This window comes from Perca fluviatilis, chromosome 11 (assembly GCF_010015445.1).
Source record: "Perca fluviatilis chromosome 11, GENO_Pfluv_1.0, whole genome shotgun sequence".
NCBI classification, from domain to species: Eukaryota; Metazoa; Chordata; class Actinopteri; order Perciformes; family Percidae; genus Perca; species Perca fluviatilis.
The window spans coordinates 8,378,383-8,581,963 of NC_053122.1; the positions used below are offsets into that span (position 1 = coordinate 8,378,383).

Genomic DNA, 203,581 nt, shown 5'->3' on the forward strand with positions numbered 1-203,581 from the left:
CCTGACAGCCACGCTACACATGCACAAACACACGCAGTGAACGTAACCAGTTTGTATTTGAAGTGGACATGGCATCGTTAGCCATTTTTGTAGCTCAGTGGAGCTGCTGCCAAATCTGTCCTCTCGTTAATATCCTTTCCAAATTTCTCAGTCAGGAGCGGACAAGAACAAGGAAGGACTGGAGAGAAATTGGGAACAGTATCATAAGTGAAAGGGTAATTCCTGTTTAATGGTTGTTGTGGTTTTCCTCATACAAAAGAGTATTAGTGTTCGAGAAAATATCAGAGATTTCGAGAAAAAAAAAAAATGAAAGAAATTACTTAAATTACTTAAAAATACTTTGAGACAAAAAGTCGTGATAGCAGTACATATATAAAGTCCACTGCGTTCCTCTGCCTCTCCATCCATGACAGGATCCTGGTCGCTCATCTCAGTCAGGCTCTTCTCTGTTCTGGCTCCACAGTGGTGAAATGAGCTAATTTCTCCCAAAAAAATATAAAAAGACAACAAAAAAACAACTCATCCACCCCCCCCTTCCATCCATCACTGCAGCTGAGACACTGAAAGAGACTGTCAGAGACTGTTAAATGGCCAACAAAGACCATCTAGCTAATGGTTTGTGATGATGAGGACTCAAACAAAGGAGTGTTGGCAGAGACACCAACTAACAGCCAAACATTGTTACATAAGGCTTTCACTAGCCAATACCACTCATCCTCCTCCAAATGCAGCAGCACTGTTTTACAATTGATTTATAATAGAATCTCAATTTATAATTCTGTCCTAATTATATCAAAGTCTGCATTGTGTAAAGTATTATGTGAAAGGAATTAATTATATCAACAAAGCATCCCATCCGCCCTCATTAAAATTGGGTTAAACCAAGTAAAATTCTTCACTCAAAGGATGTTACAAAACGTAACCAACATAAAGCTGTTCTTATGCACTTTGGCATCTTGAAAATACCTTATACTTAATTGAAATACTTAATGTACTCTGGACAACAGGACAGCAGAATGTTAACATTAGCATGCTAACATGCTCACAATGACAATCTTAACATGCTAATGAGTGGCAGATAATGTTTAACGTGTTAGCCATCTTAGTTTTAGCCTCTTAGCTGAGGCTGATGGGAATGTCATCGGTTTGGCACTCCCGAGGTGTCTTTGAGCAAGGCACCGAAGCCTCAACTGTCCATGGGCAGCCTGCTCACTCTGGTATCTCTCCATGTGTGTGGGTCCTGTCTGCAGGTGTGTGTTTTTCTGGCCTTTGTGAATGTAATTTGTATAATAACAGAGTGAATCTTTCTTTTTAGTTTTGCAGGTATTTGGTCATGAACTAAAGTATTGGAAAAAGGTAAAATGTTGACCTGATAATGGTGCTAGATTAAACATCATAGGGACACCAATGGGAACCATTCTTGTACCAAATTACATGACAATCCCTCAAACATATGTTGAGAAAATTCACTCAAAACCACAAATATCAACCTCATGGAGGAGCTACAGGAAAAGCCAGAGGATAACCAAAAGTTGTTAAGATTCATCCTCTGGAAACCATAAATGTCTGTACAAAAATGATGGCAGTCCATTCAATGGTGAGATATTTTAATCTGGACCCAAGGAGTGGACCAATTGACAAGACAGACATTGCTATCCTCAATGCTGCTAACTAACAGTACAATATCTGTGAATAATGAAACTCTTTTGAGTACTCCTGTAATTTGTAGATCAAATGAATGCTAATATGTGATTAGGAGTTGTAGAAAAGAAGGACAACTTGAAGCATCTGCAAGTTACAAGTTTTTATTGATACAATTATTGTCCATTATGACATGATAGATTCACAAAAAAAAAATATTTTCCATCTGTAATATGACAGAAGTTTTAGGAGACACACTTTAAAATGTTACATCTGTTTCACTAAAGCCACACTCTGAAAGTGGTTTATAACATTGAAAGTTACACTGCGCCGGTCTGCCATTGATCTCAGTTTAGTTTGAGTAATGACTACAGACATTTCTGGGAAACTCTAAGTATTTCAAGAAAAACTATATAACCTACGTTGATACTGTAGCTTATGTTAATGTATAGTCATAAATTGATTATTTCAATTCTTTCCAGCTTAGAAGCTCAGTCAGACATGAGTCGTAAAGGCACATTTTAATGCACTGTGGTGATAGGTAGTTCAGTTCAGTAGATTTTGATCAGTTTTTATAAAACATGGAGTGACAATCGTACCGTAGACTGATGAGTTGAGCCATGGCATCAGCAATGCAGATGTGTTAGTGGGGTTCTGGCTGATTTTTGTAACAAAAAAACCCTCCATTGACCCAGAATGGATGGAAGCCCAACACAGACAATAATATTCACATTTTTCTTTTTACATGCATTAGTGTAGACATGGCCTGAGGCTGAACCATCAGCCAATAGGTACGACTGTCTTTCACAACATACTGGAGCATTCCATAGCATTGCCATCACGAGATGATCATACGTCTAAAAATCCTACTTGTATAGAAGTGCCAATGGATGGGTGGTTGCCACAGTGCACAAATATATAGTCACCAATGCGAGACGTTAGGGCCAAACTCAGTATGATCACTTTGTCTCAAACTGACAAAAATAAGGCATCGATAAAAACATAAGCTTTGACAATCTGAGCAGCTGTCTGCAGCACAATATCACAACACAATAAATGAATGGAATGCATAGCAAGAAGCTTCCGTAAGTTAATAAAGGCTTTCATTTTCAAACAAGGCAAAGCATATTACTTATTTTTAAAAAGTACGGAGGAATCATTATTTTTTTTTTATTACTTGTAGTTTTTTGTGCCTTTGCCTTCAATTGTAGAATATAGCACACATCATCCCATTTTTTCACTTCAATGCAACAATGCTAACAAAAAGTATATTACTGTTGATTGAAAATTATACTCTTATAAATAAGAAAATAATTTAGATTATTAGTTATAAAGTGACCAGAGAAAATGGGTTGCATAACATGTTACAAACAAAACAAGATCAGGGGTCAGAATTCCTGTCCCAGTGTTAGTATTTGTGACAATTTCAGTAGATCACTAGTCCCTTGGAACCTGTGTTAGCTGATATAGACTAACATTCTTAGGCTATCATTTTTTGTGCTAAGGCAGTGTCTGACCAAGTGGAAAATGCGTATGTAATATTTCTATGAGTGGCACACAAGTGCCCAATCTATGACCCCATTTACACATAGTCACTAAATGCGTCTTGGTATATCGGATCTTGGTAGTTTGAAGTGCATTATAGCTCCATCTCCAGGACACATACACAATATTTACTACTCCCACAGAGTTACCATGTCAGTGAGAAGTCTGTGAAAATAGCCACTCACTGTCAGATTATTTTAAAATAAATCAATATTCTGTCTCTGTCCTCGTGATACGTTAGTTACACAAAAATGACACAGAAATTAGCCGTGGTTCTCTGTCTCATTCTTAAACTGTAAAACGTGTTTACATGGACGTTGCAACAGTGACGTCACCCATTGGTTTGTAGAGTTTTTTTAAACCGGAAGTGGCCATATTTGGACGAGAGGGTGGAGTGGATTTTATCTGGATATAAAACACTCAAACTGAGAAGTGTAAATGGGGCCAATGTCTTAATAGTGTCAAAGCTTAAAAAAAATGCTCAAAGTTATTTCATTCAAGATACATCCAGGTAGTATATGTCATAAAAAGTGTAAGCAGAGGTTTCTACTTTTCAAGTTAATTTCAATAGGGCTAATACAAGCTAAGTAAAGACTGCATATGGAGAAAAATGGGAGTAAGAAGGTTCAGGAAAGGAGGGAAGGATAAGCCTCAAGGGGGCACGGAAGCTATGAAGATGAAGCAGGGCTTATTTGAAGGAGGCGCGGACCTTACGGTCCTTCAGAGGCTGAGGAGGCCGGTAGTTGTCCTCCATGCAGCATGGAGATTCTCCTTCTCCAGTGAAGAGGAGGCTGCGGAACTTGGCCATCTAATGAGAAAAGGAGACGACGAGAAAGAAAAAAGAGGAAAAGATAATCAAGATTTAAAGTTTAAAACAATGAACCTGTGTCCTGAAATGTGCTTTGACCTCCACTCAGATACAACAATCTGTATACAGCAACCTACATTTTTGTCATTACTGTATTCGGTTGGCCTAATTTTCAATTCAAAGTATCAAACAACAACTTTAGCATTGTTGCATTTAGAGCGTCCAAGATTATTATTATTATTTTTGATTCAAATGTAGCAGATTTGTCAGATAAACATTCATTTTGTGAACCTTATTCCAGCATAGTATAACAGAAAATGGTTTCAAGATTAGTAATGCTGTTTACGCCAATTTCCTACCCTACCTATGTAATGTAACCAGACAATACTTGTCTCTTTTTAGGTGGCAGGAGGGAAAATCCGGAGTGAAGCTCCGCCCCAGTTATACAGGGTTAGCCACCTCACACCCTCCTGCTGTGGTTGTTATCTACAACGTGCACATGATGGTGCAGAACACAGCGCTGCTGACACAAAAACTAGTCCCATATCGCACATATTTGCATTAAGATTTGCAATTTGAAAGGAAATTGTCCAACAATGAAATATTGTTGGTCTATGGTGAGTGTAAAACACCTGTGTGTGTGTGTGTGTGTGTGCGTGCGTGTGCATGTGTGTTTGTGTTTGCATGCAAGCCTCAGTGTGGCATAAACAACAACTCCTCTGGGAGCCATTTAGCCTTTAGCTAGCTGTTAAGCTTGGATTTAATTTCCCGCAGCAGGCTCACTCAGCAATGCTTGCACCTCTTTTAGTGTTGCGCTGTTCTTTAGTGCATCGGTGGCTTAATTTATACATTGCAGAAAGGAAATAGTTTTCTATATAAGCACACCTTATACGTGTACATTGAAATCTTTTATTTAGGGGAGGTAAACTGAGCATTAAACCTAAGCCTTTTTAAAAGTAAAAAGCCTTTTACCAATGTGTGTTTGATGTCACATGAAAGTACAGGGTGGCAGTGTTAATCATGCTAAGAGGTAGATAGCAAACTGGCCACTAGAGATACAGGGAATCAGTTTAATCTGAACACAACAGAAGGCCCTCAATGCTCAGCCCCACCCTGCTCTAAAGCACGATACGGCTTCTGACACTCTTGACAATGACAATGTTTGGACCAACATTCTGGCCCCCTAAACCATGCACAAACACTTAATGAGATGACTACCAAATCAAAGTCTGAAGTGTGTATGAAGTTTATTTGAAAAATACTGTAAGACTACCTAAGACTAATGAGGGAAAAGCCAGCTCTCTTAATTCATCAGCAACTGACTGGCCTTTTTTTCCTTCTCAGACTACCTGAGTCATGACATTAGTCTTATATTTTCTCATTTTAAGATGAACACTTTCAGCTTTAACTTGTTTTCGCCTTTTGTCTGTTGTCAGACTCCGCTACATTCAGGAAGGGGCATTTTTTAAGAGCAAATACTCTTAAAAAAGGGGAGTTCATATATATAATCGTGGAATCGAATCGATTTGAATCGTTGACAGGATAATCGTAATCGAATCGTGAGACCAGTGAAGATTCATACCCCTAATATCCAACCTACATACCAGCAGGTGGGCTGCCAAGAAACGTATCTGTATTTAGGACTGCCAGAATTACACACAGGATATTGTGTGCATGTGCACGCACATTACAAGGAACTTTTTCATAGTTCTAAGAACCGCCCTTTTTATTTTGTCCGCACCACAAAAACTACAAATGATCGTAGATCTTAGAACGCCATTTTAAAATTACCTTTTTTTAGCTCCTACTTCAAAGTCGGTACTCTCCCTGCACGAGAGGAACTTTGTACAATGATTGGTCCGGACGTAAGTGTACGTCGATGATTGATCAATCAATTGAGCCAATGCAGCACCGGCAAATACCATTTTTAACCGCTCACTAACTAGGCAGTCGCTACAAAAGTACAATTTGACAACTTATTACTTCATCCTTCGTAACAACATAGAAAGACCGGAGAGACAGAGGAGCTAGTTAGCTAACTTTAGTCTACCAAAGGCAAGTATATCAATAGTCAAAACACTCATTTTGATTTTGAAGTGAGCAAGTATGTAATGAAAGTTAAGTACTTGTGCAGGGCTGACACTGATTGGCTCCTTGAGGACGATCCAGGTGACACTCTCCAACAGGGGAGGCGTGGTCAGAGAGCCATCATAGGTCCAATAATGCAGAGAACCCGGAAGAAGAGTCTTTGGGTCAAAGTTTGGAAAGGTGGTCTGCTTTCCCTGCAGGTGTCAGGGAAGAAAGGAGGGAAAAGAGGGGGTGAGGAAGGAATTGTTACTCCTTGTTCACCATGAAAATTGAGCTGACAGTTGCCCAAACTTATTAATTGCTGTTCATAGAAGGTATGAGCGCATTTGTCTTCAGAAAATCTGTGTTTTGTGAGTTCTGGGACTGTTTTTTACCTTAGACTTAATTGCATCCAAAGCATCCAGAACTTTCTGAAGCCTGGGGTTGGCAGCACCAATCTGGAGCACAACACAGATACACACACAGTTGAATTAACAATACTCAAATACAGTGTTCATTATTTGGCTTTTCTCTTAAACGTATTTAGTCCCTTGCATAAATCACTGATGACTCACCTTGAGAAAGACCCCGACCACTGCGAGTCCATCAGGCTGGCTGGCTGCCTCGCCAAAGCTAGGGTACTTAGTGTTCCAGTGCACCAGATGAAGCTAACAAGAAAAAGAAGCCAAGTTTGACTTTTAAGGCACTGACTACAGACAGTATCTCATCTTATCCATAACCTATCATGAGCGATAGTGTGTTTTGTTTTCTAATTCAATAGAACGTATTCTCATGATTGGGTTCGCATGATATCGTACAAAAACGGCTTTTTATGATAACGTACGAAAAGTCATGCGCTACAATTCGTATGATATCCAGCGTGACAGTTAAGTTAAGCGATCGTTACAGTTGAGTTTAGCTTAGGAAAGGTAACTGTAAGCTGGGTACAGGGCACCGTGAGGCGAAGTTTAGGCACCGAAATGACTAGCTAAGATTAGAAAAAAGATTGTGGTTTCCGTTAAACACCAGCCCCCTCATAGCCTAGAAATCTAGACGCACCCTAGCGGCAGCAAATGTAATTTGTAGCCAGTGTCAGCCTAGCCACTCTCCGTTGGCTTGCAAGTTGGAAAAAACCAATTCTGGTCAGGCCAATCACATTGTGTATAGAGTCGGTGGGCGGGCTTAACATAAGGATGGCAGAGTTGCGACGTTTCTGCATGAATTCCCTGCTACTTAAAAACAAAGAATGGCTGCTGCTGCTGGAGAACAGAGGTCTTTCGAATTGGCTTTGGCCATGACTCTGGAAGACTTGGAGTTGAGCACTGAAGTCACTCTTAAAAAAGTAGTTTTGTCGACCAGATATGGCAAAAATGTTATCTATCAACTAACGTTGCTCTGGTTGGTTGTAGCGCTATCCTACTGCGTGCAAAGGGAATTTGAAAGACAACCGTTTATCCCGCCCCTCGGATTGAGCCCTGCCAATGGCGAGTTCCCAGACCCAACATCTTGATGTGGGTCTGGCTTGTCAGGCTAGCCCCGTTAAGTAGTACTTCCAGGACACAAACACCCGTTTACTGGGTGAAAGTCTTGTGTTTTCCCCTTAAATTCTTCAGGGACACAAACTCCGCTCCCCTTCTTGACAGCCCTGTGTTATATAAACCATTTACCCTGACCTCATCCCTACGCAATCTTCACAGCCATATACATCAGCAGTCAATGTGGGGCTTACAGTAATAAATATGTGGTATACATACAAATTACAGCTAATTGCCTTTTCTAGCTATCTGTATGAATGATTTAGCCTGTAAAATGAGACAGTGATCTGAAGAGACAGCCAATTGCAATTATTTTCAAGCCTGTATTATTTTCAGCTAGGTCCAAAAATGTCGGAGAGAACAGAGTGGGAGGCCCATCTGTGATCATTTAAGACTTTATCAGATTAATTTGCTATAGTCTCCTCGTGGCAGTGCCACAGTCAGGATTATGGAAATACAGTACCGAGGTCATGGGTCCAAGTTTTTATGTGTTTATCTGTACATTCTTTGTCACTACATGGAAATCTAAATGGTGTTAAAAGCCTTTTCACACTAGAATACAGAATCATTTATTCATGTCTTTGTTTATTGGCCTAAAAATGGTTAGTAATAGTAATCTGATATATTGGGACGAAAGATTTGGGAATTAATCTATTAATTACCCACAGTCATTTTTAAGTGTAGAATGTAAACCCTAAAAATACAGAATAAAGTCATACATTCTGTATTTTTGCAGTGTCCTATGAAAAATAGAAAGAACCAATATAAAGATTTCTGCAAGAGAGGGTGTGTCTTGCTGCAGAAACGGCACCCCCTCCTTATCTCTGCTTCTCTTCATAGCTGTTGGATTCATCTACCAACCCTTTGTAGGCTGGCTCAGGTTTGCGTGCTTTAGTTTTAGACTGCTGGGGGACTTCTTTTGACAAACTGAGCTCCTCTCTCTCTCTCCATCTGTGTGCATTCATGTCCCAGTAATGCTTGTTACTAACTTGGCTCCAGGGAGCTTGTTACCACGAGTCCTTACGTTTTCTGGTCTTGCAAATTTCCTTGGATTGGATTGGCACCTAAGTCGTGGTTGCAGCTGCAGCCGTCGTCCTCCTCGATGCCCTGCTACGGCCTGCACTGCTACAACTATTATTTCTAGTCATAGTTCTATTACCTTTATTGTTACTTACTATAAGTGCCACTGTTCATCATACCAACTGCTATAATTATTATTAATCATATTTCTCTATATCTGTATCTCTGTCTCCGTGTCCCAACCGGCAGCGGCAGATGGCCGCCCAGCAATAGTCAGGGTCTGTCTGAGGTTTCTGCCTGTTTAAAGGAAGTTTTTCCTCGCCACTGTCGGTCTTTGTTAATTATAGAGTGTGGTCTAGACTACTCTATCTGTAAAGTGTCCTGAGATAACTCCTGTTGTGATTTAACACTATAAATAAAATGGAATTGAAATTTAATTGAAAAGATTTGTTACTTTCACATTGTTTACCTAATAGTGCATTCCATTTGTACTCGGAACTCAGATTTTCCGAGGTCAAAGTCGGAAACATGCCCCCCTGACCTCGGATTTCCGAGCTCCGAACTTGGGCAACATATGTCAATGGCAACCACCGAGTACCCCGAGCTAAAAATCCAACATGGCTGCATCAGTTGTGAAAGCTCTAGTAACATACAGTTATAAGCACTTCTTTGTTATTTGCGTCTCACTAAATAATTCCTACACGCAGGGCTGTCCATATTCTATCCGTGGACAATGTTGTCAGTCTGTTTGTATGCACAAAAACAGCGTAATGCGTTGTTATAAACTGGCATTGCTAACAATGGCTAACCTGGCTAGAGCAAATGAAAACAATGTAAATCCGACTTGTAAATGGAACGCATTCAACTCGGGTGGGACGTCATTTCCAGCTTCGGCTTCCAAGTTCCGAGGTAAATGGAAAGCACTGTAAGCCTCTCGACAAAGACGGATAGTCCCAACATTAACACCACGCATGCTAGTCGTGTATCAAATAACACGAATTGAGGAGCTGTTACTGTATGCGGTGGATGTAAGCAGAAGCTCCAGTAGCTTCAGTACCTCACAGGGAAAGTTGATGCCGTTGACAGTGTGCTCTGAGCCTCTGTCGTCACTGGCTCCCCAGTGGAAATGAAACTGCTTCAAACGATAAGTTCCAGAAATAGGACCTCCAGTCAGGGCTGGTTAGAACAAAACAAACAAATCATTAGAGATGCACCCAGGAAAATATTTAACACCAACATTGAAGTATATCCGTGCTTGTCAGTATCATACAGTCGGTAATGACGTGTTCTTCTCCTTGTTTATAATCCATTTTTAATGCTTTTATTGTTTCTATTTAATGTCAAATGTACATTCTCCTTTTAACGTTTGTTTCTGTGGTCCTGTTTATCAAAGGAATCAGCATGGTGTCATTAGTTCTCTGAGTCAAAGGTGAAAATTCAAATGGTATATATATTTCGTTTGTTTTAACCATGTAACACAGAACCATGTTCTGTGAAATTTCACTTGCTAGACATCCTCCATCACTTTTTAAAGGTGCACTCCACTGAATCTTTCACATAAGTAAAGGTCATGGTAAGTACTACTCTACCTAGCCTGAGGAAATTACACTGATGATGTCATATTGATGTCATCGGCACGGAGAATACACATTTATAACAGAAAAGCCTGTTTCAAACTGGAGGTGTGGAATTTGATAGGTGTGGGTGTTTACTATGTCAGGGAAGTTCCAATAAAAGACATGGTTGAGGTGCATCATGGGAAATCTGGGTTTTTGGAGATTGACTCATAATCTCTGCCTGTTTTGACCATTCTTTTATAAATTTGTCTCAATATTAAATATCAGTCAGTCTCTGTTGCACCCTTCTGGTAGTTCATGACTAGTGATTTTCATGTTAACTTCTGTTTTACCACTGTTTCTGCTGCAATATTGGGCAATATTTGGTGCCATAATAAACTCAGAGTCTAAATTATATATTGTTTATTTATGTTTTATATGCATTGAATTTAGTTTATACATATGTATTACATATATTGATATGCTTTTCATGAGTTGCACTGTTGGATGAATGTTGAATAACCAGTGTCAGCGCAGCAGGGTGAGGCGGGGCGCATATGTCCTGTTGACCTCCTGATACTTAAACAGTGCTGACATCATCCGACGCCCTTATCTGCTACAGTACATGCAGGGGTGGAGGCATTAACAAGACAGACAGATAAAGTTAACCGGTACTAATACTGTTGTAGAAAATTATATTTGCTGCAACAGCTGTGCAAAGCAACTACATGTATTCAAGGACGACTAAGATTCCAAAATGTGCCTGCCTGTCCTCACCCAGAAAACAACCTTATAGGTCGATTTGAAAGCAGATCATAATGACCCAAAATGACGTGTCTTGTTAGGCGGCGACCTCTCATGGCTGTAATTATTATCGCAAAACACTTTTCCCAGGAGATCATGGTCCGTGTGCCGTGTGAAACCAAAACTGTTATTTTGAAATTAATCAAGTTTTAAGTTTTATGGACCTTAGTCTCTGATGTAGTGACGTCATGACATCACGCTACAAACTAATTTTAGTAGTTTTACGTGACTCATTTTAAGCCAATCCCTGATGTTTCACTCACCCTATGTATTTCTATTGCCTAAACGTAACTAGTTTGGTTTCAAAACGTTTACTACATGCTTAAACTGAGCCAGTTACATTAAATAGAACGGTCACATTATTAACCCGCCAATTTTGGGAGGTTTTGGAAATCAACCTATGATGTTTAGGTATGACGATGTGTTAGATGTGCATGGGTAAATGGCTATATGTCTTCTTTTGTGTCCCAACACTAGGAGCTGAGCGGCACTTACTGGAACTGTCTGTGTCGTCCAAAAAGTCCACCTGGAAGGAGTGTCCGTTGTTGAGAATGCCGTTGGAGTTGGAGGGGTCATACTTGAGTTTTAGAGCCTTCAGAGTGTGGTCATATTGGGCCTCCCTCGGGACAATGTTGATGGGAGACTGTCTGGGCCCATTAGCTACAGGAAAATCTTCTCCCCATTTGTCAGGTCCTACAAATACAATTTCAAATATTTAAAAAAGTACATGTTAATAGCACACTGTTTTGTCCAATTCTATTATTTTCTGTGTGTGGAGTATTTCCACACCAACCTCTTCAATAGTTAAAGAAAATAATAATTATCATTTCTTTGCCATTTTTTTCCTTGCTCTATCAGGCAGTAGTGCCGCAAAGTATTCAAATCCTTCACATGATACCACAGTTGAAAGTTTTAAGGTTCCACGTAGCAAAACCGCGGTGCAAAAATACTCACTAGGAGTATGTAAAAATAAAGTATTATCAGAAAAATGTACTCAAAGTCAAAGGAGAGGTACAATTATTCAATATGCAATGGCCTCTGTCGGCATGATATTACTAGTGTACTAGTGATTTTCATGTTAACTTCTGTTTTTCATGTTAAGTACTGCATTACAGTTTAAGCAGCATTAAAAAAAAATAGAAAGTAAAATGGAAGTTAAAATAGGCTATACCTTGCAACTGAGTAAAGTAAATGTACCTTAAATAAAACCACTGATAGCAAATTGTAATCTCTATCCTTACTTCTGTTGCTTTATAAGAGGCTATTTTAGATCCTTCACACACACATCCTTCTCATACCTCAATAAAATCATTATAATCCATTAACAATAAAGGTTCCAATTTAAGTCAATTTATAGATGAATATAAATAGGGGTAGTTCAAACTCTAGCAATAGTTTTTATTTTATTTTTTAAGTTTTTCATATGTTTTGCACAACCTACAGAGTAGCCACTAACTGTCCTACATAATAGCTGAATTAAAAAGAACAAATGTTTCCCTGTTTAACCAGTTGAGTAGTAGTAGTTCAATGAACTATATCAACTGTAAATTGAAGTTATGCTACTGTGATAATGTAAATATTTAAGTAATGAAATTGTTACTGAGAAATGGCAAATTATTGTCTGCACGGATGCATAATTGATGTCAGAGTGGGGCAGCAACTTGTTACATATAGAAAACCTGAACATCCATGATGAGAGGTCCTCACCGTTAGTTGGTCCGTATCCCCATCCGTGAGACATGGTTGCTCCTACTGTGTGCTATCCTGATAACACAAAAACAATGATTAATCCAAGTCAGGTTGCAGGTCGAAAAGATACAGAAGAGGAGGGTGATGATGATCTGGTGGCAGATGCCCGCTGAAAGGCTGCTGCTGGGCTTTATATATAGCCTGTCTCCTCTCAGTCCTCACAGCGGAGGGGGGGTGGGGTTGGTTTATCGGCCCTTCAGCGGGCCGGTTAATCAGGAGAACAGGGCAGCCTCCTGGAGCTCTCCACCTCCTCGCCTCTCCTCTGCGTCCCTGCCGTCGCTCATTCGGAATATCCAGAGAGGCAGATTGTTGAAGAAATGCTATTTGGATTTATTTATTTATTTGATCCCTGATCTCTCTCCGCTCCCGGCAGAGATGGATTAGTCCCTGATGCGCGCACATCATCCACACACATTTATTCTATCCACCTTACCGCCGCGCGCTGCTCTGCAGCTGTTAAAGGATCAGCGTTTGGAGCAGCGCTGTGAGGATCGTAGGTCTAGAGGATTTTATCGCAATATCCTGAAGTCGACATTTTTCTTTTCACCTCTTGCCAGGCCTTCTTTGATCTCGGTTATCCAGATCCCGGTGTATAAGCCTATAGGCTTCTGCTTAATGAAGGCTACCTGGGATGTGCATGCCTGTGACTCTCTGCAGGGCCGGACAGAGACATATTGGGGCATATAACCCTGCAACCCACCCTCAGACCTCCACTCTCAGTCCAAATTGGATCTCTGATTATTATTCATGTTTGTCCTGTAAAATAATTATATAAAATGAATTGTTACAAGCACACACACAGACACACACACACACACACACACACACACACACACACACACACACACACACACACACACACACACACACACACACACACACACACACACACACACACACAGTGCGTTTCACTATCTTTGTGGGGACCCATCATTGACATAATGCATTCCCTAGCCCCTTACCCTTAACCTTAACTCTAACTCTAACCCTAACCACACACACACACACACACACACAAACACACACACACGCACGCGCGCGCGCGCGCGCACACACACACACACATAGTGCGTTTCACTATCTTTGTGGGGACCCATCATTGACATAATGCATTCCCTAGCCCCTTACCCTTAACCTTAACCCTAACCCTAACCTACACACACACACACACACACACACACACACACACACACACACACACACTAGCCCTAATTAACACTTAAGTATAACAAATGACATCCCTTCTTTCGAGTAACTCGAACTGACGCAGATTATACACATAGGTAGGCAACTTACTTTTTCCAGAGATATGTTTCTTTTGGTGTCTGTTGTGGATAAACAAACATACATAGATGTATCATATAAAAGTTTTTTTTTAACAATTGCTTACATACTAAAATTAAAACTTTCCCACAGTTAGCAAAACCTTACACTCAAGGAGCAAAACACTGGCCTAGATCTGCACAACTGTAAGCACAATGTCAGCTTCACACTTTTTGCAAAACATTACACACAGTGATTGCAAAACACTAAACACACTTGTATGCATTTGACACAGACATTTATCATGATGTCATTGATCATTGATCAATTTATCAAATGAAAGTTGCACAACACTAGTGGACCATGTTGTGAACCACGGACTGACGCTGAGGGAGGCTGGACTAAGAGTCAGCCAAATCTTACAGTTTTTTCCAGTTGCTAACACACTAAAATGCCATGCATAGCACAATTATTTAAACTGACACACAGAGAGCAAAACCTCTTCTCAAGTCTCCAAAAGTCTAAACACATTTTCTGCTTTACGCACATTTTGCAATTCGAAATGGCACTTTTTAAATGCACTGAACACGGTTCTCTGCATAAGACACAACAATCTGACATAAAGTCACATGTTTGCCATTTCTAAACACTGCCATTCAAAATGACACTACATGAGCTTATTGGCCAACATATGCGCCACCAGGCCAAACACCTCAATGCTTTATTGTTACCACTTCAATCAGGAAGTAAGCACTATAAAAAGACCACATGTGAGCACCTCTTTTTTTTCTATATATTTTGTCTGCAATTTTCTTTTTCAGTTTACTGTTTGTTGTGAGCATATTTCTGCTCAGTCCCATGTAAATATATCTGCTGTGCATATCTTGCACTGAATTGTTTGGTGAAAAATAAAAACATAAATGGTTCAACAGCATGTGTGTATATCTGCAAATATTTAGAAAGATAGATAGATAGATAGATAGATAGATAGATAGATAGATAGATAGATAGATAGATAGATAGATAGATAGATAGATACTTTATTCATCCCGAAGGAAATTTTAGGATCCAGTAGCTTACACAACCTTACACACTGAAAAAAATGATTTTGTGGTGTAGTAATATTTATTAGGTTAACTGTCACAATTTTTATTTTCTAATTGTAAGTATCAGTGAGAACTGGAATTATTCAAGTAAAACTATATATGTCATTCATGTAATAAATAAACTGTGTGGGAAGAGTAAGTTTTATTATGTATTTTCACATAATATTCAAAGGTTTCATAGTCATTGCACATGAACTTACAAATACCAAGTAAGTTTAAATACTGTTGGCGTTTTTCGAATGCGCGCATGCGCCATGTGACGCGCAAACAGGACGCATGCGCTTCGTTGTCCGCCAAAACACAAGAAGACGACGATGGAGTTCAGGTTAAATGGAGACAGGAGCAGCTAAATCATCTTAAAGGTAAGTCATTCAGGGTTTTTTTCCTGCATATGTAACGGAGTTAAAATATAATATGATCCCACTTGCCATTATCACCTATCACGTATCACTGTAGCTTAATTTTACTATGGTCACTAAACACAACGTACCTGTGGACTTGGGTCGTGCACCCTGGGGGTAGCCTACAGCAGTCGGACCTTGCTGTCCCCTTGGTAAGGGCACAAGTTAGTGGTTTATTTTGTTTATGAAACGTATAGCTCCCGAACGGTCGAGCACATTCTTTTAATGTAGCTAAAGTTGACGGTGGTTTTCTTTATTTATATAATGTGGCCAGTGCGACACGTGTTGCTAGCTAGCTAACCAGCTAACCTCTTTTATTTTGCACTTGCAGTAAGACCTGTGTGTGTGTGCCTTTGCTAGATACTGTGGATAAATGGCGGGTTTGCCAAAATGATGAGTTCCCTTCGCATAATTAACACAAGGCAACGACAGAGTACACACCCGCTAAACATAGGAGCAGAAAAAGGAGGAGGAAAAAACGTTTAAGCTCTCTAGGTCTGCTTGGAGAGGCCACGAGCTACACAGCAGCCTCTGCCAGACCTCACCCAAACCCTGATGCTAATTATTATAAATAAGCTAAAGAGGAAGCTATCGTTTTTGTTATTTTGCAGTGTACTCTTAGTTTGCCACAAATCTAAAATCTTACTGAGACAGACAGTCTATGCATCTGCAGAGCAAACAGAGGACAGGAGAGATGTTCATTCCCACAAAATGTCACTGTTTTATCATGTTAAGTATAATTTTATTTACTGGAATTTCAGATTTGCTTCTTACTGTGGCAGTATATTTATATTCCATATATGAAATACTTTGTGTCATATTTCAATTAAAAGAACTAATTCTAATTCCCTCGTCTATATTTTGCTTATAATTTAATATGAAGCCTCAATGTTTTCTATTCTGATTCTGTTTATACTGTTTAAATTTTGATTTGCATTATTCTTGATACATATGACACAGCTCTCAACAACGTGAATCTAGACCGGCAATGCTCTACTGCTTTTTTTGAGGAGAGGAACCAAATCACAGCGGCAAAAATGCAGGATTTTCTTAATTTAAGATTTATTTATTTTTTTTAGATCAGATCAGAGCGATATTGTTATTTGACAGAATATTCATTCATTAAAAATGTCATTGGTTTGATAGTGGTGCAGTTCATTTTGGTTACATGAGTCTGTGGTTTTAATGTAGTATTTCTTGTAGTATTCTGTATTTTTAATGTATTATTTTGTGTGTTTTTGTCCTTAAGCCCCAATGCAACAACTTTAAATTTGACAGAGTGCCCTCTCAAGCAGCCACAACAGCAAGCTGTGTCACAAGCAAAGCTGGCAATTCAGGTAAAAAAATAAATAATTGTGTAGTGCTTTGCACTTCATACGTTGTAACAGATTATAAATACTATTCCAAATTAAAATGAAGCAGAATATATTTTGAATTGTGAAGTTATAAAATGTAATTTATACAAAAGTTAAAAGGAAATTGGTTATATCTATAGTGATATGAATATAGCCTAAGAAATGCTGCTTCTCCATTATCCCTGGCATTAAAGTAACTTTGAGTATGACGCATTAATAGATTTCTTTGTATTTTACAGCCTCCACCGGAAAAGTTCTCCTGCTACAGCATTTGATTTGAATGGCTAATGTAAGGTAAATCTAAAACCCTAGGTACCTCTCATTCTTAGTTTTAAGTTGACTTTTATACTGATATGAAAATCTAGTTCAGATGAGGTTTGATTTATTTGTCTATATTTTCCCGATTTAAAAAAAAAGATGAAATGGCCTTTTGACCTTTTCCTGTTCTTTTCTCTCTCCTCTTCTCTCTTCTCCCCTCCTCTTTCTTCCACTCTCCTCTCCTTGTTTCTCTCTTCTCCTTTGCTTTCCTCATTCTTCCACTCTCCTCTCCTTGTTTCTCTCTTCTCCTTTGCTTTCCTCATTCTTCCACTCTCCTCTCCTTGTTTTTCTTTTCCTCTGTCCTCTTTCCTCCCTCCTTCTCTCTTCCCCTCTCCTTTGTCCTCTCCTCTCTGCATGCTACACGCACATCTGTATTATTCAGTGTTTCCAATAATGAGAGATAGGAAATAAAGTTCAGGAATCACTAGAGTTGTGCATAAGGTCCAAAAGGCCTGATTTACTACAGGTTGTTTGTGCATGTAAAAGAGTGCACACTTCAGCTGTTATCGGTACTGTGGAACAAGAATATTTTCAGAATCAGAAAAATTTATTTCAAACTGAATATTCACAAGACTCCAAATTCCGCAGCAGACAGTACTTACAAGAGTTTGAAAAGGGGTTGGACTAAGTAAAGCCTATATGTTTCCAGACCCTAACAACACAAAGGCATATACAAAAGAGACAAATAACAACACCATCATCATATAGAATGCACTCTCTAGTTCCCTGCTACCCCTTTCCTCCTCAGTTGGCAGTCTCCTTTTTGTATGTTTCAAAGTCTACATTTCTAAACTTAGTGAAATTATTTCAAATGTTTAAGATCGATAGGTATTGAAATATTGATATTTTTGACACTAGTCTATAACTTGAATAAAACAAGTAAGCTTTACTATGCACCTGAACATGGATTTGCATATGTTTTACAGAATATCAGCAGAGAGGAAGCTCAAAAGGACCAGGCTGAGCAAGTCCTAAGGATCTGTGTCTTCCACACAAGTGAAGAAGATGAAGTTGCATCCGAAACTGATGTCGATTGTTATTGAAGGGCATGAGGTACTTGACAACTGTGGAAGTGTTGCAAAAGACTGTCTCCTGCTCGTAGGCATCATTTATGCCATGAACTTGAAAAACGAAGTACACTTTTGAAAATTTTAAAAGCTAAACAAAACTTATAACTTGAATGCACATGTTTGACCCATGAGTTGTCATTTCAAAGAGGGCGCTAAAAGAAAAATATGGCACAGTTGTTTATGTGGCTATTTGTCTATTTTCTTATTTTTCTCTCGTTTTAATGATGTAGTTTTTATTTTAACTTGTTGCACTGTATTAAACATGTGGCCATGTAGAGTGGCTAAGTTGTGGGGACAAAAGAAAAGAAGTTAGATCAGCATTTTCAAGTCAAACCAGAGGTTCTCAACTGGTGGGTCGTGGGGCCATTTTCAATGGGTCACAGATGTGAGGTGGGCATGTAAAGTGCAAGGGGCAAAATATCCCACTTTTTATTGTTAAGATGCTCTGCTTTTTGTAGGATATTACTCATGATACATGTTTAGAACCTCAGGGCAAAACACTGTTCTTTAAGATGCAATGTTTAAAGATGAAACCAATAATAAGCATGTCTTTTAAGATGCACTGAAGGTTCCTGAAGCATGTCAATATTTTTTTTAGAGAGTTTAAGGTTAAAAAGCCTATCCAAAAGATAGGTTACCGTACGTACTGTACGGTACGTACTGTTGGGCATCGAGAACCGATTCCTAATCGGAATCGTTTCAAAAATTACGATTCCATCAGAATCGTTTCTTTATTGGAATCGTTTGGAGGATTTGGTTTCAAATCTGATCATAGGTTCCAAATTTAATATGCGCAAGTTTTGGTTTCCGTAGCAGCCAGGCGCTTGTTGTGTTGCAGCCGTGCAGCACAGTAAGCGGAGCTCTAGTGTGGCTTTATTTTGCGTTGTAAAACTGCAACCCACCTATGAATCAAAATAAAACTTTCCTCTTATTTGTGAAATAAGCATCTAACCCGTTTCAACTCCACCACTCAAAGAATCTGAATCGAGAATCGATAAGAACCGGAATCGAAAGGAAGAATCGGAATTGGAATCAGAATCGTTAAAATCCAAACGATGCCCATCCCTAATGCCAACAGTTCCTGAACTTTTCCTTGTGCCTTTAACAAGCTACCTCAAACCTATTTTAGCCACACTAAGATGAAATTTCTGTCATCTACTCACCCTGATGCCAATAGGACTGAATTTTGGTCAACATTCATGCTCTTCTCTCATGTTTGTTTCTCACAAAACTGCAGTGAACATCAACTTGTCTTCAAACATCCAAAAAATGTCATGAATCAAAAACATGTCTTCATACTGCTCATCTGAAGTAACCCAAGTGTCCTGCATCTTACACATTCCTAGATGTTTACAAAAAAAACCATAACAAAATTGTGTTTTGGCTGCGTTTGCTATGCTTTGCTTCCTCTGTGGTGCTAGGTGAACACGGACGGGCTGGCTGGAAGTTAATAGTGTGGAAGTTTGCGTGTGGCGTTGGAAGGGGCACGCATGGGAAGAGCAGCAGAGCAAACAAAGTTGAAAACACATTTGTAATGTTTTTTACAAACGTCTTGGCATGTGTGAGCTACAGGACACTTGGATTACCTCAGATGAGCAGTATGGAGACATTTTATTGATTATTGATGTAATTTGGATGACTCACTGCAGTTGAACGGAAAACGCGTCTCTCAAACGCGCAGAAGAACACTGATGTTAACTTGTTTTTGACAAAGGCGTGACTAGATAACAAAATTCATTTTAGGTTGAACTATACCTTGTTGTTTTGCCATGCAAACTTGCTGGAAAATGTTTCATTGAAAAAAATATTTCTTTAAATAAATGGGTTAAGTTAAAGTTTTAAGTCATTGTTTCAATAAACAATCATTAAGAACACATTTAGCCAATTTAAACTGCAGAAAAAATATGTAAAATGTTGTGTAAATTTTACTTAAATATAGTCCATAAATAAGTTAGAAAAAGTATTTAAAAATTACCTTGAAAAGCCATTGGTTTTAGGTGAGATTTTTCAGTTTGAAGCAGTCAGAGGATAAGTAAAACTTACAAAGAATGAGAGAGTAAAATTCAATAACAATATCAATAAACATCAGTAAATTACTTGAGGTTTGCGAGTAAAAGAAACTTATATCTGCAAGTAAAGTTTACTTGATGATTGCCCTTGTAGAATTTACTTACAATTTCTAAGTGCAAAAACTTTCCTAGGTTTTCCCAAGTAAATAACACTCAACATTTTTTTCAGTGCAGTAACACAACAAACACATATACACACATATATCACACATACATAAGAATAAAAATAAAAATCACGCACAGAAATGCAATGACCATGATAAGGTCTGTGCAATGACCATGATCTGTGCATGTGAACAATCTGACGAATTTTCTACAATTTGAACTATTTTAGTATTATGATACAGCATACTAAAGATGAGAGTGCTTTTCATTATGTACAACAGTGTGTAGTTGGTTAGACAAATCTGGTAATATGAATGAAGAGTGTGCCATGTGGTGCAAGGTCCAGCTAGGTGTAGAGATAATGTCTAGTTGTTGTTTTTTTCTATTTTTTTTTTTGTGATTGCAAGTTAACCTGTACTGGATACTGTATGTTAGGTTTGTTTGCTGAGCTAACAGTGTTATGCACACTACTGTAGTAGCATGAAAACTTGTGATTCTCCATGTTGACATGTTGACTGATTTGGGTATATGGAGAGAAATAAATAATATTTTCCTCAGTCTGCAGCATTGGTCTTGTGTAGTGTTTGGTGAACTTATTGTAAATTTGCACTTTCTCTGTGTACTTCATTTGCAGTACTCTAATCACTGAGAAGTAGAATTTCTAAAAGTGTTTTAGGTTAGCAACAGCAATTAAGTCAAATGAAACGTGTGTGTTTCATATGGTAACAAAATATGTTTTTTATAAATTAGTGTATAGTTTTTGCAAGAGTGTTTCATTTTGCAAAGGGTCTGAGGTGTTCTGCTAATTGGGTGTGTGGTTGTGCTAATTGTGTGTAGTGTTTTGAAAAAGACTGTCCCTGTTTTCAAAATTGTGCTCAAGCAATTGAAACAAACTGTAACAGTATATCATAAGTTGGTGTCTTCAAAATAAGAACTTTTCTTAAGTATTCAGTTACCAGGTGACTGTATCCATGGTAACAGAACAGCCAACATGTAACAATTTAAGGCAGGCATTATTCACTTGTGTTACCGTATATGAATTACTGAGTGGAGGAGTGAGGCAGCACCTACAAAAGCACCCTACAGTCATTATCCATACTAAAGCCGTAAGGATAGTAAACAATGTTAGATATCTGGAACACAATAACAATTTTTATTTTTTTTTTTAAACATTGAAATTAAGAAGAAACGTTGAATGTAAGATGGCACAAACGATGTACAGGCAAGAAATTATCCACTTTCTGGCGATATACAAAAACATTTTCTTGGACAGAAAATATAGATTGTGGGAAAACTTTGAAACTACTTTGTGTTCGCAACAACCTTAAATGTATGTGCGTATCAATTTATGGGGTGATTTTCTGGAATGGACTGTAGGAAGAAATCAAACACAGTAAAAATAGCAGACGGTTTAAAAAAAACTAATAAGTATTTTTGAAAGTTAGGCTACAGAAATGAGGAAGGGGAATGTATGGTATGCTAATAGTGATATTGTTGATGGTTTTCTTTTCTTATTTCACATTGTTGATTATATTGTTGTGGAAATGGAAGCTGGGGGGTATTAATAGATTAAATCAGTATAGAATAGGGGTCGGACTGGACAAGCATGTTGCTTTTTACTACTTTTTGGACAGGAAATGTTAATTTATCCTTTGGCCAAATCTGGTGGCAATGCACAGATCTGTCACTGAAAAATAGGGTTGAAAATAACAAACTGCACCAGTTTTTACAGACAGTGTTTCAATGTACTCCAAACATAAATGTATGCCATCAGAATAATTGGAAGGATGTGATAATCACATAAGAGTCGACACAAAGTAATCATAATGTGTGCTTTCTGGTTTGATTTCTCCACAGCATACTTTCCCAATGCAACACAGTGACAGCAGTAAACTTTTTCAAATGACTCAACTGCTATTTCAACGCCATTACTACACAAGATATTATTCTTCAACTTTAGTAACAACATTAAAATGTCCCGCTCCTACAGGAAAACATGCTCACTTGATAGCAGCCGTTAAAGGAACATGCCGACTTATTGGAAATTTATACAATTTATACAACAAACAACAAATAACAAGGTCACATGAGACACAGGCATCTTGTAACCGTATATATACTGGTGAACTATATTCTCTGAAGGCGAAGCACTGCTACTTGGGCGGAGTGATTAGCGCAACACCTGAAAAGCACCGCTGTTACTCTCTGCTCCTCACCACGGTGCTTCTCAGGTACTGTGAGCAAAACGCTCCGCCCAAGTAGCAGCAGTAGCAGTGCTTCGCCTTCTGAGAATATAGTTCCCAGTATGTATATGGTTAGAAGATGGCTGTGTCTCATGTGACCTTGTTATTTGTACACGCTGTGACTATACAAATCACAAGATGTAAATAGGAACATGTTGGTGTTATTTTGTCACTTGTTGGGAGCAGTAGGCTAGATGGAGCCGGTTACCTCCAGGATCTGTGCTAAGCTAGGCTAGCGGTGGGTGCGTCAGACAGAGTTGCAACACACACGGAGATGAGAAGGGTATTTATGGAATTATATAATTCTGGGGGATACAGTGAATAAGCTAAAGTCCCAATAAGGGGGGCTGATCATGTTAATTCAGGCCTGGTTCCTTTTTCTTTGAATGCACAGGTCTAGACAGGTGAGCCGTACACCTTAACCACAGCCCTGTGATGGCCATGTTTGGACTTAGATGAACATACTTAATATGAAAAATAAGCTGACGTTTAATTCCCATACATATCTGTAACAAAAGCATTGAAAATGTTTTGTTTGCCACTGATTTTGATCATGTATTGGTTTTATTCTATTTAGCTTATTTTTTTAAATCTTATTTTTTAGTCTACTCTTTAAAGTTGTTTTACTCTTGTAGTTGAAAGGTACTATACTAATACACTTGTCTTGTCTTGTCTTTACACAGGCTAACTTGTAAAGTATCGTCATATGATCTTGCATTATTTATAGACATTTTTGGTGTACGTGTATGTATAATATCAACAACAATTATATATATATATATATATATATAATATTTAGAGTATTCTATTACTAATAACTAACTTTCTACAGTATCACACATTGACGTCAGTCAATACATTTGCTGCCATCTTGTGGCTCAATAAGAGATAGCTGTGACATTCACTGCTTATTTGGGATTACCTAACATAGACTATGGCTATGTGGTTTAGTGCCAGGAATTAAGTTTTTTTCTGTCACAGATGTACATCAGGTCAATTTCTTCTCTCAAAACAACAACACTTGTCTTTACAGGGTGAGGATGTGAAATAATCTATTGCTTACTAGTTTTTTTTCAGAACTTCCATCCACAATTTATGGTGTTCCTTCAGAACATGATAATTGTCCATCATCGTCCTCACTGACAAGAATGCTGTGCTCTGTATACGAGGCTCCCCACCACTGAGCTTTGATGCTGTAAGTGATGGTTACAATGCTTTGGGAACAAGGTGGAACTTGTGTTGATCATTTTCTGGCAAGAAGCTGTTATTTAATTTAATTAGTGTCTATTATGCGCATATTGCTGATTGGGATAATCTGCACAACTTGGTGGAGGAATTGGGGGTCTTGTTTTCCACCGTTAAATGCTGTAATACAAATGTTGGATGGTTTTCTCTGTAGTTTACACTTCATAGTTCATTTTCTCTTTATTCAGTTTATGTTGCACATAATACTTATGCACATTACATTTGCAATGCAACTACATAATATAACAGATCAATTATTTGACATTTGTTTCACAACATGTAAAAAAAAAAGAAAGCCATTCTCAATGTGACTAAAGCACATCAATGACGACACACAGCTTTTGTTTCATACATCATAGTCATAGTTTATTCTATATTTATGATAGGTCATTTTTATTTGACTACAGCTGTTTTCAAGCGGCCGAAATGGGTTTCCTCAGGAGAGTGGCTGGCGTCTCCCTTAGAGATAGGTCATCCGTGAGCAGCTCGGAGTAGAGCCGCTGCTCCTTTGCGTCAAAAGGAGCCAGTTGAGGTGGTTCGGGCATCTGGTAAGGATGCCCCCCTGGGCGCCTCCCTAGGGAGGTGTTCCAGGCACGTCCAGCTGGGTGGAGGCCTCGGGGAAGACCCAGGACTAGGTGGAGGGATTGTATCTCCAACCTGACCTGGGAACGCCTCGGGATACCCCAGTCGGAGCTGGTTAATGTGGCTCTGGAAAGGGAAGTTTGGGGTCCCCTGCTGGAGCTGGTCCCCCCGCGACCCGACACTGGATAAGCGGACGAAGATGGATGGATGGATGGATGGATGGATGGATGGATGGATACAGCTGTTTTGATTGGCCTCTACTTTGTTGCTTTGGTCTGAATAAGTGGATAACCAGTCACTTAACTGACTCTGGTCTGTTGGTCTTGATGGACAGAAGTGGCATACTGAATTAATTCTATCATTGAGAAATGGTGTTGTGGAAAAGATTTTTGGAATAAGAACATAAAACACAACTAGCAAAATAAACTGTTACAGTGAAAAAGTGTTGCTGAAATAGTGACATATCAGAGACTGAAATCTAAACGTGCTTGTACTATAGTTACATTAATGATGAATGTGGTGGGCCAATATAGTGAACTGTAGATATGGACATTATGACTCAGGTCTGTCAAGTCAGATTTTAGTGGCCTCAAATCCACCGACATAGACACACACGTTAGCACGTTTTTAGAAAAGCAGCCCATTGTTGTCTAAAAAGCTTTAGAGGGCTGAAGAGGTTCAGGATCAGTCTGTCTTGAGGTTCTGTATAGGATCCACTATGTCCTGCAGATGATCTGAGACAGTCCCCTCTCTATCCTGCCCCCTCCCACTCTCTCTCTCTCTCTCTCTCTCTCTCTCTCTCTCTCTCTCTCTTTCTCTCTCTCATCAGGCAGTTCCAGGGCATTCACAGCTTTACTTCAGGTGAATCCTGCTCCATATAATGAAGTGCTAATTGCAGTGTGAACTGTTTAATCATTAGCACTTCTTTAGCTAAATACGCCACTTCATTTACCAACCCTACTGTCATCAAAGGGTAAACACTGCATCCTGAAAGGATGTGCTATAAATGAAAAGTAAATTTGAAATGTAGGAATTTAGTGTGCCAAGGAAAATGATTGTGATGTTAAATGAGGGTGGTGGTGGATGGTTGTTTTTGTTGGAATCTAAATGTATGTCTACTGGTACTGTACAGGTACACCTGAAATATATTACATTACATTATATTTATTTAGCTGATGCTTTTATCCAAAGCCACTTCAAATAACTTAATTCAACCATATGGATACAACCCACAAATAGCAAGAATCACACAATGCATCAACTTTATCAAATATGCTGAACTGGGTAAGTGCTGCATTTAAAAACAATAGAAGATGGAGTAAGAGTTACGGGCAGTTAAGGTGCAGTATAAAAAGATGAGTTTTCAGTCTGTGACGGAAGATGTGTACATTTCTGCTGTCCTGATTTCCATTGGGAGCTAATTCCAATATTGCGGAGCCAGGACAGCAAACGTTGTTTGAAAGTTGCGATTTAGTTTAGCTCCCCCTCAGGCCGAAGTAAGCCCATTGGCAGGAGCAGAGTGGATGGGTTGGGGTGTCTGGTTTGACCATGGCCTGGATGTAGGATGGGCCAGACCAGGGACAAGATAGATTTAGTTTAGTGTCATCTGCATAGATGTGGTAGGAAAAGCCATGTGAGTAATTAACAGAGCCAAGTGACTAGGTGGAAAGAGAAAATAGGAGGGGACCCAGAACAGAACCCTGAGAGACTCCAGTAGTGAGGCTACAAGGTTCAGTCACAGATTAGCTCCAATCTCTCCTTAGTACATCAGTTAGAGAGAGGATTGAAAAGGAAGTTAGAATAGGAGACAAAGAGCGTGGGGAAATGAGTAGTGTATGTCATCTTATCTTTTTATTTTACAAAGTACAAATCAGAGGTCTGCGCACTAGTTTTTTTGTTTATGTCTTTTAACCACATCTTACAGTCAGAAAAAGAAAGAGAATGACTTTCCATGCCCAGACAATACAATTTCTTGTTGTTTTAAATCAGAGAAAGATGCCTCAGCCATACAGCCTAGTCTTGAGATGTAGGGAGCATACTGAATTCCCAGGGAGATAGAGATGCATGAAATATTTCTAAACATCAAATACGCTAGGAGGATAATTCTGCCCCTTGATGCAAAGTGTGTCTGTTGCCTATAGAAAATACTACAGTTAAAAATAATTAATGCAAAGTACTTTTTTTTTTGGTTTATGTCCCCCAAGTTTGTGACAAAATTACCGGTTTGCATTAAATATTTATTATTGGGGTTTCCCCCGTTGTACACATGCGCACGAATACATGAATTGAAATGAATTAAGTTATTCCATTTCTGGTCTTACAAGCGACATGACATGTCGAAGAAACGTCTTCTCTTTCCCTCAGTTTGATGAATCGGCCAGAGTGAAGTCCGTTGCAGTAACACAATTCTACTTCCATTTTGCTACAAAATAAAATCCTTATTTCCAAATTAAGCATGTATCTGTCAGAAAGAAATAATACTACTTTTCGACCAAAGCTGAATTGACACTTTGATTTGAACTAAATTGCAAATGCATTTGGTAATATGCACCACTAAGGGACAATGTGAACTAAAGTGATAGGGCCTTGGTAGGTGGCTCCTGCATTTTCCCCTAATCTTAAGGTATACGGTCTTGTAGAGGGATCTTGTGTCATTTTTGATGTCAGGCTACAAATGTAGTTGACTACCTTTTATTATTTTACTTGATATTGTGCTTACATGGTCAATTTCTTTTTACTCAAATTACCACAAACTAATGGACACAGCAAACCTGGAGCAGGAAGAATCGGAGTACAGTTGTACTGTACATCACTCACAATAATCATGTGTAACCGAACTTCTTTCTTTAAAGGTAAAAAAAAAAAAAAAATTATAAACTATTTTTTTTTGGTTTTTTATTTTTTTTGGGGGGGGGTTTTTTTTTGCCTGTTTCAAACAAATTGCACTAGGCCTATGTCTCAACATATTATCCTATATGAGACAAATCTGGTAGGCTACGTGCTACATGTTGGTCCCCTGGAGGATTGATCTTGCATTAACACACCTCAGGCTACATCCACACTACTACTACGTTTTGAAATAAAAACGATCTCTGTCCACACAATAGTTTTAACTCCAGTAGCCAAGCTAATCTCCGTCCATATTAACCATGGATGGATGTGAGCACACAGGTGGGTCCACCTGCTAAGCATTTCTGCCTGACGACGCACCTCGGTGCCATATGGTACCATTGTGCCGACTGCAGGGTCTTCAGGCGGGAGCCACCCTTCACTAATGTTTCACTCCATCTCAACGTGGGGGAGCAGTGGCAGGGATGTCTCCCTATTGCCCACTGCAGCCAGCACTAGGATCCTTGCTTTCCCCATCCCTTGTCCTTTATTCTGAGCCAGAAGCTCCCTTCTGGCTGGATGTATTATAAGACTATATTAAGACGTCTGACAAGTGACAACCCATATCACATGACGATTTGCATACAATGTGCATGTGCGTGCCGGTGTAACAAGAAGCAGATTTTCCGTTACTCTGCTGGTGAAAATCTGTATAAATTGAAAATACAAAAAAAATACTTTGGAGAAAGAACAACAATGGCGAAAAGTAAGACAAGTGATGTAGATAATAGATAGATATAAATAGATATTTAATACGTATGTGTTTTAGCACATAGAGAATGTCATTTAGTTGATCAGTTCGGTTTATTTGTCAATCCATACCCAGCTAACAATTTGTGGTTCCCTGAAGGTTAGTTTTTGGTTCCCATTGAAAGTTTTCCTGACGTTTAGGGAACGTTAGTTTTTGGTTACATCATTTGGTTTAGAGAACGTTAGTCTACTTTATTTTTGCCTGCTGTCACACTAGAACTGTCTGCTTTTATTTTGTAAAGCAAAATCGCCTGCTTTCCTGGCTAACCTTGGTCAACTTGCTGCAGTTCACGGACCACAGGCTTGTGCCACTTTCTCACTCACACACGCACACACGCGCACACACACAAACACGTACGAGCGCGCGCGCACACACACACACACACACACACACACACACACACACACACACACACACACACACACACATTCCACCAGTGACTCTCTGTTGTGATCGCCTTGCTTCCAGAAACGGACGTGCTTTTGGATTTAGCAGCCGGTGCTTGGTCCAGCGATGTTGTGAAGACCTGATCCGGTAAAGGTAAGCTGAGCTTTATAAACCGTGTATTGACACATTCGGGTTCGAGCGCTTGTCGGGTTCAGAATTCAACAGCTTATCAGTACGACCGCTGCCTGTTGATGAAATGACTCACACCGGTAAGAAGGACCACCACCACCGGTGATGAAACGTCCCTCAAAATAACGGTGTTTTGTAATGTTACAGCCATCATTAACGACCGTATGATTCACGTTCATTTTGCTTTAGGCTGCATTGGCGTTAACGGAAGCCTCAGCAGCTGCAGCCCTTTATTACGTGCCCGTTCTCGCGCGTGGGGAGATTCATGCTGCTGATTGCCTTTCAAATTTCTAGCTATTTAATATGGCCTTGCTAATTTACCTAAGTGTAACGCCACGTAATACCCCATTGAAATATGACGAAAAATCTTCCGAGTGAGTCCTCAGAAATCCGTCTAAGAATCAGCTAACATAACGCCCCATTCATTTAAATGAAAGTTAAAGTTTCTGGATTGATTGACGCTGTGTGGTAGCTCGCTATATACCGCCAGGTTTAGTAAACATTTCTTTTTTTTTTTAATTTTTTTGTCGGAGAAATTAGTGATGACAAGAAGCCAAAGCATTTTCAACCGAGGTGCAGTGGTCACGTATGGCGAAAATTAGCAGGGCTTTTCTTGACGGAGGTCTTGAATATATAACCACCTAAGATAACAGAGGGTTTGCGTCAGTATGGCTTTACAAGCCACGCTACCCCTACATGGTCGGGAAATGTGATGTGACATGACATACAGCCACCATAACAGGGGGTCCCCCAACATGCTGTAATACCTTCTTGATGCTGTCAGATTCAATGTGCTCATGCAGACGGCACACCGGCACAGCTGGATGGAGGGGTTGCTATGCAGGAAAGACACAGAAAAGCACGCACGTACGGTTCCCTACAGTGCCGAATAATTAGCCTGATATATAGCCTTTGGATAAGAATGTAAAAAAAGGCTCATGTGATGATGTCAGAACCGAAGTGCTGTGTGGTGCAGTAATCTTCGGTGGGGAGTGATGTGCACTCTGTATCTTCCGCCTCAGTGAGAAGTTGTGAGATCAGAGGAGCTTGCGTCAGTTGTCGCCCGTGGCTGAGGATGAGAGGACAGAAGATCCCGGCGTGTTTCTAATTCAAGGAGACCAACTGGTAATGGTAACAGTGTGGGCAGAGTGTCAACTCGGGAAAGGATTAATTTTGTATTATTATATTCCCACTCAACATGTGAAGGAGACTCAGTTATAGCCTACAGTACATCACCTACCTTCATTTAGTTTTTCTTACAGGATGGACTTAGCGCTATGGCTTCCCATAATGCTCTGTATATCCTCTGCATTCAACATAATAATGTAGTCTTATCCATTAATCCACGTCTATACAAAGTGAATCCTAACTTAAGTAAAGAGGGTCAAATACATTTTGTGTGGCGCGCCAATCAAGTCAAATCCATTTGCATTGGCATTCATTACAATGATGGTAATAATAAAATGACATCACAGGGCCACACTAGATGACACGCCTCCTAAAAACAGGCGAGGAAAACTCAAACCAGTCTAGTTCCAAAGAAAACTGTCACAGTGAGCAGTGGACATTATTCCGAGTAAAGTGGGACATTTCCTTCTGAAAGGCAAGTGGCTTTTGAGTTTTTAAATGTTTTTTGTGTGTGTGTGTGTGTGTGTGTGTGCTGCTAGGACAATGACTCATTTGACAGAAATGTACATACATTTTTATTATTGTTTCAGTTATTTATCGAGCAAATACGACGGCGGCTTTATATTACAATCTAGATCACCCAATGAATATAATGTATCTTAAAAGCGTCGTTGAAAGTTGACATGATTGTCTGTTGGCGCAAGCCTAATTCTTTGCTGACAACCCCAGCCTAAAATCCTTTTCTGACTGTGCGCTTTCTCTTAAATAGTAGTTTATGGGGTAAAGCATGCCCAAAACGACATCATGGTTCTCAAGCCATACCTCAAATAAGCTGCTGTTTCCCACCTTTGGATACTCTTACATTATGTACAGACACAACACTTCCCAACGCTGTTACGGATTTTCCCATTTTGAAACACACGTCTGTTCACAGAAGTAGTATCTAGGGGTGCGCGATATATCGACTCGATATCGATATCGCGATATCACGTTGCGCAATATTATATCGAAAGTGTCACGATGAGTATGCAATATTTTGTTTATTTTGCGGAGCGCTGCGTCCCGTCCATCGGCTGTGTGGCTTAGTTGTGTTTGATTTAGAGCCTGCTTGAAACGCTGTAATGATCATGTTTCATTGGCCAGTTACCGCGCCACTTGACCATTTAGTGCACGTCAGCGCACGGGTCCACTATGTGACAAACCCTATGGATCGTACCACGTGACCTGTGTGCATATTCCGACAGAGTGACAGTGTAAGTGAAGAACTAGATAGAGACAACTAAACGGAAGGAATCAGGGAAGCGAAAAAAAAAGATGTGTCCTGTTCTCTTTATTTATTTATTTTATACTGTCCCACCAGTAGAACATGTCCTGTTCTGTAGACATGGTCCTTATTTATTTATTCATGTTGGACCAGTCCAATATGACCGTCAGTTGAAATAAACCTTGTGTTGTAAGAAAACTGCGTTTTCCCGTAACTGTTGTAATTTGACATCTGTTTAAAAATATCGAAATTAATATTCATTTCATTTTTCATTTCATTTTATTTATATAGCACAAGTAAACACAACAGAAGTTGACCACTGTGCTTCACATAACAAGAGTCAGATAAGAAAATAGAATAAAACATCCTTCAGACAACAAAAAGACATAAATAAAAAATAAGAATTTAAGGAAATGCACGCTCCAAGAGATAAAACTTTAGTTTGAGTTTAAACTCATATAAAGAAGCACAACGATCTCAAGGAGACGGGGAGGCTATTCCACAGCTTAGGACCAACAACAGCGAAAGCACGGTCCCCTCTTGACTTTAGTCACGATATTATATTATATATCGCAATATTCATAATCGATATCGCAATATCACATTTTGTCAATATCGTGCAACCCTAGTGGTATCCATCAAATGTTGAGTGCTCAAATTAACAGGCGGTCTTGTTATGTTTCTTACGTGTTGCCTGCCTAACTCAGTAGCTGACCTCAGGGTTTGCCCGCGCCATCATGAAGGAAGATGGATTTGTGCTTATGAAGACAACGGATGAATGAGATGGATTTATGCTTATGAAGACAATGGATGAATGAGATGGATTTATGCTTAAAAAAATAGCTGCGCTGATCACAGTAATCTGCTCTATGTTTAAGCTCTTTGGTTGCTTTTGGCCGCTTTCTGGAGTGCAGTTTCTTTTCGAGAACAGTTCGTCTCTGACCTTCTTCAAACTATTTCAATACATTAGCTAGTTGGTGAGTCACTCATGGTGTCAGAGTGATTTCCTGTTGCTACTTTCACAGCTCTTGGTTTTGATGTGCTGCCTAGACAACACATCTCGTGTGAACACAATGAGTCGCTGACACTTAGACTAATATGACACTACAAGTTCTGTCTGAACGGCCTGTTACTCCTCCACTCCTAGTTCCACTCCATTTGTGTTGTTTACTCATGGAACTATTTTTTATTTAAAGGGGCATTTTAGGCCTTTAATTGACAGGACAGGTGAAGACATGAAAGGGGAGAGAGAGGGGGGAATGACATGCAGCAAATGGCCGCAGGTCGGAGTCGAATCCGGGGCCGCTGCTTCGAGGAGTACACCTCTATATATGGGTGCCCGCTCTACCAACTGCGCTATCTGGGCGCCCATGGAACTATTTTCTGATGGAGTTTTTTGTTTCAGTATGACAATTTCCTTCGACCGCTCTCATTGTGGCTTTTTTTCACTTATGAAACATCCCCTTCAGACGACTGGGAATGGATATATACGTTTAACTAATTGACAATATCTTATGCAGGGTTGCCATACATTATGCAAAAGTTGGAACACTGTGGCTAGTTTTTACCAGTACTGAGAACAGCTGAAAAATAAGTGACATAAAGAGAAAATAAAGCTAAATATCTGGGGAATTTAATGTCACATTATATTTTTCCTTTTTGTGAATTAACAGTCAAACTGAAAGGGCTGTGTTCCGCATACGGTGAGGGTCAAATGCTGGTTAACGAGTCAAACTGTTTGGAATGGGCAGCATTTTATAGGTTGTAAAACACTTTGATTGGACAACAGTGTCATGATTTACATGGGGGCGTCCCAGGTTGCCTTCATTGTGCGAGATGCTGTAACTCATTAAGCAGAGCAGGACACAGTTAAAACACTGCATGACAGGTTTAACTGAAAGAACCCCATGACGAATAAATGAAATCATTCACATTTCAAACGTCACATCCCTGTCGGTGGTCATTTTAATTGGTACGGTTCTGTTCATTAGGTAGGACAAAAGTTAGTCCTTTTTTAAATTTGTTATCTGTCATCCATTGAGCACTTGAAAGCGTGTTGGATTTTAATATATCCGACTATCTATAGTGGCAGCATAAAAAAAGACACTTGTTATACAGCAGTGCATGTTTTTGTCTTAACATGAATCTCCTAAAAAGAGTGGGGACTTCTGTATGCTCTCTTCTATACTGTTTACACTTTAACCCACAGTGCAGTGGTTCCCAAGGTGCGGGGTGTGTCCAGTGCTGTTGCATAGGGGGCGCACGTGACTAAACTGAAGATGAATAGACTTTTTTTCACAACAGACATTTTGACTTGTCAAGTGCCACTGATAGCAGATTATTTTTGGGCATTTACGCCTTTAATGGATAGGAAAGCTGAGATATGAAAGGGGAAAGAGAGGGGGGAAGACATGCAGGAAACCATCACAGGTCGGACTCGAACCCTTGACCGTCTGCGTCGAGGAATAAACCTCTACATACGTGCGCCTGCTCTACCAACTGACAATATAATGACAAAAACAGCCCCAAAATTGCCCTGCTGGTCTTAGTTGTCTTTTCCAGTTTATCTTCGGGATCCTGAAGAAGGTCCCCAGCACACCTCTGTCCAAGTACACATCCAGAAAACGCACATCCAGTCGTCGGCGACAGTATCCAGCGAAAACGTGGCGATGTTGTGCAGGTGATAGCAGTCGTTGCAGAGTGTTGTGTGGAACAACAGTTCCATGTCTTTGGAGATGAAAGTTATTGATTATTTATTGACAGAATGGTCTAATGATTACTCGTGAGGATGTAAGGATATCCTTAAGCCTAGCCTATATACTTTTAGGTATTCTACAATAAGTACAGTAGTAGGACCTGGCTGTGACAGAAGTGTTTCAGGCTTCTTTGTTCTGATGTCACACTGCATTAGCTGTGCACAGTAAATAGCAGGGTTGTCTTCTGGAAGGGCAGACCACGTAGGGCAACTGTATTGACTCCCAGTAGGTGATACATATCATTATACTTCCACCAACATGTGCAACAGTTGGCACCCACCACTGTAAGGTTTTCTGTGGCGTTTTTGAGAATGTGGAATCGGTGGCGCTGCTCCGCTGGCGACCCAGACTCTTGCTGCTGCAGCTTTTATGTCTTTTTAAAGTTTTTATCATTATCAAGGCTTTAGGGCTGCACCATATGAGGAAAATATGCGATATGCGATAACATTGTTGAATATCGCGATAACGATATTTCTTGCGATTAACAGATGTTAAAGTGTTCTCAGTTCTGCATTTCATGCTGCTTTCAGTATTCTGCTAAAATACAACAAATTGCTTGTTGAACTTAAAACAAATAAAAGGAAATAATTTGTAAACTTTCTTTTTATGAACAAATTGAACATTTAAGGGGATATAGGCTAAAAGGCACCACTGGAAAAAATAACAACAATTAGATTTTAAAGTGCAGTTTCCTACTGATGTTTTCTTTCAACTAAAATCTTTTGCGACTTTCACGATGTGTTTATTTCGCCGGTTGATATCGTGATGACGATGAAAAAAAAACCATATAATGTACAGCCCTACAAGGCATTTAGTTTTGTGTGCAGCTTTTGAGTCCAAAACAAATTTCTCCAAGGGGACAACAAAGTACATCATGAAGGTATCGTATCGAACTGACAAGGCAAACAATGAATGATCTTGTTGGCATTAGCCTAATTATTTAATGATAAATGGATAGGTATTTCCAGTTGACTGTTATTGAAGCGATAAAGCATGACCTGAAACATAATCTACCTCCTGCCAACTAACCACTCAGAGAATTGGTAAATTTTAGTTCCCACTAGTCCTGTAACAATTATTACATAATTGTCTAATTGTCAATTTTTCTTTTACATAATCTCAGTTTTTTGTTTAACCGCTGTTAATTGCTTACATTAGCTAAGGTCCTGAGAAGTATGAGTGGTAATTGTTTTTTTTGGGAAGCCAGATTGTAATTATATAAGTGATTATTGGTCGGACTATGTATTTTTATTATTATTTTGATTGTTTGTTGTTGGACCCTATACACACTCATAGCAACAAAAATGAAAAGGCGGGATACAGTTAGACATTTTTTTTATGATAACAAAGAGACGTTGTTTACATCATAGGCTGTGTATTTGTGTTATTCCAATATCTGGGTCACATGAAAGGGATATATACCCAAAAGATGTATCCTGGAATTCATCCAAAACTTTAATTTGTTTAAATAATAAATAAATAAATAATGTAATTTAAATGAAAGAGACAATTATATTGTTAATCACAATTATTTCTGAGACAATTAATTGTACAGCAAAATTTGGAATTGTTACAGCTCTAGTCCCCACTGTTCAAAAAGCCCATTCCAGCTGTATTTCTTGTACTAAGAACTCCCCTGGGTGCTTGCCCCTCCGTTCCTCTCCCCTGTGCATCTGTGTCTTAGCTTAAGTGGGAGTATTTTGGTGTACTGTTATAAATTATACATTAACCTCTAGCTGTTTGGTCCAGAAGAATATTTCTTGTATTTCATATTCCTGCCATACTAAAGATTGACTTTTCTGCCCGCTCTGCCCACAGCCTGCCCAAGCCTTTGTGCTGCCCTGCTTTCTGCTACACTGGAGCTCCCACTTTCTTTCATGATCTCATGAAATGGTGTATGTATGACATGCCAATTCATATGCCATTATTAGCTTATTATCAAGACGCATACTAGCTTTTTAGTGTGTTTGGCATCCATTGACTTACATTACCTTATGATTGCGTGTGAATTTATGCCATAGCGAGTAGTATGAAAGGGTATAAGTATATATAAAGGGTATTAAAGCTATGGAGCTTCACCCATACAATTCACATAATTTTCATGTTTTTGGGAGTTGCACCTTTAAATCTTTCTCAATACAGCAGATGGACAAATAGCTGTAATTTGAACTATAATAGACTTACTAAAACAGAAAGAAACAGCATTAAGTTGGGAAATATTGTCGTTATGAGTGATGCCTCAGTCCTGATCCGAGTCCATCAAAATTGTTCATCTTCTCAAAACTGGCCACATTCAGACAAACATTCGCACAGTGTTTGTCTGAATGTTTTTTTTGTGGGATGTCTGAGGCCACGGGTGTGTGTGTGTGTGTGTGTGTGTGTGTGTGTGTATATGTGCAGGTTGACAATAAGTTTATCCTACTTTAAACCATTTTATTGGAAAAGTGCCTACTATAGGAAAGTGGGGCAGAGTAAATCATGGGGATAGCCCAGCCAGATGGAATCGTTTTGATCAATCATAGTGCATTCTGTGTTTGTTTGTGTGTGTGTTTGTGTGTGTGTGTGTGTGTGTGTGTGTGTGTGTGTGTGTGTGTGTGTGTGTGTTAGGTGTGGGGGTAAAATCGATACAGCATAGTATCGCGATATTCTCTGTGTCAATGATTACATACATACACAGACGCCAAGTATCAATCTTTTATTATATGTGTTGGTCAGTTTGTCTGCTTGACACAATCCCATTTTGCAGCAATGAAATTGAAGTGAGATGAACAAACAGAGATATGTATCTTTTTTTTTTTAGATAAAACAGATTTTGACAAAGTTTCCTTTTGGGGACATCATTTGAAATTGGGATAAATTTGAAGTTGGAAACAAGGTAATAAATTGCAATATAGCGCTGAATATTGCAATATGTTTACAGTTTTTGCCTATTGCTTACACACTTTTTACAGAATTTGGCTCATTATCTCAAAACTTAACACACAAGCCAATCAGACACAACACTTGGAGATTAACAACTCACATCTATGCCAAGATGAAACACTGCAATCAAAACGTAACACTCCTTTCTAAAAATTTAATTCTTGCAACAAAACCATACACACAAGCACCATTTGAATTACTCTTTCATATCACCAGCAACACACTGATTTATATATATAAATCTTTATATATTTATTGTTTTATATAAAACGCTGCCGTCTTTCTATTTTTATTGTCATTTTCTCAGACTCAGTCTTCTGTAAAACCCAAAAGTAGGATTTCTGCAGTAATCAAACAAGAGTTTTTATATAAAACAAACATTCTTACAGAAATAAAGAAAAATAACGAATAATAATTTTATAATAATAAAATCACAAATCATCACATTTAGCAACAAAACAAAAGTAAAAAAAAAAAAATTACTGGATAAATTGCTATTGGGGAAAAAAACATATACTTGTTTGTGTGTGTGTGTGTGTGTGTGCGTGCGTGTGTGCGTGCATGCGTGCGTGTGCGTGTGTGTGTGCGTGTGTGTGTGTGTGCGTGCATGCGTGCTTGCGTGTGTGTGCGTGTGCGTGCGTGTGTGTGCGCGTGTGTGTGTGTGGTGGGGGGCTGGGGGGAGCTTATGGATGCCACCTTCTGTTCGGATCTGGCCGCAAGACCTCGTCAACATCACAGGCGATGTCTCTTCCACGCCTGACTCCTCTCTCTCTCTTTGTCCTCCTCTTACTCTGACTCTCATTGCCTCCATGCTTGCAAAGTTCTCAAAATGGCTCACCTGAGGCCTATTTGTAGTGCTGAGGCTCAGACCGATTGGTGTTCTGTTTTCTATGCTAAGTGTTTTCAGGTGTGTATGATAAGTGCCTACAATTGCCAGATGAGTTTTGCATTTTGAACAGAGTGTTTTCACAATGACAACAGGAGATCTTGTTTTTGAACAAAGTGTGTAGTGTTTCGCAATAAGTGTGTTATAGAATTGCAAACAAAGTGCAGAGTTGATAATGTGTTTAAGCTGTGGTTACACTGTGTTTAAGGTATGCTAAAAGACTTTTAGGTATTGAGGCTTTGGTCTAAGCATTCGTTTTTAGTGTGTAAGCAATGGGCAAAAACTGTAAAATCGCAATAATATCGTATCATGACAGAAGTATCGTGATGGTATCGTGTTGTGAGATAAGTATCGTGATGATATCGTATTGTGAGGCCTCTGGTGATTCCCACCCCTAGTGTGTGTGTGTGTAAAAAAAAAAAAAAAAAAAAAAAGAGAGATTCCCCATTTGTCAGATGGTGCTTGAGTTGCCCACTGACCATGGGGAAAAGAGGGTTAGCCTATCCCATCTGAAGAACAGCCTGTTACTGTAACTAACAGTACGTACCCATGCACCACTAGCAACATGTAAAGATATCCTCTAATACAGTAAGCTACATTTTTTACAACCATACTGAAGCCAGTTGAATAAACCAAGTCAACAGGAAATGAGTTGAAGTGTTTCTGTTTTTGAAATAGTATTCATACATGTATGGGATGACATGAGTAGGATATTTTTAAAGTGAGAGTGGTGCTGATGTATCATACTGTTTGTGTTTAAAATGAGCTCCACTGCAATTGAGTGAACTGATAGACTGTGGGTCCCACAGGGAGGACTGAGCCAGCAGCAGACAGGAGATGGAGGGACGCTCAAGTTTTTCCTCTGGGATACAGTCACTAAGGTGTGTGTGTGTGTGTGTGTGTGTATGTGTGTGTGCATTCATTTAAAGCAGCAGTCTTAAAGGAATTAATGCACATTTTAAAGGAGAAGCTGCAGTAGGACATCACTGTAGATCAGAATGAATGCTGCTTCCACTGGGTGGTGACTGACAAGTTGGTCACACATAACCCAAGTGGATTCAGTGTGTCTTTGTCACAACAGGGGAAACAAACAAAAAATGCATAGAATAACTTTGATTTTCATTTATTTGTTTTAAAGTATAGCCTTAATCAAATTTTTTCTCAATTAATACGCGGTTAGTCTGGATCGACGACAATTAATTTACTGGATAGTCAAAGAAAATTTGGATCGTGCAACAAGGCAGGCCTGCTTGGTTATTCCTGGGAAAAATTGTAAAGATGTACGAAGAATATGTTTAACGTTACGGCATTTACTATCTAAGTGGGACGTTTTGGGACCGATTGGTGGGATTGCTGACGACAAAGTAACATTACACAGGGCAATGCACTGGTAACAGCAAATTACATTTGTATCCAGCTAATTTAAATAGCTCACGTTACCGTATTGTGTGAACAGTTAACTTCATTTAATATTGTATTTGGCGTTTTCTTTTATCAGGGATCAAATGTTCCACCAAAAGGAGTTCCTTTCCGAGACTACTTTGCAGAGCCACCGTCGCTGCGTCCAGGGCTTAGCACCGCCCAAGACGATTGTGATTGGTTTAAAGAAATGGATACAACCCAGAGAGTTTTTTTTCCCCTCCTATCCTGCAATGTATGTGTGGAGGAGCCAGACCTTACTCCGCAGCACTGTGACACTTAGGTCTGGCAATGCAAGACTAATCCGCGGTTCACATGTGTGCCGAACCACCAAATGTTGTCGCATACAGAACGTCCTGTACCGAAACGGTTTGGGACGAATACACATACCATTATAGCCCTGTTTTTGCACACTGTTTCCCACAGGCTGTATTGCATTTGATTGGCAAGAGTTATACTGGTAACATATACGTAAAAGCAGAGTAGGCAGGGCAAGTGTTGGGTTCAGAGTGTGAGACTGTGTAGCAGACCTGGTACATACTCAGGGGGAAATATTTGTTTGTTAATTTTTTGCCAGCACTACATAGTTTGTTGCAACATATTTGTCTGCTAAAGTCTCAAAATCCCTACCATGTGCAATACAAGTCTTTTTGACTGCTTTCCTTTTTCGACTGTGCCACCCGCAGAAGCCAACAAATCAACCCAAAAGCACATGCAGAAAAGCAGGTGATTAGGTGTTGTTATTGGCAATGGTATGAGGGCAAAAGAGAAATGGGAAGAGAGCATCTCTGTATGTTGAGGTTGCTGGTCTGGCAGTCTCCGACAGTCAGTGTAACAGGACACAGAAAATGTTAATCTCCCCAGGAGCAGTCAGAGAGCTGACAGAGTAGAACGATTTTTCCTTCTCAGCACAGAGAATAGTAACACTTCTCAGAGGACACGCTGGATTGACAGTAAGCTCTCTGGATGACTACAGAAACAAATCAGAACATCACCGTTTCTCACAATCAACTAATAAATAACGACCACATAAAAGCTACACAAACATTGACTGTCTTTCTACAGTAACATCTGTTTGTTATGGGAAAGTGAAGAAGACTCGCTCATTTGTCAGGAGGCAGAATGCAGATTTCCTGTTTTCAGGACTCCACTGTTTTCAGGTTCATACTTGTATTTTGTGGTTCTCCTAGAACGTTTTTACATGCTTTTTAATGTAAAAAGGAACACGTTATTTTTATCTCATACTGCCCATGGCTGCTGCACCTGTATTCACCGTCTGCCTGACACGCTCTGATGCAGCGCCTGCCTCTTTAATGCTGCGTTCACATGCTCCTCGGATGGTCCCATTTCCCGAGTTGGGAAGTCGTTCTTTCCGAATTCGGTGTGTTCATGAGCTTTAGTCCTAATGTGGAAACAACATTGAAAATATTTGTTGTATTTTATTGCTCAGAGCGAACAAAAGCTGTTTCCAGTATGTCCAGTTTAAAGGTACACTGTGTAGGAATTTCTCCCATCTAGTGGTGAAATTGTATTTTGCATTGAAACGAATAGTGCTCTCTAGCGCCTCGCTTTTTCAAATGTGTGTTGCAGCTACGGTAGCCGTTATGGACCAAGAAGCTATGACAACATGTCTTCCAATAGCACTTTATCGCTTTTTTGGCGATGAGGAATCCTTCTCCTGTGGCTCGGCATAAGTATGATCCTCCATTATGAGCTGAAGTGCAGTGCAGGCTTTCAAATTTTCAAATTATGTCCCTGTCAGCGATTATAGTTTTTCAAAATGGCGGAACGACATGGAAGCCTCCTTGGACTTTCCCGTCCGATGTAAATACAGATAAGAAATTCTTCTCCACGAGGATAAGTCAGATCATTGGCAGAGGTCATTTTACACCAATGAGGACATATTTATGAAGGAAGACATTGATTTGAGCTAATAAAATACTTATATAGTACACTACACAGTGTACCTTTAAAGCTTTATATTAGTGATTTTGTCCCAGACTTGTTGCTGCACCAGTAACGTTACATTCCTTATAGTCTATATCCTCGACGTTCCACTTCAGTAGGCAATTCCGCCAGATGCGTGTATTTTCGCCGATGTCCGTTACCTTCCCCTTTCTTTGTGTTGGCATTCTAACCTCCGGTGGATTCATGAGGACTATGGTTACCTGGTCCTCAGATCTCTGCAGGGTAAATCCAGACAGCTAGCTAGACTATCTGTCCAATCTGAGTTTTCTGTTTCACGACTAAAACAACCTTTGAACGTACACACGTTCCACCAAAACAAGTTCCTTCCTGAGGCTATTTTAGGCTTAGCGCTGCCCATGACGATTGTGATTGGTTTAAAGAAATGCCAATGCATCAGAGCACGTTTTTCTCCCAACCCGGAATGCTGTGTGGACTAGCCAGACCCTCCTCCGCAGCGCCTTGGAGGACGGGCCGGCAAAACGAGACTACATTCCCCAAAACCACTAAAATATTGCTTACCTGACTTGTTGTTATCAGGGTTAATGCTAATAATTAACTTTTCTAACTGATCTAATTCCAATCTCTGTTATTCTATCATACATTGCTTCAAATGTCAAGCTACTATGTAGTTTGACATTTCACTGGAGAATATTATTTCATTCTCTTTTATGTCTTCACCTGTTTTTGACGCTGTCTGTCTTTTAATTGTAAATCACTTTTGAAAGGTACTAGATGGTATTATTAAGGTCTTTCTGGACTGATTAGCCTTATGCTGGGTTAAGAGTGACTACCTCTGCATCCCCTAACAGATCAAATACTGGCGATCCTGTGAATTTAACCTCCCCAGTGACACATGTATGTTTGCACTAATGAAGGATGTATACATAGCTTTGAACTCTGAAAATCCCCCTCCGATAGTGTCACCTGGTGATGAATTTCAAACACACTGCAACCTTTACTTTACTTTGCTGATAAAGGTGTGTGTGTGTGTGTGTGTGTGTGTGTGTGTTTGTGTGTGTGTGTGTGTGTGTTTGTTGTGTGTGTGTGTGTGTGTGTGTGTGTGTGTGTGTGTGTGTGTGTGTGCGCCCTTGTGAGATGGAAGGACAGGAATGAACAGGCAAATGACAGTCGGTTATCCATCCATTCTTACTCTGTCGGTACTAAGCTAATCACCGTCACTCTCTCACTCGCTGTACCACACACACGCTGGCCCTGCTATTCTCTTAAAGAGATCAACGCACACACCAACGCACAAGTATAAACATCAGGCCACTTACGTAGGCTATGGCGAAAGCCCTGCGTGGAGCCTCCGCAGAACCATAAATCCGACTTAAGGCAGTATACATTTGTCTATTGTTTGAGGGAAAGCGTGTCTTATTGCCCGGACAATATCGTTCAAACCTTTTAAACACAAGTGCGCATATGATACCTGATGTTCACCAGCGCTACCAGACATGTTTTGATACCTCGTTTTTTCTACCCTGTTTTCATAAAAAAAAAAAAAAAAAAGCCAAATCAAATACAAACTGGCAACAATATTTAAATAAGGAGCGATCTGATCAAACGAAGAGAAGAGTACAGATCAGTCCAAGCATTTAATACCAGCTTCCAGGACTCGACAGGTTTTGATAGTCTTTGGTCGTTACTTAACACTGAGGTTTAATACCCAGCCCTCTTTAACGTTTGTATTTTGAATGTAATCATCAATGCAAAAGAGATGGCATAAAAAACCAAAAACAGTGGCAAGTCACTGACTAATCATTACTGCAGGCTGTGGACTATACACCACAGAGAATGTCTACCAGAAACTAGCTGCTCTGCTCAATAATATTTGTTCTTGTGTGCATCCCTCGGCCAAGATTTCATTAATGCCTCAATTTAGAAGCATGACAGAAAAAAAGTGCAGTATCTTGCATTACCTGCAGGATACTGAAGTCCTTCTCCTGTTGTTTTGTGTTTTTTGCTTTCCGTCTACACAGTGATGACCTCTTTTAAGTTAAAAGTTGACGATGTTTTGGCTGTTTTGTGTTTCAGGCTGTTGAGCTGAATCTTTTTTTTTTTTTTGGTGGCATTTTTTTGTGTTGCGATGTTTTGGCTGAGGGCAGGGATTAAAATGGTTTAATGGATTATCATATTAAACCACTGAGATGATTAGCTCCCAAAACGCGCAGCCGTCCCCTACCTAGTCTTAACACAAACCGCCCTGTTCACTGTCTGAAGCTGATTCCTCTCTGCTACACCATGAACAAGCCTCCGACACACAACACAAAAATAACTTCAACCGGAGCCAAGGTCACTGCCATGCACAGTCACACGGACAAGTTTAGTTTCTATGGACAATTGCACACGTATCGTGTGGACGTGTGGAAACAGTATGACTAGTGCGGCTCGATTATGGAAAAAAATCATAATCACAATTATTTTCAGCCAATATTGAAATTATGATTATTTAACGAGATTACTCATTGACTTTTGGAGAGATGTTGCATATATTGAACTTGTCTCGCTTTGCCAGACCACAGCGCTGCGGAGGAGGGTCTGACTAGTCCACACGGCATTCCGGGGTGGGAGAAAAACGTGTTCTGGTTTATTGGCATTTCTTTAAACCAATCAAGCACCGGACAGAGCCGCAGCAAATTAGCCTCGGGAAGGAACTTGTCTTGGTGGAACGTGTGTATGTTCAAAAGTTGTGTTAGTCGTGCAACAGAAAACTCAGATTAGACAGATAGTCTAGCTAGCTGTCTGGATTTACCCTGCAGAGATCTGAGGAGCAGTTAGTCCTCAGAAATCCACCAGAGTTTAGAACGCCAACACAAAGAAAGAGGAAGGAAACTGCTATCCGGCCGAAAAGAGGGACATCTGGCGGAGTTTCTGACCGCACCGGAGCAATCCCGAAAGTGGAACGTCGTTGATATAGACTAATTGAACTTTAAAAACAGTGAAACAGTTTGAAGCATTAAGCATACTCAACTTGCCAAGTTTAAACTCCCTAGAACAGCAGTTCAAACTTGGAGCACTTGTATTGAGAAAGGCCACGTTCCGGTTTCAGGTCGTAATGGTTTATCATCAGACTGTGAGTAATATGTTTACCCTACATTGCAGAAGATAAAAGCTTAGGAAAACCACAATGTATTTTAGAACAGCGAAGCATGGCTTTAATATGTAAAATAAGCTGTGTATGGTTTGCTTACAGTCAGCTGTTTGAAGTGCAGCAGCTCTCTGATCCTTTTATCACCCACAGTATAGGCTCAGATAGGCTAAACACACGTCTGCCATTCCAACTCTGGGTCTGAAAAAGCTGCATGTTTTTAATGAGCCTGTTTCCAGGCAACAACTTCATCAGGTTTTCACCAGAACAACAACACAAAAAAAAAAACTTAATAGGGCCCCTGGGTGTCATTTCCCATCATCAGTTGTGGGACAAATCTCAGACAGTTAACAAATTAATCTGTGAAACAGAAGAGCTGGAAATTGCTTATTTGTATACAATTAAGCACCTGCTGTTGGTGTGTGTGTGTGTGTGTGTGTGTGTGTGTGTGTGTGTGTGTGTGTGTGTGTGTGTGTGTGTGTGTCTGTATCCGGGTGTGTACACCAAGCAGCTACCTACATTTGTCATTGCCAATGGAGAAGAGCCTTGAGCCACACAGCCTCCTAAAAATTTCAAAAAGTCATGACTGCTCTCTAAAAAAATCCACATGCATGATTTCAACTGCATTTCAATTCAGCACTGGAAATGGTGCATGTGCTGCTTGTGTTGACCTGAATTGAAGGCAAGGTAAACAATATAATAAAATAAAATGGAAAACAGAAAAGAGCTAGAGAACGTCTTTCACATGACTTGGCGCGACTGAATCCAAATGAAAAGATTGTTTTGACTTTCGCCAGAACCTACAAGCTGCACAAACATGAATTTAAAGTCTTTATTATTGAGTGCCTAGTGTAATACTTTGATTTGGTGATCTGCGTGAGACAACTGTTTTTATTTTATGTTTTGGTTGAACTACAAAGCAGGACTTACTGTGAATGAGTGAGAGTTTCCCCATTGGCCGCGTTGCTATTTCAAAATAGGCACGAACAACTTCTATTACATCCCAAGGAGGTTTTTAGGGTGGAAACATGGTCCACGCAATTACGCAGGCCCTTCCAGCTACCAGTGGTGGGATGTAACTAGGTACATTTACTGAAGTACTGTTATTAAGTACAAATTTGAGGTACTTGTACTTCACACAAGAAAGGAGTACAAGTGAAGTACTCCTTTCTTTTCATGCCGCTTTCTACTTCTACTCCGCTACATTTCAGAGCGAAATATTGTACTTTTTACTCCACTACATTCATCTGACAGTGTTAGTTACTAGTTACTTTACACCTTAAGATTTTTGCACACAAAACACACACAAAAATAAGATGTTTTTTTAAAAATTAAATTACCCAACAATATATAGCCCTACAATTACAGCAGAAATGATTAGACCATTAAACACAGAAAGTTCTTTACCATTTCCAGTTTCTAAAATGTGAGGATCTTTCTGCATTGAGTACTATTACTTTTAATACTTTAAGTAACATTTTCAATACAGGACTTTTACTTGTAACAAAGTATTTTGTCAGTGTGGTATTAGTACTTTTACATTGAAGTAAAGGAGCTACGCAAGATCAATTTCAAACATGAAAGATTTCTTAAATTAACAACTATTAAATGTATAATTTTGTTACTTTCTTTGGTTTGCGTTCAAAGTTGGCCCCTGCTCCCCGGCTCCACGCCTCACAGAGAGTGAGAGAGAGCGCAGCGGTGGTCGAGCAAGCTATAGAGTGAGAGAGGGGGCGACGTTAGTAAGAACAAAGCAGTGAATTAGAGGAATAAGACCTTATTTTCTGATTGTTTCACGGTGGTTACGTTGTATAGCACAAATAAACGCAAAACCCTGCAGGAAGGTGCCACATTGCCGGATTTTGTGTGAATGCAGAGCTTCATCCTGTGTGTGTGTGTGTGTGTGTGTGTGTCTGTGTGTGTAGACCGAACGACACCACACAGCAGCACACAGCTCTTAGAGCAGAGGAGAGAGAGAGAGAGCGAGAGGAACAGGGAAATACTGAAGCACATAAAATCACACAGCGATGTAAAAACAACCCATTCGTCATCAAATCTTACATTACATTACATTTAGCTGACGCTTTTATCCAGAGCAACTTCCAATAAGAGCATTCAACCATGGAAGTACAAACTCGGAACAGCAAGAATCACATAGAGGAAGTACATAGCTTCAAATAAGCCACATGTAAGTGCCACTTTGTATACGCTAAAGGGTGCCTTGCAGGCCTGTAGAACTCAAGCCCTGGCTGTCTCCGTCTTAAGTCCCATCTCAAGACCACTTTTTTTGAAGTCTTGCACTTGGTGCCTTGGTGTTGTACCTTGTTGGACTCAAAATTGTCTTGGTCTTGGCTCTGCTATTGAGAACACACCCCGTTGTTCCTGGCTGCTTCTATCGTTATTTACAACCCACTTTAGATGAAACCGCACCCGCTTCTGTATGACGAAAGCCTCGACACAGCTTTGACCGCTTTGTTGATGATTTTAAAGTCTATCCGACCACAAATGAGACAAGAATTATCTAGCTAGCGCACGCCGCGGTCCCTCCGCTCTGAGAACATTTCCAGAGAGGAATTACTTTAGTATAAGTCCTTACAAATTTAACATCATTACATCACTAACATCTGGTTTACTTAAAGACAATTTACATGCGTGGTTAAGCTCAATAATAAGCCTCTTATATTTCCATATATGATGTGCTGATCACATGCATCACAGTAAAAATAGCTCACACGTGCAAAATTCATGTGCCGCCTGAGATTTCCAGTTCTGTTGCAGCCCTCTACTGTGACTTAAGATGTTACGTGCACTGATGTTTCGGTGTCAGCAGTGCTGTTGTCAACAGCAATTGTTGACGGCAATTGTTGTGGAAGCCTCGTAGGCCTGTTGGAGGTTTAGTTGTGTCATCAACTGATGTCAGAATCCGTTACTGGAAATTTAGAAGTCGATTAGGCTGAGAGGTACAGTAGGCACTGTATACATACCAAAAGGCTTATACATAGAAATAAGGTTTAGAAAGGAATTGTGTCTTCACGTTTTAAATAAATATGGTAGTAGAATGAAAATATCAGTCACTCTTAATCACTTTTGCAAAATCAAATAATGAAAACAATAGCTAATAAAATAATATAAACAGGAATGTGGATTAATACCATCAGGCATTGACAAGCATTGCTTTAAATATAAATATATAAACTGTAATTAAGTACAAATTTGGCAAATAAGACTATATTATATATATAATATAGTCTTATATATTATATATATAATATGGCCTTTTTTGCCAAGGACTGAAACACTTCTTGGAGCACTCCATCGCGTGCTTACTGTAGCTGTTTTTCATTCTTCACATTTCAAAAACCTGACGCTGCAATGTCTGATGACCACCATATAACTTACCACTGTAAACATCACGTTTTCATGTTTATACCATCTACACAAACTGTAGCATGATATCATCTCGCTTTCACCTAGCAACAGTTAAACATAATGTAATCCATTCCCAAAACCTGACAGTGCATGCACATGCAGTTAATCCGGTTAATGTAGAAGTAAAGCAAGCTGCTGTACATGATAAGAAATCAGCACCACAGTAGGCCGGACAGCTCCAGGCCAGACTAACCGAGAGAATGCAATTGCAAACAGATGAAGCTTAGTGTAAGTTCCATCAGGAAGACTCCCTTTACTCACTCATTCATTCTCATCTCTCTCCAGCTTCAACTCTGTGGGCTTCTTCACTCTAAAGCCGCCTACACAAGCAAAACCGAGAGGTAGGGCGCAGAGCAAAGAGGTAAAGCCCAGAGCAGGAACGTTCTGGAATTGTTTGCGCCCATGGTTGCATCTTGAAAAGGTTGGAGGCAGTGAGGTCAAAGGTAAAATAATTTGACCTTGGAGCACAGTGCACAGCGGCAATTCTGGGTAGCGCTGTGCCTAGTTGGTTTAGTCCAACCAGATCTTGTCACGATCTCTCTTAGACAATCATATCCTTGCTGTCAGACTTTTACATCCGTTCTCCTTTCTGCTGCTGTCAGTTGCCATTTCAGTACGAACGGATGCGCCCCTCTTCTACCCCTTGTCTTCATCATATCCTGCTCCATATTCATTCCATCATCCAGGTCTTCAGCAACTCTCTTCACCACCACCACCACCACCACCACCACCACCAGTGTTTAGACCCCAGGGGGAAATATCCTGAACTATTTCACAGCATCACTACCCCCCTGTACCACGTCACGATGGCGTCTAATCGCCAAAGACACTTCTTACATTTTTTTTTATCATGCACTTGAATAAAAATGGATTGTTCACTCTTAATAAAGTCTCTCCTGATTGAAATGTGGGTTACAGTATTTAAAGCTATAGTGCGTCTGTCTCCGCAAAACAGTCAGCGCATCCACATGATTCAAGCCTTCTGTGATCGTGCGCCACACCCACCCCTCCTCCACACAGTTGCTTGTAACCAAGGAGGAAACGGAGCATTAAAAAAACTTAATTGACTTTTCACTCGAGCTTCTGCTCACAATAGTCGCCGGACGACACCATTTTCTGAACATAGCCATACTGAGAAATACAGAGAGAGCTGTGTGGAGCTGATACTCTTAATTAGCTTTGTAGCAACTCATTTGGCAATGGCTTGAATGAAACGGACGTTCATTAATATAAAAAAAGGTACGCACTAAAGCTGTAAGTATAAACAAATCCACTGTGGTTATCAGAAGATCAGAACTACATGGGTACACAAAATGCAACAAGCAACAAGCAACACCCTGACGCAGATTCAGCATTTACCTTAATACATTAAGTCAATTTCACGAACTCTTTGCATCTTGTCATTTCATGTTTGTTTTACATTATTTGTGTCACTATTTTGATTCTGTTGCGGGAAGATACAGCGTGGGCTTCAAAACAGTATCTGTCTTCATCCAGAACAAAACTATACAGCATTGGTTATAAAAACGTTGTGCAATTATACAATAACAAAACAAGTAAAATATATACAAAAAACATATAGAACACAACTACACAAACACAACACAAACTAACGTTATTCATAGACTTTTTAAAAGTGCTGGAAGCCTCTCTCAGGTCTGTTGGCAGTCCATGTTGCTTTGTTCTTCTTGTGAGAGTAAGGAGATGGGATGCAGCTCACATGATCATCTGAACCAATTTGTCACACATGTAACTTCTATAGTAACGCTTTGTCTATGTGTGTGTGTGTGTGTGTGTGTGCGCGCACATTGTGTCTTTTCCCCAGATAACTGGAGTTAATGTGAGACCGGCAATACAGAGATGTCAATCCCTTCCAGTTAGCGACAACTCTACAATGATGGGGATATAAAGGAGGTGAGTGTGCATGGACCTAAACTCACTATTCAACTCTCATATTCCACTAGATGTTATTCCATTGTGTCTACTTCACAGCGTTTTTATTTAATCCGTACCAGTGACCCACACCTGGGGACGCAGAATGGGAGGAGCCAAATGTATTTTAAGCCCGGTTATGTTTGTTGTTTGAAATAGTCTTGATGAAGGTTGAGTAGAGTGCGGGATTTGTTCCTTTGTTTCCACGTTGATGTTATTTTCCAACGCACCTGCACAGAAGAATTTTTGAATGAACGAGTTGTTTCTTCAAAAAAAGATTGAATCCGTACAAAGTACACTTCAAACCTACCCACGTCTGACTCCGTCCAAAAACCAGAAAAAAACACTAGTGTTCATCTCTTCATTATTTTCATCTCCTTCATCATGTTTGATAGAGAGGGAGGGAGCAGTTACATGTTCGGCTCATTTCTTTAGTCTCACTCTGCAGAAAGTGTTGTGTAATCATGTAAGGAAATAGATTCATGCTTATATTATCCATAGGTGTAATTTACGAGGGGGATAGCCCCCCCCCCCCAAAAAAAAAAAAAAAAAAAAAAAAAATCTGGGCTTTTTCTGAAGCTTTTCTCATTGTTTTGGACAATTTGTTCAGTTGCCTTTTCGGGTTTCTTTTGGACATTTTTGCCAACGTTTTTGTTGACTTTCTCCAGGCTTTTTTCGACACATGCAGACATGTCCCGGGACCTCCCTAGATAGTTGGAGATCTCAACCCCTTAATGTTGAACCCAAAGTTACGCCATTGATATCGTCTGTGTCACATGAGCTTTACCTTCTCCAAGCACTTCTGTAGATCAGGAGGAAGCACCTTTTCTGATTCAAGAAGTCTCTTGGCCTTCCCATAGATGCCAGGTGTATGCGTGAATACTCTAAGCAAAGCAGTGAGTGTATCCAGTGAGCCATGAATTCCCTGGAGCTCTCCAGCAAGCCCATAGCAGAGAACATGTTGATAAGGTGATTAGAATCTGCTCTGTCTCCTCTGAAGCAGCACTTTACCTGCTGAACTGTAGTATTTAGCAACTTGGACTCCATAGCCAAGGTAGATTTAGTCAGGTTCCACCCTTAGAAATAGAATGAGAGTAGAATGGACATTCCCATTCAAAACAACATTAATATAATTTTACTGTATGTTTCCCGTTGCCATTGCAAAGAACTGTGACCGTTAGTGGGCAAATTCTATTTCTATGGTCAATGGTCAGTGCTGAGCACCATTTTCTTTTTATCTAGTCAAATGACCACGGCCAACAGTTGTGCTTTCTTCTCTCATTCTATTTCTATGGTTCCACCACAATCCTTTAGAACACCATTAGTCCTTATATCCATGGTACTGAAGATTATTTATCTAAAATCTAATTGTCAAACCTACAATATCGCCGTGGTATCGACATCAAAGTATTTTCGTGAAGCGATATTGTGATATCTGATTTGCTCCTGGCTGTGGATTCATTATCTTTTAAATTCATCTGAGACAGATAACTTCTCAGAGTGTGAATTGTCTGTTGATGCAGAAATGCTGTAAAAAAAAAAAAGAAGAAGAAGTAATCAGTCTACCATAGTTTGAGAGAGGAATATGACAGGAGAAGATAGGTGCTAAAGATATGATTCACGCTTCTTTCACAGTCAGCTGGTCGTTTTGGTCCCCACCTCCTTCACACATCCCACCACTGAGCTGTTCCATTCTATCTGTCTGTATATCGTAGGCTTCACAGGCATGTACCAACCCAGGATTTAATTTCTGAGTCAAAGGGAGCAGCTCTGCAGCTCTGTGAAGAAGGGAAGCCGGTACTGAGATGGAGAGAGAGACACAGGGAGAAGCAGGTTAAGCCCACGCTCTTCTCTTCTCTTCTCAACCCTGCTCTAAAGGCTGAGTTGAATCATAACAGTCAGTGGGCGAAAAGAAAGAGAAAAAAACCCTTTCCACGCAGATTCTGACGTACATCTCTAGTCGATTGGGGGTCGTACGGATGGGAGAAAAAGGAAGAGAGGGAGGGATGGGGAGGGAGTTGTTGATAGCCTCCAGCAGTGCTTAGTCTGTCCCTCTCTCCATGGGATTTTAATGGCTGTTTTGTCTCTTCATAAAATCTATCCAGCTGGATGAAATACTCACGACTTTCTTCAGTGCAGATATAGAGTCAGTCAATACTTGCGTCAAGGAATTAACCGTTTATGGCAAGTTATAGCAAATCACTCTGCAGTTATATTTGGCACTAAAGGCTCTTCTCTGGGAGGGAGCTCTAACAGAATCCAAGCACCCAGAGGGACAAACTAATCCCCCAGCATTAAGACTGTGTTCTTACAGCATTCAGATATAGGTGAAAACACACAGTACACAAACCTTGAGTTGAAGCAGTCAGTTGACATTTAACGATAACACCATGGCATTCTGAACACGCCCGGCAACAACTGCACTTCCTTAGAAAATTGGTTTAGTGTTTGTCTGATAACTTCTACCACCTGTGACAAGAACAGTTATGCCGACCTTACACCAAACGACTTTTCAAGCGATTCCACTGTCGCAGACAAATTTTCAGTATTGGAATGAAATCCTGAGAGTCTTGCTAGAGTTAGGGCGCACTCCCGTCGTCTCAGACGTTTGGTCTTTTCCCCATCTGGACGTTCAGACAAAATCAAACGTGTTTGACATTATCGTAAGTTTTAAGTCTTGGTAGTGAAGTTAAATCATGTGAACATTTTCAACAACCAATGGGTGCGCTCCCTCCAGCACCAAATAGGAAGCAGCAAAGTTTTTGTCTTGCAATTTGTGACCATGCAAGGTCCCCAGGCTTTTCATATTATGTGAGTCTTTAACGTTAGATGTGAAATGATTGTCTTTATGTGAGATGGCGTCAGACTGTAGTCTTTTCAAAGTCTGTTTAAAGTCTTCTAGTGTTTGGTAGGCATTAGTCAGCTCACTTAAGTTGTGTTGCATTTAATTCCAGTAGCAAGGTGCACTGAAAACCAGTCTTTCCCCAGTTCAGAGTTAGTATGAGAAACTTTTAAAAGCAAACCTCTCCTGTCATCTGCCGTCATGGTTGTTCACTTAGGAAACAGGTATGCTGGTGCTGAATTCATGTGTATTATGTTCCTGCTCCAATATATCTGACTTTGCACTTCATAATTAAAACATAAACGTCAGCCAGTTCCAACTAGAGTAGCCAACTAGACTGACCAGCATGGCGCTGGGACCTGAGATTCAGATTGAGAGCCACTGGTTGAGCCTCAGTGTATTTTTAAAAGACACGTTGCATAATGCAGCTCTAACCCATCTCCTCTCCTTCATGTGAGCCGGATCTAACAAGTGAAGGCACTAAGCAACCATGGCTTCTCCCTAGATTCACTCTTTTCGTGGAAAGCACCAGCATTCATAATGCTGTGCATAGTCCATGTCCTTGTGATAGATGCAGTGATATAAATATCTGAGAGCAGCTGAAGAGGATTCACTCACCACCAACAGTCCTCAACTACAGCACGTTATAATGGCGTTACAGGCAGATATGCAGTCTGACAAAAGATTAATAATGGATGCATTTGATCTTCAATCATAATCAAGTTTCAGGTGATCATCATAAGCACATTTTAAGGGAATTTACAGTAAAGGTGAAAGGCAAAAGGCTTACTTATGTCCAAAGAATCAACGGTCAGTCACATTAATTCCATCTCAGTTGAAGGTGAGGTGGGTTTGTTATGCCTCAATGTTAGAGTTTTTCACACTGTGAAGGGCTTTTTGCAGATGTAAGAAAACACAGAAGTCAAACAGGAATCCTGCAAGAGGTGAGTTGTGTGTACAGTTGCTGCAGTGATTAATCCTGTGAAGTGCTCAAACTGAAAGTGCAGTCAGACCAAAAGATCCTATGAGTATGAGGCGAGACGTCTTCACTGCCAATTGCAAATTGACCCTGCCTTGTACACTTTACAGCGGGTTCAAACTGATTTAACATTGAACTTTGAACTGTCATTCAGGACATTTTGATATTCATATCCTTGTCTATACCTGCACAGTGAAATAGTACAAGCAGAAGTAGTCTCGCTTTGCCGGACCTTCCTTCACAGCGCTGCGGAGGAGGGTCTGCCTAGTCCACACAGCATCCCGGGATGAGACAAAAATGTGTTCAGGTTCATTGGCATTTCTTTAAACCAATCATAATCTCTTCTTGAGCGGCGCTAAGCGCCGGACAGAGCCACCGTGCCGCTGCAAAATATCACGTGGAACGTGTAAGTTCAAAAGTTGTTTTAGTCGTGCAACAGAAAACTCAGATTGGACAGATAGTCTAGCTAGCTGTCTGGATTTACCCTGCAGAGATCTGAGGAGAAGTTAGTAGTCCTCATGAATCCACCGGAGTTTAGAATTACAAATGTACAGCACAAAGAAAGCAGAAGGTAACCAACATCCAGCCGAAAAGAGTGACATCCGGTGGAATTTCTGGCAGCAACGGAGCAATCCCGGAAGTGGAACGTCATGGATATAGACTAAAGCGGCATCGACGGAAGGATGCTGATTGGCTACAATGAGAGAGGAACAGTGATTGAAGTTAATGACTGTAAAGTGTTTGGGTGTGGTCTTGATTGTATATTGCATAGTGTTGGGGTCCGTCAGCACCTCCACTATTCACTCTATGTGAAAGAGTAGTGAAAGTCAGTTCTTCATCTTTTAACCCTTAGCTGGGGTGAAGGAGCAGTGGAAGCCTTGGCCAGATCTCGTTTAGTTCCGAGTATCTCTCTTTCAAAGTCTCTTTCTTTCAAAGTTGCTGGATGCGGGCCTTCAGCACATTTGGTGCGGCTCGGGGATTCAGCAGAATTCCAGGCATAGGCATCAGGTCAGTGGGGTTGCAGGCAGATAAAAGAGTAACAAGAGAGTGGGGTTTTTTGGGTTTCTTTTTGTTTAATAGTTTGCTGTCCAGGGGGTGCAGAGTGGATATCAAATGGCGCAAACTTTTAACCTTTCCAACAAAACTTCATTGTCTGATTCCTTTCTTTTAAGCTTTCTTTCTAAAGAATTAATAACATCCATCTCTCCTAACTAATTATTCCATATTTGGAGGTTGGGCATCCTCAGTTGCTAAACAATACCAAACTGACTGACAACTACCAAACACCCACCCACTGAATAAAACCTGATGATTCTAATTAAAATGACAGGCTCATAGATGGCAATCATCTTATGACATTGGTTATTGGTTATACAAATCTGCATATTTACACCATTTAACATCTTGGATTAAGTCAAGAAACAGCCACCTGCACTAGTCTAGATTAGTTAGATTGAGGGTGCTATGAAAACCAAGAATTCATCAAGAACCGTATATCATTGGGTGGATCGAAAACGGGAAATGATTATTAGAAGATTGGCTATTTCATAATTGAATTTCTATTCATAAAAACATTATATAGCCTAAGATAGTTGTAAATTGCAGGCCATTAGGCAATCTTAAACAATTAGATAAATGAAATAGCCAAATGATTTGGATAATAAACCTGGTTAAACAATGTTAAACCTGAGGGTTGCTATTCTCAATACTCACACGGCCATCTGCAAAGTCTGACTGCAAGTACAGTTTGGAAGAATGAAATGGCCTTACAACAACTATCTAAGTCCAATGCCACCTGTACTGTATTTTACACACAGGTTCTAATGGTACACTGTAGCTACTCTCAATAGCACCACTAGCTGGTGTAGTTGTAATGTTGTACAGGAATAATTAATCATAACTTCAAAAACAGATCACTTTAACCTACATTATCTCAAATCATAGACTATTTTAATGCACAATTAGTTAGCATATCTTAGGAAGTTCTTTGGCTGTAAGAGACTAGTTTTGTTTTGATAGCAGTATTGTTTTGACTGGGTTCATATGAATGAATGAATGAATGAATGAATTTATTGGTCGTCATAACCAAAGGGTAGGGTCAGAAGCTTCAGCTTATATAAGGCCCCCCCTTGTCACATTTTTAAAATAACAAACTCATTTTCAAGGGAATAAAATCAACAAGACAAAAAAGATAAAAGAAATTTTACGAAAAGAAAAAAACAAAAAAAACAAATCAAAACAAGCCTACATCTACCTACATACATACCTACATACCTACATACATACATACCTACATACATACATACCTACATACATACCTACATACCTACATACATACATACCTACATACATACATACATACATACATACCTACATACATACATACATACATACATACATACATACACACCTACATATACCCATTAAGGGTCAGTGCTTATATACATTGCAATTGCCACCTTAAGGTAAATAATATCATAATTAATGATGACAACCATAATGGTAATGATGTTTGTCATCATCATCATGATTATCTACCTTCGCACACAATAATATTACTCAATTTCTATACTTATCTAGTATCATATCTTTGAACCCTTTTTTAAATTTAAAAACATTCCCGATATGTTTTAATTCACTTGGCAATGCGTTCCATAACTTCACGCTACAGACAGAAATGCATCTGCTTTTCATTACTGTGTTACAGGTAGGTTGTTTCCAATTAAGGTCGCCTCTGAGGGCGTAACCCCCTTCTCTTTCTCTAAACATGGTTTGAATGTTGGGAGGAAGTAGATTATTTCGGGCTTTATACAGAACTAACGAAGTATTTAGGTTCACCAGGTCCATGAATTTCAGTGTGTTTGACTTAAGAAATAAAGAATTAGTATGTTAATTGAAGCCAACATTATTCACAATTCGTATATCTCTTTTCTGAACTGTGCACACTGTCTGTAGAGTGGTTTTACAGGCATTGCCCCAAATCTCAACACAGTACGTTAAATATGGTGAGGAATATGAGGAAATGACTTGTAAGGACATGAAATATACGTTTTTCACTCATATACGCCACATGAAAGCCTGCTATAACTATTTTCCATTATTATTATATCCAAACCAGCTCAATAGTTTAAAAATAGCAAAGTTGTATGATCAAAAAGTGGGGATACATATTTGCTCCTCCAAGTTTATCATGTCTCAAATGTATTCAAATACATCCAGGCTAGGAAAACCCTCCTGCCTTAGCTGTTTATAGACAGGTTTCTATGGTACTGCCTGAATACTGTGTGTGTGTGTGTGTGTGTGTGTGTGTGTGTCTAACTGGTAGGACAGTACTAGTACTAAATGCTGTGGAATGTAGGAGGTATAATGAGTGTTTTTTTTTCTCGTGAAATTTCTGTTCACTCATGTCTGTCTCACATACTGCTGTGGTTACCATGGTTACACATCCTTTCTCCTTTTGGTTATGTTGTAAGACCAGAAGAGACAAGTGAAAGGGAGAGAAAATCTCAGGAAAAGACACACACATTAGACTGCATGTGATACCATCACGATACTTATGTCACGATAATATTGTAACGGCCGGCAGGATGCCGTTGTGTTGACCGTTCTGCACGGTAGTGCAAAGGATCATGGGACTAGGTTTTAAACGGTTCCTGTCCTAATATAAGTGTGTAAATGATGTTCTGTTAGTGTTTTCATTGTGCATTTACATTACCTAGGTTGTAGTCTTGATTTAGTGTTCATGTTTATTTACGTTTGGTGGGTTACCATGACTGAGACACTGAAGTAGATTGATGGCCTCTGACTTCTTCCATTTTTATTTTACGACGTTGTCGATCCCACTTCTGACACCAATGTAGCGAGCTACTTGGAAGAAGTAGTATTCTGCGATGTATTGAAATTTATTACCTTTTTTCCAACTTTTTCCCAATTTGAAATTATGTCCCCAGAAGGAAACTTTGGCAACATCTGTTTTATCTAAAAAATATACATTTTTCTGTATGTTCATCTCACTTCAATTTAATTGCTGCAAATGCTGCAAAATGGGAGAGTCAAGCAGACAAACTGACCAACACACAATAACACATACGTAATACTAGATCAATACTTGGCGTCTGTGTATCAATACAGTATTGCCACAGAAAATGTGCTAAATACTATGCTGTATCGATTTTTTTCCCCCACCCCTAGTATGTATTTGGGTATGTATATGTATTAGTATATGTATGTGTGTGTGTGTGTGTGTGTGTGTGTGTGTATATCCTTTTTTGTGTGTGTTTGCATTGAGCATCACTGCACCATAGGGTGGAGGGTGGGGGCTGGGTGGGCATAGAAAGCTGTGCATAATTGTAGAATTAATTTTCATGTGGGATTTCTTGTTAAATGCAATAAAAATACAGTATATATATATATATATATATATATAAAAAGACACATTATCTCGAAAACGGTAGGATTTCCCTGACATGACAGGATGACACAAACATTTATTGTTGTCGACCCCCTTATCTTTCCTCTAGTATTGTTTGTTACTTTGAAAATGTTATGACATTGCAACCCAATGAAAATGCCTCTACGCACCACTGACAGGACGATAGACTTCCAGGCCTCTAGTATTACAGTGGCGTTGTGTGTGCAGGCAGAAGGATTGGCAGAAGTTTTTGCAAAGCTGGTGGTAACGACACTGCAAAGGTTTACTTCATTAGTGTTTACTTCATAACTATCTATAACTATTTATAAATAACAATCAGCCTTGAGCAGAATTTGTTATTAATAATTATAAATCTCTGCCATGAGCGCAGCAGGCGATGTGTTACATTATTCAGCAAGACTGCATGAAAGATCAAAGCAGTATGCGGTTAGAAAATACAATCAGCAAATACTCAAACTTTAAAAGAAAGCACGAGTTTATCATTTATGCACTATTCAGTTGTCTTATAATATCCAGCAACTCAGGACATATAGATTCAGTGAGTTTAACACACTTTTTAACATACATTTTTTAATGTCATTTCTAACAGCAATATGGTATTTTGCATACAAAGTGTATCTGTCATCAATATTGTATTGGGGCCGACAGTAGCTCAGTCGGCGGGGACTCAAATCCCCACACAGACCAAACACAGAGTGTGAACTGGTAGCTGGAGAGGTGCCAGTTTACCTCCTGGGCACTGCCTGCAATGACAAATGACAACAAATAGGCCTGCAGTGTTGGTAAAGCATAGCTCTCCATTGGCCAGAAAATAAGAAACTGTTCAATGAGACAACCTCAGCATGGTACAATGCCCTCACCATCACACAAAACAAAACAAAACTTGCACGAATAATAAATCAGGCCAACAAGATAATTGGCTCCCCCCCAAAACCCCCCTAACAGAACTTCACACCCGGTAAGTACTCAGGAAAGCAACTATAATCACAGAGGATCCCACCCACCCCGTTCACCAATCCTTTCAGTTATCATCAGGTTGACGCTACAGAGTCCCATTTGCAAGGAAAGACTTATATAAAAAAATCCTTCATCCCCACTGTCATCACCACACTGAACTGCCATACATAGACAACATCAGACAGCTCCATTCAGGCTTCTTCCTTCGCTGTTTTTTTGCATTTTGCAGATGTTTGTACAGTCAGTGTTATTACAACGTTTCTATATGTATCTTTATGTTCTTATATGTATTTTTATGTAATTTGAGCCTGCCCCTGTCAAAGTTCTATCCTATCTTATCTTTGTCTTATCTTGAAAGACACAAGCCATCGAGGAAGGTTTTGATAAAAGAGTATCAAACCAGTAAACATAGATCAGAGAGAGAGAGAGAGAGAGAGAGAGAGAGAGAGAGAGAGAGAGAGAGAGAGAGAGAGAAAATCAATATATTACTATAGGGTCTTTTCAGTGGTTTTGCCAGGGGTCTCATTTTGTATTGATTTCCCTCCGCCTGCATAGCGATGTCTGAACATTAACTGGTTGACAATAGCAGTTGATGACTACAGACCATTATACCAGCCATTAAACCACGTCTTGCTCAGTTTTAGGAAGAGGATTTGTTTAGGTCATTGAAACTCCTATTATTGTTATATAGATGCATTGAACAGTCTGCCATAATATATACACATACAGTATACATATATATTATGGCAGACTGTTCAATGCATCTATATATGTATATATATATATATATTGATGTATTGAACTTCAATACTGCTGGGGGGCTACGGCTGCACGATATGAGTAAAATATGCAATATGTGATAACGTTGAGTCTATCACGATAAAGATATTACTTGCGATAAATAAACTGATATTAAAGAATAATCAGTTCTGCCTTCCTGCTGAAAAGTACCACAAATTGCTTGTTGAATTAAAAAGAAAGTGGAAGAAAATGATTTCCAACATTACCTCATTGAACAAATGAAACACTGAAATGAACGCAAAAGGCACGAAAAGCAAAGAAAAACACATTTTAAATCGCAGTTTTCTACTGACACTCTCTTTCAACAACAACAAAAAATCCCTAAGTGGCTTTCACAATCTGTCGCATTCTTTCACAATGTGTCTATTGCGCAAGTTGATATTGCGATTATTAAAAAAAACGATTATCATCAGGATAAATCTTGGGGGGGGGGGGGAACCAACACATTCTCACTCCCATCGCGTCAAAAAGCCATGGTTGGTCAAGTGCCTTTGGCGTTTGTTATTGACGCAAAAAGTGTCCTTTAGCGTCATATTTAGACCAGTTGGTTGGGACTCCTGGCGTCACTTTTTGACGCTCTTGGACGGGACTCTTGGCGTCACCTTTTTGACCCTCTGGGCCAGGACGTAGCCTACTGAAATTTAACTGAAATGTAGCACGAGAACGGGACTTATGGAAATCATGGGTAGGGTTACAAAATGTACGTTTCAGTGACACATGGGACAAAAAGGGACACAAACTCCGGTCTCCTGGGTAAAAGTCCTGTGTTGTTTGACCCATCCACCACCCCAACCAACCTCCGTACGTGGATTTTAAGTCTGTCATACTACTCGCTACAGTTGTCGCTCTTAATGCTACGTCATCTTACAGCACCGCGGCCGAGCTGCTGCTATGCCTGGTGCGTCCCATACAGACGCTAATGTTGTGCCCCTGTAAAAGGGGAAAATAGAAGTAAACACACAGACACTAAGCCACACATTCCCCTACGCAGTCCGAACAAGGCATTAGTTATCGAACACTGATTAGCAAATCAACTAGTACTTAAAACAGGAAACAAATAGGGAAACAAAGACATACTGCAAAATGTAATTTCAAGTGCATTTTCCCCAAAATGTAAATTTTAGACAGCATTTTAAACACAAATTTATCCTATTTATATTTTTATATATTTCAATAAAGAAATGAATAACCATCTTTTGACCCACGCAATTAAACCAAGCAGTGCAATGAATTACATTTGAACTTTATCCTTTTATGCACATTTTTAAGTATCTTTTAAATTATATATGCCTATTCAATGTATTCAGAATGTCACTATTACACTAAAGGGTGATTTTTGCATCAGTATCCGACGCTGAGAGCCCCTGACCAAGCGTCAGTATTTTACGAGTTGGGAGTATGAATGTGTTGAAAAAACACCTCCCTAATTACCACAAATGAAATAAGGCCCTTCACCCCAACTACTGGAGCTGTGAAGCTGATCAGAGGCCAGTAGATCAGACTGTGGTTGTACTGGACCGCCTCCAGGTGTGAAAGTGATCAGGGCGTTCCTGAAAAAGAGAAAGTGAAACTCCCCCTTGAGAGTTCAGCCGCCAAATTTCTTCATGTCTTATGGGTTTCATTTTCTCACAGCGTTCAGCAGCCAACTCTGCTGTCTCAGATTTCACAGCTTCTCACCAGCACATTAACACACCATCAATAGTAGACTTTCAAATGAGTGCTAATTTACTTCTAAATTCACAACCACTCAATGACCGCACTGGTATGAGTAACCATGAGTGGGTGATATGGCTGAAATCATAGTTTACTGTACGTATCATTTTATATTGTGATATCCCTATATTTTGCAAGTTTACTTTTCTGCAAAATCCATTTTTTCTATATAAATTGACCAGACTGGAATGTGGGATTTTTTTTTTTTTTTTATCCAGCAAAGTATATATAGGTATTTCATTGAATGTTTGATTAACCATAATCTGAGAATTTAGAAGGATGGCTACCTCGGTATAAACGGAATGGCAAAATGTCTGATGGTTGACAAATATGTATATTCTTATGGTATCTTCATATTGCCTAAACCTACGGACAACCCCTTTTGTATTTTCACATGGTCATTTAATTCACTTTTGATATAGAAAATGTTGAATTAGTTGAACTAATACTCAATGCATTCAGAATAAACATTATTTTGAAAGACACAAATTAGTTCTTTGGTGAGTTTGTTATTGAGGTATATTCTTTGCTTGTTTGTGTGTGTGTGTGTGTGTGTGTGTGTGTGTGTGTGTGTGTGTGTGTGTGTGTGAGCGCACATGCGCCCTGGTATGGAAGTAAATGCCCATCTGGCTACATTAAATGAGTATTCTGTCTGTCTTCGGCTCTGGTATCCACCCTCAGAGGGTGACTCAAAGGCTTTTTGTTCGCCTGCTTCCATTTAGCCCAAAATAACTTGATCTCAGCCCTATTTTCATTTCTCCTTCCGCCTACACACAGCATCAACCCAGCCTGCCTGGCACATATGGCTCTTTGAAAAATGCAGCAGGAGGTGGTGGTAGAAGACGTGTTGGGTTCAGCTGTCAATCTCTCATCTGTTTTTTATCCCTTCTTTATAATCTTGTACATAGACTTGGTTTCCGTCCGCTGCTTTACCTCCAGTCCTCTTCTCATATAACTTCACTTTTGTCGACCTTTTACTTCTAGAAAGATCTCTTTGGAATTGAAACGTAAATCTTAGCCTACGTTCAGCCAGGAAACAAAAGCAATCATCCCAATAACAATCAGGTTTTGATGACACCGGTTTCCATTCTGACCCTTTTCTGATTAGTGGCTTTGGTTGTCTTGATTCTGTAGCTCTTTCTGTTAGATTCTCCCTGATGACATGATCCCTCTCTCCACATGAACTTTCTTTCTTTTCTGTTCATAGCTTAGGGAGCAGCAACACACACTGATTATTGGACCAGTTATAGTTCTGATGTGGGCATCAGGATTGATTGGACAAAGTCAGTTCCACTTGTGGCCAGTTGGTGTTGACAGTCAATAGATGCAATCATAGAAGGCGCAGTGTTTAAAGGTGACCTATTATGCTCATTTTCAGGTTCATACTTGTATTTTGTGTTTCTACTAGAACATGTTTACATGATCTAATGTTCAAAAAACACTTTATTTTTCTCATACCTCCCATGGCTGCTGCACCTGTATTCACCCTCTGAGACGCTCTGTTGGAGCGTCTGTCTTTTTAAGCCCTCCTCCCAAAAAAGCCCAGTCTGCTCTGACTGGTCGGCATTTTTCGGTCTTCCGCATCTGTGCTCTTACTATCTCTTCCATGAAGTGTGCCACGCTTTGAAGCCAATTTGAAATAGCAGCCAAACAATGGAATTGCAACTTCTGTGTCTGTAACGTGATGCCATGGGTCCCAAAAAAAGACTTTTTTCCCATTGACTTACATGGCGAAAGAGACGTCTGTAAATCAGTGATACATTTGACCGTCACAACCCCCCTCGAAATGACTCGTTTCCCTATCAGAATTTGATCCATTCGATCCGATAACATTAGGTAAGCCTTATAATACTAACTTTCTGTCATATTTGCTGAAACTGACCCTATGTTCCAGTAAAACTACAAAAAAATCTGGCTCCTCTGGCACCACCTACAGCCTGTAGTGTGATTTGCAAAAATCCACAACTCCCTGTTCAGATGCACCAATCAGGGCCGGGGGGGGTGTCTAACTGCATGTCAGTCACTGCTCAGGCACACGCCTCCCCTCCCCTCCCCTTTTCCCGCGCACGAGCTGCAGATAGGTTTCCTCCCCTTCCCCCCTCTTCATACACGCGCTATCGTGCACAGCTCTCCCTTGTGGGGGGAGAGACTTAGGAGACTGTTTAGGGCTTTAGCGGAAAGGGGGGAGGGACTGAGAAGTTGTTGATGTTCACATTTTTTGGTTAAGTCCTGGATCTTCACAATCCCACCTACAGCACCTTTAATCTCCGTTCAAGTTAGTGGAGCGCTAAACCAGAAGTAGCCGTCGGAGGTCTCTAGTGTGCCTGCTCTATGGGCCCCATAGTGAGGAAGCAGCACCGATCATCTGGGTAATTATATACAAGGAAGTTGAACTTTTTTTCTTATAGGAATGAAGGGGGCTACGCCTTGAACGCTATATCCAGGTTTTATTATACATCCATGGTCTCTTAACCTTCCCGTCATTGCAGCCGGGTACTGACTATAATGGAGTATAGTGGCACGTTCTACCGTGAATTTTCACCAATAAAGGAGTCTAAACCAAAAACTACACAAACGGACATGTTCCACCAGGAATCTTTCGCAATTGGGGAGAAATTAACAACATCAGCAACCAAAATGACAGCTTTCCCTGACGTTAGCATCTAGCCACATGTTGCAGTGCATGTGATGTAAACACTGCAGTAACTTCGTTTTCTGCAGGAAACTTTCTCGGCTGTAATGTGCTGATGTGTTCAGTAGTGGCCAGTGCCATCAAAGCTGGGGGGAAACATCTACCCAAAGATCCCCATTTGTATCAGTTCCTGTTACAGTTTTTTCCGATTGCTAAACGACAGTGGGCACAACTGGAGTCACATGTGCAAAACTCAAACTACAGTCTGCACTACCAACGGTCACCTGATCTAAACAGTAAAAGGAAAAAATATAGATTGTATAGCATACCAATTTTTACATAAAGTAAACAAGAAGGAATGAAAATCAGCAGTTTTCTTCAATAAAGTATTTTGTCTCTAGTAATTTATGGAATTACTGGGGAAAAAAAACTAAAGGTACATACGTAACAGTACCAAAGAATAGTGTGACTAATCCTGCCTCTCTCCAGCATCATGTGGCAAGTTTTCTTCATCACATTGGATGTCTTCATCATCTCTAAATACAAATGAATGTGGTGTTTCTATTGCTTTCACCTCCATTACTTTCTGACGCAGTTTTACTATTGTAAAGATATAGTGTTTTTCACTTTTTTTTTATAGCTGTGTATATAACCTCAGACATCTTACCTGGACATATTGGTATCTTTGCTCTTTTACCCGTTTCTCTCAAACGGTACAGTGTATAATTGTTTCATTCTTATTTGGTGTTTGTAAACAAAAAAAGGCTTTCTGAGCTTTCTCTATATAAATACCATATATGTTCACTAACTAGTCTAAAACAAGACACCTGCTTAGGCTTTCAGCTAAAATTGCAATCAGCAGTGTTTGATAGGCACCAGACTGAAATCTATTCTGTTTTGAATGTGTGGTTAACAGTTTTGACAGCAGTGTGTTAGCATTTGAACAAAGTGCTGTAAATCTACAGTGTTGTTGTGGTTAAAGTCATGGGATAAGTGTGTAGAGTTTTGAAAACGGTGTTCAAGCTATGAAAAACCAACTAGAGTTTGGTCCACATGAACTGCTGCTGTGGAGACTGTAGTTAGCGTTTTGCACATGTGACTCCAGTTGTGCCCACTGTCGTTTAGCAATTGAAAAAAACTGTAAGTAGTGGGACTCCTTCCATTCAGAATGAATCTCCGCCAGCTACCTCAGACTTTATATTTGCTCAGGTTCTTTTATACAGTCATATAAAATGACTGTGAAAAATAGTAGGTTTTAATCAGATGTATATTGCCACCAGTAGAAAAAATGCTGCTTATTTAAGCCCCCTGTTTTTCGGGTCCTTGTACAGTTATGTCTGACTTTACTAACACATCATTTGAAGTGAATCACTTCCTCCCTTGACTCAGTTACATTTTATTTTTAGACAGTGTTGTGAGTTCAATGTCTTTTCAGTGAGACACAGTTATTCAGGACTTCCATAATTTTCCATAGAACATACATCCAGTGTTTAATCCAGGGCTGTTTTCAAATCTAAGGAAACATCATTCATTCAAAGAGGAGAAACTAATGATATAAGTCTGGACATTTAGACATATCTAAAGCCTGTGGCCTCTATTTTCCATGTCTCTTTTTTTCTCTATAAAAAAAACAAAACACATAGTAGTGGTCCTGTGGGTATTGATGATATAGATTAGAAGGCCATAGCTTAATGTCAGTCTTTTGGTTGGCGTCGTCAGCAGTAAGTTTTCATAAATTAATTGTTAAATTTGCCCACACATGAGCAAGAAAGGCCGTCTGTTTTTGACTGACATTAAACCATGGCCTTAGACAGTAACAAACATTCTCTCATTTAGTCTCCAGAAATATATGATACACCCTCAATAGCGTACTCTATAGTTGTTAGTATATTCAAATTTAGATTCGAAGATTATTGTGGGATCGATATGTCACGCCCCTTTTAATGAACTCGATACACTGCCAAGTGGACACAAGCACAACAGACAGTTTTAACCGCTTCGGACTTTCTACTTGATCAGGGAAAATCATTGCACTCACGTGCTGACGCTCATATCTATTACCATTTATGCATCCCTCATACAGATCGATTATAGGAGCACTTCCTCAACAGTTCAAGACCAACAACATTCAATAGAAAGTCACAATGCAGTCTGCATGGAGTGCTGCTCGGGTGTGTGGAAACTACATGTGTATGTATTTTATAAACTTTCCTTGTTTATTGCTTTTTTGTTTTATAATGTGTTTGATTATTGCTGATTGGTTTACTGCTGAACATGGTCTGTCGTGTGACTACCTGTTCACAACAATCATGTGACTCTCTACCTACTGACCATTAGGCATGGGCTTGTATGAGATTCTGACAGTATGATAACCTTCAGTAAAAATATCACGGTTTCACGGTACGGTGTTGCAATTTTTTTTTTTTTCATTGAACACAATGTATTTTATTTTGAAACACACTGCACACTGGCAAAGAGAAGGATTTCAAAACTGCACTTTCTGTCCTTGAAGACTCCTAAAAAACTGCTCTTTTTTCTCACCGGACGACAGAAGATTGTGGCGTCCGGTGACTTTCCCGCGCAGAAACTCAAGGGAAGATAATGACCTCTTCTGAAGAGTCCATCATGTTTTTTTAATCCTTTGTGTCCTCCTTGGCTACTAGCAACTGCATGGAGGAGGGGTGGGGGCTCTGCGCGATCATGGAAGCCTTGTACCATGTGGATGCGCCGACAGTTTTGTTGTCATTACTTAGAATTCCTCATGGGGGCGACAGAAACGTTACTATGCACTATATATTTAAAACCGTGACTTTTTAAAACCACAGTATACCTTGAAACTGGTAATCGGCCCATGCCTACTGACTATGTGACTACTGGCCAATAGGCTATAAGATACAGTTCAAATGTAAACATTTTATACTTGCCCTGATGAAGGCCTCAACAGCCGAAACGCATTGCCTTGTTTTAATGATTTAGCCAAGAAATATAATAAAGGCTTTTTAAAGGAAGTCTAAAAAAGCCTTTATTATATTTTCTGTAATTCTCTCCTGAGTGCCTCAGTGTCCTTAAACCCTTGGATTTAATAGTAGTTTATCTTTCAAAATGATGCTTAATGTTTCACTATCAAAGCATTTCTGTGATTGGTCCTTTGCTGTCACACCTCAAATGATTTGTACCAGAGCCCCCTATCAGTTGTTGATTTTGCTGCACAATATTAGTATAATAATTTAATTTTTAAATGTATCAAACAAGCAACGGAAAGCCACAGAGCGTTGGTGATATCTCTAACATTTCTTGTGAAGGAACTCCAGCGGGAGAGTGGGGGGGTTCTACTGATCTCAGTGTGTGTGAGTGTGTGGCTTATCCTAGCTCACTGGGAGTTACTGTGGCTTGTTAGCAGCCCTTCTACCAGTGGAGCTGTCAGGTTGTGTTAAGCAGTCCTGTCACGGGCCAAGTAGGACAGAGAAAACTCACACACACTCTCTCTCACACACATAAACACACACACACACACACACACACACACACACACACACACACACACACACACACACACACACACACACACACACACACACACACACACACACACACATACCTTTCCCACAACTCTTCCACAAAAGCAAGAGTGCAAGTACACACACAGCCTTGCATGCAGCATACACATCAACACTGTGCCCCTGCATGGCTGTTCATCTGTAATAAAACTGCCTTGCGAGCAGTCTGAACCCTGGAGCCTTTTCCCATAGTCGCCTGAGATGTGAACTCACTGTTATATAAGATCAGAGAGAGGGGACTTCTTACAGTACTGTTACCTGCAATAATAAGTGCAAGCTGATTGGATGAGTTTGCCTAGTACACCGAGTAGAAATGGCTGGCAGACAGGCTTTGAACTGGAAAGACATTCACTTTTAATACTATCCTATGCTCCTATGCTCCTATGTTCCTATCATTCATATGCTGCCTGTGTTTACTTTTAAATTTATTGCTTCCAGTTCTTGAATCATCCACCTACTTTTTCGAATGGATCCGGTAATTTTGACGTTTGGTGTTGCCCCAAACAACGGCTTGTTCTTGGTTACCAGCTGAGCCACTCAGTGCCACTCAGAGCCTTTGTGTGTGGGATTTAAGTTGATGACGGTATGATCACATTACACTTTCGCCCTACAGATGTTGGCTCCATCTTCCATCCAGCTCAAACAACGGACAAATCCAAGCATGCATGTTCCATCTCCAGTCAGCTCTTTCTGACCTGCAGATCAGAGTTCACTTGTATTCAACTTTGACCATGTGGATGTGCACGATCAACCAATAGAAACACTGATGCGCTACAGTATGTTTGAAAAATGAGTCATTCTAGTGTGTGTGTGTGTGTGTGTGTCATCGTCTTGTTTAGCGCAATGTTACACTACTCGACTACAATCCGCATCATTGTTCTTGTAGGCTGGTCAAAGTCTGTGATCATAATTTTGATTTTAATTACCTTAAAATATAAAATTATATGTTTATCAATATACACACATGCCCCCATACATTTATACTCATACGTAAGCATTTAAAAAAACAACCATACACTTACATACAACCTTTCATACATACAAAAAATGACATGAAACAACAATATACAACACAAACACACAAAAAAGATTTAAAAAAAACAAAAAAACACTACAGCTATCAGCTATCCATGTTTTGTTCCATTTAGTTCTGTATTGTCTGACTGCTGTAGGCAGGCTTGTTCTGCACTGGATGTATGAAAGATTGTTGCTGCTTCGTAGCAGTGTGTTTGTATTTTCTGCGCGTGTCTTTGGGATTTGGGGAATGAATCTGAAATAGAAATGGATAAGTTAAGGTTTATAAAAATTAAAACTGATTATTTGAAACACAAACGTGTGGTCCTCCTGCTGGTTTTCTTTATGTATGCACTTCCTATCTCCCAGAGTTTCCCAATGCTCTGCACATCCTAAGTGTGGATTGTGTTGATTCTTTTCACTATGAGAGCAGAAAGCATCATCAAAATCTGAAGGAAGGCATGGGGTAAGAACTTGGTCCCATTAAAACAGGACTGTGGGGCACATGGGTATGCTTTAATTAAAGGTTAAAAGTTGAAATGTCTTAAAGTGATGGTTCGGAGTAATTTCACCCTAGGGTCCTTTGCACCATGACCTCGAGCCAAACACCCCCCCAGAAGCTTTTTTCACCTGGGTCTAACATTGGGAGCGTTAGCGTAGAGTAGCGTTATCAGATGAATAGCTTAGCGCAGGGGCTAATGGACCCACGTTTGTATCTCGTAAATGACCCCACTAATAATGCCCGAAATGATACCAAACGTCTACTCATTGGTCAGGCAAGATGGCGGCAAGCTATACAGGTGCTACAGGTGCTCTTGTAGCCCTCTTAACATACTCCTTTGTTTGCAACTTTTTAAACCACCAATTTTTTAATTTTCAAGTTTGCAAATGGGAATATGATCAAAAACCGCTTGGCAGTTGCAAGCTTTTTGATTCAGGACGAAACGTGATGCTCGCGCATTCTTGGAGGTACTCCACAAGAAACAAATACGCACATGGCATTGTTCACAGAGAACGCAGGAGAAATAAGTTGATCATATCTCTATATCTCAGTGCCCTGGGCCTGAAAATCAATCTCTTCGGGGAATTGGAGATTTTACGGCGGCGGACATGGAAAGTGGCGACACACGGAATGAGGGTGTGTTGGACGGCAGGTGTGTGGTAACGGAGTTTGAAGAAAAGTTTGAACAACTAACCGGCAAGCACGTGGAGATTTTTCTTTGTTTTTGTGGGAGCTGACAATGGATGGCTCGGTGAAAACCTGGCGGGGAAGTTTCTTTGCCATCGGACCGGGCTGTGCCACGGCAATTGGTCAGCGGTCGGAGGCTGGCGGCGGGGGACGCACGGAGGGGTCTGTACAGACTCATGCTGGCTCTCTCGTGGTGGAAAAGATACAAACAGAGTCTCCGTTCCTGGACTTCAGTCTCACCAAAGGTCTACACATTGTGCACCTCAATGTTCGCAGTCTTTTTTCTGAATTAGATGAGATAAGATTAATGATGTGTAATTGTAAAGCTGAGATTGTGTGCTTTTCAGAGACCTGGCTGGACGCTTCGATCAGTGATATAGAAATTGAAAATTATGTTGTTTTAAGAAAAGATAGAAATTGTAATGGGGGCGGAGTATGTGTTCATATTAGGGCTGATATTTGTTTTAACTGCAGAATTGATTTAAATCATGCTTTTATTGAAGCTGTGTGGTTTGATGTACAGTTAACTAAAAGTAAGCCTATTTTAATTGGGGCTCTGTATAGACCTCCTGATCAGAATAATTTCTATCAGTTGTTGGAAGAACTTTTTGTTCCATGTAGTGATTTTAAGGGTGAGGTTATAATGATAGGTGATTTTAATACTGATGTTTCTAACAAAAATCATGGGATGTATAAAGCCTTTAATAGGTTTTGCCAGGTTCTGGATCTACAGCAAATAATTAAAGAGCCCACACGAGTAGCTAAAATGAGTCAAACGGTCATTGATCTCATTTTGGTATCAGAGCAATCTATGATTTCTCAGAGTGGGGTTGTAAATTGTACTATGAGTGACCACTCATTAATTTATTGTACAAGGAAAAAATTTAAAGTTGCATTGAAGAAACAAAACACAATTAAGATCAGGTCATTAAAAAAATATAGTCGTGAGGTTTTTATTGAGTGTTTTAAATCACTGAATTGGCCTCTAGTGTTATGTTTGGATGTTGATGAGGCATGGGAGCAGTTTAAAAATTTGTTCTTAGAGGCATTAGATAAAGTTGCTCCTATAAAAATGATCATCAAAGCATCATCAAAATCTGAAGGAAGGCATGGGGTAAGAACTTGGTCCCATTAAAACAGGACTGTGGGGCACATGGGTATGCTTTAATTAAAGGTTAAAAGTTGAAATGTTTTAAAGTGATGGTTCGGAGTAATTTCACCCTAGGGTCCTTTGCACCATGACCTCGAGCCAAACACCCCCCCCCCAGAAGCTTTTTTCACCTGGGTCTAACATTGGGAGCGTTAGCGTAGAGTAGCGTTATCAGCTGAATAGCTTAGCGCAGGGGCTAATGGACCCACGTTTGTATCTCGTAAATGACCCCACTAATAATGCCTGAAATGATACCAAACGTCTACTCATTGGTCAGGCAAGATGGCGGCAAGCTATACAGGTGCTACAGGTGCTCTTGTAGCCCTCTTAACATACTCCTTTGTTTGCAACTTTTTAAACCACCAATTTTTTAATTTTCAAGTTTGCAAATGGGAATATGATCAAAAACCGCTTGGCAGTTGCAAGCTTTTTGATTCAGGACGAAACGTGATGCTCGCGCATTCTTGGAGGTACTCCACAAGAAACAAATACGCGCATGGCATTGTTCACAGAGAACGCAGGAGAAATAAGTTGATCATATCTCTATGCCTTTTGTTATCGGGAGACATTCATCAGTGCCCTGGGCCTGAAAATCAATCTCTTCGGGGAATTGGAGATTTTACGACGGCGGACATGGAAAGTGGCAGACACCGGAATGAGGGTGTGTTGGACGGCAGGTGTGTGGTAACGGAGTTTGAAGAAAAGTTTGAACAACTAACCGGCAAGCACGTGGAGATCGTAGAGCACCTTTCTGTGGGAGCGGCAATGGATGGCTCGGTGAAAACCTGGCGGGGGGAAGTTTCTTTGCCATCGGACGGGCTGTGCCGACGGAGTGGTCAGCGGTCGGAGGCTGGCGGCGGGGGACGCACGGAGGGGTCTGTACAGACTCATGCTGGCTCTCTCGTGGTGGAAAAGATACAAACAGAGTCTCCGTTCCTGGACTTCAGTCTCACCAAAGGTCTACACATTGTGCACCTCAATGTTCGCAGTCTTTTTTTCTGAATTAGATGAGATAAGATTAATGATGTGTAATTGTAAAGCTGAGATTGTGTGCTTTTCAGAGACCTGGCTGGATGCTTCGATCAGTGATATAGAAATTTAAATTGAAAATGATGTTGTTTTAAGAAAAGATAGAAATTGTAATGGGGGCGGAGTATGTGTTTATATTAGGGCTGATATTTGTTTTAACTGCAGAATTGATTTAAATCATGCTCTTATTGAAGCTGTGTGGTTTGATGTACAGTTAACTAAAAATAAGCCTATTTTAATTGGGGCTCTGTATAGACCTCCTGATCAGAATAATTTCTATCAGTTGTTGGAAGAACTTTTTGTTCCATGTAGTGATTTTAAGGGTGAGGTTATAATGATAGGTGATTTTAATACTGATGTTTCTAACAAAAATCATGGGATGTATAAAGCCTTTAATAGGTTTTGCCAGGTTCTGGATCTACAGCAAATAATTAAAGAGCCCACACGAGTAGCTAAAATGAGTCAAACGGTCATTGATCTCATTTTGGTATTAGAGCAATCTATGATTTCTCAGAGTGGGGTTGTAAATTGTACTATGAGTGACCACTCATTAATTTATTGTACAAGGAAAAAATTTTAAGTTGCATTGAAGAAACAAAACACAATTAAGATCAGGTCATTAAAAAAATATAGTCGTGAGGTTTTTATTGAGTGTTTTAAATCACTGAATTGGCCTCTAGTGTTATGTTTGGATGTTGATGAGGCATGGGAGCAGTTTAAAAATTTGTTCTTAGAGGCATTAGATAAAGTTGATCCTATAAAAATGATTCAAGTAAAACTGAGGTCAGAGCCATGGATGAATGGTGATATTTTAGAAGCAATTACTAATAGAAATAAAGCCTTTTCTGTTTTTAGGAAGAGTAAAGAGCAAATTGACTTGGATAATTATAAGAAGTTAAGGAATATAGTGCAAAAGATGATTAAAACGTGTAAAAGAGACTTTTTTCGTGATAAATTAACTGAGCATAAAGGTAACCCAAAGAAACTTTGGCAGTCATTGAAACAAATGGGGTTCAGTAATAGACTTAAGACAAAGTCAAATAATATTTGCCTTAATATTAATGGGGAGTTCTCTTCAAATCAACTAAAGGTTGCGGATAAATTTAACTCATTTTTTACTTCTATAGCTGGACACTTAGTTGAAAATTTACCAAGAAAACCAGGGTTATATGATGGTGAGGTCATGTCTAAGTATTACTCTAAGCTTGGAGTTGTAGCAGACTCTTTTTGCTTTTCTATGGTTTCACAGGATGAGGTATTAAAGTTATTGAATGAACTTAAGTGTTCAAAGGCAATTGGTCTAGATGAAATACCGGCCAGATTTTTAAAAGATGCTGCAGAATTTATTTCTCCATATCTCACTCATATTTTTAATCTTTCAATTATGTCAGGTAGATTTCCGAAAGATCTGAAGCTTGCTAGGGTTGTTTCGCTATATAAAAAGGGAACAAATTAGAAGAGGGTAATTATAGACCAATTTCAATTTTGGGAGTCGTTTCAAAAGTCTTGGAGAAAATAATACAAGAGCAAATATATAATTACATTAGTAATTCTGATTTGTTTTATGATTTGCAATCTGGTTTTAGAACATCTTATTCTACGGATACGTGTTTATTATATCTAACAGACTATTTAAGAAGAGAGATCGATTTGGGTAAACTTTGTGGCATGGTATTGCTAGACCTCCAGAAAGCATTTGACACCGTTGACCATCAGATCTTGCTGATCAAACTAAAAGCCCTAGGTTTTAACAGTATGGCATGTAATTGGATTTGATCGTATTTGACTGAAAGGTATCAAAGAGTTGATATTAACTGCACTCTATCTGAGGCAAGAGAAATAACGTGTGGGGTGCCACAGGGTAGTGTCCTGGGTCCATTGTTGTTTCTCTTGTATATCAACGATATGAAATCTGTTTGCAATTGTAATCTTTTTCTCTATGCGGATGATTCAGCCTTGGTGTTCTCTAATAAGGACATAAAAGTTATTGAGAATCATTTAAGTGATGAGTTACAAAATATAAGTGAATGGCTGATAGAGAACAAACTGTCTTTGCATTTGGGCTTAAAATTTCTTTGGGTGGTATCCAGATTGAAGCTAAAAATTGTGTTAAATATTTGGGCTGTGATTTAGACCGTTCTGTGAGTGGAGAAAGTATGAGTCAAAAGGTTGTCAAAAAAGTGAACCAAAGAATAAAATTTCTGGCTCGTAAGGCTCAGTTTCTAAATAAAGAAACTTTAAAAATGTTGGCAAATGCTTTAATTCAGCCACACTTCGATTATGCCTGTACTACATGGTACAGTAGCACACCCAAGAGGATAAAAGTTCAACTTTAAACGGTACAGAATAAATTAGTCAGGTTGATTTTAAATCTCAACTATAGAGAACATATTGGCTCTTCTGAACTTAAGAAATTAAAATGGCTGACAGTTGAAAACAGGGTGAGATAGTTGAAACTAAGATTAACAAGAACGATTTTGTATAAGAATGAGCCAAGGTATTTTAAAGATTATTTTAAGCTTATTAGAAACTCTCATAGCTACTCAACGAGAGGTAGTGCCACAGACATAGTTCCCTGTAGATTTTAAGACCTGTTCTGGGCAAAATACTTTTTTGTACATGGCGGCAATGGAATGTAACAAACTCCCAGTTTAGATTAAGTTAAGCCAGTCAGATCGTTGTTTTAATCGAGCATGTGGTGAATGGTTGTTAAATGCTAATTAGATTCAATCTTTTATGTAGTCTTAAATGAATATTTATTATTACAGTGTATATATTTGTATTTATTTTGTATTTGGATGTGGTTGAGTGTACATAAGGTACCTTTTAGTCACCTGTAGCTTGCCTGGACATCTTTGTCAGACTTCAACGAGGACCACAATGGAAATAAGTTTGTAACTTTCTTGTGTTATCCTCGACAGTTCTGATAAATGTACAATGTCACTGTGTTGGCATCTTGCTATGCATTTATTTCTGTTACTGTCTAATAAATCAATCAATCAATCAATCAATCAATACAGTAGTACATATAGGTTATGCACTCATAAAACGATGGATTGGAAAGTTTGTAAGTACACCAGTTTATGTAAATAACACTTGCCTGCTGGCTTCTGCTCTCTGCTGTTGTTGCTGCTGTAAGACGAGTGATTAGGGCCGTCTACAAATTACAACAAAAATATTTTTTTATTTAACTTTTTTTTTTAAGTAAGTGCTGTAGTATAACCAGCAGGAGACAAGTAATAATTGAGGTAAGTTTGGAGACATTACCTTATTTAATCATTAAATTAATAAATATGTTTGTTGTATCTCTTTTCGGTGTAGTAATTTGTAGACGGCCCTAAGCACTCGTCTAACTGCAGGTAGCAGCAGCAGCAGCAGCAATAGAGAACAGAAGAGAGCAGGCAAGTGTTCATAAACTTCTGGTGTACTTACAAACTTTCCAATCCATCGTTTTATGAGTACATAACCTATATGTACTAGTGTAGATGTTTGGTATCATTTCAGGCATTATTAGTGGGGTCATTTACGAGATACAAACGTGGGTCCATTAGCCTCTGCGCTAAGCTATTCAGCTGATAACGCTACTCTACGCTAACTCTCTCAATGTTAGACCCAGGTGAAAAAAGCTTCTGGGGGGGTGTTTGGCTCGAGGTCATGGTGCAAAGGACCCAAGGGTCAAATTACTCCGAACCATCACTTTAACATTTACAACACTAATATGATTTAATTAAACCCAAAGGGTTGATCATTGCTATGGTATGACACGTTTTGTGTTGGACTTGTTGCTATGCATTATAGTAACTGTTTGTCTTATTGCTCCTCTCTCTTCCTGTCTTTCAGAGTCTGCAGCTCTCCTCTCAGGGACAGTCTTCTGCAGCCCTTCTCTGGTCACAGGCCTGCCTGGCATCTCTCATCCATACCATTCCTCTTTCCATCCACCCATCCTTCCCCCTGTCATGAAAGGCCTGTCCAGTAGTCGGAGTCACCATCACGTGGTCTCCTATGAACCATCATATGATCTACTGGGTCACCATGTGGACCGCAAGCCATATTTAATCAGTCAGAATGACATGCCTGTGCCCATTCCCATGCCGCATCCAGCTGAGCTGTCCTACTACAATTCTCAGCGTACCCCGTACCCCTCCGACAGCAACAGCATCGTCCCATACGGAACCTTCCCAAGGAGGTGCCACTCCACCTCCTCATCTCACCATCCTGAGGTAAAGGATGAGTGTATGGCCATGGTACCATATATAGGAGGAGGAGGGGGAGGAGGAGGAGGAGGAGGAGGAGGTGGAGGAGGCTATGGAGGTAAAACTCCAACCCGGGTACCAGCAAACTTTGCGGACCCGTTTGAGCGTCAGCCGTCATTTCCCAGAGATGGCTACCATACACTACAGTACAAACGAGGAGTGCTGGCCCACAGTGGGGGGATGGGGGCCAACAACAACAACAATGACAGCCCAGGGAGAATTCGGCACCTGGTCCACTCAGTCCAGAAACTCTTCACCAAGTCACATTCATTGGAGGGGCCGCACCACACACAGCCCTCAAAGGGGGCCAATAATGGGAGCGTTAATGGTGGTGGTGGTGGCGGAGGAGGTGGTGGTGGTGGTTCACGGGCCAGCCCAGAGGGTGAAACTCCACCAGTGGGAGTGCGCCAACGGAAGCGCAGCAAGAGCCGTGAGCGCTGTCGATCAGCGGAGCCCAAGCATCGAAGCCACCACCACCACCAGCTCCACGGCTCAGCGTCTGCTCCAGGCTCCGGATATTGGAGCTCAGATGACAACCTGGAACGGGAGCTGTGTCTCTACCACCCTCACCACCACCAACCTCCACCCTCACCTTCACCCTCCATTTCCCCCTCGCCCATCGCCATGACAATGGGCCGGTATCCCGGCAACAACCACGACAAGTTTCCCCAGACTCCCCTCCCCAGTCTCTCCTCCTCGCAGTCCCAGCAGTACTTCATGATGGACCCTTACAGCACACTCAACGAGCACACACACACCCATGCACACCATGGCCACACACACCACCATTCTGCACTCAAAGCCTCCCGGAGCAACAACGATGTGAAGTATGCAGCGTCGTCGGCATGTGTGCCAGTTAGTGGTAGCAGCAATAACAGCGGTGGCGGTCTCGTTGGAGGAAGTGGCCCCTTGATGCCACTGGGTCTTGTGGACGGGCCCCTTGTGAAGAAAGGGGCATGGTCATCAAGCCTAACGGTGAGCAGGGCCCGAGAGGTCTACACCAACAACAGCAGCCACAACCACCTACGAGCCAGCGCAGGATCCGGTAACCTAAACCTAGATAGAGCTCTATTCAAATCTAAGGCCAGTCAGCAGCAGGAGCGCTCTTGCCATTTCTTACAGGTAACTAATTCCTCCCCGACTCCCATCCACAACCAGTCGATTCCCTCTTCTCCCCTTTGTTGCCTCCCTTTTCTCCACGACTTACTTTCCTCACCAATGTTTCCTTTAAGTCAGTGGTGTCCAGTCTTGTGAGACTTCAGGTTTTCAGTTCTACCAAACACTACACTCTAGCTGAAGAACAGCATTAGTTGAAGAAGGGCAAACCAAAAAGTGGAATCCATTACTGGAGTGGACAGGTAGCCATTCTGAAGTTTTGGAAAATGTAGCTAAAAGTTCCAGGATGTGCACAGCTGCTCTCCTGGCACATTCAATTATTATTTTTTGAGTCACATAGGTCATGAAGTACTCGTTTAGCAGGAATGATTGTAAAAGTTTTAGGTTATCCCAATGCCAAAGTACTTTCAGGACACTTGACGTTTGATTCTTTAAAAGTTCCCAGAATGATCGGTAATATACAGTGAGAATCACTGCAATCTATTGCCACAATTATTTGGTAAAGTAACCATGGTTACAACTTGAACTACTTGCTAGTGTTACTTATAATACATGTGCTCTGACCACTGAATTAATAATGTAATGGACATACTGTAGTATTCACAGAGAACATGAGTTGGAAATATATGAAATATATGAATTCACTCTTATAGTTCTTAGGAACTTCAGGGACTCTAAAATTAGAAGATTTACACACACAAAATAGTAATGACAACTTTTCTCAGATATATGGTAATATATTTACAATATTTACACACTCAGGGGTTAGCACTGTCGCAGCATAGCAAGCAAATTCTGGGTTCAAATCCCCAAGCCTTTCTGTGTGGAGTTTGCATATTCTCCATGCTCCAAACTCAATACATCCTTATCTAGGGATAACACCCATGATGTTAGTTAAGAGCAAAACGCAGAGGCCACTAACCTAAGATGTAGTGGAATGTAATGAACCCCAAAGTGGAAGACAATGCATGGGCAAGGAAATCAGAATAAGTATATTATTATATTGTTTAACAGTCAGTATATTTAGCTTATAGTAAGCTGAAAGAGTCAGCTGTATATATGGAGAAAAGCTATAATGTATGTGTATTTCTGTAAGATGGATGTCATGACACAGTTGGGGACATATGTTCATGGGAAGGGGATAAGTCTGCAGTGTGCGATTTCAAATTTCTATCAGAGTGCAACTCCTCATGGCTGTCTATTCAACAAAAAGGTTTGCAGGGTTGGGGGCTACAGTCAAGGCTGCTTAGGGCATGTATTTTTTTATGTATTTTCCACATCAGCAATTTTAGTAAATGCAGCTTTATATGACAACCCTTCCAAGGAATCAGTGGATGTGCATCCCAGTTTGGTGGCCTGCTCTGGGTCAAAGTCCAAACAAAATCCCTGCATTGCTTTAGTGTTTGGCTGACAACTGCAGATTTACATGACTGAAAACCATGACTGGATATCACTGGCTAAGGCTGGGGACACACAACAACTGGTAATATAGGTATTATAGGTATAATGTAGGGTCCTTTCGATCCCTATATTGTGTCTATGTCTGCGATAACAAACTTGGATCTTTAATGTATTTAAATAATTCAATTTAATTTAAAATGATCTTTTGCAGATAGTTTGTTTTATCAAGGATTAGACCTGCAACTAAAAATTATTGTCATTATTGATTAATCTGTGGATTATCTTTTTAGCTAAATCCATTAATCGATCCTTTGGTTTATAAAAATGTAAAAATTGCCCTTCACAATTTCCTTAGGCTCAAGGTAATGTCATATAATTGTTTACTGTGTCTGACTAAACCGCCAAACAGCTCAAGTGTTTAGGTAAATGTCCGTACAGGGTAGTGCAGGTTCTAAGGGTACTATACCGAAAGTGGTGGAAACACGGCTTCAAAAAAACAAAAATACCAACACATTGACCAGTCATCATGACTATTAACCTTTATTTATTCAGGGAAGGTTCACTGAGAGGCAGCCTCTCTTTTGCAGGAACGCCCTGATCACATTCACACAGTTCCACATTCATACCTGGGAGCTGCCCAGTACAACCGCAGTCTGATCTGCTGGCCACTAAGCAGCTCCACTGGAGCGGTCGGGGTTAAGGGCCTTGCTCAAGGGCATCTCAGTGGTGGTAATGAGGGAGGGACAAGTGCTGCTCTTTCACTTTCCCCACCCAGATTTTATCCTGTCGTTCTGGAGATTGAACCGACGACCTCTCGGTCACAAGCTCGCTTCCTAACCTTTAGGCCACCACTGCCCAAAATTACATTATTATTACAGCAGTAACATGAGCAGGTGATCTCAGAGCTGTGCAGGAGACCTAAAATAATCTGCGCTGCTACTTTAAGATTGGTCGATGTTTGTCAGACTTCTGTAAAAGAAAGTCTCTCATGTTTTTCCAGGCGTGTACGTCCTTCACGCTGTACGTTCTATTGTAAAATTGCTCAAATATTTGGAAAAAAGTTGGTCGCAAGGTGATCACAAACAGCAGATGCCGAAGTTGACAGCGTGACACATTCCCACTTCTGGTGCAGACGGGAAGGTAAAAGACAGTAATAAATATATAATAATAAATAAATAACAGTCGGAGCACTTCCTTGTTGCTAAAGCACATTAAGTCAATAACAGATGGTGACATCACCTGTCAGAAGTTTGGCTCGGGCTCTCGCACCTTTTCATTTACCAAAGTGCACGGAGAAAGTAAGGATGATGTTAGGCTTCACATAGGCTACAGTAGAATTGAGGCATTAGTAGCAGTTGATCATTTTTGCTTTTTAATTAGCCTGCTGGCTAGTTAGCTAGAGAACATTTTTCACTGGGCCTTTATTATGGAGACAGACTTGCAGATTTGTGACTCTTCAGCGCTTGGTGAATCTGGCAGAATAAAGAGTTTCTTGCTCTTCTTTTAACATTTTTTGATACTGTGACTTGTTCTTTGTGTGGGGACCACAGTTAAAGGTGTGTCCTTTATTCTAATCGGATTACTTTAATATTGAGAAGGGGATTAGACCTGCCATCTGTCAATAACTATCACCAAGACAATGTACAAATCAAAGCTAAACAATGAAGACATATTGTTCCCTCTTTTTAAGTGTGGGGGTCTTCTAATTTGTACATGGCAACATTTACTTACAGAAAAACAGAGACGTAAGAAAGATTCATGGAGCAAAAATCTCACAAATAGAAACCAAACCAAACACCAGACCAAACTCTGAGACCATCTACCAAACTCTGACCACCTGGAACTAGGGGTGAGTGCTGTTGATAAAGTCTATCATTGTATACAGTATGTCATTTGATATTGTGACAGCGATATACTGGATAACTTTATTAAGTACATTTTATATAAGTTAAATTGAGAAATTGTTCACAATTAGAGTAACCAGATTGGTAAATGTAGCAAAATAAATACCTAATAAATAAAAAAAATGTCATCGCATTGAATCAAAAATCCTGCTAATATTGTCATAAAGCAGTCATGATCAGTGGCTAAATAATGCTTAAATATAGTAGCCTATAATGGTCTACTATAGTCAGATATATCAAACGGACAGAGACCTTGATAGAAACAGAATAACAAAATATCGAGTGCTTCACCTATTTCTTATAAGGCACAACGTCCACAGATTTGGGTTTGGGTACTTTTGCACATAATAACCAAACTGAAAACACCCTGTAGTGGTGTTAAACAGTGCAGTAATGCAGTAAGCTAAATATCCAAGCATCCCAGAATTGCCATGTAACAATGGCTAATTTATACACTGGTCTAATGTTAATAGATTTACTGTTCAATATGCGTTTAGTGTTGGGTAATATAAAAATGTTGTAGTGCGTCCACAGCCTTGAAGGGAACATTGCTCCCAACCCCCAGCCTATTATTCTGATTTCCCAAGAACCCTTCTGCCACCTCCTCCCCCTTCTCCACCACTCCTCCCCTCCTGCCTCTCCTCCACCCACCCAACTCACCCCCACGCTTCTTATCCACCCAACCCCCTGCCACCCACCAACCCACCTCCACCTCCTTTACTTCCTCTTGGTTTGGGGAGCCTCCCTCTTCCTTCTCCTCTTCCTCCTCTTTCCTCCTTTTGAGTTGACGAGAGAAGTAAGTGCAGAGCCAGTAGCAGCCTTACTCTCTGAATGCTAGGTTATCACATGAACTCATGAAGAACGACATCCTTTCCCGTTTGTAGACTTCATTTTTAATTTAGTAGTGCTTCCCTTCCTGGCTCTCTACCAGTTATCTTGCCTTTCCTCACTGTTTTTGTCTTGATGGCTTGTTGTTGTGCTGTTCTTTGCTGTGTTCAGCTAAGTGTTGGGGAGGTCTTTAACTACGTATAAGAGGTAGATCTCCCTGGATAACTCGCTTCGGAAGGGTTGAAAATCAGCTACTTTCCCTCTTTAGCGTTGGCTTGGCAGCATCATCCTCGCCAGCTCCACGCTATTGTCAAAAATTGTCACATCTGGTTTGAAAAAACAACATGGCAAACTGTAGGCTTCAAAACCATAGTCCACAAACCACAAACCTCTCCAGAAATGTAACTACACGTCGCGGCGAAGCAGAACGCAACAACTGTGATTGGTCCGCTTGGACGTGACTTAGTAGCGACAAAGTCCCCCCTATTCATTTTCCGGGTTCCCCTAACTTTTGAACATCACGCAATCAAGGAGCGGGTTAACTTTTCCTGCTACAGATTTCCGACCGTGGTCAGAATACAAAGGGGAGACACTTTTGTTTCTCCGTCTCTGCGGCGTAGTCGGTACTTGCTCCGAAGCTTATCCCCGTCACTCTCTCACTCGCTCTACCACACACTCCCCACGCACACACACACATACTGGCTCTGCTATTCTCTTAAAGAGATATGCTAAAACGACACAGACATGCCAGCAGCAACAGTGTTAAATCCTCACTACTGCGTAGGCCACTTACATAGGCTACAGCGTAGGCTCTTGCGTAGAGCCTACATACAATCATATATCAGCCTTAAATCTTTTTTGGTGGCCAGCCAAAGAAGAAATACTGAGAAGTCAAATGAGGAAAGTAGTTCAACTGGTTCCAATGTGTAGTAAGCTGTAGCTGTAAGAGTTAAATGGCCTCCCCAGCACCTGCTGCTGTTGTTTATTTGTTACCTGTACTGCGCTGTGTGGGATAATCTTGTGTGTGTGTGTGTGTGTGTGTGTGTGTGTGTGTGTGTGTGTGTGTGTGTGTGTGTGTGTGTGTGTGTGTGTGTGTGTGTGTGTGTGTGTGTGGTAAGGAATTATTGTGCGGGTGCATGGTTGCCGAGTACACATGTATGACATACATCAGCATTGCCAACATCAGAGTGAACATTCAAATGACCAAGTATAACATCAATAGTGAAATACTGGCTGGGGCTTTTATGTACCTTATAGATCCAGGCCTTTATTTGTAGCAGGTTTCTATTAGAGACAGGCTATTAGTCCTTGTTCTCTCTAATGTCTCCCTGCTCCCATTTCCATTTGGTTTTGATGCTGTTAGCTATCAATGCGCACACAAACACTTTCCACCCTGTTTACCTGTTGTCTTGAACAATTCTGTATAATGTATAATCAGTACAAGTTTCTGTCAATACATGTCAAGACATCCTGCACAGAAGATCCACATTATAGGCCTTCCAGCGACTCAAAGGACATTAAAAAAACAGCAGTTTCTTGGCTGTCTATCCATTGAACACGATAATCATGAAGCATAACTCTAGGGCCTTTTACAGTGTATCAGTATAGGTCATTTCTCACCCGAGCCCAGTTTGTGCCTTTCATGTCAACGTTCTGTAAAACATAATTAACTGTCAATGTTTGAAAAACCCAGAGGGTCATTTAAAAACTCTTTTACATTTTGGATGTTGTTCCAGAATCCTCAAAGACTCCGTGATGCAGTACTGCATAATAAAAAAAAAAAACCTTTCTGGGTTTCTCAAACATTACTGGTTAATTATCTTTTAGAGAAATAGTCACCGATGGTAACTTCTGTGACCCAAATTTATGCTAACACATGAGAGGCCCGAGGCGGCTATTCTGACCCCAGCTGATGGGGAAGGATGTGTATTTCAGGATCCAGTAGTCCACCTGAGTGGGCGAAAGACAAAGAGATCAGTTAGTGGCCCAGACTCTCTCGCTCTTTGCCTGCTGTCAGTCTCAACTAGCAGCAGTGTGACTCATGTATTCACTGTGATACAGACATTTATTCAAACATACTGCAATCATGCCAGGAGTGGTGACAGAAAGTGAAAGCACAGACTTTTTGCCTACGCTACATTTCACCTTTTTAAGGGCAGTGTTTAAGGCAGTTTTGTGTTCATTGCCTCAGCTAATAAAATTAACACCTAGGATATGATGAACAATAGAGACCACCATCACCTATAAATGTTGTTTAAAAGTTTGACAGATGAAAATACTCCATGTGACATCCATTTGTTTATCAGCTTTCATTAGGAGTGGCATTATATTTCTCAATGACTTTATGTCATTGTGTATTGCAATAGTGGTATGTCATAAGATGTAGTAAGTAGTAAAAACAATATATATATATATATATATATATATATATATATATACGCCCCTTAGAGCATTTTGTGATGTCACCTTAAAGCCAAAATATTACTTTTTTTTTCTTACAAATGAAAAGTGGAATTCATGAGTAATAAAGCAGATTATTGCCCAGTTCAATACACTCTTGAACAGTTTATGGCAATTCATATTAAACTTTAAATGCTGCATAGATTTTGCTGTGTGACTGAATTTACTGAGTCAGTTTGCTGACATTACAACTCTACTCTACCTGTCCCTACTGTTCAACTACGTTTTAGCATTTGGCATTATCTCATCATTTTTATTTGTTGCTACATTAACTGCTGTACTGTAACATCGTTTGCTAAAGGGTTAGGCAACAAAAGCTATGCAGTGTAAGTTAGGGAAATATGGTTATCATGGAGGCTAAGTAGACATGTCCACACATGTGCAGTCATTTTCTGTTGGGCTGTGGGCTAAGAAGAAGTGTGAAAATCCCATTGAGTTTAGTTCAAATACAACACAGATCTTTGAGTGTTTGAAATGCAGATTAGACAGCTAGTGAATTTGATTTAGGTAAACAGCAATGAAGCACTTTCAAAGAGAGCGAGAGGCGTTCAGGATTTTCTTTTTAAACCTGAAGCAAAAAGACAAGTCTAGGAGACAAACTAAAAAAGAATACAAATTCAGAAGCTAAGCAGAAGGGACAACTGCGGAAAACATACATTTTCCCTTTCAAAAATATAGTCTTCCTTGATTGTGGCAAACAAAACACAAGGAGCAGAGCTGCTGTATCAGTCAAGTGAAGAGAACACATTAAAGCTGTCCCCATTCCCCTTGGCTCTACAGTATATGTTTAATCTGCTAATTATTATCTTCAGCATCTCAGCAGCACGGCTGCTGGCTGCACGGTTACCGTACCTGTTATTTCTAATGCTGCTGCCTTAAGCCATCAAAACAGCCAATTGTTGCCAAGGAAACAACCTAGTGCCTGTAATATAAAATGCACAGTAGACATAGGATATACTGTCTACACACTGTCACTGTGAATGCCACATGCACAGTGACTTATTTCTTAAAACATGGACAGACAGATGTGTGTGGTTGTCTTGTTAAACCTCCGAATGCACCAAAGCTCCAACAGACAGCATCTGTGCTAAATACAGCTATGTAAACCATAGAAAGCAGTGTTCCACTCTTCCTCAGCCATTACAGTAGAATGAGTATTGAGCTGCAGTGGAAGTGAGGCCTGTGCGTGGGTGAGAGGCGCTGCTGATGCTGCTGCAGCTGGTTCTTTCCCCGCATTCGCTTTTTATAGCCAAACTGCTCATTTGTGTCTCTTTGACGTCACACACACATACACACACACGTACAGAAGGAGAGAGGGAGACATTGAGCCCAGCAGATCGGTTCAGCCTCTTTCCCTCTGTGATTCATATATAATTAGTCAGGATAGCGGTGCAATTCTCCTGCTGTCTGTCTCTGTTTATTGTCTGTCAAATTCTCACACTGGCCTCTAGTCTGAGGGCGGTAAAGGTGCTGGATTCACTCCAGCTGGCACAAATTCACTCAAAGGTGTGGCTAATTAAAAATAATGAGCTGCGGTGGGGGGTGTCTATATAGACTATAAGCTACATCTAGAGACATCATGTAGCTTCATCACAGCTTAACATGCTATTATTATCAGCGATGTTTCAGTTCAGCAGCCTTGATGAGAACCCAAAGTCTCCAGAAAAAAAGACATCGCAAACACCGAAGCACATGTCTAGGCTTCTGTAAGGCTTTGAGGGGGAAAAAAAACCTAGCTGTCAGGGTTTGGTTTTCTCAAGTTGCCTATTTAAACATTTCCTTGAGCAATTACACTCCATTTTGGTATGGACATGTTCTCAGTCAACCAGGTCATAGTTATCCAGGAAAGTGTTAAAATCAAGAGCAACTGGACTTGGTTAAAGATGCTCCGAAGATGTTTCATCTCTCATCTGACAGTAGGGAAACCCAGCTATTTAACCTCTGGGGGGGGGGGGGTCGTTGTCAAGATAATCGATTTGTCGTTAGGGCTCCTGGCTGCTGTAATGGCAAGCGTTATGGTTGTTGGTAGTCTGGATTAAGTGAAGTACATTTCCAGGATAAAGCCTGACATCCGGTGCGTCCCTCACCTTCCACTCTCTGTGTGTTGCCGTTCTCAAAATCCCTTCGCTTCGGGAAACAACAACAAACTTAAAACTAGCAAGCTACATGCTGAAAATGGCAAGTTTTGAAGAAATTTTGGATTGTGCAACAAGGCAGGCCTGCTTGATTCTTTCGGTGAGTAAGACTGGTAAGAGCAAATGAGGTTTAACCATGTATCCGGCTAATTTAAATAGCTCACGTTACTGTATTGTGTGAACAGTTAACTTCATTTAATATTGGATGTGGCGTTTTCTTTTGCGGGGTGCAAATGTTCCACCAAAACAAGTTCCTTCCGGAGACTATTTTGCAGAGCCACCGTCGCTGCGTCTGGAGCGTAGCGCCGCCAAAGACGATTGTGATTGTTTTAAAGAAATGCAAACAACCCAGAGCATTTTTTCTCCTAGCCTATAAAGTATCAGGTGTGTAGCCAGACTTTACTCCATAGCGCTGTGGAGATAGGTCTGGCAATGCGAGACTAGGTTCTTGGAGATACCGGAAGATTAGTCTGAACAGTCATTTTTGGCATACTCATTAGGCCAAATGGGAGCATGTTTAGTTTCCTAGGAAGAGATGAAAGGACAGAATTTTAAGTGGTGTTGTAGACCTCCTCCCGTGTTAAGTGGCGCCCCTTTCAAACCATCCGTCCTCTCTGTCTAGAATGTGTACCTGGTGGTCCTCAGATAAGTGTCCTTAACCCTTCAGATGTAAGTAAACTGCTAAGGGTGTGTAGCGTGATCGATCGCCTTAACAACGACTCCACGGAGGTTGAAAAAGCTGGGTTTTCTCGGATGAGAGACGAAACGTTCTAAGCACCTTTGACCAAGTCCAGTTGCTCTTGATTTTAACCCTTCCCCCTTTCAAACAAAAAAACACATTATACATTCTCTAGAAAAAGGCAAAGAACTGCTGTTGCACTAGACTGGGACCAGAATCAATCAATAGTCTAATAGATTACATATAATTGACTTACTCAGAAAAGTGTTAAGTTAGTCTTAAAGTCTTTGGAAGGCGGCATGTGTTAAAGACCCTTATAGTCTCGCCTGACATTTGGATTTGCAACTAATAGCATTAATAATGGCTGTATCCCAATACAAGCGTGCCAGTTCCAGGTTCTGGTCTTATGCTGGCTCTCTGTCATGGCTTAGTGACACAGCTAAATGCAGCGCAGTCTCATTACTGTTATTAGTTCCACCTGTGCTTCTCATTCTGAGTCAACACTGTGAGAGAGGGCTGTGGTCGTGCAAGCCTGGATGATGAAGCTGTAACCTGTGGCTCTGAGTCAACTCTCTGTTATTTCGATGTCATTATCATCCATAATGTTGGAACGGACGAACAAAACAAATAAGCTCTTGCTAAATAATTGTAAATGTTTGCTGGTTTCACTGTTAAGAGAAACACATAAAGGGCCCTATCTTGCACTCAGCGCAATTGCCTTTGTACACCGACGCATGTATCATTCCTATTTTGCACCCGACGCACAGCGGACTTTTCCCTCCACAGACGCACGACGGTAAATTAGGGAATGTATTTATATGTACGGTTCAGCGAAAAGAGGAGGCGTGTTCCGGCGCAAACGTTACGCGGTCCTATTTTGCAGTTTCAGAAAACAATTCCGCCACTGACCAGGAAAAACCGGGTCTAAAGTCAGTGGCGCGTCATTCAGATGCTATTTTAGAGACGAATGCTTGGCCATAATGTAGCAGGTGCACAATGCGCATACACTTCTCTCATCTACAGCAGTTCACATTTTTGAAAACCATACATAATTACAAAGAAAAATATTACTGAAAATGCGCTTCATGTGTTTGGATAGATAGGGAGGCACTTTACAGTACAGTCCTCAAAAAGTCGCAGCATTCTTTGTGGCTTGTTGTGTTTTACACATTTCCGTGAATCATGGATGTGTTGATGACATAAATGAGGAAATATTAGAGGACTTAAGGAGACCTGATGTTGAACTACGGTGGGATTGGACACTCCGGCGGGATCTGGTCCGGGAGTGGCAATGCTTGATGTGGATGGAGATGGAGTGGGGGGAGGAGGAAGGGGCACATCAGGAGCAGGTGGTGCGTTTGGAGGCCCACACTGCATGGCTGCAGCAATCCTCTCCAGACTTGAGGAGATGCGCCCGAGAGGCCGCAGCAACATCCCCACCCGGTCAAGACGGGCATTTGTTACTTTGCCGCATCTCAGACAGCTCCCGCTGGCGTGCGCCAGGCAAATCCGCCGTCATAATAGCAATCCGCCACGGAACAATACGCCTGCTCTTAAAGGGAATGTGAGATGACGCTCTGATTGGTTATTTTCACGTTACGCCCAAACCACACCTACTTCAGACCAACCCATTTAAGATTTGCGTCGGGCGCAAGAGTCATTTATCCTGCCAGTATCATAGCAACAGCGCCCGAGATCCGCCCACAAAGCTACTTGCGTTTTGCGTTTCACACTTGCGTTTCAGATCGTTAAAATAGGGCCCATAATATTCAATAGTGAACCATTTTAAACATTAGCCCATTATTCCAGATCCCTTCTTTTGATTATTGTCATATCTTGTGTAATATTCCTACATTACTTCTAAAGCACTGTACAGTTTAGTGACTACGGTATATTTTTCACATGGTATTGTAGGGACTGTTTCATTTGTAGTATTGTATGTTTCTCACAGTTTAGTAGGACTTCCTTTGTGTCCATGTCAAACTCAGAAAACAGTTATTATAAGGAAGCACTTATTAGCCAATTGCACCAATTAACCGCCCTCAAACTACAGGCCTCTGCTGTTTCTCTGTATTGATTTCTTTTACTTGCTGTATTCTCTTTGTATCAATTCTCAGTTTTGTCCTTGGGACGTGTGAGAAAAACCATGTGCAAAGACTGACATAGTCCACAGAGAGTCTACAGATACAGCATTGTCATTCTCTTGTAGTACTATTTTATTTCAAGGTTTTAAAATGGCATTTCTATATATAACCATAAACACTTACACATAATTACCCTCAGATTGTTAGACAGTATTATCACTGTGAGGAAACGGAAAGTACTTCTGTTGCTGACTGTTGGACTAAAATATATATTTCTCAATGCACAAACTATTTTCTATTAACTTCCATTGTATTGGGGTAGAGGCAGAAATATATATCAATTGGCCCTTTTGGCTAGCCTGGGAAAACCCTGACGAACTTCCGGTAAATTTGAGATTTGGTCTGCAAGTCAGGCCGGCCAAGGGCCCATTCAAACCTTTTTCCAGTTTTTCCAAATCGAGGCACCAATCACAACCGTTGAGGCGAGCTTAACACAATGACGATAGCGCAGCGACCAAGCAGCTTTTTGTTTACATTCAACATGACGGCCACCGAAGCGCAGCAACCAGGCAGCAACCCGTTGATGCCGCTGTCGCTGCTCCGTCACCCGGATCGTTGGTCTGATTGGTTGAAGGACTATCCAATTGCGCCCAGAGGCATTTGAGCGGCGTCCGTTGGTGACGCCCCTTTGGAAATGAGCTGTGAAATAAGCTTGCCCAGGCCCACTCTCAGTTACAACTGAGAAGGGTCTGGTGTCAACCAGGCTACATTTTGGCCTCACTAAGCTAAATCAGGCTGTACTGGTTTGCTTATCCATAACTAGTTTTAGCGCACCGAGCCACGCCCGAGATGAACCTTCTCGGAGTAGGTCCAAAACTTGCCCAAACCCGCCTCCAAGCAGGCTAACCTGTGACGACCCATTTTCTTCCGCTGAAATGTTGCTAGACTCAACTCATGTCTGTGCAGGAGACCAAGAGAGAAAGACGTTTTTATAAGTCTATGTGCTCAGTATTTTCGCAGCTACTACGGGATCTCCGTAGTTTCTCTCCTGCATTTCTGTTTGTACTTTCAGATAGCTGCTTTATTTCACAAAGCAATATTACATGCTTTACTTCAGCGGCACTGACCTCGGCGCTGGCCGCATCATGCTTTGTAGGGAACGTGGGATTTCTCAAACTGAAATATAATAAACATATAAAACACAAAACTGCCTTGCTAGCTCAATCTTGTAAGATATCTGCTGAAAAAAAGATTTTTTTTCTCCATGGACAGATTTAGCTAGGCTGACATGCCGAGCCAAGCCAGCGCATGTCTATGGAAAAATCCTAAAAATGGACTAATAAAACAAAAACTATCTGACAGTATCTATAGATACTGTACTAGAGGGAAATGAGAATATATATATATATATATATATATATATATATATATATATATATACAGTACAGGCCAAAAGTTTGGACACACCTTCTCATTCAATGTGTTCCTTTATTTTCATGACTATTTACTTTGTAGATTCTCACTGAAGGCATCAAAACTATGAATGAACACATATGGAATTATGTACTTAACAAAAAAGTGTGAAATAACTGAAAACATGTCTTATATTTTAGATTCTTCAAAGTTGCCACCCTTTGCTTTTTTTGATAGCGCTGCAAACCCTTGGTGTTCTCTCAATGAGCTTCATGAGGTAGTCACCTGAAATGGTTTTACCTTCACAGGTGTGCTTTGTCAGGGTTAATTAGTGGAATTGTTTCCCTTATTAATAAAAAAAGCAAAGGGTGGCTACTTTGAAGAATCTAAAATATAAGACATGTTTTCAGTTATTTCACACTTTTTGTTAAGTACATAATTCCATATGTGTCCATTCATAGTTTTGATGCATTCAGTGAGAATCTACAATGTAAATAGTCATGAAAATAAAAAGGAAACTCATTGAATGAGTGAATGAATTGAGTGTGTCCAAACTTTTGGGCCTGACTATATATATATATATATATATATATATATATATATATATATATATATATATATATATATATATATATATATATATATTTTGAACCAACCCTTTAAGTGACTTCTGAAAAGAACTTATTTGCTTCCGTTTTTTTCTCTTAACCTTGATGCTATATATAAGTTTGTTGAGTTCATTTATTTGATTTTGTGCAAGTATAGTCAGTAAAACCAGTCAGTATCTTACCCTATATAACAAACAGACCCTCGGATCAGATCGGTGCAGACACACCCACACACATGAATGCTCATCCGCACCTAGACACTGTCCTGTGCTCATGTAGGACACACATCTGTGAGAACTGAGTTGGCTCCTGGAAAGCAGATGTATGAATTAGCCAGAGAGAAATTTCTCTGACTGACTGACTCAAGCGCATACACATACAGTTCCACGCTAATTAGCCAACAGACTGCGCCACAGCAGTGTGGGAGCTGTGTATGGATGCATGTGTGTAAAATAGTCACACATTACAAGAAAGGCCAGCCATCAGTTTAGTCCAGTCTGTGTTTTTGGAATGCTAGATCTTGTTCTGTATCGTGTTTGTTGTTGTTGTTTTTGTACAGCATGTTAGCTCTGTTTTTAATAGTTCCATATGTACCATCAGGATAGTTTAGTTAGCCAGTTTGGTGGCTGGGACTCAGACAGCAGTGGAGTGGATCTCCCTAACAGCGTTTCTCTGTCCTTTCCGCCGGTTCGTCAGGTACCCCAGGATGAGTGGAGCGGCTTCTCTCCGCTGGGGAAGGAGGACGATATCCCCTGTCGGAGGATGAGGAGCGGCAGCTATGTCAAAGCCATGGCTGAGGACGACAGCGGAGACTCCGACGGGAGTCCCAAACCCTCCCCCAAAGTCCAGGCACGCCGAGCCAGCTACCTGAAAGCCACACAGCCGTCACTGACTGAGATGACCACTCTACAGTAAGACTGAATTATCTCTCGACTTTTCCTAACACATCAGACCTGACTCTTCTCCACTCAGAAGTTTATTCTTACCCTTGCCCCATGTTTAAATAAGGCTGAAACGTCATGATTGAAACAAAGTAAAATGTCATGAAAACAGTATTCTATGATTTAGCTATTGTGTTTTTTTTTAACCATGCATGTGTTTATGATACGCATGTGTGGGCCTATTGTTTTATTGTTTTATTCCGATTTTTTTTTTATTTGTGTTAGCTCCATTTTAAAGGACAAGTATTTTTCTCCCCGCATTCACATTTCATTTTATAGCCGATTCAAGGCCATTTCGGTTCTGATATATTACGAGCAGACTTTCTTAAAAGGCACAGAGCATATTTTGGTCCTGCAGTTGACATCACAGCCCCTAACAGCGGCCATACTGGCAGACAGAAAACATGTTTTTCTCTTTCCTGCTCGCGTGTAAATGCATTAATATATTTAATAGCTTTATGAAAGAAACTCTCCATCGTAACTAACAAACAATGTGTACAAAATGGCAGGAACACAAGCACTGTACTACCAAACTCAGAGTTAAATTCCATCATATTCCTCTTTATAATCATCAAAGAGATGTGTGGATATCTGCAATGAAAAGCAGAGTGACAAATGAGAAAACTACAGAAGAAAAGACCTTTGTTGTGGTTAAATGTGGAGCTCACAACGCTTGTATGAGAAACAGAATTTGGTACAATGAGTCAGGAAACATAAGCTACTCAGGAAGTTACTATTGTCACTTGAATTAAATAGAATCAACATATTTCACGCTGTGATCCTGTGTTATTATGATGATTTGACAGTATGTATTTTAATCATATGTGGCCAGATGTGGTGTTGCCTTTACATGAGTCTGATTATCTAATTGGGAAACAATAAAGACATCTGTATGGTCACCCAACAAACAACTGACACACCTTTCCGTCACTCGCGCACACACACACACACACACACACACACACACACACACACACACACACACACACACACACACACACACACACACACACACACACACACAAAGATGGGATGAACCTAAACTCATATCAGAAAGAACCAGAGATGGACTTGACGCTAGTTGCTCATTATACTTATAGATCAGTTTTTATTTCTCTTATTTTTCAGTACCTCTGCACTGTGTAATTTAAATATTGTATTCTGGTTTGCTCCATTTTTCAGAAAACCTTTACACTATCGACTTTTATAATTCCCTACATATTTGAAAATTAACTTGATAAATATTCAGGATTGATGTCATTCATAAAGATCCTGTGTTGTAAAGAAAAACATGTTTTATGACTAAAATGATTGTGCTACCTTCGTAAATTCATTAGATTAATGAGGATAACTGCCTTTCCTTAAGGATGGACATTCAATTTAGAAAAAAACAATCCTGTGTTCTCTGCATTGAAGATTTTGAAACTGTAAGTAATTTACACACCAGTATACACCCAGTGTAATGCCTCAGTTTGCACCTGGCACCTTGTATTTTTAAATTGTTAGTGGTTAGTTAAATCCACTTCGTTCGGCACAATTGAAATGTTAAACCAGTGTATTTTTATTGGCTGAAAATAGTATTTATTTATTGTTCATTCTGTCTGTTCGGGGTTGAAAGGGCTAGACCCAATCTTCAGACTTCAATCCACCTCTTTAAGTAAAATTGTGGTGAAGCATTCTGACGATGCACCATACAATCTTGTCGCCCTGATACAGCTGCTAAAGGTGGCTCGGTAAGTCTGCCCCTCAGAGACATGTAGTCTTCAGTCTGATCTACAGCAGGAAGGCAGACATATCACCTTTGCCTAATTAAGCTTTCACAGCTCTCTAAATAGTGAGAGTAATTACAGTGTGTAGTCGAGGGACGGCCGCTCTGCTTTTTCTGTCCTCTCCTCTTACTGTGTCTTACACACACAGTGTATTGAAAAGGGATATTTAAAAAGAAGATCAGGGGCGCCTGGGTAGCTCACCTGGTAGAGCGCGCGCCCATATACAGAGGCTCAGTCCTCGCCGCAGCTGCCGCAGGTTCGGTTCCGACCTGCGGCCGTTTGCTGCATGTCATTCCCCCTTTCTCTCCCCTTCCATGTCTAAAGCTGTCCTGTCAGAAATAAATGCCACAAAGAAAAAAAGAAGCTCAGAAAGTGGGCTGAAGTGGGTTGAATTTCAGTTGAATTTTCAACTGCAGCTCTCCAGCTACCAGTCCACCACCATACTTTGGTCTGTATGGGTTTTGAACCAGCAACCCTCCGGTTCCCAACCAAACTCCCCAAAAATCCAGCAGATTCCGAAAAATTCCGGGGAAGGTATCCAGTTGGATCCAGTGTGTGTCCAGAGGTTGAGTTCCAGAATCCAGAGCAGTGTGTGCAGGAGTGGAGTGGAGGCGGGAGTCCAGACCAGGCCATGGGTAGATTAGGTTAGGATCTGGCGCCAAGTGACGGAATGTATCAAGTAGAGCAGCATGAGGCTGAGGAATGGCCACTGGCCCTGTGACTCCTGCGCACCTGACTTCACTCCTGGAGGGGGGGGAGGAGAGAGAGACAAGGCAGCGACACTACACAGGGGCAAAGTTCCTAACATAGTCCATGGATTAGCTGTGGGAGGCCGGGGCAATCCCAGCTGACATTGGACCAGCAGCGGTCACCAGGACGCGATATTAGGAATCCCACTATGGCCACGCCAAGACCCGCCCTTCAATAGCATTTATTGGCCAGGCGTCCATGCTTACGCAAGGTAACGTAACCCCATTTGTACAGGTCCTATCCCGTGACCAATCGGCTATCCTAACCTTAACCTCTCGAGGTCAAATGCCTAACCCCGACCAATCGAGCTGCTTCGTAGGCCGGGTCTTGGCGTGGCCATAGCGGGATTTGTAATTTTGCCACCAGGACCAGTCGCCAGTCTATAGTACAAAGGTAATTAAAATGTTAATTACCCCTGTATACTGTGTGAGTAGACATTGTTCAAGAATGGACCAGACAGTATCTTAAAAGACAGAAAGAAAAGAAGGGTGCAAGAAAGACATGAAGAGAGGGAGGGGTCAGTCACCTTAATACTATCAAGGTTTACAAAGCATGGATATCTAAATCAAACGTCTGGAGAAGTAGGAGTAATTGAAAGAGTATTAGACGTAACAAACTCCGGTAAGGGTATATTCTTACAGCTTTGTTTTGACAGTAGAAGTTTGGAGGGGATGTACAGTGCTAGCACATTAAAGACAGGGTTTTTCAGGGATTGGTGTTAATTACAGTTCGTAAATGCTGACTATACACAAATTATAGAGACTGAGTGGAAAGGAACGGAGAATTAAAGCTAAATGACACGTGTGAAGCTGTGACTCACTCAGACTGTTTCAGAATGACACTGTCTCTGGGAACCATGTCTGATGGTTATCTCCTCCGGCGGATGTCGAGTTACAGCTTATAGATGATACAGGTTGAGGGTCTGTTATAATAATAATAATAATAATAATAATGACTTTATTCAGGACACAATGGAAGATTAGAGACTTGAGTTGGGACATTTTGAGGATTTGGAAAAGTAGGAAATTAAATCCCTTTCACTTGGAGAACAACTTCATATAGACTAATAATAATAATCATTGACAAAAAAGGATATATTAAGTACAGTGATTATACAGAAAACAATTTAAGAGCAGTGGGAATATTAAAAAGAAATCGCAATATTACATTTGTGGGACATTGGCTGGGATGCTATTTTAGTATAAGTTTTGTATAGAGTGTTGATATGTGAATGTGAAATTGCAATGTAAGAATTTCACCGATTGGTTAAAAGAAAAAAAGTTGTGTTATATTTATTATATGCATTATTCCTTTCATCTGTTAATAATTAATTAATTAATTAATTAAAGAAAGTGCTCTGTGCAAATATGCATTACAGTTCCAATAAGTTTATGGTTTAGCTTGGATTGATTATTATTCTGTCATAAAGTAACATACACATAATAAACATGTCCAACTATAGACAGTACACATAACTAAAAGCACAGATAACCAAAAGAAAGAACACTGATCTAAAACAGCATGGAACATGGGCAGGCATGGACAAAAAGAGAAGAAATCATAACTAACGTGTAATGTTATGCATCAAATGAAAATCAAATGCACAATAAAACAACTAAAAGTTAACGTAACATAACATTACCTAGTGGTCATGGCCTTTCCCAAATCTTGAAAATATTTCGGTGACTGTGAGACAGACCTGAATGTAAGTTGAGACATGCAGAGTACACTTTGAGTTAAATACATTCACACATCTCTCTCCACTCTTTTAACCCAAAATTGAAAATGAACTTTTTTGTAGCTTTTTCCGACATTTTTGCCACTTTTTTTTTTAAACGTTTCTGTCCATTTCTTTTTCAGTTCATGGTCAATAAGTCTAATTGTAATGACATTACACCTAATTTTTGAGTTTAGAAAAAGCAGAAATAATGAATGATTTGAATAATAGTTAAGGTCAGAGGATTTTGAGTGGATCATAGACTGGTTTATGTCAAAGGTTAGTCAGGAGAGTCAGGAAAAATTTAAATGCTATGAAACGGAATAAAACAACCACAATTCAATGGAGGTAATCATTCATTTTATCTGCGAAGACTTTTGTTATGGGTTCCATACAATGTATGTACAGCCATGCATTCAAGTTATTTTGGGGCATTTTGGTTGTAAGAAACCCATATTTTTGATGTAGTTGATTTTTTTTGTGGTCTAAATTGTGACATACCATTTTTTTTTTCATCCGAAACCATAGTGAGAAACTACATGCACCATAAAATGCTGGAACAGCAGAATCCAGAGTACTTATTATAAATGTGTGTGTGGGTGAGGTTCCTTATGTGTGCAGAACAAAATTGGTTATTAATTAAAAGTTGCATACACAAAATCAATTATTAAACATTTAACATTCTACATGTGTATAACTTTGCTTTTGCCTGACCATGGACTAAGTCTTAAAAGTAATATCTAATAAACAATGTCCGTTCAAAAGACTCAAGGAGATTGTCTTAGATATTCAATAAGAACATGACTACTCTAACTGTGAGAGTACCGCAAAACCTATATGTATCATTTAGGAACTTCCATTACTTACATACTTCTATCTCTCATATTGTATTCATATATCAGATTTTCTAAGTGTGGCTCCACCAACCAAAGTGGATCTGAGGTCATAGTGCACATGCAAATATAAACTCTGAACAATGCAATGGTGGGAAAACAAGAGGAAGTGATGAAAGGCATTGCTAGCATTTACAATAGAGATCTTCAACAGGGGGTCCGGGACCCCTAGGGGGTCCGTTAGAGTTACTGCAGGGGGGCTGCCGAATTATGGTATAATATATAATATTTGGTATAATGTTTTGTCAAAAAGTATAATGTCTTAACAGAATCCAACATATTATTAACAAATATACTGTAAAGCGGCACATTTGTGGAAAAAAACACCCATTGATGATAGACTTACTGGCCTATAGGTAAGGTAGTCTCCACAGATACATTTAATCCTAAGGATTCACTGTGCCACATGCATGTTTAACATTAAAACATGATTTATTAAATCATGTCAACAGTTATTATTTTATTGTCTTATATTGTATTCTATGTACTAAAAAGAAGGCTTTAGGTCTCCCACACGTTACTGTAGGCCCTGTTTAATATGCAACTTCATTTTATACAATATACTGAATGTAGTAGGGGGTCCCTGCTCTGTCTCTCTCAGTTAAGGGGTCCTTGGCTTAAAAGCTATATAGGCTTATAAGCTGCTGAGATCCATGTTAATTTAAAACAACTCAATTCTACTCCAATATTTCATTAGCGTGGCTAGCATTGTTGCCCTTAAAGCTATCGGCCTGTATGTGGGTTGAATGTCTTCGCAGTTAGGAGGCAAAAATGTGATTTCAAAGTTGTTTAGGGTACTAGATATTCAAATAAATGTTTTCGCTAACTTTATATTCTTTGTTTTGTTGTTTTTGATCCTGCCCCGTCTAATCCATATGTACGATTGACACTTATGTATTTTGTGGAAAAGAGGCTTTGCAGCTTGGTATAATATTTGTACAAAGAAAATGGTCAGCTTGTTCTGAAATCTTGACAGCCATATTCATAAAATGATTTAATTGGAACACTGAATTAACCGTTGTTGCCATTGTACTTCAACTACAGACAATGAGTTGCAGATATTCTGGCTTCTTCAGATGTTGCTGTTGTTGACAAATGATTGTGTACATGCTGAATGAGCCGCCGAACCATGCCACCATGGTGGAATTATGTGTTTTTTTATATAACATGGATATGGATGACCACTGCTCTGGCTGAAATAGAGTATTGCAATGTTGGCTAAGTTCCTAGATAACTTTGTGTATAACCCTACATCTCTGTCGTCCCTCTGTCAGGATTTCGACGGAGCACTCCCCTAAACTGCAGATCAGGAGCCACAGTTACCTGCGTGCGGTGAGTGAGGTTTCAATCAATAGAAGCGTGGATACCCTGGACCCCAAAACCCTCCTCGACCCCAAATCGCTGCTGTCCTCACCCCAATACCGCTCACGCAATGAAAGCTACATGAGGGCCATGAGCACCATCAGTCAGGTTGGTTGCCAACGCTGCTGCCTTTCCATTCAAAGTATGCCCCATTCAATCATTTTACCATAGATACACTAAGGCTTGGATGGATGTGATGGGATATGTGGAGAGTGGTCTATACCACATTGAAAACAAAGCCATGACATTGATTTAATGCCATTATTTCTCAGTTTTTTTGTCTGTTTGGTTGATCTGGGAGATGACTCCAAGCACATGTAACCTATTGAGAGCTTGGGCATGATATAATATACAGTACAGATGTATTTCTTTCTTTCACTGTCTTTAAACGACGTGTTCCCTGTTTTCCAACACAGACCGTATTGACCATCATATAGTGTATAAATATACATAACACAATTTCACCATACCTTAATTTCTAAGAAACGTAGCATTTTACTGCAGCTTTGTTTTGGGTTTTAAAGGTGCACTATGAGTTCCTGCATGGTTTCAGCGCAATTTAATTTTTGTCTCAAATCGTACGCATCTCTCCTTGATCCGCTAGCTGCCTGCCCCCTGAATACACTGTGAAAAAGCCCAGTCTCGGGAGACAACACAGGGGTCGTAAACGTCAAACAAACACTGGGGGCACAGGCTGTGCACCAAAATACAACAAACCACGTTCCAGCCAATCACCGACAAGATGGTTGGGGTAGGGGGTGGGGGTTGTCGTCCCACATTGTTCTAATCAATTGCGAGAAGAGAAGCTACTTTAGAGGGCTAAGTTCTAAAAGCTAAAGCTTTCCATGAGGCTCTTGTATATTGCATGTATATTGCATACCTCTGGGCAGGCGCAATTTGCCAAAAGACTTTGCATTACATTGCAGCCAGGTTCAACTTTTTTTGCCGGATGACCCTGGGTTGTTTCTTTGTCATGCCGTGCGTGTGTCTGTCTGAACCCACCCGGAAGTGGAACCAAGCCTGAGGGGAAGCTTTGTTTGGATAAATCTAAGGAATACAAGTCCATTCCCTCATTGTTGGCAGAATACTGTTCAAGCTGTTCTTCAAAGCTTCAGCACGTGAAATGAAGCTGTGCCCAATAAGCCTTCATTTGTCCCACCTTAACCTTACCTTGAACCTCCACTTGTATTACTGTACTCATCCCGAACCTGTCCCTAATTACCATTACTATACTGAATTGCCTCTATTAACAGTTTTAATATCCTCCTCTGCATGGACCCAACCATAAAACCCAAATTAACCAACTTCCCGTGATATGCCTTTGTCTTGCAGTTGAGATCCTTTCAATTTGTTTTCCATTTAAGTCAATGTGAGTCAATGTGAAAATAAAGCTCAGTCATTGTAAAATAAAAAGAATAGAGCGATACAAATTGCAAATAGAATTCCAATAATGGGATGTTGCAGTAGGCTTGCTCTTTGTGTTAAAGACAGACAGAGAGAGACGCAAGAATTAATTTACTTTACATGAAATTTAAAAATTATAAATTTGACACCATAGTCCAAAGACTACGTAGTTAGAAACATTATCTTTAAAGTCCTGGCTGGATGGTTATAGAACACCAATTCTCCAATTCCAGTTTTATGCAATTTTGATGTCACAAGTCCCATTTATTTTTTATTTTTTTTATTTATATGTCTAAATATCAATATCAGTTTAACAGTAAATCAAGCAAGAGTAAAGCAGCTGTCGTCAGGGTCAGTGCAGAGCTCAGGTAAAATGTATGTGTATGTATAAAAAATGTACAATGTTTAGGGCTGCACAATTAATTATTGAAATCGTAATATGGACTATTGCATTATCCAAATTGGGGGCAATATTCTGAATGTATTGTGGTGCTGCAGAGACACCCCAGCCTACAATCCTATCCACACAGACTAAAGAATAAAAATCTTTGTTTGGTACAGATCCTCGCGCAAATCACAGTAGGCTATAATCATTTTCATTTTTGTTATTTTAATATTTTTCAATGACAATGTGAGAATAATGATACAAAAATGATCATTCCCACAAAACACAGTGAATCATATCGCAATTGATTTATCAGTCAGAATAACCCCAATTAGATATTTTCCTCATATCGTGCAGCCCTAAGAATGTTTTGAATGACAATCTGGAAGTTTCGCCAATGTCCATCCTCTTCATTATTCCCTCTGTTTCTCCCCTCCTCTCTCTCTCTGCCTGCTCCATCTCTGATGTCTTTTCCTCTACCTTTCCAGCTGAGCGAGGTGGAGTTGAACGGGCAGATCGAGCAAGTTTGTGAGCAGGTCTACAGTGCGTTGCAGGCCCAGGCCATGGAGGCTGCCATGGACAGCATGGAGACCATGGACACCCTGCCTATGCCGGGGTGCTTCCGGATGCGGAGCCACAGCTATGTGCGGGCGATTGATCAGGGCTGTTCAGGGGAGGAGGAGGGAGAAGGAGGGAGGCCGCTGCTCATCCTGCCTTCCTCCCCACCGCGTACATCCGCCACCACCGTCAGGACCATCCAGAGCAGCACAGGTAGGGATGTTCAGTCTGAATGTGTTTGTGTGTCTTTTCCCCTTCAAAGGCAGGGTTGGTAACTATATAGGGCTGTGGAATTAATCACAATTTGATCGAAATAGCAATATGGACTAGGGCAATATCCAAATCGTATGGGGGGGTGGGGGGCAAAATATGTGTCAAACCATTCTGAATTAAGAATTGTGGTGCTGCAGAGACGTCCCAGCTTACAGTAGACATTTGTTGTTAACTAGGAAGGTAAAACTTTTTATTTATGCTGCATTTGGCTTTCAATTCCCTTTGAGTCATGCACTAAGCACTTCAGCATGGCCTTCTCGCCCTTAAAACAGCCTAATTAAGAAGGAAAAGTTTAAGTCATACGTACGAGATGGCATCTCCTACGTAGGAGATACTATTCATGGCCAAAACCATTGTTTAAAGTTTAGATCATACGTACAACTTAAACTTATTTTTTGGCCGACTATCTTTTTTTTTTTTACCTTGACTTTCAGGGCTTAAAGTACCGAAAGTTAAAGTACTTATAATCCCTAGAATCATTTATATTATGTTACTGAATTATAATTGTATGTTTTAATGTCTTAATCACTTTAATGTTATAGCTGGTGAAGCTAATTTTAGTCATTGTATATACTTCTGGGTAGCTTAATCTATAATAACACATTCAATCATTTATTAGTTGATTTATATTTCTTTCGAACACGCACGCTGTGAACGGGCACTGCAGTAGGATAATTGCTGGGATGTTACATCATTGGCTAATCATTATGAGTAACAAGCACACTGCCGCTTTAGTCTGGGAATAGTATTCACATCTGTGATAATATGATGAGCCAAATGAATCAGCTCCCCAGTTCTCTCAAGAGAGCTGACAATTATCTGGCCTTCCTCTTTCAAGTGACTTTTTTTCTTTCTGTGGTGTCTAATGAGATGGACTGTTAGTCACATTTTGTACCTACGTCATTCCAAAAAGTTCTAATACATAATGTAAATATGTGTGAATTTATACATTGGATTCATCTGTAAAGCACAGAATTTATTGACTCCAGCTTGCCAAAACCATTCACTTGGATGTTTGTAAAATAAAAAAATAATTGATATTGACAAAATTTGACCCTGAAGTCAGTGGTGAAGTGCTGTAAAATAAAAAAAATAAAAAAAGAAAAAGAGTTGAAAAGGACAAAATTCCTCTTGGAACAATGTAGGCCACTGGTTTAACGGGGATCAGTTCAAACCTCATTTTGTTATTGTCTTCTTTTTAATCTGGACTGCAGTTTTGTAGATTACATGAACATAACTCTTCTTACTGCAGAGATCCCTTTGGGGGGAAGGGGGGGGAGCTGTCTAGTGTCTACACTGTATCAGCGACAGTTCTGCTTGTGTGCTCAAAGGCACGTTGACAGAACTCACAGTCCAATACGACATCATGCAGTTACACACGTAGAACGAGTTATGAAATGCTTCGGGTTGCAGTTACGTACATAACTGCACTCAGCTGTGCACTGTAACAATGAAGCAGAAATCTCACAGAGATAATCTTGTAAAAGCCGAAAAAAAAAAAAAATAAGGCTGTCTTCATGCGTGGTATTCAGATGAGAACATGCCAGAGTGGATGCCACAGGGGACTTGGTGTTGGCTGTTTGGTATTAGGGTTGTCTTTATTTTCAAAGTGCTCAACTGGAGATGACCTACATTTGCTGCTCCTCTGGCAATTCTTGTAGAGTTAACCAAGAGGATAAATGGACATGCACACACACACACACGCAGATAAGAACAAATGTGTATATATATATATATATATATATATTATTCACTCATGCACACACTCACACATTCTTCTGCAGTCAAACAGTACAGTAGATAGTCAGCTCCACATCCACATGACTGGAGATTTTGCTGATGAATGTTGGTCCAATGTCCACTAAACTGAGTTGTCCACTCAGGCCTATTGTGCAACTGAATTGCTATTACCAAAGCCCTAAGCAGCTTCATTTGGCTTTTTTTTTTTTATTTGTTGACTCATCTACAGTGTGGTGTATTTGATCCAACATGAGTTTTAACCCACAAGGCAAAAAAACACAAGGGAAAATATGCCGTCTCTCTGAAAAGATAAACCACCAGATGACAATATATCCAGTGAGGAATCTGTTTTTTTTTCTCTCTCGCTACCAAGAGAAAATGTCATTGACCGAGCAGTAGTTACCCTGCCGCAAAATCATATACTGTGCATCAACATCATCAAAATACTCCTGTTGACTGTTGTTCGGGTAACTAATGCAGTTAGGTAACAGAAAAGTTTGATTAGAGTCTTATCTTTAGTCCCCCCTGAATATTCCAATATTCGCTGTTATAAAACGAGCTAAAGAGCCGCTAGGCTTGTTCACAGAGCTGTTCCCGTCCTGATACACTGACAGTTTTGGAATCCTAAAGAGAGTTTTCTTCAGAGGAAACTTGTACTTCTACCTTTATTAAAATTGTGGGGCTCCAGGCGACATTTTGGCCAACTTCGTTTAAAAAAAGATGCACAGCTGTTACCCTAGGTAGCCAGTGTTTAGGATGGAGACACCGGGGGAAAAGACTGGCAGGAATGGCGGTCCTGAGATAGCAATAAGCGGAGCGAGAAGCTTTAAGTAATTCACATTTGTTGTGGATCTGGGTAGTGGATGGGTCAAACAACCCAGGACTTTCACCCAGGAGACCGGGGTTCTCTCTCCCGCTCTTGTCACTGAAACATACATTTTGTATCAATCAACTGTCAACTGTCCCATTCTCGTGCTGCATGTCAGTTAAATGTACGTCCCGACCCAGATTGTCAAAAAGTGACGCCAAGAGTCCCGACCAAGCTAGTCTAAATATGGCTCTAAAGGAGACTTTTTTACATCAGTAACAAACGCCAAAGGCACCTGACCAAGCATTACTTTTTGATGCGATGGGAGTGACAATGTGTTGAAGATTTGGTTTAGCAACATTATAGACTGATGTATAAGAGTTCTTAGGCCTGTTGTATCTAAACTACGGGACTCTAAATCACCTGTTAGAAGGCAAAAGTTGGAGTCAGAGGTTTCAATAGTAAAATGCAACTTAAATGAGGTCGGTGTGAGTTAAGCAGCGGAGCAGACTGATGAGCTGTGTAAGCCCAGTTAATCACCTCCTCTCTTTGTGCTTCCTCACAGATCCAACTTTCCCACCAGCCCTCTCTGTGTTCTCCATTCAGCCGCTGAGGGCACACTTGACATCAGCCAGATAACGTTCTCCATATTTCTTTAGAGAAAAAACTCTGAGACGTTAGCCCTTCATATATTACACTCTACAAAGCCTTTTTTCAATGCTTTCTCTCAGTATGATGTGTGACCCTTCTTAAAGGGTAATTTTTCCTATTTTTCCATGCAAAAATCTTTGAAATTGGTCCAGTATTGAGCAAAACGCTGTAACTGGCAGATGCGAATTGGGCTGCAATGTAATCCCATAGGGCACTGCCAGTTTCTGTCCAAGTGCTGTTTTTGCCACTGACAAGCTCAGATTGCCTGACGGCATTATGGAAAGAATCCCTACAGAGGTTGACCTTTTTGTTAAAGAGTAAGGTCCTTTTTGTTTAAATAGAAACAGCCCCGAAATTGCCATCGCCAAACTCACCAGACTCCATGTGAATAGAAACTGTCAGCTCAGCTTTTACTTTTTTAGTGGAACTTTTCAGTGACATTACAACTTTACAACTGTTTTTCAATGTCAATATTTCCTTTTTCAGTTCATTTGCAATGCCAAAGTGCCTGTCCTAGCTCCACAAGTATAGAGCCCCAAAACCCTTTATTTGGCATTACTGCCACGAACTACACATATCTGCATTCATTTCAAATTTAACTGTTAATAGTGTGCATTACATTTTACTGCTTGCTTATGATGGCTATTTAGCCACAGCTGGAGGTGGCAGAACAGCTGACATTGACCTGACATTGATACTGTTGGTCATGCAGGCCAGTTGAGCAGATGGCACTTGGCCAAGTTGGAAATAAATGTATCTGAGCAGTGGAGGGGCCAGGAAGTGTGGCTGTTACAGATGTCCAAGGTACAAGGTCATGCCCCATACTGGGAGACTCATGCAAGTCAGAAAAAAGTTTGCATAATTTAATATTAATGGAAGTGGTTTCTCATAAAGGTTATGCTTGTCATATATGTGAAGTCCCCCAGGGTTATTCCCCTTAAGTGGGATTCAGGCAAACATTTTCACAGACTGCTGAAGGCTGAAGAGAAGCAGAGCAATGTGAAGAGATGCTTTAAGTATCCAGGCTTAAGGAAATTAGGAGGTGGGGAGACACTGCAGTATTTTATGATGCCAAATTGAAGCATATTCCAATTTCAGATGATTTGACCTGCGTGAACGTTTGAGCTAAATCAGTTCAGCAGTGTCACCCAGTGCATGGACACATTTTTAGAAACTATGGTCATGAGTTTTGGGTAATGACCAAAATAATGAGATTGCAGACACAAGCAGCCGAAATAAGCTTTCTTGGCAGGGTTTCTAGGGTCGCCCTTACAGACCATTGCTATATAATGAAACCTGGATACAGCAAAAGCCCGTTCATTCCTATGAGAGTTGCTCAGTGGCGCATGAAGCCAAAAGAAGTTCCTAGTATAAAATTACCCGGATGATCGGCGCTGCTTCAACATTATGAGGCCCATAGAACAGGAGCAATAGAGACCTCCGCCAGGCGAGCCGTCTACTTCCGGTTTAGTGCTCCACTAACTTGAATGGAGATTAAATGATTTAATCGTGCGTCTCTTCTAGACTTTCGAAGGAAGTCAGTTAGAATGGATCAAATTCTGATAGTGAAACGAGTCATTTCGTATGGGTTGTGTGCTCGAAAAAAAAGTATCCACTAATTTACAGATGTCTCTTTTGCCATGTAAGTCTTTTTTTTCTAAAGTCTTTTTGGTCCCCATGACATCACGGGACGGACACAGAAGTTGTAATTCCGCTGTTTGGCCGATATGTCAAATTGGCTTTAAAGCTCGGCACACTTCCTGGGGGCCTGTTAAGTGTGATTTATGCTTCTGCGTTAAATCTACGCCGTGGCTACGTACCTAGCTACGTGGAAGAACGGACCCTACGCCGGACCCTACGCCAGACCCTACGCTGTAGCCTGACATGCACGTCTCAAAAACATTTAACTACACGTTGCAACAACGCACGTCGCTCGGCTGTGGCTTGCTAGCTTTGCATTACCCCCTACTCATTTTCTGGTTTTCCTTCTCCATAAACAACATGAAATCAAGGAGAGGGTTAACTTTTCCTGCTCCAGATTTCCCACCATGGTCAGAAAGCACAGGGGAGACACTTTGTTTCTCTCACTATGACTCTAGAGTGGCTACTCGCTCCAAAGGTAATCATCATCACTCTCACTCGCTCTACCACACACCACACACACACACACACACACACACACAAATGCCGGCCCTGCTATTATCTTAAACAGATCGACGCACACACCAACGCAAAAATATAAACTTCAGGCCACTTACGTAGGCTACGGAGAAAGCTCTGGTGGAGCTTCCGCAGGACCATAAATCCCACTTTACAGACAGGGTGAGAAGCTGTGACATTCAAATGGAGCCGGGAGTAGAGCTGCTGTTTGAAACCAGTTATGGTGGTTTGGACATTGCATTGCAGTTTTTCTTGATTGCTTTGACCTGCTTAAAGAAACTGGGATCCACTCGGTTTTCATCATCACTGTCTCAGCAGAGCAGAAGACACCTCTTGCAAATGTGTTAACCCTTTCTCATTGGTGTGACACATTTTCCCCACCCTTTTGCAGAACAGTTAACACGGATGTCATTCAAGCAGTCCAAACTCCATTGTTTTAGCTATGGTAACCAAACAGAAAGCATCTGTTCCTATGAGTAACTATTAGAAACTACCTACATCAGTATGACATCACTGAAGCACCTGTTTGACACAAATCTTCAATTAGCAATCAGTCTGCAGGGTTAGTCCATGTGGCCCCATTGTCAAGACAGAAGAGACTGAGTATCAATAGTGGCTATTTCTTACTCTACAGTAAGATATGTTTATACTTCACTGTAATAGATTTTATTTTGGTTTACATGTATTTTGTGTGATATTTACAGTATTTCAGTTTTCAGCCACAGTTTGAAAATAAGAATCAATGGAATCAATAAAATTTGCATCAAAGCATTTCTGATTCTGGATCCAGTTCTTTGCAAGAAGGCAAATTTGACAACAAATGGCACTGGCATGAAAACTACGTACAGTAATAGACTACAATGAAAAGCAATGGTGCACTGATTCGCACTGAGTGCTGTATTTTGTATTTTGCTGTCCACTGTGTAATGGTTGATTGGAAGAGCTCATACACTTGTTTGCAAGTTGTGTAGTTTGAAGGCAAAATTTGGTTTTGTTGCATATTTTGATAATGTTTATAAATGTTTTGGCACGGTTAGAGCCTTTTGCAAACAAAATGTGTCATTTTGACGATGAGTGCCACTGTTTCGGCCTGTGTGTTAACTATTTTGAAAATGTGGAGTTTGAGTTGGCTGCTGCGTCAAAGCAATCAAGAAAAACTTGTAATATGCACCTTGGATGCCTTGCTGTAGAGGTATTCCAGGCATGTCTAACTGGGAGACCCTGGGGCAGACCAAGAACACACTCAGGGGAATACATATCCCTGTTGGCCTGGGGACCTCCGGGACCCCGCTGAGGAAGTAGTTAGAGAAGGGCATTTCTTCATTTGTATGTATGGGGACGAGGAAAGTTAGAGTGACCAAAGATTCTCTCAATGCAGATATGGCATGTGCTTAAAGTCCCTTAAAGAGAGACACAAGAACAAATCTGAATCTATCCTTTGTCACTCAAGCAGAAAACACATTATATGTCAGTCAAAGGAGCTGACTTCCAAGAGCAAGAAGCTAAAGATCCCTCTTTCAAACATTGCCCCAGTGAACCTTTAGCATTCTGCTGATGCATCAAAAACCAAGTGATGAGCCGCCCTGACCCTGTCTAAAAGCATCCTGAATATTCTGCTGAAACACTTGAATTACAAGAAGCCAGCTCTGTCTGAAGACGAGCAGAGGGAGAGGAGTGGTTTGCCACTGTGGATGACTGATTTAACAGAGACAGGGAGGAGGAGGCTTTTCGCCATGTAAATTTAAATTTCCAGGGTAAAAATCTTCCTCTATGGGGATTATCCTCATATTCCATGTTTAGCCCTTAGGCGCCCTTACAGCCAACACTCAAAGTTTGCATCTAATTCTAAGTATTACAGAGACATAGATGGAGAAGGCTGAAGACAGATGTGGGCAATGACAACTTTGATTTTTCTGTAACAACCGAGAATTCCCGGTAATTAAAGTACACCAACCCTGTCTTCTAGAAATAACATTCATACGTACAACTAATGTGCAAAAGCAAATACATTTTGAAGGAAACATAATACCAACTGATTTTATATTAAAATAATGAGGAAATGTTAATTAGTGCATCTGGCAAGTAACAAGGAACAAAATGTTGATATTGCATCATTCAACTTTTTTTGGTTATGTTTAAAACTAGCAGCTTTTGGTAAGAGTCAGAGGAAGATCATAGTCTTGTTTAATATGGAAAAAAGTCTGCAGTGACTCCAATAACGTGCAGACAACACAACATGATGTTTAACATTTAACCAAAACCACGATCCTTCTCTAGCATGAACCAGCATGCTTTTGTTGCCTAAATCTGACACAGCATCCTGCATGTTAACCCCAATCACAGTCCTGCCCTTTGTGCATCCACCTCTCTTTGTATGGCACATCAATGTAGCTAGCCTGGCACAAAGGTGACGGTAAGGCAAGGCAAGGCAGCTTTATTTGTATAGCACATTTCAGCAACAGGGCAATTCAAAGTGCTTCACATAAAGAGCAGTTAAAAACAATAAAAAAAAATTAAAATACAAGAATAAAAGTTACAGTGCAGTATAAGAAATTAACAATTATGTAAAGAAAGGCAGTATCAAAAAGAAAGGTCTTCAGCCTTGATTTAAAAGAACTGAGAGTTGCGGCGTACCTGCAGTTTTCTGGGAGTTTGTTCCAGATACTGTATGTGGTGCATAAAAACTGAACGCCGCTTCCCCCTGTTTAGTTCTGATTCTGGGGACAGAAAGCAGACCTGACCCAGATGACCTGAGAGGTCTGGGTTGCTTCAAAGTTATAAGTGAGTTCATTAAATGTAATTTTGTTATCGCCAATTTTTCCGGACCTCTGACCTTTAATAAACATCAGATTTGGACCTTTGATTGATACGTTTGAGGACCCCTGCTTTACCGACTGAGCTATCCAGGCTTCGTGAAGAAAATCCTCTGGGAGAAAAGATTATCTAAGACCTGCATGAAGGTTGATGATCATGAGAACTGCAGACACGTCACACACAACAAACACATCACCTGAACAGGGACTTGAACCCTGGACCCTCAGATTAAAAGTTTGACGCTCTACCGCCTGAGCTATCCAGGCTTCATGTGCCTATCCCCTCTGGAGGGAAATCATCACCCGCAGTCCAAATAGAGGTTTAAACCAGTAAAAACCATAAGGCTTTAGTCTGTTAACAGGTCAGACCATTTGCACGTTGCCTTGGAAATCAAGATGGATTGCAATTGGATATGTGATCTGAGACACGTGGCTAAATATAAATAAAAGTGTCCTAATAGATTGGGCCTTAAAGTCTTGTGAACATAACACTCTGTAGTAAAGCCAAGTGTACAACTCTTCACAGTCTCCTCTAGTCAACATCCTGCAAACAAGCATGGAGGTCGAAAATAGCTGGAACTACAGATACATCACACAGTAAACTTGTCACCTGACCAGGGACTTAAACCCTGGACCCTCAGATTAAAAGTCTGATGCTCTACCGACTCAGCGATCCAGGATTCAGAGAGATATATCACGAGAAAGGATCATCCAAATTCCAAATGGGGATTGAGCCAGTGAAAACCATACAACAAAGCTTTTGTCTGTTAACACCTCCTTCTGGGCAACATTCTATCCAGTTGGATGAATGTCACATTTCATTAGGCACCTAATTAAAATAAGCGAGTCGAGCATGATTTTCAATCTGCAGAACACAGCAGCCTTCATTTGCGGTATATTTGTGCATTTTGTAAATAATCACACATTTAGCTCTTGGTTGTAAGTAAGTAAGTTGTACGTGAATATTGAATGTTTTAAACATGTATTCATGTTCCTTATATGTTGTGTGTCTCAGGCTCTGCAAGGGAAGTTTGTGAGCTCAGCGACAGCCTGAGCTGAACTGATCAGATTCCAAAGCATCACATGAGCAGAGTCACACCATCAAACTAAAACCTCGTTAAACCTCGTTTAGTTCAGTGTTCATGAGATCAAACTAGGAAATGAAGATCACAGTGTGGCTGGAGTCGGATCCAATTCTCCTGTATACAATCTTCCAACTAACTGAATATGAGCAGTTAGCGCTGGAGATGTTTGTTGAACAGCTGGGAGCAGTGTCTGAAACTTATACAGTTTAGAATGTTAATTTACTGTATATTGTCGCCCCCACCCGTCTTTCTCATTCTTTGCAGTTTCATCTTGCATCACCACCTATAAGAAAACCCCTCCACCAGTGCCGCCCCGAACTTCAACCTGCTCCACAGCCTCCAAGCCTTACATCTCCATCACAGCCCAGAGCAGCACTGAGTCTGCACAGGTACTGCACAAGTCTATTACGCTTACCTGCCCCTACAGAACATCAGCGCTTCTATTTGTGTAATAATGTACATTATGGGCAAGGCTTAAACTACCCTAAGGGCTTATTCCCACATTGCACATATGGAAGCACTCACTAAAATATGTGGTATGTGTATGTTTCTCTGTAGTTCAGATTGTTTAGACAGGAAAGAAGAACACCTCTTCAACTCTGAAGGTACAAAAACCTGCACCACATGCTTGAAAATACTAGTCCTTTTCCAAGAAAACCACCATGAGGAAACTGAACACACACGTTGAAAACATGTTCTAAATTTTTGATTGGGTGGGCTAGACACGTTTGTGTGGGCTGAGCCCACCCCTGCCCCTATCTTCTGCCTGCCTTGCTTCTCAATGTGTTTCGTACCCCAACTGTGATGCAGCTCAACCCAGCAACAATATCACAGCATCAGCTCATTACATTACATTTATTTAGCTCATGCTTTTAACCAAAGCATTTCACAATAAGTGCATTCAACCAATGTGGGCACAACCTAAAAAGTGCAAGAATCATGCAAGTACATAGATTCAAATATGTTGATCTTCTTCAAGTGCTACATTTCGAAACAATAGGAGATAGAGAAAGAGTTGTATTTTTATTTTTTGCATGGGCCAAGGTGAAGCCTTAACAGATGAGTCTTCAGTCTACGGCAGAAGATGTTTTAAGTTTCTGCTGGTTCGATGTCAATGGGGAGTTTCTTCCACCATTGTGGAGCCAGGACAGCCAACAGTTGTGACTTAGTAGAGCAGTTAGCCGGGCCCCCTTCGTGGTGAAGGAGTATCAAGCCAATTGGCAGGAGCAGAGCGTAGTAGATGGTCTTGGGTTTTTGCTTTGATCATGTCCTGGATGTAGGATGGGCCTGATGGGCCTGAGCCATTCACAGTCCAAGTACCAGTGTCTTGAATCGGATTCAAGCAGCCCCTGAGAGCCAGTGCAGGAGGCAAGGAGCGGGGTAGAGTTGCTCCCCTATCCCCCATAAATGATACTATGTGATATTAATGGTGATATTAACACTGAAAGCAATGCTCCATGTTTTCTAAAACCAACCAGGATGCATACATGGAAGAGGAGGGACCCAGAGGTGACATGACCATCCAATCAGGGCTCAGTAACTCAACAGAAAGCATTGACAGCATGAAGGCCCTGACAGCTGCAATAGAAGCTGCAAATGCACAGGTTAGTGCTTTGGACTGTTAATGTACAAATAAACATTTCCTCCCCCTTAAAATGTTTCCCAATTTTGGGAAGCAACTATTTGTATAAACACATTTACATTGCTTTTGTGAATATTGTATTCACAATGTACTTAATGTCTGTTGTCATTATTTCCATGTAGGTCCATGGACCAGCCAGTCAGCATGTCAGTAACAGCACCATGACAGTCAGCACCCCCACCCCCTCAATCCTGAGCAGGGGGCCAGTTGTTGAAAACCACCGGGATGTATACAGGAAAGAAGCACTCAGGAAGGGCAAATGTCTTTCCATAGGCATCCAGGTATGTATGAGACAGCAGTGGTAGCGAAGAGACATGGAGGAGGAGGCCAGAGGACATAATGGGCTTCATTTACATAAACATTATATAGAGCCTCTATATCTGTGTTTCTGCATACACATATCTACTCACAAGTCACTATTACCTCCCCAAATCAAGAGTATTTGTCAAAGCATTGATTTCACATACAGTAAGACCCTGTGTTGACATGAATTAAGCAATGATGTCCTTCTTATGATGTAACCAATGTGATTATTTAATTGTTGTAGTTTTAATTGGTGTTACTATAGGTGATTATTAGGAATTACACAGCCCTGTTGAATACTTGATTCTGATTGGTCAATCACGGCATTCTACGGTCTGTTATTTCTGTACAACAGACTGTTGCTAAGTATAACAGACCATTGCTAAATATAACAGACCGAATCCATGGACGGAGACTCTGGTGGACCATTTTTACATCAATTCAATCCTTTTTCCCTGCTTGTTACCTGCTCTGTGTCGCATATATTTGACACCACAAACATAAAAACCACATCAATGCGTTCGCAAGACCTTTATCTTTCTTGTGACAATAATATTTTTGCCAATTAGACCCACCATTTTTGAATTACAGAACAAACTTAAGAGGTATAATTATCATCAAATGGACATGTTTGACCCATGGAAGATACTGTCTCCCCCTCGTTCCTCTACTCCCTCACTGTGGAAATCACCTTAGCTACAAGTTCTGACACATACACACCTCCTATCATGGAGACTCTTTACTGTAGGCCGTGTTGTCCTCTCTTTTCAGGACAGCAATGTAAAGGTAGCTCAGATCAGCTGTTACTATTGATATTAACTATATACCTGTGGTGACGATGGCCTTTACTCAACCATTGTCGAAACACTTTAGCAACACGTACTGCCAGAGGAGGAGGAGAAGAAAAGGAGAGGATAAGAAGAGGAGAGAAAGAAAGGAGGAGATAAGATGAAGAAAGGAGAAGAGGTGTTATTTGTCAGCTAACGTGATGTCATGATGGACCAATTGACCAACTGGCTGACTCCTAACTGACTTCAGGCCTCAACACCAACAGCTGTTTTCACAGAGACAAGACTGTAGCGCACCTTAGATAGTCCTGCTTCTAGCTCAAAAACCCTAACTCCTATCGCTTAATGTTTAATACTTTGGCAGATATCACGACACCCTGCATCCTGTGCTAGAATGGTGTGTTGTGTAAAAAATGTGAGGAACGCTGTCCAAAAAGGGCATGTTCTTTTAAAAAGCCTCAGAGAACGTTGAATATTTCAAGTATTAATGTGATTTGAAAGTTGAATGCTACTGAACATTTTATAGTTTGAATAGAGTTTCTTGAAAATTCTGAATGACCAAACACAAACTCCTCCTCCTATCATGGAGACTCTATACTGTAGGCCGTGTTGTCCTCTCTTTTCAGGACATGTCAAACAGCAGATTTACTGTTAGTCAGTGTTATTCGGATGTGCACCAAGTAGTAGGCACACTGTCAAAATTTCCTGCGGAATTTTCTAGTTCTTAAATATAATATTTTAAACAGGTCTTACATTTCCCTACGTCCATGTAACGCTACCGCTAATGCACATACAGTAGACATTTTTTCTTTTATTCCGTGGTGTTGTAGTTCTTTCTTTCACTAGTCCAAATATAATTTGCTGTGTATGTTCAGCTCATTATTACTCCGTGTTGCTTTTATTCTATTTTAATAATTTGATTTACTTTGCAAGTACTTTTGTGACTCTGCATTTTGTTTTACTTTTATGACGTGATAGACGTCTTAAATGTCATTCATAAAGGTCTAAAAAAGTCTTAAATTTGACTTGTTGAAACCTGCAGATATCCTGCTGAAGAGCCCTGGACTGTGATTACTCTGAGAAACATGCATGGAAATCAATTACAGTATAATATATCTAGCTTTTCCCCTGATGGTCTGAAGTCGCTACATTTGTTGTTAGTTGCTTTTTTTAAATAAAGTCGGTAAGAGGGTCTGAAAAGTCGCTAAATCTAGCAAGAAAGTCGCCAAGTTGGCAACACTGACAACATTATTCCTAACTTATACCGCCTGTCTCCTGTAGGTGGATGGACCAGAAGAGGTTCCAGATCCAGAGGACCCATCCAAGTTCACCTCGGTAGGGGTGCAAGTAGAGGATGACAGAGGGTGAGGCACACATTTTTCTTTACTTCTCTTTAGTTGACTTTTTATTCAGTATGCACTTGACCATTTAACATCCACAGCACATATGAGCAAGGCTGGACAATTGTTTTCAGAGCAAGCAAGGACAAGTTATTCATGAAAATAGTATTAAAACAATAGTTAAGTGCACATATACACTCTGAAAAACAGTTTTTGTACACTCTAACAATAATTTCTCCCTGTTAATACTGGCCATTAAAAGGTCCCTCTCTAATGTGCTTCCAATCTAAGTGATGGGGGACAAAATCCACAGGAGGTACTAAGCTTTCAAATTATTTAAATCAGTGTCAGGTGTCCAGTATCAGGTATCCAGTATGACATTAGCCAAGATGCACTTCTTTACACTTCACACCGACATATTTTGAAGATTGAACGTTAGCCCTCATGTTTTCCTTGTGTTTGTGTGCATTTCGATCAACACAAATACTTCAAATTAGTAAATGAATGTGGTGAATGATTAATATGTAAGCATGTAGGTATATAGGATGGATGCATAAATGATCTTAAGAACAGTGTAGAAAATGGAAGACCTTAAGCTGGATTTTTCCTTAAAAAATGTGTTAAGGGGCTATGCCGTACCAATGTTTACCCATCTAGAGTGCTGAGGTGATATCAACAGGCGCTTAACTACTTATATATCAAAACCTACGGCATCAGGAACTACAGTGGGACTCCTGTTAACCCCTAGCTTCGACTATAAATTCCAGCTTTACCCTAACATAAATCCTAAAATATTAGCATTTTTTTGTTGGCAGTTTAGTGCATTGTTACTTTTGGTGATAACAAAAGCTTACTCTGAGACTGGAGAAAAAGTAAAACTATGTACAGAAATTGTGATAGCCACGGTACAAGCATATGTTCTTACATACCAAGTAAGAAAGTAAAGTTTTATTTTTTCTATAGCCTTTCAAAACCTAGGTTAAAGTGCCCATATTATGAAAAAATCACTTTTTCTGGGATTTGGGGTGTTCTTTTGTGTCTCTGGTGCTTCCACACACATACAAACTTTGAAAAAAATCCATCCATGCTGTTTTGAGTGAGATACAGGTTTCTGAATGTGTCCTGCCTTCAGTCTCCTAGTGAGATGTTCAAAATCGGCTCGGACTGTGACGTCACAGTCCGAAATGAGCTGGCAAACCACAACCGTTAGCTCGTTAGCATGCTAACCGTTAGCATTAGCATGCTAACGCTAATGCTAACGCTAGCATGCTACGTCGTTCTCAATAGCAAAGCACTGCTACAACACACACAAGTTCACCATAATCTACAAAAGAACTACTTACATGTGCGCCCTCATTTAGAAGTCTCCCAGCTAATCTGCCTTGTAACTGACCAAAGTTGGAGAAACAGGCTTTCTTTTACTGTCTCTAGAGTTAGCTAGCTGACATGCTCTACATCTGAACTACTGAGCATGTGCGAGTGCAGTCAAAGATAGTAGTGAAGAAGAAGATGAAAAGAGGTCTCACTCTGTAGCTAAAACAGAAACCAGGTGAAAAGAGGTTCTGCAGCAGTGAGAGAGAGCTGTGCAGTACAACAACAATATGGTGTTTTTTGAAAATTAAACCATGTAAACCTATTCTGGTACAACCTTAAAATACAGTTATGAACCTGAAAATGAGCATAATATGGGCGCTTTAAAAAGTGCTTTACAAAAGATAAAAAGGTTAAAAGAACAAAAGATGAGTAAAACACAAACATTACACAACAATTAGAGGCATATCTACTCAAAATAGAGCATATGGCCCAAGCACAACAAAATTTAGCAAAGAGATAGGTCTTCAGCTGAGACCTAAAACACCCAAGAGAGTTTGCTGACCTGAGTCCCAGGGGGGAGACTGTTCCACAGCCTGGGACCCAGGCAGTACATTTACTGCTGAATTTTGCACTAGTGAGCACACTGTAAAATCAGATCACTGAGTAAAAGATCAAAATCTGTGGCCTATATTTAATTTTTTTGTTTTTTAAAGTTTTTTGCACGGTTTTCTGATTAGATGCTGTCTTCAGTTATTGAAGTCATGCTACATGAGGCGTATTTTCCGTCAGACTAGCCGAGTCTAGCTGAGTCATTTACAGCTGTCGTGTAATCATTTCTCTCTCTCTCTGGTCACAAATAAACACCCACAGACTCATCTGCCAGGGATATCATCTGCAATAATCTCTAAAAACTGTGGCTGAGGACCAGTTTCAGTGACTTCTAGACTTCTCTGCAATTTTCTTCAGATGGCTGTCTTGTTAAGCTACAATTTTGTTAAATAATGTAATGAAAACACATGATACACAAGATAATGGCAGAATAATATCCATGCAGTGACATGTCTTGTTGATGCACTGTACTGACTTTCCAATAAAAACCTTTAAAACCAGAAAGCAACCACTTCTATTTACCTTTAAACATTTTTTTATTTTTATTTTATAAAAGACATCACACATTAATTCATATTTCTTTAAATCTGCCAGTGTTAGGCAGCCGGCTAATTTTTAACTGTAGTCCTTTGGCCAGATGATTTTAGACCAGAGCAACAGGAAACAGCAAGACATTAGTACAGGTTAAACTATACAGACAGAAGTCAACAAGACACCATACAGACAGCTAGAGCAACAAATCAGCTTTCTCAATAAGCCATGCAAACTGAAGGAGAAAAGGAAATATTTCAGAATTTTACAGCACCAGTGTTTCTGATACCATAGTCTATATAACTCATGAATTTCCGCTGGATGCATGTATTTTCCGTTTCCTTCCGCTTTCTTTGTGTTGGAATTTTAAATTTGGTGGATTTATGAGGACTATGGTTGACTCCTCCTCAGATCTCCGCAGGGTAAATTGAGACCGCTAGCTAGACTATCTGTCCAATCTGAGTTTTCTCTCGCACAACTCTTTTCTAGCGGCTCTGTGCGGAGTTTAGCGCCGCCCATGACGATTGTGATTGGTTTAGAGAAATGCCAATAAACCAGAGCATGTTTTTCTCCCATCCTGAAATGCTGTGTGGACTAGCTAGACCCTCTTCTGCTTCGCAGCCTGTGGATGGTCTAGCAAAGCGAGACTACTGATACCATAACCCTGAAATGAAACTTTGTAGTGTACATAAAACCATCCATTCATCAATGTTCTTCCTTTGCTTTGAGTCTGGGTCACAGTGCTAGCTAATGACACCTAATAAATCATTAAATCGTGAAATTGTTGCGTGGGAGCAGGGGCTATTCCAGGACTTTTGATGTGGGGTGGCACAGGGGGGACCATTTATCAGTCGGGGGGCATTTTGCATGTATGCTTATAAATATAATAAATATTGGATAGGATAGAACAACATAATGTAATTATTCTAAATAAAACATCACATTCACTTGTTTTTATTTTAAATCAATTGTACATCAGATAAATAACACACATTTTCTATAGGCTCACTTTTTTTGAAAAATAATTCCAGTGCTGGTTCCATGGTATCAGACGTGAAACAATCTTGGTGCTTATTATTTTCTGTTTGTCTACTTCTTGTTGTCAGGTATCGTCGGTTCCAGCGCTCCAACAGCGTGACAGCAGCTGTACAGGTAAGCTTCCACTACTGCTCTTTTGTTGTTGAGATACTCAGCTCAAATCATTACCTGCTCCAAGGTACTTTGGTTTAGAGGATTGTGCAGCCTTCGCAGAAGTGAATAACTTCCCAGTACAATACTGTATGTAGTTTCAGGAAGGCTTCACTTTTTGTGTCTTCTTATTTTTGAGAGTTAACCGTATGGGTCCTTTCATATCATTTAGTGTTTGAAGGATGAGGGTTTCATTCAAGTCCCTGATAGTAGATACATACTCAATGATGACCTTTTATTTTTAGACAGACATTACATATTTCCGTCATAGTTGTAATTCTAGTAAAGTCGCTTGAAACAGCATTCAGCTATCTACTGAACCCAGAAATCAGCACATTTCCTTGTAAAGCTTTCAGACTGTTTATGAAGCTGCGGTGTGTAGGGGGCAGAAATTTGGGATTGACCTAAAATGAATCCATACCTGAACATGATGCGCATAAATACATTTTCAAATAAAATGGACCCGGAGATATTAGACCCTATTGAAAATGAGGGAGACTCAAACAGACCCAAATAGAGGAACACGATAATCTAGTATGGATCAAAATAATGGATCAACGCCTTTATATCAAACATGGACAGAAAAAAAGGTCTTTTAACAATGTTCAGTTAGTGGAAAAAGCCCTGAGTTACATCAAGGTTGTGATGATACATCTCCTGTGATGAATATGATGCACCACCTGATCAGAGCTGATACAGTCACAGACACAGGATTACAATTTCTAACCGGCACATTTAGACTGAATATAATTTGCAAGCGAGTGGACCTCTAGTGGTGAGATAAAGACTTAACAGAACTGCACCGACCACTCCAACAACAATCTGTCAATTCAGTCAGTTAAGTGAGGGTTAATGCTCGACGGTTCTGGCCCTCTGCCTGAGGCCATGAACTGGATACCTTGAAGGCCATTAATCCACTTATACCATGGTTAATTGCCAAATGACATTTTGTAAGACCATTCATTTATATTTTCATGATTTTGCAATCAAAATCTAAAGTCTGTTTCCTTGGTAACACCTGAGGGTTGGACTTGTACCTTGAACAATAATTCCCATCCCATAAGGTTTCTCTATGAAATTGAAACGTTCACTTCTCCAGTAAATAAGACGGACCTTGGCTAACCTCCTGGCAACCAGAGCTGTTACTAGTCTGCTCAGCTCGTATAACTCTTTGGTTCAGACAGCTACAAGCCAGATGTTAGCCAGCTAACGTTATGCTAGAGAGATTCAAAGTCAATAACGTTGTGTACGACTGACAATTGGTAAATATAATTTGACAGTATGTTTAACAACAAGACAAGCTAGCTATCCACCCATGCCAAGTGTTTTAGCTCACTAATTTTCAACACCTGTCCACGGGACAACACAAAAACAGAAAATAAGGGTAGTAATAACAATGCTTATAATCAAAGTGATAAAGATGAAAGATGATCTCTAAATGTGAAACAAAGAAAGTTTACAGGGGCAGTGTAGTTTACCCTTGCAGCTTTTATATTAGCGCCATCCTGGGCTGTGTGAGGACGAGGCACTGAAGGACTATACTCAGTGTTTTGTTTTTTTCACCGGAACTCCTTAGTAGGTGTACTATATCATTTTTATCTCACATGAAATGTATTGATTATTCCATCCAGGCAGATCTGGACATGCCAGACCTGCTGGACACCCCTTTAGACTCCCCGGACACTGACATGGAAGTCCTGTCATCTGGTGCCATCTCTCGACAATACTCCCGCGATGCTGCCACCTCTACGGTCAGCATCCAAGGCTCAGGGAACCACTACCACGCCTGTGCCTCCGACGACTTTGACGATGTGGGCTTTGACCCATCCATCCTCCCCCCTCCAGATCCCTGGATAGACAGTGTAACAGATGACTCACTTGATGTCAACTTCAACAGCTCTGCTATTCTGGAGGTTTGTGGGAGCATATTCAGTGATATTTATAAGAACAGGTCCAGGGACGTTCAATACATGAACGCATAAACAACAACATTAATTTCTTACAAATACAGTTGTCATGCCAGAAATACTGTTGTCACTCACTAATTAACTCCAATCATTTGCTACTTTATCATGCTTTCATAATGTTACGCTACAGTTATAGCAGCACTAATGAATGTTTTCATATCAATAATGGGGGAAAAAATCCCTAGAAGTGACAGGTTCATATTACCATTTGCCAAGTACTGTTGTAGTCATTTGCTCATAATTGGCAATAGTTAGTATTCATTTTAAGGAAGATAGTAACTGCGGTCACCATGAACGATGTGGATTATCTTTTACAGCACGAATTTGAAAGTCTGCCCTTTGAAGAAAAATTAGAGATTAAACACTTATTTGAATCTACAAAAGGGCCCCTGCAGAAAAGGTTTGGGAACCACTCATCATTGTAAATGAGGAAATTCAGTGGTGTATTTCAAATCAATCTGCACTTGAACTGTATTACAATGCAACAGTAATATAAAATTGACAAAAATGAATGATTGATGTGGTCTGTGATGGAAAATAGAACTCAAGCCAGTTTCGTGAGTCTACTAATTGACGTTTATACCATTTACAGAAAATAATGGAGGCCTGAAAAATTAGAAAAAACATATCCAAACGTGTACAAATGTATTTAATGCATTTGGAAATGGTCAACAATGGTCAAATCATGATCCTTTAAATCAGAGATCTTCAACAGGGGGTCCTGGACCCGTAGGGGGATCCTCAGAGTTGTTGCAGGGGGGCCACCAAATTATTGTTTGATGGTTTAAAAAAAAAAAAAAGATGTCTGACAATATACATTTTCCTGAATCCAACATATTACCACCATGGGTGCCAGCGCCTTTAGTCTTATTATTATTATTATTAGTAGTAGTAGTAGTAGTAGTAGTAGTAAAGATACATCTTTTTTAATGCACACAGCACTAATGATAGCCTTACTGGACTATAGTTAAGGTACTCATAAGGTCATCCACAGATTAAATTAAGTTTAAGGATTCACTGTGCCACATTTAAACATAAAAACATGATGTATAAATATATGAATATGCCAACAGTTTTTATTTTAAAAGCTTAGTATTGTATGCACCATAAAAAGGTATGTGTAAAGGCTTTATGCCGCCCTAAACATTATTGTATTGTAGGCCCAGTTTAATATGCAACAACATTTTGTACTATATATGCAGTAGGGGGTCCCTACACTGTCTCTTTTTCAGCTAAGGGGTCCTTGGCCTAAAAAACGTTGAAGACCCCTGCTTTAAATAGTTAAAGGATGTACTAGTAATGTGTTTAAAGTAAATATTGCAATAAAAAAACAGGACTCTTAGAAGATTACAAAGGTGCAATATTTTTTTCTTGAAATTATATTTTACTAGTGCAGTGCCCATTAAAAATGTGCCTGTTTGGAACAGGCCGATTGCTTGGCCTGTGGTATTGCTGCTTGTAGAATTCTTCAAAACCAAATTGTACCCCAAAATCACTTACAGAAGGACCCCAAACCACTTAATATGCAACTCCACTTTACAGCCTACTACTGACTTACAGTGTAGGCTACGTCTGCATCAGAGGAAGACATTGTACTACTATATTTACCTGACAGAGAACGCTGCAGATTCAGAATGTAATCACAAAATATCACAATGAAAATGTGAAGTAATCAGACATTAGCCTCATGGACTCATGGCAGTGCACTACCCAACTGACCCATTATGAGAGCTAATCTGCACCTATCTGCGTTCATCAACCACCAGAACCGGACCGTGTGTTTGTGTGCGCAGAGAAAGCGAGAGAGAGAGAGAGACGTTAGCTTGACGGTGAACGGTGAAGTAGGGGATTTGATTCGCGGGGTATTTTGGCGACGGTAATGTTATTAGTGTTGTAAGTTAGCAGTAGACTTAACGAACCGACCCAGGGTGAGTCTGATGAAAACTGATGTGTCTGCCCGGTTCAGCTCTGAGATTTTCTCACATTGCACAGCGTTGTGAAGGAATAATCTAAGAGATTACGTTATGTTCTGACAGCTCACAGCTATTTAATACAATAGCAGAGTCCCCCCGCTGTTCTAAAGCGTTCTGCATGTGGCGTCTGCGTGTGATGTGCAGGTTACCTTACCCCCCAAACACGGACACACATATATACAGATACGTCTCGCTTTACAAGAGAGATAGCCTGCATCACGTTCTGTCTGCGCTTGTTGTCTGTAGCTGGTTATGCTTTGCATGTGTGGGATTCTGAAACGTCCTTAAATTCGGGAATTGTCGTTTGTTTATTCAAAGTCAAAGACAGTCCAAAGTAGTGCAACTTTGCACATTTTTGTGGGTCTGAGGTGTATGTCACATTTTAGCTGCCAAAGCTCCGCTGTTCTCTGTCTCTGGTCCACAGTGTGAGAGGGGGAGTGGCCAGCGGCTAGAGCGGCAAAAGCCAATGTGCTTCTTTTACCTATATATTTAACGATATCTTTTGCATTTCATATCCAAACAACATCAAACTTACTCGTGCCCGTAGCAAGACACCTGCCAAGTTTGAAATCCATCGGACAAACGGTTCGAGAGATATGCGCATAACATACAGAAAGACAGACAGACGTTCCTGCAATTTATAGATGTTAAGTTATAAGTAAGTTATTAGCCATTCTGGGATTTTTGATCTTGCAAATTATTAATTGATAACAGGCAACAAAATTTTAACTCTCGACATATATGAGCTTCATGATTTTTCCACATTACTGGCTTTGTTACATGATAGTGAGTATACAAATTGTCTATGCAGGTGTGTCTCTGCATGTTGTGAACGTCTGAATGTTTGAATGGCAGGCGGTGCAGCGGTCGGTGTGTCACAGAGATGGACGCTGGTTTCTGAAGCTGCTGCAGGCCGAGACTGACCGCATGGAGGGCTGGTGTCGACAGATGGAGCTAGACCAACGGGAGAATGACCTGCCTGAAGATAGTATGTCTTTGTGTGGGTGTTGTCCGTCATGTTTAGGTTTCAAGTGTGTATGTTACAACATAGGAAAGGCCTTATTTTATTTGCCCTAAAATCTGACATTAGTACATTATTCTATTCTGGGAAAAACATTGTTGTAAAGGGAAATACATTACTATGAAAAAGTAATCACATAGAGCAGTGGTTCTTAACCATTTTTGCTTATGACCCCTAAATATGAAAAAAAAGTCTTGTCACATGGTGCATGTCTGCATTGTGAACACTTAAATTAGCAGACTTACCATCTCCAACAGAAAACCCTGTTCACCAACTGCTCCAAACAGCTCTATTGTAGTCCAGCCTTTACTTCAGAGACAAACGTGCGTCACTTTGTAACACACGTTATAATGCTCGCCTAGCTGCTAGCGTGGCATGCCCTCATCCTCTGCTTCTGACTGGCTAGTAGTCCTTACCTAGCTACTGCACATGTGCGACTCCCAACAAAGATGGAAAAGAAGTGTGATGCCTCACTCTGTAGCTTAAACAGAGAGCTCAACACACAGGGGGAAAAGAGGAGCTGCAGCAATGTGCAGTACAACAAAAATATAAACCTATTCTGATATAACCTCTAAATACAATTATGAACCTAAAAATGAGCATAATATGAGCACATTAAAATGAAATGGTGCAGTCTTCATTCAACTTCAGGAACAGGGGTGTTTTGTGGGGCAGGAATGAAAGCCGACTGTATATCCACATTTATATAAAATACCTGAGTACTTCAAAAGGTTCATGGGCTCCTAGAAAAGCTGAGGTCAAACATTTCTAAATGTGACATCAGTTTTTGTCACTTGCCTAGCAATGGTGTTGTCATGAGTCCAAAAACTAATAATTGCACCGAGGGCATTCTTAGTTCATGTACTTTACATCAGCACATGGAAGAGCTAAAATGCGTTTTGAACTGTCTGTTGTACATTTTCTCAAGAACAGATGGATGTTCTATAGTTTAGTCTCTTTCTAAAACTCTCTGTCTATCCTCGCAGTCCTCGGCAAGATGAGGAGTGCTGTAGGAAGCGCTCAGCTTCTGATGTCCCAGAAGTTTCAACAGTTCAGGGAGCTGTGTGAGGAGAATCTGGTGAGTGTGAAACACTCACACTGACAATAACATGCAGTCAATAATTAACACTGTTACACATTTCACTTTTTGTATAATAGACTTTTGAACAAACTAAGATTTGATTTACTAACAAATTAATTACTTTTGATGTCCTTTATCCAGTAATTTCTTTCCTGCTTTCTCCTCTCAGTTCCACTAGAACATGTTTTTCATACTGTCTGTCTGAATATACCTGTATTCACCCTCTGTCTGACACACTCAGTTTTAGCACTTGTCTCTTTAAGCCCCCCTTTAAGCCCAGTCTGCTCTGATTGGTCAGCGTTTCCGGGTCTTTCGCATCTGCGATCTCTGTGAGTCTCTGCATCATCATTGCAGCCGGGGAATGACTGTAACAGCACTGTGGCAGCTCTTTATATATATTTATTCTATTTAATATATATATAGTTGTAACGTACGGTTGTGAGGCCACTCGTTTAAAGGCACTGTTTCTGAATACGGGCTATTTGCATTTCTCTGTTGATTGAGCGTTTTGATACTTTCACAGTATTTATATAGTACCTCAACCTGCTTTGTAATCAAAAACAGTTTTTACAATATGGGACCTTCAAAGGATCTTTACTGTAGCTATCTAAATGTATTGAAACACCCTTTAGAATACAAGGGGGGTTAAGCCAAATTTCTCTCCATGATATACCGGTAATTAAATATATATTCCTCGTTTGAGCTTCACTGAAAATAGACTGTCAGCGTCACAAAGCACCGTTCAGTGTGTGTGTAGAGCGCACCGGGCAGAGCAGCAGCTACGTGGCGCTGTAAGATGCTAGGTATTAAGAGCAACAACGGTAGCGAGCAGTATTAAAGCCCGAAATTCCACATAGGGATGGTGGTTGAGGGGGTGGATGGGTCAAACAACATGGGTGTCACGATTCCTAAACCCAACTGTCCCGTTCTTTTCCTAAACCCAACTGTCGCTTTCTTCTTTTCCTAAACCCAACTGTCCCGTTCTTTTCCTAAACCCAACTGTCGCTTTCTTCTTTTCCTAAACCCAACTGTCCCGTTCTTGTCCCGGGTGTCATGGAAACTTACATTTTATAAACCCACCCACAATCTTTTTCTTAACCTAACTGTGTCAAAAATGACGCCAATAGTCCCGACCCAGCATGTTTAGTTAAAGCGCGTTTAGATATGACGCTAAAGGAGACTTTTAGCGTCAATAACAACACCAAAGGAACCTGACCAAGCATCAGTATTTGTGAGGATGTGTTGGCTAATGTGTAAAACCATTTTCATTAATTTCCTCTACCCCGGCTTTCAACTTTGACCCTATTTCTTCTCCACCTTCTCCTCCTTTTCTCCTGTCATAGAACCCCAACGCCCACCCTCGTCCGGTGGCCTCAGACCTGGCGGGTTTTTGGGATATGCTTCAGCTGTCCATTGAGAACATAAGCCTCAAATTTGATGAGCTTCACCAGCTCAGAGCCAACAACTGGAGACCCCTGGATCCCCCTGAGAGAAAGGTACACACACACACACACATTCATAAGCTTCCAGTATGCTGACTCGTTGACCAGGGATAACAACATCATCTGAATAGAAGGTTTAATGTTGTTCTTTCCCCTTCACGGCTATTATGAATGTGAGTAATTATATAAATGTCTCATTTGGCAACAAATTACTTTTGTTTATGGTACCCAAATGGATATTTTACTGCTCTGCTGTTCCGCCGTTAAATCACAGCTTTTTTTCCAAATCTAATTTACTCTACAAGTAAACAGTCTTGTTTTTCACCTAACTTCTGTACTGAGTCAATTTAGATAGGGTGAACACCCAATGGAAACACAAATTGTGTTAGCCAGGTAATTATTCATCAGGCTCAACAGAAATCAACTGTTCCTGATCAGACTTTTATCTGAAATGAAAGAAAAAAGATTGTGCTGCATGATAATCAGAATGTGGTTTTAATATTTTGTGCAATCGGTTTCAGATTCACAAAGAATTGCACAGTGAAGACAGTTTGCCTGTTTATCATTACTTAGAGCTACTATAACAGCATGCAAACACTTTGAGATTTTGGAGTGTTTAAGCCCCTTTCAGACATGCACGCCATTACATTTATCTGATTATCTAATTTATTGTCATATGGTATGTCTAAACAAGCACACAGGTCACTTTCACACAATCGCTTTACATACAGCATGTGAGCTGAACATCCTGTCATTCAAGGCTTGTACTGTAGGATATTATAAAGCAAGTATCAGAGTTCGCTTAGTATGGATGTTCAAAAAAACTTTAAATGATGGGAAGACGTATCATTGGGTTCACTATGAGAAGAGTGCTCACGATTGTCGTTAAAAACAACTTCAACAGCGAAATCAATTTTAAAATTCCCACAGGTCACTTTCACATGAGTCAATTGCTTAAAGCTTTAGTGTGTAACTTTTAGATTTTAATGAACGTCCGTTATATTCAAGCCATTGCCAAATAACTTGCTACAAAGCTAATTAAGATTATCAGCTCCACACAACTCTCTCTGGATTTCTCAGTATGGCTATGTTCAGAAATTGGTGTCGTCTGGCGACTTTTAGTTCCCAGAAATTCAAGAGAAGATAATTACCTCTTCTGAAGAGTCCATCATGTTTTTTTTAATCCTCCATGTCCTCCTTAGCTACTAGCAACTACGTGGGAGAGGGGTGGGGTTGGTGCGCGATCACGGGAGACTTGTGTCATGTTGATGCACTGACAGAATTGCTGTCATTACTTAGAATTCCTCACGGGGGAGACAGAAACTATGCACTATAGCTTTAACGTACAGCATTTGAGCAAGTAGGAATGAAACGAGACTCCCAACTTAACGTCCTGTAATTCAGTGCTTTTACTGTCGCTTATGTAAAGCAATCATCTTTCTTCACTCTCTATTCATGTTAAATAATGAAAATGATGGGAAAATCTATCAGTGGGTTTACTATGAGAAGAGGGCTCACGGTGGTCATTAACTAAATGCTTTAACAGCAAAATCAATATTAAAGTGCATCAGTGATTCAGCCTGCGAGAGAACAGAAAACACTCTTGGTTTTCCTGAACATAACATTTTTGAATCACCTCTCTGTCTCTCTCTCTCTCTCTCTCTCTCTCTCTCTAACTCTCTCTCGCTCTCTCTCAGACACACACACTAGGCCCCAAATATTGCGCAAGCATTGTGGCTCTTTCTGTAAATGTTCTCTCATGTCTGGTTGACGCCTTAAGGAACATTAATGTAAAAAACACCTCTGTCTGAATGTCAAAAAGCTACCACTTTGACAGATAGAGGAATCTAGTAATTGTTACATACAGTATTACATGTATGAAAAGGGGCTTTAGATTAAAGTTGGCAACCATGAGGGAACCAAAGTTTTGTCATTCACCTACTTCTGATTTAGAGCTTTCGAGACCAAAAACAGCCTGCATCACAGGTGTCACAAATTTCGAACTAAGTTCCCACAGTTTAATGTGGCTGCTGCTACAACCCATGACTACAAACCACCCAATCAGAATACAGCTTGAAATGACAGAGTACACTAACTGATGCCACATTGTAATCACCCATAGACATATACTGTACAATTAATGTAGATACCACACTGGTACGAAAAGCATTGTCTCTAGGGCCATACTGTATCTTGCTTTTTGTTGTATTTTGCAAAGCTTGTGATGATGCGAGTTGATGTCTCTGCTTTCCTCCATTTTTATTTTATTTCATTTTCATTGTGGATGATTGATGACCAGACATTTGTTACACAATATGACACGTACAGAGATCATAGTGTGACGCTCAGTTTGAGACTAAGATTGTATTACACCATCTCACACATTGTGTCATGACATGATCATGTAGGACTGTTGTTATAAGGTGCCAGAGTGTGTTGGGGCTTTTACATCAATATGAAATATGTCATATCACGGAGCACTTCCCAAGCTCCAATTGTTTAATCTCTAAGACTCATCCTTTTCACAGTAACACTCTTTATTAGCTCATAATCCAAGTGTAAATCACACCTGAGGTTCCTGAATGGAAGCTGTCCATGTTTGTTTGACGTGCAGGTGATAATGCCCAGTGTTAAAGTAGTGACAGCAGTCATTTTGAATGAATTCTTTTTTCACAATGCCCTTACGCTACCTTTAACCCTTGTAATGTGTTAAAATACTCATAAAACAATGATTATCATCCAATATTGTTTTTCACCTCATAGGTGACTTATTATGGGTGTGTGGTGTGGTGGGGACAAATTGAACCACATTTGATCCACAAAGCAACACACAAGTTATGGTCACACCTTTTTAATTAGAAACATTTAAAATGTACTAAAATTGTGACAGCATCTTTTGTTGTGTTAGAATACCTGTTTCTGAGGATATCAGATCCAATATGTTCCAATAAAAGAAAGTAAATTGAACTTTTTACATATTTGAACTGAAGTGAAAATGGGTCACATTTGACCCTAACACAATTTAAGGGTTAAATGGGGTTTTTTGTGGTGAATTCATGTTGCACAAGAACAAGCAATCAGTAGGGAGCTTAAGTTAAGGTCACTTCAAAATAGCTTTTATCTTGGCGAATCAACATTCTATACATACACGCACATGACAATGACAGAAGCAAAGAAAGCCTTTTTTTTAATCGGGCAGTATCACTCAGCTTTTCTCTCATGGTGCAGAGTGAGTGCATGGTTGTCTGACTTGGTCTCTGTGGTGATACGGATACTCTTCCTTCTGCATATTTTATCTCTAGATGTATCTGTAAATCTCTTTCAGATGTCTTCTGCCTGGCCTGTTTTCTCTCTTTCAGCAGTGTATGTTGTGGCTTTGCATCATTGTGAATACTGACTCTGCTGGCTTCCTCATTTGCTCTCATTATTGTCTTTTCCTTTCTTGTGCTTTTTTGTGTTGACAGTGAAGGCGCTTGCAAACAGCCACGCATCAATCAGCATAACTGCAATGCCAACAACACCACAGGGCCTTGACACCTCTGGGCCTCCGTAGATCCATCATATCTGTCTTTCCATCCATCTGTCCATGCTTCCTTCTGCCCTTCCTTCCTTCCCTCTGCCGCCTGAAACCGTCCGCGTGGCTTTTTGTTGTGTGTGTTATAGCTGCCAGTGTGAAGATAGATGGAGCGGAGAGAGTGTGGCTAATATTTCTTCTCCACAAATACACCTTACAGCACACTGTTAGATACAATTAGAAAGACGTGCATAAACTCCAACCCTAAAACACCAAAAACAAAAAAAATGGAATTAGGAGGCAAATAAAACCAAATAATACACCAGTAAAAAGAGGAGTATGCCAACAAGAATGCAGCATTAAAATATGACAAGAGATTTCAACCAAGATTTATTGCAATTAGATAGGGAAAAGTCTAACTTATTAACCCAATTCAGCATATCCATATGTTTGGGAAGCCTTTCCCTATTGTGAAGATAAGAATGGTTACTGCCTTTTGTTAGGATGCAGTCCAGTCCATCACAGCTAAGGTGTGCTGTACTGGACTATGGAAATTCAGCATTAGTCTTCAGTCCATTTTAAAGTGAGCTCAGACGCATGTGGACAAAAGCTCAGCTTAGTGCAGAATATGATTTTGAAACCAGCAATAAATAAGGCAATACAATAAATACAGAATTTTACAGAGTGCAAATGATAGGGAAGCTAAATCAGAGAACCTACTGTAATTCAGTCTCTCGTCTCTCAAGAGGAACGTGACTAAGTACAATGTTGTCTTAACTGGAGGAAATGATGGACAAAACTATAACAAATAATACTAAATATAATCATCTTTTTTTAATGGAGCACTTTTTGAAAATCCACGTTACAAAGTATAAAAAAATGATGTACCACAATTGTCTTTAAGGGCATTTCTGGTGTCAGTTGAAAGTGAGGGCATTATGTCGTCTGCATAGTAGTGAAACTGGTGCCATGTTTATGTATGCACAGTTGATGAAAAAATAAAATAGGCGCAGGAACAGACATTGTCACAGGATACTCTTACAGCACTTAATTATATAAAAGTAATATTATAATATTATAATACTATAATACCTAGCTTGCATGCATATGAAAGCCTCAGACTATACAAGGTTGTGTCACATACAAACACACATTTGACAATAATGTATGTACAGTAGGTACAAAAAAGCTTGTATAATAGAGAAGATGGAACAAATGTGTGAATCAACACATGTAGGGAATAAGTTAAGAGCTGCATTATTACAAAAACGGTAAAAAACTGTGAAGGATGATGAAAAAAGAATTATACTAAATGTCTATCTTTTTTGACCTCTTATTTACTTACACTATTACACATATGTAAAGTGCATAGACATACATTAAACCAAAATCCACTAAACAAGTTTTACAGATAGCATTTACAATGGGCATCAAAGGCACACACACACACACACACACACAAATACATGTGTGTCTTTTTCCTGAAATGTTCTCCCCTCCTCCCCTACCATCCTCTCCCACCAGGAGAGGCGGCTCCCACCTCCAGTGCCAAAAAAGCCTCCCAAGGGCCCCCACCACCACCCCCCTCTGGCCAGAGACCGCTCCCTGGAGAGCTCAGAGAAACAGCGGCAGGAGGCCAGGAAGCGCCTGTTGGCCGCCAAGAGAGCCGCATCCGTACGGCAAAACTCAGCTACGGAGAGCGCTGACAGCATCGAGATTTACATCCCCGAGGCTCAGACAAGGCTATGAGGACACTACCAGGGACACACACACAGGGTTGACTTGCAGTACACATACACACTATACACAACGCAAACACAAAAATGAATGGTTGTCCACGCCAAGGTACGGGGTGTAACCGAAAATATGAATACTTTATTTAGATATGCCCAGATCATGCGGGAAAAAAATTGCAGTAATATTCTTCTTAGTCATAACTCATAAACACAGAGACATCCTACACAACTTGCTACACTCAGCACAATTCAATCTTTACAGTGGTGTTTGTATTTCTGATATTAAAAAAGGCGCTCCTTATAACTTCTTTTATTTTAATCTGGTCCTCATTGCATCCACACAAAAAAAATGCAATAGAGCTATTTTGGCCTGTTTCTTTAATAGTTTTCTCATTTTTCATCATGGACACATTTTAAACCAACTTTCAAATCCATCTGAGCCTAACTCCCATTTATAAAACACCATCCATTTTAAAATCAGGCAATATGGCCTAAGGCAATTCTAACTTGTTTTTTTACCACTAAACTCAGCATCATGATAGATGAAGTTGGGTTTGGTCAGAAGTGTGTGTCTGTTACACCAGTGATGTCACAGGGCCACAAATCGACATTTTGTCAGTAGAACCATTGCAGTGCAGCGCGATCCAGAACAGCGCAACATGTTTCTGTGGGCAGCTTCAGTGTTGAATGCAGCGAAGACGGCTATCATGTATTGAAAAAAAATATCTGTAATAATGTTGAGGAGTTACAAAACGAAAATCTGTAGATAGGAAAAAACATGAACCACAAGCATATGACAGATTCAAATATCAATATCAACCCTTCCCAAGATACGGACATTGGCTTTATGTTACACCCTTACCAACCTATGTGCATTTGACTTTCCAAGACCCTAGATACCGTACCCTTCAGTGGGGAGCATCAGTTGGCCATGGCCCGAGAGCTGTCCAAACCTCTAACACACCAAGACTTTTACAGTGTAGACCCATTATTTAGACATGTACCTGTAATGTTGGAACACTACCTTTAAATACATGTGTCTAACTTCTAATATTGAGGCCAACCGTCACGCTTTATAAAGCCGCAACTGCAGCTATGTTACAGTGGTTCTCCATATTCTGTGTAATCCACCCTAGATTGAGCTGAATCAAAATACAAATTATTTAAAAATGTCTAATAACTTGGAGGTCTCATTGTCCATCTGCTGAGGAAGATCCCAAAAGGACGTCATCACAGTGTCAAGCGCAAAGGCTCCGCAAATTATCAGTCATCGTATCAAACCTGTCACACAAAAGATAGAGTTGTTTGAGAGAGAACAGGGAGGCAGTGGTGTACAGCCAGGAGGAGGCTATGATGTCAGGCTTTCAACACGTCATCATAAATAAACGACAGAATACGTTGATGCCAATGACTCACAAAACAACATATATGACCGTTTTATTTAATGCTGTGAAACGGCCACATGGTGGCCATTTTGAATATGTGACCAAAACACATGACCAAAACACGTGACCAAAACACGTGACCAAAACATGTGACCCCGGTGGCATTTTTAATCGAGTGACTGTCAGTACCCGATCCGTTCCACCTGCACAATCCGTTCTGCGCATGTGCAAGATGACACGTATGCCATGACGTAGGCGCAGATGATAATGCTGCGTTCATTCTACCACCACCTTGGAATAACGGCACCGCTTCCACCTGCACGATCCGTTCTGCGCATGCGCAAGATGACGCTAGCCTCCAGCTAACGTTAGTTAGCTAATAGCTAATTCGGCGGACCGCTAGGTGATTATAGCGGTCTGCCGTTAGCCTCCACCGGGAAGCTAACGTTAGTTTAGCTAACGGTTAATTTGGCTAACCGCTAGCTGATTGCAGCGGTCTGCTGTTAGCCTCCACAGTTAAGCTAACGTTAGTTTAGCTAACAGCTAATTCGGCTAACCGCTAGCTGAGACAGCATGTAAACTTTAAAAGACCCTCAAAATAAAACTTGAAAATAAACGTTAACATATATAACAGCTGTTACGTCAGTTCTACTTTACTTGTGCTCATTTAAAATACAATCACTCAATACTTGTCTTTATTGTTATTACTGTATTGTCTTAATTTAGCTGTAGCTTGCTTTTCCCATTAAGTTTGACTTAACGTTATGTTAGACTGAATCTGGCTGCAGAAACAACGTAACCAGTGGGGCGTTGCCTGTTATTTCGAGGTGGCATGAACGCAGCATTATCATCTGCGCCTACGTCATGGCATACGTGTCATGTTGCACATGCGCAGAACGGATTGTGCAGGTGGAACGGATCGGGTACTGACAGTGACCATTCTATATAATGTAACGATTGCAGTTTTAAACGCGTAGTTAATGGTTTTAAATGGAACACTGAAGTCTAGGCAACAAAAATACTTAGTTAAGGTTAGTAAAAGATCAGGGATTGGCCTAAAAAGAGTCACGTAAAATGAGGATGTAGCTACATTACGGTCTTAGGTCCGTAAAAGTCAGTTAACTTAAAAAAGTTAACATCTGACTGTTGGTTTCACATGAGCCACAAACCCCAGTCTACTGAGTTAAATACCTTTCTTTGTTTGACCTATCCACCACCCCAACCTTTCTCCTAAAACGGAGGTTGTCCCTTTTACCTTGTCACCTCACTAATTATTACTAGTCAGTAGAGGTCACTGCAAAACAATAAATGTCAAAATGGGTCGTTATACAGCAGCTTGCACAATCAACCTATATGGTCGTTTTCTGGGTGAGGACGGTCTGCAGGCATTTCACCTCGCCTTCCAGTGTGGACATTTTAGACAGGACCGGATGGCATGTCTTACAAGTAGGGTTGGGCATCGTTTTGATTTGAACAATTCTGAATCCAATTCCAATTCTTCCTTTCGATTCCGGTTGTTATCGTTTCTTGTGCAATTCTTAAGGGGTGGTCGTTGAAACGGGTCACATGCTTATTTCACAGATAAGAAGATAAGAGGAACATTTTTAATCAATTTCAATCAATCAAAAAAAAATGTTGCAGGCTTTTTCAACGTAAAATAAAGCCACACTTTAGAGCGCTGCTTACTGTGCTCCTAGCTGCAACACAACAAGCGCTTGGAAGTACGATGGAAACCAAAACTTGTGTTAACTTAGTTACTTGTGTTAAATTTGGAATCGATGATCGGATTCTAAACCAAATTTTCCAAATAATTCCATAAAAAAAAGAAATTCCATTGGAATACATTTTTTTTTAAACGATTCCAAGTGGGAAACGGCTCTCGATGCCCAATCCTACTTACAAGCTAGTTCATTTGAAGCATAATAATCTCTTCGAGACAGAAATCAGTTTTTGACTAATGGTAGGAGAAAAGAGTGTCAAAAGTCACATATTTAGTACAACCAGCAGAGTGGTGGCAGAGTGATTTCAGTCTTACAGGTTTGGTCAGATCATCCAGGACTTAGTTTGACTTTTGGTTGATGTTGAAGGTTTTGTCTGTGGGTCTTGTAATGTTACTCATAACATTAATATGTACAGAGGTGATGGACAATCACACACACACACACACACACACACACACGCACATAGTAATCACACAATCATTGACTGTCATGTGGACTCCCCACTCACACATACTGAACACATCAGCACTCGCAGGTAATACTTTCAGGTCTTGTGGCTGTGTGAACACTACAGGCTGTTGTAATATAGAAACAGTGTCTCTCTCTTCCCTCTGGAGAAGAGCCCGCCATGATCACTGTTGATCTTTCATCTTCCTCTCCGTCTCCACACTACATCAGTTCTGTATTGAAGTTAGGAACTTCATGTAATGATCAACTGGTATTTCCTTTCTCTACGGTGAACCCTGTTAGAAACGGGGACAGTATTTAAAAAGAAAATTCTGCTTTTTTACAAACTTAGATCTATTGTCATTGATGTGATTATATAGTACTCACCAGTTGGGTCACACAAATTACACAGGGCACTGCAAATAAGAGCCACCAGGCAGGTTTTAATTAAGTTTTCTAAAACTCTTAATTTAAGATTAGTTTCAAAAGTCCAATGGCTGGTGTGGCTGCGCCTTCTGTATTTTACCAATTCAGCTTTTGATGACCAAAACTACAAAATCTAAGTTGTAAACAAACACAATTTTCTTTTAACATAGAAAGCCATCAAGTGGATTATGAAGTGCTGATACTGTCAAAGATGCTATCTCTATGGTTTAATCCTCTTGTCCATTCTCCTTCTTGAATTTCAAGGTGATTTGTATTTTACAGGGTACATTTACACTTAAGCAATATTTAGTGGAGTTAGTGAGCTTTATGGAAGTGCTCAAAGATTTCCTATGTATCACAAGACCCTATAATTAATAAGACGGAATGAGGCTGAATCGAATGTGCAGTGTAGTAATAATCTCATGGCGTCTCTTAAGTAGCTACTCTAGTTGTGCAATTAAAACGTTGAATTCATCTTTCTAATTTTAAGATGTTTAAATGAGTTGTTTTTCTTCATTAGATAAATAGATGTATAGACAAGCCATGTCAAGATTTAGTTGGTTTAATTGGAAAAATCTAATTGGTATTAACACAGATATAATCTTCTTTTGGCTGTGTAGAAATCCATCAGACAGTTTTCGACACAAAGGGCTATGAATATAGCCATTAGTAGTAATCCAGTGGTTGCCAAACAAGAGCTTCCAGGGACTTGGAGTTAATTCAAATGTCCCTGAACAAAATGGCCAAAGAAGTGTTGCTTCAGTGCTACAGATTTTCCCGGATTAGGCGACACATAAGAACGATAGTTGAAGCGACTTTACACGTGAAAGTCAATGTACTCATCTTTTTGAGTCCTACTCAGCCTGTGAAAACAGTTGTATCATGTCTTCTGTGTCCCTAGCTTTGTCAAGTCTCACAAAATAACCCTGATGATGTCACAGTGATGTCATTGAGGTTATCTCAGCTTTGGCCCGGAGACTTCACATTTATTTTAATTTAAAACAGAAAGCCTATGTCACAAACTGGAGATCTGGAGTTTGAAAGATGTATGTGTGTTTATCATGCAGAGAGGGTCTAACAAAGAGATACTTTCAAGTTGCATAATGGAAAATGTAGGATCCAGCATTTTGAAGCTTAACCCACAGCAATGACTAAAAGTCAGAATATCTCAGCCTCTGCTGCTTCAATTTTGACCACCCCTTGATTAATCTGTCTCCTGCGAGTCCCCCAAACTTTATGAAAGTGCACTACTAAATTGCTTGAGTACCCTCTCAATGCAAAAAAAAACAACAAAACCAAAACAAGAAGCTTTTAAAAAGCATACCAAACTTACTATAAAGTTTGGACTCCACATGTTTTGTGCAAAGACATCTCCTAGTGAACACACCAGTTCCAACAGCAGATTGAATTTGGTCGCAGATGTAATCAATCAAGGAATCAGTGCTCAGTTTATACGGATGAGAAGCTGCTGTCTGTTACTGCTACGCCTTTATTGACCAGAGTTCTAAAGTGCCATAAGGAGACTTTCCAAATCCATATTTCATATTCGACAGCTGAACCACACCTGGTTTCAAGAGTGACAAAGGAAACATCTTTGGGGCCAAGATGATTTTTCTTGGAGCCACTTCATGTTGTTTATCTGTGATAATGCCATTTATACTGCTACTACTACTTATGCCAACATTTATTGTGACAACCTCTTATACAACTGCCATTTATTTCTCCAGAGCAACACTGGAAATCTAAAGTACGGTTCACAGGATTCTACAGACTATTCTATGATGATAATAATGATGATGATGATGATGATGATGATGTGTTTTTGATGAAAGTATTCAGTATTTATTTTCTTCTTTTGTAAAGATTAGTTGTGCGTGTGTGGGGAGGGGATGTAATTTTGTACAGGATCTAATTACCTCTGTGTTTAAATGATGATGACAGTGAGCCATAATTAATGTGAATTACCCTTCTTATCAAGAGGAAAGGGCCATACAGATGCTGAAAGAGTTTTTTGTTTTTCTTTTACCATTTACTGAATCATTTCTTTAGTAGCAAGCTTACTGTCTGCGTGTTTGGGAGGAACAGTAGAACAGTAACAACATGACATGAATGGGAACCGGGGGAAACAGGAAGATATGCACATTGGGAATCGACTTGGGATGACTCACACAGAAAAGAGCTAGTTGGAGATGCAAAACGGCTACCGGAGAATGTCCACACTTTGAAGCTGTGGTGTCAACAATGACAAATGTGAAACGCGAAAACAAAAAGGTAGAAACTATGGAAGATCAGGGATGCCAATATTGAAACTAAAACTTTATCAAATTAAATGATCAATTTGTTTGCATGTTATATGTGACTAAATTAAAATTGCAATTAAAGAATTAAAATGTCGCCTTTGAAAATAAAAAATAATTCTCATTGTACCCCAAAGGTAACACACATTTTCTGAAAATGAAAAAAAATGTAAAATTAACTTTACATTTTAAATTGGCAAAAAAAAAACTGTGCCCACAAAACCTGAAAATTAAATTGGAAACTAGTTAGCTTTAGGGCGCTTTCACGCCTATAGTTTGCTAGAAGTTGCAGCTCTGAGTATGTTTACATGCAAGTTATGAAAACAGCATATTCCGGTTGGATATTCCGAATAAGGCCTTTTTCCGAATATAGCATTTTTCGATTAAGACGTGGGATATTCCGGTATTATTCGGGTTTTAGAGGCATTGTTTGGACATGTACTTATACAGCACAATCGGAATATGCTTATAAATCTGGATTTTTACCGCAGTTTACGACCTCTTGCCTGTTTAGAGTTTATGTTCAGCTCTGTGCATCGCTATGGTTGGCGTACACAAACCAACCAGCCAACAGTTTGCAAGGAAGAAGAAACACAGCTACTTTTAAACATTATCAAAGACTTGGATATCAACAGGTTTTTGGATACGCGCACACATCGCTACGCTGACCTTTTCAAGAAGCTGGTTGAAGGAATGAAAGAGGAACGCTGTGTTCGCGCGATCCAACAAGTAGCCATGGAAAAAATCGTCCTGAAAATCGTCTTTTTCGGAATAAGGGCTAAATCTGGAATATTAGTATGTGCATGTAAACATAGTCATTGTTGCATTTTTCATCTGGCTTGGTTTGCGTTCACACTGCCCTTTGTCAAGAGCTCAAAAACGATGTAAACTAAAATCATACAGTCAGTCAGTTCAATACAGTTCAATTTGGCACTCTTTGACTTTCATGGAAAACAACCTTGGATCTAATGCTGCTAAAAAAAACAAGTAACTCCAACAAATGGTTTGCTTGAGCTAGCTCCTCAGGAAAAGATGAGAAATGTAGTTTATAAAATCAGGGTCTCCCAGACATGGTGGTCTGTTACTCAAACTGTGTGTGTGTGTGTGCGAGAGTCTATGTGTTAGTGTAAGTAAGTGTAAGTTTGTATGCATTTCATATGTATATATTACCATTATGGAAGATGCACTGTGTGTGTGTGTGTGTGTGTGTGTGTGTGTGTGTGTGTGTGTGTGTGTGTGTGTGTGTGTGTGTGTGTGTGTGTGTGTGTGTGTGTGTGTGTGTGTGTGTGTGTGTGTGTGTGTGAGGTCTCTATAAAGTGCTTCCTGAGTCTCCTGTTTTCTATGTCGGGCCTTTCCTCAGTACGGTCTAGTAGCCTCATAGACTCATTCTGTACATTAACTCTCCACTCGTACCTGCGACAGATCTCTTGTGTTTGTACAGAAAATGGTCGAGGGTGTTTCATGACGCATGCAGACACAATATTAGTACTTATGAATCTATATCTAAGTTGAAAACATGTATTTGGTTTATTTATGCTCTTATTTATAGATTTTTTTTTTAAACTCAGATTCTGTTGAAGTGGTCTGTCAAACTCTTCTGATCTTATGTTGTACTGTAAAGAGATGATTATATGTCCATAACTACTGATGAACCCATAATAAAATTAACTATCAACTCTTCCTCTGTGACTATTTGTCAATATAAACACATTAATAGAATCTTATGGTTTGCATGGACTAGTTTTGATTCAATGATGGAATATATATCCTGTAGCCATCAAGTGAATTAAACCATCAAGGCAATGCAGTTTTATTCACTACGTTTCAAATTCTGAGGCAATTCAGCATGAGGCAAAGAAATGCATTAGACCAAAAGGGTTAGATATACTGTATATGATATAAAATATACAATTACAAATAATAGACGGAAGACGGTGCATTGATAAGCCAAAAGAAATAAAAGGGCAGAAAACTATGAAAGCCCATTGCATTCACAAAAGAAAAAAAGAAATGAGACATTATTAATAGTTGTGGAACGAGGTGCAGACACTGTAACATGCATCCTGAGTGTGTTTTCCCCTGTAGGCCGTGGGGGGGGGGCGGAGAAGAAAAAATTTTTTTCTGCTCAGGATTATACTGATTGTCCTCTAGACTGATCCGTCTATCCGACAAAAATATTTTACCACACAATGTATGGTTGTTGCTGTGAAACCCATAGTTTAGAAACCTATGCATTACTAAAATGTATTCATAATGATGTTTTTTTTATGTGATGTCTGTCTCATATCTTTCTCAGCCATGTTAGAGATTTATCTTACAATATTTTATTTGTGTGTTTGTTTTTTCAGGACAGGTGACAGATACATTACTGTGTTTTTGTTCATGACTTGCCATAACAATTAGTTTTATTACAGATATTTAACCCTCTAAAGAACGAAAGACACACCAGCGAGTCCAAGCGATGTTTGATAACACTCAACTGCTCAAAAAGCGACATTACAAAATTTCATTTTAGACATTTATTAACTATTTTATTAACCATCTGAGGTTTAAATTCACCTTTTAAGGGTATTTGCATATAACTGATCCCTGTGTGTTTCATAGCAAAAATGTTCAGAACAAACTCATCTTTCTGTAAAGTGAGGCCCAAATTTGTTCCAGAGCAATGTGTAAAGAGACAATTTGGACCTAAAGCTGGAAAATTGATGTTCGCTTCTAAAATTTCTCAAATCTCTTGTGAAAATATACCTACACTCAATAGTTCTGGTGCTTGAAATGAGTGTACAAAAGTCTTGGGTTCACAAAAGTAGCGTAATATATTAATAAAATAGTAAATAAATGTCTAAAATGAAATTTTGTAATAACGCTTTTTGAGTAGGATTGTTGTTAAACATCACTTGGACTCGCTGGTGCGTCTTTTGTTCTTTGGAGGGTTAAGAGAGAATTAAAGCGCCCATATTATGCTCATTTTCAGGTTCATAACTGTATTTTAAGGCTGTACCAGAATAGGTTTACATGGTTTAATTTTCAAAAAACACCATATTGTTGTTGTACTGCACAGCTCTCTCTCACTGCTGCAGATCCTCTTTTCACCTGGTTTCTGTTTTAGCTACAGAGTGAGACCTCTTTTCATCTTCTTCTTCTGTACTAGCTTTGATTGCACTCGCACATGCGCAGTAGCTCAGATGTAGATCATGTCAGCTAGCTAACTCTAGAGACAGTAAAAGAAAGCCTGTTTCTCCAACTTTGGTCAGTTACAAGGCAGGATTAGCTGGGAGACTTCTAAATGAGGGCACACATGTAAGTAGTTCTTTTGTAGATTATGGTGAACTTGTGTGTGTTGTAGCAGTGCTTTGCTATTGAGAACGACGTAGCATGCTAGCGTTAGCATTAGCGTTAGCATGCTAATGCTAACGGTTAGCATGCTAACGAGCTAACGGTTGTGGTTAGCCAGCTCATTTCGGACTGTGACGTCACAGTCCAAGCCGATTTTGAACAGCTCACTAGGAGACTGAAGGCAGGACACATTCAGAAACCGTATCTCACTCAAAACAGCATGGATGGATTTTTTTCAAAGTTTGTATGTGTGTGGAAGCACCAGAGACACAAAAGAACACCCCAAATCCCAGAAAAAGTGATTTTTTCATAATATGGGCACTTTAAGATAAATCTTACCTTTCAGCCACTCTTTCACAGAATCCCTCAGGTTGTTGTCAACTAAATAATAGAATCTGGTGAGTACACTGTCCTACAGAGCTAAAAAATAAATAACTGGTCAATTTTAGTTAAAACCAGAAACTGACCCGTTTTGTACATCCCAGTCACAGCTAGTCTCAGTTTAATTGGTAAAATTGGGTTTAGGAAAAGACGAACGGACAGTTGGGTTTAGGAAAAGAACGGGACAGTTGGGTTTAGGAAAAGAACGGGACAGTTGGGTTTAGGAAAAGAAGAACGGACAGTTGGGTTTAGGAAAAGAAGAACGGACAGTTGGGTTTAGGAAAAGAAGAACGGGACAGTTGGGTTAAGAAATAGAAGAACGGGACAGTTGGGTTTAGGAAAAGAAGAACGGACAGTTGGGTTTAGGAAAAGAAGAACGGACAGTTGGGTTTAGGAATAGAAGAACGTGACAGTTGGGTTTAAGAAAAGAAGAACGGACAGTTGGGTTTAGGAAAAGAAGAACGGACAGTTGGGTTTAGGAAAAGAAGAATGGACAGTTGGGTTTAGGTAAAGAAGAACGGGACAGTTGGGTTAAGAAATAGAAGAACGGGACAGTTGGGTTTAGGAAAAGAAGAACGGGACAGTTGGGTTTAGGAAAAGAAGAACGGACAGTTGGGTTTAGGAAAGGAAGAACGGGACAGTTGGGTTTAGGAAAAGAAGAACGGGACAGTTGGGTTTAGGAAAAGAAGAACGGACAGTTGGGTTTAGGAAAGGAAGAACGGGACAGTTGGGTTAACAAATAGAAGAACCCGAAAGTTGGGTCTAGGAAAAGAAAAACGGACAGTTGGGTTTAGGAATAGAAGAACACGAAAGTTGGGTTAAGGAAAAGAAAAACGGGACAGTTGGGTTTAAGAAAAGAAGAACGGACAGTTGTGTTTAGGAAAAGATCGTGGGTGGGGTTATAAAATGAACATTTCCCTGACAGGAGGGACCCCGGTCTCTGGGGTGAAAGTTCTGTGTTGTTTGAACCAACCACCACCCTATGAGGAATTTGGGATTTTCATACTAGTCAGTACCATTGTCGCTCTTGATACTACGTCATCTTCACGCGCCGTGGAGCTGCTGCTCTGCCCTCTGCGTTCCATACACACAGGGGTGCTTAGTGCATCGTATCTGACGCTGAGAGCCACTGATCAAGCGTCCATATTTTAAGAGTTTGGAGTGAGAACGGGTTGCACAGCTCCCCTCTGTGAGGCTTTATTGCTTAGCTATATGTATTTCCCCTGGCAATGCCATAACATTGTATGTTGTATTTGTGCTGATTTTGTTGTAATGTTGTGATTTTGCAATGAAGCACACAAAACAATAAATGAAAAAAATAGCTCCTCTCTGTGAGGAAACGCCCTCTTTGAGCGAGCAGGTTCACCCAGCTGTTTTCATGTCTGTTGTGCTGAAAGTTGACTGTCCTGTTGAGAGTAAAGCTCCGACGTCACATCCTCAGACGACTGTGAAAGTCAGTCTCAGAGACAGCAGTGCTGCTGTCGAGACAAGTCTCCGTGTTTCTCTCTGAAGAAGAGAAAAAAAATAACAGAATCCATCAGGTTTTTGTCAACAAAACAGCAGAATCTCTGCCAACAGCTGGTGAGTACACTCCTACAAAGCTAAAATACACAAACTAAATATCTGGTCAAATTTGGTTGAAACCAGAATCTGACTTTGGTACATGTATAAATACCATGCCATTAGAAATGTGTTTATAAAATTAAAAAAAAAAACCCCCCTCTTCTCTTTCCTTTTTTTTTTTTTTTTTTTTTTTTTTTCTTTTTTTTTAAAATAAAATTTTTTTTTTTTTTTTTTTTTTTTTTTTTTTTTTTTTTTTTTTTTTTTTTTTTTTTTTAATTTTTTTTATTTTAAAAAAAAAAAAAAAAATCCTCTTTTTTTTTTTTTTTTTTTTTTTTTTTCTTTTTTTTTTTTTTACCCCTCTCTCTTCTTTTTTTTTTTTCCCCTTTTTCCTCCTCTTTTTTTTTTTTTTTTTTTTTTTTTTTTTTTTTTTTTTTTTTTTTTTTTTTTTTTTTCCTGTCTGTCCTGCTCAGTTCACCAAAGTGAGGTCCCAACACCGTTTGTTGCGATGGCAAAAAACTCAACTCTACGGAGAGGAGAGGATTTCTTATTCAACTGTCTCTTCTGAGGTGGGTTTAATTTGTATGTGAATGTTTAAAAGATACGGTCACATTAGTGCCCTAAACCAATAAGCACATGTTCATTTGCAGACTGTCCTCATTCAGAAAACATACTATGGCTTTTTTTCACTTCTTTCGACATACTGTACTATGACTTTTTTCGATATTTTTTTGACTTACTATACCATGACTTTTTTATCACTTTTTTCGACATACTATGATACGACTTTTTCAACATGAGTTATTTGGTGGGATGGTGGCTAGCACCAGAAAGTAGGCACTGCAGACTCTCACCTGGTTCGATCCCCACTCTGGGCTTGGCCTTTTTTTGTGGAGTTTGCATGTTCTTCCAGACTTTCTCTGGCATAGTATACTTTGAGTTTCTTATGACTTTTTTTGACATACTATACTATGACTTTTTTTCGCACATACATACCTTTTCATCACTTTGTCGACATACTATACTACAAATTATACATCACTTCTTTGACATACTATACCATCACTTTTTCATCACTTTTTCGACTTTTTTTAATGACTTTTTGCAACATAATATACTTTGACTTTTATTGACATACTATACTAGAACCAGAGACTGGCACTGGCACTGACATTTGGAGGGGCTATTGCTCTTATCTGGAAAAAAGGCAACCCTCGGTACAGCTCAACGAGTCACAGCAGAAGCCTCCTGTTGGGGACCATATCAAAATGATATGGTATCCTTCTTTCTAAGCTGTGGCTTAGTGGTAGAGAGGTTGCCTGCTAATTAGAAGGTTGGTGGATCAATCCCTGGCTCTGTAGTTCCATGCCGAAGTGTCCTTGGGCAAGACACTGAATCCTGAGTTGGTGAATGGTTCCTGTACTATGTTAAAGCGCTTTGAAAAGTCATTAAGACTAGAAAAGCACTATATAAAAACCGTCCGTTTACATTCATTTACTGTCTTCATTTTCAATTCCTGATTCTGTCTGTGTCCTTTCCTCATACTCTGAATCCCCACTGCAGTGAGCATACATTTAAAATGATGTCATAGAGCTCTTTTGGCATGGTCAAAGTGGTCAAATAATGAAAGCATTGCTATTGTTATGATCAAAGCATGATCTATCGTTCTCTTATCAAGGTATAATCAAGCTCAGCAGAGACTTTGAAGATGGAGCTGTCTCCAAAAGAAACGTTATAATATAACTGAATAAGTTCAAACGACCTCTGGGAGCGCTTCTCTCTCTTTAATATTAATCATATATTTTTCTCTGTTGAATGTCACAAAGTGTAGTTACCTGTGATGTTCTTTTGTATATGTTAAGGGGTTTTACACTACAAATTTGAAAAATTCACATGTTGAAATGGTTGCTGGAAATTCATTAGCCTAGCGGCAGCAAATGTAATTTGCAGCCAGGATCGTCTAGCAACTCTCCGTTGGCTTGCGAACTGGAAAAAAACAAACTGGCCAGGCCAATCACATTGTGTATAGAGTCGGTGGGCGAGCTTATGGCTGCTGCTGCTGCTGGCGAACAGCGGCCTTTCGAATCGGCTTTGCGACTCTGGAACATTTGGAGTTCAGCTTTTCTTTGAGAAAAGAACAAAGAACGGAACTGTAGTCCTTAAAAAAGGAAAATGTGTTCGGAGTTTTGCCGACCGGATACAGCACAAGTTTACTCTATCAACTAGCTCCGCTACCTTCTTCGTTGCTCTGCCTGGTTGTAGCGCTATCCTATTACGTGCAGAGGGAATTTGAAAGACAACTGTTTATCCCGCCCCTCAGCTTGAGCCCTGTCAATGGTGAGTTCCAACATCTGGATGTGGGTCTGGCTTGTCAGGATAGAAATTCGTAGATTCGCAAGTTGAAAATGTGCTGGAAATTCTAAGATTAACAAGTTGAAATCCTTGCTGGAAATTCGTAAATTGAAATTGTTGCTGGAAATTAGTAAGTTCGCAAGTTGAAATCTTTGCTAGAAATTAGTAAATTCGCAAGTTGAAATCATCATTGGAAATACGTAAGATGAAATTTGTAAGTGAAGTAGATTTTGCACAAATTAAACTCCATTCATCCGTCACAAACACTCCTGTGTGGCATACCTCCGGAAGGGTTCGAACTCTCGTCTTCTGGTTGTCGGTCAGCGTCCTTCCCCACTGGACCATCTCCGGGGCTGTTAAACATGAAGACCCAAAGACAGAGAAGAAACTTCAACTTCATCAACCTTGTCTTTTCCTTTTGTTGCCCCTTAAAAACTCTTAAACATCTTAAATGTTAAATGTTCTTAAATCCTTCAAAAACCTTAACACTTTCCAAGACATAAGTGATCATCTATCAAACCCTTTAATATCATGGAATGCATTTATCTATCCATGAAATAATCTAAAACCTGCTTCGCAGAAGTGAAGCAACTCTGTGAAGTTGAACGCTGCCACGAAGCCACGCTGGTGTTTTTAACCTGGTCTCAAGAGATATACATACCTCTGGCTACTTTTTTGCAGTGCCTTAAATACTTTTTCATCACATACTATACATTTTACTATTACTATCACTTTTTGTCGACATACTATACTATGACTCTTCAATGGCTTATTTCAACATGCTATCTTTGGTATCACAGTGGCTCAGGGTTTAAGATTGTGCAAACAGACCACCAAGCACTGCAGACTCTGACCCGAGTTCAGTTCCCATTGGCTTTTTTCAACATGCTATACTTCGACCTTTTCAACATACCAAACTATGACTTTTTGATGGCTTTTTTCGACGTACGATGCTATAACTTTTTTCAACATGTTTTGGTGTTACAGTGGCTCAGTGGTTAAGACTGCGTCAACAGGTAACCAACAAGTAGTCATTGCACACTCTGACCCAAATTCAACATTTTTTCGACATACCATACCATGACTTTTAAATGGATTTTTGGCTCTGTGTTATAATACTTTTTTCGATATACCATACTATGACTTTCTAATAGCTTTTTTTGACATGTAACTGTAACTGTTTTCAACAAATTTGAAGTGGAAGCACAGTGGCTCAGTGATAAGCACAGCTCCAACTACCACTAGCAAGTAGGCACTGCAGACTCTGACCCAGGTTCAATTCCAATTGGAGTTTGTATGTTCTTCCAGACTTTCTTTGACATACTATACTATCACTTTTTCTGACATACTATGATTATTTTTGACATACTATACTATGACTCCCTATGGACTGAGCTACTGCCAACCTAACATCAATTAAATTCATACTAATTAAGCCATTCCCACTTTTCCAACTATTCTCACTACTTTACCTTCTTCTTACGCAATTATGCCAGCAATCAAGTTTAGCTTTATCAATTTAGCTTTTCAGCATTCGCAAGCATTTTTTGCAGGAAATGCATTTTCGAGTTGGTGGCTGATTTTCCACACTGAATGGTTTTGGGGTGTTTTTATTGACTTGTTAAAGAAGTCTTGTTCTGGATTGTGGACCTGTGAAGCAGCAAAAGTTGAAGTAGAAGGAAGTGTCTGAAGCAGTGTCTTGTAGCAGCCACCAGAGGGAAGCAGTGTACAGGTTTTAATTATGACAGCAGCAGCAGCCGCATCAGCAGCACTGCAGCTGTCAAGAAACTATATTAACATAAAGACAAGCAGAAGAACATACAGCTATTTTGTGAAGACAAGTTTGATGAATAGATCAATAGATATATGTATGAATAAACAACTACACACCAACTAACGAACCTACAGTATCTATACAGGTGGACTTGTTGATGAAAATATAGACAGAAGTTGTAGTCTGGTAAAGCAAGAATGGAGCTGCAGATTCAACTTATCATTCATTACCAGAGACATAAAAACATGTCACTTCATACAATATTATTGAAATATCCATTATAGAGCAGATTTAATGCAAAGTCAAACTGTACATAAATATAAACGTAAATGAGGTCAAATTAAAGTGAAGATGTGGTTAAACATATTACCAAATATTTTAGTCAGAAGTGAACTAACAAGCTGTTGTCTCTTTTGTCCAGTTCAGACTGAGTGATGGACTCTGAAGCCAGTGGGACGATGGAGGTGGCGGCACTCGGCCGGCCTTTCGGCCTTGGGATGTTGTACGACTGCCGCAAAGACTCACTCGTCCCTGGTAAGGATTCAGATGTAAAGATACTTAATTAATGCATCACAGCCTCAACACTTTCTCCTGTCTGGCTGGTTCTGGAAGCCAAACTTGATTTGTTTTTTCTTCTTTTGCAGGAATGACACTGTGGGACCATGATGACCTGAAAAGTAATATTGGAGAAAGGCCGCAGAACTATAATGATTTTGAGATAGTTGCATCTGAATCAATTGAGGACAAATCTTCAGCACTTAATGTTGAAGCATCGTTGAAGGCAAGTTTTTTAGGTGGACTGGTAGAGGTTGGAGGATCGGCCAAATACTTGAATGACAGTAAGACTTCCAAAAATCAGGCCAGAGTAACACTGAAGTACAAAGCTACCACAAAGGTCAAGGAACTGTCGATGGATCATCTTGGAAGAGGCAATGTGAAGCACCCATATGTCTTTGATCAAGGATTAGCAACACATGTAGTCACAGCTATTCTTTATGGGGCACAAGCCTTCTTTGTATTTGACCGTGAGGTGTCTGAAAAGGAAAGTCATCAAGACATTCAGGGCAAGTTAAAGGTGATGATCAAAAAGATTCCCAGCGTTGACATAGGAGGGAAAGGGTCACTAAAAATGGAAGACGAGGAAAAAGAAAATGTTGAGAAATTCACCTGCAGATTCTTTGGAGACTTTTCTCTTGAAAAGAATCCTGTGTCCTTTCAGGATGCAGTAGAAATCTACCAAAGCCTGCCGAAATTGTTGGGAGCCAAAGGGGAAAACGCTGTACCAATGAAAGTCTGGCTGTTGCCACTGACAAGTTTAGATTCTTCTGCTGCTAAACTTGTCCGTCAGATAAGTACAAGATTAGTTCAAGAATTACAGAGTGTCCTGGAGGATCTCAGTGAGCTGGAAATGAAGTACAATGATGCATTGAGAACCACCGCTGCACAGCAGTTCCCGCAGATTGGCAAAAAGCTTAAAACTTTCAAAGGAATGTGCTCCGAGTTCAAGCTGGAATTCCAACGAACCTTGGCAAAGAAACTTCCGTCAATCCGAGGAGGAGGAGAAATGGAGTCTGTGCTTGCAGAGATACTGAAGAAGAGGCATTCTTCTCCTTTCAACAGCAAAAACCTGAACGAGTGGATGGACTGTAAAGAAAGAGAAGTTGACACATTGATGTCTTTCACCAACATGATGACAAACGCCAAGATCATTCCATCTCAAAATCATCTGCACAAAGAAGTTCTCAGTGCAGAACATGCTGTCTGTTTTGTTTTCACCTCACTAGGAAGGGCTGAACCGTACCTCACCACTTTATCAAACTACTTAAAACAAACACCAGAAGACCCTCAAGATGCACATACTCAAGATGTAGAGAAGGAACAATGGTACGCCTCAAAAGAAGTAGCAGAAGAAATGAGGCAAGAGGCAAAGCTCTTCAGTGACTTTGCAGAGGCCAACAAGGAGAACAGGAACATTAAGTTCCTGGCAGTGGGTTCAACAAATGAGACACAGAAAGGTTCATGCATCTTGCTTTATAAAGACGGATTTTCTGTCAATGAGAACTTTGAGCCTCCTTCAAAGCCTGAAACAGTGACAGTAAGTGATATAAGCCACAACAGTGTGACACTGAACATTTCTCCACCCAGATTTGGAGCACAGAACATCACTTCCTACTCTGTTGAGTACTGTGTCAGTGGAGAGGATGGCTGGAAACAGAAGACAGCATCAAAAGCGCAAAAAGAAGTCACAGTGAGCGATCTTAGTCCCAACACAGAGTATATGTACAGATGCAGAGCAGTGACCTCAGCAGGTGTTGGGCCGGCCAAGGAAGTCAGCGTTTCCATTAAAACCTTACCTTGCTACCCTCCTGGAAAACCCCAAGTTGAACCAAACTCAAGAGAGATATCAGTTAGCTGGGAGAAACCTGCCGAGCTTGGAGAAGATGTCCAAATTTTGAGGTACATCGTGGAGTACGCCAAAACAGACAGCGGGGTGAAAAAGGAAGATCTCCAATGGAACCAAACAATGGCAGGAGCTGAAAAGACGATCATTTCAGAGCTTCAGTCAGAGACAGAATATGTTATCAGGGTCAGATGTGATTGTGGTGAGGCTGGCAGAAGCAAAGAAAGCATCCCTGTTAATGTCTGCACAACAATGTTTACACTAACAGAACTCCTCAAAAGTTCAAGCAAAAGGATACATTCTGAATCACCTTCAGTTTATAAACTGACTCTGACAAAAGAAGAAGATATGGACATCGAGGGATGCCGAACATTCAGTTTTGGCAAAGAAAGCATGAGGCAAAATCGCACTATAATGCTTTTCGGCGTGACCGGATCAGGAAAGTCCACTCTGATCAATGCAATGATCAACTACATTGTTGGCGTAGAGTGGAAGGACAATTTCAGATTCAAGTTAATTGATGAGGATCAGCCGAGATCACAAGCTGAAATTCAGACCTCTAAAGTCAATGTGTACAAAATCCACCACCAGGAGGGTTTTAAAATCAACTACTCACTGACCATTGTTGACACTCCAGGTTTTGAAGATACAGGAGGCATAGAAAGAAACGAGGAGATCATAGAGCATCTGTGTAATCTCTTCTCTGCTGAGTGTGAGGTCAGTGAAATTGACGCTGTGTGTTTTGTAGCTCAGGCTGCTATAGCACGACTCACACCATCACAGAAGTCTGTGTTTGATTCTGTGCTCTCAGTCTTTGGCAAAGATGTGGCAGAAAACATCCAGGTGCTTGTGACATTCGCAGACAGACAGCGACCGCCAGTTCTAGAGGCAATCAATGCTGCAGGTATCCAATGTCCTAAAACAAAAGACGGGCTGCCAGTTCACCTCAAGTTCAATAATTCAGTGTTGTTTGGGGACAACAAATCATCTACAGCAAACGGCATGAGTGGAGAAGATGAAGATAGAGGCTTCGATCAGATGTTTTGGAACATGTGGGCAAAAAGCATGAAGAGGTTATTTGTTGGTTTGGATGCCGTAGACACCAAAAGCTTGACAATGACCAAAGAGGTCCTCAGAGAAAGGAAGCAGCTCGAGAGTTCGTATGAAAATTTGCAGAAGCAGGTTAAAGTTGGGTTAGCCAAGCTGGTGGAGTTGAAAGAGACATATGAAACGCTTGAAGAACACAAGGCAGAGATCAACAGAAAGGAGAACTTTGAGTTTGAAGTCACTGTCATGAAGCCTTTTAAAGTAGATATTTCTAGTACTGGATCTCACAAGTACAGGTGGGAGTATGAGGAGGTTAATGAAAAAAAAAACGTGAAGGAGCTGAAAAAGAAGTACCTAGAAACCACAGAGGCTAACACACCTGTTCAGGCATTGATTGAAAAACTGAAGGCTGAATGCAATCGTGTGGAGGCGGAGGTGGTGAAACTGATAGAGAGCTCTGCTGAGTGTTTAAACAGACTTAAAGAGAAAACGCTGATGCCAGATCCCCTCTCCACTTCACAGTACATTGACATGCTTATTGAGGCAGAGACATCTGAGGCCAAGCCAGGCTGGAAGAAAAGAGTTAAGTCCCTGAGAGACAAAAAAACTAAAAAGAAGAAACACGTAAGAAAGAAATTACGCGGGTTTTGGGTTTTAAAATCCAGAGCCTGACAAGGCCTAAACAGATGGCACCAAGACGAACAGGAGATCCATTCAGACACAGATAATAAACAAAGAATAAAACAAGGCGAGAGAGTCTCGATATTGAGACTTAAATGACTTTGACCAAAAAAAAGGTCAAACGTAAAGGTGTCTGAGATAAAGACTGAAGTTTTCTGTTGTACAAAAAGTTATTTGCACATGCTGTTTAACCAAGAAGGAAAACACAGATTAACTGACGTGTGACCTAATTTTGTGCTGGAATTACAGTGTCTGTAAGATTAATAAATAATTATGAATCCATAAATCAAGTTACGTATGCTCGATATTTCCACATCGCTTTAAGCTGGCGTAGTTCTGATTGTTTAGCATGATAGCCAAACTCTGGGCCTTTCCAGATGTCTTCTGTGTGATCTTGGGCCTTCCAGAGGCTTATAGCTTATGGTTGACACCAGACCCTTCTCAGTTGTAACTGAGAGTGGGTCTGGGCAAAGCTTCATTCGCAGCGCATTTCCAAAGGGGCGTCACCAACGGACACCGCTCAAATGCCTCTGGGCGCAATTGGATAGTCCGACCTTCAACCAATCAGACCAACAATCCGGGTGACGTAGCAGCTACAGCGGGTTGCTGCCTGGTTGCTGCGCTTCGGTGGCCGTCATGTTGAATGTAAACAAAAAGCTGCTTGGTCGCTGCGCTATCGTCATCGTGTAAAGCCCGCCTCAACGGTTGTGATTGGTGCCTCGATTTGGAAAAACTGGAAATGGGCTTGAATGGGCTCTTGGCCAGACGGACTTCCAGAGCAAAGCTTAAATTTGCCGGAAGTTCGTCAGGGTTTTCCCAGGCTAAGAGGTTTAAGTCATCCACCCTGGAACTGTAGTGACGTTTCGAAAACTTTACACAATCATTTGTTTACTAGCCCCAGGCATCTTGACTCCCAGAATGTTGTCAGGTGATTGCGTCTTCCTGACAACATTCATCTTTTTCTTCTTTAGTGTTTTTCATATACAACGTTGGAGATGCTGCCACTTTCCTGACAGTGTTACTTCGCAGCATGAATGTAATAAATGATGCATAGCTTCTCAGAGCAGAGCTGTAGGTCATTCAGGCCCTGGGTGTGTAACTGAGTGGGATTAGGCATCCTGATGTCTCATAGAAGACAGGAAATGCATTGGAGATGGCACAGCTAACTTTTTGGATAAGTGTCTGGACTTTTCTGGGGGGAAAACTAAATAAAGTTTTTTATTTATGTTGGTTACAGTGTTTCTTTTCAAGACTTGGGAGAACAATTTTCAAAGTCTTGTTCATTATTGTCCTCCGTGTGATTTCAATACATTTCTGTGAGATTCAATTTCCGCTTCGTTGTTTCTTTTGTATGTATAGTTATGTAACAATTTATACATTCATGTGACATCACTGCAGCACACATATCCTGATAGCTGAACCTGATGTCTATAATTTGAACTAAACTAAAACTAGCAAACGCACTCTGTATAATGATATAATAAATAATAATACTATAATTACTTTGGACTGCAGGTATTTCTTTCAGGCTGCATACAGCTCCAGCAAGGTAGCCTTTTTTATAACCTGAGATGTAAACCCCAGGGCAGGACTTTCAGATCCTTTGTAACCAGTCCAAGATCTATAGTACCCATGTTTGCAAAGAAACCTCAGTAAAGGGCCCTATAGCACACATGTGAAGGACCTGCAGATCCTCCTCACTACCTGGGAGCCTTCAAGGGCCCCAGATGCTCCCTGGAAGCCTACAGTTAACACTGGACTCGAGTCTGGACTCAAGACATTTTCTATTGTCTCTGACTTGTCTTGGACTCGTTGGTATTTGGACTCAGACTTGTCTCGGACTCGGCCATCGGACTCGCCAAATATTTTAGTTCGTCTTGACGAGTGCTTGTTATTTGTTACATTTTCCATTTGCACTCCAGTCAGTTCTTATTACACCAGAATAAAAAGACTCAACATCTAATATTTAAACTTGCACTTCAGCTTTATGTGACATATGTGAAATTGTTATACTTAAAGAAAATAATGTGGCCTAATTTGATCCTTTCTTTGGCTGTCTTGACTGTCTCTCATTAGGTCTTAACTCGGTCTCTCGACTAGTCCTGGTCTTAGACTTGTCTTGGACTTGACGAAGGTGGACTTGACTACAGCCCTGGTTAACGCTGTCGACAACGCTCTTTAATGTAATTGCATCCACATTTGCATGCAGGACTTTTCCCCAGACCCTGACCCTGTCTTGTTGCTTCGACAGACAAGCAGATCAACAGTTCAGCCGAGTTGTTCCTGCAGGACGCTCAGAGATCTCTCTTAATCTCCTCCAATCCTCCCTGCAGCCGTCAACAGCCCCGGGCAGAGCTGGACTCTCTCCAGTCTCCTCACATATTAGCCCGACTCTGAGTCTGGAGACACCAGATTAACGCTCAAATCAATTAGAGCCAGCAGCAGATGAGTCAATTACCCCCCACACACACCCCACCCCCCTTACACTTCAGTGGTGTTTATGCTTGACATCTTGTAGGGGAAAGGATATGGGAGGGGAGTTTTGCTCTCTTCATTATGGTGGTGTTTGTTTAGAGGTTAAAGAGGCCGAATAGTGACTCTGAATCACTAGGCTGCCTGGGACTGTCTGGGTGGGGAGGGAAGGCAAAATAACCCCCCCCTTCCTCCAATAGCTAGAGTCAAGGTGTCCTTGAGCAAGGCAATGAACCTCCAGCTGGGCCAGAAAAGCTGTTTATGAAAAATAGAAATCCAAAGTAAGCATGTTAGCAGAGCATTTCAAAGTTTGAGTGTAGTTTTGCGCAGTTTAGGTTCAGTTATTTGAATTAAATTGAGATCATCAAATTGGGTCATGAATTTATTACTGTTAAAGGTCTCATATTAACAAACATTGACTAATCGGAGCAGACTTGGCTTTTTCGGTTGGGGGTCTTAAAGGGACAGGTGCTAAAATGGAGCATTTCAGACAGGGGGGGATACAGGTATAGTCAGACAGATAGTATGAGAAAAATAAGTTTTTTTTACATCAGAGCATGTAAACATGTTCTAGTAGAAACCCAAAATACAAGTATGAACCTGGAAATGAGCATGATATGGGACCTTTAATAAACAGATGTATTTTCATACAGTGAGAAATCATTTTGCAAAAATGAATACAAACTATCTGTGAGACATGTGAAGCTGCTGAGCCACTGATCTGCAAATGAGTCGGTACATTTTAATCAAAGGTTTATGACAAACCCAATTAGAATTGGTTTCATGGAATGAAAGACTGAAAACATTCACCTACAGTTTTAGGTCTTTCTCTCAGTTTGAGACTAGAGTTAAAACACTGGGTGTCCATTGTAGCCCCCTTGTCAACTCATCATCTGTAATCATTTAATCCAGAAAGTTAAGCCCATGTGCACATGCTCGTTCTGCTCTAACTAAATAATACAAATTCTCTTTCCTTTATAATTACACACTTGGGCTTTTTGTAAATATGTTTTAGCAGTTTTGGCAGGGTGTAGTTTACCTCCCCATCCCCTCATTCACTCGTTGCTTGTATTGTTAGTTATGCAGTATTTTACATCTACATTTATTTGGTTCCAAATGAGCATGACGTTGATTTACTGTAGAACCTCTCTCTAAACAGTTTGAACAAAAAACTTCAGAAAATTCTATAGTACTTGTCTTTCTATCCCTGAAGAAGGATGGCTCCTTTGTTGCTCTTCATGCGTCTTTTTCCCCCCTCCATACCGATGTTTTGTGTATTTTTTCTAAGGCTATGTTCAGACTGCAGGCAAAAGTGGCCCAAATCAGATTTTTTTTGGGGTGTCAAGTAACCAGGTCAGACTTCTTCAGAAGTAGTGTGAACACTCAAATCTTGCCCAGATCAGATCTATTCATATCAGATTTAGAACACTTCCATATGGTCCTTTATTTCAATGTGGCCGCAGTGTGAACAACCAATGCGGATTTGATGCGACTTTTACATCAATTTACATCGACATTTGTCACAATTCTGCGCCGGTGGGAGTCAACCATAGACACAGTAAAATTTTTAACTTGACGAGGCCTACAAAATGGAGAACAGTGATGGAGCAAGTCAATGGAGGGAGAGGGAGGTGTTAGACCTAATTAGTATATGGGGAGATACTTCAGTTCAATCAAAACTAGAAGGATCATACCGTAACCGCTCTGTTTTTGAAAAAATAGCAAGCTGCAGTGTCAAAGGAAGGTGACGAGCCTTGAAGCTGAATTTAAAGAAGCGAATGATTCCAAAATTCCCCATTACACAAACATTTTGAAATTAAAGCGAAAATGCTTACTTCCTCCATAACCTCCCTAACTTTAGTGCAACAGCGTGCTGCCTCTGATGTCACTGTTATTGTTCTTTTGCGCATGCGGGTCAGTTCGAAACCGCAAACAGTTCACACTGGAATCTGATATAGGCCACAAAAAATCCGAATTAAGCATTAACACTTGCGGTGTGAACGTAGCCTAAGTAGGTGTGGTGTGCTGAACAGATGTAAACCATTCTGGTTCAAAAGTGTGTGATTTTGGGCTTAGAGTAGGCTATAACTCACTTGACTTGACTATTTATAGTGTCAGTAAGTGCATTCACCTAATGTGTGTTAAAGAGGTCTACCTAAAGTTGAACTGGAACTCTGATGCCGTGCGCTTGGCGTGACCGAGCAGCGCAGACTCATTATCCTCCACGGAGAGCCTTTTATTTGTCTGTCAGTCTGCAGAGCGAGCGCCCTCCTGACGTCTGTCCGTGCGCTGTCCGCGTCCCGCCTGCATGTGGCGGGATTCCCAGGCCTCCCCGGTGCTTAGGCAGCAGCTCGTTCGATGACCCTCTGTGACCTGCTTTCATCACTGTTTGGATCTATGTGTGTCTGTTTGAGTGTGTGGGACAGACACGCAGAGAGAGAGAGAGAGAGAGAGAGTGGGGCTTCATGAGAGCGCATGTTCTGCTAACAGGTGTGTAAAAGTGATGCTGGTGGCTGCTTCAGCGCAGAGTGCTGTTCCAGTCAAAGTCCAGCAGTTATCAGTTCAGGAGTGATTATCTCTATCATTAGGCTGCAGGGGACGAAGCAGCCCGCAGGAGAATGTCCTCTCTATAACTAAGATAGTCATTTTTCACAGACAAACAGCTTGAAAGCACATGTTTTTAGGTTGAGTTTCAAAGCAGGAAGTAGTGCGACAGACATTATCATAGAGCAGAGAAAAGTAAAGAAGTGGCTCAAACCTAAAAAAACAACAACAGCAAAAAAACTATCACCAAAGAAGACTGTTGATACAGGATGCAAAACCCCACACTATGTTTCATGATTCTTCTTTTTTTAAAATACTTCCTTCTACAATATCTGCTTATAACAGCTATGATATGGTTACGCTCTGGGTTGGTTACATTTCTTTAAACCAATCACAATCGTCTTGGGCGGCGCTAAGCTCCGGACGCAGCGACGGTGCCTCTTGCAAAGTAGTCTCGGGAAGGAACTTGTTTTGAAGCCTGATAAATTCCCGACCCTAACCCCGAACCCTAACCCACATCCAATATTAAATGAAGTTAACTGTTTACACGATACAGTAACGTTAGCTATTTAAATTAGCTGGATACATGGTTAAACGTAATTTGCTCCTACCAGTGTATCACCGTATGTATTTTGGCCATAGCAAATCCCCGCCAATCAGTCCCAAAATGTCCCAGTTAGATATTAAATGCAGTAAACTTTACAATAATTCCCCAAAAGAACCACGCAGACCTGCCTTGTTGCACGATCCAAAATTGTCTCCAAAACTTGCCATTTTTAGCGTGTAGCTTGCTAGCTCGAAGTTTGTTGTTGTTTCCCGAAGCGAAGGGATTTTGAGAAAGGCAACACACAGAGGTCGGAAGGTGAGGGACGTCCGGAGCGTGAGCCAGACTGGGAAGGACATTTCCGGGCTATCCAGACTACCTTACTTAATGCTTTGCTCCCATTACAATTACGGGAGGCCACTAGAGGGCGCCACCACTATAAACATTAATATGAGTCGTAATTGCTGCTTGAACATATTACCTATGGGAGCGTTTTTCAGGGAAAGACTGTGTCTTATGGTAAAAGTTAGGGAAGGATTATGGTTATAGAACATACACACTTGGATAAGATTACGGTTTTTTTTTTTTATAATTAGACCACAAACTCCTGGAGACACTGGGCTAACAAGACCTTAAACATGGCGGCAGCAGAGAACATGCTTAATGGGTTGTTTTGGAAGGTATACTGACAGATGACTTGTCCTGTCATTGAGGTATGAGGACTTAATTTATGTTGATTGATTTACTCTGTATTGTCTGATCAGGATCCTTGCTGATTCTAATTGTATAAGGAGGCCCATTCAAGGACGGATGACTGCAGTCAACAAACTCTGAAAGCAAAAACCTAGATCCTCCTCACTAACACCTGGAATCCAGTGACGGATTCTCAAGTGAACCTCATGTACATTCCAGAGCTGTTGCCACATTTATAGAAATACTGAGGTTGTGAGGCTGAATTGCTCCAGCACAAGCCCACCCATGTAGGAAACTTTCAACCAGCCACAAACCAAATGCTATACAGATTTGTTTATTCTGCTTGATCACATTTTCTGTCAATTCTACCTCCAAACATTATGCTTTTGAATGTTAGAGCAAACCTCAAGCACACTGCCAGGTATGCAAATCTGGTGGAGAATACTAGATCTTCACTGATTTAGTGCTTTGCCAAGAAGCATTCAAAGTCAGGACATTTGGTCTAAAAAAAAAAGGTCACAATCAGCACTAAAAAGCCAACATGTGGAATGTGTAACGGCCGTGTGAATGCTCTTTTAATGTCCAAATCCCTAGAAATATCACAGAGGTTACATGATCAGATATTACCAAAAAGTGTCAGGAACTGTAAATGTGATTATAGTCACACAAAAGGGTAGTATAATGTTAAACATGTTAACAACCTTTGTTTACGAATTAAAAAACGTTGTTTTTTTTTGTTGTTTTTTTAACTTCTCAGCCAAGAATCAGCCGAATGCAGGGAACTTCAAGTGGCCAACATGCAAAGGCTACGCTGAGGGTTGAAAATGCATCGAGTGAAGTTGTTAAATTACTGTTGAGTAAATCCCTTTAATTTGTTTTAGTCATCCAGATGGATAATCCCCTGTAGCCAGAGATTAGAGGGATTACCACTAAATCACTGTGTGGGAGGATTAGCCCCAGATCTAATTCCACACATTGTAGTTCACTTTCTGGATTTCCTTTTCCAGTTTGTGACAGGATATGTGTTCATAGACACTGCAGCAGCACAACATTTATAGGTTAAGGTTGAACACAGCTGAGGGAGATTTATCCTATTATAACTTTTTGGTTGCAATTCAAAGCTACTTAGAGAATCTGTGAGGAGAAACTATTCCTGATGGAGACGTGCATCAGGAACAGCTTTATTGTACGGGATCATAATATCATATTAATTTGCTGACAGTTTACGTTTCCTGAAAAGAATGATGTTATTTAGTACTTCTAGAAAAAATAGTGTTCAAATGAAATACTTTTCCACAGCTAAAATGAAATTCACGTAGGCTATAGGCAAACAATTCAACAAGTGCCGTTCTTTTGCAGTTCCAAATAATAATTGAAAAACAAATTCTTTCGTCAAAGGAAATTACTATTTACTATAATTGGTACCACATGACATACCTATTTATTGGACTCTAAAGGACATTTTTAGAAAATGATTTGGAAGTCAGAGACATTTAAAAAAAACAACTGTTGCCTAGAAGAGCAGCAAAGCCCCTATACATCTGGATTAAAGTAGGATTTTTTTTCCAGCATTTTTTTTACTTAAACTTACTTACTTACTTAAGTATATATATATATATATATATATATATATATATATATATATATATATATATATATATATATATATATATATATATATATATATATATGTGTGTGTTTAAGTATTGCCTATTTAAATATAATATATATTATATATTAAATATATTTTATATATATAACAATAATGGTTGTTAGTAGAAGCAAATGGGATTTGGGATTTTTCGAATGGGCGATTGATTAACAACAGAGGATGATGTTAGGGATGCTGAAAATAATGACTATATAGGGTAGGCCTACTTCACAATAAAGACGGTCAAAATTATACCTTTATGAGACTTTACATCTCATTGCCATTATCTAATGATTATATTTATTTAGTCAAATTTCGCCAACTGTCATAATGATCTTTTTTTATTATACATTTGGCGTTGTAGTGTAGGCCTGCTACAATTACTACTACTAGCCTCATTCATGTCAATGTATCTATTTCTGATTCGTGTTTAATTTTGAGATGCGGGCGTGAACTACAATTAAACCCAACCAGCAGGTAACTGTGTGTATGTTGTGTGTGTGTGTGTGTGTGTGTGTGTGTGTGTGTGTGTGTGTGTGTGTGTGTGTGTGGTGTGCGTGCGTGTGTGTGTATGTGCGTGCGTGCGTTTGTGTCTGTGTCTGTGTGTGTGTGTGTGTGTGTGTGCGTGTGTTTGCGCGTGTATGTGTATGTGTGTGTGCGTGCGTTTGTGTCTGTGTGTGTGTGTGTGTTTGCAAGCGCTTGTGTGTGTGTGTGTGTGTGTGTGTGTGTGTGTGTGTGTGTGTGTGTGTGTGTGCGTGCGTGTGCGTGCGTGTGTGCCCCTACCCGTCACCACCACCCCTTGCGTGCACCGTGACCGCTGTGGCCGGTTTGAATGCACCGTCCAGCCTGCTGCATGCTGCAGACCGAGGGACTGCATGGGAACCCAAACACTTGCTCCGCTCGCGCAGGTCGGCCCGTTAAGAATGACAGGAGGTTTATCAATGAGACGGCGTGGAGCGCGCGGTCACGGCGCATTAAAAACCTGCACGGTTCGAATTATCATCTGGTTTGGAGGAAAAGGGGGTTACAAACACACACACAAACACACACATACACACACGTTTCTAACATGTCAGTGCAACACGCACTGTTGCCTTAGTGAGAACGTTTCAATAAAAGGGGTCCCAATTTGAGAGTCAAAAAGTCAGTGAGAAGCTTAGAAACAAATTATTGCAAATGTTTCCCAGTGTGAAGATTCTTTGTTTGGTTCGCTCCATCAGACCAATAGTTGAAAACCAACGCAAAGACATTACATTTATTGGAGTTACTGTATTTCTGCACCATGGGTGCTTGAAATGAGAAGAGACAGTATTGTTAACGAAAGAAAATTGCTGAAATTGAATGGAGCTTCAGATTATGTCTGTGTGCAAAATAAGACAGGTAGTTCTTTTATTTAAAGTGTGGCAACACAAAGATGTCATCACATCGGCATCCTGAGATTTGACAATAGGACCTATATTTAAAAAATGATATATTATTTCAAATGTTAAACCAGGACTTTCAGGCTTCTCAACAGGAGCAATGTAGGCAACACAGTTAACTTTGAGAGCCATGTATTATTGAAGGTGAGTAGCCTACACAAACTCACCCTAAATGTTTCTCAACTTTACATTTCCTGAAAGTAGAAGAAGAATAATAAAATTTTAACCTGACACCATGACAGGTCTCCTTCTGTTTTGTTTTTTTCCTTGTTTACATCTTTACCCTTTTAATTTTGCCTTTATAATTGTTGTGCAATTCTCACAAACATTTTTCCACACATGAGATACTATTCAACTCTAATGAATGACCAATAAAACACATCCTGGATAATGGTTATCCATTATTTGGATTACAGCTGAGGTTTTTGTCACCTTTGTGTGCGTGTGTGCGTGTGTGTGTGTGTGTGGGGTGGGGGGGCATTACATTCATTAGTTAGAAAGTTAGTTTGAAATAGTCAAAATGACTACTGAATGGCTATAATGTCATTATTCAGAGGACACTTTATCGGGATTAATGGCTCCATAAACAGTACACTAATGATGATGATGATGAAGCACAAAGGGATAAAGAAGAATCCGCCGCATATGTGAGACAGTGACGTCTCCTGATGGAAGATGATTTTCTTTCTTACGCAATGCGGCTTTAAAATGCAGTCCTGCATGGTCCTGTTGTCCGTGTTTGGTGTTGTGTCCGGCACCTGGTTGGTACCGGGACGTGCGCGTATTGTGCGTCTTCTTTGAGGGATGTGGGCTCCCAGCTATACAGCTTCATTATGTAGACAGCAACACAAGCCTCATTTACAACACGACATGTTGCATTGACTGGCGATAGGGACGCAAATGGCCTTCTTCCCACGGCCACGGCCCGTGTTGCAGCTTTTCCGTCGCACCACCAATGTCCACAGACGCGCGGTGCATGCGCGCGCGCACCCGGCCTGGCGCTGCGAAAGGGCCATTTTCTCTGCAGAACAAAAAAAGCGAGCCCTCTCACTGAATGGGCTGAATAGATGTGTACTTATAGACCCCCAGGCCGGTGGGTAGTCTCCTTTCGGTATATACCGAGGAGCGTTAACATGTCGCGTGAGGTGTCAGAGAGGCGCGCGCTCGCAGGGCCCACCACTGTGCTTTTATTTGTCAACCAGTTCTCCCAATCAAAACCACAGTGGCTGGCACAAGTGGCGCATCGACCACTCTACTGGTGCATGTATTTATGGCAGCGGCGCTGCCCACTTACTGCTGAATGAATGACCGAGCCGAGGGCTCTCCTCCACATCCCCAGGCTTTTATCTGCTCTTCAGAGCGGCATGGGGACAGCTTTCCTCCGCATTCAGCACCCGTTCATGTGTCAGGGGTGTCAATAAAAACGGTTTCATTTTATTTAATTTATAATAGATGGTCAAGAAACTGCCAGTACAGCTTTGTAAGCAGCGTTTTCTTCTGCCTTTCCACTTACGAACATGATATTTCCCAGTTGTGTTAAAGTGATTAAATTACATTTGAATTACATATAATAATAAAAATAATAATAGAGTCCATTTACGCCAAGGTGTCGAGCCACTTCGTCCTCTATGATAAATAATATGTACTTGCAACATTAAGTCTGTTTTGTTAGCGACACCTGTTGCTTTAATAATCAGAGGAAACACCAGCTTAATTCTCATAGACTGACACAGCCTCCGTCTTCTGTTACACCTTTACAAAAGTTGACCTGAGGATTGCAGGTTAATATCAAAATAGCCTATGCTATTAAAAAAAAATTAAGATTTACAAATAAAAATTAAAAAAAAAGCTTTAATGGCTATTTACTGGCATCTTATGTTCTAATAATCTGTGGAAAAACTCAATTTTTTTTTTTATTATTATTAAAAGAAACCTGTTGCTACATATGGATTGAGCATTTCAATGAACGTGTCCTGCAACATTTGATCCATGCAAAAAAAAAAAAAAAAAAAACTGCGCATTAATTCGGGTGCTTCCTGTCATCTAAAATACGATTATTCGCAATGTGTGTGACTATTCGGTCATATAAGGAATATAATCTGATCAGTCTATTCCACTTCGGGGAAGAAATTCATTTAAGCCTGTAGGGAGAAAACATTTAAGGCTATTTTTAAAATAAATAAGTAAAAGGGAATCTAAATTGAGTGATTTATAAACGGAGTCTGACAGAGGAGAACAGCCGGTGTGCAGAGTTGAGATGTTATCTCAGAGCCGGACAGCGGAGGACAGACAGGAGGCGTGGCTTTCTGGGGATTATCTCGAGGTGCGCCTCGCGGACAGAGCTGTGATTGGTTGGCACTCCTGGCAAGCGGCACGCGACTATGGATGTCGCTATAAAGAATCCTCGCGTGCCGGTTCTTCAACTAAACACTAACGGTTGACCGCGAGCAGCGAGCGCAGAGCAAACGCGTCGATATAAAAGAAAGAGACAGTGCGTCACATTGTTAGCGCGACAACGGGGACAGAGTTCGCAGCAGCAGACCAACATGGACAGCGTGCTGGACCCTTTCTCTGGACTCGACTCTTTCTCCTCCCCTCCTTATTTCGACGATGACGAGTTTTTCACCGACCAGTCCTCGAGAGACGGCCACTTGGACGCTGATGACTTTTTGGATGACGACGTCGACTTCCTCGCCAGCCATTTCCAAGACTATTACAGCAAAGACGGAGGCGACAGAGCAGCGCCCCGCGATGGGGACTACGACGCCGGCAACTTGTCCTTCTCCTCGTCGTCCTCCACTTTCTCCTACGGCACCCCGGACCTGTCCCCGCGTCACGGCGGGCCGTCGCTGAAGCGCAGGCGGCGGATGCGGTCCGACATGGAGATGCAGCACCTGAGACAGGCGGCCAACGTGCGGGAGCGGCGGAGGATGCAGTCCATCAACGACGCGTTCGAGGGTCTCCGCTCGCACATCCCGACCCTGCCCTACGAGAAGAGGCTGTCCAAAGTGGACACGCTGCGGCTCGCCATCGGCTACATCAACTTCCTCGCCGAGCTCGTGCAGTCCGATCTGCCCATCCGAAACTCCAGCAGCGAGACGCACGCGCAACCCAAGAAGGTCATTATCTGTCACAGAGGAACAAGTAGGTCCATTTAAAGATACCTCTGAATTCAGATATTTTTTTTTTTTCCTCCCCGAGAAGTGCACAGAAATGGTGATGGGGGGGCTTGGTAGTAAAAAATCAACAACTGTCATGTAATAGTTTGGATTTATGCAGCCTGCATCATATGTTCATTAACATAATGAAGACCAAAAAACAAGCAACATTAACGCGCTTCTTCCTTTTTCTCTTCCCAGGGTCTCCCTCCCCCAGCGACCCGGACTACGGCCTGCCTCCCCTGGCCGGGCACTCTCTGTCCTGGTCGGATGAAAAGCAACTCCGGGAGCAGAACATCATCCGCACCGCCAAGGTGTGGACGCCGGAAGACCCCCGAAAACTGCACAGCAAACCGGGCCTCACAGACATTGAAAACGAGCCTCCTTTCGGCCTGGTGGCCTGAACAAAAACACCCGAGTCCTTGCGACTTGTCCTGTAAAAACGCACATTGTAAATGCGAAGACTATAAAGTTGATTGTGTTAATGTTAACGTGCGCTCGAAAGGCGCATTGCAAAAAAAAAAAAGTGAACACCATGTGAGCTTACTGTACACTTTTTTTTCTTCCCGATATTGTATTCAATGTTGTAAATAGTTTTATCATGTTGATAATTTTATTTTTGTAATTCAGGCAACTGGCAATCATGTATTTATTTTTCTCCCACAAGTGATAATATATGTTTTAATTTAATCGCAATGAATAAGAGAACATATTTTTATATTGTCGTACAATGATTTATATTTATATTGTTATAATTTGCAAATAAAAGCACTTACTGATGAAAAAAAAAAACTTTCTTACTTTTTTTTTCTTCTCTTTTTTATCTGGTCAAATGTGCAATAAGATGTTAAGCATCAACATGTTAGTATGGCCCATGAGTTTGAAGATCCATTATTGATCTAGGACATAATAATTGACAGAAAGCACAGCAAGGGTCACATACTGGCAGTTTCCCAGTATATGAGAGATTTAAGTAGCAGCCTACTGGGCAAACTCAACCCACTGATAAAAGCCCACGCGATGTGAAAGCTCCTGGAACTTTCTTTTGTCAACTAACAATTAATATGAAATATACAATAAATACAGAAACAAATATAGCCTATACAAAATACATATTTAACATAAGGAAAAAGAGGCTGAATGGATTGAGCGCACTTACCCAGTCCAGACTAACACAAACTAACAGGAATGGCATTTATATTTCTTGTATGTGACAAACTATTTATATGCTTATCATATTGAATCATACGCCTATTTTGTCCCCAGCTCTTCAGCATTGTGACGAGGAGACCCGAACACAACAGGAGCGTGAAAAATAAAGATAGATTCATGTAGATTTACATTTTGGAGATTTGGAGTTTTCAACAAGGTCTCACTTTCTACTAGATTTGTTGTTGAGATGTACTTTAAAACTACCCCAAAAAGTGTGATGGTTTGAATATGGAGGAACGTTTTTCTAACAACACAGGAGAAGAATGCTTTCCTTTTACATAAATACTGACATATGCAACATAAAGGGATCCAGAAAAGGCACAAATTGTTGCACAAAAATTCTCCAGAATTTAAGTGAAATGAAGTGTTTGACGCTCAAAATGTTAAAAGGGACGACCCCCAGAGCCCCCGGTTATAATGTGACCCCCCCTCCCACCCCCACCAATGTTACATCAAAACCTACACCCTTGGTTTGTGTATGTCAGTGTAAATGTTGGACCTTCAAATAATGACTGTCCATGAAAAACACAAATAATAGCTAGTTCATGACTGGAATCTTGAAACTTTATCTTATCATGCCTCATTAACATAATATTATTATGGTGAGTGCACGGGCGTAGCTTTGGGTTCATCATGGGGGGGGGGGGGGTATTAAAAAAAGGGACAAAAACATTTTAAAAAAAATTCGAAAAAAAAAAATTGAAAAAGCAACAAAATGTTAAAAAAAAATAAAAAAGCGGCTAAAACTTTGGAAAGAAAACTCAAAAAGGCGACAAAAAATGTCGGAAAAAAATCAACAATTATGTTTAAAAAAAAGCAGCAAAAATGTCTGAGAAAGCGACAAAAACCTTGAAAAGAAATCAAAACTTCGGAAAAAAAAAGACCAGTTTTGATAATTGGGGAGGGGGGGGGGAGTTGTAACCCCCCCATCCCCACCTAAACGCCTATGGGTGAGTGCATGGCACCTACTGTGTGAGGTGAAGCCTTTCAGCATGTAGCTACTTTTCACTGTAACAGTCTGAAGTGAGTGACGATTAGAAGGGGAAGCCCACGGTTAACCCAAACTAATACAGCCCAATATTGTGTGACATAAATATGCAAATGAGATGCTAATGAGGACACAGCGCATACCCACGACAGCTGAAGGTGTTTAAAGCGCACGCGGGCGTGCAGCAGTATGGTGGGAAGCTGTTGAATGCTCCTCTGTGCTGCCAGGTGCTGCCGGGACAGATTTTCCCGTGGTACAGCGGCATCCCTCCAGCCTCCAACATGTGTCCCCACGCCCCGCACCGCCAACACACTGCAGCATGCATATATGAACCATGAGGCCCCCCAAAAAAGCTGCAAACAAGGCTGAGGCGACACGCGCAGCACTGCTGCAAGTAGGTACGGCTGTTAGGATTGGGAAAGTTTGGATTTTTAAAACCCTTCAGCACGACAGGTGGGCTAGCTCATATTTCTTCATTATAGCTATAGGCCTTTCAGAGGATTTCGGAGGCCTGTGTGTTTTACATTCGGGTATTTATCTATTTATTTATTTATTTATATATGTATGTATTTTTATTTTCTTGGGATGCCACATTATTCTGGTTTTTAACTTTAAGGTTCCAGAGTTCCCCTCTCTCTCTCTCTCTCTCTCTCTCTCTCTCTCTCACTCTCTCTCTCTCTCTCTCTCTCTCACTCTCTCTCTCTCTCTCTCTCTCTCTCACTCTCTCTCTCTCTCTCTCTCTCTGTAGCGCGACAGGAGCATGTAATCCTATTACAGCCATTGGAAAGTCAAATGTTAGGGAGTCAATGCTGGGCAACTTCATCTCTTTGGCAGGAGGGCCGGTTCCACTTTGATTGTGCGGCGACAGTGCGGGGGGGGCGGGGGGGGGGGGTAAAACAGTGGTAGCATTGTAGTTTCCTCGCACCTTAACGCTTTTGTGCCGTTGATGGTTTTTTAGTGCGCGGAGCGCGGAGCGCCTCTCAACATCCTTTGGTGCGCTCGCAGCCAAGCGGAAGGGACAGGCTGAAATACTCCCGGCTATCTTGTCACTCCGGCTACGGGCTTTTGGCAAGGCTTTAAAGGACACGACCATTTTGCTGTCTGACAGGTTTTATTTTCCTTTAGTTCTCTGCAGGCCTGGACATTAGAGGGCCACGCCAAGAGCGGTAATTTGGTTGAGAAAGGCTCGGCGCTGAGCTAAAAAGGCCGCTGATTAACCATATAGACAGCAGGCAGCGCGCTTTCATACCTACAGTATGCTGCCCGGGGCAGGCAGAAACACGGAGCACTAACCACGCTGCTGTCACAGGGCCGCGGAGTGAGGGAAAATGGTATTATACTATAGGTGGCTCTCTTCTCTTCTCTTCTCTTCTCTTCTCTTCTCTTCTCTTCACTTCTCTTCTCTTCTCTTCTATTCTCTCATACTAGCCTATTATTTGTGTGATAAATCTAAGCATTCTCAGAATAAATTCTGAGTTCTGAAAGTAACAATAGCTACTGAGGGAGGGAAAAAAAATCAGATTAGTCTGATTTCTAAAATAGAAATCTGAAATCGGGTGTATTTTAGACAGAAAAAAAATCAGAGAGTCCGTTTAAAATTAGAACATTCAAAGTCTATTCTGAAGGAAAAAAAACACCAATAACATATTCCACTGAGGTGGGATTTATAGGCATGTTCAATAAAAGAAATTGAACTTGAGTTTTTGATTTCATCATGAAGAAGACGTCGACAGAAAGCAGTTTACCGAAGATGTCAGTGACCCAGTGAATTTACTCAAGCTCTTTACTTACTGTAAGAACTCCAGTATTTTCATTTTATAACACCTTATACTTGTACTTTATAATATATTGCAGATCGACTACATGTATCTGATGACTGATGATAGTCTATCATTAATAAGATCATGATTGCATTCCTATAGATTGAATACCCACATTGGATACAAAAACAAAACCAGGAACAGCGTTATAATTGTAAATACACACTAAGCATTAAAAAAAAAAACAGGCTTATTTATTTTTTAATATGTTAATGTTGTTGCTGATATTTTAGGCCTACATTTACTCCGTGTGCCGCCTATAACTATTATGACATATGTGTATACAGATACTTTTAAAGCTTTTTTTCACTACCATCCTTTAGCGAGTATGATGTCTGACTGCATCAGACATATTTCAGCTGAAACAATGCTCCGACATATAAATAACGTGACAATAAATCCATTGCATTTACAGTAACTCGGTTATTCTACTGCTAGTGTTCATACTAATACGCACTACTCAAAGCGCTCAAAGGCTGCATAAATACCTTAAATAAAGTCTTAGAACACATTGTTATTTTCTTTGATCTGACTCGGTTGCTTTAACCCTTAAAATACATGTCACCTGAATTGTAATATGAACGTTTAAAAAAAGGTCTCAAGCATTACAATACATATTTTCCCTGGATTTTCTATAATAAATTACATGAATGATCAACGGGCCACTTTTAAATCAGCCAAGTCCCAGATTTTCCTCCCAGTTTACAACTGGGGGAAATGTGTGTCTGTTAATGCACAATGAGTCATTTTCCTTCTCTCATGCAGAGACATTTGTTGCTTTTTTTGGCTCTTCATTGCAGAGCTTTAGAGACGTTTCAGTCGTACTGTTGAAAGGCGTGCGATGTCGGGTACAATATGCAGAGATTGGCACTTTTACGCATCAGTGGCTGTGAATTTGTGTATTGCACCCAAGGCTGAAAACTGAATTAACAGGTAATAAAGGAGAAATAAAAAACAGGCCATCAGGTCTAAAACTTCTGCGATCATTTATTTTTTTTAAAGCATCAGAGAAGGTGTGAAGCTTTACTTAAACAGCTTTGACTTATAATGAGAAGAAAGTGAGAGGTTGTATCGCCTCTAATGCTGTCAAATCCGCTTTAAGGCCGTATGTTAGCGCACTGGGAGAGACGCTTAACAACAGCCTCCAAATCGGCTTGATTTTCAGCTTATCTCTCTTCGGAAATACAGGCCGTGGAGTCATTATTAATACCTCTGACTCTGGGGTTTTCTCCTCCCCAACATGGCATCAGTGTGCCAGCTGTGAGGCTGCCCTGCCCAGACTCTCAGACCCAGCGCTCGGACGCTCAGATTTGCTTAGCAGAGTGTCTGATCTGTGGTAACCAACATGTGTCTGCTGTAGTCGCACTGACAGAGCACGAAGCGAAAGGTGGAAGCCAGGGGAGGTGGCTGGGAACATTCTTCCTTCCCGTGCGCTTTTTTTTTCTTTCAGACGTGACCTTCCCATCTAAATTACATCTTTATGAGCGCTTCCTTGTCCGGCTGCAACAGATCGGTCTGCGCCCTGTTCTCCGGAGATGCACCTGGTAGTTCAAACTTGGTCTCTTTTCATATCCTGACGACTGAGTCCCCTGCCCAGCAGCTGCCTAAAAGCAAAGAGAGAGGCCCTTGCAGTGTCTTCGAGACGCGTTGGCACCGTTTCCACGTATTTAATGTTCCATCAGCCTTTGTCCGGGACACAATATGGCAACTGTAAAGCATGTGACGTTTTGCAATAATAAAACACATTTTCAATGATGTGACACCGTACTGAAAGCGCATCGCGGGCCAGCCAGGCTAAACATGTCCCTGCGTTTGTTTTGTGCGCCCCCAGCCAATTAACAGCGACTTCTTTTCGCCGCGCCTTGATAAGCCAATTAAATTTATGTCTTCTATTTTTTTTTTTTTTCAAGGAGAGAAAAGAGGTGGATTTGGTGTGTTCTCATCCTCGGAAGGCGATTTTCTTGCCATCACCTGGCGCTTTTCTCCACGAGCGAGCAAACTGTGCCGGGTGCCCTTGGAACCATACGGCTCTTACCATCCTCCCCCATTGTTTCCCGCGTTGATCACTCATTACTGGGATTTAACACATCCTTTATTAGCAATGTTTTGTGTCATATTTTTATCCGCAAGATTAAGCAGATGCTGCGATTGTAAAATCCAAACTGTAGGGCTACTTAAGGCTGAAAGAAAGACAGGCACTCGGTTGCAAACGAGGGAAAGGAGAAAAAAAAGCTTTGGGCACATCTTCAGAGGAATAAAACATTTAGGAGCCATAAACAGACTTCAACCTGCTCTATTTCAGCCTTTGTGTTGTTTGTGAATAATTAATGTTAATAGGGGCAGGTTTGTATACTTTGAATGCGGGACCACAGGTGCGGAGTGACAGGATGAATAACCGGCCCTGATTTTTGCCAAAGCTCGAGGGCTCTTGTCCAGGGTCTCCAAGCTGATGGAAAATATTGTCATCTCTTTGATTCGCAGCATTACTTTCACCGAGAACAAAGCCGGGTGATGAAAAGCTTATGTTGGAGTGAAGGCGATGACGGTGGCCGCTTCAGACTCCTGAAAGACAGAGAAAGGGGGCGAGTCAATGGCAATGCGCGCTTCTGGTTTTGTGCGCAAGTGCTCCATCTAACTCAAATAAAGGAGCCTTTCCAACTTTTAAAGGACCTCGTTTTTGCCTTTAATAAAGGCTGGACGGCTGTAGCCATTAAGCATATGGTAAGGCGCTGGTCCTTTGTCCCCGTAAAGCCCTTGACATACTAAGTTGTGTTCTTTCCGGGATATTTAACTTCTCAAAAGCTCCAACTTTATGCGCCGGCAACAAGTGGCTCCGGGGCGCACGGGCAGCCTTCCCCATTGAGAAAAACCAGGCAGGCTAAGGAAGAAGAATTAGTGGGTAACTCATCACATGAGGAGTTTATTTCTTTATGACACGCACTGTCGTACATTTTAAGGAAATTAGGCTACTTTATATTTTTGAACTTGGAGAGAGATGCGTTACTTTGGCAATGTTCCAAAGGACTACTCTTTTGGCGCATGGATATCCATGGCAACGCATGTACAGACCCAGGACTGAAGTGAGTGCGCATGAAGTAAATTTTAACTCTAGGCTAAAATAAGATCAGTTAGTCAGAAATGTCCCTTTTGAATCCCGGTGTTAATGATTTTTTTTGGGTTTTTTTCCAAATACGGTACCAATTGGGACCGCAGTGTACAAAATAAATGCCTACAAATATGTCTAAGAAAATAAAAATTTGACCAAGGAATTCCCGAAAGAAATTACATTATCCTTATTAACTCTGATTTCGGCTGCAGTGCATTCATGCGTAAAAGCTGGTGGCGTCTTTCCAGTTTCGCCTTATTGCGTAATGGTGCCTCTGCTGCGCGCTGCGGAGTAATAATGCATCTACACTTGGCTGCATGTCACTCCTCCACTGAGAGCACCAGAGACATGTGATGTGCCGAATCAACAAATAGGACCAGTTTATTTGAGGAGGCCTCCAATATGAAGCGACGTTGGTCACACTGATGGAAAGCCCGATGTCATGCATCCATCGACATATTTACAATATCAATCCGACATAATAATTTTACCAACATTTGTTGTGACGAGAAAACTCCTTTCGATGAAAGCTCGCATGTCTAATCTGGGACAACACCAGGTTAACGAAAATATTCAACAGAACATATTGAAATAACAGGCTGTTATTAGAGTGTGTTGTATTGGGAGTAAAACCTATGTATGTGTGTGTGTGCGTGTGTGTGTGTGTGTGTCAATCTGGTACATCGATGTGTTGAAAATTAGGCTTTTTTTACACATAGTCTAATAAATTAGACGTAGCCTATTCTTGACGTTGCATTTGGTCTGATTAGAAAAAGTTTTGAACATCTGTGTGTGTGTGTGTGTGTGTGTGTGTGTGTGTGTGTGTGTGTGTGTGTGTGTGTGTGTGTGTGTGTGTGTGTGTGTGTGTGTGTGTGTGTGTGTGCGTGTGGCGTCGTGTGACGGGGCCAGCTGGCCGCCTCTGGCCTTTGAAAACCCCCCTGGTGGACGGAACACGGCGGGCTGACCTCCGCGCCGGAGGACGGGAGATGCGCCTTTGAATGAATTAGCCATAAAGACGTCTTGCTATGATCATTGTTGCGGCTGAAAGCCGAGTGGATATGAGAGGCATTGTGCACAGCTTTTGCGTGCCCCATCATGAAATATTACAGTCTATTCACGAGGCAGCGCCATTGAAAAGATATGGAAATGAAGCAGACTGGGCTGACTTCAAGGAAGAAGACAAAAAGCAATAAATAGCCTTCATAAATAGGCTATAATAAATAAGTAGCCTATGCAAGCACTTGTTGCATTTTTTTCAGGAAAAGTGATCTCAGGCTTAAGCAGTGATTTGTTCTGTGGAAAAGGTCTACCAGCTCGCAACCCGCACGCGTTGACAAATGATCTATTTTCTTTTTTGAACTCTGTAAAAAAAAAAAAAACCTGAATAACTCAACAAAAAAGTGATAAATTACAAATATGCAAATTTCAGTCACGGCCGTTTGTACGTGTGCGTCTCCATCCATCTCCTACATTCTGCGCTGCTGATCCCCGTCGTGCGCTAGAAGACACTCAACCCGTTTAGACTGGGGCTCTTTTGTTCGCCTCCAGCACACTGACTTCAGCCTCCAGGGAAGTTTAGTTTAGTTTTATACACCCCACCCTCCCACCCACCCCCCATGCCCATCCCTTGCTCTGTCAGTTGCCAGGATTCAGATGTGTAAAAGCATGCATCATTTTTCACCAGCACTCCGTTTTGATATCGACAAAAGCGGCTGCTATGGAACAGCCTCTCCGCTTGTTCGCTGGCTTGAACTTCACTGACGTCCGACTGCTCTCTTTTCCTCGTCTGAACGCGGCGCAGCGGGGATGGATTTGCAAGACAAATGCAGCTGTGTGTGTGTGAGGGAGTCAAGTGGCACAAAAAGGCCGTTTCAGTCAGCCGATGGGATGGAGAAAGCATTATGCGGATGTCAAATCAATCAAAAACAAAAGCCTGCATGCAGAATATACTGCGTTTATGGCGTTGAAATGGAAACGTAGCCTATATATGTTTGTCAAATTGGGAAGACTGCAAAGCAAACTTATTACTGTTGGTGTAGTCGAGATATTTGAAAATGGTCTAAATATTTGAAGGACCTTTTTTTTTGGTACTTTGTGAGTGTTTTCCATTCAGAATTAAACCCAGATTCAGCCTCATCCTCTTGAGAAAAAAAAAGCCACAAAGAACATTTCTTAGCGTTAACAAGTGGCAATGCTCCAGAGAGACACTTGTCTGTTTGAAATTGAGGACAGAATGCATTTTAATACTCATGATTAAGTTAGTAGACTGGTAGAACAGGGCTCAACCCTCAGGATAACAGACAACCCTAATAAACCCATACTACACTAAGTGCAAACTGCACAAACAGGTTTTAGTTTCATCTTTATAATTAAGTAGTTGTACATTTTTATTTCCAAATGGTAGGCTATATACGTTTAAACGTACATTATTTCCTTTGTAATTTTTTTTTAATCTTCATTGTTTGAATATTTGGGTTACTAATACTTGTATTCTATCCTATTCCGACCAGACAATCTGATTGGTCAATTTTTAGACATTTAGAACGTGCTCAAATAATCAGCATGTCAGCCCATGATGACTGCACACCCAGAGACTTTTGAGCACACCTGGCGCTATCTTGAAATGTGATTTTCGCGGACATACAGGAGCTATATTTGTCAATGAAAAAAAAAATATATATTTTTCAGCAGATATCTTAGTTACAACAAGATTGACCTAGCAAAGTTTGATGTTTATATGCGTGGTAGTTATTCAGGTGGGGAAATACCACAATCTCCACAAAGCTAGCTAGCTAACGTTAACTTTGGCTAACGTTAGCTTTGTTGTGCTGACTAGCAAACATTTTACAGGGACAGGAAATCATGTTTTGTTTGAAGTTCGCGGACGTTTAGCTATCTAGCTAAATATATCCATGGAACATGGAAAATATATTTTTTTCAGCAGATAGTTTGGTGTTTATATCTGCGGTAATTATTCAGTTTTGGAAATCCCACTATCTAGTTACAAAGCTAACGTTAGCTTAAGTTGACTGGCTGACTTATTAACAGGGAGGGACATTTATTTTGAGAGCGAATTACCCCACAATATGAATACAGTTTGATTATGACTTTTATTTTGTTGGTAACAGTTGTTGTATAATTGAGGCTTTGATTTAACGTCAAATTATTGGCACTTCAGGCTAGCATGACAATCAAACCCTCTCGCATGAAATTGCTTGCTATTTCTTGTATATTATTCTGTGATACAATTTTGGTTCATACAAACTAGGTTTGATTGTGAGTTACATTTCTGTATTTATTTTAGTTAAGTATTCTCTTTTTTTCTTTCTCTCTCTCTCTCTCTCTCTCTCTCTCTCTCTCTCTCTTTCTCTCTCTGGTTTCTACCTGTTAAAAGGATTTCTTTCCACTGTCGCTGTCACACCAAATGTTTGCTCTTGGAGAAATTATTGTGTTTCTGTAAAATATAGAGTGTGGTCTAGACCTACTCCATCTGTAAAGTGTCCTGAGATAACTTATGTTGTGATTTGACATAATAAATACATTTAAATTGAATTCCAATACGATTTTGTAATAGTTCTGTCCTCTGCTAACTAAATTAAATCCCAGTGAGTGTTAGCACTTTGGTCAGACTACAAGAATAGATACATCATTTTAGACTAGTACTCCGGATGAACAGCGCTGTTGTACTTTTGTCAGTGGACATGGAAAAGTACAACATTTCCTTCTGAGTGTATGGCGCCCTAAAGATAAGAACGTATCACAAAATGGAAAGAGTCAAGTAACAAAATGTGCTTATTGACAATATACCTGTGACATATTGTACTTCCCACATCTATATGTGTGTGTGTGTTTATGTATTAAACTATGTATAGAATAGACATGTATTATGTCTATTCCCTCTCTCTCTCTCTCTCTCTCTCTCTCTCTCTCTCTCTCTCTCTCTCTCTCTCTCCCCCCCCCCCCCCCCCCCTCTCTCTCTCTCTCTCTCTCTCTCTCTCTCCCCTTTCATTTCTTCAGCTGTCCTGTCAATAAAGGCCTAAAAATGCCCAAAAAAGAGTCTTTAAAAGTGATGGCATCGCTGTAGGCGTATAAGGAGGAATAACAAATGTTGTTATTGTCATTATGTTAAGAAACACCCATTTAACAGTTCCTTCCTCTCTCTTCCTGCAGCTGATCCCCAGCCTGCTGTGCTGTAAGCCAGAGCTCCCAGTGGCTGGTGGCCAGTGCCGACTGGGAAAGCTTCCAGCCTCAGAGGGACTGTGATTAACCCAGGAGCGGTCAAACTCGGCAGGAAGCCCTCCGCAACCAGCCACCGCTTTTTATCCACTTTCCAATGAAACCAATTACTTTTACAGCGAGCCTCGGTGCCGACACTATATGTGTTGTTCTTGCAGACCAATAGAGTATGGCTGTGAAAGGAGAGGCAGACGTGAAGTAGGAAACCCTCCTGAGCCGCTTCAACAGGCTGTAAAATATACCTAAAGTCAGTTTCCATGGAGACTCACTGATGTAGGAGAGCAGCCTAAAGGACACACAAAGCCTTTTATATAAAACTCAAGTATATTTTCTTATTATTATCACTATTTTGTATTACTCATCTTCTGATCTGATCTATCAATGCAGTTTTGGAGTTGTAAATGTTGCCTAGTTGTAGCCAAGGATGAATAAACATGCATTTAATTTACACAATTTTCAATTGTTACAATGTGCTTTCTGTTTTTAGCATTACAGTGGGCAGGGGTTGAGGGTTTCACTGGTAATTCATCTTTGACTCAATATGCAAAAAAATCCCATATAACTGAAGAGTTTCTAAAGCATGTTGTAATTTACACCCAATGTGTGTCCCGACCTTCCCAGCATGCATTGGTTTCCATCCATCCCATTTCCTGTTCATTTCACTAGAGTGTGACAATGACCATGCAGAAACTTTTGGGAGGAAACCTGTGTCTGCATTAATCGTCAAAGTGAAAGTGGTTATGCAGCTAAAGACGCAAAATTATTTGGAGAGCACGTATATTTGAAATCTGCAATGTCCATGCCCCTTTATTTCTGCCTTAATAAAGGACACACTCCCTGCTCCTTTAGCACTGGACGTTGGCATTAGACTAGATTTCATAAGTAAGGCTACGTTCAGACTGCAGGCAAAAGTGGCCCAAATCAGATTTTTTGGGGGGGGGTCAAGTGACCACTTCAGACTTCTTCAGAAGTAGTGTGAACACTCAAATTTTGCCCAGATCTGAGTTTTTCAAATCAGATTTAGACCACTTTCATATGTGGTCCTGAATCAGACCCAGGTCTGATTTTTTTCAATGCGGCCACAGTGTGAACAACCAAGGCGGATTTGATGCGACTTTTACGTCAATCTACATCGACATTTGTCGCAATTCTGCGCCGGCGGGAGTTAGCCCTAGACACAGACAGTAAAATTTTAAACTTGACTAGGCCTACAACATGGAGAACAGTGATGGAGCAAGTCAATGGAGGGAGAGGGAGGTGTTAGACCTAATTAGTGTATGCTCATTAATGTTACAGCTGCCATTACTCACTCACTCACAGTTGTACTCATCACTGTAGCTTGTATCAGTGTTGGTTGGCCTTCTTTGCACAATCACAGGTTGGATCATTGGTATATTTTTCTTTTTAAGGCCCTACTGTGTAAACTGCCTCCTTACTTATGTTCCCTCCTGACTCCTAAAGTCACCACCAGGAAATGTAATCTTCGATGAAATGGGCAAATCATGTATGGCATTCCCCGAACGCCAACTGTCTTCGGTGAAAGTGCCTTTAAGGTTTTTGCACCCTCATCCTGGTATCAATTGCAGAAGCATCTTAAATTAGACTACCTACCAACAATGACACAGATTAAAATTAGAATAAAGGACTATTTGAGTAATGCACATGTGCTGTTACTGAGCGCTGCTGGTGATTATGTTGAGATGATGTTAAATTGCCAACTGTCTTCTTTGTTTTATGGTCTTTGTTTTTCACTGTATATTTTAATATGGAACTATTATACTGCTGTCTTGGCCAGGACTCCCTTGGAAAAGAGATTCTGAATCTCAATGGGATTATTTCCTGGTAAAATAAAGGTTAATAAAAAATAAAATAAAAAAAATCCCCCTCTCTCTCTCTCCTTTTAAATCTAAGCTGTCCTATACAAAGAAAGGCCTAAAATGCCCAAAAAAAATAATCTTAAAAAAACAGTGTTGTCTCTAAGGCCAGGCTGAGATAATCCTGATGAAGTCACAGTGATACAGTAAGTATCTTCTCCGACATCAACTAAACTCACCCTTATGTGTAAAAATGGCAGAATGCTTCTTTTAGATCCAGCACAAATGCCTCGTGAATGTTTCTCTTTATTTGTCCCATTATACAAAAACAAGCAGATACAATTCTACAAAGAGATCAAGGTATTCATTACAATTAAATATTCTATCACTGTAACCAAATATATATGAGATGGCATTTATTAGAATAAAGGAACTCACAAAAGTCTGCTTGACACGCAGTAGCATTTTTTTTCTTTGCTGCCAGGGGAGGCTCCACACTGGAAGAGATCAGATATAGACTGGGTTGATATTACCACCCTGAATACGCTGAGAGAAAACGTAATGAAGCCATTGTTAATGCAGATTTGAGTGCTGACAAAACACCAAGTCAAGGGCTTTCTCTACACAGTCCACAAGTCAAAAGGGTGCTGGTTATTGAGTTGCTGTCATGTTGTGCTGAGAGTTGGACTAGGAGGCATCTGTCTAATAAATGTCAAATAAAAGTGTTGTTATTAGGTTACTAGTTGTAAGTAATGTAGTAAGCAGAGGAGGAGGGCAGTTGGATCAGCTAATGAAGCAGTCATATCCCCAATCACTGGCCAGCCTAATTGACAGCCACTTGAAGAGAGAACAGCTAATTGATTATAGGCCTGTCGTATTCCAACGCACCGGGGGACTGAGGGGAATTTTTTGTGACTGACTCTGTGTGTGAGTAAGTGTACACTTGAATTTCTGTTATTAGGGAAACACGTTTGGTTATTTGTCTTAGAAGTGAGTTCTAACCAACCAAATTGTTGGGCCTATTTGTGGTTTTTGACTATTTAGTGTTGGGGAAGTCCTAAAACACAGCAAGGGGCTCCCTGACTTCCAAATACAGTTCCACAGAGACTGTATCCAATCAAATAAGTGAGGTATTGTTTAGTTTTAGCTTCGTCTTTTCTAAATGCCCCTTATTGTGTGTCTGTGAGCTGTTACTGGCACACAACAAATCCTTTTAACAGCCCTGTTGGCATCCTTCCATGTTTTGTGTAGCACAAAGTCATTGAAGCTACAGGTTACTCTTCAGTCCACCAGTCAAACACTGGCAGCAGTAGCACAGAAAGACAGTGGAGAACTCACTATTCAGTATAGTAATTGTCTGTTCCAGATTTTGTGTAACGCATTGGCTCATTATAAATGAACTGTGCTCGGCAGGTTTAATGCACATGTGATTTTAGGCTACAGTATGTGTTGCTGCAACAGAATAGTATCCTATCCCCCCTAATTGAGGCAGCATAACTGCCAATAGTGTGTCCACACTAAATGTTTAAGTATTGTCACTATCCAGACCTATGATATAGTAAATAAAACTGTCTAAAACAACAGTAAATATGTAAGTACGTAAGTAAGTAAACTTTATTCATAAAGCGCCATTCAAAACCAGGGTTACAAGGTGATGTACAGTACAATAAAAAGAAAGAAAGTTAAAAACAGGAAATAACAACATGATAATAATAAAAACTACAAAATAAAATAACGATGTTGAAAGAAGAGAATCGGAGAGAGCTGGACTCAGCAGCATTAGACATCTATTCCCCCAGAATGTTTTAGTTCTCAGCGCAGTAATGTTACCACACATACAGGATTTGTGGATGAAAAGGTGATTCAAATTTTTTAATATTTCCTCTTTCTGTTGTCGTAGAGCTGGGCAATATATCAATATTATATCGATATTGTGATATGAGACTAGATATCGTCTTAGATTTTGGATATCGTAATATGGCATAAGTGTTGTCTTTTCCTGGTTTTAAAGGCTGCATTACAGTAAAGTTATGTCATTTTCTGAACTTACCAGACTGTTGTAACTGTTCTATTATTTGCCTTTACCCACTTAGTCATTATATCCACATTACTGATGATTATTTATCAAAAATCTCATTGTGTAAATATTTTGTGAAAGCACCAATAGTCAACACTACAGTATCGTTGCGGTATCGATATTGAGGTATTTGGTCAAAAATATCGTGATATTTGATTTTCTCCATATCGCCCAGCTCTATATTGTCGTCTTAAATCTGATTCTGACTGGATGTAAATTATCAAGTCGTCTAATAAGAACATAACTAGGATGCATGTGCACATTGGTGAATCTGATGGAGTTTTCAAAGTGGAAAGAGTTAATCCTCGAGGGAGCATAAACTGTACTCAATACAATTTATGCCTAACAGGCCATTACATTTGGATGATTTATGGATTATCTGATACAAACCAGTAAACAATGACCTGATGGCCACAGTAGACAAAAGTTCAGAGGTTACTGAAACATCAGGGATTATCCTCTGGATACTACACTCTTGTGTGTTGGACAGACGGACCAGCCAGTCGACAGGCAGAACCGTCCTTAAGCCTCTACGTTCTCGTGATGAATAGATTAAACGCCTCCAAAGAGCTTGACATCTGAGGCTATAGAGTAAAGCAAAAATGAATTCACCATCCGCTAATGTCCCAAGTGTTTGATGCCCTGTGGTATCTACGAATACCCAAGTTTCCCACCGTGGCCCCAAACTAACGTTTCCCTGAGTCTTCATTGACTTTCATTGACTTCCTGGTCAATTAACATTGTTTTTCCACTCCAGTTGAGCCGAAAAGATCTAATGCAATTAATGTGTGAAACGGCATTCTCCTGTACTCCTGGCAAAAAACCAAACAACTTGTTTGTGAAATACGTTGATATATCCTGAACCCCAATACGAATTTGTCAAACTCTCTAACTTGTGAAATTTGTCCTCAAAGTTCTAAGCTATTTTAGGGCGGTCTGTGACCAGTTGCATACGTGTGTAAGTGAAAGACTCTAACATCAGCTTTATGGTTAACAAAGAACATCCTTTTGATTTTTGAGAAGTCCTTTCCTACCATTGTTTTTAAAACCGCTCTGGGAGGTCAAAATATACATTTTATGTCATATTCAGGATTTTCAGATCAATGCAGTGTAGAGACTTACTTTTCTTTTGTAGAAGCTGAGAAATGTGCAATTGTAGTCCTTTTTGAGGCTTTTTAATCCAGCCTGGAACTACAGTGTCTTTGTAAAATAAATCCGTAATCATAAATCCTTAAATCAAGTTACACAATGTTTGATATCTCTGCATCCCTTCTGATTGTTTAGCATGAAAGCTAAGATCTGGGCCTTTGTAAAGAGGGCATTTATAAATTCATGTGACATCCCTGCAGCATACGTATCCTGACAGCCCAAGTTGTTCTGAAAAACATTACGTCTATAACTTAATTGTGCGTCACAGGGTTGAGGTTCAAGATTTACGTTCATGTATTTCTTCTTTCCTTATTATTATCATATGTCGTCTATTAGGCTTTATATAGATTGAGTTTGGCAAAATCTAATATTTTTCACTTGTTTTGAGAAAATAAGGTTAATGAAATTCATGAAATCACTTTTCTTTCAAAGCTTGTGCCTCTATTTTAGTTTATTATTTTGTGTGCTTATGTGCTGAGGTGTTTTTTCCTGTTCCCACACTGTTCTTATCTTTATGAGGATAGTCTGAGAGACGCTTTTTTGTTTCCCTCTCCTCTCCTCATGTCATGCTGTATCTGTTTGCGAGAGTTAGGAGAGAGTTGAGATGTCGCCGCATATGGCGACTCGGTGTGTTTGTGCATGTTGCTTTAATATGACTTGCACATACGATACCAAGACACATCCCTTGTGTGTGTAAACATACTTGGCAATAAAGCTTTTCTGATTCTGATTCTGATTCTGATTCTGATAATGTCATGGACAGTCCCCCTTAATTCACTGTACAGTAAAAGGAGCAGCTTTAACCTCTACAGCTCATTTCCAGCTGTGGTTCCTAGCCAGCTGACAATAGGCATCCTTAAAATACAATGTAAAATGTCTAGAATGGTGTGTTATGTTTACTGTAGAGATCAAATCTCTATATTCGTAATAACAGTTTCCAAAACTTCCCATCTGTGCTATAAAACGTTCATTTTTCAAAAGCCGTTTCTGTTTTATGGGGCTATTTAACTTTCCACCAATGCCCTATCAAAGCTCGTCCCATATACGGCAAAGAAGTGAATCACCGCATCCTCCACTTCAAAGTCCTCCACCACTGTTGCGTTCCACCATATCATGGCAATTCATCGTGGTGAAAAAGAGCCATTGGTTTAATCCCATCCCAAGTCATTTTTTTGTTACCTATCAAAGTGAATGTCGGGTCCGGCCCATGGGAGGGGCGACATGACATTTCCACGGCAGCTTCTAAACAGGTCAGTCAAGGGAACCATGGAGTCCAAAGCGGTGGGAGGGGGACACTTTCAACCAAAACCGTGTAACTGAATCTAAACCAGTGGTTAAACCCATTCAGCAGTGCAGGAATGGGGAGAGCCCTAACAATACAATACCATTCATAGGCTAACACAGCCCCAGTGGAATGACCAGGGAGGGGTTTTAATCAGGCAGAAAAGGCTCTCAGCCAGCCAGCCAGCCAGTCGGTCAATCAGACTACAGAGGCCCTTGCTTCAAATAAAGCCCCACATCTTCACACTTACATCTATCTCACTGTGTTTGTTTTGGGGTGTGTGATGCTTGACTCTCTCATTCTTACAGAGAGCTTGAGGAATAAGAAAAATGTAAAGGCGCTTCAGTTGGCAGCGGCTGAGAGATGTGATAAAGTGAAAGGGGAGTGAGGGGATGGAGAATGGGGAACTGAGAGTCAGTCTGCCCTCAGCCTGACCTGCAGCTTTCAGGGGGCTTGAACACATCAGAAATCCCATTGTGTGAGGTGATTAATTGAGAGTGATAACTTACCATGAACAGAGATTGTTATAGGCTTTAATGTGGTAGGCCTGGCTTTTTAAACGCTGCTTTCACATAGCTTTGTAGTCCAGCATATGGGCCCAGACGTATTCACTGACAAAAGACGAACGGAAATTTATCACGCTTGTATGTCCTGCTAACAACGTGTTCTCTCTCTCTTTTTATTTAAACCCCCCCCCCGATTCTCTTACTGGCTTTTGAACCTTAAACACTAATGGGAAAATATACCATGTTTTGGTTAAAATATAGCTGCAACTAATGATTATTTTTTATAATTGATTAGTCTATTAATTCATGTTTTAATGAATTGGTCAGTTTACAAAATGTCAAACATAATGACTAACACAATTTCCAATTACAAGAGCCCTCAAACTGTTGATTTTGTCGGACAAACAATATACATAACATATTCAATTTAAAATGAAGAAATACTTACATTGGAGAAGCAGCAAATAGTTGGTGTTTTACCTCATTAATGACTTGAATAACTATTACATTATCAAAATGAAGTAGTTTTCTGCCAACCTAACCCGAACCCAAAAAACAGAAGGCCAGCACACTGACTTTTATTAAAAAGTTGAGCTAACCTTAACCCAACATTGTCAAGTTTACAATATCATTACTGTTAGTTTCAGTTGGCTGTCGTTTGTGTTTACGGAGTGTCAGAAGGAATGAGTCCAGCTACTGTAGGCCGTCAACCATCTACGTCTTTCCCTAAATGTTAACAGTAACTCACCTCTTTGTAAATGATAGCATGCTAGCCTGTCCGTTATCGTGTTCTGTCCTAGTGTTTGTCCATTTCACAACATTTACATTGCTACTTTTTGGCTTAAAAAACGAATATCTTTTCCTACGTTTGCACGTCGCATTCACACTGCTCTGGCGTTTCAGAGCCCCTAACCCAGAGAACTTTGAAAACCCCGTTTTGGTTTGGAATCTTCCGGGTTGTGTTGCAGTCTCAACGGCCGCAAACAGAGCGAGAAAATAACTGGGAAAACCAGAGTGTGTGGTGACACACAGTGTTTGTTCTCGGCTTTTCAGTGGTGTCAGGACCCCGGGGTCTTGTCCACTGGCCCTTATCTATCCCAGCTCAATTACTGATGTGTCAGCAGTGATCTATGAGCTGAGAGGGACCAAGGGGGGGAGGTTAGGACCTGGCCGGAGGTGGCCTGGGACCACATGGCCGAGTCATGGTGGGTGAGTGTGTGATTTTATGTGTGCATGGACTTGGGTAATATGAAGCAACCCAGAACTGCTGGTGGTGGTGGTGGTGGTGTATAGGAGGGAGAGCGAGGGTCAAGTTTTGGGAGGCTGTCCCTTTGGGTCACATTGTATCTTTCAGGGTGTAAGCAGCTGAAGGACGGTTGACAGAGAGCACTGTTCACAAGCAGGACGGACGCAGTGATAGATGGTTGGACATATACTGAGCTATTGACACTTCTTTCAGTGTCTGTGGATTCGGAGGGAGGTGCACTTTGATTGGACAATAGAGGACCCAAGGATTACTGCCACGTCAATGTTTAGAGAGCTAGGAAGCGTCATGGTCCGACATAAAAGACCTTTCACGATCGCAACACAACATTTTTTATTAAATTAAATGATAAATATATGTATTTATATACACATGCACTATATACTGTATATATATATATATATATATATATATATATAAATTAATTAATTAAATGAATACGCAAATTAACCGCGATACAACCAAGGTATTCAAAAGACCATCTCCAAATGCACAACACGTTAAACCTTGAAGCAGAATCAGAAATGAATTTATTGCCACAGTAGTTACCCTACATGGAATTTGCCTTGGTGATTGGTGCTTACATACACAAACAAACATATTAAACATTAATAAGACTAAACAATAAATACAGAAACAGAAACAAATATATACAAAATAGTTTAAGTAGTTTAAGCAATGTGTGCAATAGGCAGATGGGCTACAGCAGCAGAAGACCACACCTTCTGTAAGAACAGGAAACCGAGGCTACAATTGGCAGGGGCTCTCCCAAATTAAAACAGTAGAGTGGAAAAATGTTGCCTGGTCTGATGAGTCTGGATTTATGCTGCGACAATCAGATGGTAGGGGCAGAATTTGGAGTAAACAACATAACAACAAGGATACATCCTGCCCTTGTTACAGTAACAGTTCAGGCAGCTGGTGGTAGTGTAATGGTGTGGGGGATATTTTCTTGGCACACTTCAGAATCAGAATCAGAAATACTTTAATAATCCCAGGGGGAAATTATTTTTGTTACCACTCCAGGTATACAAACAACAAATAAAAACAACATATATTATCAAGACTTTTAACATATATAATAAAAACAAATATAAATTATATTGCAAATAGTGCAATAAAAAAGAGAAGTCATTGTCTTTGGTTAAAGTCTGATTTAAAAATAAAATTATGAACTGTATAGTGTCTACATTACAAGCTTGTTTATCAATATTTTCTACATGAAAGTACCATTGTAATATCCTCATTAATATATGTGTACTTTTATATTTCACATGGTATGTACAGTAGTCATACATTATCTAAGATAAAAGGATAAAAGCCACATGTCATGCAACAGCTTTTTAATGAAATGTAAATACTGGTAACAAGAAGATGTTCTTCTTTCAACGATATGCCCTGATTAGGAGATGCACTTCTTATAATGATATAACTGTGAGAAAAAGATGTCCGTTGTTTGCACTTCTGCACTGCCACATAAACTATGTAATCCATACTTATTAAATGGCTTTTCGTGAATTTCATCAATTACTGTGTAATCCCCTCATAGCTTGTCCTGTGATCCGGAACAGGAGAAAAGATACAAACAGCTTTCCCCCTAAACTTCCCCTGAGGCCAACTTATCACATAGGATGTCTTTTTTTTAACAACAATGCTAGAATCTGGTAATAATGGTATAATTAATAGGCTTCTGTGCATCTGATAGCTCAGTCTGCGGTAAGCTTCCATATTGACAGGGGGCTTAACCCCACCCCACCCAGACTTAGACGTATCTGTGCTAGTCGTGTAAACTAAGCTCATTAAGCCCGCAGACCAATTATCACCAGGTCAATATCAAGCCTGCAGATTACTGCAGTTAACTCAGCTGTCCAGGTCAGTGGTCTCAGCTTCCTCATCAGGAGCTTCAGGAGGAAACACAGCCGTGATCTTTGCTCTTTTCTCACTTTATCACAACCCCAAGGAAAACACTGCCAGGTGTCACTGGTGACAGGCAGTGGAGATAAATGTAATGTGACGTACATGTTACACCGAGGCTTCGACAGTGGGTCTGGCTTTTTGAAAATGGATTTGTTCAAGAGGTTCAAAGGTTCATCGATGGTCATTCTAACACACAGAGTTGCACAACAAAATGCGAGATGTAGTCCCTTTATGCTAAAAAATTAAAAATAAAACATCTGACCAGCAACTAAAATAAAAGTGGATATCTTAATTTATATACAGTTGAATGTCAATATGTAAGATTGGTTTGATCAGCAAGATATGTTTTAGAAAAATGGGCGAACAAATGGAGAAAAGGGGAAAAGAAGACCCATTATGTAATCATACATAAACACAACAAATACCAACATGTTTTTTTTTTTTTTGCTTTCGACGTCGTATTTAAAATATCACAAAATATTGGGAGATTTATTTATATAAAACTAAAACTGCTCGGTAGATTAATCTATAACAATACATAATTTAGTTTATCCCCTTTAAAATAAGTATTTGGTTCTTAAATCGAAATACTAAAAGCTCAGTATTCTCAGTAGATTTTTTGGGGGGGCTTTTTTTCCCTTAATTGATATGAAAGTTGTAAACAGGAAAGGGGGGGATAGAGAGGGGGACGACATGCAGCAAAGGGCTGCCGGTTGGAATCGAACCCAGGCCGATGGAGCAACCAGGTGAGCCACCAGGGCACCCCAATATTCCCATTTTTTAAAGACAATAACATGAGAAGCGTGTAAGATTTGAGACTCACCTGGATTTCACTCAGACTACAGAATGTTGTTGTACTTGTCCTTACGAGGGAAGCACAGATGTAACTAAAACACAGATGATTTTTTCAGCAAGTGTCTAGTAGAGGCCTGAACTCTTTTGAACAAGGTGACCGTCTAACAGCGTCTGAAACCTCAGCAGAAAACCAACAGTCCCGTATTCATGCTTACTTTACACTTTACCTTGCTGTAATCTTTCCTCCTGTTCATAAAGCCATAGATAGATAGATAGATAGATAGATAGATAGATAGATAGATAGATAGATAGATAGATAGATAGATAGATAATAGATAGATAGACCCCCACCAAGACCCTGGGTGTGTCTGAGGTTTCTCCCTAAAAAGGAGTTTTTCCTCTCCACTGTTGCACTGAATGCTTGCTCTTGGGGGAATTATTGGACTTGTTGGGTCTTTGTAAATTATAGTGTGGTCTAGACCTACTCTATCTGTAAAGTGTCTTGAGATAACTCTTGTTATGATTTGATACTATAAATAAAATTGAATTGAGTTGAATGATAGATAGATAGATAGATAGATAGATAGATAGATAGATAGATAGATAGATAGATAGATAAATAGATAGATAGATAGATAGATAGATAGATAGATAGATAGATAGATAGATAGATAGATAGATAGATAGATAGATAGATAGATAGATAGTTTCTATGCTTTTTATTTTCCTAAATCTATAATTTCCAAAAATCCTGCTAAGTGTAGAAGATGAAATCTTAGAGCACATGTGTGTTTGTGTGGCTGCATGTGTGTGTGTGTGTGTGTGTGTGTGTGTGTGTGTGTGTGTGTGTGTGTGTGTGTGTGTGTGTGTGTGTGTGTGTGTGTGTGTGTGTGTGTGTGTGGGGTGCGCGTGTGTGTGTGTGTACAGAGGATGCATTTGTTTTCCCCGTGGCCAAGAAGACAAATTGAAGTCTCAGTGAATCAGCATTGGACCCAGCAGTATGAATATTCATTGGCTAGAGTGAAAAGCTGGACGAGACGAGTAGGGCTTAGCGGGACCTGCACCTGGTGAACCTTGATCTGTTTGTATTAAAATGTCCTGCAGTGAAAAACAAGTGGAAGAAACCAATTCACACATGATATGCGCTGGCGTGTGTGTGTAGTTGCGTGCGTGCTTGTGCGCGGGTGGGGACCACATAAAAGAGAAGAAGAATAGACACACGTTCAATGAAGAGATCAATGAATATGTATGTTGATATTAATGTGTGTTCACATAGAGCACTATATGAGGTTAATATGATAATGGTGACTTCTAGTGTTTGTGTGCATGTATGTTTTTTTTGGGGGGGGGTCATATTATTTAAGATGTATATTACATATGTGTGTACGTACATTTAAATACTCCCACAATAAATATTTCTAGGTTTTTAACATTTTGTTTGTGTCTGTCTTTTCCCAGTCTCGCTTTGCCAGACCCTCCTCCAAAGTGCGCTGTGCACAGAGCCGCTGCAAAATAGTCGAGGGAGAGAAAATTCAGATTGGACAGATAGTCTAGCTAGCTGTCCCAATTTACCCTGCAGATTTCTGAGGAGCACTTAACCATAGTCCTTAAATCCATCGAATTTAAAATTCCAACACAAAGAAAGCGGAAGGAAACAGAAAATACATGCATCCGGCGGAATTTCCTGCAGCACCGGAGCAATTCCAGAAGTGTAACGTCGAGGAAATAGACTAGTCTTTTCCTAACTTCTCCTTCACATGTTTTCTTGCTCTTGTCTTTGAGGTCAAGACATTTGGTCTGGAAAGTATAACCAACATATTTGCCTGTGTCTGAAGAAGTCAGAGGTCAGAGAGTTGCTCCTAAAGCTATGCGTCCATGTATGCTTGGGTGCTCATTGTGGGTTTATTTGCAGTTGTGCAGTGAGACATTTCAAGAATCCTCTCAGACTGAGTGACTTTTGACTAATGTGCACACGACAAAAGTATTTTCGATTTACAGACGCTGCAGAAAGTCCATTTATTGGGCCCCATGCAAGAACATGCTAGTTATCCTAAATCTCTGTTACGGTTTCCTGTGAGGTTCACATTCAGCAAAAGTTCCTTAACTGGACAAACTTGTCGTAAATTGCTCATTTCAGCAATTCGAAATCAGGCAAGGTTTCATTCACAAAAAATGTTTACCAAAGACTAAAAGGAAGAATTTCACACCACAGAGCTCCTGCGGTCTGAAATCAGCAAACAAATTTAGCAGTTCCAGTACATAGTGGTATAGATGACCCGAAACTAAAATAGCACAGCTGTCAACAATGTGTGATCAGAACACTGCAAGGTAGGCAGCCAGGTCGGGCCACTTGCTGCTGAGTATTGACACGCTTGTGTTTCAGTATTGGAGGTCCAAACATGAACCACACAGCCTGAGGCACTTTTCTCGACTTGCGGGCATTTACTTTAAGGTTAGCGCAATGGTTCCCATATTTTTAGGAAGGTGACCCTTTAAATTTAGCCCTCACAAAAAAAAAGGAAGGTGTGTCATAGACATCATGTTGTGTGGTAGAAAGATGTTGTGCTGTTTGATGCCTAATTTTAGGTATTTTAATTAATAATAATAATAATACATTTTATTTATGGGTGCCTTTCATAGCACTCAAGGACACCTTACAGTTAAAAAAAGCAAAAATACATTTAAAAAGGCAAATATAATTAAATTAAAACAAACACATTTAAAAGATTGAGATAGAAAATTAAAATAAAGCAATCTATCCATTGTTTTGATGGAGAGTGGGGTTATGTGGGGTAGGCCTTTCAGAAAAAAGGTGGGTTTTGAGGGAGGTTTTAAAGGTGGGTAGAGACTCTATGGTATGGATGGATAGCGGAGGGAGTTCCAAAGGAAATTGGGTCTTACTGGGTGTTTTTCATGTTTTTCTCCAGTCACCCATAACCGGAGGACCAGTGTAAATTTGACAAGTCTAATGATCTCTGTGTATTTGACTACAAATCAGTATATCACATGTGACTGAGTAAAGACGTCATTCGCAACACGTTAAGTGCACATCCTGATTAAGGAGGCGTAGCTTTGTATGTTTCTTTTAAATCCATTGTGTGTTTTACTGCCATTCTCAGGCTCCACCCAGTGAATGGCAGTATTTGTGCGTTTAGTGCTCGCTGTGCCATTAGCTCCAGCTCTTACAAAGAGCCCGGGTTGACCTGGCTAGTGCTGTCCTTTCTCATGGCCCATGGTCCTGCATTGTGAATGGGCGTGCTGGCCTTTCTTCAGGACCTTCGGCCAGTCTTGTGAATGGGGTGCAGCGGCTGATTTAAAGCTTGTGGTCAGAGAAGCAGGTGAAGGTCAGGGCAGCAGGGGTTGACCCCGGAACATCTGATTTACTTCAATATGCCTTGCAGTCACATAGATTAAGCTGTAATGACCATTAGGACTGAAGCAGTCAGCCAGGGCAGCCAGCGCACTGTCACACAGACATGATGTAGGGCTTTCACAGGCAGCCATGCCCTTTTGTACACGAAAAAAAAAAAGTCAAGTAATTTAAATGGTCAGTTTACCCAGATTACACATATTTTCTCCTTTCCCTCTAGCGGCATCTATCCAATCAGATCCTTGGAACTACTTTCTACTGAAGAAATAGTCCCTATGAAAACAGTAGACAGTGTGGTCTTTAGATTATTCAGCGACACTGAATCAAGATCATTATTTTCATCATTATTATTTCATTTCTTGGTCTTCTCTTTCGCTCTTTTCGCTGTAAAATTGACTGTTAACTGACCGGCAGTTTATCTATTTCTGTTTGTTGTCTCATTTGAGAAAGGGGCTGGTAAAATAAAATAAGATTTGTTTTGTCTTCATCTAGATCCTTTCAGATCGGCGGGAGGGTCCTGTGTACTGTGTCCTGTACTCATGGCCTCTATTCCACTTATAAATGTATCGTTGTCTAATCGGCAAAGACTCTAACATATCAACCCATGTGCACCATGATAATTTAACTTATTTCACTCTCAAATGAAGTTTCTCCTGGTTGAAACAAAACTAATCTTATTGTAAGTAATTCAATCCCCTACTACTGAGTATTAATAGCCTGGATGCCAGCCAAACTTAGCCCCGCCCACAACATTCAAGGTCGCTAGAATCTGAGTATGACCATGTCAGGCTAGAGTATTAATTGAATTGAACTGAATTTAATTCAATTAACTACACTAACCAAGATTTCCTTGAAATCAACCTTTTTGATCTTATTGTAAGACTCCTGGTAGCTGGACATCCTGACTTATTTTAGGAATTCTTATCAAGTGAAAATCACTAACTGCACTGGCAGACAACATTGCTTGTTTCAAGAAAACATATCTTATTTTCAAATGAAAAGGTTTTCATATTAAAATGTTACCTTGGTGATAGGTTTATTTCATTCTTTCTTCAGTCTTTATGGCATTGGCAACTGATGTGTGTGCCGCTTACTGTAAGTGGGAGTAAGTGGTTGCAATTTGATGAATGAACTACACAAAGCAGTATATTTGCATTGTAAACTAGCTTGTATCCAATATATCCAGTCGACAATGAGAATAATCCCAGTATAGAAAGCCATGGTGTGGGAGGGATTCCCATCACCTTCTTGTCACATTATCAACTGGAGTGAAAGTGTGTGTTAAAAAGGCATTGAGTGCCACTGGGGTGTTGACTGTGAGTGTGTGTGTGTGAGGGTGATTGTGATTGTGACTCCATTTGTGTATGCTTATGTATGCATGGAAGTGTGCTTTGTGTGTGTGTGTGTGTGTGTGTGTGTGTGTGTGTGTGTGTGTGTGTGTGTGTGTGTGTGTGTGTGTGTGTGTGTGTGTGTGTGTGTGTGTGTGTGTGTGTGTGTGTGTGTGTGTGTGTGTGTGTGTGTGTGTGTGTGTGTGTGTGTGTGTGTGTGTGTGTGTGTGTGTGTGTGTGTGTTTGAATGAATGAATAGCGGCCTGGGCTGTCACATTAGCCATGGTTGGGGAGTATTAGTGGGCGTCTTTCTGCCACTGTGTGTTTTGGTCCGGCTGAGACAAGCCTGCCAGAGTGAAACCCTCAGTTCTCTTTCTCAGTCTGAGAGGACAGAAAAGAAAGAGGGGAGTCAAAATGGAGGAAGAAAGAGAGACAGACCTCCCGCTCGTCCAGTCCCTGATGTGCTTTGTGCATCGAGACAAGACAGTAAATGTGTAGGTGTTTGTCACTGACAATAGACTGCAAACAGCATCATCTGCTTGCTCAGTTACAAACCTACAGCTGCCACACGTTCAAATCATCGGCTGATACCACTCACTGAGTCCTTCATTAACTGCCTGTCACTTAAGATAAAAAAAGATAACTATGTGCTTTCACTGCTAAAGTTTAAAAGCAAAATATGAGATCCAAATGTAAAGAAGAGACTCACCCAGTCAACCAGAAGATTGCATAATTTGGAACCTCACTCCAAGACATTGGCTGGCATTTCATCTGACAACACACACAAAATACTGTAAAGAAACAAACCAACAGGTTTATTAGGCCAACTGACCAATGAGAGCATTATCAGTAAGAACATTAAAAGGTACCCTGTAAAGTTTATAACCACTAGTACATACAGTAACAGTATGGAGCGATATGTTTGATTATTGGATGGCCGCCCACCAAGAGCCAGTGTCTGTCTGAAGTTTTTCCTCGCCGCTGTCGCACCAAATGCTTGCTCGTGGGAAATTGTTGGGTCTTTGTAAATTATAGAGTGTGGTCTAGACCTACTCTGTCTGTAAAGTGCCCTGATATAACTCCTGTTGTGATCTGACACACTTTGGAGCATCTACACAAAGACCTGGTAAATCTTAGGCAAAGCAATTAACCATCTTCCCAATAGAATGTCTGCAAGTGTGCTTTTGTTATATCCCAATTTGTGCAATTCAGCGCATTGACAGAGTTCCTGGAGGGAGATCAGGGATGCAGCCAGGAGGAGGCTATGATACTAGGCTTCTCACCCCACCTTCCACTGTTGTCACTCAGAACAGGGGGACACAAGTTAGTTTTACCTCTAGACTTGGTTGGATGACATCATTGGACGTCATATGTTTTGGAAGCTACAGCCTTAACTGTAACATCTATTGGTTAAGGCTTGTTTAACAGATTTTTATGGAGTAAATGATCATGCATTATCAGTCATGCTGAAACAGCTGCACCATATTAAACAACTTTCAGATGACGGATTTAAAGTCTTCCCAGCTCCTTCCTACTCCCTAGGAAGTGCAGTTTTCCCATCTCATCTGGATCAATGACATCAGGTTCCTAATTAGATAACAGCTTCTATTTCCTTTTCTATCGGATTTCAAAATACCGTTTCAATATAGTGACACTCGTTTGTAGAAGACTAGGGAAACTGCCCTGTGAAAAGGTGTGTCATGTAGGTGGCTGAATATGACAGTGAATCAAGTTAAGCCATGTGTTTCGCATTGCTGATGCTTTAAAGCTTCGTGCTGAGGCCCTAAGATCATCGAGCGTACATCCACATTCCTGATGTTGGCAATAAGTGTTGCTTTGGACACCCTGATGAATGCACTTCATTGTTGACTCTGTGCTGAACCAGCAGTTGTACATTAACTAAAAATCAATAGTGGCGGTATGTGTGCAGCCAGTGTCCGTTTTCTCTTTGTCTGATAGCACTAATGCTTAGATCAGAGGCTGCAAGGTGTTGTTGATTAAGCATTTAAGAGACGCACAGACTTTAACCTTCCTGTCGCTGGGGCCACAGGTGACATGTTAACACTGGACTATGTCACATTCCCTGCCTCGGCATGACCTCAGCTGTCCAACGTCTGTGTGCTGTTGGCTATCATCTTTCAAATTTTAAGTATTCTCCCCAAACAAAATGCATTCATAATCATACCTTAAGCTTGGCACAATAAATGCATTGAATATATATGTATATAAATGTATTAGATCTGGAAAGCAAGTAGACATGCAAGACCTTCTATATAAATTGAAATGCAAAATACAAATCTTGCATTTTTGTTAGCTTCATTAAAGCTGCCGTAGGTAAGATTGTGAAGAGCCAGGACTTTGCCAACAAATTTGAACATCGACAACTTCTCAGTCCCTCCCCCCTTTCTGCTGCAGCCCAAACCGTCTCCTAAGCCCCTCCCACACAAGGGAGTGTGACAGAACTAACGGCATGTCAGACAACATTTTCAATAACTAAACACCAACACAATGTTAACTTTACTCACCAACAGTAAAACGATGCTAACTAGCAAGCTAACGTTAGCCATTTCAGCATCATATCAGACCGACCACAGTGCAAACGTTACTATCATGCTCACCAACGTAGCTTTGTGGACATTTGACTACTAATAACCAAGTGAAAGATAAATCATTTATGGTAATTATGTTACCTGTCGACAAGAAATGTGGCTACATCTGCATCGTTCTTCAGATCTTTAAAATCCCGGAGCTCACGCCACCTCTGAAAAGCCACTCCCATATTCACCCGAGTTTTAGGAAATCTTTCTGCAGCTTGTGCGCGGGGAAGGGGGAGGGGAGAACGCTATATATGCGTGTACGTGCCTGAGCAGTGATTGACAGGCAGATAGACACCCCCCCCCTCCCCCGTGGCCCTGATTGGAGAAAATCATTCGGGAGCGGTGGAATTTTGCCCATCGCACTACAGGCTGTAGGAGGTGCCAGAGGAGCTGGATTTTTTTTTATATTACATAATTCATGTAGTTCTACTGGAACATAGGGTCAGTTTCAGCAAATAGGACAGAAAGTTAGTTTTATAAGACTTACCTACTGCATCTTTAATTCCTATGTGTACATATACTAAATTGTTCCCATCTTCATTTCTATGTGCCTACAGTATGTTGAAGTGTTTCCCCAATATAGTCATTAGCCATCCAACATGCCCCTGCTTTTGGAAACAAATGTTGACAATCTTTACTTTACAATTGCACATAATTACAGGAACTTAGTCTGTATTTTACTATAATATAAATCAGTTTTCACAGTCTTATGTGTCCACAATGTCATGGTGTATCAATCGATCCAGGAGAGTTCTAGTGAAGCTAATGCATAAATCTAGCTTTGTTGAAAACACATAAGTGGGTTGGGTGCTTGCCAGACAATTTCTAGATTTGTATTCTTAATTAATTATTTAATTTAGTTATATACAGTGACGACATAACCAGCCATAAACTTCCACTATGAATAAGGGTCAGTAAACCACTTGGTGAAGGATACTGAAAATGACATGGTAAATGACAAAAATCACAGCCCTATTATTCAGTGATTCAAATGTGGTCTTGTGCTCAATCGGAGCTTTGCAATGGGAATAACAAAGAGTGTGGATGAGATAGATGCAGCCGTACAGGTCATAGAATATCAATTATTGTTGTGCCACAGTTTTTATGCCGATTGAAAATTCAACTGATTAGGAACCAATTACTTTGCAGTGTTCATCACCAGATGCAGCACCTAGCACCTACAAAGAAACGCTAATGTACCATTACCTTTTTGCTTCAGCCTTATGTCATGGTAAAAAGCAGTATTCACACCCAGCCAGTTGCCTTGTGCTGAGGCCCTGCAGAGACTGACCACTTCTTTGAATATAGCACCTATTACAAAAGGCTATATTGTCCTCCAAAGGATGATTAGTGTTTGCAGAGATCTTGAACGATGTGCATGTGTACTCTTAACACTTAAGAAAAAGACACTTGAGCCAACTCAACAGCAGGTTTCTACTTAAACTCATGGGAAGTAAGGCACGGCAGTGATTACCGAACAGCTCAAGTGCCATTGTTGTAAAAGTAAATAGTGGCTAGCTTGAAGATGTATATAGCTGTTTGCGTATAGGGACAGAGAGGCCCATCATTAAGATTGGACGAAAAAGGTCCAACACAATACTGTGTGAAAAAATAGCCCAGAGATAGTCCAGATGTCCAGATGAAGGTGGATGACTTTAGTTTATCCTCTGCATTTTCATCTAGCGCCAACAGCAGGGCCTGCTCTCTGGTGCACAGGCAACAGTTCAGGCAACAGAAGGATCACTGCATATGCTGCTATTTAACATCACACTTGGCATCAGGTCACCATAGCTTATCATTAGCCTATAGCTGGCTTAAACACTAATGTTCACAAATGTTCAAAGATACACAGTCTAATGTGTGCCTGTATTTCACTCAAAAGGATTCCAACACCAGGACGTGCAACAGTCTGCAGCTAAAGACACAGAGTAGACTAGCTGCACTGTTGAAGACACCATGGCCACTGCCTTACTCTAAGAGAAACGATACTGATGGTACGTGCCCACTGGCAAGCATCGTTTCCACGCTTCCCATTCATCGTCTATGTAAGCAGCCGGGAAATGCATTCGGGTAGCGTTGCGACGAATTTCAAAAAGCTGGGTGTCAAGTTGCCCTCATTTGCATAAAGTTGAGTTCCAAGCTACTTTATGCAAAGCAGGGGAGTCCTTCTCGATTCACTCCCTCTTTTTATCTGACCGTTGTCGATCTAAAATGAAGACAGATTCAGCAACTGCAGCTTATTTCTTGCATAAAATGTTTTCAGAAACACATTTCGGTGAACTATTTTCGTAAAATAGGAGAAAGTTTCCAAATGAGCTACCGTGTTGGTTCGGTTTTAAAATCCGGGAGCAGACATCCCACAAGTGAAACGTTCGTCCAATGAGGTGCAGCCATCGTGGTTGTAAGAGGGTGTAGCCTGTTTTCTTTGCTTGTCAGTGGTCATTTAAAACAAATTCATAAATGCTAGTGGAAAGCCCACCAAGCCCAAAAAGTAAGTAATACAATTACTAATTTAAAGACATCCCAAACTTAAATACCTGATTTCTGTTGGAACAGATATAGTAGACTGAATTGGTTTTGGTCAAATATATAAAACAGACGACATGATGGTAAAGTTTGACAACTTATGGTGAACTTAGCTTAGGAACGTATTGTGTCTTCAGTGGTGGTTCTGGTGCATTTAAACCACAAGGGCCGGACTGGGACCATCTGTTTGACTTTTTTGGTTGAGATATATCCAAATTCATTATTTCAACTTTGGATGGATTGCTAAATGTGGGACAGACATTCATTTTCCTCCCAAAATGAACTGTAATACATTTGTTGAGCCTCTTCCCTTCGTCATCTAGCGCTACTAGCAGGTCAAAATGTACTTTGGTTTATGTAAAAATACCTGTAAAACTAATAGTCCTCAGCTGTAGGCCTACTGTGTTTATTGCTACTATAGTGCCAACACACTAAACATAGATGGTGGAACTGAGCACTGCTGTCTTTAAGCACAGTCTAAACAAACTGCTAGCATGGCTGCAGACTCACACTCTACTCAGGATGTTTCATTGGTCTGTCTCACACACTTTTGATAGGACACGTGAGCTTCTATCTCAATCACCACAGCTGTTCATACACGTAACAGATTGTTTCACTTGTGCTTTAGTTGCATAACTGCAACCTAAATTGTCTTTTCTAGATTCAAGATTCAAAATCCTTTATTACTGTAATCCTACAACAGGGAATTTCACAATGTAGCAGCAGCAAGAGATAAAAAAGACACTCTAAAGATAAACAAACAATAAATACATATAGGTAAAGAGAGTAAATAGTTGTATCAACAGTATTGCACAAATGTGAAAGATGGTTTGTGTGTGTGTGTGTGTGTGTGTGTGTGTGTGTGTGTGTGTGTGTGTGTGTGTGTGTGTGTGTGTGTGTGTGTGTGTGTGTGTGTGTGTGTTTTAAATTTATTTTCAGGCACGCTCACAGATGAAGGGATATTCCAGCTGTGGCTTTGGCTTCACACTGGGAGGCCTCTCTCCCCCAACACTACACAAGCCCGCTGTTATTTGCTTCATTGATCAAAGTCACTACAATAATGACAAAAACTACACTTTCAAACCTGTCTTTCACACTTTAGGCCATGGCACCATGCCACAATGTGGAACTTGGACACTGAACTTTGCCTTTCCAGTCAAATGACTAAACACACACACACACAACATAACACACACACACACACAACAAAGAGAAAGCATTATGATTGAAATGATGTGTGGATGTGGGGAGGGGGTTATGAGACAAAACATGGCATACGATTAAAGTGACCTGAAGGGGAAAGGTCTTTATTAGCAAGACGTCAACAGCAAGGGGCCCTCTATCAGCATCTGCTTCCATATTCCATATTCTATATAACATTGATCCATTTGTCTGTTTGTCTGTCCATTCATCCCTCTTTCCACTGTTTGTGTGCCTGTCTATGCATCCATCAATTTGTAATAAGTGGAGTGAATATACCAGTGAGAATAGCACTATTGATCTTAAATCCAATCTTTCTTTCATTGTGTTCACTGCCTGCCCATTTTGATGGTCAAATTGCCTATTAGTATTGTCAATTGCTGTTGCATGCTAACTCCTGAATTCCACTTCCATACACGAGCTGTGAGGGTAAAGTGCTTTCATTCTTTCTTGATCATTTTCTCTTGATTCAACTGCCCAACCACCTCTCTTTATAGTATGGCTATTATTGTCCTCTAATAGACTACTCAGATGTGAGCCTTGTTTGGGTTTTCTTATAGGTGCCTCTGAAGAGGTGTTCTAAAACAGCAAATGGGCTCAAAGAACACCCAAGGAAGGCCCTAGAGGTCCCAAGACCTTCAGTCTGGCCAACATTGTCTACTCATATGACCTGTTTAATTTAATAATTCAATACTAAATCTGTTGATTTAGTAGTAGTATATTTTTTCCATCTTGGTCTGAGAGTGACTCTGACCCGATAGGGCTCTGGGGTCTAATTGTGTTGTATAACGTATAAAGTATAAAAATGTTTGCTGAGCACTGGCCTACCACTTATTGGAGTGTTGCGAGAGGGATTAGTTAATTAAAATATGCTTATTTGCATTCTGGCGGAAAGTTAGATGATAAGATCGATATCAAAGTCATATCTGTCTGTTAAATATTTAGCTTCAGTCGGCAAGTGGTTAGCTTAGCTTTGCACAAAAAAAACCAACAATTTGATGTTTTGCGAGGCGTTACCTGCCCAACAATTTGTTGACCGCGACCAGTAACTTGATGGAGGCTATACAGGTTGCCTGGCGACTACTCAAAGCGAAGAAATGATACAGCACATAACCCCACCCATAAAATGGCGAAATGTCATTATTACCCTTTGGATTAAACAAATTATTTATAATGTATTTATAAATCAAGAGGTGCCAGTATTCCGATTGTGTTACCTTTAGACAGGCCAAGCTAGCCGTTTCCCCTTGTTTACAATCTTAGTGTTTAGCCAAGCAAACCAGCTGTCGGCTGTAGCTTTAAAGTCAACAGAGATGAAACTTTTCTATCAATCTAGCTCATCATCTAATTTAGAAAGAGAATAAGTGTATTCCCAAAACTTTAGCTTGAAAGTTCACTGCCTACTATAATACTTGAAGTCCAAACATCTTGTATCTTTTGCATTTACTGCAACACAAAAACAGAAAATTAGATTTTGTGGTTTTAGAAGCAGTTACCATTGAAGCTATTTTTGACCAACAACAGTTTGGTAGAGGGGTTACCATCCCAAGTTTTCCAGCTGACATGATAAAGGATGTATAATACAGCTTTGAATTTGTTGGAAGGTATATTTTATGACATTTGGGAGGGCTACATTTGTTGTTCCCCGTGATTTCACGCTGATCTGGCATAAACAAAGCCTGTGTACTCTATATACGCACGGATTCAATGGATATCAATGTTTTCATGTGACAGTGGTTGAGACAGAAAATAATTTCCCCAAATTAATGTTTGAAAAAATTCCACATAGTTGTTAACATTCAGTGCTGAATAGCTAGTTTATTGCTGAATAAAATACATTTTGAATGAATTGTTCCACCTTCCATATATTTCTATTAAAAAATAATTTTCTAACTTTATCTTTTATTATGTGTTTCTTTTTTCTACTCAATATAATCCATGGTGCAACAAAGCTTAGGTTTTACTGGTGCTGAGGATGTCAACCAGCAAGAGACGGGGGTCAGGTCAGGACACTTGAGTGTGGTGAAGTGGCCTCTTTTAGTCTTTCAACAATGCCTGTGTGTTTGCAAATGGGGGATGTGAGGACAAGTGAGGACTCCACTCAAGCACTGATGTTGGAGATGTCCTAGAATAGATAGACACACAAAAACAAATAATGTAATGATAAAATTAGCAATAAAATGAGGAATCGGAATCATACTACATACACCAGATAGTAAATCAATGTCATAATAGGAAAGTTGGCCTACCTAAACACGGATCTGAAACTGATTGTAACTCTACACGTGCTGTCCTATAACTGTAGTCCTGAGGAGGAAGGCTGTGACCTTTTCTAACAGAGGAGGTGGCAGCACACTCAATCGTTAAAGCTACATTGTGTAAGAATTTCTCCCATCTAGCGGTGAAATTGTATATGACAACCAACTGAATATTACTTTCTAGCCCTTCCTCCTACGGTGGCCGAACTCGAAATTAGCTCTCTCCATCGTTTACGCGCAGCTCTTCTAGCCACTCCAATAATAGCTTTGGTCTTGTTGCTTTGCCTGTCGCGTTGTTGTTTTAATTCTCTTTTTCATTCGTCACGGTGCCAATAGGTGTAAGAGGGCGAAATGCGGATGTATTTTAAAGATGGAGGCGCTACACAGCTGCCGTCATTCGAGCGAGTCGCTCGTATGTGTTCTGAATGATTTTGAATGTCAGATTCTACGCTTACGAGAATACTTTGATTAGTTGGTGGAAGTAATTACACATGAATGAGTACATATTTGTGAGAGAACAAAGGGTTTTTGCTAAGAATCAATTAAAAACATTACACAATGTAGGTTTAAAGTAGCTTCTTTTTCCCATTGAGGTCCTTTGTCCATTGGCCTTCAGCAATTTGGGCTTTACATTTGAAAATCACTTGATTATTGTATTCTTTGGGCAAGAGTTGGTTGCCATTTAACATTAACGATTGATTGATTGATTGATTGATTGATTGATTGATTGATTGATTGATTGATTGATTGATTGATTTTAATTTGTATTTACATATTAAGACGATATTAAACCAATGTAAAGCTTTGAAGGCCTGTGCCAATGTTTTCCATATTCTTCAAGTTAAAGTGCTCATATTATGCTTTTTGCCTTTTCCCCTTTCCTTTATTGTGTTATATATCTTTTTTGTGCATGTTATAGGTTTACAAATTGAAAAAGCCCAAAGTCCACCCCAAAGGGACTTACCATCTCCAACAGAAAACACTGTTCACAAAGGCAAGGCAAGGCAAGGCAAGGCAGCTTTATTTGTATAGCACATTTCAGCAACAAGGCAATTCAAAGTGCTTTACATAGAATATTAAATAGCAAACTGCTCCAAACAGCTCTATTGTAGTCCAGCCTTTACTTCAGAGACAAACATGCGTCACTTTGTAACACACGTTATAATGCTCGCCTAGCTGCTAGCGTGGTTCGCCCCAATACTCTGCTTCTGACTGGCTAGTAGTCCTTAACTAGCTACTGCGCATGTGCGACTCCCAACAAAGATGGAACAGAAGTGTGATGTCTCACTCTGTAGCTAAAACAGAGAGCTCAACAGACAGGGTGAAAAGAGGATCTGCAGCAATGTGCAGTACAACAAAAATATGGTGTTTTTTGAAAATTAAACCATGTAAACCTATTCTGATATAACCTCTAAATAGAATGATGAACCTGAAAATTAGCATAATATGAGCACTTTAAAGTAAATAGTCCTGAAACAGCCCTGACAGCCCAGCCCAGTATCCCTAGGAATTAATTCATATTGACTGGACAACGAAAGATTTATGTTTAATGTACAGAGCCAATGCAGGAAGTAGTGTGCGCTTTATGTAGTGAAGCAGAAAGTAAGTGTGGATGTCAGGGTGGTGGGCGGGCGTGCAGTGCATCTGACTTCAGTTGAACATCTTAACCATAACTTAAAGGGGACAGATGTACAGATGTATCTATACACCATACAGGCACTGGAAACATGTTTTAAGACTGACTTATCCTTTAACCATAGTTAATTTGCCATAACCAGGATCTTTCCCTAACCTTAACCATGCTGTAGTTCCCACACGCAGAGATTGTGGAAAGAAATTATTTGACCAACGTTAGCATTGAACGTAACAGATTGAAAAACATTCTTTCTGTAGCAGAGATCTTCAACAGGGGGCCCGGGACCTCTAGGGGGTCCTCAGAGTCACTGCAGGGGGCCTCCAAATTATTGTCAAAAAGTTTTTTTCATAAATTAAAATGTCTTAACATAATTCTCACATATTATTAGCAAATATAAATCACCACTGATGGTAGGCTCACTTGCCTATGGGTAAGGTAGTCAGTTAATCCTAAGATTCTTGTGCCATATATATGTTTAACATTAAAAGATGATTTATAAAATCATGCCAACAGTTATTGTTTCAATAGCTTGGTATTCTATGCAAAAAAGATATGTAAAAAGGCTTTAGGTAACCTACACGTTATTGTAGGCTCAGTTCAATATGCAACTTCATTGTATATGTATGCATGTATGTGTATAAGCACACCTACACATGAGCACATACATGCATACATGCATACATAAACAGTACATATAGACATACATAGACATCCAAATGTGGTAATAATTATTATAACTCTCTCCTGTAGTATGATAACAATATAACTGTGGAAGGAATGTCACGTACAGTATGGAACAATAATTGAGCAGAATATATGCATTCTGACTGAGGTTTTTGGCTTTGTATGTTAATGATCCTCAGCTGGGTCTGCTTCATTTAATGATTAACAATGTGCTTACAATTTTGTCATCATTTCTATACAATAGTCTACATTTGGAGTAGAAGTACAGCACATTCATAACCCAATCATAACACTCTCTCATTGATGCTGCCGTGAGAAGAAGCCTTCTTCTTAAAAACAGGCTCACAGACCAGAAAACGTAAGGAGACCTTCACCTTTACAGAAGCTAGTCAACTGCTCTCTTGTTCTTTTTGCCACCATTTTATCTTCCAAAACAAACCCTCTTAGTTTTCAAAAGTAAAAAGACAACGAGAAAATCGTCAACAAAAATAAAAACAGTAGAATCAGCCCATCAGGCCTGTGGCAGAATGCCAGTAAACTTTTAACTCCTTATCAGAATTTGCTGTTGGCTTACTGGAAACCTACAAGACCACATCATAAAGGGTCCAAAGCCACAACTTAACTTTGCCCATTCACTATGTGTTTCAGCCATCTCAGTGTGTGCGCATGTCAATTATTAACTGGCTCTGTGTTGCCTTAGAAAAAGCTGATAACATCCAATAAAGCCATTTAGTGTCTCTCCGTCACTCGCCTGTTGGTTTACAGTAACACACAGCCTCAACTCTATTGGCATATATTTTATTTGATGGATGGTTGTACAAATAGAGAGGTGGGGGTGAACTTTCACTGGTCGCAAGTATAGTAGCTGTTCTAAAATGCTGCCATTTGCTCTGGAGCTGTTTGTTTCCCATTATTAAGCAGGCAGGACACTTGAATCAACACAGTTTATATAGGCCTATCTATGACGACAGCATCATTGTATTACATCAAGTGCATGATATCTCAGGAAAGTGCAATTGCCTCCATTGCCGGCCAAAGCCCCTAGTGCACATGTGTCAAACTCAAGGCCCGCGGGCCAAATCCGGCCCCTCGCAGATTCTGATCTGGCCCGCACATCAATTTAGGTTCGAAAAAAACATTTTGGCCCACCTACTTTTTGCTACTTTTCCCGATGTTTTGGTCACTTTTGCAGAATGCTTTGTAATTTTGTTTTGACGTTTTTGCCACTTTTTCCGAAGTTTTTGTCACATTTGCCGTAATCTTTGTCATTTTTTTGATGTTTTGTCACTTTTGCCGTAATCTTTGTAATTTTTTTTGATGTTTTGTCACTTTTGCCGTAATCTTTGTAATTTTTTTTTTACGTTTTGTCACTTTTGCCGTAATGTTTGTAAATTTTTTTGCCGAATTTTTTGTCATTTTTTCCAACGTTTTTGTGCGCTTCTTTTCTATGATGGCCGAGGGACTTTCTCCTGACTTCTGTCGACCAAACTGTAAGTGAGAAGACTATATGACACAAAGCCTATCAATAAACTAAGCATGTCTGGCCCTTGGTGTGATTCTAATTTTCCAGTGTGGCCCTCTGGGAAGTTGAGTTTGACACCCCTGCACTAGTTTTAAAATGTCGTAAAAAAGAAATGCAAATCATGCGAATTCCAGCAACTGGTTTTAGAGGGAAAAACTAGGCTACAGCGTAGTTTGGTCAAAAGTTGAAGAAGCTGAGGTTGCTGTTCGAAAAACAAGTTGCCTTGGTCATCTACCCTATCTACAACAGAAAAATGGAGAGAGGGCTTCAGGAATTTGGTTTGACTGGGAATATGACTGCTTAGATGTCTGAAGTGTCTAACTGGAAGACAGCAGCTCACATCCCATCCTCTACCAACAGTCAACACTAGTTTCTTTCACCTTATCCAAGACCTTTCCCCAATCTTAACTGAGCCACTGAGCCCTTTATGACTCCCAGTCCGTGGCCAAAATGTCATTAGAAAAAAATAAACCCATCGTACAAACTACTGTAGCTCTTTTCTAACCTAACCCAGCCCTTACACCTTGCAGAGGATCACAGGTCGACAGGGAGCGCAACATGCGCTGTATACGTCAGCCTGGTAATCAGTCTTTACATAGTCTATATCCACGACCTTCCGGGATTGCTCCATTGCCGCCGGAAATTTCGCCATATGTCCCTCTTTTCGACTGGATGTCCGTTACCTTCCGCTTTCTTTGTGTTGGAATTTTAAACTCTGGTGGATTCACGAGGACTATGGTTAACTGCTCCTCAGATCTCTGCAGGGTAAATCCAGACAGCTAGCTAGACTATCTGTCCAATCTGAGATTTCTGTTGCGCGACTAAAACAACCTGTAAATGTACACTTCCCGGGGCTATTTTGCAGCCGCACTGGGGCTCCGTGCGCCGCTTACCGCCGTCCAAAACGATTATGATTGGTTTAAAGAAATGGCAATAAACCAGAGCATGTTTCTCTCCCATCCCGGAATGCTGTGTGGACTAGCCAGACCTTCCTCCACAGCGCTGTGGAGGAAGGTCTGGCAATGCGAGACTACTCTTTACACAGCCAAGACCGGTCAACCATCACTGAACATTACTGGCTCACGCCCTGCCCTGATGGTGACATGGGTCGCTGGACAACATACTAAACCTCTGCACTGTCGCTTGACCCTCGTCTTGGAGTAAAAGGGGTACTGTGTGTGTGTGTGTGTGTGTGCGTGCGTGCGTGCGTGCGTGCGTGCGTGCGTGCGTGCGTGCGCGTGCGTGCGTGCGTGCGTGCGTGCATGTGTGTGTGTGCGTGCGTGCGTGTGTTTGTCCAAGCCCCATTGTTCCTGGTCACTTGGTTTTGTTGATGAAGCCAGAGGGCCCCTCTTCGTCTTCTGACAGCATCCTGACTAGGTTCTGACCTCCAAACCACCGAGTTCAAAGTTCTATAGTGTGTTTGCATCCAGCTCCTTAAGTTAGCCACACTAGAATAGAAAAAAAAAAAAAAAAAAGCCTGTATAGCAGGTGGCTCTTTGCTTTCCTTTTAACTCTACATGTTCTTGGGTTAACACAGAGCACACTGAGCTGGTAATGTGAAGTTAATTCTCATCAGACC

At 40.3% G+C, this 203,581-nt stretch overlaps 4 protein-coding genes, 1 long non-coding RNA gene and 1 other non-coding gene across 14 annotated transcripts; 4 read left to right on the forward strand and 2 right to left on the reverse strand.

The window, feature by feature from the left end:
• Positions 1-1,789: 1,789 nt before the first annotated feature.
• On the reverse strand, positions 1,790-12,941 carry LOC120568405 (carbonic anhydrase-like). The gene is made up of 7 exons (XM_039815918.1): positions 12,684-12,941; positions 11,472-11,669; positions 9,674-9,792; positions 6,637-6,729; positions 6,457-6,519; positions 6,121-6,276; positions 1,790-3,994 (listed from the first exon to the last, which is right to left on the reverse strand). Exons 1-7 carry the CDS (start codon positions 12,715-12,717, stop codon positions 3,875-3,877), a joined length of 783 nt encoding a protein of 260 aa, XP_039671852.1. The 5' UTR covers positions 12,718-12,941; the 3' UTR covers positions 1,790-3,874.
• A 2,187-nt stretch (positions 12,942-15,128) lies between these two features.
• On the forward strand, positions 15,129-18,622 carry LOC120568255. Of its 2 annotated transcripts, none has more exons than XR_005640692.1 (4): positions 15,129-15,456; positions 16,745-16,832; positions 17,090-17,144; positions 18,095-18,622. It is a non-coding gene; the product is annotated as an uncharacterized LOC120568255 (long non-coding RNA). The 2 variants fall into 2 exon arrangements; XR_005640693.1 differs by lacking the exon at positions 15,129-15,456 and adding an exon at positions 15,464-15,647.
• A 9,924-nt stretch (positions 18,623-28,546) lies between these two features.
• Positions 28,547-132,026, forward strand: LOC120568257 (disks large-associated protein 1-like). 6 transcript variants are annotated; one of them, XM_039815646.1, is made up of 17 exons: positions 28,547-28,662; positions 38,464-38,535; positions 49,384-49,472; positions 75,626-77,160; positions 91,363-91,577; positions 98,011-98,206; positions 100,376-100,658; positions 110,240-110,364; positions 111,454-111,579; positions 111,740-111,898; positions 113,990-114,072; positions 117,609-117,654; positions 119,322-119,603; positions 122,486-122,618; positions 123,638-123,729; positions 125,076-125,228; positions 130,213-132,026. In XM_039815646.1, the coding sequence occupies exons 4-17, from the start codon at positions 75,742-75,744 to the stop codon at positions 130,435-130,437; spliced, it is 3,537 nt and encodes a 1,178-aa protein (XP_039671580.1). In that variant the 5' UTR covers positions 28,547-28,662; positions 38,464-38,535; positions 49,384-49,472; positions 75,626-75,741; the 3' UTR covers positions 130,438-132,026. The 6 variants fall into 6 exon arrangements, with proteins under 6 accessions (XP_039671580.1, XP_039671579.1, XP_039671581.1 ...); XM_039815645.1 differs by lacking the exon at positions 38,464-38,535; XM_039815647.1 differs by lacking the exon at positions 38,464-38,535 and having other exon boundaries at positions 98,011-98,068.
• On the reverse strand, positions 109,085-109,157 carry trnak-uuu. The gene has a single exon. It is a non-coding gene; the product is annotated as a tRNA-Lys (tRNA).
• A 9,758-nt stretch (positions 132,027-141,784) lies between the features above and the next one.
• LOC120568256 lies at positions 141,785-150,522 on the forward strand. 3 transcript variants are annotated; one of them, XM_039815642.1, is made up of 4 exons: positions 141,785-141,998; positions 142,451-142,546; positions 146,525-146,637; positions 146,748-150,522. In XM_039815642.1, the coding sequence occupies exons 3-4, from the start codon at positions 146,538-146,540 to the stop codon at positions 150,221-150,223; spliced, it is 3,576 nt and encodes a 1,191-aa protein (XP_039671576.1). In that variant the 5' UTR covers positions 141,785-141,998; positions 142,451-142,546; positions 146,525-146,537; the 3' UTR covers positions 150,224-150,522. The 3 variants fall into 3 exon arrangements, with proteins under 3 accessions (XP_039671576.1, XP_039671577.1, XP_039671578.1); XM_039815643.1 differs by having other exon boundaries at positions 146,530-146,637; XM_039815644.1 differs by lacking the exons at positions 141,785-141,998; positions 142,451-142,546 and having other exon boundaries at positions 146,572-146,651.
• Positions 150,523-161,998: 11,476 nt separating this feature from the next.
• Positions 161,999-163,241, forward strand: ptf1a (pancreas associated transcription factor 1a). Its single transcript, XM_039816509.1, has 2 exons — positions 161,999-162,701; positions 162,917-163,241. The coding sequence occupies exons 1-2, from the start codon at positions 162,104-162,106 to the stop codon at positions 163,117-163,119; spliced, it is 801 nt and encodes a 266-aa protein (XP_039672443.1). The 5' UTR covers positions 161,999-162,103; the 3' UTR covers positions 163,120-163,241.
• Positions 163,242-203,581: the final 40,340 nt, after the last annotated feature.

What these genes read in the sequence shown, in the direction of transcription:
- LOC120568405 (XM_039815918.1), bottom strand. Translation starts at nt 12,717, where the DNA reads ATGTCTCACGGATGGGGATACGGACCAACTAACG. An exon ending in TGGATGCAATTAAGTCTAAG is followed by an intron (nt 6,277 to 6,456) that starts GTAAAAAACAGT and finishes TGACACCTGCAG; the next exon opens with GGAAAGCAGACCACCTTTCC. An exon ending in TCAGTGTCAGCCCTGCACAA is followed by an intron (nt 3,995 to 6,120) that starts GTACTTAACTTT and finishes TTTTCTCATTAG; the next exon opens with ATGGCCAAGTTCCGCAGCCT.
- LOC120568256 (XM_039815642.1), top strand. Translation starts at nt 146,538, where the DNA reads ATGGACTCTGAAGCCAGTGGGACGATGGAGGTGGCGGCACTCGGCCGG. An exon ending in CAAAGACTCACTCGTCCCTG is followed by an intron (nt 146,638 to 146,747) that starts GTAAGGATTCAG and finishes CTTCTTTTGCAG; the next exon opens with GAATGACACTGTGGGACCAT.
- LOC120568257 (XM_039815646.1), top strand. Translation starts at nt 75,742, where the DNA reads ATGAAAGGCCTGTCCAGTAGTCGGAGTCACCATCACGTGGTCTCCTAT. An exon ending in GAATGACCTGCCTGAAGATA is followed by an intron (nt 122,619 to 123,637) that starts GTATGTCTTTGT and finishes CTATCCTCGCAG; the next exon opens with TCCTCGGCAAGATGAGGAGT. An exon ending in TGGATCCCCCTGAGAGAAAG is followed by an intron (nt 125,229 to 130,212) that starts GTACACACACAC and finishes CTCTCCCACCAG; the next exon opens with GAGAGGCGGCTCCCACCTCC.
- ptf1a (XM_039816509.1), top strand. Translation starts at nt 162,104, where the DNA reads ATGGACAGCGTGCTGGACCCTTTCTCTGGACTCGACTCTTTCTCCTCC. An exon ending in TATCTGTCACAGAGGAACAA is followed by an intron (nt 162,702 to 162,916) that starts GTAGGTCCATTT and finishes TTCTCTTCCCAG; the next exon opens with GGTCTCCCTCCCCCAGCGAC.